Raw genomic sequence first — 287,610 nt, 5'->3', positions numbered from 1 at the left:
CTTTATTCAATCAAACCCCTAATGAAGCAGAACACATTGCTCTTTTGGAGGTACATCCTATTAAATTTAATAGGGCATAAAATGCCAAAAAAAAAAAAAAAAAACCTATTAGGGTGGGCTTTTATTGCGTTTACTCTTTGAATATTGGTGTTTTTTTTTAATTTTTGTAAGCCGCCGTATAAATTCTCTATAAATAAGTAAATAAACACAAATATTAGATCCGAGTAGGTTAGGCGTAGGGGATTCTACCAGTGGTGAAATCCCAATTTTTTTACTACCAGTTCTGTGGGCGTGGCGTGGTGGGTGTGGTGTGGAATGATAGGCGTGGCTTGGGCATGGCAGGGGAAGGATACTGCAAAATCCCCATTCCCACCCCACTCCTGGGGGAAGGATATTGCAAAATCTCCATTCCCACCCCACTCTGGGGCCAGCCAGAGGTGGTATTTGCCGGTTCTCTGAACTACTCAAAATTTCCGCTACCGGTTCTCCAGAACCTATCAGAACCTGCTGGATTTCACCCCTGGATTCTACTAAAGACATAGTAAATTTGAATTGTAAAGTCCAGGGGTCTCCAAACTTGGCCACTTTAAGACTTGTGGACTTCAACTCCCAGAATTCCTCAGCCAGCAAAGCTGAGGAGGAATTCCTCAGGAACTCCAAAGGAATTCTGGGAGTTGAAGTGCACAAGTCTTAAAGTGGCCAAATTTGGAGACCCCTGGCTAAAGTCAGTCGCTTTTTTAATAACGTCACTTAGATCGCACTTTCGCGTCCCTCCTCCGAACGGGAGGACACACATTCAATTGCAACGGAGCGCAATATCCGCCCGCGACAAAAATGGCCGCTTTTCCCTGGCTGGCTTTCCCCTGTCGGAGGGAAAGGGGCGAAGAAGGAGCCATGCCCGCGACAAACATGGCGGACGAAACCCCCCCCCACACACGCGTAAAACGTGAGACCGTAGGCTTAAGATGGCGGCTGAACGGCCCGCGCATGCGCCCTGAGAAGGAGCTGAGTTTTCCAGGGCCGCTGGAGAAACAACTTGAACGAGGTCGGAGGAGGCTGAAACCGTCTTGGGTCGGTCAGGAGAGGAGACGAAGCGAGGGGGTGCTTTCCGTAAGGGCGGCGTGAATGGGAAGCGGGTGGGTGGGTGGGACACCGGCGAAGCTCTTGCGGATAGGCCGCAATGATTGGGGGGGGGGGGGTTGGCATCCCTGGTGCTTCTCCTGGTGGCCTCCAGTCCTTTATTTTAGCTCAGGAAAGGACCCTGGACTTTCTCTTCTCGGCGCTAGCCGGATATGTGGGACCATTCTCCGCAGCGCCCTTCCCCTGAGGGGTGGGACCATTGGGGCTCCCATTGATACCCTAATGAGGGGTGGGGACGATGGGATCTGTAGTCCCTGGGTTAAAGAGCACAGGGCAAGGCGTCTGAAGGAAATGTGTAGGGCGTTGGCTCCACACTTGGAAATGGTGCCAGCCCAGCTCTGGGGTGGGTGGGGGGAGTGTTCTGTTCCACGACTACAAACCCCATCCTCCCCAGCCCACACGAGGTACCAGTGGGAGCCGCAGTGGTCCCACAGCTGGGAAAGACGCTGCGGAGAATGGGACCCCCCGTCGTCCTACACATCCGTGGGAGGGGGGTTTCTATTCCACGACTACAAACCCCATCCTCCCCAGCCCACACGGGGTACCAGTGGGAGCCGCAGTGGTCCCACACCTGGGAAAGACGCTGCGGAGAATGGGACCCCCGTCGTCCTACACATCCATGGGGGGGAGTGTTCTGTTCCATGACTACAAACCCCATCCTCCCCAGCCCACGCGGGATACCAGTGGGAGCCGCAATGGCTCCACACCGGGGTGTGTGTGTGTGTGTGTGCAATGGAGAAGTTTCAACTTGTTTAAAGGTGTTTTTTTTCTCACCTAACTCTTTTCTTCAGTAGGTCCTGCAAGATGTCCGAAGGAACTTCAAGTGGCGATCCTGAGAGTGGCCGGCCCTCGCTTCCTCCTGCTCGAGGATTAATAGGGAGAAGGACTCCCGCGCCCATCTCGGCAGGCCGCCTGCCTTCCATCCGCTCCCGAGATCTTACCCTTGGCGGGGTGAAAAAGGCAAGGAAGGATCTCTTGCTAAGGAAGTATCTTGCAAGAAGTATTTTTTTATTCCTAGGATGCATGTTAGTCTGTTTGGTGTGGTGGTGAACGCACCAAAGCCAAAAAAACAGAGACCGTGAGTTCTAGTCTTGCTTGGGTACAAAGCCAGCTGGATAATCTTGAGCCAGATCCTCTCTCTCTCAGTCTTAGGAAAAAGGCACTGGCAGATCCCTTCCGAAAAACCTCGCCAAGAAAATTACATGGACCAGCAGCAATTGCCAGGAGTTAACACTGACCCCAGAAACACACATTCACACATTAGGACAAGTTAAGACTGCGTCATTCATGGACTGGAGTTACTGTGCCTCCTTAGAAATTGTAGAGGTTACAATCATTTCTTTAGTGAGCATTCAGAGTTACAACAGCACGGAAAAAAAGTGACCCATGACCATTTTTTTTTCACACAACTGTTTGCAGCATCCCTATGGTCACATGATCAAAATTTGGGTGCTGGCTTGCATTTATGATGGTTACGAGGTTCTGGGGACATGTGATTGCTTTTTGCAACTTTCTGACAAGCAAAATCCACAGGGAAATCGGGCTCACTTAACAACTGTGTTATTAACTTAACACCTGTGGCAAGAAATGAGAGAAAACTCACCAGCAATAGAAATAGGTGCAGAGGTGGTTCGTGGCCTTAGAACAGAGTCAGAAGATCATTGAGAGGTGGACAGCTCAGCGGTTCAAAACCCGAGAGCTAAGCCGTGTGATGGAATGAGCTCCCGTCAATTTGTCCCAGCTTGGGCCCACCTAGCAGTTCGAAAGCATGCGAATGCAAGTAGATAAATAGGTACCACTTTGGTGGAGAAATACTGGCGGACATGAAAGAAGCTTCCTCGAGCATCCCCTGGACAATGGTGATGTCACCAGCATGTCAACCCAGAAAATGCCTTGCTAGGCTCTTCCGACATGAACATAGTAGTAGCAACAGATATTTTGGGCTCAGTTGTGGTCATAAGTCGACGGCTGCCTGTATGGGCTCAGGGTAGGGATGGCAATTGTGGCAGCTACATGGAACATTGGGGGGATTAAGGGTGCAGTGGGTGGAACAGTGTTGAAAAATAAGTAGGGCTACATCACATAGGCCAGTGATGGCTAACCTTTTTGCCGTCGTGTGCCAAAAGCGGGGGGAGCATGGGGGGGTCACGTGTGTGTCCACACTGATAATTCAATGCGCCCCCCGCGCATTCATGTGTGACCCACCCCCCACCCCCTGCTTTTGGCCCGGTGCGCCCGGTAGGCCCATTTTTTTGCCCTCCCCAGGCTCCAGAGGCTTTTTTTGGAGCCTGGGGAGGGCGAAAACAGCCTTCCCCACCCCTCCGGAGGCCCTCTGGGGGCTGGAAACAGCCTGTTTGCCAACTTCTGGTGGGCCCGGAAGGCCTGAAAATCAGCTGGCCGGTGCACGCATGCATGCTGGAGCTGAGCTAGGGCAATGCTCGCGTGCCCACAGATATGGCTCTGCGCGTGCCATAGGTTCGCCATTACAGACATAGGCAAACAAAGTTTTCTCCCCTCTCTTCCCTCCCAGATTGGAGGTAGAATTTTAGGACTCTTACCTAACCATTGCAAACTTGAGGCTGCACGATTATGTTCGCGTTTTTCTTTCAAAGTGGTAAACAATGTGTTGATTTGCAGGGTTTTTTTCCCCCAGAAGTGTAAGAGAAAGTGCACGGATTATATGTGCCTTTTTTTGAGATAGGAGCTTCTTACGTTTTTTCTATAGTTTCCAAGCTTATTTCTGTGGAAAACAGTTTTGCTCTTTTTACTGCACGTTTTATCCCCAGTAGGGGTAAAATATTGATTACGTGGAACTCTTCTAATGTTTTGGTTCTCCTATGAACGCATCAGTTTCTGCGCCATTCCTTGTTCCAGGCCTCATGTGACATGAGAGTTGATGAGTTATTTAGCTCAGAGAGACAGTTCATCACCAAATCTCCATTTAGTTAAAAAAAACAAAACAATCTAGAATAATAAAGCTAAGCATGCTGACTTTTAATTACAAGATAAGGACACTTCTTTTCAAGAAAAACAGGATCTCTTTCTTTCTAAATATTTGGCACAGATGTTATCTGCATGAACATAGATTGCTATGGTTGGCAAAACCTGTCCCACTTTTGGTCATTATTAAGTTAGCCATGAGGAATGCTAACAAACATGAGAGATGGGAAATTGCTGATTTGAGAGTTTTATTTCACTAAAACGTTTTATCTCATTCAGTTTAATAGCCGTGATACCTATTAACTTTTAAAAAACAGAAACAGGCTATTCTCTGGATTCTAAATGTTCCTTTTGTTTCTTTGAATTGGTTATGCAATAACCAAGCTATCTGGAGGATCGTGAATTGGCCCTTTATGTCAAGGATATTTGATTCTATACGTAAACACCGCATTTTTATGATATAGAGTGGTCAATTTTACTTGATGTCTTCTGACTGCTGGTATTCAAATATTTTGAGATGTTGGCATTTGTTTTGGAAAGAGAACAAAGAGAACATGTCAATTTTGATTAAGATGAAAGCATACCTTGAAGCCAAGAGCTTCATACTGTACTGTTAAGGAATTCAAAATATTTGCGGCCCCTAAATATTGAAACATTTTAAAAGAAGCATCTTCTCCAAGCAATGCAACTGTGAAGAATGCTAAAAAAAATATTTTCTTCCCTCAGAAACGTGAGAATCTCAAGCATATTTATATATTTTATTGTAAACTACCTAATGTCACCTCAAAGTGAGATGAGTAGCTATATAAATCAAATCAAATAAATATTGGAGTTTCAATTTTAGCACACTGTACTCTGAGGAATGTCATAAAGAAAACATTGTGCTTAATCTATGCTTGTTCTCTTGTCTTCTTCTTTTTTTTTTTAGAAAACCTTTGCCCCTAACATCATTAGCAGGAAAATCAAAGAAGAGTAAGTTCCCTTTCAATGCTGTTTTCATGGAATGTATTAATATAAATGAACTGCTTAATGATCAATAAAGCACTTAGAAGACATGTCTTAATATGTGGTTTCAGCCAGGGGTGGATTTCATTTGATTTAAATCAAGTCAATTTAAATCACGATTTAAATGAAACGATTAAATCACGATTTAAATTTAAATTAAATTAAATCAAGTTGATCTAAATCACTAGTAAAAAGGCTTGATTTAAATCAGCGCGATTTAAATCATAATTTTTAAAGAGCAACTGTCATCTCTGCTACTCCTTTGACCCACTGTTGACTCACCGATAGTCCCAGTGTTGCAGAATATACAGCCTCGTGCTACATAACTAAGCTCCATTTCATGCTGAATAAACTAAATTATTTATGTATCTTAAATAGAAAACTATCTTTAGATAGTTTTTTTTACTTCAAAAGCATTTTATTAAAATTAATTTGATAAAAATAAAAAAAAATCTGATTTAAATTTTAAAAAAACAACTTTTTTTAATCAATTTTTATCTACCCTGGTTTCAGCCTTAACTTAAAGTTATGTTCAGGTTTATAACGCTTGTTAGATCTCAGTTACTCTAAAGCCTTCCCTTGTGTACTATCTCCTGAGATGCTATATTTTAACATTATTTGGACTGTTGATCAAACCTATAATTTTGTTCTAAGGGCTTATTTGGTCAATTTCTTGAGTTATTTGGAGGGAAATGAGCATACAGTAGTTTAAAATCTTACTGCCCTTACCAAAGAATAGTTCTTGCACTGTGCTTTTCGGTTGTCTTATTTGCTTTCTTTGGATAATATAGTTGTAGCTTTTTATGCGTGGATGGGAGGGGTAGGTAATTAAACTGTAGTGTGTTTCTCATTTGCCCAGGCAACTAGTTGTTAATAAACAATTAAAACTACGTGGTGATTTTATGGAAAGATACAGACCTTTAGAATGCTTGAGTCTTTTTTCACAAGTTGTTTTTGTTGATCTTTTCATTTAAATATCGTATTTTTCGGAGTATAAGATGCACTTTTTTCCCTCCTAAAAGAAGCTGAAAATTTGGGTATGTCTTACATTCCGAATGTAGCCCCGTGCGGTGCCCAAAATGGCTACCCGGACCAGCTGCTGGCTTCTCTTACCCCTCCTGCGCTTTGCCTGCTTTAGTCAGTAGAGCTCCCTCCGAGGATCAGCTGTGCTTTTGAAGCTGTTTATCAGCCCCAACACGAGCGAAGGGATCTTCCGTGCTTTGCCTGCTTTTCTAATTGCTGCTCCCTCCGACAATCAGCTGTGCTTTAGAAACACAGCCCCAACCTCAAAACCAGCGAGCGAACTAATGTGCTGGGACTAGCCAGATGAATACCTGGTAGGCAGAATTCCCGCCCCCCCCCCCCAATTTTCCTCCCCAAAAACTAAGGTGCGTCTTATACTCCGAAAAATGTGGCAGTTTCTTCCTTTTTCCTTTCCTTATCTTCTTTTTTCCTCCCCTGTCAACTGCAACTTTCAGCTATCTATTCCCATCAATTCTCCCTGCTCTCCGACCCCTCCTAATTAACATATGAACCTTTTGGTCACAGCCTCCATCTTCAGTATGAAATTCTGTCACAGGAAGTCCTATCCTTCACTCTTCCTGCATGTCTGAAAGAGGTTCAGTCATGAAATCCTTATAAAGCTACTGATGCAAAGGGCCTTTTGGATATTTTGGAACCTTTAAGTCCTAAAGACAAAGGGATGCGGTAGTACAGTGGCTAAGACGCTGAGCTTGTCGATCGAAAGGTCGGCAGTTCAGCGGTTCGAATCCCTAGTGCCGCGTAACGGGGTGAGCTCCCGTTCCTTGTCTCAGCTTCTGCCAACCTAGCAGTTCGAAAGCACGTAAAAAATGCAAGTAGAAAAATAGGGACTACCTTTGGTGGGAAGGGAACAGCGTTCCGTGCGCCTTTGGCGTTTAATCATGACTCTTCGGCTTTGAAACGGAGATGAGCACTGCCCCCCTAGAGTTGGGAACAACTAGCACATGTGTGAAGGGAACTTCTACCTAAGTCCTAAAGACAGAGGTCTGGCAGCTCTCATTGAGCAATTGAATACATTTGTTCTGTTTTGTTTTGTTTTTTGTTTGTTTGTTTTGTTTTTTCTCGTTAGGCCCAAGGAGGACCTTTCTGCCCTGAAAGAGAAGAAGGACCGCGATCGAGATCGGCAACGGGAAAGTCATGGACGAGGCAGAGGGAGGCCAGAAGTTATTCAGTCGCACTCCATCTTTGAGCAAGGCCCAGCAGAAATGATGAGGAAGAAAGGTTTGGGAATGATTAAGTTGGGGCAGTCCAAGGGCGACTGTTTGGGCTTTTAAATTTTCACTCATCAAGCTTTCCTTGAGACTCTTAACCCGCTGGTCCCCATCCTACCAGCTTCAGCCATCCCAGTAGACTTGTGGAATAGGATGGGATAAATTAGTAAAATCGGAATGTGTTGTATCTAATAGAAAGCTTTTAAGTAACCGTGATAAAGTACTTAGTGCATCTTGAGAGTTGGCGTAAAAATCCTCAGCATCAGAGCTAGTTGGGCAAGTCCATCAGAGAGGGCAGAGTTCAGTGGGGGTTATTTGGGATGGACAAGATTCTCTGTGACATCAACTCTTGACACCTATAGATTGGATTCCTATTTTTCTGGCTGGTAAAAACTGCCAGAATGTAACAGGAAGCTGGGTTAGGCTTGGTATTTAATTCGTCCTCGGGTGAACGGGTGATGCTTCCCTACCCTAAAACTCTTGGCCAAACCAGATATGGAAAACGATTAATCTGTCTCCAGCATGTTGCATGAACAGACCTGGTCCATTGATCATACCAGTAGTGGCCAAAATTGTGGAAACATTTTGGGAAAAGGGTATTTTTGAGGTTTGATGGCTAATAACACCACTTTTTCTTTGAGTTTCAAGATAATCCTGTTCCACTGCTGGAATGGCCTGGGAATAGTCCAGACCTTAACCCAATGGAAAATCTATGGAGTCCGCTAAAGAAACTTGTTAGTCAGAAGCGACCCAACAGTAAAACCCAGTTAACAGAAGCAATCCTACATTCTTGATTAAATTATCTTTCCATTGATATATAACTTTATGGTACTACTCTGAAAAAAGTGGTGTTATTAGCTAGTTTTAGAAAATACACTTTTCCCAAAAGGTTTCTACAATTTTGGCCACTACTGTAAATTAACCATGATGTCCTCCAGAATCTTCTTTTTCCTTATTCCTTCTTGAGTTTTCTTCTCTCTCCTTGTTTGCATAAACACATATGTATCCATTTATGATTCTAATAAAGCCTTTTTTTTAACTTATTTTTTTAATGAAACGCCTGGCGCGGGTGACTTGGCCATCCAGGATCTCCTCGGCTGTGCACCATAAAGCTGCTGTCAAGTTTCCGAAAGATGCCCTAATTAATTCATGAGCCATGATCCAAACTTCAAAGGAAATATAGTCATTTATTAGGAGCAACATTCCAGCAATACTGGGATGCAGTTAGGACTGATCCCACGTAGATTTACGTTCCCCTATGACCCTGTCTCTCCCCTCCTCTCTGGCCATGTCATAAATCACATTCTCCAATTACCCACTTTGGCTGGCTGTGAAACCTAATACCCTCCTCCTGATTGCGGTCAGGAAGAATGTATGGAATGTACTTCAGTTCTCCCTCCCTCCTGCTCATGGCAACTTGAAAGCTTTGCAAATTGACATTTGCATTATGAGAGGTGCCACTTGCAGTGATGCTACTCTTGCTTTCTGTGCAGGTACCTGGGATAAGTCTGTGGATATGTCCGACTTTGGCCCATCCCACATCATCAACATAAAGAAAGAGAAGAGGGAGACGGATGAAGAGACTAAGAAGATCTTGCGCATGTTGGAGAAAGATGACGTGAGTTTGAGAAGGGCCAAACTTGGAAGAACCATCCATAAACTCCTGAAATAATATTTATTTATTTTATTTATTTAATTGGACTTATATGCCGCCCTATCTCCACAGGACTCAGGGCAGCTTACAACAATAAACAACACAAAGTCCATGATAAAATTGACAAAAAATCCAATAAAACCCCATTAAGTGAAAAACCCCATCAGTCTAGGGCGGCTAGATGAAATAGCCACGTTTTCAGCCCACGGCGGAAGGAGCAAAGGTCGGGGGCCACTCGGAGCTCCAGAGGGAGTTGATTCCAAAGGGTGGGTGCGCCTACAGAGAAAGCTCTCTCCCTGGGGGTCGCCTGCCGACATTGTCTGGCCGACGGCACCCTGAGTAGGCCCTCCCTGTGAGAGCGCACCGGGCGATGGGAAGCTGTTGCTGGCTGCAGATGGTCCGCCAAATATAGAATTTATCCTCATAGGACTCAGCCTCTAAGGCAGTGTTGGCAAACCTTTTTGGCACCAGGTGCCAAAATGGGAGCGCGCATACACGGCCAAAAACCGGGAGAGCAACCAACTAGTGCGCATGCGCACGCCGGGAAGATGATCTTCCGGTTTCCTGCACACACATGCACACCAGCCACTTGGTCTTCCGGTTTCTGACGTGCATGTGCGCGCAAAGAGCATGTGCCAGAAACTGGAAGAGTAGCCCCCCAATGCTCATGCGCGTGCCGGGAAGATGTTCATCTAGTTTCTGGTGCAAGCACGCACACCCGGCCACCTGGTGGTCTGGTTTCTGGCGCTCCCGCACCACTTTTTTTGGCGGGGGGAGTAGTCCCATAAAATGATATATCAATGGAAAGATAATTTAACCAAGAATGTCATGCAATAACTTTCATGAAGGATTTGCTATTAGAATAGCAGTTACAGCATAAAGAAGAAAAGTGAAACACATAGAAAAAACGAGATATACAAAAAATATCCCCATGTCAGTTAATACTTAGTTGGGTAACCTTTAGCATGAATTACAGCCTTACAATGTCTTCCCATGGAGTGAACCAAGTCTTTTAGTTCTGCAGCTGTTCTAATGTGAAACCAAGATTGAATGATGGCTTCTATTAACTGGGTTTTATTGCTGAGTCGCTTCTGATTAACAAGTTTATTTAGTCGGCTCCATAGATTTTCAATTGGGTGAAGGTCTGGGCTATTCCCAGGCCATTCCAGCAGTGGAATAGGATTATCTTTTTTTTTTTTAATTTTTATTTATATGCCGCCCTTCTCCGGAGACTCAGGGCGGCTTACAATGTGCTAATGTGCCTTCATCCTTTTGTATATTTTTATACAAAGTCAGCTTATTGCCCCCACAAACTGGGTCCTCAATTTACCTACCTTAGAAAGGATGGAAGGCTGAGTCAATCTTGAGCCTGGCGAGATTCGAACCTGCAGTAATTGCAGGCAGCTGGTCTTAATAACAGGGTGCTTTAGACCACTGTACTACCAAGGCTCTCTGAAACTCTCCCCGAAAAAAGTGGTGTTATTAGCCATCAAACCTCACAAATACACTTTTCCCAAAAGGTTTCCACAATTTTGGCCAGTACTGTACATTAAAAAAGTAGGAACGATTTAAAAAAAAAAACCCACATATCATTGTCCGGAGAACAGACTCTTGGGATAGCATGCAAAATAGACTCCAGGAATGGTTCTCTTTTTTTTTTTAACCTGCCGTTTTCTCTCTCCTTTCTTTGCTTCCAGTTCCTGGATGACCCAGGCTTGAAAAATGACATTCGAAATAAGCCGGTTCAGCTGCCTCTGGCACATTCTGGTTGGCTTTTCAAGGAAGAAGGGGACGATCAGGAAGACGGCAAGCTATTGAACGCCAGCCATAAAGAGGAGGAGCTGGAAACAGGTGGATCTTCTTCAGTGAAAGGTAGGTGGGCTCAGGTTGATCTGGAACAGATGAGTGAGCAGTTTCGGCCTTGGAGGCCATCTTTTTCTTTGGATCTTCAGGGCCGCCACGCTTAGTGCTGTGGGAAAGTGGGAGGAGGGTTGTATGCAGTGATGGAATTCAAATTTTTTTACTACCGGTTCTGTGGACATGGCTTGGTGGGCGTGGCAGGGGAAGGATACTGCAAAATCCCCATTCCCTCTCCACTCCAGGGGAAGGGTACTGCAAAATCCCCATTCCCTCCCTACTCCAGGGGAAGGATACGGCAAAATCCCTATTCCCTCCCCACTCCAGGGGGAAGGATATTGCAAAATCCCCATTCCCTCCCCACTCCAGGGGAAGGGGACTGCAAAATCTCCATTCCCTCCCTACTCCAGGGGAAGGATACGGCAAAATCCCCATTCCTTCCCCATTCCAGGGGAAGGGGACTGCAAAATCCCCATTCTCTCCCTACTCCAGGGGAAGGATACTGTAAAATCTCCATTCCCTCCCCACTCCTGGAGAAGGGTACTGTAAAATTTCCATTCCCTCCCCACTCCAGGGGAAGGGAACTGCAAAATCTCCATTCCCTCCCCACTCCAGGGGAAGGATACTGCAAAATCCCCATTCCCTCCCTACTCCAGGGGAAGGATACTGTAAAATCCCCATTCCCTCCCCACTCCAGAGGAAGGGAACTGCAAAATCTCCATTCCCTCCCCACTCCAGGGGAAGGATACTGTAAAATCCCCATTCCCTCCCCACTCCTGGGGGAAGGATATTGCAAAATCTCCATTCCCACCCCACTCAAATTTCCACTACCGGTTCTCCAGAACCTTTCAGAACCTGCTGAATTTCACCCCTGGTTGTATGGAGTTGGTGGAGTTATATAGCCATAACAACATTCTTTTCTCTGGGAGTCAAGGACGTTCAGCCTGCACCTGGAGTGGTGTGATTGGGAGGCATCTCCAGTTGGGATGGTGGATTGATTGAACCATGTGATGGGCATGTGGGTGCAGGGGAAGGGACTTTGACTTTCCTTTGGGTGGGGAAAACCCAGGAGCTTTCAGATTCGGGTTCCCCCAGCTGTGCCCATATGACCTCTCTAATAAAATGGAACTTTGAGGAACCTCTTGCCTCGGAGTCTTACTTGGCTGGCGGTGTTACTCGGAACCCTGACAAGCAGATAAAGTGGGCATTTTGCAGCCCTGAAATCATATGAGGACCCTGTTCCCTCTTAATTTTTATTTATTATTTATTATTTATTAATCAAATTTCTATACCGCCCTACTCCCGAAGGACTCAGGGCGGTGAACAGCCAAGATAAAATACAGACAATACAAATATTAAAAATCCCTTAAAATTATTAAATATTTCGGCCGAAACACAGATTAAAACACCCAATTTATAAAAACACGAATTAAAAATTTAAAATTTAAGAATTTAAAAGAGGGGAGTTAGGCCAGGCCAGCTTGCTGAAATAGAAAAGTTTTGAGAGCACGGCGAAATGTGCGCAGGTCCGGGATCTTCCGTATCTCTGGGGGGAGCTCGTTCCAGATGGTAGGTGCCCCCACAGAGAAGGCTCTCCCCCTGGGGGCCGCCAGTCGACACTGTTTGGCCGACGGCACCCTGAGGAGCCCCTCTCTATGGGAGCGTACTGGTCGGTGAGAGGCTATTGGTAGCAGAAGGCGGTCTCGTAGATACCCCGGTCCGATGCCATGGAGCGCTCTAAAGGTGGTAACCAAAACCTTGAAGCGCACCCGGAAGACCACCGGGAGCCAGTGCAGCTCGCGCAGGAGGGGGGTCACATGGGAGCGCCACGTCGCTCCCATAACCACCCGCGCGGCCGCATTCTGGACCAGCTGGAGCCTCCGGGTGCTCCTCAAGGGGAGCCCCATGTAGAGAGCATTGCAGTAGTCCAAGCGGGAAGTGACAAGAGCATGAGTGACCGTATTTAACGAGTCCCGATCCAGAAAGGGACGCAACTGGCGAATCAGGCGGACCTGATAAAAAGTCCCCCTGGCCACGGCCGTCATATGCTCTTCTAAAGACAGCCGTGAGTCCAGGAGGACACCCAAGTTGCGAGCCCTCTCCGTGGGGGCCAGTGACTCGCCCCCAATAGTCAGTGATGGCACCAACTGACTATATCGGGATGTCGGAAACCACAGCCACTCGGTCTTGGATGGGTTGAGCCTGAGTCTGTTTCTCCCCATCCAGATCCGCACGGCCTCCAGGCACCGGGACATCACTTCAAGGGCATCATTGGGGTGGTCCGGGGTGGAGATGTACAGCTGAGTATCATCAGCGTACTGGTGGTACTTCACCCCGAAACCACGGATGATCTCACCCAGCGGCTTCACATAAATGTTGAACAGAAGGGGCGAGAGGACCGACCCTTGTGGCACCCCACATACAAGGGGCCTCGGGGTCGACCTCTGCCCCCCTGTCAACACAGACTGCGACCGGTCAGAGAGAAAGGAGGAGAACCACCGTAGGACGGTGCCCCCCACCCCTAACTCCTCTAGCCGGTGCAGCATGATACCATGGTCGATGGTATCAAAAGCCGCTGAGAGGTCTAATAGGACCAGGACAGAGGAACAACCCCTGTCCCGAGCCCTCCAGAGATCATCAACCAACGCGACCAATGCCGTTTCCGTGCTGTACCCAGGCCTGAAGCCCGACTGGAACGGATCCAGATACGACGATTCATCCAGGTACTGGGGGAGCTGTCGCGCTACCACACTCTCAACAACCTTCGCAATGAAGCGAAGGTTGGAGACCGGACGGTAATTTGCCAACACTGTCGGGTCCAGGGAAGGTTTCTTGAGGAGAGGCCTCACCACCGCCTCTGCAAGAAGAGAAGAGTTGGGGTGTGTATGATGGCAAGAGGCTACTAAGGGGACAAACCATGAGATATTGTTGTAGTCATTTGGTATTGTTGTGACCCCGATTCCCGAGCCTGTCCTAACAGAGGAAGAGGACTCAAAAGGTGATGGGGAGGAACTGATAAGGCCTCCCTCTCCAGGACCCTCCTCTCTGGCAATGCCTCAGGTTCCATCCGAAGGCCAAGAGGAACAGCCTGGGATATGCCAGGAGGAAAACATATCGGAACAACAACAGATAGGGAATGAGGATGATGAATCCTGGCTTGATCCCAGGCAGCATCGGAGGGAGAAGCGTGCACAGCAACGAAAGAGGCGTGGGAGGGCCAGAGATTGAGCTGAGTCACTGAGCCGCACCCCACAGGGAATAAAAGTGGGTGTGATTGCTCTTCAGGCTTTGTGACGTTCAAAGTTAAAAACCTGAGAGTCACATCGTGTTACCTGAAATCTGGCTTGTGCATATTTGGGCTGGACCTTGGCTAATTTCTTGCTTCGTGGATTACTTTTTGCTACTGATAAACTCTCTCTTGCGAACTGTGAGTGGAAACTGACTTGGCAGGCATTTCGCAGTTTATTGCCAAAACTCTTATCTGCAAGAGTTTCTAGTCTGATTGCTTAATAAAATCTTGGCAGGCGTGCCTGGTGGTGTGCTTGCCTGTGTGGGGAAGGGGAACAGAACAGGTATCCTGTCTCTCTCGCTCATTCACTCTCTCTTTCTGTCAGTGAAAGAAGAACCCCACGATGAAGAGGAGACGCCATGCGCCCAGGCTCCAGCGCCCACAAAAAACCCTCCTCCCTTCCCTCATGATGTCTCCCTGGCGGAACTGCTGCCAAAGTTGAGTCTTTCCAAGGAGGAAGAGCTACTCTTCCTGCAGCTGCCAGACACTCTCCCGGGACAGCCGCCCACGCAGGACACGAAGCCGCTGAAAACCGAAGTGCAGAACGAGGATGGGCAGATGATGGTGATAAAACAGGAGAAAACGCAGGTACGGCTCCTGCTGAAACGAGCAGCAGGAATCTGCAGATGCTACTGCAGCGCGTGGGGCGTTTGCGCCTGGAAACGGAGACCTGGAAGTCCGCTGGATGGAAGCCAGGATGTTGGCATTTTGGTAGAAAAATAACGGTGGTCTAACTGTTGACTACAAATGTACTGTACTTTTTGGAGTATAAGACACACTTTTTCCCTAAAAGAGGGTGGAAATGTTGGTGTAGGATTGTAATTATGTTTTCAGGGAGAGCTCAGAGGGAGTTTCCAAATCCTCTAGTCCTGATTTCTCCCCAGCTCCTCCCTCAACTTGTCCACTTCTGTTTTTCCAGGAGACCAAGGAAGCGGAGAATACCTGCACCCTGGGGGACCTCTCAGAAGGGCAAGTGGGGAAGTTGCTGATCCGCAAATCGGGAAAAGTGCAACTTGTTCTCGGCCAGGTGACTCTGGACATAACTACGGGAACACCCTGCTCCTTTCTTCAGGTATGCCTTGCCCTTGTGGGACGTGGCCTCCCTTCAAAGGCCACTTCAAATCCGAAGCGTTCAGAGGCTGTGTACCCGGGAACAGCAATTGCAGGAAACAAGGCAGCTAGAAAAGGCCCGTCAAACTGCTGTTGAGATGATTTGGAAATATTTGTGTTCTTATAGGGCAGTAATGGCTAACCTTTTTGTCATTGCATGCCAAAAGTGCACACGCAATAACTCCTGTGCACGTGCCTGCACCCATAATGCGACCCCCTGCGCCCCGACCCCTGTGCTTCCCCCCACCCCTGTGCATGCGCACACAACTCCCTTCGCGCCCCCAGTGCATGCCTCCCTGCAGCCTCCTGGAACCAAAAACGAGTTGCGTGACCGCCCCACTCCCCGCACCCTCCGTGCACTCATCTCCCGCATGCCCCCCCCCCCCCACACATGCGCAGCAGAGACCTGAAAATCAGCTGGCTGGCGGGAGCTGCGCGCAGTGGTGGGATTCAAATAATTTTAACAACCGGTTCTCTGCCCTAATGATTTCTTCCAACAACCAGTTCATCAAACTGCTCAGAAAGTTAACAACCGGTTTGTCAGGATTCGGTGTCGTCTCAAATAAACTGCATTTCAAACAAATAGTCCTTGATCAAAAACTTTCATTTATTAGGCACAACAATCAAAACTCAGACTCAGTTGCAGGCAACACTGACTTCCTGGTCCAAACCCTCCCTTTCCTTTCCCCACTGCTCTTCTTCTCATTGGCCATCTCCCAAGTCACTCTGCTGTTATCTACTACTTCAGCTCAAAGGAATTTCCTCCCTCCCAACCCATCTCCTAGGGGATAGTATCTCCAGGGAAATTAAGTAGGTGAAAAGTCAAGCGTCCTCTTGCCAGATGCCCCCAACTTCTCCTTCTTATGTCAGCACTGGAGTGAATGCAGTTTGGAGCGCTGACACGGTTCTCCTGAAGGTGTGGTCTAGGGTGTGGTCTAGGCTTAGGGACTTCATAGCCATTAAGTACTGATGGGAGACCCAAAAGTGCTTTTTCAGGAGGCAACTGGACTTTCTTGTTTTGTCTTTTGAAGACGTTTCGTTTCTCATCCAAGAAGCTTCTTCAGCTCTGACTGGGTGGTGGGGAATGGAAGGATTGATACTGCTTGCAGACAGCTGGTCATTTGCATCCTTTTAGAGGGTCCTTGAAGCACTTGGAGATCTACCTCTGTCCTCAGGGTCGCCTGAGTGGTACTCCTGGTTCCTGTAGTCTACCATTTTTTTTCCTCTGGAAATCTGTTCCTATTCCCACACCATTCAAAGGGTGTTCATCCCAAATTGTATGGCTAAAAGTCTGTAGAGATTCCCAGTCATCCAGATCATGGTGGTCCCAAAGGCTGGCTTAACACTTTTAAATGTTTTTAACTGGTTTGTCATTGTTTTTAATTACGGGGCCAAATTTATATATATCTTTTTAATAGTATTTTAATGTTTGTATTTTATGTTTTTATTTGGCTGTATAACACCCTGAGTCCTCGGGGAGAAGGGCGGTATATAAATTTGATATAAAATAAAATAAATAAAATAAATATGCTAGCATCTTTGGGACAACCATGACCTGGATGACTGGGAATCTCTATAGACTTTTGGCTGTTGGGAGAATCTTAATGGATTTGGTCCCATGCTCTTCCAACTGGCACCAGATATTTATTTGTTTGTTTGTTTGTTTGTTTGTTTGTTTGTTTATTTATTTAAATTTAAATAAAATTTATTATTTATTTATTTATTTATTTATTTATTTATTTATTTATTTATTTATTTATTTATTTGTCCAATTTATATGCCGCCCTTCTCCATAGACTCAGGGCGGCTTACAATGCATTATAGCAATAGCCTGCATACTTTTTTTCTTTTTCTTTTTTTTTTTGTATATATCTGCTTATTAGGGCTTTCGGCTCCCCCTAAGCGGCGGTGTTCTATACAAAATTGGCTTATTGCCCCCACAATCCGGGTCCTCAATTTACCTACCTCGAAAGGATGGAAGGCTGAGTCAACCTTGAGCCTGGTGAGATTCGAACTTGCACTAATTGCAGGCAGCTGGCAGCTAAGTGCTACCACTTAACAGCACTTTAGTCTGCTGCACCACCGAGGCTCATTAGCCCTGACTTTGTCTGCAGGTTTTCCACAAAGCATCTCTTTAGGTCAAGGGTGTCCAACCTTGGCAACTTTTAAGAACTGTGAACAGAGCATGGCTGGCTGGGGGGTTCTGGGAATGGAAATCCACAGGTCTTCAAGATGCCAGGGTTGGACATCCCTGGTTTAAGTGGACAGCTAGAAATTATAGAGAAACCATATACATGCAAATACCCTTTGCAAAAAGAAAGAAAAAAAAAGAGCTAGGCACTAGAGCAGCAGTCACCAACTGGTGGTCCGCGAGAAAATTTTGGTGGTCCGCAGAAAAATTATTTGCATTTTTAATATTGCACTAAATCCTTAAACTACGGGCCCCGGGACAGATACGTTCAATGAATGTTTGTGTTGCTGCAGAGAGTCTCCCCCTTCAGGGTCTTTTTGTGTGGGTTGGAGGGGGACAGAAATTCTGACTTGGGGTCTGCTTTGGCCTCCTCGTGCAGAGCTTTGGGCGAAGGCTGGAGGGAAGCGCCGCTGGTGGCAAAGAGCCGGAGGGCCTCGTTCCAGTGGGACCATATCATGGCCTGGAACTGGCTGACCATCTCAGCCCGCTGAGCCTCCAGATGCCAGTACCTGGCCTTGAACTCCCGCAGGTCTTCCCTCTACTTGGAAAGCCTATGCTCGTAGTCCTCAGTGAGGTGCTTCTACTGAGCCTCCTTCTCGGTCAGATCCAATTTGAACTGAACTGTTTTGCCAACTCTTTCTCGTGGTGGCTGCTTAGCTCCAACAACTCCTTCCTGTTGGGGCCATAAGGAGCCCGGGCGGGGAGATGAGGAGTTGGCCACGCCCACCCAGTCACATGACCACCTAGCCACACCCACCCAGCCGGTCATTATGCAGATTATATTAGTGATCTGCGGGATTTAAAATTATGAATTTAATGGTCCCTGAGGTCCAAAAGGTTGGTGAAACCCTGCACTAGAGAATGAAAAGTGATGACACCTCCTTGCTCAAAGTTAGCATGGTGCCAAAACTAGGTTTGGATCAGCAGGAAACATTCCTGGAACATCCAGGAATCAAAATAGAATAGAATCAATATAGAGAAATGATGCTCTAGGTTGAGAAATAATTATGGTAATGTCTTACTGGTACGGAAAAAAAAAGAATTCTTGTTTATTAATTTTTTTTTAAAAAAAATACTCTGATATTATCAGTCCCGAGCTTTCAGGATAGAGCAGGTTTTTGTTTTTACATTTTGCTCCGGCCTAATTTAAATGATTGGGAACTGTTTATATTTCTAAAGGGCTTTTGCAGGGGGGAATTCAGCAGATAGAGCACCTGGCTGAGACTTCCTACTGTTTCACAAAATCTGTTGCTTCCTCAGACCAGCAAAGGTTCCTGGATTAGGTCTTGACACTTATAGTATTTTTCGGAGTATAAGACGTATCCTTTTCCCCAAAAAAAGAGGATGAAAATCTGGGTGCGTCTTATACTCCGAATGTAGCCCCATCCAGCTTCTCAAACGGAGATTTCAGAGGCTGAAAAAAGCTTCAGAAACGAAGTTTCAGAAAAAAAGCCCCCAAACAGAGCTTCAGAAAAGAAGCCTCCAAATAGAGCTTCAGAAAAGAAGCCTCCAAACAGAGCTTCAGAGGCTTTTTTTCTGAACCTCTGTTTCGGAGGCTTTCAGAGGCAGCAAAAAAAAAAGCAAGGCACAGAGCTCACAACCAAGGAACCTGTTGCTAAAATTCACCTCTGGGAACAGCTGATTGGGAGTATTCTGGGAGGCTGATCCACCTGCCAATCAGCTTTTTTCTTATTTTCCTCCCCAAAAACTAAGGTGCGTCTTATACTTCGGTGCGTCTTATACTCTGAAAAATACGGTACTTACTTTTTTTACTTTGGAGAAGCTTTGGAGTAATTGTTCTTCGTCAGTATATTCATGAACTAGAATAGGCATAGCAACAGGTCAGCCAATGGGGGATGGACTGTTTGGTAACTGAAACATAGTATTTGTTGTATGGGGCCATAAGAGACAGTTTGGAGCCTGGGCGTGGCTTAACTGTTCTGTATATAAGCACTAGCTTCTCTCTCCTCCATTTTTGCCTTCTCCATTTTGTGCTTCCATTTTGTGCTGTGTTTGTACTGGCTATTTCTTTTCTCTACAACGTGGAAAACCCTACCGTGGTATTGTATATAAAGACATTTTCTTACGTAGGATTAAATAATCCTGCAGAATTATTTAATTGTGCGTCTGATTGCGTGCGCTGCAACAAACTCTGATGTTCTTTTCTCTCGGTCTTGCAAAGGAGCTGGTGTCAGTCAGCATTGGGGACAATCGGAGCGGCGAGATGATCGTCTTGGGCCATGTGAAGCACAAGCTGGTTTGTGCTCCAGATTTTGAATCCTTGCTGGCGTACAAGCATCGATAGGACTGCTGCAAAACAAACCCTCTTTTGCCAGGGTAGCTGGTGGTTCTGCCTAAACAGCAAGGATTTGAGCTCTTCCCAAAGTGCCTGCTCCTAAGTTGAGGAAGACAGAAGCGTTTCTGGGAAGACTCTGGTAGAAGAGAGTGGCAACGTTCATGGGAACGAGACTGACAAACATCTTGCTGTCGGAGATTTATCTGGAGCTCTAGAATCTCGGGGGGGTAGGGGAAAGAGTCCAAAGGACTTGCTGCGTCCTTCCTCCCAGTTCCATACAGGATGTGACTTGCACCCTTGTAACGACTTTTAATGACTCAAATAAGTGCACGCTACCCGGTGATATGATCCCAAAGGGAGATTGGAAAAACCGCGAGCCTTGGAGCCAAGATTACCTGTTTAAGCAGCTGTTTCCTGCAGATGCTTAGAGAAGATGTCACCGTTCCAAACATCTGCAGGAGATCGTACAATGATGCCTTTTCTCTTTTGCCTTCTGGAGCTTAACTACCACCCAGCGCAGTTAGGAGAAAAGGGTACGAGTGTGGAGAGGTGTGGGAAGACACATCAGACCAAGGGATCTGCAACCTTAAATGCTCAAAGAGCCATTTGGACCCATTTCCCACAGAAGAGAAAACACTGGGAGCCACAAAACCTGGGTGGGCGTGGCCAACTCGATGTCACTCACTTCCACCAGTCACATGACACATACACCCCTAGGCACGCCTATCCAGCCGGTCATTAGGGCAGAGAACCATTTGTTAAAAAACACCGGGAACCACAAAATCCTTTTGACATATCTCTCTCTCCCCTCCTTCCCTCTCTCCTCCCCTCTCTCCCCTTCTCTCTGTATCTCTCTATGTCTCTCTCCCCCCCTCTCTCTGTATCTCTCTATGTCTCTCTCCCTCTCTGTATCTCTCTCTGTCTCTCTTCCCCTCTCTCTCTGTATCTCTCTATGTCTCTCTCCTCTCTGTATCTCTCTGTCTCTCTCTTCCCTTCTCTCTGTATCTCTGTGTCTCTCTCTTCCCCTCTCTCTGTATCTCTCTATGTCTCCCTCTCTATCTATGTCTCTCTCTCTTCCCCTCTCTCTGTATCTCTCTATATCTCTCTCCCTCTCTGTATCTCTCTATGTCTCTCTCTTTTCCCCTCTCTCTGTTTCTCTCTGTCTCTCTCTCTCTCTTCCCCTCTCTGTGTATCTTTCTGTCTCTCTCTCTCCCTCTCTCTCTCCCTCTGCCCTGGCCGCTTCTCCCATCCCTCGCCGTCGCCCTTACCTTCTCAGGCCAGGCGAGGAGTGACTGGGAGGGGAAGGTGAGGGGCGGGGCCAGCAAGTGGTGGGATCACCTGACAGCCACACAGGGCCCAAAGAGCCGCATGCGGCTCCGGAGCTGCAGGTTGCTGACCCCTGCATTAGACTGTCTTCTGCAATCACATCTCCTGTACATCGCTTGTCCAGACCACCTCACCATACTTGGTGAGGTTTTTTTCTTAAGGCTACTTTCGTCCTATCTATAAACAGCCAGGCGGAGGAAAAAAATGTATCTAGTTGACAAGCTCTGCCATTTCTCGTATTTATAATGCTGAGCATGACAAAAAGCTGCAACGGGGCTTCTTTTATAAATGGCGAAGGCGAAGAGGGAACGTCTCGTGCTTTTAATCTGGCTTTCCTTTCCCTCTACTTGAAGCGGCCAAGCATCGCCGGGCCTGTGGTCCTCAGGGAAAGATTCCTGCAGTGGCAGAGGGGACAGGAAGTCCTGGATGGTGGTTCCTCTGTCTGAAAAAAAAGGAAGTTATTTCATCATCAGAAAAGCACATTCTGACCATTATAGCCAAAATGTCTCTCCCCACACTTCTGTCCGGTCACTGTGACTGTGTGTGTTTCTCTTTCTCTCTCTCTCTCTCTCTCTCTCTCTCTCTCTCTCTCTCTCTCTCTCTCTCTCCCTCCCTCCCTCCCTCCCTCCCTCTCTCTCTCTCTCTCTCTGTTTCTCCCTCCATCCCTCCCTCTCTCTCTCTCTGTTTCTCTCTCCCTCCATCCCTCCCTCTCCCTCTCTCTCTCTCTCTCTCCCCCTCCCTCCCTCCCTCTCTCTGTTTCTCTCTCCCTCCATCCCTCTCTCTCTCTCTCTCTCTCTCTCTCTGTTTCTCTCTCCCTCCCTCTGTCACTCTCCCCCTCCCTCTCTCGCTCTCTCACACACACAAACAAACCTATTGAGGAATTCAATGCTCTGGTTTAAAATGATTCTCCTTTCACACTCTGCCTTGGACTTCAGACACGATGGCAAGGAAGTTGTGGTTTGCTTACCTTTGTTACCTACCATGCTTTGCTAAAGAGGACAATTAAGCGTCTAAAGATTTTTAGAGAGCAGCAGCTGAAGTATTTATGCTGCTTGGGGTTATGTTCTTCACCGCATTTGGGAAATCATAAATCCGAGAAAGCGTACCGTAGCATTGACTACAAAGATTACTTCTCTGTTGAGGCATCTTTTTTTTTCAACTGGGTACCTTTATTTGATCTTGGTTAGCCAAATTGGAGAGAGCCACAACTTTGCGGTCAAGTTGTCGGCATGTATTTATCATCTGTATTATCTGTAAATAAAAGTGGACTTGAATGATTCTGTGTGTACAGTCCAAGGAATTTGAATAGGTTTGCACTTCGAAGCGACGAGGTAAGATAACAGGAAAGACATTTTCATCTTACCTGTCAGTGGACACCCAGGCAGGACGGTAAGATTTGATATAAGCACCTGGGAAATCAGGAGATTCAAGCAATTCAAAGGAGTATAAACGTTTATTGCAAGCTTTAGCGCTCTACAAGATACTGGCCAAGTAATGGTCAATGGAAATGAGTGGGAGGAGATAAGAATAAAAAGAATTCAAGCTGGTCTGGACTTCGATCTGTTGTGGTCACTCAGAGACTCAAGACTTATGTACATTTGACGCCTCCCTCAGGCTCAGCCAGGTTATCTCCTACAATATTCCTTATAAAGAGAACGACATAAAACAATACCAAAGAGCCTTGGTAGTACAGTGGTCTAAGGCACCCTGTTATTAAGCTGGTTATTAAGACCAGCTGCCTGCAATTACTGCAGGTTCGAATCTCGCCAAGGCTCAAGGTTGACTCAGCCTTCCATCCTTTCTAAGGTAGGTAAATTGAGGACCCAGTTTGTGGGGGTAATAAGCTGACTTTGTATGAATATACAAAAGGATGAAGGCTATTGCTTAGCGCATTGTAAGCCGCCCTGAGTCTCCGGAGAAGGGCGGCATATAAATCAAATTAAATAAAATAAAATAAATAAGTTAACCATGTGTAAATATTGGTTGAAAATGACAAGAGATTGTGGCGCTTGTAGCAAAAAGCAGCTTTTGGACAATGGAGCCACAGATACTTTGTGATAATTGGGGGGGGGGGGGAGAGATAACTAATGGAGCCAGAAGAAAAAAACTGCAGATAAGGAACTGGAACTCTGGGAATCAAAAGGTGCCTGTTCCTTCTAGCTGCTTTAAAAAAAAATTGATTATATGGACATTTTTCTACTCTGCCTTTCAGAATGAGAATTTTTTTTTAATCAGCAGATGTTTCATTGAGTTTGGTTACAGAAGGCAATGTTAACACAATAGACCACCGTGGTTCCTGAAACAAAAAAGGCATTGGAGTCTAACAAAGCCGGAGCAAACCAGACTGAGGAAGGCTGCTTTAATGGAAATCACACTTTGCGATTACTGTATTTTTCAGACTATAAGACGCACCGGAGTATAAGACGCACCCAAGATTTCGAAGAGGTAAACAAGAAAAAAAAAGTTTTTGCCCTCCCCAGCCTCCAGGAGCACTCTGCAGGCCCATTTTTCACAAAAATGGGGCCTTCAAAGCAGAGGTGGGTTCTGTTTACCTTTACTACCAGTTTGCAACGGGGCTGCGTGTGCTTGCTTCGTTTGCGCGCGTGCTCTTCTGCGCATGCGCAGAAGCATTTTGATGACATCGGAGTTGGTGGGCGGAGCCTCCCGCCAGTTTTACTACCCGTTCTATTGGAACCCGGGGGCAACTCACCACTGCTGCAGAGGGCGTGAGGGGCCTGCAGAGTGCTCCTGGGGGCTGGGGAGGGCAAAAAATGCCCCTGTTTTTGCGAAAAATGGGCCCATTTCTGGCCTCTCAAACCCTCCATGCGTCATATTTTTGCCCTCCCCGGCTCCCAGGAGCACTCTGCAGGCCTCTCAAACCCTCTGCAGGCCCCGTTTTTGCGAAAAACGGGCCTGTTTTTGGCTAAAACGGGACGCGCGGGACGGGGTTTCGGGAGGCCAAAAATGGCTGTATTCGGTGTATAAGATACACCAACATTTCCACCCTCTTAGAGAGATGGTGGTGAAAGTGCGTCTTACACTCCGAAAAGTACGGTAATTCAGCAGTTATGGCTAAGAGAGAAACCAATGTCCTTTACAGGGTTCCTCTACGCCTCTGCTGATATTTTCATTGATATTTGGCAACGAGAACTTTGTCCAAGTTTCCTTGAGCGAAGAGCCCTTAAAGTTCAGTGTCCAGGGATACTGGCTTTATTACAAGCCAAGGAGAAACGGTCCAATAAAGAGCCTTCTTTGCCAGCATAGTTGTAGAATTAAGCCATTTCCCCTTAACGAAGTCCCATTTATTTATTGCATTTGAAATTGCCCATCAGCAATTTCAGCCTTCGCGGAGAAGTAGAAGTAAACAAACGACAAAGCAAGATAGAAGTAAACAAATGGCAAAGCGAGATTATAGGCTGCAAAATAACTGTATTTTTGGGGAAAATCTCTTTATAAATGTTCTCAGGAAGCCTACTAATCAAACAGCTGGCAGCATCAGAAATAGAAATTGAAGCCGTCAGGAATGGATTTGAAAAGCGTTCGTGTACTGTATATGGGTAGGACTAGAAGATCTGTCGAGTAAATCCAGGGTGGCCTCTAGGAAACAGGATTGCTGAGGGTGACAGGCGAGCAGATTCAAGACATTCTTGGAAAGACTCATAAATGTGAACCAGTCATGAGTAGGACCTTCCAGAGAGCTGCTACCGCCTGCCTCCAGGAGCCGTAGATGGAAGTTTATTCTGAAGTGCTCATTCAAAGGTGAAGTTTAAGGTCATCGGGTCTGAAATATCAGCCACTTTCTTAGACTTCCTTAGAAGTTACCAGGATCCACCTCTCTTTTGCATGCTCTTCAACAGGATGGAAAGATAAATGCCATCCTTTGCAAACTGGACTGGTAAAAGCAGCCGGTAGCCGACGTGATATTGGAAGCTTGTTGCATATTTATTGCCGTAAATGCTCTTCGATGTACTTCGCTGTCTGGAAAGCTTTCAGATTCAGGGTCCCTCCTTGAATTCCCTGCATACCAATGAGGATTAGGCAAATCGGATTAACCAGGACCACAGCGATGGCATGGGTGCAGTTGTCCTTCTTATCCTCGTGGTAGACCTTGGTTCGGAGGTCCATTGTATGCTGTTGGGCGTCGGTATACAAGTTGTCTCGTATGACCAGGCATTTGTGGCCACCCAGAGTCAAACCCTGAGTGAGGAGTATGTTTCTGTTCCTACCGAGGAGAGCTTGGATTTCTGGTTTGGTTATTCTGGCCAAGATGCCACCTTGGTGGGCACGTAAGACCTGCTGCTGTGCTACAGAGATAACCGCGGCATCACAGCACAGCCCATCTCTCATGAAACTGTTGATACACCCTTGCCAAGAAGTCATTTGGTGGTTTGGGGAGGATTGCATTTAAAGGCACCTTGTAGCTGCTTTGAAAAAAAACACCCAGTTCTCCTTTTTAGAGTAGGCCAATTTGGCTCTTGTGAAACCTGAAGGTAGGTAGGTAGGTAGGTTGGTTGGTTGGTTGGTTGGGTTGGTTGGTTGGTTGGTTTGGTTGGGTTGGTTGGTTGGTTGGTTGGTTGGTTGGTTGGGTTGGTTGGTTGGTTGGGTTGGTTGGTTGGTTGGTTGGTTGAAAATCTTCTCTTCGTCACTCAGTATACCTGTCTCTAAGAAGATGGAACATTTATTTTATTTATTTATTTTATTTTTCATATTTGTATACCGCCCTACTCCCGAGGGACTCAGGGCGGTGAACAGCCATAAATAAACACAAAGACATACAAAAGTTAAAACTATTAAAAATATTAAATAATTTAGGATTAGGTTCAAAGATTAAAACATCCAATTTAACTAAAAGTGATTTAAAACCCAATTTAAAGCCAATTTAAAGGCTAATTTAAAAGGGAGAGTTAGGCCAGACCAGCCTGTTGGAATAAAAATGTTTTTAGGGCGCGGCGGAAGATGCGTAGGTCTTGGATCCTCTGCATCTCCGGGGGGAGCTCGTTCCAGATGGCAGGTGCCCCCACAGGGAAGGGTCTCCTCCTGGGGGCCGCCAGTCGACATTGTTTGGCTGACGGCACCCCGAGGAGCCCCTCTCTATGGGAGCGAACTGGTCAGTGAGAGGCTACTGGTGGCAGGAGGCGGTCTCGTAAGTACCCTGGTCCTGAGCCATGGAGCGCTCTAAAGGTAGTAACCAAAACCTTGAAGCGCACCCGGAAGACCACCGGGAGCCAGTGCAGCTCGCGCAGGAGGGGGGTCACATGAGAGCGCCACATTGCTTTGAGGCTAAAACAAGATAATGGCTGCTTACTGCATCTACTTCCATGCACTGTTGATGGACATATCTCAAAAATAACTTGCCGTCAAGTTTTAGGACACAAACCCATCAAGCAGTTACTTGATCTTTCCCAGTGTTGTCTTGGATACAACTATTTAGCGTTCCTTCGCAGGCTCCAAGCTCTTCATTCTAGAATCCTGACATCTCTGTAGAATTCTGACAATTCTGAATTCTCACTACCTACGTTTCCTGTGATATCATAATGCATCTTTTTCCTGGAGGAATCGAAACAGCTCAGTTTGTTTTATGCAGATGGGTGCACAGCCCATCATACTTTTAACTGACAATCATAGCCTTTGTGTCTGTATCTGACAGCATACAAGTTAACAAAATTCTCCTTTTGAATCAGAAGACTTGGGATCAGGACTGGGTCCCTCAAAATACAATACAGGGGTATTGGAATTGTGATTATTGTAATTCCCACATCAAGGCTACGAAGCATGCTTGGGTTCCTAATTGCCTATTAATTGCTATTGTTGAGATTTTAACTGAAGTTGATTTAATTGTTTCTTCATGTTTTTTTATTTAATATCGGCCACCCAGAGTTGCATTGTTCAAATTGGGTGACCATGCACTGGTGAAATCCACATTTTTTTTACTACTGGTTCTGTGGGTGTGGCTTGGTGGGCGTGGCAGGGGAAGGATACTGCAGAATCTCCATTCCCACCCTACTCCAGGGGAAGGATTCTGCAAAATCCCCATTCCCTCCCCACTCTTGGGGGAAGGATATTGCAAAATCTCCATTCCCACCCCACTCTGGGACCAGCCAGAGGTGGTATTTGCCAGTTCTCCGAACTACTCAAAATTTCCACTACAGGTTCTCCAGAACCTGTCAGAACCTGCTGGATTTCACCCCTGCGACCATGTAAGTTTCATAAATAAACAAGTAAATATTCAGGTATTTTGAAAAGCTCCTTTTTCTGGACCAGGTTCTACCTTGCAGCATGTTACAACCACAGTTCCCCAGCTGGTTTCTTAAGTGGAATCTAGAATTTAGGCAGTGGTGGGATTAAAATAATTTAACAACCGGATCTTTGCCCTAATGACCAGCTCGGTGGGTGTGGCCATGGTGGGTGTGGCCATGGTGGGCGTGGCCAAGGGGTTTGACAGGCAGCACTCGGTCTCCTGCACCCCCCTGGGAGCAAAAAATGGTCCGTGCACCGTTTTGGGCCTAGTAGGCCTCCCTGCAACCTCCTGGGAGCGAAAATGGGCCGCGGGGAGGCTCTTGACCCCCCCACCCCATTTTGGACCTAGGAAGCCTCCCTGCACTTACCTAGAAGCCAAAATGGGGCGCATGGGGACTCCTGGAAGGGGAGGGGAGGGGTCAGCCAGCAATTGACTGATTCGCCTGAACCGGCTGAATCCCACCACTGAATTTAGCATTGCTTTTATGATGGTGCATTTATTTATTTATTTATTTGTTTGTTTCCATTTCTATACCGCCCTTCTCCAAATAGGACTCAGGGCGGTGAACAGCCAAAGTAAAAAAAAAAAAAACAGAACATACAAAATTTAAAAAACAGTTTAAAATAATTAAATATTTTGGCCGTAAATTAAAACAATCCAATTTAAAATCAATTTAAAATTTAACTCAAGCCAGCCCAGCTAGTTGAAATAGATAGGTTTTCAGGGCCCGACGAAAAATCGGAAGCATTTAGTTCCTGCTTCCTGTTTTCAGGGGCTCAATGGGAGGCTTTTGTAGGTTGAATAGGGTTTGGGTTTAAGCCCCCAAAGGAACTGAGTCTTCTCATCTTGAAGCCCTAATGTTTTAAGAATTGCAAGCACACATTAGCACGCTACATTCTGCAGAAAACCTGGTATTTGGCCGACCAAATCTCAGGCAAAAAAGGCAACAGGTGCTGAAAGGAATTCGTTCCCCAAATGTTCAGGCCAGACTCCACTTAACAACATCAGAAGCCCTCTGACCATGAGATGGCAGCAAACAACCACCCACGAAGCTGAAACCCAGTACTTAGGAAAGGAAGAAAACAGGCTTTATGAGGAAGTCAAGTATCATTATCCTTGTATCCACAACTTCTCATTTTCTCCTACTTGAGAACAAGTAAGTTACCAGCAGCCTCCTCTTAACCTCTTTTCTGGGCTCTCCAGAGGTATCTCTGATGGCCACTCCTTAAGAAAGTCCTTCATGTGATTTTCTGCATTTTGAAGTGGAAGAAATCTTCAAATGCTGTATTGTAAGATGCACTCTCCAGATTTAAGAGGAAAAAAAACCTTTGGTATGTTAAATTCTGGTTGGAAAAAAAAGCAGAAACAGGGATTGGAACTTTTAACTGAGGCTTAGTGGACTCTCCAAAACTTAAGAGGTATTCTATAAGAAATAAAAAACTATGACTAATTGAAATTATTAACCTTGTAAAAGGTAAAGGTAAAGGTTCCCCTCGCACATATGTGCTAGTCGTTCCCGGCTCTAGGGGGCGGTGCTCATCTCCATTTCAAAGCCGAAGAGCCAGCGCTGTCCGAAGACGTCTCTGTGATCATGTGGCCAGCATGACTCAACGCCAAAGGCGCACAGAACGCTGTTACCTTCCCACCAAAGGTGGTCCCTATTTTTCTACTTGCATTTTTTTACATGCTTTCGAACTGCTAGGTTGACAGAAGCTGGGGCAAGTCACGGGAGCTCACCCCGTTACGCGGCACTAAGGATTCGAACCACTGAACTGCCGACCTTTTGATCGACAAGCTCAGCATTTTAGCCACTGAGCCACCGCATCACCAATTAACCTTGTACACATTAACCTCAAACACATACACAAGTGCTTGCAAAGTCACAGGACAAACGAAACTTTAATAAATAATCAGCTTAAGAGTAAAACCTCTAATTATTTTGATGTGAGTTGTAGCAGTCCTTTTTCAATGTTACACCCAACTACAGGTTTAAATTTAAAAAAATACGTTAGTAACATTTCTATCCTAAATTGTATATATTGAATATATTTCTCTCTCTCTCTTTTTGCCCTCAACATTCTAAGCTATTTAATAGACTTTAATAATTTTACACATGTTATACCAACATCAATGTATGCAAACAATACAATGTGCTAAGATTTATATCAGCGTAAAAGAGGAGAAAAAAATTATGAACTTTCCGAGTGCTTATATATGAAGAATGCTAAATCGGAGAACCTCTCAGTGAAGTAGGATTGATGTTTTTATTATATTGTCTTTCAGTGTCACTGTTTGCCAGTCCATTGTCCAGTTAATTCAGAGTCACCTTGTAGGGGACGGATGATAGTAATTTAATAAATAAAATCTATTTTAATAAAACGATAAATAAATGTGCTTCGAATGTGTGGCCCAAAAACAGTCTGAGTTTTGAGCCAACCTCTTGAAGCATATTTATTTATTTTTAAAGAGCAGCTTCAGGAAATATAGAACTGAGTATAGAAGCTGCCAAATAAATAAAATTTATATAAGTAGTACCTTATTACCCATCGTTAATTGGTTCTGGGAGGCATGCTGACTACTAAAAACAATGAATACCAAACAAAATTTTCCCTTAAGGAATAATGCAGCGAATCACAAGGCAGCCGACACCAACAAGTTCTAGCTTGTGCATCTAGTACCAAGCAAACAATGAGTACCAGGACATAATTTTCATGTCCAAATGCGTCAAGTACCAAATTCGACGAGTTTCAAAGCAATTTGAATACCAAGGTACTACTGTATATGGATTCTCAGCTGTGGGGATCTAGGACAAGAATATTTTTTCCAGGAATGATTTAAAAGCCCTCTCAAATAACAGATTGAGAAAACAGATAAAATAACAACAAATTAAAAAAAACTAGGATATATTTTCAATTCTTAAATGTTTTACTTCTACGTTGGTGCAAAACCTTGAATGGATGGCTGAGAAAGCTATGCAACATAATTTGCTATAGCTTTGTTGTATGGTCTTTTGTTGGAGGAAAGGCAGAGAAAATGGGGAAGGGATTAGATTAAAAAAACCCAGTTTATTCCCACTTTAACACTACCTTTAATTAGTAGCTGCACTGCTTCATAAAGAATGCTTTGCTACTCAGACAATATCTCAACATAATGGGTTGATATTTTGTATGAGTGATACTCTTGGCTCCCTTGATTCGTATGACTTCTTTCTTTATAGGGATGTTTCTCAATTTTGCATCACCCCAATAACTCCCATAATTCTCAGGCAGCATCACCAGATGTTGGAAGTTTCTCTCCCCAGCATTTTTGGAGTATCCTTCAGATGGTGAAAATCTACCCTCCATCGCATAATGTTCATTTTTTTCCTTGTTGAACTATCCCGCCACTTGTCTTCATTCCTACACGTTCTTTTTAGCTTTCCCTTTAACATTACAATAGAGCAGGGATCTCCAACCTTGGCAACTCTAAGACCTATGGATGTCAACTCCCAGAATTCCCCAGCCAACTATGGCTGGCTGAGGAATTCTGGGAGTTGAAGTCCACAAGTCTTTTTTTTTTTTTTTGTAATTTTTTTTTATTTTTTCCAACATAAACATAAAAAAGAAAAAATTTTCAAGAACAAAGTCTTGGTCCAGTCACAAATGGGTACACTAATTTAACAAATGAGAACAAACAATTTTAACATAAATTCCAACATCTTAATAAATCTTTCTGTTATCTCATCATACATCCTAATCTCCTACTAAGGCAGAGCTCACGTTTATATTCAATTATAAATTCAATTATAAATCAAAATTCAATACCGCTTTATCTAAATTTTTTTATCCCTTGCTCCTTTTAGCAAGAACATTAAACACAAAGACAACCTATTCTGTTAATCTATATATTTACCTTACAATTTTATCACCACAAATCTTAAATTCCAAATGTATACAACTCAATTTTTATTTCAATTTATTAATCAAAATTTCTTTCTATTTTTCTCGTTTTCTAAACCCAATTCATCCTATCATGTTCTTAAACTTTTACACAGAGATCTCAAAATTTACCATTTCAAAGTTCACAAGTCTAAAGTTGCCAAGGTTGGACACCTCCTACAGTAGAGCAATTGCAGTGAGGTTAATCTTTGTTCTCCAACTCAGTCCAAAGCTGGCTCCATCAGCCTTGCCGAAGTGGCTCCTCGGGACTCCTTCATCTTTTCTAGGGCGAGCAGCAAGTCAAGCTGAGTAAGTGGCCTCAAAGGATTTTCTTCCAAGTCCCTGGGCAGGAAGGAAAGAAAAGGCTTTCTGTTAGTTCTTTCCCTCTAGAACTCCTTGCTCTTCGTTTCCATTGCAACGCCTGAACGTTAACTCATAACTGGTGAACTGTTCTTACTCCTTACCAAGTTTGTTCCGAGTTGGGATGATAAAAAACACCAGGCAGTTGCATGAAATTAAGTTTGATTATTCTTCCTCCAAGAATTACGAGAGCAAGCTGTTAGGTGGATAGATGGAAAGAGTCCCTCCATCCAGCAATACCACCCCGGTCGCCCAATAGCAATAGCAATAGCACTTAGACTTATATACCGCTTCACAGTGTTTTACAGCCCTGTCTAAGCAGTTTACAGAATCAGCCTATTGCCCCTAAAAATCTGGCTCCTCGTTTTACCCACTTCGGAAGGATGAAAGGTTGAATCAACCTCAAGCCGGTGAGAATCGAACCCCTGGCTGTGGGCAGAGTTAGCCTGCATTGCTGCATTCTGATCTGGGAAAGAAGGAAGGAAGGAAGGAAGGACGGAAGGAAGGAAGGAAGGAAGGGAAAGAAGGAAAGGAAAGGAAGAAAGGAAAGGAAAGGAAAGGAAAGGAAAGGAAAGGGAGGGCAATAGCACTTAGACTTATATACGATGCTTTACAGCCCTGTCTAAGCGGTTTACAGACTCAGCCTATTGCCCCTAAAAATCTGGCTCCTCGTTTTACCCACTTCGGAAGGATGGAAGGCTGAGTCAACCTCGAGCCGGTGAGAATCGAACCCCTGGCTGTGGGCAGAGTTAGCCTGCATTGCTGCATTCTGATCTGGGAAAGAAGGAAGGAAGGAAGGAAGGACGGAAGGAAGGAAGGAAGGAAGGGAAAGAAGGAAAGGAAAGGAAAGGAAAGGAAAGGAAAGGAAAGGAAAGGAAAGGAAAGGAAAGGAAAGGAAAGGAAAGGAAAGGGAGGGCAATAGCACTTAGACTTATATACCGCTTCACAATGCTTTACAGCCCTCTCTAAGCGGTTTACAGAATCAGCCTATTGCCCGCAACAATCTGGCTCCTCATTTTACCCATCTCAGAACGATGGAAGGCTGAGTCAACCTTGAGCCGGTGAGAATCGAACTGCCAAATTGCAGACAGCAGAAGTAGCCTGCAGTACTGCCCTCTAACCACTGCGCCACCATGGCTCCAATACCCTTCTCAAGATCATCCCATATAAGAATTTCCTTCCAGTCTTTGCCAGAGCCTTTTGAGAATGCATTTAACTATCCTTGGAATATATACCTTATCTCATTTCCCTGGACAAGCTATCTCCAAGCTTTTTCAACAGTGAAGAGTAAGAAGCCAACAGTTCTTAAAGAAAGCAAAATAAGACCTGGTTTCTGAGTCCCAAGAAGAGCCTAAACGCTCAAATAAAATATTCTACTACAGGTAGTCCTCGATTTACGACCACAATTGAACCCCAAAGTTTCTCTTGCCAGATTTCTGTGGTTAAATGAGTTTTGCGCCGTTTTATGGCCTGCCTTGCCACATTTGTTAGGTGAATCACAGCAGTTGTTAAGTTAAGGAAACACGGTTGCTAAGTGAATCTGACTTCCCCGTTGACTTTGCTTGTCAGAAGAAGGTTGCAAGAGGGGATCACGCGACCCCGGGGACACTGCAAACGTCATAAATATGAGTCAGTTACCAAGCATCCGAATTTTGATGGCGGGACCATGGGGATGGTGTAACGCGGTGATGCCTAACCTTTTTGCCATTGCATGCCAAAAGTGGAGGGAGCACAGGGGGGGGGGCGTGCGTGCGTGCCCGCACCCATAATTCTATGCACCTCGCGCATGTGCGCATGACCCCCCCCATGCTGCCCACGCAGTGGCACGATGAGCCCAGTAGGCCCGTTTTTTGCTCTCCACAGGCTCCAGAGCCATTCTAGGAGCCTGGAGAGGGTGAAAACGGCCTTCCCCACCACCCCAGAGGCCCTCCGGAGGCCGGAAACAGCCCGTTTGCTGACTTCCGGTCCCACCATTTTCGCCCTCCCCAGGCTCCTAGAAAGGCTCTGGAGCCTGGGGAGAGCGAAAAACGGGCCTTCCCCCCCCCACACACAGGCCCTCCGGAGGCAGGAAACAGCCAGAGCTGAGCTCGCGTGCCCACCGATATGGCTCTGTGTGCCACCTGTGGCACGCATGCCATAGGTTCACCATCACACGTGTAACAGTCCTAAGCATGAAAAACATTCATGTCATGTTTTCCAGCGCCATCGTAACTTTGAACTGTCAATAAATGAGCTGTCATAACTCAAGGACTACCTGTACTGTAGTCTATAAAATGTTCTAACGTTGCTGGAACGCAGCTTCTTCCAGCAACCGAACCCAGGAAGAATCGGGGGCGAAGGGGCAGAAATGAAAAATGACTTACGTCTCCTCTGCACTCCCTCTGCGGTGCAGCAAGTAGGCGATCTGTCTCATTTGTTGTTTTCGGACATAATCCCGCACGCGATACGTGGCTGCGTCCCGGCACAGTTCCCACAGGTCACTGCCGGAGTAACCACGTGTTTTCTCTGCCAGCTCCTTCAGGCTCACGGCGTTGCTCATCTGAGAAACATCCCCAGTAAATAAAATGGGTTTTGTTTGGAGCTTCTCTCAGCAGCAAGGAATATCAAACCTCTCTCTGTATACCGATGACTGCATCTCTAATGATCCATCTGTTAAACTACTGAAGTTCGCAGAAGACACAACAGTGATTGATAGGACTCATTCGAGACAATGATGACTCCGCATACAGACCGGAGGTTGAACAACTAGCCTTGTGGTGCGACCGGAACAATCTGGAACTGAACACACTCAAAACCGTAGAAATGGTGGTAGACTTTAGGAGAAACCCTTCCATACTTCCACCTCTCACAATACTAGACAACACAGTATCAACAGTACAGACCTTCAAATTTCTAGGTTCTACCATATCGCAAGATCTAAAATGGCAGCTAACATCAAAAAGTCATCAAAAAAGCACAACAAAGAATGTTCTTTCTGTGCCAACTCAGGAAGCTCAAACTGTCCAAGGATCTGCTGATTCAGTTCTACAGAGGAATTTTTGAGTCTGTCATCTGCACCTCCATAACTGTCTGGTTTGGCTCTGCAACCCAACAAGACAGACACAGACTTCAGAGGATCATTAGAACTGCAGAAAAAACCATGGCTACCAATCTGCCTTCCAGTGAGGACCTGTATACTGCACGAGTCAAAAAGAGGGCTGGGAAAATATTTACAGACTCCTCGCATCCTGGACATAAACTGTTTCAACTCCTACCCTCAAAACGATGCTATAGAGCACTGCACAGCAGAAAAACTAGACACAAGGACAGTTTTTTCCCAAACACCATCCTTCTGCTAAACAAATAATTCCCTCAACACTGTCAAACTATTTACTAAGTCTGCACTACTATTAATCTTCTCATTGTTCCCACCACCCATCTCCTTCCGCTTATGACTGTATGACTGTAATTTTGTTGCTGGTATCCTTACGATTTATATTGATATTGTTTCCTGATTGCTACTTTGTACCCTATGACTATCATTAAGTGTTATACCTTATGATTCTTGATGAACGTATCTTTTCTTTTATGTACACCGAGAGCGTATGCACCAAGACAAATTCCTTGTGTGTCCAACCACACTTGGCCAATAAAAAATTCTATTCTATTCTATTCTATTCTATTCTATTCTATTCTATTCTATTCTATTCTATTCTATTCTATTCCTATTCCATTCTATTCTAATCCTTATTTCTATTCTATTCTACTCTAATCCTTAATTCTATTCTATTCTATTCTATTCTATTCTATTCTATTCTATTCTATTCTATTCTATTCTATTCTATTCTATTCTATTCTAAAAGTTGACTTAGGTACACTCTGAACATGCTCTAATCCTTTCAGCAGGACATAGGAAAGAACATCTAATGGGTCTCGTCATAGATCAGAATTGAGAGCTTTTGAATGCGTTTTTAGAATTAAGCCCAGGGCAGCCACATACAGCCTGAATACTATCTGCGAGCATCCATTGTGCTTCAAATGTTTCGGGGTTTTATTGCCGAAAAGGGTCGTATGAATAAACTTTAACTTGCTGCTCTACAGTGAAACCTGTCATTGACTACAGGGATTTGTTAACATTCCAGAAAGGGTTTTTCCACAACTCTTTCCTTGAATAAGATCTAAGTTGAAAACATGGGAAGAAAGCAGGAAACTTACATTTTCTCCAGCAAGAATTAGCTTCAGGATATCTTGTCTTTGCCTTTGGCTCTGTCAGAGCAGAGAATGGGATTGAAAACACGATAACAAAAAACGAGGAGAGAGAAAGAGAGAAATTTGGTGGCTTTGAATCAGTCTTGACTCTTGGTAACCGCCTGGATAGATAGTTGTTCTGACTTAGGCTTCCCAAGAGCATGAAGCAGAGTCCTCGTCCCGACAAAAAAACCCTTTTTATTAAGTGACTGTGAATTCGTCTCATTCACATCCAGCAACGCCTTTCAAGGGTGAATTTACACTCACAGACTTTATCTGGCTTGGAGACCTGCCAGGCTGATATCTTCAAAATTTGGCAAGGAGAGTAACGAACCAATTAAGTGAACTAATTGTCTCCTGCAAACTCACTCCCCCTTTTGCTCCTCTTTTATTCCCTCTGGGAGGGGCCATTCATCGTCCACCTGTGGCCTTACTCCCTAGTCGACCCTTGTTCTTTAGCTGTTCCCTTCATCTGGCAACTCTGCGCATGCACACACTGGGAACAGGCTTCAGCTGTTCCTCTGCCTCACTGATGTCTGACTCCGAAGGCAGCTGATAACTATCAGACGGCCCTGGCCCTCTCTCTGCCTCCGACGCAGAGCCCTCATCAGAGCCTTCCCCAGTCTCCAGGATTGGCCCATGTTCCTCCCCAGCCTCCTCACTGTCCGAATCTGCTGCCAGCTTCACTGGCCGCTTGGGGGGGCCACAACAGCAGTTTTCTTAGCAATATTTCAGAAGTGGTTTGCCATTGCCTCCTTCCTAGGGCTGAGACAGAGTGACTGGCTGAAGATCAGCCAGCTGCCTTTGTTGCCTAGCCACCACTGCACTAACCTGGCTGCCTGCCTCCCTCTTTTTCCCATCTTCCTATCTGTGTTGGAGGCATTTAAATATGAAATGTTCTACATGTTGCTTTCTGTGTTTCTGCAATAATTTTTTGAGGCCATCTAGGCCTCCCTGCCACAAACTCTCTGATTTCAGGTACGTTCTCCCTGAAGAACCTAATGGTTTGACTGACTGGATCTTGCAAAGTCCATATCGGAGGTGATCTTACTATCCAGCAATGTGGGTGGTTGGGGAAGAGGGTTTGTGGGAAGAGAAGTCACGTCTACTCACAGGTAGTGCAATATGAAATGTTGTTGGCATTCTCCTCAGGATGGCTGGGTCCACATCTTGAGGCCTGTTGGTGGCTCCCAGCACCATTACCTGAAATAGATAGATTAAGAGATTATCAGAGTTGGAAGAGACCTTGTAGGTCATCTAGTCCAACCCCCCTACACCATTTCTGACAGATGGCAGTCCAGTCTCTTCTTGAAAGCTTCCAGTGATGAAGCTCCCGCAACTTCTGAAGGCAACTTCTGTTCCATTGGTTGATTGCTTTCACTGTCGGAAAATGTATCCTTATTTCCAGGTTGAATCTCTCCTTGATCAGTTTCCATCCATTATTCCTTGTCTGACCTTCGGGTGCTTTGGAAAATAGGCAGCCCCTCAAATACTGGAAGACTGCTATCCTGTCTCCCCTGGACCTTCTCTTCACTAGACTAGTGTTTTTATTATTGTGAGCCGCCCTGAGTCCATTGGGAGATAGGGCGGCATATAAGCCGAATAAATAAATAAATAAATAAATAAATAAATAAATAAATAAATAAATAAATAAATGAATGAATGAATGAATGAATGAATGAATGAATGAATGAATGAATAAATGAATAAATGAATAAATGAATAAATGAATAAATAACTGAATGAATGAATAAATAACTAAATAACTAAATGAATGACTAAAATAAATAAATAAATGAATGATTGATTGATTGATTGAATGACTAAATAAATAAATAAATAACTAAATAAATAAATAACTGAATGAATGAATGAATGAATAACTAAATGAATGAATGAATGAATAAATAAATAAATAAATAAATAACTGAATGAATGAATGAATGAATGAATGAATGAATGAATGAATAAATAAATAAATATGCCCAGTTCCTACAACCATTCTTCCTAGGTTTTAGCCTCTAGTCGTCTGGTTGCCCTTCTCTGCACTCTTTCTAGAGTCTCAACATCTTTTTTTATAGTGTGGTGACCAAAACTGATCACCACATCACCATGTGCTAACCTTCAAAAGTGACCACGTAGTTTTAATTTAATTTGTGATGTTTTAACATTTTCTTTTTTCAGTAAGTTGGTTGAGCATAATGTGCAAACCAGGGAAATGCACAGAACTATGGCTCTGGTGGAAGAACGAATGGTCCATATTTTGTTTAGCTCAGCAGACTAAAAGCATAGTGATTAACACCAGCTGCCTGCAATTACTGCAGGTTCGAATCTTGCCAGGCTCAAGGTTGACTCAGCCTTCCATCCTTTCTAAGGTAGGTAAATTGAGGACCCAGTTTTTGGGGGCAATAAGCTGATTTTGTATAAATATACAAAAGTATGAAGGCTATTGCTTAACGCATTGTAAGCCGCCCTGAGTCTCCGGAGAAGGGCGGCATATAAATCAAATTTTAAAAAAAAAATTTTTTTTTAAGGCTGGCTTGGACTCAATTTGCATTCATGGATCCGAGCGCCAAGCCTCACCTGGCAGTCAGATGCCGTCTGCAGCCCATCCCAAAGACTCATGAATTCTGCTTTCATCATAGCTGTGGCTTCATGGTCAGTTCTGGAGCGGTTCCTCAGGAAGGCATCTGCCAGACATGGGTAGAACATTAAAACAATAGTTTAACAAAGTTGAGTTACTGCTTTTCTCCAGATAGTGGTCCGTTTCCTTTAGCAAAATGCTTTCTCTTTCATCTCATTCTAAATCAATAGCAACATGCAGGGGAAATTAGTCCCAAAGGTGCTTTTTCAGGAGGCAACTGGACTTTCTTGGGTTTTTTTAATTTTTTTTTTAAATTTGATTTATATGCCGCCCTTCTCCAGAGACTCAGGGCAGCTTACAGTGCGTTAAGCAATAGCCTTCATACTTTTGTATATTTATACAAAGTCAGCTTATTGCCCCCACAAACTGGGTCTTCAATTTACCTACCTTAGAAAGGATGGAAGGCTGAGTCAACCTTGAGCCTGATGAGATTCGAACTTACAGTAATTGCAGGTGAGAATTGAACTCGCAGAACTTCCGTTCTTCTTGGATGAGAAGCGAAGTGTTTTCAAAGGGAAAAAAAAATCAGGAAAATCCAGTTGCTTTTTGGAAAAGTACCTTTGGGACAACCATGACCTGGATGATGGAGAAAGTCCCATCATTTCAGTGGAAATTAGGTTTTTCCAAAGACTGAACCATTGTTTCTTATGTTATGATATTATTCTACCTTCTCTTAAAGGGTACTGACACTAAGGATGGCAGAAGACAAAAGAATCCACAGGTTTTTTTTTAAATCTAGGATTTAAAAGTTCACCCTATCCCCTTTGGCATCTTTCAGGAAGAATAGAAGAATAGAATATTAATAGAATGATATGATATATTAGAAATATATGTATAAGAGGTATATTAAGATAAGAGAGAGAAAATGTATAAGTATGGATTACCAACGCAAAACTGTTGAAAAGAAGAAAGTGTTAATATCTCCCTTTTGTTTTTGTTTTTGTTTTTAAAAAAAACTGTTTAATATAAATATGTTTTTTAAAAAAGAATATTGATAGTATATAATGGATTAACCTGACTAGGTGGCTCAGTGGCTAAGACACTGAGCTTGTCGATCAGAAAGGTCGGCAGTTCGGCGGCTCAGATCCCCAGTACAGGTCTCCTGCTTGAGTAGGGGGTTGGACTAGATGACCTCCAAGGTCCCTTCCAAGGTCCCTTCTGTTACTGTTACCTGTTACCTTTCTCCACCATGGATATATTACAAAATGGCACGAGCAACAGGAGGGCCATTCATAAACATTTCCGTTTTCTTTTAAAATAAAAGGCAAAGAAGCGTTGCTAAAATATGAGGGATTTGTCCAAGCGCTTATTAAAAAGTTTGATTCCCTACCCACCAATGCTCCATATCACTTCTTTCCAACTAAAGTGTTCTGTTCTAATAAAATCCTATTTAATGGAAAGACGCCCGAAAGGACCTAAGCAGAAAACTATTGATTCAATGCAGTACCCCAAGGGCAGTGGTGAAATCCAATTTTTTTTTACTATCGGTTCTGTGGGCGTGGCTTGGTGGGCGTGGTATGGCTTGGTAGGCGTGGCAGAGGAAGGATACTGCAAAATCCCCATTCCCACCCCACTCTGGGGCCAGCCGGAGGTGGTATTTGCCAGTTCTTCGAACTACTCAAAATTTCCGCTACTGGTTCTCCAGAAACCTGTCAGAACCTGCTGGATTTCACCCCGCCCAAAGGGTACGTTTTTAAAATCAAAGCCGATAACAAGGAAAGAACATTTAAATTGCAGTATGTGATACATAAGAAGCACCCAGACTGAGAACTTACCTATTTCATCGATGAAAATGATGCAGGGTTGGATTTTGATTGCCAGAGAAAAAACGGCCGCCGTGAGTTTCTGTGACTCTCCGTACCATTTGTCCATCAAGGTGGGCGCTTGAAGGTTGATGAACCTGCAGCTGGATGCCTGGGCCATTGCTTTGGCAAGGAGGGTCTTGCCACATCCTGGAGGTCCATACAGTAGGACCCCTAAATAAAAGGGAAAGTCATAAGCCCATATTCAGGTGGTTTTCCTACCACCCACCACCTAGGATAGGATAGGATAGGATAGGATAGGATAATAGAATAGAATAGAATAGGACAGGATAGGATAGGATAGGATAATAGAATAGAATAGAATAGAATAGGATAATAGAATAGGATAGGATAGGATAGGATAGGATAGGATAGGATAGGATAGGATAGGATAATTAGAATAGAATAGAATAGAATAGAATAGAATAGAATAGGATAATAGAATAGAATAGAATAGAATAGAATAATAGAATAGAGTAGAGTAGAATAGAATAGAATAGAATAGAATAATAGAATAATAGAGTAGAATAGAATAGAATAAAGTAGAATAGAATAGAATAGAATAGAACAGAATAATAGAGTAGAGTAGAATAGAATAGAATAGAGTAGAATGGAATAATAGAGTAGAATAGAGTAGGTTAGAGTAGAGTAGAGTAGAGTAGAATAGAATAGAATAGAATAATAGAGTAGAATAGAATAGAATAAAGTAGAATAGAATAGAATAGAATAGAATAGAACAGAATAATAGAGTAGAGTAGAGTAGAGTAGAGTAGAGTAGAGTAGAGTAGAATAGAATAATAGAGTAGAATAGAGTAGAGTAGAATAGAATAGAATAGAATAGAATAGAATAGAATAGAATAGAATAGAATAGAATAGAATAGAATAGAATAGAATAGAATAGAATTCTTTATTGACCAAGTGATTGGACACACAAGGAATTTGTCTTAGGTGTATATGCCCTCAGTGTATGGAAGTATTTTACTAGTGCTAGCTGTCAACACACAGCCATTCATTGAATCAAAGTTCAAAGTTAACAACAGCACTGCAAACAGTGACTTTTGACCAGTTCTCCTACTTATGACCACTGCAGCATCCCCATAGTCACATGATCGAACGTCAGGTGCTGCCAATCAGCATGTATTCATGATGGTTACAGCATCCTGGGATTGGACTGGATTGTCATTTGCAACCTTTCTAGGGTTGCAGCTTCTGATGAACAAAACCAATGGGAGAAGCTAAATTCGCTCAATGACCACATGATTACACTCAACAACAATGGCAAAAGGTCATAAAATGGGGCACAGCTAAATTAAGAATGTTGCTTGCTTAGCAACTGAAATTTTGGGCTCAATTTGGCCCCTAGGTCAAGGAGTACCTGTATGTGGGGCCTTCCTAAAAGCTTCTGTTGATTTGCCTATTGACATCCATAGACAACAAAATAAAAATTACGTTGACATGGGATGAACTGAGGCAGAAGCCGGAGGGCAAGGGGCCTGAAATGACTCATTTGCCTCTCAGGACTCTAAAATGAAGGTGTCAACTTGCAAAGCTTTCAAGTTGCCATGAGCAGGAGGGAGGGAGAACTGATAGAGCTGATTGATTTCCCTAACTGAAGTGCATTCCATACATTCTTCCTGACCGCAATCAGAAGGAGGGTGTTGGGTTTCACAGCCAGCCAAAGTGGTTAATTGGAGAATGTGATTTATGACATGGCCAGAGAGGAGGGGAGAGACAGGGTCATAGGGGAACGTAAATCTACGTGGGATTAGTTCTAACTGCATCCGAATATTGCCGAAAGGGTGCTCCTAATAAATGACTGTATTTCTTTTGAAGTTCGGCTCATGGCTCATGAATTAATTAGGGCATCTTTCGGAAACTTCACAGAAGACATGCCAAGAATACCTTTGGGGGGCTGGCAGAGCTTGGAGTGCTCGAACAAGCGTGTCTCTTGCAAAGGTAAAATCACGGCGTCTCGAAGTTCGCTGACCAGCTCATCTAAGCCTGCAACATCGTTCCAAGTGACCTGAAAATGGAACAAGGTTATGAAGGGCTGAAATGAGAAAGTGGTTCTGAACCATTTAGTAAGAGCAGCTGTTCCAAACTGGGCCAAATCCAGGGGTGGGCTGCTGGGGGTTCGCAGGGGTTCGGGAGAACCTCTAGCTCAGATTCTGTGCAGTTCGGAGAACCCCCCCAAATCCCACTCCTGGCTGACAGTGAGAACAATCAACCCATGGAACAGAAGTTGCCTTCAGAAGTTGTGGGAGCTTCATCACTGGAGGCTTTCAAGAAGAGACTTGGTGGTGACTTGAAATGGTGTAGGGTCTGCTGCTTGGGTGGGTGGGGGGAGGTTGGACTAGACCAGGGGTGGGCTTCAAAAATTTTAGCAAGGGGTTCTCTGCCTAGCTGCTGGGTGGGCATGGCCATGGTGGGCGTGGCATAGTCGGCCTCTTGTACCAAGGCAGGGGGGGCATTTTTGCCTTCCCTGGGCTCTGGAAGCTTATCTCGAGCCTCTGGGAGGACGAAAACGGCCTCCCCAGGCTCCAGAGGCCCTCTGGAGGCCAGAAACGGCCCCATTTCTGGCCTTCCCGAACTTCTGGTAGGCCCGTTTTTCACCCTCCCCGAGCCTCTGCGCGTACCCTGCACTTACTTGCATCCAAAACAGGTTGCGTGGGGACTCCTGGGAGGGGCGGGGAGGGGTAGGCGAGGCCAGCCAGGAATGAGATTTGGGGATTCTCTGAACTGCACAGAATCTTAGCTAGAGGTTCTCCCGAACACATGCGAACCTCCAGCAGCGAACTCCTGGACTAGATGACCTACAAAGTCCCTTCCAACTCTGTTAATGTTAATCTGCTTTAAGGAAACTTTTCATGCTGTTGCCACCATCTTCTTTGAGTTTGCTCAGCAGCCAATCAAGGGCCAAATAGCTCTTTCCAGTTGTCCAGCTACCTGCAGATAGAATCGCAAGTCACCGTTGATGCTGGGCAGGAGTTCTACTTACCTTTACTACCTGTTCGCAACGGGATCGCATTGCACAGATTGCTGCGCAGATCGCTGATGATGACATCCAGGGCAGTGGGCGGGACCTCCTGCTGGTTTTACTACCGGTTCTTGCGAACTGGTCCGAACCGGGGGCAACCCACCACTGATGCTGGGACAAGGGAAACAGCCATTCTCCCTCTTACCTTTATGTCCCTGGGAACCACCAAATGAGCGACAATGTTCATCTCGTGCTCCGTCAGCTTCAGCTTCTCTATTCCAATCTGCTTCATCAGGTCTTCTGCCTGTCCAAGGAGATCAAAAAGGTGGGGTGGGATTAAATTCAAGTATAATTTCAAGGTTGAAACCTGCTGTTTAGCTTGATGGGGCACTTTCGTTTTAATGAGCTGTAATTGCTGACTGGTACTATTACTATATTCAGCACAGGTGCCCAGTACAGGTTCAGAAAATGATTGTAGGTCTTCATAATAATGAGCACAAAAGAGATGCAATTAAAAATCAATTCTGCACGGTCACTGAGAAGCAAGCGGCTTTTTTAAAGCAGCATCAAACGGGCAATGAGAAGCAAGCACAATTATTTTGAGGAAATTATCCCAAATAGAATAGAAGAGAAATAGGAATAGGAATAGGAATAGGAATAGGAATAGGAATAGGAATAGGAATAGGAATAGGAATAGGAATAGGAATAGGAATAGGAATAGAATAGAATTCTTTATTGGCCAAGTGTGATTGGACACACAAGGAATTTGTCTTCAGTGCATATGCTCTCAGTGTACATAAAAGAAAAAATATGTTCATCAAGAATCATCGCACCGCCATCGCTACCGGTTCTCTGAACCACCAGCCACAATAGCTACCGGATCGCCCGATCCGGTCCGAACTGGGAGGATTTCACCCCTGGTGTTCCTCACCCTGACCCAACATTCTAGCCAAATTGCCTGGGAATTGGTGGAACTCTAAGCTCATCGCTTCTAAATAGATCAGTCTGGGGGAAGGCTATTATAGAACGCTTCCATGCACAGACAGGAAGGCTGTGATAATTATTTCCTGGAGGGAAATGTTCCGTTGTGTTTTATCACCACATCCAGCATAGCACAAAGGAGGAATGCCCATGATCAGAGATGTTTTAGCCTGTTTTGCGCAGTAAGGGTTGAAAGAAATATTATCTCCTAGCAAGCTATCCATTCATTTCTCAACCTGATTCTTTTGCTAGATCTTGGGATTGTTGGTAATTTCCTTTGCAGTTTTGTTATGCAATATCTCACAGCATCTTTACAGTTCTGGCTCGGACAAAGCTAAATATGTCCCACCCTTCTCTGTTCCTATACATACCAAACTTCCAACTTTTCAACTGAGCTTCATCTCAGCTGTCACTACCTATGACTCAATGTAGACCATAATAGTTGAGTCGGTTCAATTCACTGGTCTTCAATAGCAATAGCACTTATATGCTGCTTCACAGTGCTTTTACAGCCATCTCTAAGTGCTTTACAGAGTCATCCTATTGCCCCCAACAATTTGGGTCCTCATTTTACCCACCTTGGAAGGATGGAAGGCTGAGTCAACCTTGAGCCTGGTGAGATTCTAACTGGCAACTTGCAGGCAGACAGCAGACAGCAGGTGTAGCCTGCAGTACTGCACTCTAACCACTACGCCACCAAAATGAAGAATGAGAAAGGGAATAAGAGAGGGAGGGAGGAAGGGAGGGAGGAAGGAAGGATAACAATAGTACTTGGACTTACAGTATATACTGCTTTACAGTGCTTTCCAGCCCGCTCTAAGCGGTTTACAGAGTCAGCCTCTTGCCCCCAACAATCTGGATCCTCATTTTACCGACCTCAGAAGGATGGAAGGCTAAGTCAACCTTGAGCCTGGTGAGGTTCGAACTGCCAAATTGCAGGCAGCCGGCAGTCAGCAGAAGTAGCCTGCAGTACTGCACTCTAACCACTGTGCCATCGTGGCTCATAAGTAGATTGTTTTATGCTTCTAGTACCCATCACAATGTTTTTGCTTCTGCTTTTAAAAAAAAAAATTAGAAAGGCAACTAAGGACACAGCAAATGAAAAGGAGTTTAAGGACCAGTGATTTTGTTAGAACGTGTCAAAAATATTAGACCAATCATGATTAAATAGTGGCTTTAATTTAACGATGGGAACCCAGCCGCAAAACATACTTCTAGTACGTACTCTTTTCTTCAACTGGATTCTTTGCTTCTGGGCTGGGTCTAGGGCATCCGAGACCCACTTTATACTGAAGTAGGTGGTGGCTCCGAAGACAGCCACACGGAGAAGAACGAGGCAAGCTTCATTCCGTGTTAGGGGGCGAGTCAGGAAGTCCTTGGACAGTTCCCCCAGCAATATCTCCAAAGTGTTTCTAGCTCCCAAACTGGAACCTAGATTAAAAATTTAAAATGGTACGGAGATAGGAGAGGTTAGAATATAAAGATAAATTCCTGAAGCCATTCATCAGCATTTAGTACTGCTGTTAAATTATGAAATTATAGAATCAAAATCTGTCAACTATAAAATGAGTGCAGGTCTCTACAGTAGTGGCCAAAATTGTTTTGGGAAAAGTGTATTTTTGAGGTTTGATGGCTAATAACACCACTTTTTTTTGGGGGGGGGAGTTTCAAGATAATCATATTCCACTTCTGGAATGGCCTGGGAATAACCCAGACCTTAACCCAATTGAAAATCTATGGAGCCGACTAAAGAAACTTGTTAGTCCAAAGCGACTCAGCAATAAAACCCAGTTAATGGAAGCAATCATTCAATCTTGGTTTCACATTATAACAGCTGCAGAATTAAAAGACTTAGTTCACTCCATGGGAAGACGTTGTAAGGCTGTAATTCATGCTGAAGGTTACCCAACTAAGGATTAACTGACATGGGGATGTTTTTTGTATATCTCCTTTTTTCTACATGTTTCACTTTTCTTCTTTATGCTGTAACTGCTATTCTAATAGCAAATCCTTCATAAAAGTTATTGCATTACATTCTTGGTTAAATTATCTTTCCATTGATATATAATTTTATGCTACTACTCCAAAAAAGTAGTGTTATTAGCTAGTTTTAGAAAATACACTTTTCCCAAAAGGTTTCCACAATTTTGGCCACTACTATATCTAGAGCAGGGATGTCAAACTTGTGTCATCATGTCAGAGTCACGTGACGTATTGGGACTTTTTTCCCCTTCGCTAAACCGGGCGTGGGCGTGGCCAGCGCTTGACGCATCTGGCCTGCGTGTCACAAGTTTGACAGCCCTGATCTAAAGTACTTTGGATCATGCAATATAAATTCTTCAGTTGTATCTTTGCCAATAACATAGTCCCATGCTATAACAACAGGAAAATGAATAATCGCTCACAGGTAGAGTGTGTATGTTATATGGAAAAAATCCCAGATTACACTCTTAGAACTTCCAAATAAGATTTGGATTTCCTGTCTAAAATCTTTCAGGGTTGTAGTCAAGTCACTAAAATTGAGCTAGATATAGTTTGCTCCACGTAAGGCAGTCCTGACTGCTTGGGTTCTCACAATACTCCAAAATAACAATGTTGGTTTGATATGTAAGATACACTAAGCCACAAAATAGCCAACCATATTTCAGCCTAACATGTTGAATCAGTTTACATTTCTAATTGTGGTTATGTAAAAATTACGCCATATCATCATCATCATCATCATCATCATCATCATCATCATCATCATCATCATCATCTAGACCAGGGGTCTCCAACCTTGGCAACTTTAAGACTTGTGGACTTCAAGTCCCAGAATTCCCAATGCCTGCACCAGGAAACTGTGCTATTCTCTAAACCATGTTGTGACTGGTTGGCTTTAACGTCTTGCTGGAAGCAAATAACCGAAGCTTGCAAATTTATACTCTTTTTGCAATAAATAGAGAAGCTGCTTGTGGATTTATGTAAACAAAAATAATAACAATAATCATTTTAAAAACACCCAGTGGTTTAGCATGGTCGGAGAATTGACGCAAGCGGTATGACAGGATGCTTCCCCCCCCCCATGTGACCTCCAAACAGGGACATCCTCGGAGGAAGGGAAGGGAGGATTGGAAGGCGAGGCATCCTGTTTTAATGGAGATCTCGGGTCTCTGTGTGTGTGTGTGTGTGTGTGTGTGTGCAATCTTGTGGCGAATCGGGAGGGACACTCTTTAAGGCCGACAATCCCGGGGACCTGCTGTTTTGCTCCCCAGATTATTTGGTCCCCAAATTATTGGCCTTAATTTGTCCCTCCCGGTTCGCAACAAGACTTGTAACACGTCGTACCGGCAGGAGAACGGGCGGCTTCTGTCGCTGACCAGGGTGCTGAAAAGGGCTGGGATGAGGGCGCAGCGCGCAGCGCCTTCCCCAAAGAGACTCACCCATCCGTCGCTCTCGCCGCTTCTCCAGTCGGCTAAACTCCCCGCGCAGAAAGAAACAAGAGCTGTGGGGGAAAAAAAATCCTTCCTACTTCACTGCTCCTGACTTCTGCGCATGATGGTGGAGCTTGAAATCAAACGGTTGGCTGCCAATGAATGGAGCAACCTAGGTAAGGCTGAGCGCCAAAGACTTGAGGCTTTTGAACTCTGGTGCTGGAGAAGACTCCTGCGAGTCCCTTGGACTGCAAGGCCATCCAACCGGTCAGTCCTAGAGGAGATCAACCCTGACTGCTCTTTAGAAGGCCAGATCCTGAAGAGGAAACTCAAATGCTTTGGCCACCTAGTGAGAAGGAAGGACTCCTTGGAGAAGAACCTAATGTTGGGAACGATGGAGGGCAAAAGACGAAGGGGACGGCAGAGAGCGAGGCGGCTGGATGGAGTCACTGAAGCAGTCATCGTGAGCTTAAATGGACTCCAGAGGATTGTAGAGGACAGGAAGGCCTGGAGGAACGTTGTCCATGAGGTCGCGATGGGTCAGACATGACTTCGCGACTAACAGCAACAGGTAAGGCTAGAGCTGAGTTTTGCTTTGGGGTTTTAACACGCGCCCCCGGTTTTAAGAAACAAAATGTCATTTGTTAAAATCGAAATTCAGCCCAGAGATGTATTATTTATTTATTCAATTTATATCCCGCCCTTCTCCAAGTGGACTCAGCCAGAACTAAAACACATACCAATTCAAAATTTAATTTTTTTTTAAAAAAAAAGAATTATATGACTTTGGCCCAAAATTTAAAACATTCAAACTAAAACCCATTGACAATTTAAAAAGCTAAAAAAAATCTCCCTCTCTGGACTGCTTATCTGACTGCCCTTGTGTAGAAAATATCTCCTACCATCGGGCAGGAGATATAGAAGCATAGCCAGCCGAACGAATAGGCCGAAAAATAGCTTTGATCCGTGGGCCGTCAGACTTCTGAACGCAACGTAACTCCACAATTAGGTTTAATATGATAGACTTGCAGGGCCAGTGCAAGTGCAACATGTTCATCCCGGTATAATATAATATAATGTTATATATGTATGTATATGGGGATGTGTGCTAGTTATTACTTATTTGGGTTTAGGGATTTATTTTTCTTTTATTTATTGAGTTATTGAGATATATTCTGTGTTTCAGGGGTGGGCAGCTGTATCAAGGGAGGGTCATTCAACCTCATTATACACATGTTGTGCATTGAGAATAAGGGTTTGATATGAAAATGCATATGCTGGTCTGTATGTAGGGTGTATGGGAAGCCCCTAACAAGGCACATCTATTTATGTTAATTCAGAAGGAAGAATTCAGCAGGATTTACTCCCAAATTCTTCACTAAAGGTATCTTAGTTGAGGAACATTTCAATCTGAAGTAACTTTATCAAGTTCAGTGGGACTTTTATAGCCAGAGAGTCCTATCTGTATTGTACAGATAAGCTGTGAAGGTTGAAATCTTATTTACCTGAGAATAGGTGTCACTGAACCAAACAGAATTCAAGGGCACTCATTATTTCAGTTGATGATATCTTGCAGATTAATTTGAGACCCTGTAGGGAAGAAACCTACATGCAGGGAGAATGCTTTGAGATACAAAGCATTCTTCAGACATAACCTTCTTTTTTTGGGCTACCAGATCTGAGTTGCAAGAATCCAGATGACTAAATGGCAGACATGTCAGAGTATTTTTTTTTTTTGAATGTCTTTGTTGCTATTTAATGATTGCCTGAGTTTTTGCAATCTGGCTTTGCACATTGGTTGCCAGTTTTTGTTATTTGAGTTTGCTGTCAGCGTTTCTGCTTACACAGTCATATACTTGGCAGTCGAGTAATTCAGATTCATAATCAGCCTGGCCTAAGAAATTAAATTACTCTAGGATAATTGATTCTTCAATTTGGGCGACTTTCAGTAAGATAAGTTATTTCTCTGCAATGGCATCCATAGCAAGGTAAAATGCCTTATTGGTGCCACATATGGGATGGCATCAAATATTTGTCCCTACATTTTTTTTCTTTGCATCATATTTTTTTTTTTAAATTTGATTTATATGCCGCCCTTCTCCGGAGACTCAGGGCGGCTGACAATGCGTTAAGCAATATATATCTGTTGCATCACCACCACCCCTCTCCTGGGAGGGGGCCCTTCAGTTTCTGGATGTGACTTCTTTGTCACTGGTTTTAAAAAGTGTTGGGAGTGAAGTTGGAGTTGCCTCCCAAGGTCCAGCTTATCGGGAAGAAATGGGGATTTTGCAGTAACCTTCCCCTGGATTAGGATGGGAATGGACATTTTACAGTATCCTTCCCCTGGAGTGGGGTGGTAATGGAGATTTTACAGTATCCCTCCCCTGCCATGCCCACCAAGCTATGCCACGCCCACCAAGCTATGCCACGCCCACCAAATCATACCCACAGAACCGGTAGTAAAAAAATTTGAAACCCACCACTGGGTGTAACACACATTCCTAGGTATATGAAATGAAATTGAAGCACTGCCCCTTTAAGTATGCACAAAGACGGTAAAAAAAGAGAATTGCACAGTCATGGCCACCATCTTAACTTTTTTGACAGAGAGAGAGAGAGAGGTCTACCTTGGTTTCTTGTAGCATTTAGAAACCATTAAATATTTTAACAAATTCCACACAACCTGGTTCATTTAGCCCATAATGCACTCACCCACCGAGATACATAAAAGATTCTCTAGAAATATTAAACCTGGGTTCATTGATTGCACTAAGTCATGGCTCATTTATCCACATTTTATTCTTTAGTTTACAACTGCCTGAGCTTTACACCCTGAGCCAAAAGCAAACAAGCCAGGATTGTTTGTTGCAAAAGGTGGGGATCCCTGTTCAAATTGGCAATGAAAACCTAAATGAACAATACAAAGTATAGAGACAGCCTAGTACATTTGCAAATCTGAATGTCCACCTGCCATATTTATTGTTTTTTTTATTATTTTAAATCCCTAGATATTTGCATATAGTCAAAGATTAAATGTTGTACCACGTGGAGAGGTTGCTTCAGTTTCTGCTCACTGATTGAAACAGAATTTGAGTGATGCCTACCCTAAATGTTGAAAGTGGGTAATTAAAAAAAAAAAAAAGCAAAACAAATGGGAACAAATTTGTGGGGTCCTTGTGCTCTCTGAGCATGGTTGTTTCCTGCAGACCTTTCACTACCCAACTAGGTAACATAATCAGTGCACATGTTACGATGTTACAATTTAATTATTTGCAGAAGCCAAAGACATGCATTGCAAACCAGACCACAGGGACAGCGAAGAAGGCTGCAAATGATCATCTTATAAAACCTATCGTAGTTTAATGACTGCCCGGTATTATCTAGTCGGTAAAATGAACCGTCTGCAGGCAAATTAATTAAATTAAATTAAATTAAATTAAATTAAATTAAATTAAATTAAATTAAATTAAATTAAATTAAATAAATTTAAATAACCAGGCATACAGAGGACCAAGTACCCCACAGTTCAACCTGGAGCTACAAATATTCTTTTGTATAGTCTTGAGCGTTTGCAGAATAAAAAGTGGTTTAAACTGTTGCTTCTGTAGAAGAATAAGTGTCACCAGTCTTGGACACATCAAACAACCCAACTTCCCTCAACAAGACAAACTCAAGCAATAGACTTCATTTCCCACCCACCCCCTCAAATCGAAACCCTGCGCATGCTCAGAACAGCCACCGCGAAAAAAAAAAGCGCCTCTTTGGAACAACGGCCGCACTCCCCGGGCACGCTTCTGCAACTTTCCTTCCTCTCATGAATGGACCGTACCATTAAAGAGAGGTTCGGGAGAAGGCAGAGTAATGGGTTAAGGATTAGTCGAGCATCCTTACTACAATAAATCCAGGTAAATAATAATAATAAAAACATCTTTCTCCCAAGGGAGGCCAACGCAGCCGCTTCGAGTAAGGATTATTTCGCCTGCCTCCTCCCCCCCAAGCTGTGATCAGACTTGGACGGCTCCAAAAGGGAGGTGGGCGCCGAACGCGAGACCTCCTCCAATAGGAGGTCGGGACGGTGGAGTGGCGGGGGCCGCACCTAATGAGCGGCCGGAGGAGAGGCGTGAAGGTGCGGCTCGCGCACGAGGCGAGGCGGCGTGGCGTGGCGTGAGCTGTGGGGGAGGGGAGAGGAGGGGGCTTCTTCCCTGGCTGAGGGGGGGGAGTTGGGCCTCGCGCCAGGCCTAAAGCAGCGGCGGCCTCTGAGGAGTCCGGGCAGGTTGGCTTCGCCTGAGGGAGAGGAGGCCTCTACTCGGAAGGAAGCCCCTCTGAAGGGGGTAACGCCCAGGTAAGCGGTGGGCGGCTGGCTGGAGGCTTCGGGGTCTCCGGGACACTTTTCTGCCCTCTTGACCTCCTGAACGCCCAACTTCCCTCTTTCCGCTCAGTTCTTCAAAATGGACAGCGATTGGTTGCTTGGTTGGCTGAGTGTGTGTGTGTGTGTGTGTATATGTGTATATATGTATGTATGTATGTATGTGTATATATGTGTATGTATATATGTATGTGTGTGTGTATGTGTGTATAATATATGTATAATTGTGTGTGTATGTATATGTATATGTATGTATATGTGTATATATGTATGTATGTGTGTATATGTATATATGTGTATGTGTACATATGTGTATGTGTATATGTGTATGTGTATATGTGTATATATGTGTGTGTATTTGTGTATATATGTGTATGTGTATATGTATATGTGTATATATGTATGTATGTGTGTGTATATGTATATATGTGTATGTGTACATATGTGTATGTGTGTATATGTGTATATATGTGTGTGTATATTTGTGTATATATGTGTATATGTATGTATATGTGTATATATGTATGTATGTGTGTGTATATGTATATATGTGTATGTGTACATATGTGTATGTGTATATGTGTACATATGTGTATGTGTATATGTGTACATATGTGTATGTATTTGTGTATATATGTGTATGTGTATATGTGTATATATGTATGTGTGTATATGTGTATATATGTGTGTATATTTGTATATATATGTGTGTGTGTATATGTATGTATGTATGTGTATATATGTATGTGTGTGTATATTTGTGTATATATGTGTATGTGTATATGTATGTATATGTGTATATATGTATGTATGTATGTATGTGTATATATGTGTATGTGTATATATGTGTATATGTATATGTGTACATATGTGTATGTGTATATGTGTATATATGTGTGTGTATTTGTGTATATATGTGTATGTGTATATGTATGTATATGTGTATAAGTGTATGTGTGTATATGTATATGTTTATGTGTATATATGTGTATGTATATGTGTGTATATGTATGTATAATTGTGTGTATATATGTGTATGTATAATTGTGTGTATATATGTGTATGTATAATTGTGTGTATATATGTGTATGTATATATGTGTGTGTGTGTATATTATTTGTTATTTATTATTTATTTGTCCCTGTTTTAACTGGTTTTAATTGGGATTTCTTTTATTATTGTATGTTTTTAACTTGTGTTCGCCTCCCTGAGTCCTTTGGTAGAAGGGCAGCATATAAATATTTGCAAATAAATAAATACGTGTATGTATAATTGTGGGTGTATGTGTATATATATGTGTGTGTGTATATGTATTCTTCTTGTGCCATATCCGTCATTGGATGTTGGCGATCATGTTGGCGATTCTATTTTTGTCAACAGCCGCATGAAAAAGTGCTGCTGAGTTTTGTGCAAACCAGTCCCTTAGATTTTGAAGCCATGATGTTCTTCTTCTGCCTTGGACCTCCTTTGCCTTCAATCTTTCCCTGGAGGATTAAGTGAAGGATGCCGTATTTTTCCAGGTGTTGCATCACATGTCCAAAATATTCTAACTTTCACTTTTTAATGACTTTGGTTATTTCCCTTGGCTTTCCCAGGCGGCTTATCACCTGGTAGATTAATGGGTTGTTTGCTGACGACCATGTTCTTGGTTTTTGAGGTGTTAAGCTTCAAGGCATATTTTTCAGATATTTCTGAGACTCTGTTGATGAGGAGCTGAAGGTCTTCATGCTTACTGGCAAGCAGAACTGTATCATCTGCATATCTTAAATTGTTGATCTGAACACCGTTTACTTTGAGACCAGCATCAATGTTTTCCAGTGCTTTGTTGAAAATTGACTTAGATGTATATATGTGTGTGTATACACATACATACACCTATGTATATATGTCTGTGTGTGGATAGCACAGGTATATATGTGTTTGGATAGATACATACTTTCTCTTGAGAGCAGGCAACAGAATTTCATTTTTAAATTCTGTAGGCCAGTGTGCTCGCAGTTTAAAAAAAAAAACCCTGACAAAAGTAAAAGAGATTGTACAGCCCTTCAACCAGAATGGTATAGGACAGATGTGTCCAACCTTGTCAACTTTTAACACTTGTGGACTTCAACTCCTGGCTGGGGAATTCTGGGAGTTGAAGTCCACAGGTCTTAAAAGTTGCCAAGGTTGGATACTCCCTGATATAAGGTTGAGCAGGTGGTTGGACTAGATGTCCTTCAATATCCCTTCCAATCTTATTAGTCTATGTCAGGGATGTCAAACTTGTGGCCCACAGGCTAGATGCATCACGTGCCTGGTTTAGTGAAGGGGGGGGGAGTTATGATAGATCACATGATGACGCCGTGATGCTGTGACTTTGACACCCCCTGGTCTATGTTGTATTGTAAACTAACCAAGGAATGAACCAATCTAGAGCTAAGGAGAAATTTCCTGACAGAACAATTAATCAGTGTGACAGCTTGCCTCCAGAAATTGTTAATGCTCCAACACTGGAGGCTTTTTAAGAAGAGAGTGGAGAGCCATTTGTCTGAAATGGTAGAGGGTTTCCTGCCTGAGCTGGGGGTTGGACTAGAGGATCTCCAAGGCCCCTTCCAACTCTTGTTATTTATGCTCTAGATTGGCTGGACAAGATAGGGTTGGCTAGGGGAGGTTTTCTGTAGGATGCTCATATGCGGACTTATTTATTTTATTTATTTAATTTAATTTATATACCGCCCTTCTCCCGAAGGACTCAGGGCGGTGAACAGCAATAATAAAACAGTGTACAAAATAGAATTTAAAAGCAGATTAAAATAATTAAATCATAGGCCGAATTTAAAACTCTCATTTAAAACCAATTTTAAAACCCCATTAAAACCAAATTAAAACCATTTATCCCATCAGAGCGGCTTGCTGGAATAACAGAGTCTTCACTGCATGACGGAAGGCGCGGAGGTTGGGGATCCTTCGTATGTCCGGGGGCAATTCATTCCAGAGGGCAGGGGCCCCCATAGAGAAGGTTCTCCCCCTGGGGGTCTCCAGTCTACATTGTTTGGCTGACGGCACCCTGAGGAGGCCCTCTCTGTGTGAGCGTACCGGTCGGTGGGAGGCAATCGGTGGCAGAATGCGGTCTTGTGGATAGCCAGGTCCAGGGCTTGTTGCAACTTATGTGGTCTGGTCTTGCTACATGTGCCTTTTGCTTCTGCAAATGCTTGTACTCTATATCTTCCTGAAATGCATGTTTTCTCCCAAGCAGGACCATGTACCCCACAAGGCCAGTGTTTCGGGGTGGAGCCATGTTTCAGATGTCTCTGCCTGGGCAAAGGGCAGAATCTCAGCCACAGGCGGCTGAGATTAGAGAGACTGCAGACATTTGGGGCAAAACCTTTCTTTCAACCGTCAAGGCAGAAAGAGGATACTCGTCACCAAGAGGTGCCCCAAAGGTGAATAGATGATTTTTTTACAGTAGAAGTTGATACCACATTTCTGCTAGAAAGGAATTAGATTGATCCTGAAACTTATTGAATGTTTGGTATTTTACTCATTTGGCTGGAATAGTATATAGGCAGTTGGTTTCATAAAATGCATGGTTTTGCTGAAACTGAAGAGACAGTTGAAATTAAATGATATTTCAGCCCAAGGACATAGTATGCAAGTCTCCCCACCCCCAAATCTCCACCAATAAATACCGTATTTTTTGGAGTATAAGACGCATCTTTTTCCCCCCAAAAGGAGGGTGAAAATCTGGGTGCGTCTTATACTCCGAATGTAGCCCCGCCCAGCCTCACAAACAGAGATTTCAAGGCTTAAAGAAGCTTCAGAAAAAAAGCCTCAGAAATGAAGCTTCAGAAAAAAAGCCTCTGAAAGGCTTTTATCTAAAATAATATGGCAAGCAACAAAAGAAGAATCAGTAAAGGTTCTAACCAAACTATGCCAACAAATCTGGAGAATGACACAATAACCAACTGATCGAAGAGGTTAATCTATATACCAATACCAAAGAAAGGAGATTGAACAGAGTACAGGTAGTCCTTCAGAAAAAAAGCCTCTGAAAGAAGCTTCAGAAAAAAAGCCTTTTTTTCTGAAGCTCTGTTTCAGAGGCTTTCAGAGGCAGAAAAAAAAGTTTTTTTCTGAAACAGTTTCAGAAGCTTCAGAGGCAGAAAAAAAAGCAAGGCACAGAGCTCACAACAAAAGAACCTGTTGCTAACATTCACCTCTGGAACAGCTGATTGGGGCTATTCTGGGAGGCCGATCCACCCACCAATCAGCTTTCTTCTTATTTTCCTTCCCAAAAACTAAGATGCATCTTATACTCCGGTGCGTCTTATATTCCGAAAAATACGGTAATATTCCCTATTTGGGAAGTAAATGGTTTCTTTCCTCCAAAGATGAGGCTTCTGTAGGGGATAAAGGGGAGGACACTTTTAAAACCATAAATGATTTAAACCTGATGTGGACACGGTTGCTAAGAACTGTCTCTTGACTGCAAAAACAATCATTGCAATTTTTGGTCAGCTACTAGATGTCATTCAAAAAGTAGATGGACTTAAGACTATAATGAAAAAACATGTAACTACACTTGTCATGTTACCAAGCTAGTTGCTCCAGCACATACTAGCACAAGACTTCACATGTATGGAATTTCCAAAGACAAGCTAGTCTTGCAGGAGACAGGATTTTGCTGCAGATTGCAATGTATCCTCTCAATAAAGGTAGGTGAAAAATAGATGAGGAGTACAAGTCCCTCTCACAACAGCTTCACCACAGAGTATCTTCCACCAAACTTATTCAAATCTCTTGGCTTCCTAGATGGAAACATTTTGAGAGAATAATATTGGCTTTTAGCCATCTTTGGTTAGAGTGCAGTACTGCAGGCTACTTCTGCTGACTGCCGGCTGCCTGCTATTTGGCAGTTCAAATCTCATCGGGCTCAAGGTTGACTCAGCCTTTTATCCTCCCAAGGTCGGTAAAATGAGGGCCCAGATTGTTGGGGGATGATGTGCTGACTCTGTAAACCGCTTAGAGAGGGCTGTAAAAGCACTGTAAAGCGGTATATAAGTCTAAGTGCTATTGCTATCTTGCAGTCCCTTCAATGAACCTTAAATGCAAACATTTCTAAGGGGATTTCAAAGTACACCTATAAATATTTTTCACAATAGCAATATACGGCCTCTGCTAAGTTCTGGGAGCAGAGTCAAAGTCACAAGAGAAGATAGCATAAGCTCCAGAGATCATAGCATCAGTCAGCAATTACCTGTACAACAGAATGCTCCACCACCTCCAAGGTCGGGTCCAGATAAGCCCAGGAAGTACAATGCCCTTGATCTAATTAAAGGGAAGATACAGGCATCATCTGACCCCATGGAAGATGAAGAAGGCTTGGCTCAGTTGTTCAGCATCTTGTCCATAGAAGACCCACAAACAATCCTATGCAAACTTGAGGAAGTCAAATCAGTGTCCGTTGCAACTGATTCTCTCAACACTTTGCTATCCTCCAGATGTGTCTTCCTGTTAAAAAGTTGAGAAGTTCATTTTCGGAGTGCCTAGAACAAACAAACAAACAAACAAAAAATGCACTCCAGCCCAAAATTCATCCAGGCAAAAGAAAGGAACGCCAAACTGATCAACATAATAATCTCTTTGTAACCTCCCACAGGTGATCTTTTTTCATAACTCAATGTTAAAGAACAGACCAATCAAACTGTAGCCCCACTTCACCAACCTTCCCCTGCTTGGATCCTGATTCTATTCATCTAATGCAGAGGTCTTCAAATTTGGCACCTTTAAGACTTGTGGACTTTTAAGTCCTAGAATTCTCCAGCCAGTTATGCTGTATTATGTTATCTCCTGCAATTTTGTACATTATACAGCTTAATTTTTACATTAGAAATTGCCCTGACATTAACTGTAGGTCACATGCTGTTATACTGTTCCTTTTAGAAGGACTCTAGATAGACCATTATGTTTCCTGTCTTGAATAAATTTTCAGACAGGGAGTGCAGTTTCTATTTAATGCAACTATTGTCAGACAAGGACTTGAAAATAATAAGTCTCAAAGTTATCCAGTTCTGTGCTATCAGTACTTAAGGTTGGAATTTCTTGTAATAATACTTCATTTGGATTTGTTTTGGTACCTATATTCTTAATTATTTTTAGACTCCACTATACTTACTGTTCCTAGTACACACATATATGCAGAATATATATATAAGGATGTATTTTTATATAATTGTTCAGTATTTTGTTTGTATCTAGCCTTAGGGGTGTAATAAGTTTGATTTGATTTTTATTTTAGTCATTAACAAAATCGATGAAACAACCTACAAGCAATCCTTGACTTGCAACCTCACTTGAGCTCAAAATTTCTGTTGTTCAGCGAATTTTGTCCCATTTCTTGCTTCAGTTCTTAAATCATTGCAGTTGTTAAGTTAAGTAACACAGTTGTTAAGTGAAACTGGCTTTCTTCCTTGACTTGGTCAGAAACTGGCTGGGAAGGTTGCAAAAGGCGATCATATGACTCTAGAACACTGCAATCATCCTAAATATGAGCGACTTGCCAAGTGTCTGCATTTTGATCACATGACCATGGGGGCTGCTGCAATGGTCGTAAGTGTGAAAAATGGTCATAAGTCACTGTTTTCAGTGCTGCTGTAACTCCGAATGGTCACTAAACAAACTATTGTAAGTTGAGGGTTACTAGCATTTCTTGTAGAGATGATTTGAAAACAAAACATTTTTTAAATGTTTTTTAATTTGGTTTGTCACTTTTTAAATTATGGGGCCAAATAGATATATATTCTTTTAATTGTTTTTAATGTTTGTATTTTATGTTTCTTATTTGTGGCTGTACACCGCCCTGAGTCCTCTGGAAGAAGGGCGGTATATAAATTCGAAATAAATAAATAAAATAAATAAATAAATAAAGCTTACAGGCACAGAAGAACTCGCTGCTTTAGAGAGCTGGAGACCTTTCCCTGCCCTGTTTTGTTTCTCTTAATTTTCAAGCTTAAACTAAAGCTTTGTAGTGCCTAGTAAAAATCTGTGTGTTCTCTTCTAATTCAGGAGCCTTTCTCGACTGTTCCAACATTGTCATCCATGGTTCAGGGCCTCAGTCTTGAGACTGCTCCTAGACCTCCTCTGGGTAAGCTCTCTCGCTATTTAGGATCTTCTTCTTATACCTCAGTGGTTCTCTTTGGAAGCGTAAGAAGAACTTGTGCTCTATCTCAGCGGTCACACAGGTGGTCCACGAGAAAATTTTGGGGGTCTGCAGAAAAATTATTTGCATTTTTTATATTGCACTAAATCAGGAGGTCCTCAAATACAGCCCTGGGACAGATACGTGCCATGAATGTTTGTGTTGCTGCAGAGAGTCTCCCCCTTCGGGGTCTTTTTGTGTGGGTTGGAGGGGGGCAGAAATTCCGACTTGGGGTCTGCTTCAGCCTCCTGGTGCGGGGCTTTGGGTGAAGACTGGAGGGAATCTCAGCCCACTGATACTCCTGGTGCCTGTACCTGGCCTTGCACTCCCGCAGGTCTTCCCTCTACTTGTAAAACCTATGCTCATAGTCCTCAGTGAGGTGCTTCTACTGAGCCTCCTTCTCGGTCAGATCCAATTTGAATTGAGCTGTTTTGCCAAATCTTTCTCGTGGTGGCTGCTTAGCTCCAACAACTGCTTCCTGTTGGGCCTTAAGGAGCCTGGGTGGGAAGTCGAGGAGTGGCTGGGAAGGGAGGGATGAGTAGCGGCTGGCGAGGAGCCCCTCTACATGAGTGACATCGAGTTGGCTATGCCTACCCAGTCACATGACCATCTAGCCACACCCACCCACCCAGGCAGATATTAGTGGTCCATGGGATTTAAAATTATGAATTTAGTGGTCCCTGAGGTCCGAAAGGTTGGTGACCCCTGTTCTATCTTGACTTTGTTTTTCAAGGAGTCTGTTCAGGCCGAGGCATTGCAGGGAGAGGAGTGAGTGACATGAGTATGAAGCCCAACGTAGATCTCCTGGGACAGCAGATGTTTGCAGGATTGAGAGCAGGACCAGCTGGAGACAGCAAGGTGGAACGGGTGCTTCCTGGCCGTGGCAAGTGAGTTAAGCCATCTTGGGGTCAAAGGGGGTTGGTAAAAATGGCAAGTTGCATTAAACATCCTATAATTCAGTTCTTTTGGTTGGTGTAGTTTTTGGACAACTAAGCATGAAGTCAACTTAGTTTTCTTTTAGAATAGAATAGAATTCTTTATTGGCCAAGTGTGATTGGACACACAAGGAATTTGTCTTTGGTGCATATGCTCTCAGTGTACATAAAATAAAAGATACGTTCATCAAAAATCATAAGGTACATCATAAGGTTTTTATCGTTTTTTTGATTTACGTTTCGATAAAAATGGCTGCCTTTATTTTAAGCAGAAACACGTTGTGTCATAGATAATTACATGCATAGATAATTACACAGAGAATGTCCAGTCCTGTGAAAGCTAATTTCTTATATTTTGTGTCTTACTGCATACTTTCATCTTTCTGTTCTGAAAAATTGCTGCTTTTGGAAACAAAACAACAAACATTGTCTATTTTCTGATTTAAAAAAAAAAAAAAGTCACGAAGACACAAGCCTGAAGCCCAACGTAGATCTCCTGGGACAGCAGATGTTTGCAGGGTTGAGAGCAGGGCCAGCTGGAGACAGCAAGGTGGAACGGGTGCTTCCTGGCCGTGGCAAGTGAGTTAAGTCCTGTGAAAGCTAATTTCTTATATTTTGTGTCTTACTGCATACCTTCAACTTTCCGTTCTGAAAAATTGCTGCTTTTGGAAACAAAACAACAAAATCATCTATATTCTGATTATTTTTTTTTTAAAAAAAGGTCACAAAGATATATTAAGTAGTAAAAGTCATGAAGAGATATTAGTGAGATTTATCTAACATGAACATTGCACTTGTATCTGCAATTTTTGTAATATTTATATGTAATGCCCTTTGAAATAGTTGTCTCTTCTAGGCTAAGAAAATAAATGGGATAAATCAATTCTTATATGAACTGACTTTTGCTCACACCTTGGCAGTTTCCCTTCTCTCTGGGTCCGCCCTCCAGATCTGCCTTGGGTGGTTTCCCCCTCCCTTAGGAGAGGTTTTAAGTGTTTAAGGAGTTGGACTGGAAACTGGAAATCCTCGCTTAGACACAGAAGGCAGCTAAGTAACTTCCAGCCAGTCCCTCTCAGTCCAACCAACACACCACAGGGTGTGGGGAAAATAGGAGGAGGCAGGACTATTATGCATGCCACCTTGAAATGTATAAATAAAACGGGGATACAAATCAAAATGTTGCTTTAAAGCTGGCTCAAGAATTCTGGGAGTTGAAGTCCACGAGTCATAAAAGGGCCATCGTCCCTCACCTCTGCTTTAAAAGCATAAAAACAATGCAGAAATTTTAGCTTTGTGGGTTTTAGACATTTTTTTGTTCCCCTTTTAAATATTCTCCAGGTATGTGGAAAGTGAAAAGCCATTTTGGGGACTTGACAAAACAAGCATCTTGGGGCGTGGCCGAGCCTACCCAAGCCCCTTCCCTTCTGCTGTGGAAGGTCTTCCAGCACCATCAATCAAGCTTAGTCCTCCTCCTGTAATTTCTGATGAGCCTGTCGATAAAAAGTAAGTGAGAAATGGTATAAAGAAGGCAACAAAGCCAAACTCCTATAAGTGTAGTAAATGCTGGATGCCCCAGTGCTGAGATCAGCAAATGAGGTGGGACTGGTTTTTTTTTATAGAGAGAGAGTATTCTTTATTGGCCAAGTGTGATTGGGTACATGAGGAATTTGTTTCCAGCGCATAAGCTCTCTGTACATACAAACAACAAAGTGATAGCCATAAATACCAATAGGAGAGGGTAATAGGAAAGAGGAGAAGGATAATAGTAATACAGCCCTATTACATGGTTAAATATCCTTAGGCCTAACACAGTGCTGTGGGAATTAGGTGTTTAGCAGAGAGATGGCACGAGGGAAAAACCTGTCCTTGTGTCTAGTTCTTTTGGCATGCAATGCCCTGTAGTGGTGTCCCGAGGGGAGAAGTTAAAACAGTTTATATCCAGGATGTGAGGGGTCTGTACATACATTCTCAGCTCTCTTTCCCTTCCCAAAAGCCTCTCTCTTTTGTTGTTGTTGGTTGCGAGGTCATGTTCGACCCATCGCGACCCCATGGACAATGTTCCTCCAGGCCTTCCTGTCCTCTATCATCCTCCAGAGTCCATTTAAGCTCACGCCGACTGCTTCAGGGATTCCATCCAGCCACCTCGTTCTCTGCCGTCCCCTTCTTCTTTTGCCCTCCATCGTTCCCAGCATTAGGCTCTTCTCCAGGGAGTCCTTCCTTCTCATTAGGTGGCCAAAGGATTTGAGTTTCATCTTCAGGATCTGGCCTTCTGAGGAGCCGTCAGGGTTGATCTCCTCTAGGACCGACCAGTTGGATCGCCTTGCAGCCCAAGGGACGCCCTCTCTTTATATAGCCCCAAACCTCACAGCTGAAATTCAGTGAATTTGACTGTAAACTAGAACAGGAATATGCAAGCTGCACAGTGTCCATCCTTGCCATGGTCAGTTGCATTTGATTTAGTGCTTTTATTTCAAAACAGCTTTTCCAAAATAACATACATTACCAGGGCATCAAAGAATTAAGTTCCCAAGACTGTATCTAAACATTTACTGCCTTTCCAAGAGTTTTGAGAGGAAAAGAGGTGGAATGTCCACTTATATTTATTTCATTCAATTTCTACAGCTGCCCAACTCAACCAAGTGTCTCTGGGTGGCTTACAATTCTAAAATTATAAAACAATGAAAAACCATTAAAACGGTAACAAAAACATCCACAAAATAAATAAGTGAAAACAGCAGCTTTGATGAGTAATCAACTAATAATGCAGCCAAGTAACAGGGCCCTTCAAAGTTCCAAGGCCAAGGATCACAGCCAGGTTTTTAAAACTGTTGCAAATCTCAATGACTGCAAAGATATTTGTGGGTGTGCCCAAAGTAGATAGCATTGATCTGGGGGAAAAGGGAAGGAATAAACAAAGCATTAAGTTGGGGTGGGGCAATTTGCATTTCCAGAGAAAGAGTGAAACAAGAGAAAGAAACTCAAAATTCCCCTGCCTTGATTTTGTGTAGTTTTAAGATGGGACCTAAAGAAACTTAAAAAGATTTCCAAGACGTGTCAGGCTCTGGAGTAGAGTTGGCTGACAGACAGGCAGAGGCAGGATTCCAGTTAGTCCTCGATTTACGATCAAAATTGAACCCAAAAGGTCTGCTGCTAAGCGAGACATCTGTTAAGTGAATTTCGATTCGTTTTACAATCTTTCTTGCCACAGTTGGTTGAGGTGAAGAATGCAGTTGTTAAATTAATGACATGGTGGTTAAGTGAACCTGGATTCCCCATTGTCAGAAGGTCACAAAGGAGGATGACATGACCCCGGGACACTGGAACCGTCATAAATAGGAGTCAGTTGCCAAGAGTCTGAATTCTGATCACGAGACCAGGGGGAATGCTGCATCAGGCAATATGTGGGAAAATGGTCATAAGTCACTGTTTTCAGTGCCATTGTAACTCTGAACAGTCACTAAATCAGTGTTTCTCAACCTTGGAAGCTTGAAAATGGGTGGACTTCAACTCCCAGAATTCTGGGAGTTGAAGTCCACCCATCTTCAAGCTACCAAGGTTGAGAAACACTGCACTAAATGAACTGTTGTAAGTCGAGAACCTGTATTCTTTCTTGTTAAAAGAATAAACAGCAGAATTTTGAAAGCTCATCAGAGTTTTTGAGCCCCCCCCCCCTTTAATGCTACACGAATTTCTTTTGAATGCTTTTATCTTCTCTGGACTATGTAATTACATCTCCATGTTCCCCCCTCCTCCCACCCACAGCTCTTCCTCCCTGCTGGCAGCTCTACATATGTTTACATTGTGTGCCTGCGTGTGGCATGTGAGAGAGAAATCCTGGAGTGCTATCAAACAGGCAGGGAGTGTTGAGGCCTCTGTGACCATAAACTTAGACTGGCAAGCAGGGTGGATTTGATTTAAATCGAGTTGATTTAAATCACAATTTAAATCATGATTTAAATCACTAGTAAAAAGGCTTGATTTAAATCAACTCGATTTAAATCATAATTTTTAAAGAGCAACTGTCATCTCTGCTACTCCTTTGACCCACTGTTGACTCACCGATAGTCCCAGTGTTGCAGAATATACAGCCTCCTGCTACATAACTAAGCTCCATTTCATGCTGAACAAACTAAATTATTTATGTATCTTAAATAGAAAACTATCTTACGATAGATTTTTACCCCAAAAGTTTTTTATTAAAATAAATTCGATAAAAATCAAAAAAATCCGATTTAAATCAAAAAAATCCGATTTAAATCAAAAAAATCTGATTTTTTTGATTTTTTTTAAAAAAAATCATTGATTTTTATCCACCCCTGCTGGCAAGCATTTCAAGGGCCAGGAGTAATCATATCATTTACAATTTTACTGTAGTTACATAATGTAGCTTTATTATTGGGGGTTGTTTCTATTACGTTGGCAGTGGCTCTTGCTTTTTGTATGCCGCTTATAGGAGCCTTGATTGCATTAATTTACAACTTCATAAATAAAATCATGGGGGTTCAGTTCTATCAAATGCTGTTATATTCTCTGTGTGAATAATTTACCAAAGTAACCAAGGATCTTTCATTCCTGAACTTGATTCTGAATTCTGATATTAGGCTTCAGCAAATTTAAGTTTAAAATGGTTTCTTCCAAAATCACTTTGAGGTTGAGAAGCCACCATAATTTTATTTGTAAACTGCCTAGAGTACAATGCATATGTGATGGGTGGCAGAGGAATTTGATAAATAAGTTCTTGAACTGGTAAGAGAAGATTAGAGACTGGGAAGTAGTTGTTCAGATTCAGAAGCTTAATATAGAATAGAATTCTTTATTGGCCAATTGTGATTGGATACACAAGGAATTTGTCTTGGTGCATACGCTCTCAGAGTACATAAAAGAAAAGATACATTCGTCAAGAATCATAAAATACAACACCTAATGATAGTCATAGGGAAACAGTCACTATAAATCGTAAGGATACCAGCAACAAGGTTATAGTCATACTGTAAGCGGGAGGAGATGGGTGATAGGAACGAGGAGAAGATTAATAGTAATGCAGATTTAGTAACTAGTTTGACAATGTTGAGGGAATTATTTGTTTAGCACTAATGGCGTTTGGGAAAAAACTGTTCTTTTGTCTAGTTGTTCTGGTGTGCAGTGCTCTATAGTGTCATTTTGAGGGTAGGAGTTGAAACAGTTTATGTCCAGGATGCAAGGGGTCTGTAAATATTTTCCCTGCCCTCTTTTTGACTCGTGCAGTATACAGGTCCTCAATGGAAGGCAGGTTGGTAGCCATTGTTTTTTCTGCACTTCTAATTATCCTCCGAAGTCTGTGTTTCTTTTGTTGGGTTGCAGAACCAAACCAGACAGTTATGGAGGTGCAGATGAGAGACTCAAAAATTCCTCTGTAGAACTGGATCAGCAGCTCCTTGGGCAGTTTGAGCTTTCTGAGTTAGCGCAGAAAGAACATTCTTTGTTGTGCGTTTTTGATGTTGGGTGTCCATTTTAGGTCGTGAGATATGGTAGAACCTAGAAATTTGAAGGTCTCTACTGCTGATACTGTTAATTAATAATTAAAATTACTACAAAAAACCCCCACAATTTTCCTTGACTGGTTTTTTTCAAGGTACATTTAATATCTCCCTTTTAAGGATTTGTAATTTTTGAGCACATTCTTTGTGCTGAAATGAATTTATTTTTAAGTACTGCTTTAAATTATTGTGCTGCACCAATTACAAGTATCTCAGATAGCCATAACCCAAAAGCTTTTGGCTATACATGTGCTCAGTTTGGAGTAGATACAAACAGAAAATCAATAGCTTAAGCGAAGGAATGTTTTTTTTCTTTGAGTTTTCTGAATGTAGCAACCTCTGGTGAACTTCTGATTTGTGCAGGTCTATAGAGAAGATAAGCTATGAAGTTTTTTTCAGCTTGCTCAGAAAAAAAGTAAGAAATTTGGCTTGGAGTAGGACTATGGGGTAGAAGTATGTCCAAGGAGCCAATCATATACAAATTGCTTCTAGAACAGTACTCCTGTTTTGGACAAAGGGATGGAGGTGACAAAATATATCTAAGAATAGATGTTCTTGACAGATGCATCATTTTTATTGTATGCACTGAATTGTATTTGTTTATGTAAAGATATAAATTGCTAATGATTTTAGCAAAACCTTTCATCCAAAAATGGCTCCCAGTTATTGCTATTCTAATTTTTTGAACATTGGAGAATATTTTATTTATTAGCGTATGGCAAATACATGGACTTATAGTGATTCAAATGTTAATGTCCAGTCTACTCAGCCATTCAAGGAGAGGCTGGTCTGTGTTGAAAAAAATCATACATTGGGTCAGTGTAAGTTCTTGATGGACAATTAGAGAATAAGCACTATGGAATCAAATACAGTATTCATGAGGTTCAACTTCCTTACTGTCTTTCTCTTAAATGAAAGCAGAGAAATTATTATAAGTACACTTTCATCCTTCCAGAGAACCACTTAAGAAGCAAGGATCAAAAGGAGTAGCGATCCCTTTGGCACTAAATCTGATTCAAATACACTGTAAAAATGAAGCTGTGTATCAGTACCACGTGACATTCAGGTAATAGTTCTTAAATCTTAACTCTTTCCTCAGCAGTTGAAGGCAGTTACTTTGGGGTCTATCATGGCTTCAGTAACTGAATGTGGGCAGAAGATCCAACATCTTTTATTCAAATTGTTCTCTTAACCTGCAGTCCAATTGATGCTTCTTCCCACATTTTATACGCTAAAATTTAAAGGAATATAAATCGTGTTTTCTAGCCCTTGAAGCTATGTGGAAAATCTTCCATATTTTCTAAACCCTGACGCTGTCTTGATAAGGTGCTTTCGAAAGTACCAGTTGCCAGCTTTATGAGCTAAGAAGGCATCTGTCCCGATGGTTAGTCTCAACCCAACCCAAATATTTCTTGCATCCAAGGGCAGCAGTTTTAGCTAACTAGTTTGATTATGGATGCTACCGTGTTAAAGTTTTTGGAGGGACCCCCAAATTGCCTGTCCATTGATACATTTCACTTGATAATGTAAAGCTGTAGGGAATCTGAACATTTTCTTGTAGAAATGCAGCCTAAAGGCCCTGCATCATCTTTGAAGCCAAGACTGAAAAAGAAAATAGTTAAAGCTCTTCCTTGATGCTGTCTTTCAGTGAAATAATATAGCCAACCAGCATGTAGAAGTTGCCTTTCTAATGACAATGAATGAAGGAATGAATTGCGACAGTTTTCCTGTGTGGGTATTTCTGTCCCTCTTAAGCAAAATGAACAGAAATGAACATTCTTTATTTTTTTCCTAATAAAAATGTACCATCGGGGTTTTTTTTCTTGATTTTTCCTCTTGTCTTCCAGCCCAAACATAGAATATAAAGGCATGCGTCTTAGGATGCTGAAGGAACATCAGTCGGTGATAGGAGACATTTCCGCATTTGATGGCTTTCTTCTCTATTTGCCCATCAAGTTGCCTCAAGTAAGATCGAGGAAAGAAACGGAAGAGTTTGCTGCAATAATTTTATCTGACACGGGCGTTTAATTCCAACTCCTTATTTTGTTAGTTGACCAACACCCAGTCTATTGGGATGGAGCACCACCTGAATTTTTTCTAACTTCTAGGAATAACCAAGCTGATACCGAGCTTGAAATATTTTTAGTTCACGATGATAAATACTTTTTAAAAATATGAATTGAAACAGTGATTGTGTGTGTCTTAACGTCCAAATGTTTTCCTAGTCTTCTCTGAGTTTGGAATTGAATTGTGCCCTTTAATTTAATTTATTCTTTTGAATTATACCGCAACTGAAGTGTACCTGATAATATTGAAACACTCCTTGTGAAATGAGCCAAAGGAGTCAGTTTCTTTCTCATTTTTCCAGATTATTTTGTGGTTTCTCCAAAAGCAATAGATGACAGCATATCTGAATTCCTCAAAGGATTTCACTCTACATGTGGCTATGACCATTATATTAGTGGACAACTTTGTGATCCACATATTTCTTAATGCAGTTATGATCTATCTGTCCTGGGTGATGTCCTCTCCTACACCTTCATAAATTATCCCATGAGATAGTCTATGGAGATTCTCACTCATCCAGGTCATGGTTGTCCCAGAGGTGCTTTTTGAAGAGGCAACTGGACTTTTCTAGGTTTTTCTCTGAAGACGTTTTGCTTCTCATCCAATAAGCTTCTTCAGGGCTGAAGAATCTTCTTGGATGAGAAGCGAAACGTCTTCAAAGAAAAACCAGAAAAGTCCAGTTGCCTCTTCAAAAAGCACCTTTGGGACTCCCATAAAATAGGTTGAGCTGAGAGAGACTAGCTCAAAGTCATCCAGTTTTCTGTATTTTAAACAGAACTTGAACAAATGTTACCCTGGTCTCAACATCTTCATCAATGTAACCTTGAAAATATTGAAGATTTAAAATTGATTGATTGGCTTTCTAACATTTTCTTAAAAGAGAACATGAAAAGAAGGACTAGGGGTGACATGATAGCAGTTGTCCAATATCTCAGGGGCTGCCACAAAGAGGGCATCAACCTAATCCACAAAGCACCTGAAGTCAGGACAAGAAGCAATGGGATGGAAACTAATCAAGGAGAGAAGCAACCTAAAGCTAAGGAGAAATTTCCTGACAATAAGAACAATTAATCAGTGGGAAAATTTGTCTCCAGAAGTTGTGGGTGCTCCATCACTGAAGATTTTTAAGAAGACTTTGGACAGCCATTTGTCTGAAATAGATTTAGTGTCTCCTGCTTGAGCAGAGGGTTGGACTAGAAGATCTCCAAGGTCTCTTCCAACCCTGTTAATATTATATTAAGCATGAACTTGCTTTCAAGAGTATCTCTTCAAGGCATCTGTGCACAATAAGAAAAAAAGTTGTCCAATCTTCATGTTTCAAGGGGTTTTCTTAACAGAAAAGTTAAGAATTAGCAATATAGCAAAAGAATAAGTATATTAATACAACGTGCAATTTCAACAGCAACAAAGTTAGGCATAGATACAAACAATAGTTTGTTTCACTTTTCATTTATGTTTCATTTTGTCTCTATTTTGTGTGGATAGACTAATTCGCAAACAAAGCACTTTGAAATGTTACTCTTGTTAGCTTGAGATGGCCAAGTTATACATAACATCTTTTTACTGCCATATTTACTTATTGGCAAGAATTGGAACTGATTATTTTGTAGTTCATTTTGTAAACATTAATTGTTTTGGAATTCTTAGGCTGTCTTTTACTGACCTGTATTTGAGTTCTGATAGAATATATTTCTTCTACTTTAGAATGTTAACCTGAAGTGTGAAAGAAAGACAGATGGAATGGAAGTCAATTTAAAGATTCAGATGACCAAAATTCTGGAACCGAGTTCCGAGTTGTGTATCCCGTTTTACAACGTTATTTTCAGAAAGTGCGTAATTTCTGCTGTCTCGCATCTGGACTTGAAGCATCCCATAAGTACAGCCATTCTTAAAATAAACGAATGTTATACAAAATACCAGTGTTAAAATGCTTAGACCTACTTTCTTTTAATTGAATTTATAACAATTGACTGAACGTTGACCACTATGGATAATGTATTAGTATCTCTTAACATTTCTTAACCTCTGTGATTGAATGAGTGTGAGCATTTTTATTTGATATGTCTGAACAAAAGCTCAATAGGCCAATCCTAGAAAAGCTCTGCACAATTAATAGTTCAAATATAATACTCATGATTATTTTAAAGCCAGATCATTTTAATATATAGCATTACAACTTTAAACCATCAATTTATATCTGTCTACTCATAAGGAAGTGTGCGCCATACGTAATGAATGGGGCCAAGTGTCCAATTTAAAGTAGTGGGCAAATTTTACAACTGGAGTTTTATGCAAAGAGACGTACAGTCCAGAAAAAGGATGGGATTTAGATTTTTGCATTGTGCAACAAGTACATGATTATTACATGAAATACAAATGGTTGCAAAGCTCTGTTTATTTTTAAATAGATATATGTTGTAGTGACCAATTGGCATGCGTATCATTTCAGTACAGATAAAAGAAGTGATTATAAATTATTTTGATTGGGTCTTTTTCTTGGCGCTTGAAATCTCAATCTACATAACTTCATTCATGAAAGAGGGTACACCAGTTTTTCTCTATCAGCAATACAGGTAGTCCTTGACTTGCAACCACAATTGAGCCCAAAATTTCTGTTGCTAAGCGAGACATTTGTTAAGTGAATTTTGCCCTATTTTACAACCTTTCTTGCCACGGTTGTTAAGTGAATCCCTGCAGTTGTTAAGTTACTGTCACAGTTGTTAAGTGAATCGGGCTTCCCTATTGACTTTGCTCATCAGAAGGTTGCAAAAGGTGATTATATGACCCCAGGACACTGCAACCGTCATAAATATGAGTCCGTTGTCAAGGGTCTGAATTTTGATCACATGGAGATGCTGCAATGGTCGTAAGTGTGAAATATGGTCATAACTCATTTTTGTCAGTGCTGTTGTAACTTTAAATGGTCACTAAATTTGTTTTATTTAATTTGATCTATATGCCGCCCTTCTCCGGAGACTCAGGGCGGCTTACAATGCGCTCAGCAATAGCCTTCATCCTTTTGTATATTTATATACAAAGTCAGCTTATTGCCCCCACAAACTGGGTCCTCAATTTACCTACCTTAGAAAGGATGGAAGGCTGAGTCAACCTTGAGCCTTGGCGAGATTCAAACCTGCATTAATTGCAGGCAGCTGGTCTTAATAACCAGCTTAATAACAGGGTGCCTTAGACCATTGTACTACCAAGGCTCTTTTAAATGAACTGTCCATAAGTTGAGGACTACCTGTACACTTGACTGCAACTTGATCTAGTCAAGTTGCATTCAGGATCGGATTCAGTTTGGGATAACATCTCTGGCCGCATAGAGAAGTACAGTGTTAAGATTCTATACAGTAATGCAGCCTTAAGGGAGAAAAAAAAAAAACCTTGGCCTTTGGATCAAACCCTATTTTAAGGAATAGGGAACACTTTTGATTCTTGGCTCTTGTTCATCAGGCTAGAGGAAAAAAAATGGGAGTCGCTATTATTTAAAACGGGTGTCAAACTCTATTTCATTGAGGGGCCGCATCAGGGTTGTATTTGACCTCAGGGGGTCAGGTGGGCGTCGTCAGGGTGGGCATGGCCAGCTCGACGTCACTCATGTCGGGGGCGCCTGTGGCGGCCTGAATACTCTGCCAGCAAAAACGGAGCTCGAGAGGGCCGGGTCCGTTTTCACTGGCAGAGGGTTGCAGGTGGCCTTTGCAGCTGAAAACGGAGTTTGGGGGGGGGTACACGTGGCTGTCCCAAGCTCCGTTTTCGCTGGCAGAGGCACTGCAGGCCAGTCCTTTGCTTGTTTCCAGGGTGGCCCCCGCAGGCCAGATCTAAGCCCCCCCAGGGCCGGATGTGGCCCACGGTCCTTGAGTTTGACATCTCTGATTTAAAAGAATGGAGCCTGCATTTAGATTCACTCTTGAGATGAAAAGTAGAATGAGGCCCTTTCGAATCTGCTGCACTCTTTAATGCTGGAATGCCCGTGGACTTTGGGTTGTGCTTAGTTATTCATCTCGAAATCCTGAAATGAAGAAAGAGAAGCAGAGACACTTAACACCAGAGATAGCTATTTACCAGAAATATCATGTGGGCATCCTTCACATTCACAAGCAGCAGGAAATCCATCATTTAAGAATTGGAGAAAGAGATGCAAGTCTTCACTCTAATCTGAAGATGTTTGAAATCTTGTGGGAGATGACTTAGGTTCTTCTGGCTTCCAAAATAGGGATTTTATTTGTGCCCGGCACAAATCTCAGCAATCTCATTTCCCAGTGTCATATTTATCTTGATGTTTTTGTTTTTTTTAATGTTATTCTAGAGTGATGAAGATTTTAGATATGAAACTTGTTGGGAGAAATTTCTATGATCCTACTAGTGCTACTGTACTTCAGCAGTACAGGTTGGTATGTTGCTTTGTGCACTACGGTGTTTTAGTATTTGATTATTTGAACTATATGCCGTGCAATTAGAAACAATATTCTTTTAAAATATATGTTTATGCTGATATATTTTCGCACATTCTATAGCAAAAACTCAGTAGGTGCAAATTGAGTTACTTTATCTAATTGCAATATATACCAAAATTAGCTGCCCTGTGTCTCTGGATTTAAAATAATACAGTGACATATTTTTTGGTTAATTATTTTATTCATTTATTTGTGCCTCAATCCTAGTGAGCTCTGGGTAGTCTATGGACATTATTAATAATAAATAATATATAGTAATAAATTAGACTGCAATTTCATCACATAATAAATTTTATTATCTCATCAGAGTGTTCTGTGACAGTATATTTTAATCAGGGTGGATAAAAATCAATGACTTTTTTTAAAAAATAAAAAAAATCAGATTTTTTTTTTAATTTAAATTGGATTTTTTTTATTTAAATCAGATTTTTTTGATTTTTATCGAATTTATTTTAATAAAAAACTTTTGGGGTAAAAATCTATCGTAAGATAGTTTTCTATTTAAGATACATAAATAATTTAGTTTATTCAGCATGAAATGGAGCTTAGTTATGTAGCAGGAGGCTGTATATTCTGCAACACTGGAACTATTGGTGAGTCAAAGGGGGTCAAAGGAGTAGCAGAGATGACAGTTGCTCTTTAAAAATTATGATTTGAATCGAGTTGATTTAAATCAAGCCTTTTTACTAGTGATTTAAATCATGGTTTAAACTGTGATTTAAATCAACTCGATTTAAATCAAATCCACCCTGATTTTAATATTCAGTCAGTTGCATATACTTAATGGGATTGTAAACAGTGAAAACAGACAGTAGCAATTATTAACTATGACTGTGTTCATAAAATCAATTTGCATCTTTTAATTGAGTTTCCCTTTGATACTAAAAATTGGCCTCTTTGTGTATTTTTGTCAAAGTTTGCAGATATGGCCTGGCTACGCAACCAGTATCCGAAGGACAGATGGTGGGCTGTTTTTGTTGGTCGATGCTGTTCATAAGGTTATTCGGAATGATTCAGTCCTGAACTTGATGTGAGTAAAAATGCTGATATCTTAAATACTTATAGAAAACATTTCAAAGGCTGTTAAGAATATTGTGACTCTTATTTTGTTGTGATATAACAAAACCAGTACCTAACCACGATTGCTCCTGAAGTTTATTTTGTTTGGGTTGTGAGTCTCGGAGTTTGGGTAGGAATTGATTTTGGAAGTGGTGTAAAATAGCTTTTAGAAAGAAGATAATTTCTCTGGAAATTGGTTAGAATGGAACTTCAGTGAACTCTGCCCTCACTTGCACGGGAGATGTTGGCTAATGAAACAGCTAAGCTAGTTGGCTAATGAAACATCTGTAAGCAAACAACCAAGAGCTACAAAGCATTGCAAAGTTAGGTCTAGATGAGTGTATTTGGCAGATGGGATGCTGCCAGTGGGGTAAACAGACTTCTTAAAGTCCTCTGGTTAAACTCAAGGTGATACCACAATTTGTGCCTTCCTGGTTTTTAACTTGAAGCATTTCTGTTTTCATAAAGGCATAGGATTTATCAACAGAGTCGGGAAAATTTCCAAGACGAATGTACAAAGCAACTTATCGGCAACATTATAATTACCCGTTACAACAATAAAAATTACCGAATTGATGACATCGATTGGAACAAGACACCGCAGAACAGTTTCACCATGTCGGATGGGAAGGAAATCACTTTTCTAGAGTATTACAGGTTAAAGATTGTGACTCAATGTTTCTACGATGGTGTCGAGATAAAATGGGAAAAAGAAAATAATTAAGGGGAGTAAGACATCCAGTATCTTGCTTAGGTTTTATTAAAAGTGTCAGCCATTATCAAAGTCGTTAAGTACTTTGGCTTAATTGGAATTGTTTTTATTAGTCGTTTAGCTATTGATATTTTAAAATTATCAAGTGAGTTTTGTTTTCTTCCTAGAATTCATATAACATTCTTTTTCCAGTAAAAATTATGGGATTACCATTAGAGAACTTGACCAGCCACTGTTGATTTACAGAGTTGAAAAAAGAAAAAATCCTCCAGAAAAGGTAAGAATTCGAGCAGTTGCAATTAGAAGCAACCAATTGCTGGCATTTGTAATGCAGGCCTCACTAGAATGGCTTGATTTATATGACTTCTCTTGGGTGACGTTTCTGGGCTAGGAACACTTTTGAGCTATCACAGAGGATTGTGGGAATTACTATGGAACAGATGTCATGGGTGTGGCTTTGATTTCTCCCACCATCAGCCCCCCTCAACCCCCCCAGATGTTCCCAACCATCAGGTTGTTTTTTTTTTGTAAATAGACTAACCAGTTTAGAGGGAAGCTTTAGGCTGTGATGCCCCTCACTCTTTTTTTTTTAAATTTGATTTATATGCCGCCCTTCTCCGGAGACTCAGGGCGGCTTACAACGCGTTAAGCAATAGCCTTCATTCTTTTGTATATTTTATACAAAGTCAGCTTATTGCCCCCACAAACTGGGTCCTCATTTCACCTACCTTAGAAAGGATGGAAGGCTGAGTCAACCTTGAGCCTTGGAGAGATTCGAACCAGCAGAAATTGCAGGCAGCTGTGTCAATAACAGGGTGCATTAAACCACTGTACTATCAAGGCTCTTACAGTTTAAGACCTTGTATGAATGAAAGCATTCAGCTGGCATAGTATTGGCCACTGGCCATTGTTGGTCAAACATGTCAGTCTTCCAGATTAACTCCAGCAACAAACAGGAAGAGAGGATAGGTCTTAACACTGGGGGTTTTCAAGAAAAGACTGGACAGCCATTTGTGTGAAATGGTATAGGGCCGTGATGGCAAACCTATGGCACGCGTGCCACAGGTGGCACACGTAGCCATATCAATGGACACGCAAGCTCTGCTCCGGCGTGCTGGCCAGCTGATTTTCAGGCCTCCTGGGCCCACTAGAAGTAGGGAAACAGGCTGTTTCCTGCCTCCGGAAGGCCTCAGGGGGATGGTGGGGAAGGCCCGTTTTTCTCTTTCACCTGGCTCCAGAGCCTTTCTAGGAGTCTGGGGAGGGTGAAAATGGCCTTCCCCATTCCCCTGGAGGCTTTCTGGAGGCCAGAAACGGCCCGTTTGCCAACTTCCGGTGGGACCGGAAGGCCCATTTTTTGCTGTCCAGAGCCTCTCTAGGAGTTTGGGGAGGGTGAAAACGGCCTCCGGAACTCCATTTTTGCTGGCAGAATGTTCCAGGAGGCCGTCGCAGCCGAAAATGGAGCTCGGGAGCCCATTTTCACTGGCATAGCGCCACAGGCGCCCCCAACACGAGTGACGTCGAGCTGGCCACACCCACTCCAGCCCACCAAGGTCAAACACAATCCTGATGCAGCCCTCAATGAAATTGAGTTCGACACCCCTGGCGTACCTCAACCCAGCTGATTTTATTAATGATTTATTTCTGTACATGATACGTGCTAATAGGTTGTGTATTTGATTTTCCTGCAGCTTCAGGAAGGTGAAATCCTGTTAGTGCCAGAGCTTTCCTTCTTGACGGGCATTCCTGAGAAGATGAGAAAAGACTTTAGGATTATGAAGGTGCTTGACTATATATTTTATACAGAATTGGAATTTGTTTATAAAATTCACAACCTCTTACTCAGTGGTGAATTCCAAATTTTTTTACTACCGGTTCTGTGGGCATGGCTTGGTGGGCGTGGTGTGGTGTGGCTTGGGCGTGGTAGGAGAAGGATACTGCAAAATCCCCATTCCCACCCCACTCCAGGGGAAGGATATTGGCAATTAACTCACATTTATGACAGTTGTGGTGTCCCAGAGTTATGTGATTTCCTTTTGTGACCTCCTGACAAGCCAAGCCAAATGGGGATGCCAGATTCACTTAACAGTAGCGTTACTAACTTCACAACTGCACGGATTCACTTAACAGCTGTGGCAAGAAAGGTCATAAAAGGGGATAAAACCTACTGTATTTTTCGGAGTATAAGACGCACCTACCTTTTTTGGTAAGGAAAAGAAGAAAAAGAAATCTCCCTCTCCCTCTGAGCAATTTTGCCCCCTTGCAGCAAACAGCCTGCTTTACTTTCATTTTTGTTTTCAGCATAGCTTGATTAGCACAAGGAAAAAAAAAATCTGCTCCAGCAATTTACCTCCTTGCAGCAAGCAGCAGAGCCCTGCGCAAAACAGCTGAGAGCAAATCAACTGAGAGTCAGGAGGCCGATCCAATCAACTTGTGCTAATTAGCCTGTGCTGAAGCTGAAAGGAGCTGTTTTTTTTCTTGCTGTTTGCTTGCAAGAAGGTAACTACTGCGAGGCAGAGGCCAAAGGGTGGGGGCCAGTGGGTGGACGGGGCTACATTCGGTGTATAAGACGCATCTAAATTTTCACCCCCTTTTAGGGGGGAAAAAGGTGCATCTTATACTCCAAAAAATACAGTACTTAACAACTGTCTCATTTAGCAATTACACACACACACACACACACACACACACAATTTCTGTTCCTTGTGAATTTTAATAGCAAGTCACTGGAGAATTTCCTCCTTCAAACTGCTGCTTTGCTGGCAATGAGTTATGTATGCTTCCTTTTTTGAACCCAAGTTGAAGTGCCTTTTCCCCCCCTATCTTGTGTCCACTCTGCTCAGGACCTTACGCAGAAAGTCAACATGAGTCCCGAACAGCATCACGCCTCCCTGCTCCAACTCCTGAGCAGAATTGAGAAGAATGAGAGCGCCCATAAGGAATTGTCCCGGTGGGGGCTTTTCTTACACGGGGATGTTTATAAGGTAAGGAAGCTTTGTGTTAGCTTTGCCAGGGCTTTAAGCTTTGCCTGGTGGGATCCTGCCTGTTTTATCAAAAATGATTTTGACAAGAAGAGATTGATACCAGTGGTGGAATTCAATTTTTTTTTTACTACCGTTTCTGTGGGCGTGGCCTGGTGGGTGTGGTGTGGGTTGGTGGGCGGGCGTGGCAGGGGAAGGATACTGCGAAATCCCCATTCCCACTCCGCTCCAGGGGAAGGATACTGCGAAATCCCCATTCCCACCCCACTCCAAGGGAAGGATACTGCAAAATCCCCATTCCCACCCTACTCCAGGGGAAGGATACTGCAAAAATCCCCATTCCCACCCTACTCCAGGGGAAGGATACTGCAAAATCCCCATTCCCACCCTACTCCAGGGGAAGGATACTGCAAAAATCCCCATTCCCTCCCCACTGCAGGGGAAGGGTACTGCAAAATCTCCATATCCCCATAACCCTATCATATCAACAGATTCTCTATCGAAGTTTTGCCTTCGTAGATTTTGAAAATCATAACACAGCTTTTGCCGAGCCTGTTTTTAAATCTGTGAAATAGCTGCTTGTGCGAGTGGAGTTTTGCACGTGAGTGCAAGAGCCCTCTGTTATGGCACAAAGCTCCACTTGCGCACACGGAGGGCATGTGTGCCTGATGCTTGCACAAATGGAGTGTGCACGCACCTGCTACACACACACACGCACCAGGCCGCCTAGCTGGAAAGGTTGGGGACGGCTGCTTTAAGGCATATTTGGTGCTGAGCTCTGGAATTAAATTTGGCCAAGGGCTGTCCCAGGTTTAGCCTCGTATACAGCTCGACTGTTTTCTTTTTGTTTGGTTGTTTCAGACCACAGGACGCATCCTTCCCATGGAGAGAATAAATCTGAAGAAATCCTCCTTCAATCCCTCGGAAGACCTAAACTGGACTAAAGAAGTCAGCAGAGAATCCTGCATTTCTGCAGTAAGCTTAATGTTGGGTGTGGGGCACTCTTCTGTACGGTGTAACAGTTGACTCGGCATTCTCTTCAATACACGCAGGTACTCCTCGACTTACAACACTTCATTTAGTGAATGAATGAATTTATTTATTGATTAGCCCTTGGGCCATATCAAAGTGCAGAGTTCCAGAAACAAATCATTGCAAAAGTTTGGTAAAACAATTTAAATGAAATTGGAATAACGCACGATTAAAAAAGCAATTAGAATAAAATACGATCTAAAATGAAATCGGAATAAAATACAATCATTTGAGATACAATTTAAATATGATTAAAATTATATTACTTCATTTAGTGAGTGTTCAAAGTTTTAATCGGGTGGGTTCTAAATTTTTTTATTACCGGTTCTGTGGGCGTGGCTTATTTTGTGGGCGTGGCTTGGTGGGGGGATAATGTGACTGGGTGGGCATGGCCAACTTTTTTTTTTTTTTTTTTTTACTTTTAAAAGCATTTTTTCTACGACCTTAAGAGGTTGCAGAAAACAATGCTTTGAAAAGCCTCTGCCAATCAGGCAACTCAGCTGGGATCGTCAGAGGCTTTTCAAAGCATTTTTTTTTACCACCTCTTTGGCTGAAGAGGTTGCAGAAAACAATGCTTTGAAAAGTCTCTGATGATCCCAGCTGAGCTGCGATCGTCAGAGGCTTTTTTTTTTTTTTTTTTTTTTACTTTTAAAAGCATTTTTTCGGCCGAAGAAGTTGTAGAAAAAATGCTTTTAAAAGTAAAAAAAAAAAAAAAAGCCTCTGATGAGGTAGGGTAAGCAAGCGGCAACCGAGCCAGGGACCGGTTCACAGGCGTGGCCAGCCAATGTTATTACCAGTTCTCGGAACTACTACAAATTTTTACCCACCACTGGTTATAACTGCACTGAATACAGGTTTAGGTAACGGTGCCACAACACTGTCTGCAGTGTTTCTTGAACATCTACTCACCGAAACAGAAGAAAGGACAGTGAATGTCAGAACCAACGGGAAATTGTCAAGAGAAGCCATAACCAAAGGGAAAAAATAGGGGGGGGAAAAGAACAAAGCATTTTAGAAAGCTGGTAAAAGAAAAAGAGCAGTATTGCAGCAACATCTGTAAAGACACTGAAGACAGAAACAGAACAACAAATTGGTCCAGAAGATCTCTGAACTCAGAAGGAGGTTTGAATCTTGAATAGGTACAGTAGTGGCCAAAATTGTGAAAACCTTTTGGGAAAAGTGTATTTTCTAAAACTAGCTAATAACACCACTTTTTTTTTTTTTTTTTGGAGTAGTACCTTAAAATTATATATCAGTGGAAAGATAATTTAATCAAGAATGTAATGTAATAACTTTTATGAAGGATTTCCTATTAGAATAGCAGTTATAAAGAAGAAAAGTGAAACGAGATATACAAAAATTATCCCCATGTCAGTTAATACTTAGTTGGGTAACCTTTAGCATGAATTATGGACTTACAACATCTTCCCAGGAAGTGAACCAAGTCTTTTAGTTCTGCAGCTGTTAAAGAAGAAAAGTGAAACACGTAGAAAAAACAAGATATACAAAAATTATCACCATGCCAGGTAATACATAAATATAAATCAAATTAAAAAAAAAAAAAAACTTCATTGGGTAACTTTAAGCAAATCCAGCTTCAATTGTCTTTGCTTGTCAGAAGCTGGCTGCAAAGTTCACAAATGGTTATCATATTACCCTGGAACACTACAACCATTATAAGTTGCCAAGACCCTGAATTTCGATCACATGGCCATGGGGTTTCTGGGACAGTCATCAGAGTAAAAGATACATCACTTTTTTCAGTACGATTGCAACTTTGGTCATTCAACAAACGGTTGTAAGTCAAGGACTCTCTGTAATAAAAAATACATTATTATCCTCAAAATCCCTGGACAGTCATAATTTTTAGCAGGTGTCTATTTCAAGTGTCAAAAGTATATGTTGACTTTTCTTCTATTTCTTAGGTTCCAATTCATTTCTGGGCACTCTTTTACCCGAAGCGGATGATGGAGCCAGCACATGAACTAGTCAGCGTGCTACAAAAAATCTCAGGACCACTTGAAATCCCATTAGCTGCACCTATTTGGAAAGAATTGAAAGATGACCGAATAGAAACTTATGCCAGAGCTATCAAATCATTGCTAAGTAGTGAGGTGTGAGTTTATGGGTTTGTGATTTTATGATGGTGGTTTCCTGTTTGATTCCCCCCCCCCCCTGCAGCTTTTATTGATCTAACTTTCGGATAAAGTATACTGAGATAGAGTAGAGTAGAGTAGAAATAGAAGAGAAGAGAAGAGAAGAGAAGAGAAGAGAAGAGAAGAGAATAATGGAAGAGAAGAGAAAAGAGAAGAGAAGATGGGAAAGAATAGAAGATAGAATAGAATAGAATAGAATAGAATAGAATAGAATAGAATAGAATAGAATAGAATAGAATTCTTTATTGGCCAAGTGTGATTGGACACACAAGGAATTTGTCTTTGGTGCATACGCTCTCGGTGTACATAAAAGATAAGATACATTCGTCAAGAATCATAAGGTACAACACTTAATGACAGTCCGAGGGAAACAGTCAATATAATATTAAGATACGGAATATTAAGACAGAAAGGGAGAAGGAAGAGGAGTGTACAGTTGGGATGGATAGAGCAAACATCTGGAATCTGATCTTAGTAAAACTTCCTTGGAAAGAAGCTACTGAGCCTCAATAGTTTGCCTTCTAATGGATTCATATTTTGTTGAAATATGAACAAACATATACAGTGGTACCTTGGTACTCATCACTAATTGTTTCCGGGAGGTGCGATAAGTAACAAAAACGATAAGTAGCAAACAGATTTTTCCCTTAAGAAATAATGTAGCTAGTCATAAGGCAGTCGACACCAACAAGTTCTAGTGTCAGCGTTCCAGAACCCCCCCCCAACTCCAACTAAAGACTCTGAAGCAAGCATTTTTCAAAATTCTATTTACTAGAATAGGTAAACTGGCACATCTGGGAAAACCCGAATCTGAGAGGTCCAGGTTTTCCCTCAGTAAATCAAAACCCCCAGAAAAACATCCCCTCACTCTTCAGTCGATCACATGCTCCAATCAACCGCCGTCCCATCTCGAGACATCACTCCGACCACTCCTTCTCCAGATGCAGGATCGGCCTGACCTTGATCGACAGGAAGAATGCTATTATGTCTATAGACAACCCCTCTACTAAATCCCCCCTCCTACTTTCCCACACATGAGAAGGTGGCAGCATAGAAGCTTCCGGCCTAATATGGCTTCCAAAGCTGACATCTAGCTTGTGTGTTGAGTACTGGGATGAATTTTTCGTGTCACAATGTGTTAAGAGTATCAAATTTGATTAGTTTCAAAGCAGTTGAGTATCAAGGTACCACTGTTGTTTGGCATGAGCCAGAGCTCATGGCAAGAGCCGAGGTGGCGCAGTGGTTAGAGTGCTGTACTGCAGCTACTTCAGCTGACTGCTAGTTCAGCAGATCAGCGGATCAAATCTCACCGGCTGAAGGTTGACTCAGCCTTCCATCCTTCCGAGGTGGGTAAAATGAGGACCCAGATTGTTGGGGGCCATATGCTATTTAGTATATTGTCGATTGTTGTAAGCCGCCCAGAGTCCTCGGAGAGTGGGCGGCATAGAAATATGATTAATAAAATAAAATAATAATAAAATGAGGACCCAGATTGTTGGGGGCAATATGCTGACTCTAAACCGCTTAGAGAGGGCTGTAAAAGCACTATGAAGAGTTATATAAGTCTAATATTTCAGGTTTGAAATATTTTTATGATTATTAAGTAATGGCAAAGAGCCAATTTAGTGTAGTGGTTAAGGTGCTAGTCTAGAAATCGGGAGACTTTGAGACTCTGGGTAGGGAGACTGGGCTCTTAACCCAACCCACTTAGTAGAATTCTTGTGGGGAAATTGCAAGAAGGAAGCATTAGTTAGCGTTGAGTTGCATAAAATAAAAGCAGGATGTAAATTAATAAATGACATTGGTTCTACCTCGCAATACGCCTAACCCATAGTGGTATACTGATATTTAATGATCTTATTGCAAGCTGGTTACTTACTATCCTTTCTCTTTATTAAGGGATCAATACAATTAGTCGTTTGTATTATCACAGGAAATAAAGATGATTTGTACAGGGCCATTAAAAGACTGTGCAATGTACAGAACCCGGTTCCTTCCCAGGTACGTCGAATAGTTGCCTGTTCCTTGAGCCTGTAAAAATGCTTGAATGGGGGTTGTTGATAGTGATATTACTTGTTTGCTCACCTGCGTTTTTATGAAGAGCTTCTGATGTGTCTTTGAGGCCCAACATTAGGTGTAACAGGAAACAGTTTATACTGTTTATATATACATAGTTCGTATATGAGCTTTGAACAGTTTTGTGTTCTAGTGATTTAGAGTTTATGATGTTCAGATATTAGTCAATGTTTAGTAACGAATGTCAACAATATTTAGCTTTTAATTGCGAATTCAATAGTTTAATAAATGGATCTTTAAAATCAGATTTTTTTTTAGAATGTAGAAATATGGAGGAAACTTAAGTCAAACCCTATATTTTTAATAATTTTAGGGTGTTATTTTGGGAAATATGTTAAATGTTTTTTGTGGAATGGAGGCTTATTTTTTTGTGAGGGGGGAAACAAAACAGTGTTTACTTTAAGCAATAATAACCTCTTATTGCCTTGTAAATATATTAAAACTCACAGCTTAGAATTAGATGTGGAAAATATGGAATTTCAACCATTTTGACTTTTGAAAGGGGTATTTCTAACTCCATAAGAAATATTTCAATGCCCTTCTGATTTTAGTGGAAGGGTTTCAAGTTCAAAAGGGGGCTATTTTGAAGTTAGAACCCTTCTGATAAAGTCAGGAAAGCATTAGGGTATGATGAAATTAAGCTCGAAGTGGAATGGTTTAAAACATAGATTATGCAATAATTAAACTGAGAATTGTTGCAAGAGAAACATTTGTTTCTTGCCCGGGCATTTACTAATTCTAATCATTAATTGCTACAGGTTATTAATGTCCGAACCATTTCAACACAATATGCTAAACTTAGAAGTATAGCACAGAAGATTCTGTTGCAAATTAATTGCAAGCTAGGTGGAGAGCTGTGGGGTGTGGACATTCCATTGGTAAGCAATACTGACATTATTTCTCTTCAGTGAAGCTTAATTCAGTAAAAATAATAATTCTCTAAAATAATGTTGCCTATTTTATGTATGAATACTTGTGTTCTTTAAGTGGCACCATTAATATCCATCTTTTTCAGTTCCTTTCACTTCTCTAGACAGCCCCCTTCACTTAATTATGACCTACTGGAGGTTGAGAGCCTTGAAAATAATACGTTATAATCTCAGGTGGAGAACAGTAGTCAGGGTCATTTCTGTCCTGTTACAGTTTGCTTGGATAAGATGCTGTTTCAAAAAGAGACAAGTGAAGATGTACAAAGCATAACCACCAAAGAATTCAGCTGATAACGTTTAAAACACATTAATATCAGCCTTAATCCTAGCATCCACCACTCCTGGTAATATTTTAAGAACAATTACTTACGCATCAAGAGTGACCACCAATGGCAACAATTGCCACATTTCTGATGTGAGCATCAGCCAGAAGCCCATAATCCATTAGCCAGTTCTACAACCTTTTTCTTTCCAAATGATCAGAACCATCATCCCTTTTTTGTAGAGTAGAAATACGGTGTTTGTGGATTAAACCAGGTTATAGAAAAGATTCTTAAGATTCCAACTTCTGCACAAAACAGGGGATGGCTTGGATTGCCCCTTCTAATACAGCGGACAGTATAAGAACGTGATGAAAAATTGGAACTGGGAATCTTTTCTGGGTTACGCAGTGGTGGTGCAGGGGTTAGAATGCCTTAATGCAGGCTAACTCTGCCACTGCCAGCAGTTCGATTCTCATCAGCTCAGCCTTCTAAGTTTGGTAAAAGGAGGCTCCAGTGTCAATCCTGAAGCTGACCCAACCGGAGCCATATTGGAACTTCAGTGTTGCCGCACTGGAGCTGAGGGACAGGGAGTGGGGATTAGAGATAGAGGGGTTTGTGTAGCCAAAACAAAATACTTTCTGTTGAGAACCAAGGTCATTCTAACCAAGGACTGTGGAAGAAGGAGAGATGTTTCCTGACGACCAGACAGCGTCTCGATTGGACCATGTGACTGCTTGTTTTGGGTTTGGGAAAAACTTTCTCTTTTAACTAGGTGAAAACTGTGGGAACCTTTAGAGTCGTTTTTTTACCAGATATGTGCCAATATGATATTTCCAATAAAGCTATCCTTTGAGGAATTTGCCTGCCTCGGCAGTTTTGCTTTCTATGGATCTATTAATTGGAACATATAACCGACTCTTGGCATCCAGATTGTTTGGGGCAATACGCTGACTCTATAAACCACTTAGACAGGGCCGTAAAGCACTGTGAAGCGGTATATAAGTCTTAAGTGTTATTGCTATTACAGAAGAGAGCTTTCTCTTGGAATGTTAAAAGTAGAAATGTTACTGCCGGAAGTGCTTATGCTTAAGAAAATGGATAACACATTAATGTATTTGAGTAGAGAGGAAGTTATTTATCGCATTATACCAAAAATGTCAGCTGTGAAAGGTTAGGGTGAAAATATCTTGTCATGGTCCTTTTATGAAAGGTGATAACAAAGGGGAGGTGCACTCTTATTGTAGTCACCAGGAGTCAAGATTAATTTGAATTATGGCTGAGCCACAGGGAAACTCCCATGCTATAAAGACAAGTGCTCAGTACTGTGCAGAGATCAGCGGCCCCAAAAGTAGCGCAGCAGGAGAGAGATTGCTGTTTTGCAAGCCTCTATTAAGGTTAGAAATGACATGCCAGCTTGCTTGCTTACTGTTTTCCCTCCTGTATTCTCAAGTTGGATGCACAAGAGGGAGCTATCATCGGGGCCATGGTTGGCCCAAAGGTGCTTTTTCAAGAGGCAGTTGGATTTTGGGGTGTTTTTTTTCCCCCCTTCCTTGAAAACGTTTCACTTCTCATCCAAGAACTGAAGGATCTTCTTGGATGAGAAGCGAAATGTTTTGAAGGGGGGGAAAAAAAAACCCCAAAGTCCAGTTGCCTTTTGAAAAAGCACCCTTATGTTCAATGGTTAAAAAACCAAGGTTAGAGACTCGTGAGTTCTAGTCCTACCTTAGACACAAAAGCCAGCTGGGTGACTTTAGACAGGTGTCTTTGTCTCAGCCCAACTTACTTCACAGGGTTGTTGTTGTGGGGAAAGTAGAAAGAAGGAGAATGAGATACGTCCACTGCCTTGAGTTGTTTATTTTAAAAAAAATGCAGGTATAAATAAAACAAATGGAGAATATAATACCTTGTCCTTCCTTCCAGAAACAGCTAATGGTGATTGGCATAGATGTGTATCATGATCCCAGCAGGGGGAAGCGCTCAGTGGTGGGCTTTGTGGCAAGTATCAATCCGTAAGTGTCCCCCCCCTTTTTTAAACTTTTTGGCTTTCAGATCTATGGGTCTCTTCTAGGACAGGGGCCCTTGCTTAAGTTCACATAGAATGGCTGAATAGCTGTAGAGATTCTCAGCCATCCAGGTCATGGTTGTCCGAAAGGTGTTTTTTCAAGAGGCAACTGGACTTTCTGGTGTGTGTGGTTTTTTTTTTTTTTTTTTTTTTTTTGTGAAGATGTTTTGCTTCTCATCCAAGAAGCTTCTTCAGCTCTGAAGGCTGATTTCCAAGTATTTGATATTTCTAGTCTTGAAGAAAAAATATGATGGTTTATATATTCCGTTTTTTTTATTATTATTTGAAAACAATATCCTTCCTGTCAAAAGTTAGGAAGCAGCTTGGCTTATTTCTGAGCTAAGCTTAATTCACAGTTTCACCTGCTCAGCCTTCTTCTCCACCCTTCTCCCTAGTGTTCCACCATCTGCTCATCAGCTGACTGTCAGGGTTCCAAGTAACACCCCCAACGAAAGAAGACTCCGAGGCTCGAGATTCCTCAAAGATCCATTTTATTAGAGATGTCATATTGGCACCTCTGGGAAAACCCGAATCTGAAAGTTTCCAGGTTTCCCCCAACCAAGTGAAAGTTCAAGTCCCTGCCCAACACCCACATGTCCATTACATGGTCCAATCAAAGCACCATCCCAACTGGAGATGGCTCTCAGACATCCGACTCCAGGTGCCAGGGCAAGATGTCCTTGACTCTCTGAGAAAGGAATGTTATTTTGACTATATATCTCCCATACTCCATATAATTCCCCCATCCATTTTCCCACAGTAGAAAATGTGGCAGGCCTGAAGGCCCAATGTAAGGCCTGACACTTGACTTCATAAAAAGAGTCCTCCGTCTTCTCTCTCTTTTCTTGGATATGGAACCAGTTACAGAAGGTCTTAATCCTGATCATTTCCCAGGAGCCACTGACTGCACGGGGTTGGGGAGAATTTTCCTTCCTTCCTTTTGTTTTCCTACGGAGGAAATAAAGAGGCCGGGTGGAAAATGCAAAGGACCTACAGAAGTACTAAAAGACAAAGAACACAGTGAAAATTTGGGACTAACATTAAATTAGAAGACCACCAATTTAAAGAAGACCGACAAAGATAGGTAGAACTGACAATGAAGATCCTGAAATAATGGATAGTTTCTGCCTGTAAGGCCCAACCACCAACAGTAAAGGAACAAGCAGTCAAGAAATATACAGCATTTAGTGGAGCAGTTAAGGCAGCCCTGGGAAAGCTATTCAGATGCCACGATGTCTCTATACCTATAACGATCAGAGTCATGCAAGCCATGATATTCCCTATGACATTATGAAAGTGAAAGCAGGATAGGAGCCGTTTTGGTGCTTTTGAACTTTAATGTTGGGGAAAAACTCCTGAGAATATCATGGACAGCAAAGAAAACAAACCGAGGGACCATCGAACAAATTGGTGGAGTCAAGAGTCAAGAGAGTTCTCACTCAAGGCACAAACGACCAAGCTCAAATTATCCTACTGCGGACACATGATGTGAAGATCCAGAGCTCTGCAAAAGGCCCTGGTGCTGGGAAAGTTGGAAGGGAAAACAAGAAGAGGACGAACAGCAGCAAGGTGGATGGACTCAGTTACTCTGGTGATGAGGGCACCGTTGGGAAACCTGCAAGACAGAAGCTCATGGAAAAGATCTATATAGAATAGAATTCTTTATTGGCCAAGTGTGATTGGACACACAAGGAATTTGTCTTAGGTGCACAAGCTCTCAGTGTACATAAAAAAAATACATTCGTCAAGAATCATGAGATACAACACTTAATGATAGTCATAGGATACTAAATAAGCAATCAAATCATACCAGGTCACTAAATAAAACAATACAAATCGTAAAGTTACAAGCAACAAAGTTATAGTCGTAAGTAGAAAAGGAGATAGGGAGTAGGAAGGATGAAAAGAATAATAGTAATACAGTCCTAGTAAATAGTTCAACAGTGTTGTGGGAAGTAGTTGTTTAAAAGAGGGATGGCATTCAGGGCAAAAACTGTCCTTGTGTCTAGTTGTTCTGGTGTGCAGGGCCCTATAGCATCGTTTTGAGGGTAGAAGTTGAAACAATTTATGTCCAAGATATGAGGGGTCTGTGGATATTTTCACAGACCTCTTTTTGACTTGTTCAGTAGACAGCTCCTCAATGGAAGGCAGGTATATATGGACTTGATGATGCATAATCAATAAGCAGAAAGGGACTGAGGATCATATTGGATGAAGGGGGTAAGGGAGACTTTTGCCTAATTTTAAAATGAGCGGCAGAAATATTCAAACTTTTTTCTAGCTTTTCCATTATTTTCATTGGGTTTATAGAATTGCTTGGATTCCTTTCGCAGCATTTTTTTTTTTTTAAAAAAAAACCCTTCTCTATCCCTCCAGATTGAAGCAAATTATTATTTAAGTGTTACGGTGTTAAAAAGATTCCAAGGCTATGATGGCTCTGAAAAGCTAACGGTTTCCAAAAATAAAAATGTGGCCTAATGTTGAATTGTGAGGCTTTATGCTTTGAATTAACATACTTAATATCATTTCCTTTTCTGCCACCAGAATTGTGACACGATGGTATTCCAGGGTGGTATTCCAGACGCCTCATCAAGAAATAATAGATAGCCTAAAGGTCTGTTTAGTAGCTGCTTTGCAGAAATTCCACGAGGTGAGAAATGAACTTATTATTTTCCAGTTCTCTGGAATTTATAGAGAAGATTAACAGTTTTGCATATTTTGGGGGGAAGGTATGTTTGTTTCATTGTGCTGTCTTTACAAGTAGTCCTCAACTTACGACCATAATTGAGCCCAGAATTTCTGTTAAGTGAGGCATTTGTTATGTGAATTTTGCCCCTATTTTACGACTTTCCTTGTGACAGTTGTTGTTGTGGTTCGCCAGCAGCCTGCGGAGCTGGCAGCAGAGTCAGACATTGAGGAGGCTGGGGAGGAACATGGGCCAGTCCCGGAGGCTGGGGAAGGCCCGGACGAGGGCTCTGCATCGGAGGCAGAGATGGAGCCAGGGCCATCTGGGAATGATGCGCGGACTCTGGAGCCCACAGAGTCGGACAGCAGAGAGGCAGAGGAACAGGAGGAACCTGTTCCTAGTGCACGCATGCGCAGAGCTGCCAGAAGGCAAGAGCAGCTAAAGCAAAAGGGACGACTCAGGAGTAAGGCCAGGAGATGATTGACCCCTCCCATAAGGCTTAAAAGAAAAACAAAGGCAGTTGGGCCTTTTGTAGGAAAGCAACATTGCTAACTCTATTTCCAGTTGGCATCTCTTGTTTGTTTCTGAACTTCATGGGGCTTTGCCAAATAAGGCCTTTGGCAATATTGGAAAGATAGATAGATATGTCAAAAAAGATAAAGGTTGGTGATAATCCAGAAGGATTTCTTCCAAAGGACTTTTTTTGCAACTAATTGGGGCTCATCTGGGAATGAACATAATTCTCAGCTGTTACAGTAAAATAGGTTTTTTGGGGACTAATTGTGTATTGTAATGAATGTCAATTCCAGCAACCGTTCTTCATATGTTTTAGCCTTATTTATGACCTTTGCTATATCCTGGGGTCATAAGGCTAAAACATATGAAGAACGGTTGCTGGAATTGAGTATGTTTAGTTTAATGAAAAGAAGGACCAGGGGAGACATGATAGCAATGTTCCAATATCTCAGGGGCTGCCCCAAAGAAGAGGCAGTCAAGCTATTCTCCAAAGAGAATAGCTCCTGAAGGCAGGACAAGAAGCAACAGGTGGAAACAAATCAGGCAGAAGAAAAGAGGGAACCGGTTTCACTTTGAGCAAGAAATCGTTGTAATTTCCTGGATCAAATCTAGATATGAGCTGATACTAGCTCTTTCTGATTGTTGAATGTTTGTTCTCTCGAAGGTCAACCATCATCTCCCGGAGAAGATAGTGATTTATAGAGATGGCGTTTCAGATGGCCAGCTGAAAATAGTAGAAAGCTACGAAATCCCACAGCTGGAGAAATGCTTTGAAGCTTTTAATAATTACAACCCTAAAATCGTGGTGTTTGTGGTTCAGAAACAAATCAGCACCAACATCTATTCCTCAGTCGGTCAACAACTTTTATCTCCTCCTCCAGGGACGGTGTTAGACCATACAGCCACCTCTCAGGACTGGTGAGTAAAAAAAGCTTTCACCCAGCACTCCCCCCATCTTCAAAGAAAAAAACCAGAAATCCCAGTTGCCTGTAGAAAAAACAAAAACAAAAAGAGCACCTTTGGGACAATCATGACCTGGATCACTGAGAATCTCCATAGACATTGGGAGTTTAAAGTCTTTGTATTTTCTCCTTTCCTCTATGATAAAAAAAAAAAAAAAACATTTTCCGCCCTATAGACACAGCTTTGCAGTTAATGCAAACCCTGGAGTTTTTAAAGAAGAGATTGGTCAACCATTTGTCTGAAATGCTATAGCAGGGGTGTCAAACTCAAGATCCGGGGGCCAGATCCGGCCTGTGGGGTGCTTAGATCTGGCCCTCGGGGTCGCCCTGGAAACAGTGAAGGACCAGCCCCATGTGCCTCTGCCAGTGAAAACGGAGCTCACTGTCAACTTGCAAAGCTTTCAAGTTGCCGTGAGCAGGAGGGAGGGAGAACTGAAGTGAATTCCATACATTCTTCCTGACCGCAATCAGAAGGAGGGTGTTAGGTTTCACAGCCGGCCAAAGTGGTTCATTGGAGAATGTGATTTATGACATGGCCAGAGAGGAGGGGAGAGACAAGGTCATAGGGGAACGTAAATCTACGTGGGATCAGTCCTAACTGCATCCGAGTATTGCCGGAATGTTGCTCCTAATAAATGACTATATTTCCTTTGAAGTTTGGATCATGGCTCATGAATTAATTAGGGCAGCTTTCGGAAACTTGACACTCACAAGGGCTGGGGGCAGCCTTCCCATGCTCTGTTTTCACTGGCAGAGGGTTGCAGGTGAAAACGGAGCTCAGGAGCCCGTTTTCATCAGCAGAGTGTTTGGGCCACTGCAGGTACCCCCCCAACATGAGTGAGGTTGAGCTGGCCATGCCCACCCTGACCACGCCTCCCCCCCCCCGAGGTCAAACACAACCCTGATGTGGCCCTCGATGAAATTGAGTTTGACACTCCTGTACTATAGAGTTTCCTGCTTGAGTAGGGGGTTGGACTAGAAGACTTCCAAGATCCCTTCCAACTCTGTTAGATGCATCTCTAGGTGTTTCCCCCTCGACTAAAAATAGCCTGTTTCCTGGTGATCAGAATCAGCCATGGCCACGGTCCTTTTGCCAGCTTTGTTTTATCTATAGTCTTTTTTTATACTGTACGCTAAAAACATCCCCATGTGGGATGTCTCCCGAACCGAGACGGTCATCTTATCAAGGTGATAGGGCAGGCTGCCTGCAAAATGGCCAGAACCGATTGGGTGTCAACTTGCAAAGCTTTCAAGTTGCCATGAGCAGGAGGGAGGGAGAACTGTTGGAGCTGCTGTTGCCCCCGTCCCTTTGAAACCTCTCCCTAATCAACAGAAGAGCTTTATAGCTCCCGCTGCCTTAAGAAAGTTCAAAACATTCTTAAAGATCCATCTCATCCTGGGTACCCTTTTTTTTTTTTTTTTTGAACTATTACCATCTGGCAGACGGTACAGGTCAATAAAAACAAGGACAAATAAGCTGAAAAACAGCTTCTATCCCAGAACAGTAACCATATTGAATTCTACGGCATAGTGCAATATCGGGTTTTCAATTTCAATTATATAGAACGTAAAGGGTGTATGTTTGTGTTTTTATTTTTATAGTTATAATGTGCACCGAAGACGGCATTTAATTTCGTTGTACCATGTGCAATGACAATAAAGTAAACTATAAACTATAGAATGACTAGTGGCAATAAAAGCTGAACATAAAATAAAAGCAGGCGGGGGGATGTTCCAGTGAGAGGGAAGTCACTTTGTGTTCTTTGATGGAAATAAAGCCTGAAGGAGCCTAAGGCAAATAGTAAGATACTCTTATCCAGCAGTAGGACTCATAAGGAGTAGTAGTGGAAGAGCAGTAGTGAGAGCTGTAGCAGAACTGGGGAAGAGTGGAGTAGTGAGCAGTAAGAATTAGCCTTTCAATACTTACGTGGGTGTTGCCTGGAGACCGGTCTCATCGTGTTGGTTCTCTTGGGTTTTGTACTCTGAAAGTCTCCCCAGAGTTGTATAGAATTGATGGCTGGTACTCAGTAGAGTGATCATTGTTCCTTCTCCCCACCCCCACCCCATGTACAACATGGGAAGCTGTGCCCCAGCATTTAAAATTATCCCAAACTATTGGAATCCCTGTCTGGATTGTTCAGAGGTGTTTCCCATATCTTGGCTTGCCGATTTAAATAGCAATCATAGGTATTCCCTTTTGCTCCAGGCCTCCATTTTGAAGGTTATAAAGAATCAGACTTGCCGTATTTTTTGTACTATAAGACGCTCTGGACCATAAGATGCACCTAGCTTTTGAGGAGGAAAGCAAGAAAAAAAAATCTGCCTCTGCCTCCTTGCAGCAAACAGCCTGGTCAGCTTCAGCACAGCCTGATTTAGTACGAACAGCTGATTGGCAGTTGGATCGGCCTCTCGGAATATCACCAATCAGCTGTTCCAGGCTGCGAGGATCGCCGCCGTCGCCATCCATCGTTGCCACCTCCGCACACCCCATTTTCGTCCTCCACACACATCCTGTTTTTGGCCCATTCCAGGTGGGAATTGCCGCCACCACTATTTGGCGGCAATAGGCGGTGGCAATCACTGCCGCCTGGAACAGGCCAAAAATGGGACACCCGGAGGATGAAAATGGACCATGCAGGGGACAAAAATGGAGTGCGTGGAGACGGCGATGGATGGCGGCTTTCTCCGCAGCCTGGAGCAGCTGATCACCGGTATTCCGGAAGGCCGATCCAACTGCCAATCAGCTGCTCGTGCTAAATCAGGCTGTGCTGAAGCTGACCAGGCTGTTTGCTGCAAAGAGGCAAATTGTTGGGAGACAGAGGCCGAAGGGTGGGGGCCAGCGGGTGAGCGGGGCTAATAAGACGCTCAGACATTTCCACCCACTTTAGTGGGTGGGGAAGTGCATCTTGCAGACTGAAAAATACGGTAATTCTTTCTCTGCTGACGATGAGGTTGATAGAGGTTCAACTCTGCTCTTTTTCCCTTTGGTTCTTTCTTGTTAGGGTGGATTTTTACTTGATAGCCCACTACTCGCCTCAAGGTTGCGGCATCCCTACTCACTACGTCTGTGTAAGGAATACAGCCAATCTCGCCCCTGATCACATGCAGAGGTGAGTGTTATGATATCCTCGGTTTCAGATTTTGCTTTCTCATCGTACAGGAGGCAGAATGTGAGTCTAATGAATACCTAAACAAAGCAGGAAGTGCTGAATACAGCAAAAGGATGTTGGAATTGCAGTTATGAAAGTTAGGATTTTTTAATACTTTCTTAGAAACCATTGTGCGTACAGCTTTGCTTCATATTCAGTACAGCTACTTGGATGAAAGAAATTATGACTTTCTTACTTCTTGGTTTAAAAAGCAAATTGCCTGGGAGGGCGTTATGCCTTTCTTTGCAAGATGATGGGATGGCCCAAAACTGTCTGCTAGTTGCCTAATTTCCCGGGGCCTCCATGCAGCTCTTTGGCTAATATTTTTCTTCTCAAGCTTGTAGCAGGACGAAGGTGTTTACATATATCATTTTCTTTCTGGATGGTGTGAGGAATTTCCTTTGCAAAAGGGGTAAAGTAAAATCCAAGAAATGAAGGGGAATCCATCAGTTTTTCCCTTGCAGCATTTAAGAACGGATATTGATTGGAACATATTGCGAGTTTAGGGATTTGTCAACCCATCATAGAAACACATTATGGATCCAGGTTATAGAAGCAGGCATTCTAATCCAGAATTTCCTTCTCGCATTCCTGTTTTTTCATAGGCTGACTTTCAAACTTTGCCACCTCTACTGGAATTGGCCAGGAACTATCCGAGTGCCTGCCCCGTGCAAATACGCGCATAAGCTAGCTTTTCTCTCCGGGCACATTCTCCATCACGAACCATCAATTGAGCTGTGTGAGAAACTCTTCTTCCTGTAGCTGCCTTCAAAGAGAGAACAGGAACTGAGAATTGCCCTCTTCCAGCCCTTCCCAGTTTCAGGCCACTCTCCCTTCCACCCCCTTCAACTGGAGAGACTGTTTTATAATAATGTTTATTTGGTCAATGACCAGGAAAAAAAAAGTTTTTAAAAAAATTACAACACCATCGTAAAATAGAAAAGGTGAAACCAACACAGATAAAAATGTGGCTGCTCTAACGGTACATTAATTCCTTGTACAAGCGTACCTCTGTCGCAGGGCACACGATGCAGTAAAACAAATACCATCTTATAAACAAGATAAGCTAGTATGTGTTAAATCTAAAAATGGTAAATAAAACAAACAAACAAAAAAATTTCCATAACCAGTTCTGCCTTATTTTCATTGCAGCAACACAGAACTTGGCTATTGCATAGGTGATAACCGGTTACAAATTTCGTAGAGCATGGTTCATACAGAAATTGTCTGGTCTTCCTGGAAATTTTTATTTTATTTTTATTTATTACATTTATTTACCACTCATCTTGCTTTGAAGTGACTCTGGGTGACTTAAAGCATAAATTTACTTACTAAGGGCAGACTATATGCAGGCGTAATATCCCTTAAAGCAGGGGTGTCAAACTTGATTTCATTGTGGGCTGCATCAGGGTTGTGTTTGATCTTGGAGGGGGGGGGCATGGCCAGCTCAACATCACTCGTGTTGGGGGCATCTGTGGTGGCCAAGTGCTAAGGCAGGACTTCCCTCAGACCCCTCCTGCCTCTCATTATAACCCTTCCTTCCTTCCTTTCCTCCTTCCTTCCTTCTTCCTTCCTTCCTTCCTTCCTTCCTTCCTTCCTTCCTTCCTTCCTTCCTTCCTTCCTTCCTTCCTTCCTTCCTTCCTTCTTTCCTTCTTCCCTTCCTTTCCCGTCCCTTCTTTTTCCTTCCCTCTTCATTCTCCTTTCCTCTTCCTTCCCCTCTCTCCTTACTTTTCCTTCTTTGCTCTCTTCCCATCTTTTCTTCTTTTTCTTTGTCTTTCCCTTTCTTCTTTCCTATCCCTTCTTGCATGCTCAAATGCAAAAGGGGAAACATTTCTCCTTTTGTTTTGTTTTTAGTTTGTTGTGGTAGCCCTCTGCCAGCGAAAAGGGAGCGCGCGGCCCTTCCGAGCTCCATTTTCGCTGGCAGAGGGCTGCAGGATTTTGATCTCTTTGTGGCCACATTGGCCGGTATGCTCAATTAGTGGGTTTTTGGAGTATCTTGCAGCAGTGCTGATGGGCAGATGTTATGCCTGGCTTTGAAAAATGCCATCCTCAGTTTGGGGAAAGTCAGATTTTGAAAAGTTCTCTCTTCTGCCAGATTTCCGTCTGAAATGCCACATCCTTTATTCCAGTGGTTCTCAACCTTTTCTTCACCACGGGCCCCCTCTTTAAATAGATTTTGTGGCCACGGACCCTCAAGATTTAAATCGTAACATTTTTTTCAAGCCTTTGCAGAGCCCCCTGTGACAACATCATAGCTCCCCAGGGGTCCGTGGCCCATAGGTTAAGAAGCACTGCCTTATTGTCTTTTCAGCAATTGTTTTGCGTGGTCATATCGTGGAACCGAAAGCTCATATAGTGCCAACTTCTGCTCTGTGGACTGTTTCCAGAAAGAAGGGAAATGATTGAAACCAAAAGGGTCGATCCGACTGGAAGGAATTTGGATTTTCAACCAATAGTTTTATCTTCCTCCTCCAAGCCCTTACCTGGATTTTGTGGCATTCCTGTCTCAAGCTTTAATTAGGTGTTTGCGGTTCCGTTGGGTGCAATAAGAACTGGTCTCAAAAATGTTCCTTGCACTGTTTCCAGGGCTGCTTTTTGGCATACATTTCTATCCATCTGCCCTGTAAAGGATTTGGGCCAGTTGTTTTAGCCTGAATGCTGCCGGGATTAATTGTGTCTGGCTCTGGAATTCTGGGAGTTGAAGTCCACCAGTCATAAAAGGGGCGTAGTTCCCCACCTCTGCAGGGGTGGGCTTCAAATATTTTAGCAAGGGGTTCTCTGCCCAGTTGCTGGGTGGGCGTGGCCATGGTGGGCGTGGCCTAGTTGGCCTCCTGCACCATGGCGAGGGAGTGTTTTTTTTTGTGTGTGTGTTTTTGCTTTAATTTATATGCCACCCTTTTCCGGAGACTCAGGGCGGCTTACAATGTGTTAAGCAATAGCCTTCATACTTTTGTATATTTATACAAAGTCAGTTTATTGCCCCCACAATCTGGGTCCTCATTTCACCTACCTTTGAAAGGATGGAAGGCTGAGTCAACCTTGAGCCTGGTGAGCTTTGAACTTGCGGTAATTGCAAGCAGCGGTGTAACAGTGCTTAGTCCACTGTACTACAGGTTTTTGCCCTCCCCAGGCTCCAGGGGCTTTCCTTGAGCTTCCAGGAGGGCGAAAACGGCCTCCCCAGGCTCTGGAGACTGGAAATGGGCCTGCTTCTGGCCTTCCTGAATTTCCGGTACGCCTGTTTTTTGCCCTCCCCGAGCCTCCGCGTGCACCCTGTACTTACCTGCATCCAAAACAGGCCGCGTGGGGACTCCTGGGAGGGGAGGAGCAGGGGGGGGCAGCCAATAGTGGGATTTGGGGGTTCTCCCAACTGCACAGAATCTTAGCTAGAGGTTCTTCCGAACCCGTGCGAATGCCCAGCAGCGCACCCCTGCACCTCTGACTTAACCGCTAGCTGCCCTTTCCAAGTGCCTTCAGGGCCCAAGGCATTCAAATACCGTAACCCATTCTAACTTGTGATCCCCTTATTCTCCAGGATTGTTGGATGGCTCTCTTAGCGAAGATCATAACATTAAATGTTTCGAAATTAAGAACCAGGGGATTTTGTTCTGCAGTCCCAAAATATTGCTACTATTGCTATTTTCCGTCCTCTTAAGGGTTTGTGAAATTCTGGCAGCGGCGTAGAGTAGAGGAATAGAGAGGGATTTTCCACCTACTCGTTTAGGTGCATGCAAGTCTGGATTATGAAGGTCCACCCTTGAACTGAAAATACGAGTTGAAAGAAGAGGAGACAAGACTACATCCCTGTCTCACTCCTTTCTGAACATTTAGTGTGCCAGAGAAGGATCCTTAGATCTTGGACCTCTTAAAAGTAGTGTTGGGAGTATAATTTCTTTGTCAGAAAGCAGAGGTGCCGGTCATTATTTGCATTAGTTGCATTGCTGGAAATTGAGTCAAAGCCATGTTTAAAATTTACCAAGGAGGATTTCTTTTTATGCAGTGTGTTTTTGTACAAAATGGTGGCGCACCAAGCTCTCGCGCCTGTTGCTGGCCTCCCTTCTCTGAATCCAGATCTAAACCAATGACCTTGCTTCAGAGGTGAAATCCAAATTTTTTTACTACCGGTTCTGTGGGCGTGGCTTGGTGGGCATGGCAGGGGAAGGATACTGCAAAATCTCCATTCCCACCCCACTCCAGGGGAAGGAAAGGATACTGTAAAATCCCCATTCTCTCCCCACTCCTGGGGGAAGGATACTGCAAAATCTCCATTCCCACCCCACTCCAGGGGAAGGAAAGGATATTGTAAAATCCCCATTCCCTCCTCACTCCTGGGGGAAGAATACTGCAAAATCTCCATTCCCACCCCACTCCAGGGGAAGGAAAGGATACTGTAAAATCCCTATTCCCTCCCCACTCCTGGGGGAAGGATACTGTAAAATCTCCATTCCCACCCCACTCCAGGGGAAGGAAAGGATACTGTAAAATCCCCATTCCCTCCCCATTCCTGGGGGAAGGCTATTGCAAAATCTCTATTCCCACTCCACTCCAGGGGAAGGAAAGGATACTGTAAAATCCCCATTCCCTCCCCACTCCAGGGGAAGGAAAGGATGCTGTAAAATCCCTATTCCCTCCCCACTCCGGGACCAGCCAGAGGTGGTATTTGCCGGTTCTCCGAACTACTCAAAATTTCCGCTACGGGTTCTCCAGAACCTGTCAGAACCTGCTGGATTTCACCCCTGCCTTGCTTGCTCATCTTGGATTATGCCCTTTATCTCTATCCAGTTCTGGAGCTTGAAATTTAGCATGTCTAGCTATTTGCTAATAACACTCAAAAAAAGACCGTTTTTCTTATTGACTTCTTTTATAAATTGGGATTATTATTTCTTTTGGGACATGACCAGTCTGATCTATGAATGTAGATAAGGATGCTACAGCAGTGGCCACCCACCAGTTGGGATTTTTAAAAAATTATTTTAGGTAAAAATTTAGACAAACAGTACCATGGCCTTGTTTACTTTAAGAGATGCAATCATTTGGTTTACCTCTCACACCGAATAAACCCAGGCAGCCTTTGGTCAATAGGGAAACGTCCCAGACTTTCCCACAATCTCTCACTTGGTATTGGGTCAAAAGCTGATTTAAAAATCAATAAAGGTTGCAAAAGGGGAACCATAAGGAGGCACGGCAGTGGTGGGATTCAGCCAGTTCGCACCTATTCGAGAGAACCGGTTGTTAACCTTCTAAGCAGTTCGGGGAACCGATTGTTGGAAGAAATCTTATTATGTTTTTTTCCACTTTGCAGGGCTAATCCTGTAAGGAAGGCAGGAAGGAAACGTTCTGGTGTTGTTTCTAGCCTAACCTTTATTGCCCTGCTTACAGAAACTGCCTCTCTGGTTAACCCTTATTACATTGTAACAGCTCAGGTGAAGCGCCCATCGACGTGAGTGACGTTGAGTTGGCCATGCCCACATGGTCACATGACCACCAAGCCACGCCTACCCAGCTGGTCATTAGGGCAGGGAACGGTTAAATTATTTGAATCCCACCACTGAGGCACGGAATATTTTTCTACCAAGTGGCGGAAAACCCAATACCTTTCTAAACCCTGCCTGTTCTTCAACAACACTGTTTCCATTTGGTACCCAACCCACTAATTTTAGGCATAAAAATCCGGCATAAAGTTTATATATTGCGTTAGATAAAGTTAATAGGCCTATCATTTTGCGGAGTCAAATCTGGTTTTGTATCATCGTTTTGCTATTGCATAACATTCTTTTCTTGCGAAAAAAAAAAAAGTTCCAATGTAAATGGAAACCATAGATTGCAGTCAATTCAACTGCTGTTCGCTGGGCCAGTCACTGAGATTCTGTTCTAAATTGAACACACAAATATGGTCAAGGGAGAAGATCAACCTTGAATACGTAGCATTTTCTGGATTAGAACATACTTATCTAGTTTCCCTGATATTGGTATCTAGAACTGTAGTTCTTTATGCTGTTAATAATTTACCCTGCTCTGCTAGGATTGAAATCTCCTGATACGCTCATTCAGCTTTATTACCCAATTCTGCCATGATCTGTCTGCACTTTGTCATAGTCTACCAAATGAAGCGTTCGATTATGAAACTTGACACAGGAAAAGACAAAACAGTTGCTTCTTTCTTTTTGGAAAAAAAGATCAGCTGCGTATTGTCTGAAAGCTTCCTAGAAAAGCAGTTCCTTTGCAGGATTTGAGATGGAAGGGAGTCTCTGCTGCCTTACAGATCTTGCCTCTATGTGTCTCTCGATATTGTATTTGTATATTTCTAAATAAAGTAGATATTTAAAAGCTGAAGCCAGTTTCCAGGCTTCTCTCATCCTAGACTCCTTCCCTTAAACCTATTGATTCCCTCGATGAGAACGAAGACAGAAGAAATAACAAAAATAAGAACGATTGGAGACAACAGCGGGATGTCACATGAAAGGAATGACCGATGTATTAAATGTTCATTCGTTAAAAAAAATACAAAACTTTAAAAAAGTCTATTGATTCCCCATTGATGTAAAAAAGATGCTGAGACTCTAGAAAGAGTGCAGAGAAGAGCAACAAAGTAGATGAGAGGACTGGAGGCTAAAACATATGAAGAACAGTTGCAGGAACTGGGTATGTCTAGTTTAATGAAAAGAAGGACTAGGGGAGACATGATAGCAGCCTTCCAATATCTCAGGGGCTGCCCCAAAGAAGAGGGAGTCAAGCTATTCTCCAAAGCACCAGAAGGCAGGAAAAGAAGCAATGGGTGGAAACTAAGCAAGGAGAGAAGCAACTTAGAACTAAGGAGAAATTTCCTGACCGTTAAGAACAATTAATCAGTGGAACAACTTGCCTCCAGAAGCTGTGAATGCTCCAACACTGGAAGTTTTTAAGAAGAGGTTGGATAACCATTTGTCTGAAGTGGTGTAGGGTTTCCTGCCTAAGCAGGGGGTTGGACTAGAAGACCTCCAAGATCCCTTCCAACTCTTGTTATTCTATTCTAATTTCTTGCAGTTTTGGGAATACGTATACCTGCTGAACTTAAATGAATTATTTGTGATTGGAAGTTTTCAAATAGGAAATAGAGGATTTTTACTTGTTTATTAAGACTTGTATGCTACCCATCTCTCTACCAAGCGACTGGATGAAGGATTAAATTTAGTCTTCAGATTTTTCAGTCGGACTACCTGAAATCTCTTTTTGGTATGATCGTAAAAAGGATTCTGGCATTTAGGGAACCACGAAATGGAGTTTTTTTTTATGTCCTCTGGTTGGATTTCAGAATCTCTTTTTTTTACACATAAAACTTTTTAGGCAGGCTGCAGGGCATAGACAGATATTTATTTATTGGTTCAATTTATATGCTGCCCTTCTCTGGAGACTCAGGGCGGTTTACAATGCGTTAAGCAATAGCCTTCATACTTTTGTATATACCTGCTTAGTAGGGCTTTCGGCCCCCCCTAAGCAGTATTCTTTTTATATACAAAGTCATCTTATTGCCCCCACAATCCGGGTCCTCATTTTACCTACCTCGGAAGGATGGAAGGCTGAGTCACCCTTGAGCCTGGTGAGATTTGAACTCGCAGTAATTGCAGGCAGCTGGCAGCTAAGTGCTACTTAACAGCACTTTAGTCCGCTGCACCACCAAGGCTCTTTTAGATAGATACGTTAAGACAACCTAAAATAGGTTGGGAAGGTTTTGGGGAATGATGACCCCAGCAGCTGGCTGAGAGGGACCGTCGTCTTTTGGTCCAAAATACATTGCCTCGTCTAGCTAGGTCATCATGCATTTGGCCTCATAATTGAGTGATAAAGCCCATTTTTCATGCAGAAAAACCTGTGCCCAATTGTTGTGGTCCGCCAGCAGCCTGAGGGAAGATAACAGTATTCTGTGCGCCTTTGGCATTGAGTCATGCCAGCCAAATGACCACGGAGGCATCTTTGGACAGCACTGGTTCTTCGGCTTTGAAATGGAGATGAGCACCGTCCCCGTAGAGTCGGGAATGACTAGCACATATGTGTTAGTTTACCTTTACTTTGCTTTTAAAATGTCAACCATAGAGACATCCATTTCCTTGTCCTTCTCATAGCTGTCATTTGTAGATCCACTTTCGATGCCATCTCCGCCTTGTCAAATAAAACATATTCCTCATCTGCCATTTCTTCTTCCGTGATATCTTTTGGGCACAGTCTGTCCATAGAAACAAACATCAATATTGATATAGTGGATATTAACTTCCGATTCTATTTTTCAGAAGCGCCCTTCAGTGTTTTCAGTATTACAATCAGTGGTGAAATCTAAAAATTGTCGCTACCGGTTCTGTGGCCGTGGCTTGGTGGGCGTGACGGGAAGGATACTGCAAACTCTCCATTCCCACCCCACTCTGGGGTCAGCCAGAGGTGGTATTTGCCGGTTCTCCAAACTACTCAAAATTTCCGCTACCGGTTCTCCAGAACCTGTCAGAACCTGCTAGATTTCACCCCTGGTTACAATGTTTTGTGCCATTTTTATATGTGCCATATAAATCAGGCTTGTATATATTTTTTTTCCAATTAACTAAAATCTTTAGTTCCCTCTAGTGTTTCATTTTCAAATTGTCTGTCTTGTCCTTATCCAAATAAATATTGGGCCGAGGGTTGTTGAGAGTACTTTTGTTCCCCCTTTTGGTGAAAGGGTGGCAACTAAGTCAGAAACTCTAAATCTCTAAATTTCTCTCGCACCCTCCAAATGGATGAATTGTGCTTCCACAGCTGGCGATGAACACTCGTGATTTTTTTCAAAAAGTTATTTATTATGAACACATTAAAACAAAACACAAACATACAACATTTAGATGCATATCACTTTTTTTTACAGCTCTTTCAAAGTGATCCTTTCTTACTATTTATACATATTTACACATATTGTAACCGTATCTTACTCTACATTGTTTTCCATCTTTCTTTATTTCGTCTACATTGTACCTTGATCTTCAACATTTTTCCCCCTCTCTCCTTTATTCCTCTTTTTCATTTTTCCTATTCTCCAACCATTCATATCATCTACACCAGACTTTGTAATACTCTGTATCCTCTTTCTCCTTAAGTTCTTTTGTTAGTTTGTCCTTCTCTGCGCATTCTAAAAATTTTTTTAATTAAATCTTTTTCTGATGGTGAGTCTTCTTTCTTCCAATTTTGCGCATAGACTATTGCAGGCTGCTGTCAGTATATGCAATATTAAGTATTGTATTTCCTTTGTATAGTTTTCTGTGGGAATCCCTAGTAAAAATTGCTCTGGTTCTCCCTTTATTGAATTCTGTATTATTTCCTCTAACCACTTTTTGACTTCGGCCCAGAATTTCTTTGCCACTGGGCAAGTCGCAATTGCCACTGGGCAATTGCTTAACGCTTTGTAAGCCGCCCTGAGTCTCCGGAGAAGGGCGGCATATAAATCAAATTTAAAAAAAAAAAAAAAAGTCCACCAGAGATGATAGTATGTTCCATAGTTACTCTTACATTTCCAGCATTTCGGTGAATTTCTAGGGAACATCTTTGCTTATTCTAGCTGGCGGAAGATGCCATCTATAAAACATTTTCATCTGGTTTTCCTTGTATGCCGTTGATATTGTCAATTTCATATTTGTTCTCCACATCTTTTCCCACTTCCCTAATTCTACTGCGTGGTTGAAATTCCTTGCCCATTTAATCCTAGTATCCTTCACTATTTCCTCTTCCATTTTATACCGTAATAGAAATTTATGTACTTTACTAATTAATTTTGAACACTTGTGATTTATCTGGAAAGGTGAAGGAGGACTGGAAAGGACTTTGCAAGTACACTTTCCCAGCCCAAAGCTGATTACTTGTCAAATGCATATTAACAAACAAAATTTCCATCCAGCGAACACTTCTAGGTGGCAAACTTACAGTAAGTACAGATTGTACTGCAGGTGGGGTTGCATTTGATGGCAAATAATTGATTTTTATTTGGTCAATCATCAGCACAAAGCAAACAAAAAGACAGATCCACGGAACGTACAAAAGCAACAACTCTGATTCAGAAACAGAGAAGGAAGTGACCAAAATAACATATTGTGGCAGTAAAAGTTGTTCTTAATTACAGCTGTCTTAAAAGTAAAAAAATAAAAATATCCAAGTCGTTCTCCAGAGCATAATATTTTTAGCTCTAATCTAGAATAGAACATAATAAAACTATAACCACAGCAAATGTAGGACAGTCCAAAAAAGAAAAGAGGAAGTGAGCGTTGGAAGGTTTCAAATTTTCTAAAAATAAATCCACAAGGTTACTTGTCCGGTCTTCCAAAGTGTTTGTCTACAGGTGATCCTCGATTTACGACCACAATTGAGCCCCAAATTTCTGTTGCTAAGAGAGACATTTGCTAAGTGAGTTTTGTCCCATTTTACGACCTTTCTTGCCACAGTTGTTAAGTGAATCACTTCAATTGATAAGTTAGTAACCCGGTTGTTAAGTGAATCTGGCTTCCCCACTGACATGGCTTGTCAGAAGGTCGCAAAAGGGGACACTGCATCCATCATAAATATGAGTCAACTGTTAAACATCTGTATTTTGATCCCATGACCATGGGAATGCTGTAATGGTCAGAAGTGTGAAAAATGGTCGTAAGCAGGGGTGGTATTCACTTAACTTCGCTATCAGTTCACAAATGGGAGCGCGCGCAGGACCTTCTGAGCATGCTCAAGAGCGTCAAAAACTATGTGATGACATCCGGGTGGGCGGGGCCTCCCACAGCCACTGCTACCAATTCGTCCGAACCGGATAGAACCGTCTGAATAGCACCAGTAAGTATTGAATACATGAACAGTGTGGCAACTGGATATCATTAATTTTGATACCAAATAGTAGTAATAATATTGACCATTTTGGTGATCTTAATTATATTAATTATATACATCATTATAACAATGTACGTAATAAAATTGTCTTTCAACTTCTAATCCTTTCATCTACATATTGATTTTAAAATATAATATAGGAATATGTATAGTAGTATTTGCCCCCTTTCTAATTTCTACCTCTGTTCTAAATCTTAATACCACGAATCTTATATTAATAGGCATTCTGTTTCTATCCAGAAGTGGTCAGAAGTGTGAAAAATGGTCATAAGTCACTTTTTTCAGTGCCATTGGGACTTTCAGCAGTCACTAAATGAACCGCTGCGAGTTGAGTTGAGGACTAGCTGAAATAGGGGATGGTGAGAAGGAGGCATCTGGTTCAGCATTCTTTCCCTTGAAAGTTTATTTTCTTATCATTTGGCCTTTATACTGAAGGCCAAAATTAGTAGGAGAGAACAGCAGCTGAAGGTCTCGCTCTCTCTTTTGCTTGAGCTTTCTCTAAATCAAACAAACTTTATCTTCCCACCTTACCCCGGCCCCCAAAAAAGGCAAGAGATTTTACAAAAATCATGTATGGGTTAACTTCTACCCTCAAGCTTGCATTCTTAACCTGAATCGTGTTGATCAAAATTATAAAATTAATTTCAATTATAAAAAGGTAAAAGTACCTTTATAATTTCAATTATGTCTTAAAGTTGCCAAGGTTGGAGACCCCTGTCTTAGATGGACAAATATATATAAATATATATATGTATGTGTGTGTGTGTGTGTGTGTGTCTGTGTGTGTGTATATATATATATATAGTTTTCTCAGGTTTTCGCGGGTGTTTGTATGTAGGTCTTTGGTTATTCGGGTCTTCTCCCACGTAAAATTGGAAGTGTCTTGGCGACGTTTCGACGAAGTCTCATTCGTCATCTTCAGGCTGGTGTTCTCGGCTTCGTGCTTCCAGGAGCAATGTATTGAGGAGCATTGCTCCTGGAAGCACGAAGCCGAGAACACCAGCCTGAAGATGACGAATGAGACTTCGTCGAAACGTCGCCAAGACACTTCCAATTTTACGTGGGAGAAGACCCGAATAACCAAAGACCTACATATATATATATATATATATATATATATATATATATATATATATGGAAGCAAGTGGAAAAAAGGATGGTACAGCTAGTCCTCAACTTACGACCACAACTGAGCCAGAAATTTCCATTGTTAAGCAAGGCGGTTAGTTCTCGGAAGCCAGCTGGGAAGGTTACAAATGGGAATTACATGACCCTGGGACATGGCATAAATGTATGCCAGTTGGCAAGCTCCCGAATTTTGATCAGGTGACCACGGGGATGCTGCAAAGGTCATACATGCAGAAAACGGTCATTAATCATTTCCCCCCCCCCCCCCAGTATTGTTTGGATGTCAAAGTTATTCAGTGAATAACTTTGAGTGGTCACTGAACAAATGCACCTGTTTTATATACAGACCCAGAATATCTTCTCAGTCTGATCTCCTCCTTTTAATTGTATTCTTCAGGACTAACAAGTCCTTGATTGACAGGTGTTTCTTTTTTAACCTTTCCAAGTCCTATCCTTGCCACGCCCATCAAGCCACACCCACCAAGCCATGCCATGCCCACCAAGCCACGCCCACAGAACCAGCTGTAAAAAAAATTTGAAACCCACCACTGCCGTCTTCGTTATGGTTGCTATGGTGTAATGATTGGAAACTCAAGGCAGGCCGTTCTGGAAAATCTAAGGGGACGGCCTGCGTCAGTTCAACCTGGTCTTCCCAATGTGGCTTTGGCCCGGTTTACTCAATGCGGCTTCGGTCCGGTCTACCCAGTGAAAAGAGGAAACATGTAAGCAGTTTGGGGAGTGGAGTCAAGCTGGCCATGCCCACCCAGTCGTCCACACCCAGCCAGCCCCCCCCGAGGTCAACCACAGCCCTGATGTGCCCCTCAATGAAATTGAGTTCGACACCCCTGGGTTAGATGATGCTAGATGATGTGGTATGTTGCTAGTGAGGGAATTATTCCCGCTTACCGTATTTTTCAGAGTATGACACACTTCCCCTCCCTAAAAGAGGATGAAAATTTGGGTGCGTCTTATACACCAGAATGTAGCCCCGCCGGCCCCCCGGAAAATGGGGCACGCGGAGGCGGCAATAGGCTATGGCAATCCCTGCAGCCTGAAACAGCTGATTTTCAGGAGGCCGATCCAACCGACAATCAGCTGTTTGTGCTAATCAGGCTATGCTGAAGCTGAAGCGGACTGTTTGCTGCAAGGAGGCAAATTGCTGGGAAGCAGAGGCAGATTTTTTTTTCTTATGCTAATCAGGCTGTGCTGAAAGTGAAACTGAAACAGGCTGTTTGCTGTTTGCTGCAAGGAGGCAAATTGCTGGGAAGCAGAGGCAGATTTCTTTTTTCTTGTTTTCCTCCCCAAAAAAGGTAAGTGCGTCTTATAGTCCGGAGTGTCTCATACTCCGAAAAATACGGTAGTCCCTAGAGCAATTTCTTCACGATGCACACCCCTGAGAAAGGGACGTGGCTCAGTGGATTCAACTTGAAGCATACATGATTTCAGGAGATACTCCACTTTTAAAGGGACCGAGCCAAAGACCAGGTGATGGGAAGATCTAAGCCACCAAGTGGACTTTCAACGAAGTTCTTTCAACTCACTTTTTATGCACTAAAAGTTCTTTCTCCTCCTGCATGGAAGAAAGCCTTCTTTTGATCTTCCAGATGTCCGATGGAAGGACTGACTCCTTCTGACATGTCAAGTTAACGGAAATAAAAATCCCCCAATCAAAATCTCGTCTCTTGCCCAAATGTTAAAAAAAAACATCTGTTTACTCTTCTTTGCTTTCTTTCCCTATTCTTTCTGTTTTGTCGTTGGAATAATGTTATAGCCTTAAGCTACTAATCTGATCAAAGAGTCCTATCTAGCAAACCCATCATCTTTTCAGCTCTTCTACAATTTCCGTAATTACCACCGCTTTGCTGGCTATGAAAATTACAGCCACCAAGACAACAAGATTGCCTGTTGTCTTTGGTTCGAAGTCCCATGAAAGGGGCCAGGGAATCTATGTCTCCTTTCATGGGACAGGGTCCCATGAAGCCTCTGAGAAACTGTTTGGTCCTCAAAGGGGGTTGACATCAATGCTAAGCTTTTTACGGGTTGGTTGGCAAGCATTAGGTTGCAGAAGTTCTCCGTATTCTGTAGGAGAGACAAGCATCTGTGTTGCCTTGCATGTAGTGGAATAACAGAGTTGGAGATCTCCTAATCAGACCCTATACCACGTCAGACAAATGGTGGTCCAATCTCTTCTTTAAAATCTCCAGTGATGGAACAGCCACAACTTCTGAAGGCCAACCGTTCCACTGATAAAATTGTTCTCACCGTCAGGAAATTCCTCCTTAGTTCTAGGTTATTTCTTTCCTTGATTAGTTCCCACCCATTGCTTCTTGTCCTGCCTTCAGGTGCTTTGGAGAATACATGGACCCCCCCTCTTCTTTGTGGCAGCCCCTCAAATATTGGAGCACTGCTATCATGTCTCCCCTAGTCCTTCTTTTCATTAAACTAAGGTTTAGTTTAGTTTAGTTTATTTGATTTGTATACCGCCCTACTTCCGAAGGACTCAGGGCGGTGAACAGCCAAACAATAAAATACATAAATACAAAAAATTTAAAAACCAGATAAAATCAAATTAAATCATTTTGGCCCAGACAAATTAAAACACCTCAATAATTTAAAAACAGATTTAAAATTTACGTATTAAAAGAAGGAGGAGATTAGGCCAAGCCCGCTTGATGGAATAAAAAAGTCTTCACAGCGCAGCGGAAGGTGCGCAGATCCGGGATCCTCCGTATCTCTGGGGGGGAGTTCATTCCAGACGGTAAGTGCCCCCACAGAGAAGGCTCTCCCCCTAGGGGTCGCCAGCCAACACTGTTTGGCTGACGGCACCCGGAGGAGTCCCTCTCTATGAGAGCGTACTGGCCGGTGGGAGGCTATTGGTGGTAGTAGGCGGTCCCGTAGATAACCAGGTCCAAGGTAAAGGTAAAGGTTCCCCTCGCACATATGTGCTAGTCGTTCCTGACTCTAGGGGGGCGATGCTTATCTCCGTTTCAAAGCTGAAGAACCAGCGCTGTCCGAAGACGTCTCCGTGGTCATGTGGCCGGCATTACTAAATGCCGAAGGCGCACGGAATGCTGTTTCCTTCCCACCAAAGGTGGTCCCTATTTTTCTACTTGAATTTTTTACGTGCTTTCGAACTGCTAGGTTGGCAGAAGCTGGGACAAGGAACGGGAGCTCACCCCGTTACGCGGCACTAGGGATTCGAACCGCTGAACTGCCAACCTTTTGATCGACAAGCTCAGCGTCTTGGCCACTAAACCACCGCGTCCCCTTCTTCCATTAAACGTGCTCAATTCCGGCAACCGTTCTTCATATGTTTTCATAAGATTAATAGTTAAACTGATGTTGAAAAGCTGAGTTTCCCCACCAGCTTGCAGTCCAGTGCCTTTTATTTGAAGATTCCTGAAATGTCTTGCAAAGAGCCATGCCGAGAGCAAGGGTCAATCTCATCCATTTATTATTGATGCTACCAGGAAAAAAAAACGAACAGCCGAAGAGGTTGTAGAAAAAATGCTTTTAAAAGTAAAAAAAAAAAAAAAAAAAAGCCTCCCAGAATTCCCAGAAATGTGGCTGGAGAATTCTGGGAGTTGAAGTCCACAAATTTTAAAGTTGCCAAGGTCGAGAAACATTGCCCTAAATTAACCCCGATTTCTGGTTGCCAAGCTTTTTTTGGCAGCATCACCAAAGCTATATGGCATTACCTTCTTCCAATTCCTCTTCTCCTCTTCCTCCTCTTTGTAATGATGAATTCCTGGTGGTTTTCCATCCAAATCCTGATCCTGCTTACCTTTCAGCCAAAATAGATGCTGCTGCCATCCATCTGTAGCCAAGAATCCATCAATTTTTTTTTAAAAAAAAATTAATTGCAGTTTTCTGTCTGCAAAGATACAACGCAGAAAAAAACAGAAACCATTTAGGAGTGCTGGATCAAAAGATTAGATCAGGGATCTCCAACAGTGGTGAAATCCAAATTTTTTTACTACCGGTTCTGTGGGCATGGCTTGGTAGGCGTGGTGTGGCGGGCGTGGCTTGGTGGGCGTAGCAGGGGAAAGATACTGACAAATCTCCATTCCCACCCCACTCCAGGGGGAAGGATACTGCAAAATCCCCATACCCTCCCTACTCCTGGGGGAAGGATACTGCAAAATCCCCATTCCCTTCCCACTCTTAAATGAAGGTGAATTTGGGATGATATGACAGAAGTCAAGTTGGACAGAACGACCGTGAATAAAATGCTTTGGTACACAGGCCACACTTGGAATCCTGCATTCAGTTTTGGTCGTCACGATGTAAAAAAAAAGATGTGGAGACTCTAGAAAGAGTGCAGAGAAAAGCAACCAAGATGATTAGGGGACTGGAGGCTAAAACATATGAAGAACAGTTGCAGGAACTGGGTATGTCTGGTTTAATGAAGAGAAGGACTAGGGGAGACATGATAGCAGTCTTCCAGTATTTGAGGAACTGCCACAAAGAAGAAGGAGTCAAGCTATTCTCCAAAGCCCCTGAGGGCAGGACAAGAAGCAATGGGTGGAAACTAATCAAGGATGATGACACCCAGCTGTACATCTCCACCCCGGACCACCCCAATGATGCCCTTGACGTGATGTCCCGGTGTCTGGAGGCCGTGCGGATCTGGATGGGGAGAAACAGGATCAAGCTCAACCCGTCGAAGACTGAGTGGCTGTGGTTTCCGGCGTCCCGATATAGTCAGTTGGCGCCATCACTGACTATTGGGGGCGAATCATTGGCCCCCATGGAGAGGGCTCGCAACTTGTGTGTCCTCCTGGATGGCTGTCTTTAGAAGAACATCTGACGGCTGTGGCCAGGAGGATTTTTTATCAGGTTCGCCTGATCCGCCAGTTGCGTCCCTTTCTGGATCGGGACTCCCTACACACGGTCACTCATGCCCTCGTCACTTCCCGCCTGGACTACTGTAATGCTCTCTACATGGGGCTCCCCTTGAAGAACACCCGGAGGCTCCAACTGGTCCAGAATGCGGCTGCGTGGGTGGTTATGGGAGTGTCATGGCGCTCCCATGTAACACCTCTCCTGCGTGAGCTGCACTGGCTCCCGGTGGCCCTCCGGGTGCGATTCAAGGTATTGGTTACCACCTTTAGAGCGCTCCATGGCTTAGGACCCTGGTATTTACAAGACTGCCTGCTGCTACCAATAGCCTCCGGCCAATTCGCTCCCACAGAGAGGGGCTCCTCCGGGTGCCGTCGGCCAAGCAATGTCGGCTGGCGACTCCCAGGGGGAGAGCCTTCTCTCCTGCCCTCTGGAGCGAATTGCCCCCCGAGATGCGGAGGGTTCCCGACTTATGCACCTTCCGCCGGGCCCTCAAGACACTTTTATTTCAACAAGCCGGGCTGGCCTAATTTTTTAAATTTTTTTCATTGTCAATTTTTAATTTCTTAAACATTTAAATCGGGTAGCTTTATTTTAATTAGATCTGGGCCAAACGATATAATAATTTTAAATTGTTTTTAAATTTTATATTTGCGCGTTTTATGCTGGCTGTACACCGCCCTGAGTGCCTTTGGGAGAAGGGCAGTATATAAATTACATTAATAAAATAAATAAATAAATAAATAAATAAGGAGAGAAGCAACTTAGAACTAAGTTAGACAGTTAGAACAATTCATCAGTGGAACAACTTGCCTCCAGAAGTTGCGAATGCTCCAACACTGGAAGTTTTTAAGAAGATGTTGGATAACCATTTGTCTGAAGTGGTCTAAGGTTTCCTACCTAAGCAGGGGGTTGGACTAGAAGACCTCCAAGATCCCTTCCAACTCTTGTTATTCTATTCTAATTTCTTGCAGTTTTGGGAATACGTATACCGGCTGAACTTAAATGAATTATTTGTGATTGGAAGTTTTCAAATAGGAAATAGAGGAGTTTTACTTGTTTATTAAGACTTGTATGCTACCCATCTCTCTACCAAGCGACTGGATGAAGGATTAAAATTAGTCTTCATTTTTTTCAGTCGGACTACCTGAAATCTCTTTTTGGTATGATCGTAAAAAGGATTCTGGCATTTAGGGAACCACGAAATGCAGGTTTTTTTTATGTCCTCTGGTTGGATTTCAGAATCTCTTTTTTTACACATAACCCCCTAAGCAGGGGGTTGGACTAGAAGACCTCCAAGGTCCCTTTTCCAACTTTTGTTAAAATCAGACGAGCTGCAACCCTCACAGCGGTCGGCAGAGGGCAGCAAAGACGCAGGAACGCCGGACTCTCGGCTGCCCCCTGGCGGTCGTGGCCCAGTTTGCAGCCCTCTCTGCAAAAGCAGGGGGGGCTTTAATCGTAAAGCCTGCAGAGCCCCCCCCCTCCCTGCGACCCTTCCCCTATTTTTCCTCCTATAAACCGCATTATAAAAGGGGAGGGGAGAAGCCCCCCCCCAAAAAAACCCGCGTAAGTGACCCCCCCATCGCCCCCCCCCCTTTCTGCATCCCTGATGCGCCACGCGGACCGGCTCCTCCGAAGGGGGCGGGGCTAGGCTAATTTCCAGCGAATCCCCCGCGGGAGAGGCGGGGCGACGTGGCCGGGCAAGCCAATGGGAGCAGAGAGGGGAGCGAGTCCAATGACGGCGTGGGGGGCGGGGCGCCCGCTCTCTAGATAATGAGCATGCGCGGTGGCGGCCGCCTGTCAATCCCTCCGCTTGGGTGGCGGGGCCTGGAGCGGAGCGGAGCGAAGGGAAGAAGCCGCGGCGCCCGTTGCAAGGTGAGCCGGTCCGCGAGCCCCGAGGAGATGCTGGGGCCCGCCCGGGGTGGGAGGTGTGGGGAAGGGGTCGGAGGCACAAGGGGGGAGGGGAGGAAAAGGAAGGAAGGAGACGGAGAGAGAGAGAGAGGGAGAGGGAGGGAGGGAGGAAAAAAGAGGAGAAGAAGGAGAAGGAAGGAAGAAGAGGGAGGAAGGAAAAAAGGAGAAAGAAGGAGGGAGGGAGGGAGAAGGAAAAAAAGGGAGAGAAGGCAGGAAAGGGAGGAAGGAAAAAAGGAGAAAAGGAGGGAGGGAGGGAGAAGGAAAAAAGGAAGGAGAGAAGGAAGGAAAGAAGAAGAGGGAGGGAGGAAAAAAGAAAAGGGGAGAAGGAAGAAAGAAGAGGGAGGAAGGAAAGGGAGGAAGGAAAAAAGGAGAAAGAAGGAGGGAGGGAGGGAGAAGGAAAAAAGAGGGAGGAAAGGGAGGAAGGAAAGAAAAAAGGAGAAAGAAGGAAGGAGGGAGGGAGAAGGAAAAAAGGAGGGAGAGAAGGAAGGAAAGAAGAAGAGGGAGGGAGGAAAAAAGGAGAAAAGGGGAGAAGGGAGAAAGAAGAGGGAGGAAGGAAAGGGAGGAAGGAAAAAGAGAAAGAAGGAGGGAGGGAGGGAGAAGGAAAAAAGGGAGGAAAGGGAGGAAGGAAAGAAAAAAGGAGAAAGAAGGAAGGAGGGAGGGAGAAGGAAAAAAGAGGGAGGAAAGGGAGGAAGGAAAGAAAAAAGGAGAAAGAAGGAGGGAGGGAGGGAGAAGGAAAAAAGGAGGGAGAGAAGGAAGGAAAGAAGAGGGAGAAGGAAAAAAGGAGGGAGAGAAGGAAGGAAAGAAGAAGAGGGCGGAAGGAAAGAAAGGGAGGAAGGAAAGAAAAAAGGAGAAAGAAGGAGGGAGGGAGGAAAGGGAGGGATAAGAAAGGAAGAGGGAGAGAAGGAAGGAAAGGGAGGAAGGAAAAAAGGAGAAAGGGAGGATAAGAAAGGAAGAAGAGGGAGAGAAGGAAGGAAAGGGAGGAAGGAAAAAAGGAGAAAGGGAGGGAGAAGGAAGGAAGAAGAGGGAGAGAAGGAAGGGGGAAGAGGGAGAGAAGGAAGGAAGAAGAGGGAGAGAAGGAAGGAAAGGGGGAAGGGAAAAAGGAGAAAAGGAGGGAGGGAGGAAAGGGAGGGAGAAGGAAAAAAGAGGAAGGAAGGAGAGGAGACGAAAAGAGGAGAAGAAGAGAAGAAGAAAGGGGAGGGAGAAGAAAAAAATAAGGGAGAAAAGGAAGGAAGAGGGAGGGAGGAAGGAAGGAAAAAAGGAGAAAGAAGGAGGGAGGGAGGAAAGGGAGGGAGAAGGAAAAAAGGGAGGAAAGGGAGGAAGGAAAGAAGAGGGAGAGAAGGAAGGAAGAAGAGGGAAGGAAGAAAAGGAAGAAAAAGAGGGAGGGAGGAAGGAAAGGGAAGGAGAAGGAAAAAAGAAGAGGGAGAGAAGGAAGGAAGGAAAGGGAGAAGAAGAGGGAGAAGGCGAGAAGGAAGGAAGGAAGCTGGGGGGAAACAGGTAGGTAAGGGGGGGGCAGACTGCCCTTCTGGGCTGCTCCCACTACCTATCACTCCCCCCACCACCCTCTAGAGCAGTTGGACTACGCCTCCCATCATTCCCCACCAGCCTCCTCGTTTCATGGCACTAACGGCATTGATGGGAGTTGTAGTCCAGTTCTGGAGGGAAGTGGGGGAAATTGGCACCTACCCCTTGATGGTGTATGTCTTCACCTCCCCGCATCCAGATTCTTGCTTCCTGCGTCTGGAGGGGGCTGCCCCCCCCGCCCCCCATGCCAGAGGTGCCCCTGTAGGGTTGAAGTTCCTCAACCGTAACACTTTAGGAGGTCTGGACTTCAATTCCCAGTATTCCCCAGGAAGCCCTGGCTGGGGAATTCTGGGAGTTGCGGTCCAGACCTCCTAAAGGTACTTAGGTTGAGAAACCACTGAATAGGGGGTGACTACTTCTTCCTTTCTCTAATCGATTGCGAGCCAAGGGAGATGTCCATTACGTTGGCCGGGAAGGGACCTTGGAGGTCATCTAGTCCAACCCCCCCGGCCCAATCAGGTGACCCTACACCATCCCCAACAAATGGCAATCCAGTCTCTTTCTTGAAAGCCTCCAGTGATGAAGCTCCCACAACTTCGGAAGGCAACTTCTATTCCATGGGTTGATTGTTCTCACAGTCAGAAAATTTCTCCTTATTTCCAGGTTGAATCTCTCCTTGATCAGTTTCCATCCATTATTCCTTGTCTGGTCTTCAGGTGCTTTGGAAAATAGCTTGACCCCCTTCCTCCTCTCTGGGGCAGCCCCTCAAATATTGGAACGCTGTTATCAGAGCTGCAGGCTGTCCATCTTACACTCTATATCTCTCCTCTGATATCAGCTGGGTTGTTTTTTTTCCTCTCCAAATCACATTGATTGATTGATTGATTGATTGATTGGTTCGATTTATATGCCGCCCTTCTCCGGAGACTCAGGGCGGCTTATAATGCGTTAAGCAATAGCCTTCATACTTTTTGTACATAACTGCTTAGTAGGGCTTTCGGCCCCCCCTAAGCGGTGTTCTTTTTTATACAAAGTCAACTTATTGCCCCCAAAATCCGGGTCCTCATTTTACCTACCTCAAAAGGATGGAAGGCTGAGTCAACCTGGTGAGATTTGAACTTGCAGTAATTGCAGGCAGCTGGTGCTAGTTAACAGCACTTTAGTCTGCTGCGCCACCAAGGCTCATTCTTAATTTCAGTTTACTTTCCTTTTCCCAGGCTGATCCAGTTCCTTCTCAAAGTCGGAGGTTGAAACCAGTCTGTAAATTTGTTCCGTAAATTTCCCAGTATAACTTCCCGATATGAATGTTCTTCCCTTCGATCGTGATGATCTTCGTGTGTCTCATTGCGCAGGATGTTTTCTCAAGCTAGGTAGCCTATAGATGAGCGCACTTCCAATTTTCAGCGTTCTCAGCAATGGCTGAGCTCGCTTTGAATTTAGGACATTGAAGTTCATATGTTAGAGTTGGGTTACATTGATTTTCACCGCTCAGAAAATAGCTTCAGAAGTTCCCTCAATGATTTATTGAATAGCTTTGCCTTTTTACTAAAAGCAATTAACCCATCATGCATATAACACAATAGAATATACAGTAGCGGCCAAAATTGTGGAAACCTTTTGGGAAAAGTGTATTTATGAGGTTTGATGGCTAATAGTAGCACTTCTTTTTTTGGAGTTTCAAGATAATCCTCTTCCACTGTTGGAATGGCCTGGGAATGACCTTCTTAACCCAATTGAAAATCTATGGAGCCGACTAAAGAAACTTGTTAGTCAGAAGCGACCCAGCAATAAAACCCAGTTTATAGAAGCCATCATTCAATCTTGGTTTGACATTAGAACAGCTGCAGAACTAAAATACTTGGTTTGCTCCATGGGAAGACGTTGTAAGGCCGTAATTCATGCTAAAGGTTACCCAACGAAGTATTAATTGACATGGTGATCATTTTTGTATATCTCGTTTTTTCTAGGGTGATAATTTTTGTATATCTTGTTTTTTTCTACGTGTTTCACTTTTCTTCTTTATACCGTAACTGCTATTCTAATACGAAATCCTTCATGAAAGTTATTGCATTACGTTCTTGATTAAATTATCTTTCCATGGATATATAATTTTATGGTAAGAAGTGGTGTTATTAGCTAGTTTTAGAAAATACACTTTTCCCAAAAGGTTTCCACAATTTTGGCCACTACTGTATGCAGCCCACGGTTGAACTCTGGAGACCTCCGTGTTCTCTGAGCTTGCTTCGAACAACCAAGGTCAGAGACCACCAAGGACTCCACATAACATAATCTCGGGTTTCCCTAGTTCTCCCTTGCATCTTTCCAAACGGGCTTGATGCCAGAATATACTATATTTCCAATTCCACCTTCGGTTTCAGGTGAGCATTCTAACTCATCTGAACCGAAGTTCTCTTTGCATTTGATCCTTGTACGTATTATAAATTTGCTTGCTTGTCACATACATTCTAATAAACAGTTTCCCTCTGGGAATCTTCGCCCCAGAGTGGTGACATGAGAGGGTAGACATTTCATTACCCATCTAAATAACATCACCAGTGCAAGTGAGTGTGGGGTGTGTTCCTTGTTTATACACAGTAGTTTGTGCTATCAGGCTTGCAGGAGTGTGGTTTCTCCTTGGTAGTTCCTTGATTATGGTATTGTTTTCTACTTGATTCTTTGTCTGGTGTTAATCCCTGCTTATCTGGGTGTTTGTGGCTGGAGAGGATGTGTGCTAGTTGTTTTGTTTCCGTAGCTTCCTTTATTGTCTCTTTTTTGAGTGTTTAAAAACAAACAGACTCCACAGTTCAACTCTGAACTACCTATTCTCTTCTAGAAGAATATTAAAACTTAGACATTTCTTGGAAGTAGAGGCACATCTTGAAAAAATTGGTCAGCTTTATAGGCCACAGATAAAACAGGACACGGGGAAGTTATCTTGGAGCACTGACATTTTGGAAGAAGTATGGCAGATTTGGTGAGATTGAGACTGAGGAAGCTGAGGATAATCAAATAGTTGCAGGAATATTTGGTGTGTGTGTCTGTGTGTGAAAGAGAATGGTAACACAGAAGGGGGTTTGGAGCTGTGCTCACACTTGCAGACTCTGGCTTAGGTTGGCGGTTCTCATTTTGTATTAAGTAATGCTGAGTTAATGGCACATTAATGGAATAATCTGAAAGTCCTGGAACGCATGGAAGATATTTTGGGCCACTTATCGCTATGTGTATTTTTAGCCAAATGAAATAAAGTCGCTGGTTTGCTTGAATGGACTTTGCAAAAGTAGGCAAATGTTTATGTGCTTCTTGAGCAAGAAGCTGAGAGAAATAATGGACATTTTGTCCATTATTTGCGGAGGGCTCGCTTCTCTTGTGCTATGGTTGCTCTTCTGTCTTCAGATGTCTGGCAGCCTTGGTGGATCAGCGTGCGCCACGTCGATCGATCTCGTGCCAGGGTTTCGCAGGAGGTGGTGTCGATGTCCAGGGACTTGAGAGAGGCCTTCAGCGTCTCTTTGTATCGCTTCCTTTGTCCCCCTGTTTGATCGCTTTCCTTGAGACAGCTCACCATAGAGGAGCTGTTTGGGGATGCGGTGGTTGGGCATCCTTGCAACATGGCCTGCCCAGCGTGTCTGTCTGGGCTTCAATCAGCACGGTGTCAACTGATGGCAGGCCTGCTCTGGAGAGGACCTCTCCGTCTGGCACCTTGTCCTGCACCTGGTTCATGGGTGGGTTCTACTTACCTTTACTACCGGTTCGCATTGTGCCCGCAGGCGCTCTTCTGAGCATGCGCAGATCACCTATGATGACATCCAGGTCAATGGGCGGAGCCTCCCATCAATTTTACTACCGGTTCTTGCAAACTGGTCCGAACCGGGGGCAACCCACCACTGCACCGGATCCTCAGAAGTCAGGTCGTGTGGAAGTGGTTCAATTGCCTAGCTGCCTCCTGTATACAGTCCAGGTCTCACTGGCCTACATCAGGGTAGTTAGCACTACTGCTCGGTAGACTTTGAGCTTTGTAGCAAGGCTTATTCCACGGCGGTTCCACATGTGGGTCAGTAGTCTGCCAAATGCAGACTACTGCAAATCTTGTATATTTATTGTTTTATTGGTTCGATTTATATGCCGCCCTTCTCCGGAGACTCAGGACGGCTTACAATGCGTTAAGCAATCGCCTTCATACTTTTGTATATACCTGCTTAGTAGGGCTTTCGGCCCCCTCTAAGCGGTGTTCTTTTTTATACAAAGTTAGCTTATTGCCCCCACAATCCGGGTCCTCATTTTACCTACTTTGGAAGGATGGAAGGCTGAGTCAACCTTGAGCCTGGTGAGATTTGAACTCGCAGTAATTGCGGGCAGCTGGCAGCTAAGTGCTACTTAACAGCACTTTAGTCCGCTGCTCCACCAAGGCTCCTATAGAGTATAGGGTGCTAGAAGATACCAGACCTGGATTATTTGATAATCTTCCTATCCTGATAATCAGGGACGTGGTGGCTCAGTGGCTAAGACGCTGAGTTTATCGATCAGAAGGTCGGCAGTTTAGCGGTTCGAATCCCTAGTGCCGCGTAACAGGGTGAGCTCCTGTTACTTGTCCCAGCTTCTGCCAACCTAGCAGTTCGGAAGCATATAAAAAATGCAAGTAGAAAAATAGGGAACATTACCTTTGGAATTCCCTAAAGGGAAAGAAAAGTATAAGGGAAAAGAGGGAATTGGGCTTTTTCCTGTCATAATTTTTTTTTTCTTGCCCGAAGTTCTGTTTTGGCTGCCTTTGCCTTCAACCGTGCTGTAATTTTGAAATTGCAAAAAAACCACACATTGCTTACAATGAAAGCCGACAAAATATGAAGTTGCGGGTCAGCGAGTTCATCAAATTTCCAAATTAATCAACTCACCAATTGTGGCAAGAAAAGTCGTAAATTGAGGCAAAACTCACCTAGCGGTCTCACCTAACAACATAAATTTGGAGGTCAGTTGTGGCTGTAAGTGCAGCATAAGACACGGTGGCGCAGTGGTTAGAGTGCAGTACTGCAGGCTCCTTCTGCTGACTGCCGGCTGACTGCAATTTGGCAGTTCAAATCTCACCAGGCTCAAGGTTGACTCAGCCTTCCATCTTTCCGAGGTGGGTAAAATGAGGACCCAGATTGTTGGGGGCAAGTGGCTGACTCTGTAAACAGCTTAGAGAGGCCTGTAAAGCACTGTGAAGTGGTATATAAGTCTACGTGTTATAGTTCCATAACTGAATTGCAAACATTTTACCCTGTATTACGTAGATTCTATGCCATATTATACTGCATGTAAATAGTCTCATTTTATATCTTACAAGTATCAGCATTATGTTGAATACATTGAAGAGCTTGGGTATTGAAGGAGAGACATAAAGATGAATAATTTATTTATTATTATTTATTATTGCGATTTATATGCCGCCTTTCTCCCTGGGGACTCAAGGCGGCTTACAAAATGACAAATTCCAATACAAATCACAATGAAATAAAGTTAAAATCAGCAACCCTATTAAAACAGTTTAAAATTATGACAGTGTACCCCCAAACGGATCAGTTGAGTTGACGGAAGAGCCACGTCTTCAGCTCGCGACGGAAGGAAAGAAGGTCTGAGCTCGGCGGGCAATCCATTCCAGAGGGTCAGGGCTCCCACAGAAAACGCTCTCCTCCTGGGGGCCGTCAGCCGACATTGTTTGGCCGACGGCACCCTGAGGAGGCCCACTCTGTGAGAGCGCACAGGACGGTGGGAGAGCGGCTGGAGATGGTCCTGGAAGTACCCCGGGCCTAAGCTATGAGCTAAAACATGCCGCAACATGTTTTATAAAACGAACGCCTTCTGGAACTTGATTGTGGTAGTGCTTAAACTGAACTCTCGGTTCATCCTGGCAAATATCTCTATGTCATGCTGTGCTGAAGGTATGTCCCGAAGGTTATCGGGTGAGATGGAATACAGAATGAAGAGCGTGTGACTTGCCGTCGGCCGGGGTTGAGCTAGTGATGGCAGTTTCTTGGCAGATCGGGAGGTGTGAGGGAACGTTGCTCATTAAGGCCTTGCTCTTAATCTTTTGAGAGAGGATTGGGCAGAAGCGTAAGCTGTAATGCAGTTGTTTTCAAACCTGGCAACTTTTAACGTATGTGGACTTCGACTCCCATAATCCCATGGCTGGCTGGGGAATTCTGGGAGTTGAAGTCCATAGGTCTTAAAGTTGCCAGGGTTGGATATCGCTGTCATAGACAGATCCGTATAGAGGGTTTTTTTTCCTTGCCAAAAGTAAGAAAGTAAATTCTCTTGTTGTCTTATAGGACAGGAGTCAGTAACCCGGGGCTCTGGAGCCGCATGTGGCTCTTTCATTCCTCTGCTGCGGCTCCCAGTCGCCGATCAGCTCCACAATTGATAGGGCTTTCGGTTAGAACAGGTAGAGGAAAAAGGACGTTGTGCTAGGAGGAGACTCTATGGTGGGAGAACTGGACTTCCGGTTATCTCCAGAATTGAACAGGGGCTTCCGGTTAGGATTTTTGCGGCTCTTTGAGTGTTTAAGGTTGCCGACCCCTGTTATAGGAGATATTTTTGAGGGAGAGAGAGAGACAGAGAGGAGAGAGAGATGTGTATATATAAAAATCCAACTGGTGCAAATTATAGCCAAGAATGAGTTGAGGATCCATCAGGGTGGATTTGATTTAAATCGAGTCGATTAAATCACTAGTAAAAAGGCTTGATTTAAATCAACTCGATTTAAATCATAATTTTTAAAGAGCAACTGTCATCTCTGCTACTCCTTTGACCCGCTGTTGACTCACCGGTAGTCCCAGTGTTGCAGAATATACAGCCTCATGCTACGTAACTAAGCTCCATTTCATGCTGAATAGACTAAATTATTTATGTATCTTAAATAGAAAACTATCTTACGATAGATTTTTACCCCAAAAGATTTTTATTCAAATAAATTCAATAAAAATGAAAAAAAAATCTGATTTAAATAAAAAAAATCCGATTTAAATCAAAAAAATCTGATTTTTTTGATTTTTTTAAAAAAAAATCATTGATTTTTATCCACCCTGGGATCCATTAAACATCTTGGCTTCATCGATTACAATTTAGGTTTCTTTTTTCTGCTGATCGTTTCAGAATAAGAGAATCCTTGTCCTGTAACTCATTTCTTCTGAGCTAGTAAGTATCCTAATGATGTAATCCCATAGGGAGGAGTGGCTTTGAAAATCATTTAATTTATTTTATTTTTATTTTTTTTTTATTTTTAATTTGATTTATATGCCTCCCTTCTCCGGAGACTCAGGGCGGCTTACAATGCGTTAAGCAATAGCCTTCATACTTTTGTATATTTTATACAAAGTCAGCTTATTGCCCCCACAAACTGGGTCCTCATTTCACCTACCTTAGAAAGGATGGAAGGCTGAGTCAACCTTGAGCCTTGGAGAGATTCGAACCAGCAGAAATTGCAGGCAGCTGTGTTAATAACAGGGTGCACTAAACCCCTGTACTATCAAGGCTCTTAGCTGGACTTCTCTGGAGCCAAGAGCTGCAAGGTTGATTTCTCTAGTGGAGGACTGATTGTCTAAGCCCCGGAACATTTTTTTTCAACAGCAGTGAACCGAAGGGGTCCTCCGGGGTCAATACTAGAAGTGTTCCCATGTTTTTATATTTCCAGAGGACTTGAATAAATTGCGTACAAGGCAAAACTATTCTTCTTGATACTGGTGCTTATTGAAACACTTCGGACTTTAGGTGAAATGCGTGAGAGTTAGCTTCCAGTGTTGGCTATCACTCACAGCCAGTAGATGTAGATGGTCTATCTGTGACTTAACCGTGTTTCTCCAAAAATAAGACCCAGTCTTATATTTTTTTGAACCTTGAAATAAGCGCTTGGCCTTATTGCCATGCGCTCAAAAGCCCAATTGGGCTTATTATCAGGGGATGTCTTATTTTGGGGGAAATGGGGTACATGCAGTCCTTGCCTTACTGGAAAAAAGTGACATGGGCATTTTATACACTTGTTGGAAGAAATATCCAACTGGTTCACTTCCAAGCTGGGAGGAAGACCCTGGAAACACGGAGGTTGATTGGAAAGATGGTTTAATGATGAAGCAGAACCCCCAAGCACATGGTCCTGGGGCAGCTGACCACACGGAGTTGAGAGTGAGGAGGTTTTATACCTTCTCTTGGGCTTTGCACTTGAGCTTCCTGTTCCTGTGCAAGAACATGTATTCTATTGGCTGTTGTCAGACTCCCATGGAGCCATGTACAAATCCTAGGAGTTTGTCTGAGCTAAGTTTGGTTGAAGTTTCTGAGGGTGATGCAACGAAATGGCGTTTGTGGCTGAGGGCTAATCCTACCTTTGTTGGATCTTGGGTGATGGTATTTGCTTATGAATAGACCTATCTATCTCTTTATTTCTTAAGTGCTGACATCTGCTGAAGGCTATTGAGGAAGGTGGGGGCTGCTTTCCAAAAGCATGCTTCTCCGTTTCTCATCCAGGGAAATATAATATTCTGCCTTTTTAATATTTCTCAAAATATTTCATTCTTCTAGAAGAGGGGGTGGGTGCTAACTTTCTGCACACTTTAGACCATTGCAGAATCCCCCATGGTCATGTGATCAAAATCCAGATGCTTATCAACCGGCTGAACAATGATCTTGCTTAACAACAGAAATGCTGGTCTCAATCATGGCCGTAAGTTGAGTATAGAAACTCTTCACCTTTTCAGAGAGAAGTGGATTAGTTTTGCCCAAAGGTTTTGTGTATATTGGAGTGCCTAAATTGTGGTTTTAGCTTTAGGTATGTGAGTCAGCCCATCACTATTTATTCAAACAACCCAAAGAAAGCGAAACAGCAAAAAAGAGAAGTGGGGGAAAAAGAGAGAGAAAGAAACAATGCACCGATTCTATGCAGAAGGCCTTCTCATGTAGCCAATTGTATTTAACAAAATCCGTGGTGTTTTGGGGGGGGGGATTATGGTTTGGGTGAACCCAGTGATGAAATCCAAATTTTTTTACTACTGGTTCTCTGGGCGTGGTGTGGCTTTGTGGGTGTCGCAGGGGAAGGATACTGCAAAATCTCCATTCCCTCCCCACTCTGGAGCCAGCCAGAGGTGGTATTTGCCTATCTCTGAACTGCTCAAAATTTCTGCTACCAGTTCTCTGAACTGCTCAAAATTTCCGCTACCAGTTCTCCAGAACCTGTCAGAACCTACTGGATTTCACCTCTGGGTGAACCCAACACTTATGCCTTCATATTGTTCTATTTACGGGACTGCCTGCTCCCATAGAGAGGGGCTCCTCCGGGTGCTGTTGGCCAAACAATGTCGGCTGTCGGCCCTCGGGGAGAGCCTTCTCTGTGGGGGCACCTACTATCTGGAACGAGCTCCCCCCGGAGATACGGAGGATCCCGGATCTGCGCACCTTCCGCCGCGCGCTTAAGACTCTTCTATTTCATCAAGCGAGCCTGGCCTAAATCTTCCCCCTTTTAAATGTGAAAATTTTAAATTTGTTTTCATTATAGGGTTATGGGTAAGGCGTTTTAAATTGGGGAGCCATTTTGGATTTAATTTTTCTTTTAAATGTATTTTAATGTTTATATTATATGTTCTTTAATCTTGGCCGTTCACCGCCCTGAGTCCTTCGGGAGAGGAGGGCGGTATAAAAATTTAATAAATAAATAAATAAATAAATAAATAAATAAATAATAATAATAATAATAATAATAATAATAATAATAATAATAATAATAAATAAATCCACGATTAACTACAACTGTTTAGCAGAGCAATTGATACTCTTGAAAGAACACTAAAGAGGTTGAGAAAGTATTAGTTCCTGGTCAGCGTCAGAGGTGGTATTCAGCTAGTTCAGACTGGTTCGCCCGAACTGGTAGTGGAAATTGCAGGTGGGCCCGCCCACCTGCCCCAGCTCTATGTCATCCTATTTAGGTACATTTTTAAGGCCGGGCGCATATGCAGAAGATGCGCTTGGTAGCAAAGCACATGCGTGAAAGGCTAGGCGCATGCATGGACGGGCACATGGGCTCACATTTGCAAACCGGTAGGGAAAGGAAATGAAAACCATCCCTGGTCGGCGTAGTGCTAAAAACTCTTTCTGGATTGGCTTTTACTTGTGTTAGTAGATAGTGTTGGGGTCCGCCAACAGCCTGTGGAGCTGGCAGTGGAGTCAGACAGCGATGAGGCTGAGGAAGAACAGGGGCCAGTCCTGGAGGCTGGGGAAGGCCCGGATGAGGGCTCTGCGTCAGAGGCAGAGATGGGGCCGGGGCCATCGGGGAGTGATGTGCGGACTCCGGAGCCTCCAGAGGCTGACAGTAGAGAGGCAGAGGAACAGGAGGAGCCTGTTCCTAGTGCACATATGAGAAGAGCTGCCAGAAGGCAGGAGCAGATAAAGCAGAGAGGACGACTCGGGAGTAGGGTCAAGAGATGATTGGCCCCTCCCAGAAGGCTTAAAAGACCAGCAACGGCTCTTGGGCTCTTTGTCGGAAAACAACGTTGATAGTCTTGCTGCACTTATCTCTCGTCGGCGTCTTCTGCTTCTGAACTTTGGCCAAGAGAAGCCTTTGGCAGCTTGCCTAATTATACCCAGGTTGGTGATTAGACTGAAGAATTTGCGTTATGAAGAGTTTGTTTTGATTCAGTTTGGACTACGCTGGGAATGACTTAATTCTCAGCTATTCTAATAAAGTCTGTTTGTTTGGGAACTGTTTGCGTCGACTACCACCTACTTGGGCCTGGGTCACAACAGATGCCTTATAGCTCTGTCATAAGACGCTGAACAAGGTCTAAAGCATCGCTGCTCTTCGTCCCTTGCCTATGCATTCCACTGAGGTGTGTGCTGCTTTGCCACGTAACACCCAGGAGTGAGAATTGGCCTAGAAATCAAATGCTGGCAAGGCTTACAAGCTCTTTTTATAGCTTGCCCTTGATTTCTTGCTGCCGTCCTGCCTTTTTCTTTTGGCGTTAATATTTCCACAGGCACATTCCTTCTCCTCCTGCCTTCTGAATTGCCACCTGAAAAATTTTTTTTGCTAAGTCCTCGACTTACCACAGTTCAGCGACCGTGCAAAGTTACAACCGCACTGAAAAAAGTGACTTAAGTCCGTTTGTGAGGTCTTCAAACTTGGCAGCTTTAAGACTTGTGGACTTCAGCTCTCAGAATTCTCCAGCCAGCTATGCTGGCTGGAGAATTCTGAGAACTGAAGTCCACAAGTCTTAAAGCTGCCAAGTTTGAAGACCTCTGGTCTATGGAAATTCTCCGTCATCATGGTTGTCTCAAAAGGTGCTTTTTTTCAAGAGGCATCTGGGTTTTCTGTGTTTTTCTTTGGAGACGTTTGGCTTCTCATCCAAGAAGCTTCTTCAGCTCCGACCGGATGGTGGAGAATGGAAAGATTGATATTGCAGAATGCAAATGACCAAGCTGTCTGCAAGGAATATCAATCCTTCCATTCCCCACCATCCAGTCAGAGCTGGAGAAGCTTCTTGGATGAGAAGCGAAACGTCTTCAAAAGAAAAACCAGAAAGTCCAGTTGCCTCTTGAAAAAAAGCACCTTTGAGACAACCATGATGACGGAGAATTTCCATAGACCAGAGGTCTTCAAACTTGGCAGCTTTAAGACTTGCGGACTTTGGGATGACTTAGGGCCGTTTTTCACCCTTAGGACCTTTGTAGCTTCCCCATGCTCCTGTGGTCAGAATTGAGATGCTTGGCACCTGACTCATAACTTACACTCCAGGGGAAGGTTACTGCAAAATCCCCATTTCTTGAATGTGCCGCCACCATCGCCGCCCTGGTCCATGCGCCAGCTGCGCAAGCGCACACCATTTATTTCATTCATTCATCAGTGGCAGGTTGGGTGTGTGCTTGCGGTGATGGTGGCAGCACATTCAAGAAGGAGAGCAGCTCCGGTAACTTTCGGGCGCTTGCCTTTCCTGGCAGCCAGCCGCGGGAGAAAGGTAAGGAGTAGGACACGCTGCGTGGTGAAGGGTGAGCGGGCCGCAGCTCCGCGGCAAGGCTGGAGTCAGGGAATGGTGCATTCCCTGACCCGGTTGAGGCAGGCGGTAAGCAAGCGGCAGCTCCGGGACTTCAGTGAGTGGCGCGTCTCTCGGCCCCAGACCCCAACCCAAAGCGAAGGAAGAGCGGGTGGTGAGCGGGCGGCAGAATAGAAATCTAAAATGTTCTACCAGGTTCTGTGGGCGTGGCTTGGTGGTGGTGGGGTCTTGTGACTGAGTGGGCGTGGCTGTGAGTGACATTGAGTTGGCCACACCCACTTAGTCACAAGAAACGCCCCCCACCAAGCCACGCCCACAGAACCGGTAGGGAAAAAATTTAGATTTCACCCCTGCCTCAATGTATTTATTTATCAATCTAATTTTGTATTGCTGCCCATCTCACGTTAAGTGACGTTGGACGGCACACAACAATTCGGAGAAAAACCACAGCTACAAAACCGGCAGTCGTAAAAAACATATAAAAGTCTACATTGATTTATTATCATTGAGAATCTAAAATATCCTTTGGGGTTGCATTATTCCTGAACTTTCCCTTGAAATAATAAAAAGTTGCCATGCGATATTGTATGGATTATTTTACATTGCTATTATTTTATAATATAGGTGTATGTCACCAATTTTTTGGTGGGGTTGCAGAAATTATACTTTGCTGTTGAACAGGATGATACATCACCCCCCCCCCCCACACACACACACAATGTGCTACAGCCTCTAAAATAAGTTTGATTTAGTCTAATTTAAATTAAATGTCAATTAAGCCTGTTCCCTAAATTCACAGTCATTTGAGTGGAAAACGTTTGAATGCTGCTGAGGCTTGGTTCCTTTCTTAAACGGGTCACTAACAATTGCAGCTATTATGTCTTTTTTTTTTTTTTTTAAACAAGTGGTGCCTGGAGTCAGCTTAAGAAAATAGTAATTTAAATTCATCTGCCATTCCACCCAGAGCCATGTTTGTGCAAACGCTTGTGTTAACTTCTCTCCACCCTGTAAAACAACTGTGTGTTTAAAGAATTCCTGATCGTTTCTGAAAGCCCCAAAATGGGCCTAAGCTCTTAAGACGACGGGAATGCCGGATCCCTTTTTTAATAAGATTACTGCAATGCGCTGTACGTGCTGCTGTTGCTCCAGAAGAGTCTTTGGGAGCTTCAACGGGTGCAAGAAGAATGCAGGAAGTCATAAATGGTGTGATACATGGCACATGTAAATCAGTGGATGGGTTCCAACTGGTGTTACTACTGGTTCTCTTCGCGCACGCGCTTTGCGCGCGATCACCACGCGCATGCTAGCTTTGCTTGCACGCACGCCAATCTTGCGCTCCGCGCAAGCGCGTTAGGTTTCTGACCAGCTGAGCTGCGGCAATCCACTCTGCCGCGCCTATCAGCTGGGCTAAAAACCAAGAAAAAAAGGTAGGAATAAAGCGGGGGCGGGCGGGAGGGCCCAGCTCCCAGTCACAGAGAACTGGTTCGGTGACGTCACATCGTCACCGCTACCGGCTCGGCCGAACCGGGAGCAACCCATCACTGATGTAAACCCCACTAACTCTGTGAGCTGCACTGACTACCGGTATGTTTCTGGCTGCAATTGTTGGCGCTGGTTGTCACTTTTAAAGCCCTCTGTGGTTTGGGACCAGATTATCTGAGGGACTATGAAGTCCAAGCAAATATCTTTATTACCACCTCCACTTCCTCCTCCTCCTCCTCCTCCTCCTCCTCCTCCTCTTTCATTACTTCTTCTTCTTCTTCTTCTTCTTCTTCTTCTTCTTCTTCTTCTTCTTCTTCTTCTTCTTCTTCTTCTTCTTCTTCTCCTTCTCCTTCTCCTTCTCCTTCTCCTTCTCCTTCTCCTTCTCCTCCTCCTCCTCCTCCTCCTCCTCCTTCATCATCATCAATGGCTTTGATGATTTCCCTTGACTTTCCCAGGCGGCTTATCAGCTCCTCATTTGTGATTTTGTCAACCCAGCTTATACGTAACAGCCGTCTGTAAATCCACATTTCAAACGCTTCTAGTTTCTTCAAGTGGCTTTCTGTCAGAGACCAACTCTCCGCTCCGTAGAGCGGGATAGAAAAGATGTAACATCTGACAAACCTGATTTTCAGTTTTAGGCTTATGTCGTGACTGCAGAAGACCTATTTTATTTTGAAGAATTTATTATTATTTAATATTATTTACAATCAAAGAATACAGTAAAAGGAGAGATATGTATAACAGCTATTAGGGAAGGGAAATAATAATAACGGACAATAAAATAGCATATGTACTGAGTTTCCCTGAAAATAAGACCCCGTCTTTATTTTTTTGAACCCTGAAGTAAGTGCTTGGCCTTAATTGCCATCCTCTCAAAAAACCCGATTGGGTTTATTATCAGGAGATGTCTTATTTTGGGGGGGAAACAGGGTAATTAAAAGTTTTTGCGCAGTTGTGCAACTTGGTAAAAATATTTGACCCCCCTGGTATGTGGTGCAGTGGTTAGAGTCCAGTATTGCAGGCTACTTGTGCTGACTGTCGGCTGCCTGCAGTTTGGCAGTTCGAATCTCACCAGGCTCAAGGTTGACTCAGCCTTCCGTCCTTCCGAGGTGGGTCAAATGAGGACCCAGATTGTTGGGAGCAAGAGGCTGGCTCTATAAACCGCTTAGAGAGGGCTGGAAAGCACTGTGAAAGCAGTATTGCTATACTGAGCGTAAGTTTAACAGCCCTTAAAAAATAATCAACCTAAACTTTATCTGTGTGGCCCTTGTATTTGGAAGTGATTGGGGCAATCGGAGGGAGTTTTGGGGTATCGCAGGGCATTGAATGGGGACAAGGGTGAGGGTTTCTTCCTCTCTGGATCCACAAGGAGAAAGTCTCTGTGAATAAAGTGTCCCATGAAACCCTCCCTTCTCTCTGGAATTGCTGATGGGAAGGCATCAAATCGGACCCTAGAAAAGTCTCAATGGGACGCGGGAGCTAAGTGGCTAAGACGCTGAGCTGGTCGATCGAAAGGTCGGCAGTTCAGCGGTTCGAATCCCTAGTGCCGCGTAACGGGGTGAGCTCCTGTTACTTGTCCCAGCTTCTCCTAACCTAGCAGTTCGAAAGCACATAAAAAATGCAAGTAGAAAAATAGGGACCACCTTTGGTGGGAAGGTAACAGCGTTCCGTGCGCCTTTGGCGTTGAGTCATGCCGGCCACATGACCATGGAGATGTCTTCAGACAGCACTGGCTCTTCAGCTTTGAAACAGAGATGAGCAACCCCCTAGAGTCGGGAACGACTAGCACATATGTGCGAGGGGAACCTTTACCTTTACTTATATTTGTTTAATGTTAAGTTCTGTATGTACCCCGTGACAGAGGACTTGCGACTATCTGATAATTGGCGATAGAATTCAGGGACACTGGTGGGAACTGGTGGTAACAGAAGGACCATCTTTTTCCAAAAGTCTCTGCCCGTCTGCAGAGCCCATCGTCCAAAGAGTGTTGGCTTCCAGAAACCAGAAGATATCTTCCCCTGGGACATCAGAATGGCCACAATCCTGCTGTCTGTCAGGCCTGGAAGCCATCTTTTCCGTTGGGCCTTCAGGCCTGCCACATTTACTACTGTGGGAAACTGGGAGGGGGGAATTGTGTGGAGCCAGGGTGATATATGTAGTCATAATAACATTCCTTTCTCAGAGAGTCAAGGACATCTTGCCCTGCACCTGGACAGTTGGAGCTGGGAGGCATCTCCAGTTGGGACGGTGCTTTGATTGGACTTCGTGATGGACTTGTGGGTGCTGGGCAGGGACTTGAACATTCATTTGGGTGAGGAAAACTTGGAAGCTTTCAGATTCGGGTTTTCCCAGATGTGCCAATATGACATCTCTAATAAAATGGAACTTTGAGGAAACTCAAGCTTCTGAGTTTTCTATCGTTGGAGGTGTTATTTGGAATCCTGACACTGTCCTTTTGTAAATCTTCAAAAATTTGGCTCTGTACCCAAACCCGGAGCTCCTCTGAATATGCTAAGGGCACCGTTTCTTGACTTTACTGTTAAATTGGTTAATTATTTCTGTTGCTGTATATGTTTATTTTGGATGTTTATTGTTTTAAAAAATTGTTTTCATAGTTGTGGAATTACAAGCCATCTGGAGTGATTGGTTCAGATGAGTGGCTATAGAAATTGAATGAATGAATGAATGAATGAATGAATGAATGAATGAATGAATGAATGAATGAATTGAATGAGCAAGCCGCAAATGCCATGCAAATACGGGAGCAGCTAGGTTAATTTGTTTGGAATTGGTTGGATTTATTAGACAGATATATTAGGACTGGGAATGGCAAATTCCATCTAAATTGCGATTTATTCCATCTCAATTGCAAAGTCCATCTCTGGGAATTTCTATGGGAATCGCAAATTCATAGAAAGAGTGGAGCTAGTGATGAAATCCAAATTTTTTTTACTATCAGTTCTGTGGGCGTGGCTTGGTGGGCGTGGTGTGGCTTGGTGGGTGTGGCAGGGGAAGGATACTGCAAAATCCCCATTCCCTCCCCACTCCTGGGGGAAAGATATTGCAAAATCTCCATTCCCACCACAGTCTGAGGCCAGCCAGAGATGGTACTTGCCGGTTCTCTGAACCACTCAAAATTTCCGCTACCGGTTCCTAAGAACCTGTCAGAACCTGCTGGATTTCACCCCTGGGTGGAGCCAAGAGAGGAATCAGCCTAGAATTGTTATGTTCCCACAAGTGGTCGAAGTCCAACCCTTCCTGAATTCCATTAACTTTTATCTAGCGCCAATTTAGCGCTGACTGTTAATTGATTAGATTCTTGCGTATAAGCATGAGCAATAAATCAGATTAACTAAAAGAGCCGTGGTGGCACAGTGGTTAGAATGCAGTATTGCAGGCGAACTCTGCCGACTGCCCGCAGTTCAGGGGTGAAATGTAAAATTTGTTACTACCGGTTCTGTGAGCGTGGCTTGGTGGTGGTGGGGGTAATGTGACTGGGTGGGCGTGGCCAACTTTTTTTTTTTTTTTAACTTTTCAAAGCATTTTTTTCTAATGCTTTGAAAAGCCTCTGCTGATCAGGCAACTCAGCTGGGATCGTCAGAGACTTTTCAAAGCATTTTTTTTACCATCTCTTTGGCCAAGAGGTTGCAGAAAAAAATGCTTTGAAAAGCCTCTGACAATCCCAGCTGAGCCGCGCGATCATCAGAAGCTTTTTTTTTTTACTTTTAAAAGCATTTTTTCGTCGGAAGAGGTTGTAGAAAAAATGCTTTTGAAAGTTAAAAAAAAAAGCCTCAGATGATCCTGCAGCTCAGCTGGGCATGGTGGGGGGGGGGGGCGCAGGGACTTTTTCCTACCGGTTCTCTGAACCACCCGCCGCCATCACTACCGGATCGGGCGATCCGGTCCGAATCGGGAGTATTTCACCCCTTCCACAGTTTGATTGACCGGCTCAAGATTGACTCAGCCTTGTATCTTTCCAAGGCTGGTAAAATGAGGACCCAAATTGAGGGGCAATATGACATTTGTAAACCTCTTAGAGAGGACTGTATAACACTTTGAAGCGGTATATAAATCTTAAGTGCTATCGCTATTAACTAGAGCTTATCATGTCCCGATACTTCACGCCTGACACAAGACCCCAAACAGCTCTCTTATGTTTGTTATGACTTAAGGTATAAAGTTATTTTAAACTTAGAGTAAATAATTATTGTGCTTTTCATACAGAAATTCTCTGGTTTGGGCCTAATTACATGGATATTTAATGATAACTTTTGTCCCAGCATCGTATGGTTCTAGCTGGAGAGCAAGAATTTTCCCAAGACATTTTCTCTGCTTGATTTGTATAAGGAAACTCTTGTGTTATTTTTTGTCAGGGGTGATGTTTTTCTGAATCACCCAGGTATCTGTTTCAAGATAATTTGCAAATGGAATGATGCAGGGCCAAAATCCATAAAATATAATCGAAGCCGACAAAAACGGTTAAGAAAGCAAAACTTTAAGAAGACTCGGGGACAATACAGATAGTCCTCGATTTAGAACAGTTCATATAGTGACCGCTCGAAGTTACAAAGGCACTGCCGGTAAGAATGACAAGGTACCGTGTTTCTTTGAAAATATAAGACCAGGTCTTATATCAATTTTTGTTCCAAAAGACGCATTAGGGCTTATTTTCTGGTTAGGTCTTATTTTGGGGAAAATACGGTAGTAAATGCATCCATCTGGCTGACAGTCTTAACTGGGGCTTATTTTGGGGGTAGGGCTTATATTACGAGCATCCTGGAAAAATCATGCTAGGGCTTATTTTCTGGTTGGGTCTTATTTTTGGGGAATCAGGGTACCAACACAGTTGGCCAATGCATCTCAAACAGTTGGATTAGTTTGGAGGTTGGTTATCTTTAAGGTTAAAGCCCATGTTGATTCAAGGAATTGGTCTGATGGTGATCAACATGGATTGCTTAATCAATAGAGGGCAAGGACGGCTTACCCCAGGGGGAAAAAAAACTACCAACAGAGGTCAACATGCCCTCTGTGCTCAGAATATTACCTTGGGAAATTGTGAAACACAAATCCAGAACCACCTTTGTAGACACAGGTTCTTCTTTTAACTTCCGCGTCCTTCATATACCAGGAGATCCCCTTCCTGATGAGTAAATCAGATGCTCTTTTCAAGGGACATCTTATTTTCAGTTCCTGCCACCAAGTTTCTTCGTTCGTGGTCTGGGTATGTTCTCTTTTTAACGTTTGCATTATGAATGGTAAGCAGTGGTTAGACTTCAAGTTTATGAAATTTAAAATGTAAATTAAACGTTGTGGCAGTTCAGTCGAATAGAAAAAAACCTCCTTGCCCCTCACAAGTCTGGATTGATGACATTTTGATTCTTTTCAGGTAGAATTGCTGCTGCAGATTTATTTCTTAGCCGCTTAGCAGAATTTGGAGAGAGTCTTAATTCCCTGTAACTTTTTGTGTTTGGAAAGGTTTTGTGGAAATTTTGCTGTGTTGGGTAAGTCACTTTTTTTTTTTTTAATTTGATTTATATGCCACCCTTCTCCGGAGACTCAGGGCGGCTTACAGTGCGTTAAGCAATAGCCTTCATACTTTTGATATTTTATACAAAGTCAGCTTATTGCCCCCACAAACTGGGTCCTCAATTTACCTACCTTAGAAAGGATGGAAGGCTGAGTCAACCTTGAGCCTGGGGAGATTCGAACTTACTTTAATTGCAGACAGCTGGTGTTAAATTACAGTGCTTAGTCTGCAGAGCTATCCAGGCTCCTTCACTTCAATGCTGTCTGGATATTTGTTGATCTTGTGCGATTGTGATAGCAAACTGGCCAACATTCTTAACTGCTATCGTGAAATCTCAAGCTAGCTTAATTAGGTGGAGATCATGCTAACATCATGCATGAAGAGGTTAGCAGTCAAACTGCAAAACCGTCATGGATTTGTACCAGTTGAAATCTGAATTTAAGGTTGTAAATCATCTAGGAAGTGGTTTATAGTTCCTGAGGAACTATAAAAAGTTGTGATCTTTTATTTCCTCTGAAGTGTTCGTGTTTATGCATTAAGAAGTTTGAGCGCATTAAAATTAATTGCCTATTCAGTAATTCAGATTTAGTTCATTTTATGTACAATGCTTAAACTATGCCATGAGATTTAAACCATGCTATGAAATTGACTGAGATTTCTGTCAAGTAGGTATGCTTGTTCAATTTATTTATTTATTTTTGACTGATGGGAAGGGGGAAAAAACCCTTTCAGATACTTATAATGTTAATATTTCTTCTTTAAAAAAAACTTAACAGTTTAATCAAATAATCATGTTGAATCAAGCCTTTATTAATTTGTGGGTAATAAAAGAAGGGTTCGAGTCTTCCATAAAATCCTAAAGCTGCCTTCTTTAATATGAGACATGAGTATCTTCTAGAGATGTTGGCTGGCTAGATATTCTGAAGGGTTCTATGTTGGGGAAATTTGCCCCAAATTCTTCTCATCCAGAAGCTCCATTATTTGCGTCAGGTTGAAGATCTTGCACCAAATTGGAACTTCTTGCAAAATTGCCTCCTACATATCTGTTGGGCAACTCCATCAATCTTCACTTTGTCTATGGAGATTCTCAATCACCCAGTGTTCTGTCCCAGCTACGGACCCCAAAGAATGCAGCAAACACAAAGTCTGTACAAATCTTAGTTTACTAATTAAGGACTACTAATGAGCTTTCTTAGTAGTTGTTCGAACACAAGTACAGTTTAAATCAGTCTTTTCTGAACAAGGGCTGTTAATTTAACTTCATTAACAGCCGACAAGAATCCAAAGAATAATAACACAATTCTGAGGCACAGTATTTCAGATAACCGTAATCTTACTGTGATTGGCAGAATGCCCAGAAGCAATTTGCAGGAAAACTGACAAGATAAACAAGAGTAGAATCAAACGTTTCTGGAATCAAGACGCGAAGGAATATGAATGAAGTTGTTGCCTGCAAATTGCATCAGTCGTCGTCCTTCCTTAAATAGGCTAGGGGAGTGGCCAATTAGCCCCAAGCCTTACTCTCGAGGAGACCTCCTCCTGAGGAGCCACTCCTGCCTTTTGGCAGCTCTGAGCACCCGTGCATCGAGAAGAGGCTCCTCCTCTTCGTCCTCTTCACTTATGGGAGCTTCTGGAGGTTCTGAAGGCCCTGGCTGAATCCCCGCCTCTGGCACCACATCTTCTCCAGCCTCCTCATTGTCCGACTTGAGCGCCAGCTGCACAGGCTGCTGGCGCAGCACCACACCAGCCTCCTCGCTGTCGGAATCAGCTACTAACTGCACAGGCCGCCGATGGGCCACAACATCCAGGTCATGGTTGTCCCAAAGGTTTGTTGTTTTTTTTAGTTTTTCAGTTAGAACTGAAGAAGCTTCTTGGATGAGAAGCAAAACATTTTCAAAGAAAAAACCCAAGAAAGTCCACTTGACTATGTCTTCTCCAGTTCCTGGTCTTCGTTGAAAAAAAATGAGGCTCGGCCGGGGGAAGGAGGAAACAACTTTGTTCATATTCCTTCGTGTGTTAATTCCAGAAACGTTTGATTCTACTCTTGTTTATCTCGTCAGTTTTCCTGCAAATTGCTTCTGGGCATTCTGCCAACCACAGTAAGATTACGGTTATCTGAAATTCTTTGGCCAAGTCTCCTCCTCCCGGCCGAGCCTCAGTTCTTTGCTCCATGTTCTTTGCTCCAATTGTCTTCTTGGGGAATTGCTTTGATTCCTCTTTCATTTTTTCAATTTTTTGGTTTTTTTTTTTAGATTTCCTATTGATATTTTGATATTTGGTATTCTATCTTTCTTTGAATCTGGTCCATCGAAAGGTCGGCAGTACAAATAAATGCAAGTGTAGATTTAATAGAATTTGAAACCGCAATGCAAATGGAACAATATATGAGAGAATCTCATCTCTGCCTTTGGTAATTCCCCCCTCTTTTCATTATCCCCCCTGATGATGGTGGCCTTTGCTCTTCCTTCCCCCCAAACAATCTTTGGGGCCATCTCCATTGCCCAGACATCTCTTCGCTGTACTATCTGTTTTATTTTGAATGTAGCAAGAATTATTGAATAAATATGGTTAGGAACGGAACCAGGGTTTTGTTCTGACGTAGGCTTCCCAAGAGCATGAAGCAGACTCCTTGTCCCGACAAAATCCCCTTTTAATTAAGTGACTGTGAATTCTTCTCATTCACATCCAGCAACCTCTTTCAAGGGAGAAGTTACAGTCGCAGACCTTATCTATCTTGGAGAGCTGCCAGGCCGATATCTTCAAAACTTGGCAAGGAGTCACGAACCAATTAAGCGAACTAATTGTCTCCTGCAAACTCCACTCCCCTTTCGCTCCTCTTTTATTTCCTCTGGGAGGGGCCCTTCATCGTCCACCTGTGGCCTTACTCCCTAGTCGACCCTTGTTCTTTAGCTGTTTTTTTTTTTTTTAATTTTTTTAATTTGATTTATATGCCGCCCTTCTCCGGAGACTCAGGGCGGCTTACAATGCGTTAAGCAATAGCCTTCATTCTTTTGTATATTTTATACAAAGTCAGCTTATTGCCCCCACAAACTGGGTCCTCATTTCACCTACCTTAGAAAGGATGGAAGGCTGAGTCAACCTTGAGCCTTGGAGATATTCGAACCAGCAGAAATTGCAGGCAGCTGTGTTAATAACAGGGTGCACTAACCCCTGTACTATCAAGGCTCTTTCCCTTCGTCTGGCAACTCTGTGCATGCGCACGCTGGGAACAGGCCCCAGCTGTTCATCTACCTCACTGATGTCTGACTCTGAAGGCAGCTGATAGGTGTTACGTCCGGACGGCAAGCACGAGCGGCCAATAGAGCAGCCAATTGGTCCATGTGCGGCAGGTAGCTGGCGGGAAATTGGTGGCTCCTGATTGGCCCAGCTTCTGACAGCTGAGTATAAAAGAGCTGTCAGTGCCTCAAACGCTGCTCGCTCTCCATGGTAGTTAGCTAACCAGAGCGAGTCACTGTTAGCTGTTATTGTTAGCCAATAAACATGTTGTGAAGTGTTTATCCTGCCTCACCTCCCTTCCGGATGCGCTTCATGGTGTTGGTGATCATCTTTAAAGCGCTCCATGGCTTAGGGCCGGGGTACTTATGGGACCGCCTTCTGCCACCAATTGCCTCCCACCGGCCAGTTCGCTCCCACAGAGAGGGCCTCCTCAGGGTGCCGTCGGCCAGACAATGCCGGTTGGCGACCCCCAGGAGGAGAGCCTTCTCTGTGGTGGCACCTACCCTCTGGAACAATCTACCCCCAGAGATACGAGTGATCTCCGACCTCAGGACTTTTCGTCGGGCCCTAAAAACTTACTTTTTTCAGTTAGCCGGTCTGTCTTGATTTTAGGGTTGGTTTTTAAAATTTTGATACTGATTTTAAATTGACAAATTTTAAATTATGGGCCAAATTTATTAATTATTTTAAATCTGTTTTTAATTGTAATGTTATGTATAAATGTTTTTATTTTGGCTGTTCACCGCCCTGAGTCCGAAAGGAGAAGGGCGGTATAGAAGTTTGAATAATAAATAAATAAATAAATAAACTGTCATACGGCCCTAGCCCCATCTCTGCCTCCGACGCAGAGCCCTCATCAGAGCCTTCCCCAGACTCCAGGACTGGCCCATGTTCCCCCCCAACCTCCTCACTGTCCGAATCTGCTGTCAGCTCCGCTGGCCACTAGCCACTGGCGGGCCACAACAGGTTTTCAGGAGCAATGCTAATCCAAGGCCCCGGGTCTGTCTTTTCAGCTTTGAAACCATGTTTTGGAATGGAGGGTTTTGGAGATGGACCTTGGTGCTGCAACTGTACCTCCTACTTCTGACTTCACGGACACGGGCTGGCACAGAGGCCTTGGCCCCACCTCCCATCACAGCAGCCTCCTTTCTGCAGGACCTTTTCCTCCGTTATGGTGAAGAGGACAAGCTCAGCCTGCAGCAGCTGAAATCTCTGTTGGGACACCTGCATGTGGGCGTCGAACGGCACAATGTCAGTCACGCACGGCGGCGGCAGCCACACCACCGGAACATCTCCTGGGTAATCACCTCTGCTTTCCCATTATGACTATCTCCTCCTTTTCATTTCAGAAGAATCTTCATCAACTCCCCCCCCCCCAATTATTACATATTAATGTAATTTATCCAGAGAACCGTTGCGCATGTATAGATTGACGTACAATTCAGGGCTTACGGTGCTTTCATAAGAATTTTAACCTTGGAATTACATTAGAAGAAAACAAACTTACCCTATTTTTCGGAGTATAAGACGCACCGGAGTCTAAGACGCACCTACCTTTTTTGGTGAGGAAAAGAAGGAAAAGAAATCTGCCTCTGCCTCCGAGCAATTTTGCCTCGTTGCTTTAAAGCCTGCTTTACTTGACTTTCGTTTTCGTTTTCAGCATAGCTTGATTAGCACAAGGGGGAAAAAAAAATCTGCTCCCAGCAATTTACCTCTTTGCAGCAAGCAGCAGAGCCCTGTGCAAAACAGCTGAGAGCAAATCAGCTGAGAGTCAGGAGGCCGATCCAATCAAGTTGTGCTAATTAGGCGGTGCTGAAGCTGAAAGGAGCTGAAAAAAGCCTCTGATGATTGCGCAGCTCAGCTGAGAAATGGGGGGGGGCAGGGATTTTTGCTACCAGTTCTCCGAACCACCCGTCTCCATTGCTACCGGATCGGGCGATCCGGTCCGAACCGGGAGCATTTCACCCCTGGTTCAAAATAGGAAGAGTTATATCCTACAGTTTTTGCTCTGTTGGGAGGGTTCATCTAGAGGAGAGTCTTTGGAAAAAGGAAGAGGGGTGGGCTTCAAAAATTTTAGCAAAAGGTTCTCTGCCCAGTTGCTGGGTAGGCGTGGCCATGGTGGGCGTGGCCTAGTCGGTCTTCTGCTCCACGGTGGGGGGGGGGGACATTTTTGCCCTCCCTGGGCTCTGGAGGCTTTTTTCGAGCCTCCGGGAGGACGAAAACGCCCTCCCCAGGCTCTGGAGGCCCTCTTCCGGCTTTCACGAATTTCTGGTAGGCCCGTTTTTCACCCTCTCTGAGCCTCCACGCGTGCCCTGCAATTACCTGCATCCAAAATGGGCCGTGTGGGGACTCCTAGGAAGGGAGGGGCGGGGCGGGGCCAGCCAGGAGTGGGATTTGGGGGTTCCAGCATCGCTGGCTGGGGGGTTCTGCGAGTTGAAGTCCACCCATCTTCAAGCTACCAAGGTTGAGAAACACTGTTACAGAATATCAAAAACTGGCGGTAGGAGTTGCTTCTGAACAGGGTGGATAAAAATCAATGATTTTTTTTTTAAAAAAAAACAAAAAAATCAGATTTTTTTGATTTAAATCGGATTTTTTTTTATTTTTATCGAATTTATTTTAATAAACTTTTGGGGTAAAAATCTATCGTTAGATAGTTTTCTATTGGAGATACATAAATAATTTAGTTTATTCAGCATGAAATGGAGCTTAGTTCTGTAGCATGAGGCTGTATATTCTGCAACACTGGAACTATCGGTGAGTCAACAGCGGGTCAAAGGAGTAGCAGAGATGACAGTTGCTCTTTAAAAATTATGATTTAAATCGAGTTGATTTAAATCAAGCCTTTTTACTAGTGATTTAAACCATGATTTAAATCATGATTTAAATCGACTCGATTTAAATCAAATCCACCCTGCTTCTGAATGCCTGAGAGGGAGGGAGAAGACGCTGTGGTTGAGAAGTTAAGGAAAGGTGATGAGAGGCAGTATCTGAAGACGCCCAAGACCCACTGTGGAAATCTCAAACCTTTTTTGCCTTGTAGTGCTTCAGTTCTTCGGAACTCTTCACCACCCACAATCTGAGTGAATCGTCCCATCTGGGGCAGAGCGAGTTCAAAGACTTCTGCCCGACTATCTTGCAGCAGCTGGAGTCCAGGGCCTGCATGCCAGAGAACCTGGAGAAGGAAGAAGAGGAATGGATGAAGGAAGGGAAACCAAGCGCTACAGAAGGTGCGTGCACTCGACCTGTTATATCTGGCGCCTTCGTGGCATTTAAGCCTTAATCTTCCTAATCACCTTCTCAAGATGTTGAGTGAAGAACAAGTGTCCTTCTAATCCGTTTTCCCTTTCCGGTTGCCTCTGTGCTATAAAGGTTAGTCTTGTAGCACAGAAGCTGCAAGAAACAGAGGGATTAAAAGTGGATGTACAAAGCTTTATTCTCTTTTAACGTTTTTTTTTAAAAAATGTGTGCGTTGCTTTCCAAAACTGGTTTTCAGGAAGCTTCTGAGCCTGCTTGCAAAGATGGCTTTACAACCGCTTAATTTCAAGTAAGTATCTACTTCGGAGAGTCAGTTTGGTGTAGGGGTTAAGATGCTGGCCTAGAAACCAGGAGTTGTTGAGTTCTAGTCCCGCCTTAGGCGTGAAAACTGGCTAGGTGACTTTGGGTCAGTCACCAGGAGACTGTGAGTTCTAGTTCTTCCTTAGGCAAGAAAGCTAGCTGGGTGACTGGTCCAATCACAAGGAGACAATGAGTTCTAGTTCCACCTTAGGTGTGAAAACTGGCTGGGTGACTTTGGGCCAGTCACCAGGAGACTGTGAGTTCTAGTTCTACTTTAGGCGTGAAAACTGGCTGGGTAACTTTGGGCCAGTTCCCAGGAGATGGTGAGTTCATGCAAAAACTATGATGCCTCTTTTGGTCCCTTAAATTCCAGTTTTTCCAATTTAGGGGTTTTAATGTAATTTTTCTAATTGAGGGCCTTTAATGGGTATGGTAGGTTTCTTATAGCCTTGCAGCCTTAAACCACCCATTTAATCCCTTCCATCCCCCAAAATAAATAAATAAAAAAAAAAGCAACAAAGAGATGTACAAAAATGTTGACCTCGTCCTTTTGGTGGATTTGGGAGTGGGAGTTATATACAAATATAAATATATGTAAAATATATTTAATATATGTAAATATATGTAAGTAGGATGTAAAATATATGTAAATATATGTAAAATATATTTAATATATGTAAATAGGATGCTGAAGAAGTTGTATACAAGATCTGAAATGGATCTGAGCACAATTCCTATCTTTCAGAGATAGGACAATCAGGCCCCTAGTTAACAAACACAGTTTTGAGGTATTTTATCCCAAGTTTCTCTTTAAAAAATAATTAACCCATATTGCTTTTTTGGTTTTTTTTTTTGGCTGGTCACAGTTTGCTTTGGCTATAAGCCGGGCAATCCAAGCCAAACTTTTATTGAATGACATAACTCGGATGACATTGCGGTGAGCTTTTTCAATTTCTCAAAACACACGTTCAACTTTTCCATTAGGACTTTGTTTTTCAACCTCAAGCTTTAGCCTCGTCCAGTTACAGGTCGGCTCCCCTGCCGGTGTCTGATCTTTTGACGCCGTTCATGGACTAAGGTTTGAGTTATAAGATGGAACGGCTTCCTTCGCCCACCCCCACGCCTCCCCGGAGGAAAAAATGGGGGGAATTAGCCAACTTGTTTGGAAGAGTTGCTGGTCAAAAGCTTCCAAGTCAACTTGCAAAAGAACTTTTCTGCCATTAGCTTAGACCACGGGTATCAAATTCAAGGCCTGCGGGGCAGTGCTGAAATCAAATTTTTTAAAAATACCGGTTCTGTGGGTGTGGCTTGGTGGGCGTGGCAGGGGAAGGCTACTGCAAAATCTCCATTCTCATCCCACTTCTGGGGGGAAGGATACTGCAAAATCCCCATTCCCTCCCCACTCCTGGGGGAAGGATACTGCAAAATCCCCATTCCCTCTCCACTCCAAGAAAAGGATACTGCAAAATCCCCATTCCCTCTCCACTCCAAGGGGAGGATACTGCAAAATCCCCATTCCCTCTCCACTCCAAGGGAAGGATACTGCAAAATCCCCATTCCCTCCCCACTTCAGGAGAAGGATACTGCAAAATCCCCATTCCCACCCCACCCCTGGGGAAAGGATACTGCAAAATCCCCATTCCCTCCCCACTCCTGGGGGAAGGATACTGCAAAATCTCCATTCCCACCCCACTCTGGGAGGTCGCCAGAGGTGGCATTTGCCGGTTCTCCGAACTGCTCCGAATTTCCACTACCAGTTCTCCAGAACCTGTCAAAACCTGCTGGATTTCACCCCTGCCGTGGGGTGCTTAGATCTGGCCCGCAAGGCCCCCCTTGGAAACTGTGAAGGAGCGGCCCACGGGCGGCCCTCCCAAGCTCCATTTTCACTGGCAGAGGGTTGCGGGAGGCCATCGCAGCTGAAAACGGAGCTCGGGAGCCTATTTTCACTGGCAGAGCACTTGGGCCACCACAGGTGCCCCCCTCCCATGACACGAGTGATGTCAAGCTGGCCACGCCCCCTGGTCCCGCCCACCCCACCCACCCCGCCCACCTGAGGTCAAACTCAACCCTGATGCGGCCCTCAAATCGAGTTTGGCACCTCTGGCTTAGACCTTTCCAGCATCCCCCATGTTTAAAGGCCCATTCTCAGTTTTTAATTATTTGGAGTAAACATGCCCTTCTTTCTTCTCGTTTACAGTGTGGGGTTTCGGGTTCTTCAGTGTTACACTGATTAACCTGGCCTCCCTCCTTGGAGTCTTCATCGTGCCCTGCACTGAGAAGGTCTTTTTCCCACGAATCCTAACTTATTTCATCGCGCTCTCCATCGGCACTCTGTTCTCTAACGCCCTGTTCCAGCTGATCCCTGAGGTGCAGTAAGAACAAACCCTCTCCTGCTCACACATTCCCATCACCCATCACGTCCGCCAATTTGTCTCCTGGTGAACCCGATCGGCTGCTGAATTCTCAGCGGCTTCTGAAATTGGATTCTTCACCTCTCGGGCCCAGGGAGGTTTCCTAAAAATAGAGGGAGTAGAATAAAGGTTCTGCTTCGTGTGTTATGTCCAGGCGTGGGCATGATTTCTACGCCTGCACATGGGACATGTTGACAAAAACCTAGAAGGCAATCCTCAAGTCCCCTCCACAGTTAGATAGCAATAGCACTAAGCACTTAGACTTATATACCACTTCACAGTGCACGGTGCCCTCTCTAAGCGGTTTATAGAGTCAGCCTCTTGCCCCCAACAATCTGGGTCCTCATTTTACCCACCTCGGAAGGATGGAAGGCTGAGACAACCTTGAGCCAGTCAGGATCAAACTGCTGGCAGTGGGCAGAGGGAGGGAGGGAGGGAGGGAGGGAGGGAAGGAAGGAAGGAAGGAAGGAAGGAAGGAAGGAAGGAAGGAAGGAAGGAAGGACGGACAATAGCAATAGCACTTAGACGTATATACTGCTTCACAGTGCTTTTACAGCCCTTGAGCCAGTCAGGATCGAACTGCTGGCAGTGGGCAGAGGGAAGGAAGGAAGGAAGGAAGGAAGGAAGGAAGGAAGGAAGGAAGGACAGATAATAGCAATAGCATTTAGATGTATATACCGCTTCACAGTGCTTTTACAGCCGTCTCTAAGCGGTTTACAGAGTCAGCCTCTTGCCCCCAACAATCTGGATCCTCATTTTACCCACCTCAGAAGGATGGAAGGCTGAGTCAACCTTGAGCCAGTCAGGATTGAACTGCTGGCAGTGGGCAGAGGGTGGGAAGGAAGGAAGGAAGGAAGGAAGGAAGGAAGGAAGGAAGGAAGGAAGGAAGGAAGGAAGGAAGGAAGGAAGGACAGATAATAGCAATAGCATTTAGACGTATATACCGCTTCACAGTGCTTTTACAGCCCTCTCTAAGCGATTTACAGAGTCAGCCTCTTGCCCCCAACATTCTGGGTCCTCATTTTACCCACCTCGGAAGGATGGAAGGCTGAGACAACCTTGAGCCAGTCAGGATCGAACTGTTGGCAGTGAGCAGAGGGAAGGGAAGAAGGAAAGAAGGAAGGAAGGAAGGAAGGAAGGAAGGACGGACAATAGCAATAGCACTTAGACGTATATACCGCTTCACAGTGCTTTTACAGCCCTCTCTAAGCGGTTTACAGAGTCAGCCTCTTGCGCCCAACAATCTGGATCCTCATTTTACCCACCTCGGAAGGACGGAAGGCTGAGTCAACCTTGAGCCTGGTGAGACCCGAAATGTCGAACTGCTTAGCTCTCCATTCCAATCAAAAAAACTGATTTTTTTTTTCCATAGTGCATATTAACAGTGAGAAGTTCTTGAAGGATTGTGCCTCTTAATAAGCTTTGACTATAAATGGAAGCTAGCTTGGTTGCATTTCCAAAGAGCATTATTATAAATGAGAGGTACTTAAACTCCGGGTTTTCTAACACTGCGGTGTCTTTTTGGCCTGTTAAACAATGTAGGCGGGAAAAAGCAATGGCTGAGCATTATAAAGGTCATTTTTTGTGCAAACGAAAGGAAGAAACGCCATGTTGGCACCGGTAGATGGGAGGACATCCTTTTATCTTGACTTCTCAGGTTTCTTTTATCGGTTCCTCTTTCAGTAATTGGTTTATTTTCACTAATGGAGGACATTTCTTGGAGGCTGTGTGAGATCTAATCTTCAGTAAATTGTGGGTTTTGATTGTACGTTTTGGGGACGTCTTAAATATAGCCATGAACTCTAGTTGCAGGTTTTAAAAGACATCATTGTCTCCTGGCATAACATTCTGGCTCAGCTTTGGTGGCATAGCAGTAGATAACCATGTCTCTCGGGCAAAGGTGAGGATCGCAACGAGAGTTCATTTCGCCCTTTATGGGAAAGACTATTTTTATGGCCTCTGTACTAGTCTTCTTACTAATTGGCTTCTCTCATTTGGAAAAAAAAAAAAAGAAGAAAAGAATAAAAAGAAATCATTCCTTTGGAAGCCTTTCAACTTTCGCTTTATATGGATACGTATCTTTTCTTTTATGTACACTGAGAGCATGTGCACCAAGACAAATTCCTTGTGCGTCCAATCACACTTGGCCAATAAAAGAAAATCTATAATGCCAGACTATCTATAGCAAGGGTCTCCAACCTTGGCAACTTTACGACTTGTGGACTTCAACTCCCAGAATTCCTCAGCCAGCATGCGCTGGGAGTTGAATTCCACAAGTTGTAAAGTTGTTGGAGACCCCTGATCAGAGGTGGTACTCAGCAGGTTCTGACCAGTTCTGGAGAACCGGTAGTGGAAATTTTGAGTAGTTTGGAGAACCGGCAAATACCACCTTTGACTGGCCCCACCCCCATCTATTCTCTTCCTCCCGAGTCCCAGCTGATCGGGAGGAAATGGGGATTTTACAGTATCCTTCCCTTGCCACGCCCACCAAGCCACGCCCACAGAACCGGTAGTAAAAAAAAAATTGAATCCCACCACTGCCCCTGATCTATAGCATTGTTTTGCGTAATCCTTTTTTTCCATAGAGTTCATGGGTATTTTCGTTCCCAAACCGTAAAACGTTATGTTTGGTTGCTTGAAAACTAAAATATGTCTTCGTGATCCAACAGGAACAGAAATAATTGTCGATGTGCCATCTCCATTGTCAAATTGTCTCGTTAAACACTGTCGAAATATGACGGTGCCAATCAGTTGTTAAGAATCTCGATGACTCGGGCAACAAATATTTCAGTTCTGCGCCTGTCCTATAACGGAGAAGCATGTACATAGGCAAAAGATGGCATGGTTTTGCCTGCATCACTCTTGGGCTCTGGCACTTCATCGCCTTCTTGAGTCTATGTGCTAAACAGATTTGGGGAAAATGTTCTACTACTGGATTAGAGATAACTTGGAAGTCTACCTCGCTGGAGACTTACAGCTTCAGCACCAATCTGAACACTGTGAGTTGGATCGTAAAATTAGCAAAACTTCCAATCTGGTTGAAATTATGAGATTAATACTAGAGACCCTTATAGCGAGGTTATATTTATTGATCTTCATTGCCTGCGGAGGGTCTCTTCCCTTCCCTTGTGTTTTTGATTATTTATTTATTTGATTGGTTGATTAATTTGCCACCCCTCTCCTATCAAAACGACTCTGGGCAGCTTACAGCCCTAAAAACATTAACCTCCTAATAGATGAGCATTTCCAAAACGAGAAAAACGGAAGTCCCAATCAAAATAAAATTATAGTGAAAAAACAAGGAGAGGGGGAACCAGGATGCACGGGAAGGAGATGGGATTGCCCCATAATTCATCAACCATCTCCAGCGGGGTGATGATGCTCCCTCATTGGGGACCCAGGTCATCTGGCAGTACCAAGTCTTCAGGTCCTTGCAGAGGTCAGAAGGATGGGAGCCAATCTCACCTCAGGGGATAAGATGTTCCGAAGAAGGCCCTTCTCCTGGACCATGTTGGACTTCCCATCAAGAAGGAGCTTTCCGTAGTGCTACGGTGCCCAAGAGTGCTTCAAGCATGCCTGAATCAATCTTGATTTGCATATCAATCATTAATAAATATCTTCTCTCTCTCCCTCTCCCTCTCTCTCTCCCTCTCTCTCCCTGTCCTCTGTTCCTTCTCTCCTCTTTTCATCCCTCGGTGTGAATTCATATTTGTACGTTCTGGTTGTTGTTGTTTTTTTCCCTCCTGTGTCTTTCTCCCTCCTGTGATTTCCTCGGGGCGGGGTTGACCCTGGCAGTCTGGGGATACGGTTTCCTGTGTGTGACCATCATTTCCCTCTGCTCCCTGATCGGGGCCAGTGTGGTTCCTTTCATGAAGAAGACCTTTTACAAGCGGCTGCTCCTCTACTTCATAGCTCTGGCCATTGGCACGCTTTATTCCAACGCCCTCTTCCAGCTCATTCCGGAGGTAGGACAAGGGCCTCCGGGCCTGGGTTATGCAATTGTCGATGATTGTGTGGTGTCTGCAGTGTGACCTACTTTGTGGTAGCCGTTCACCGCTTTCCGGGGAAGTGATACAGAATCACCGAGCTCCTTTCATTTGTACTTAGGGTGGAAATATGCAAGCCATCCAAATATTGGGTTGTGGAGTGTTAGCACAAGGAAACAATGGACCGTTAATTTAGGCGTTTGCCTTTCGGGAAGTGATTTTTTTTTTTTTTATTCATGTAAGAGTAAATCAACTCAATCTGGAACCCGGCATCTTGAGAACAAATGTCAAGGAAGGAACACAGATTAAAAGGGCCAATCTAACTTGGCAGGAATCCCTTATCAACAGAAAATCACAGGTCAAGTGTGCTAGTTTAAGCCAAAGTGTGCTTAATTTAATTTCCTGCTAAGTGCTCTGGCAGCAAATATGTTGACCATAGTAATTTCCCAGGAAAAGGGTTAGGGGAAAGACCAATAGGGAGTGGGAAACGTGTTTCCACATTCTACAGCACAGAGAGCTCCAACGCCCGGACCTCTATTGGGCCATGAGCCGTTCGGAACCGGGGTGCAGAAACGGGCGAGCAGGTGTGCGTGTGCATCCCCATTTGTGTGATTAGCACAGAAGAGCGTGTATGTGCGTGTGCTCCATTTGCACGAGCGGCAGGCGTGCGTGCCCGCCGCTTGTGCAAATGGAGCTGCGTGTGTATGCTTGCCGGCCACTTGTGCGGAAGCATCCCCTCTCTCTCCCCGCCACCCCCACCTCAGCTGCTCTGCCAAGCTGGAAAGATTGGGGAACTCTGCTCTAGCAGACTCCTTTAATGCAGGGAGGCGTGGGGCATAAAAGGCATTGGCCCTTTTCATCCTGCTTTTGTGATGAAGATTTTTTAGCACAGAGTAGCAGATAAGACCCAACTGGAAAATAAGCCCTAGCACAGTGATGGCTAACCTTTTTGCCATTGCGTGCCAAAAGCGGGGGGGAGCGCAGGGGTGTCGCATGTGCATGCGCCCGCACCCATAATTCAGTGCACCCCGCCCCACCGTGCATGTGCGTGCGACCCCTCCGCGTTCTCCCTGCTATTGGCACACAATGGCACAGTGGGACCGGAAGGCCTGTTTTTCGCCTCCCCAGGCTCCAGAGCCTTTCTAGGAGCCTGGGGAGAACAAAAACAGCCTTCTCCAATCCCCCCGGAGGCCCTCTGGAGGCCGGAAATGGCCCATTTCCCGACTTCCGGTGGGCCTGGAACGCCCGAAAATCAGCTGGCCTGCATGCACATGTGTGCTGGAGCTGAGCTAGGGCAACGCTCGCGTGCCCACAGATATGGCTCCGCGTGCCACCTGTGGCACGCGTGCCATAGGTTCGCCATCACGGCCCTAGCGTGATTTTTCAGGATGCTCGTAATATAAGCCGAACCCCTAAAATAAGCCCCAGTTAAGATTGTCAGGATGCATTTAGTACCGTATTTCCCCAAAAAGAAGACCTAACCAGAAAATAAGCCCTAATACGTCTTTTGGAGCAAAAATTAATATAAGACCTGTTTTTATCTTCTTATTTTTGGGGAAACATGGGTAGTTCCAAGTCTTTCTGATAGCCTGTATTCCTCATGAAAGCATGCAAGGCCCACAGTGTATCTGATCTAAAATGAATAGGAAACATACCTTTCACATGCTAATACTGTGCATGACACATCAACTGGTTCATCATGGAACTGAAATGTCAAGTGATGATTTTTGTGCTCCTGTCTCTTAACCGAATTTTTAACTGTGCAACTTCAGTTTGCAACTGGAACTCACCAGCTAAATTGTTGGATTTTATTAGCTTGCTTATTTTACCTTCTACGTATAATGCCAGATTTCAAGTCCAGCATTCTCTGGGACATAGTCTCCATGTGAAAGGAATGTATTCCTATAGAAGAGTGTGCAGCTGTATTGTTGAACGCGTTTTAGAATTGTGCACAAGGCAGAGCATAATTAGAAACAAGAAGTTTAAGATGCACTCATGAAAAGCAGAAACTTCAACACATCAAAATCAAAGATAGCTACACATTCATTTGTTAGTTGCTTAGCAAGAGGAGATGGCATCTGATGCGGGCTAACTTAGAGACATGTTATGTCTCTATGAATTTGTTGCCACTCATGATCAGGAAATGCATTTCTCAGGTAGATTCTGAAGCTCTGGAGCTTTTTAGCTCCTCTTTAGCCTACCCTTAGAGGTGAGAAGAAAAGAAGAGAGAACTTTAGATAAGAGAGGAGGGTAATATTTATTTGTAGGTCTTTAGTTATTCGGGTTTTCTCCCGCGTAAAATTGGAAGTGTCTTGGCGACGTTTCGACGAAGTCTCATTCGTCATCTTCAGGCTGGTGTTTTCGGCTTCGTGCTTCTAGGAGCAATGTGAGCATTGTGAGAAAACACCAGCTTGAAGATGACGAATGAGACTTCGTCGAAACATCGCCAAGACTTCCAATTTTATGCGGGAGAAAACCCAAATAACCAAAGACCTACATACAAACACCCACGAAAACCTCAGAAAACTAATATTTATTTATTTATACTTTTGACAGCCGACCCTTTTTCTCCCCATCTCCTCCAGGCCTTTGGGTTCAATCCACAGAAAGACGATTATGTCTCCAAATCTGCTGTTGTCTTCGGGGGATTTTATCTCTTTTTTTTCACTGAGAAGATACTGAAGATGCTCCTCAAACAGAAGGATCAGGTGAGCCTCAATTGTTCCTGACACAATCTTTAGTTCCTTTCCTTTTGGAACTTAATTGTATTTTCAATCGATCAATCAGAATAGAGTTAGAAGGGACCTTCTAGAAATAACATCATAACTACGTAGTATGATGGACTTGCAGGGCCGGCGCAATGTGTAACATGTTCACACTGGTGCAGTAGGACTGGGTGTTTTGTTAATGTGATTTATTATGGTTAGGGATTTTCTGTCTTCACTGTGAGTTCTATTGTGTTGGGGGGGGGTTGTGTTTATTAGTCATATTTATTAGTCATATTTCTATGCCGCCCACTCTCCGAGGACTCTGGGCGGCTTACACCAAAGACAGTATACTAAATAGCATATTGCCCCCTAATAATCTGGGTCCTCATTTCACCCACCTCGGAAGGATGGAAGGCTGAGTCAACCTTGAGCCGCCTTGAGATTTGATCCGCTGATCTGCTGAACTAGCAGTCGTTATCTACATTTATTATTTACAAAATTATTTACATTTTTTTAATATTGCACTAAATCAGGGGTCCTCAAACTACGGCCCCTGGGCCCGATATGTGCAATGAACGTTTGTGTTGCTGCAGAGAGTCTCCCCCTTCAAGGTCTTTTTGTGTGGGTTGGAGGGGGGCAGAAATTCCGACTCCGGGTCTGCTTCGGCCTCCTGGTGCAGGGCTTTGGGCGAAGGCTGGAGGGAAGCGCCGCTGGTGGCGAAAAGCCGGAGGGCCTCGTTCCAGTGGGACTGCATCATGGCCTGGAACTGGCTGAACATCTCAGCCCGCTGAGCCTCCAGGTGCCGGTACCTGGCCTTGCACTCCTGCAGGTCTCCCCTCTGCTTGGAAAGCCTATGCTACTAGTCCTCAGTGAGGTGCTTCTGCTGAGTCTCCTTCTCAGTCAGATCCAATTTGAACTGAGCTGTTTTGCCAACTCTTTCTTGTGGTGGCTGCTTAGCTCCAACAACTGCTTCCTGTTGGGGCCCTAAGGAGCCCAGGTGGGCAGGAGAGGAGTGGCTGGCAGGAGAGGGGTGAGCAGAGGCCGGCGAGGAACCCTTCGATGTGAGTGACATTGAGTTGGCCATTGAGTTGGCCACACCCACCCAGTCACATGACCACCTAGCCATGCCCACCCAGCCGGTCATTAGTGGTCCATGGGATTTAAAATTATGAATTTAGTGGCCCCTGAGATCCAAAAGACCCCTGAGCTTAGATCCTGCCTGCTTGTTGGAATTCCCCTTTTGAAGTTTCCAGTACTGATTACAGGTACAAAAACAAGGGTAGGACATGTCAGAATTAAGACAGCTGAGCAAACCATGGAGTAGATATTGGAAGGAACAGTCAATAGAGAACGACAAAGGAAAATCATATCTGAGAGAAGAATTGTTCCAACGTACACATAGGGTGAAAGTGCTGAATATGATTGCCTGCATGAACTTTCAGAAAGAAGTATGTGGAAAGTTCAAAGTAATCAGGACACCTAATGATTATGATCTTTTGCAGATTACCAGGCATTACGCATTACGTTGTATAGTCTAGAAATGTTGCAAAACATCTGCGGTATAGAGCAGTTTTGAACTGAGTTATAAAAATGTGGCAATAGCTGTGAAGCTAAAAGCTTTATAGTAATGGAAGGATTCGTTTGGACTGCGAGTCCCTTGGACTGCAAGGCGATCCAACCGGTCAGTCCTAGAGGAGACCAACCCTGACTGCTCTTTAGAAGGCCAGATCCTGAAGAGGAAACTCAAATCCTTTGGCCACCTAATGAGAAGGAAGGACTCCCTGGAGAAGAGCCTAATGCTGGGAACGATGGAGGGCAAAAGAAGAAGGGGACGACAGAGAACGAGGTGGCTGGATGGAGTCACTGAAGCAGTCGGCATGAGCTTAAATGGTCTCCGGGGGATGGTAGAGGACTGGAAGGCCTGGAGGAACGTCCATGGAGTTGCGATGGGTCGGACATGACTTCGCAACAAACAACAACAAAAATGGAAAGATTATAATAATGAGTAATACTGTATATGGTGTCCCGTAGTGAATAGCAAGCCACTCTTATCTGGATGAAACTTGTCTCATAGACCTTGTAATGAACGATATGGCATGGAGATTTTTGATCATCTTGCTGGAAGGCAAGAGCTTAGCGAGAAGAAGTCTTTGGACCTCGTGGTAATTTTGGATGCCATCAGCTGTGGTATTATCTTGGACAACACCCTGGCTAGCATCTACAGCATACGAATCTTCTGAGAGGTCTTCACTAAGATCTACATTGGCTAGTTAAAAACCTTCAGTAATTCTTAGGGGCCATAATGAGCTAGCTCAGAGGTCTCCAACCTTGGCAACTTTAAAACCTGTGGAGTCCCAATTCCCAGAATTCTTCAGCCAGCTTTGCTAGGTTGGAGACCCCTGAGCTAGGTGGAGATGAACTGGGGTTCAATGGAAATTAGAGGGCAGTGTCCATTGGAGAATGCTAATCTCAAGATTTGTGGCCCACCATGGTTTGGAAAGGAAACTACCCACTCCAAGAGATTAAAACCATAGTTTAGGAGCACGGTCACTCAAGCACTCGTCACTTCCCATCTGGACTACTGCAATGCTCTCTACATGGGGCTCCCCTTGGGGTGCACCCGGAGGCTCCAGTTGGTCCAGAATGCGGCCGCGCGGGGGATTATGGGAGCGACGGGGCGCTCCCATGTGACACCTCTCCTGCGCAAGCTGCACTGGCTTCCTGTGGTCTTCCGGGTGCGCTTCAAGGTGTTGGTGACCACCTTTAAAGCGCTCCATGGCTTAGGGCCGGGGTATTTACGAGACCGCCTTCTGCCGCCAATAACCTCCCACTGGCCAGTACGCTCCCACAGAGAGGGCCTCCTCAGGGTGCCGTCGGCCAGACAATGTTGGCTGGCGACCCCCAGGGGGAGAGCCTTCTCTGTGGCAGCTCCTGCCCTCTGGAACGACCTACCCCCAGAGATACGCACGATACCAGACCTCCGGACTTTTCGTCGGGCCCTGAAAACACATCTTTTTCACCTAGCGGACTGGCTTGATCCCATCCCCTCGGTTTTAATTTGTAATTGGTTTTACCCCGGGTTGTTTTAAATGGATAGCCAAAATTATTTAATGTTTTTTAAATTGCTTTTAAATTTTATATGTTATGTTTTACCATGGCTGTTCACCACCCTGAGTCCTGTTGGAGAAGGGCGGTATACAAATTAAATAAAACAAATAAATAAAAATAAATAAATAAATAAGGAGCACACCTGGACTGCTACTATCATGGAATCTCATGCGTCGTTGTTTGCAAGTTGTGGCAATTCCTGTCACCCCAACCTGGCCAAAGTCTCTCTTGGTTGCATCACGTCTCCGTTACTGCGATGTCCTCCCTGTAGCTCTACCCTGGAAGAACTTTTGGAAGCATTCGTTGGAATCTGGCAGCTAATTTGTCATGATATGAACACGGTGTCACAATCACGTCACCCTAATGCAGTATTAAAAGATCAGCACACGTTTTCAAAGGTCTGGTCAATGTTAAGAACCCTAAATACAGTAGTGGCCAAAATTGTGGAAACCTTTTGGGAAAAGTGTATTTTTGAGGTTTCATGGCTAATAACACCCCCCTTTTTTTGGGAAGTTTCAAGATAATCCTATTGCACTGCTGGAATGGCCTGGGAATAGCCCAGATCTTAACCCAAATGAAAATCTATGGAGCCGACTAAAGAAACGTGTTAGTCAGAAGCGACCCAGCCATAAAACCCAGTTAATAGAAGCCATCATTCAATCTTGGTTTCACATTATAACAGCTGCAGAACTAAAAGACTTGGTTCACTCCCTGGGAAGACGTTTTAAGGCCGTAATTCATGCTATAAAGGTTGCCCAACTAAGTATTAATTGACATGGTGATAATTTTTGTATATCTCCTTTTTTCTATGGTGATAATTTTTGTGTATTTCGTTTTTTCTGTGTGTTTCACTTTTCTTCTTTATACTGTAACTGCTTTTCTAATAGCAAATCCTTCATAAAAGTTATTGCATGACATTCTTGATTAAATTATCTTTCCATTGATATATAATTTTATGGGACTAATCAAAAAAAAACAAAACTGGTGTTATTAGCTAGTTTTAGAAAAATACACTTTCCTCAAAAGGTTTCCACAATTTTGGCCACTACTGTAGCTTAGAATCCAGTTGTCTGAGGGATAACTACTTAGCAGGTCCTCTTGTGAGAAAAGATTTTCCCCGTGTCTCAGAAATGTGTTGTCACTGAAGATGCAATTGCCCCACCTTCTGGTTGCCGAAATTCTTCTAGACGCATTGTTTAAACATAGATTTTCCAAGTGTTTGTTCGATCCTTCAAACCGCCTTCAATAGATGTTACATCCGTTCATCTATTTAATGATTATTAGGTTTACATCAGGGGTGGGTTCTAAATTTTTTTTACTACTGGTTCTGTGGGCGTGGCTTATTTTGTGGGTGTGGCTTGGAGGTCATGTGACCAGGTGGGCGTGGCTAGCTGGTCAGAGTCATTTCTGGAAGGTCCTCGCACTTACGACCAGTCCTCGCACTTACGACCCAACTCATTTGTTTGCTTTTAACACTGATCAGCTGTAGGGCGGCCCTTTGAAGCCCCGCGGCAAGAGTTTAAACAGTTTTTTCCCCTCTAGTCATCAGCTGGGACTCAGGAGGCAGCAATAGATTGGGGGTGGGACCAAATAAAAGGTAAGAATAACGTGGGGGCGGGGGAAGAACCAGTTCGGTGACATCATATCATCACCGCTACCGGCTCGGCCGAACCGGGAGAAACCCACCACTGGTTTACATAGAAAGGCAGGACAAAAGTGTAAGAAATAAAACCTAGATCTATAGGTGGTTGGTTGCATTGTTGTGTGGCTTCTTTGGTGAAGTGTTGTCTCTGCATTCTCCAGCACCTTCACGGACACAGCCATTACAGCAGCGAGTCCCTTCCTTCCAAGAAAGACCAGGAAGAAGGTGTGACTGAAAAACTGCAGAATGGAGACCTGGATCACATAATCCCCAATAAGAACGGCGATTTGGAATGCAAGAATCCCTCGGCTGATCAGAAGGTTGTTAGCACCTTGTCTGTTCAGGTCAGTGAATAATTACACTAGGATTGCCTAACCTTTGGTACCAGTGAGCCCTTCTCTTCCCCCTCCCTTCCTCGCTCTCTCTCTTCCTCTCTCTCTTTCTCTTGTTCTCTCTCTCCCTCTCCCTTCCCCTCCTCCCCCTCTCTCCCCCTCCCTCCCTCTTTCTTTCTTGTTCTCTCTCTCTCCCTCCTTCTTTCTCTTTCCCTCTCTTTCTCTTTCTTTCTCTCTCCCTCCCTCTCCCTCTCTCTTTCTTTCTTACTCTCTCCCTCCCTCCCTTTTTCTTTCTCGTTCTCTCTCTCTCTCTCTCTCCCTCGCTCTGTCCCTCCCCTTCTCTCTCTTTCTCTTTCTTTCTCTCTCCCTACCTCTCTCTCTCTCTTTCTGTTTCTTACTCTCTCCCTCCCTGTCTTTCTCCCTCGCTCCCCCTCTCTGCGGCATTGCCAGAGAGGAGGGTCCTGGAGAGGGAGGCCTTGCCAAATCCTCTCCTTCACCTTCTGAGTCCTCTCCCTCTGTTAGGACAGGCTCGGGGGTCGGAGTCACAACAAGGTAAGACGGCAAGAGGAGCCCCGTCTTGCTCCACGCGCCCCAAAATAATAAGACCTCCCCGAAAATAAGACCAAGCACTTATTTTGGGGTTCAAAAAAATATAAGACAGGGTCTTATTTTCGGGGAAACATGGTAATGTAATTAGGTGACCACAGGTTATGATGCAGGCTCCATATAGAGTCTCATGCCGTTACCTGCTGATGTTACCTCCTTTGGTAATGAAACGTATACAAGAAAATCACTAAGCTCAGAGACCCCCACAGTTCAATCCTCAGCTGCAAATGCTATCTCCCATAGGCTCCCTATAGGATTGTCGGTTCACCTGTCATGAGATGATAAGGAATTTTCTTAATATCACGCTTCTTTTTTTCCAGGACCTCCAAGCATCTCAAAGCATGTGCTATTGGTTGAAAGGAGTGCGTTACTCAGACATTGGCACTCTGGCTTGGATGATAACGTTGAGTGACGGCCTTCACAATTTCATTGATGGGCTGGCAATTGGCGCCTCCTTCACCGTCTCGGTCTTCCAGGGCATCAGCACCTCGGTGGCCATTCTCTGTGAAGAATTCCCGCATGAGCTAGGTATGTGCGCTCTTTTCATTTCTGCTTCACAGCTGGAAAAAATGCATAGGAATTCCTTTTAAGGATGCGCTTAGTGGAATTCTTATTAAGGAGCAATCCAAAGTAGGAACATCTGCCTTGCAAAGAAAGGTCCAATGGATTTGAGTCAGGGGTGAGTTCTATTTACCTTTACTACCGGTTCGCAACGGGATCGTGCAGATGGTCTATGACGACATCCGGGTGGGTGGGCGGAGCCCGCCCCCGGTTTTACTACCGGTAAGCAAGAACTGGACCGAACCAGGGGCAACCCACCACTGATTTGAGGGTTGTTAGTTTAGATAAAAAAACGCAAACAACAGAACACAGGGCAGAGATTTCTAAAATTTCTACATATTGTAGAAAAGATAGAAGAAATTTTCTCATCGTACTGTCGATGAGTTCTTCAGTGATGCCCTGTTTCCCCTAAAATAAGACATTCCCACCAGGGCCTAGTGGCTCAGCAGACTGATAGCACTGTAATTTAACACCAGCTGTCTGCAATTACTGTAAGTTCGAATCTCCCCAGGCTCAAGGTTGACTCAGCCTTCCATCCTTTCTGAGGTAGGTAAATTGAGGACCCAGTTTGTGGGGGCAATAAGCTGACTTTGTATAAAATATACAAAAGTATGAAGGCTATTGCTTAACGCATTGTAAGCCGCCCTGAGTCTCCGGAGAAGGGCGGCATATACATCAAATTAAAAAAAAAAATCCCTGATAATAAGCCCAATTGGGCTTTTGAGCGCATGCGCTAAAATAAGCCCCACCCTGAAACTAAGACCTTCCCGAAAATATTTAAACGCATGCGCAGCCAGTCCCCGCCATTTCCTCTGGGTAGGTTAGGGAGACAGAGCTGGAAATCAGGTAAGACGGCAAGAGGAGCCCCGTCTTGGTCCATGCGCCCCAAAATAATAAGACATCCCCAAACATAAGGCCAAGGACTTATTTCGGGGTTCAAAAAAATATAAGACAGGGTCTTATTTTTGGGGAAACACGGTATGCATTCATAGGTATTAACATATTGTCAAACTGCTGTGTTTCCCCGAAAATAAGACCTATCCCAAAATAAGCCCTAGCTTGATTTTACATGTGCGCCCAATATAAGCCCTCCCCTCCCCCAAATAAGCCTAAATTAATACCCCATCCATTGCACCTGGTTGCACAAGGTGGGGTGAGGCGCACGGGTAAAAAGCTAGGGTGGAGATGGGGGTTGGAGCTGCCCCACGTGCCCCTGCTTACTTTAGGACAGTTGCAGCCAGGTCTCCCCCACCCCGACACCTGATTTGCCTTGCTGGCTCACTTCTGCGGCCGCTTACTGCTTGTGTGTGGCACACCCAGCCTTCATTTTGCTGTCAGGCATTTGTGCCAGGGGGGGGCACCGCATGTGAGGAACGGCAAGTGGCCGCAGAAGAAGTGTGCCAGCAGTGGCCACACGGGCTTCTGCTTGGCGGGGTTGTTGGTGCTGCCGCCATGAGGTGAGACAGTGAAAAAGACATCCCCCGAAAATAAGGCCTAATGCAGGGGTGAAATGCTCCCGGTTCGGACCGGATCGCCCGATCCGGTAGCGATGGAGGCGGGTGGTTCGGAGAACTGGTAGCAAAAATCCCTGCCCCCCCCCAATGCCCAGCTGAGCCACACAATCATCAGAGGCTTTATTTTTTTTTACTTTTAAAAGCATTTTTTTTACAACCTCTTCGGCTGAAAAAAATGCTTTTAAAAGTTAAAAAAAAAAGCCTCTGATGATCGCACGGCTCAGCTGGGATCGTCAAAGGCTTTTAAAAGAAAAAAAACCCTTTTTTTCTTTTAAATGCCTCTGACGATCCCAGCTGAGTTGCTTGATCAGCAGAGGCTTTTTTTTTTAACTTTTAAAAGCATTTTTTTCGGCCGAAGAGGTTGTAGAAAAAATGGTTTTAAAAGTTTTTTTTAAAAATGGCCACGCCCACCCAGTCACATTACCCCCCCCCACCAAGTCACGCCCACAGAACCGGTAGTAACAAATTTTAGATTTCACCACTGGCCTAATGCCTCTTTTGGAGGAAAAAAATTAATAAGACCGGGTCTTATTTTAGGAGAAACACGGTAGATGTCTTTGTATAAACATCAGTTTTGAGGATTCAGGGCCATAGAAGATACCAATGTTGTGCAGGGATGGTTTCGTTATTTAGTTTATGAGGCCTTTCGGAATTAGCAGGTTCATTAGAGATCATGTATCAGTAGCCACTAAGCCATAATGGCTGTTTGAATATTGACTCCAAACTCCAAGGCTACGCTGAGACAAGCTCGCTGAATATACAAACATTTTGCAAAACATGTTTTTGTAAATGAGTGGTTGGAATTGCACAAGATCCTAAAACTAGCAGACCACATGATAGCTTTCTCTACAGGTAGTCCTCGACTTACAATCACAATTGAGTCCGAAACTTCTGTTACTAAGCGAGACATTTGTTAAGTGAATTTTTACCCCATTTTTTTGACCTTCCTTGCCACGGTTGAATTTTGACTATGTGGCCGTGGGGATGCTGTAACGGTCATAAGTGTGAAATCAGTCATAAGTGCTATTGTAATTTCGACCGGTCACTAAATGAACCGTTGTAAGTCGAGGACTACCTGCAGTTGTATCATGGGATGGTGGTGGATGTTGAGGATTTATATAATAGATTAGGTTAGATTAGAATTCTTTATTGGCCAAGTGTGATTGGACACCCAAGGAATTTGTCTTTGGTGCATAGGCTCTTAGTGTACATAAAAAGACAAGATACGTTCATCAAGAATCATTAGAATAGAATAGAATAGAATAGAATAGAATAGAATAGAATAGAATAGAATAGAATAGAATAGAATAGAATAGAATAGAATAGAATAGAATAGAATAGAATTCTTTATTGGCCAAGTGTGATTGGACACACAAGGAATTTGCCTTTGGTGCATAGGCTCTCAGCGTACATAAAAAGACAAGATACGTTCATCAAGAATCAATAGAATAGAATAGAATAGAATAGAATAGAATAGAATAGAATAGAATAGAATAGAATAGAATAGAATAGAATAGAATAAATTTCTTTATTGGCCAAGTGTGATTGGACACCCAAGGAATTTGTCTTTGGTGCATAGGCTCTCAGTGTACATAAAAAGACAAGATACGTTCATCAAGAATCATTAGAATAGAATAGAATAGAATAGAATAGAATAGAATAGAATAGAATAGAATAGAATAGAATAGAATAGAATAAAATTCTTTATTGGCCAAGTGTGATTGGACACACAAGGAATTTGCCTTTGGTGCATAGGCTCTCAGTGTACATAAAAAGACAAGATACGTTCATCAAGAATCAATAGAATAGAATAGAATAGAATAGAATAGAATAGAATAGAATAGAATAGAATAGAATAGAATAGAATAGAATAGAATAGAATAGAATTCTTTATTGGCCAAGTGTGATTGGACACCCAAGGAATTTGTCTTTGGTGCATAGGCTCTCGGAGTACATAAAAAGACAAGATACGTTCATCAAGAATCATAAGGTACAACACTTAATGATAGTCATAGGGTACAAATAAGCAATCAGGAAACAATATCAATATAAATCGTAAGGATACAAGCAATAAAGTTACAGTCACGCAGTCGTAAGTGGGAGGAGATGGGTGATAGGAACAATGAGAAGATTAATAGTAATAGTAATGCAGCCTTAGTGAATAGTTTGACAATGTTGAGGGAATTATTTGTTTAGCAGAGTTATGGCGTTTAGGAAAAATCTGTCCTTGTGTCTATAGTTATTCTGGTGTGCAGTGCTCTATAGCATCATTTTGAGGGGTAGGAGTTGAAACAGTTTATGTCCAGGATGCAAGAATATGTAACACAGGTCATCATCAAAACATTATTGCTTAGACAAAGATACTGGTTATTTTGTCACAGCAGAAGAAATATATCCGCAGCAGAAACCTATATTGATAATATGGGAGACGTTGATTTGAAAAATGCAAAATGCTTCTGGATGAATATATTGGGCAGCAGCCCTTCAAAGCTTTGATCCTGTGGATTTCAAATGCAACCCCCTCCTTCTAAACTTCTTTGGAATTGTGGTTCATCTTTGCAGGAGACTTCGTCATTCTGCTGAATTCTGGGATGACAATCCAGCAAGCCCTTTTCTTCAACTTCCTCTCAGCTTGCTGTTGCTACCTGGGCCTGGGCTTTGGGATATTGGCCGGCAGCCACTTCTCAGCCAACTGGATCTTCGCTCTAGCAGGCGGGATGTTTCTCTACATTGCGTTGGCCGACATGGTAAGTGGTAAGCAGGTGAAGGAAACCAGCTGGCTCCACTGGGTTTCCTTCCAATAGGTTGGGTGCACACAACTCCTACAGTAGTGGCCAAAATTGTGGAAACCTTTTGGGAAAAGTGTATGGAATGGAATTAGAATTAGAATTAGAATTAGAATTAGAATTAGAATTAGAATTAGAATTAGAATTATTAGAATTAGAATTAGAATTAGAATTAGAATTAGAATTAGAATTAGAATTAGAATTAGAATTAGAATTAGAATTAGAATTAGAATTAGAATTAGAATTCTCCGAACTACTCAAAATTTCCGCTACCGGTTCTCCAGAACCGGTCAAAACCTGCTGGATTTCACCCCTGCTTTTTACACCCCAAACATAATCACTCTTTTTTGCCCTTTTTTTCTTAGGGCAAAATCACTAGTGTGAGACTTTTGCAGGGAGTGCCATAGATAACATTTTGGCATCAGCAGTCCCAGTTCAACAAAATTGGGCTATATTAAATCTCATTCTTCAGTCATAACGGCAAATTAAGTCCTTCAGGTTTTTTCCAGTCTGTTCATACATCATGCAAAGCAACGTGGAAGGGTTGGTGAATGAGCTATTCTTTGTTTTAAGGTTAATAAGCAACACTTTGAAATCGTAGTTAGAGTTTGGCTCACCGATTGCAACTGTAAATCGGCATAATCTGTAAAGAAAGGTACACGATTTGTATTTGCTGGTTTGTTGCTATGCCCTGCACATTAGTACAGTGTACTGCAGTGTAATGCTCTCTACATGGGGCTCCCCTTGAGGAGCATCCGGAGGCTCCAGTTGATCCAGAATGCGGCCGCGCAGGTGGTTATGGGGGTGACTCGGCGCTCCCATGTGACCCCCCTCCTGCGCGAGCTGCACTGGCTCCCGGTGGTCTTCCGGGTGCGCTTCAAGGTATTGGTTACCACCTTTAGAGCGCTCCATGGCTTAGGACCTGGGTACCTACGAGACCACATTCTGCCACCGATAACCTCCCACCGACCAGTACGCTCCCACAGAGAGGGGCTCCTCAGGGTGCCGTCGGCCAAACAATGTTGACTGGCGGTCCACAGGGGGAGAGCCTTCTCTGTGGGGGCACCTACCCTATGGAATGAGCTGCCCCCGGAGATACGGCGGATCCCCGCACCTTCCGCCGTTCCCTAAAGACATTTTTATTCCAGCAAGCCGGGCTGGCCTAATTCTTTTAAATTGTTTTAATTCTTAAATTGTTAATTATCGGTCTTAATACAGGGGTGTTTTTAATTGTGGGCCAAATTAATTTAATTGGATTTTAATACTGTTTTTAAATTTTGTATTTCTTGTGTTTTATCTGTTGGCTGTTCACCGCCCCGAGTCCTTCGGGAGAAGGGTGGTATATAAATATAAACAACAATAATAATAATAATTAGTCTCTAATAATTCTACAAAGATGCAAACACAGCTGAAAAAAGGAAGCCAAACAAACCAAGAATTGGCTAAAAAGCTACTGTTTTTGTAAAAACTTTTCTTCTATAACATATCTAACAAACCATAACAGTTAAGCTGTGTCGGTCACTTGGACCAGAGGTTAAGTCTTCCGAGCTTTCAGACTCGTGCTGGAGCCCATCTTCAGAGAACTTCTCTTTACCAGAATGTAGAAAGAAGTATAAGGGACGCGGTGGCTCAGTGGCTAAGACGCTGAGCTTGTCGTTCGAAAGGTCGGCAGTTCAGCGGTTCGAATCCCTAGCGCCGCGTAACAGGGTGAGTTCCCGTGACTTGTCCCAGCTTCTGCCAACCTAGCAGTTCGAAAGCAGGTAAAAAATGCAAGTAGAAAAATAGGGACCACCTTTGGTGGGAAGGTAACAGTGTTCCGTGCACCTTCGGTGTTTAGTCATGCCGGCCATATGACCACAGAGACTTCTTCAGACAGCACTGGCTCTTCGGCTTTGAAACAGAGATGAGCACCGCCCCCTAGAGTCGGGAACGACTAGCACATATGTGCAAGGGGAACCTTTACCTTTAGAGAGAAGTATACACTCTGCTAGAGAGAAGTTTTCTGGGTTCTAGCAGGAGTCCGAAAGTTGGGAAGAATAAACCTTTGACCCAGATTGGATCCTGCAACATTATCTCGGGACACGTCTATTTGCCTTCATTCGTGAGAAGCTAAGCCTTTGCCTTAACAACATCTGTGCTTTATAAAATGGCTTATTTATTCTTCATCGTGCCGCTTTGGAATGAATGCTGTTTGATTTACAAACTTGCAAAAAAAAAAAAAAAAAAAGTTTTGCATTTGCTGTAGACCGAAACGGGGGGGGGGGGGGGGGGGAAAGGAAAGCCGCTCTAATTGATTTTCTTGATCTATAAGTTCCCAGAGATGAATGAAGTCAGCAAAGAAGACGAAAGGAGCGGAAGTGCTTTGATTGCATTTGCGATTCAGAACGCCGGACTGCTGACGGGATTTGCTATCATGGTGTTGCTGACGATGTTCTCGGGAGAAATCCAGCTCGGATAGTGGCCGCGCTGTGTTGGAAAATTGTAGGTCTGTGGACTCTGCGAAGTGCAGTTTCTTTTTCTTTTTTTTTTTGTCAAGGATTTCAGGAAGGGGCATGTTTATTCAACCTGCTTCTTAGATTTCTTATTGGACTGACAACCTGCACAGGCTGACAACTTTTCTCTCTAGCATTAAATGACTGGGGGAATCATTTCTTAAGGCAACAACAGCATTAGTCTCTCCCCCTCCTACCCTTTATTTTCATTTTTTTTTTTTTCCACATTTGGATGGAATCGGTTAAGAAAAGGCTTCTAATTTCCTGATGTTGCGTTATTCTTGTTTCCTTCCTGGGCACGAGTAGCTTGGTGCATATCTCTTTTAAGCTACAAAAATACCAGCAAATTGGCTAGCAGGATGCCTTTTTCCTGCTCAGAGAACCTCTGAGTTCTCTTCTACGATTCTAAATCACATTTCTGTGTGAGGAAGGAAAAAGTGCTTTTTGTGGCATTTGCACCATCTAAACACGAAAGAACATGTTATATTGAAAACTCACAACCAGTGGATGCAGAGGGCTCTAGTTTATGTTGGAATGTATGCGGGGACAATTTGACTTGAAATTCCTGTATTCAAATGGCATCGTTATAAACTATTTAGGACTCCAAGAAAAAGGAGAAAAAAAACCATCCTGGAAGATACGTTTTGAAGTCCTTTTAGTGCCCTCTTCCCCTCTTGTTTTCAAAAGTGATTTCTCTTTCAGCCCTTCCTTTAACATCTCCTTTTTCTTTAAATTTCCTTCAAAAGATTCGCACGCAGGCTGGCCCGCACAGCTGCTACTTTGCAAGTTGATTTTGTGTAGGATAAATCTGGCCGGTGTGGAATCTATTTATATCCGGAAAGAAATGATGTATGAATTGCATCCTCTGGCTGGTGTGAAGGTCTTGGGATTGTTTTATGGAAATGAAGCCTAGATTTTGGAGAATTTGCTGGAGAGATTTATTGCAGGATTAAATTTCCCAGAGTCACTAAGTGAACTGATGCATTATCATATTGATAAGATCAAGCCTGTCAGCTTAAGTGTGTAGCGCATTATTCACATCACACATCCCCTCTTTAAACATTTAAAACCGTTACAACGCTTGTATCAGCAAAAGGAAACTCGGTTCTTTCAACTCCCAGAATTCCCCAGCCAGCCCAATGGCTTGGAGCTGAAGTCCACAAGTCTTAAAAAGTTGCCAAGGTTGCCCTTGCCCTAGTTGGTGAACCTTTTCTGCTGTGGTGCACACTTTGTGGCATTTTGTCCATCCTGGCCATGAGGTTGGCTCCATATTTCTGAGCTTCCAATGTTCCCTCAAGACCTGGTTGTCAAGAAGCCTGGGATGCCCAAAAGACCTCACTTCTTCTAGTGAGAAGCCTCCATTATTATCAATATCCTTTCACCTACTACTACTTTTCTTAGCTTTGTTGTTAGATTTTTTTTTAATGGTGATCATTGTTTTAGGTATTTAGTTTTGTTGTCCGTCTCCCGGGGCCACCTGTTTCGTGACATGAGCAGCTAGATCAATTTAATAAATAAATAAATAGTCCGTGTAGAAAAAGCTTTTAAACATCTTAACCGGGACCGAATTAGCCAGAGCTGGAGATCCCTCATTTCGCTCGTCGAATGGTGTTACTTTAGCTAGTTTCGTCCTCTGCATGTTACTAATATATCAAAATGATTCTTCTTTGCTCCTAAAAAGGCCAAAAACGGAATATTCTAGTCTTGTAGAGTGAGATTTTGCTTTTCACTTGAAAGTAGATTGATGTAATACGATGTGGTTCTTGCAGCATCACTTCCTAACTTCTGCGTAGGAATTAGCTGCTTTGAATATATCAATCTTCCCAGAATTATAAGGAGAAAGCGAATCTTTGGCCAAGGGGAACGTTGCTGCAGCTGCTCTAAATTCTGACATAGCCAGATCAATGTCTACACGTCGAAATTATTTGAAGATAAAACCCAGTATTTAAATAGGGGAGATAACCTGTTGTCTTTTCCATTACCTTCACTAGAGGTATACAAATTCCTGTTCTAAGTAGTATCTAGCTCAAGGGTGTCAAACTCGAGTTCATTGAGGGCCGCATCAGGGTTGTGCGTGACATTGGGGGGCCGGGATGGGCGTGGCCAGGGTGGGCGTGGCCAGCTCGACATCACTCGTGTCAGTGGTGCCTGTGGCGGCCTGAGCGCTCCGCCAGCAAAAATGGGCTTCCGAGCTCCGTTTCGCCTGCAACGGCCTCCTGCAACCCTCTGCCAGCAAAATCAGAGCTTGGCAGCTGCCTGCGCCCATCCTGAGCTCCGTTTTTGGCTGCAATGGCCTCCTACAACCCTCTGCCAGCCAAAACTGAGTTCGAGAGGGCCGCACGCTCTCCCGAGCTCTGTTTTCGCTGGCAGAGGCACTGTGGGCCGGTCCTTCGCTGGATCCGGCCCCCCGGGCCTTGAGTTTTGACACCCCTGATCTCACTATTTAATACAATTACTTAAATATTTTATGAGAGTTTCCTTTTGGTGTGGAGCTAAGCTTACTCAGAGACAAAGGAGCATCAGTTTAGTTTGACAGTTGAAATGGTTATCTGAAACGGTGCCTGGCAGACTGGATGTGCAGTTACTGAATTCACTACAAAGCTTGTAGACTTCATATTTATGAAAGGCTCTGAGGAGGCTGGGGACTACATTTCGTGCAATTGCAATATGGACATTTGTAAGAATGCGCCATTTCTCTGGTTTGTGCCAGAAATGCTTATCCAGTGAGAGAGGAAAAGCAAAACTGACCAATTGTGAGCCAATATTGATTTGAATTTTAATGTACGACTCTTAGAAAAATCGGGGCTTTCCCCCTATCTCAGTATTTAAATAACTCAGGTGTTGTAAGAAAACTTGTCAAAACAAAGAATATAAATTATGTCACGTGACTTTATAAAAAAATAAACTTCTATAATGACAACCGAATTGTATTTTTTTTTACTCCCAGCATGAACCTTTGAAGGAAATGTCCTTCAAGTTTGACCCCTTTAAAAAAGGTTTATTATTAATAAAAAAAATTAGATTGTGCAGAAGCGAATAGATTGACTTTGATGATTAAAGAAAGAGAAGATTCAGAATACTTTAAGATATGGAATCAATTCTACTATTGATTAGAAAAGAGATATAAATAAGTAAATTAATAGTTATGTATAAAAATGCTATAATTAGAATATTTTGTTAGTGATGAATTGTAATTGATTCGATGAGAACGAACACAGAAGAAATAACAAAAAGAAGAACGATTAGAGACAACACCGAGATGTCACATGGAAGGAATGACTGATGTATTAAATGTTTGTTTAAAAAATAAAAAACTTTTTTTAAAAAAAAAGGTTTATTGGAAAGCTAAAACGTGCTGCAGTAATAATCTATTTTGAGAGAGCAAAGCAGGGATTGTATTTTTTGATTTGCTTTTAGTCTACGAGGTGTTATGAAGGTTAGACATGTAATTAAAAATACAACTATTCAGGAAAAAAGAGCAAAAGCCAACAGATGAAATGCATTTTAATAAGTAGCTTTAAACTTGGTGCTGTGTCATGCAAATGCTAGGACCTGCTTCCAAGTCTCCTACCTATTAGATGTGGAATGCATGGACCAGAATCTCAAATGGTGGCCTTGTTTAATCGGTGGCTTGATGCCATAGAAATAATATAATTACGCATGCAGTTTTTTGCATCTCCAGGGTTTGGTTGCTTTTTTTTTTTTTTGTAAAATATTGCTAGGTGACAGATAATGTGGGAAGAGAACTGGAAAGCCACTTTAATACACAAACATGGAGCTAGGAGGACAAGAGCATCCTGGAACCTTTAGCCCTTTGAACTCGGGCACTGACCAAGGACAAGCAACCCTGGTATAAATGGTTGAACAATATGGGGGGGGGGGTTTAATTATCTATTTCTTAGCCCAACATTGACTTTTCAACTTTAGATGTAGTTTTACTTTTAAAACAGAAGATGGCAGCCATGTGTATTATTTAAAACTTGTGTATTTTTTTTTAAAAGACATCAATTGCTATTTGTACCCCTGTAAAAAAAAATAAAAATGAATCAAACTGATTAAAATATTGCCCACTGAATGCCAGCTTGCTCCAAGTGATTTTTTTAAAATTTTCTCTCAGTAAACTTCATGTCCTTTAAAATTATACAAAAGTAATGTATTACTTTTATACTTTTAATATATTACTTTTTACTTTGAAGGCTTACAAAAGAACGTGCAAAACTTTTCAGGAGAAAAGATGGGAGAAAAATCCAGTAGAGAAGTATGGGACCTGTTTTATGCAACTTGATACAGGTTTTTTTTTTTTTTTAACCTTTTGCTCCTTTATGCCTTCCAACTGCTAGATAAAACTTTTTTTAAAAAAAAAAATAGCTGTTAACAAAATGTTTATTTATTTATTCTTTATTTATATAAAAAGACTCTCTACTTTCTGTTTCTCACTTTCAAGTATTGTGAGCTTTGCCTTGAGGATGATATGGTTGAATGTATTTTATTTTTGCCAATGTGGAATTAAACTTTCCAAACCTGAGATCTTTTTGATTCTTGACACTTTTCATCTGAACCAGTGGTGGGTTTCAAAATTTTTTACTACCAGTTCTGTGGATGTGGCTTGGGTGGGTGTGACATGGGTTGGTGGGCGTGGCAGGGAAGGATACTGTAAAATCTCCATTCCCACCCCACTCCAGGGGGAGGATACTGCAAAATCTCCATTACCTCCCAATCAGCTGGGAATTGGGAGGCAGAGAATCGATGGGGGCGGGGCCAGTCAGAATTTTTACTACCGGTTCTCCAAACTACTCAAAACTTCTGCTACCGGTTCTCCAGAACTGGTCAGAACCTGCTGAAACCCACCTCTGTTCTGAACAAAACAAACGTCGTGACTTCAACATTAAGAGCTGTCAGTATATAAAAATGTATAAACTGGAATAGGCATAACAACAAGTCAGCCAATAGGAACTGTTTGGTGACTGAGAGCCATGTCAAACAGCTCAGAGCCTGAGTGTGGCTTAGTCTGGGTATATAACCTTGCTTCTCGTTGTGATCTGGTTGTTCTGGTTCTAGCTTCTGCTGCATGGGTATTGTATACATGCATCATGCTTTATATTATTGTATATAAAGAAGTTTCTTCTATAAATGAATCCTGCTGAATTATTCACTTGTGTGCTGGTTGGATTGCCCCAAACTCTAACAAGAGCATCCTCCTTTTCTGTTCAATGAGTCCTGGAAAAACTAAAAAAGTCACTTTTGAGTCAAGCTTCACTCTTCCAACAGAAGAGGCTTGCCCTATTTGTTGGGCAACAGTACTGAAGTGATTTGTCACTGCTTTCTTCCATTTTTTCCCTAACTTCCTATCTAGACTACAGTCCTAGGATTCCTAAGTATTTTCACATTCAAATACTAACCCAGATAATACCTGTTTAGCTTGTTGATATGATCCAAGTTTGGCTAAGTGTTGCTGCTTGCTAAAATGAGGATGTTGAGCTTGCACTTACCAAAATGTCTTCAAATATTTTACGTACAGGAGAATTATTAATCAATTCATCATGTTAAAGTGCATGGCTTAAATATATCAAAAACATTTTGCTGGATTTTTCCTCCCTACGCTATACCTGGTTACCGTCTCTGACCACATTCTCCTGATGAGCATAATGAGAGAGTTTACTTTGTTACAAGTAAGAATAATCTGTGAACAAAACAATGATGTGCCAGTTTTACAAGTCTCAGGTTTGTGTTGCCAATTCGACTGCAAATTGGCAATTTCCAACTATCTAATTCCCCATTGCTTTTTCATTTTTTAATTCCACCCTTAATATTTTTATATATAACTCAAGTTAGTGAATGTATCTAAACACTCCTTTCTCTTTTCAATGATAAATTAGGCTATTTTGTGTAATCACCCCCACTTTCTGAATCTAAAGATCGATCAGAAAATTTTTGCTTATGCTCCTAATGTAATGCAACATCACCTGCATCTCCTGGAACTCTGAACCCCCACTTATAAAGTGCAGCCCCCAGCTGTAAAAGGATAACTCACTCATATCCTAAGCAATGGATTATATATGATTAATGGGAATAAGCTGCTGGTTTGCTGGTTTTATACAATATAGTAATCCACAAACTAGTTAATAAATAATAATGGCTGCCTTTTTACAATATACATAAGTGTACACCTATGCTATGTTTTAGCATGATATGCAACCAGTCTCTATATTTTCTGGGTTTGAGACTTTTAAAGCAGCACTTCCATATATATATATGGAAGTATATAGGTATTTAGATATGTATATGTGTGTGTATATGTATATAAATGTGTGTGTAGGCTTAAAATAAACCTTGCTTCCTACAGCATATGACATGACAATCAATTTGACAGGTTGTTAATACAATGCATTAAACATGACTACTATAGGTTTTCCCCCAAACATTTTGCTTCTTGTAAAATAAAAGTAGATTGCTTCCCCCCCCCTTCTTTGACAAAGGGAAAAAAAAATCTGATTTGAAGCAGATGTGTGTAGTTTCTGCATTTAACTTTTCTTACGTTTATCAAGCCAATAGTCTTCCAAACCGATTGGCACAGCAAAGTCTAAAAAGATGTTCAGTGTTAGGTTAAAAAAAAACAAAATCAAAATGACAACCCACAAGAGGAGGGAAATGGTAAGTGGCCGCTTCCATTTTCATCCTTGTAACCACGGGCAACCTTACTTTCTACACAGAAAGCATGGAGGAAATTAGAAAGGTTAAGGAGATTGCATCAGAAATAATATCAGAAGCTAGAATTAGAATCTTTATTGGCCAAGTGTGATTAGATACACAAGGAATTTGTCTCCGGTGCATAAGCTCAGAGTGTACATACAATAATGATAGATCATTATCATAGTCATTGTAAAATACATTCATGATAAAACATTAGATAAAACACTTAGTGATAATCATAGATACTAAAAAAGCAATCAACATAAATCATACTAAGATACTAAATAAACAGTATAACAGTATATGGGAGGAGGTTTTGAAGTATTTGTAGCAGGACTACCAGACTTTCTAACAGCTTTGCTCCCTATGCCATCTATCTGGTAAACTTGCAAGATTCATTTTTCTCCCTAAGTACATCTACATACCTGGACTAGACTGTGTTGTTTCTGTGTCATATAATATATGTCGTTATATGTATAAATTTGTATCAAGACCTAAAATCCTATCCTATTATTCTATTCTATTCCATATTCTATTCTATCCCTATCCTACTATTCTATGCTATCCTATTCTATCCCTATTCTATTATTCTATTCTATATTCTATTCTATCACTATCCTATTATTCTATTCTATTCCTATCCTATTATTCTATTCTATTCTATCCCTATCCTATTATTCTATTCCATATTCTATTCTATCCCTATCCTATTATTCTATTCTATTCTATTCTATTCTATTCTATTCTATTCTATCCCTACCCTATTATTCTATTCTTTATTCTATTCTATCCCTATTCTATTATTCTATTCTATATTCTATTCTATCACTATCCTATTATTCTATTCTATTCCTATCCTATTATTCTATTCTATCCCTATCCTATTATTCTATTCTATTCTATTCTATCCCTATCCTATTATTCTATTCTATTCTATCTCTACCCTATTATTCTATTCTATCCCTATTCTATTATTCTATTCTATTCCTATCCTATTATTCTATTCTATATTCTATTCTATCCCTATCCCATTATTCTATTCTATTCCATATTCTATTCTATTCTACCCCTATCCTATTGTCCTGTCCTATCCTATCCTATCCGGATGCTCCAGTGGATCGTTTTGGGAAGGGGAAACAACGGCCTGGCCAAGGGGGTGGAGAGGCAGCAACTGCGGGCTCAAATCCTTGGTTGGCATCGACTGCAGGCGCGAAAGCTGCTGCTAAGCCGGAGTCCGCTTGGGCAAGGTGCCACTTCCGTGGGGTTGCTAGGAATTATTTACCTGGCAGCCAGCAAAGGGCAGATGCCGATGGGGGTTTTTTTTTTGGGGGGCGGCAACTAATTATGGCCGTTATTGCAAAAGCCCCCCCCCCCAAGGGGGAGATGTCTTAAGCCGATGCCAGGCCCACGGCCGGACCCCGAAGCACGCAGGGCCCCCACTACCCTTACAATTGCAAGGCCCCCGTGTTTCGTGGCTTTTAGGGGCAAGGGGAGGAAGGCGAAGGAGAAGCGCCCCCAAAGAAGAGGCTCCATTCAGGCCGCGGCCTTGTTTCTTCCCGCCGGCCCGGATCTGGCACAACCTGCCCGTCTCCTAGCAACCGTCCATCCACCATTCTCCACCCCCACCCCCGCCCCATCAAAATGGCGGCGGGGAAAGAGGAGACGGGGAACCCCCATTGCCCGCAGATGGAGCACGTGACCGAAGGGGAAGGGAAGGCGAGGGGGTGGGCCGACGCCTTGGGGCTCGTCTTTTCCACGGCGCGCGCGCGCAGGCGTGACAGGGAAGGGGGACCAATCGGAAAGCGCGGGCCGGCCTCGTAAGGCGGGCTTTAAAAGACAAGCCCCGCCGGGCGCCTGCGCCAAGCCGAAGGCGGGGGTGGGCGGAGACCGTGTCAGCCGTGTAAAAGGCAGCCATTGCGCCTGCGCCGTGGGAGCCCAGAGACGGCGGCCTTGACAGCTTGCGCCTTGTGTGCCGTAGAAAGGGGGTGGAGAGGAGGAGGAGGGGGGGGGGGGAAGCGCGGAACGACGCCGGCGCATGCGCGGTAGCGGCCAGGCGCGGGAGGGGGGCCCCGCTCGGGTGGAGAGAGCCGCCGCCGTCGCCGCCCGGGCTGCGTGAGAGGATTTCCCCGGTGGTTGCGCCTCCGTCGCGGCCCGTCACCATCCCCGCCGCCGGGGCCTGCTCGGCTTCTGCCGCCGTTGGAGTCCCGGCCCCTCCCGAGGGGGAGGCAGGAAAGTCCCCGGGAGCCTCCGCCGGGACAGCCGGATCATGTCCGGCCGCGGCCAGAGCACCAAACTGTCCACGACGGAGCGCATCGTCAAAGGTGAGGAGAAAGAAGCCAGGAGGAGGAGGGCGACCGGGCCCCCGTTTTGAGGCGGCGGGGCCTCCCCAGGCAGCGATTGGGAACCGCCTGGCCCTCCCTCCGCGGCTGAAGCGTCTCCTTGGGCCGGGTGGAGAGAGGGAGGGGAGGAGAGAGAGGAAGAGGAGAGGAGGGGAGGAGAGAGGGAGAGGGGGGGAAGAGGGGAGGAGAGAGGAGGGAGAAGAGGGGGAGAGGAGAGTGGAGGGAGGGGGAGGAGAGGGGAGGAGAGAGGGAGGGGAGGAGAGAGAGGAAGAGGAGAGGGGGAGAGAGGGAGGAGAGAGGGAGAGGGGGGAAGAGGAGAGGGGAGAGGGGCAGAGAGGAGGGAGAAGAGGGGGAGAGGAGAGGAGGGAAGGGGAGGAGAGAAGGGGAGAAGAGGGGGAGAGGAGAGTGGAGGGAGGGGGAGGAGAGGAGGGGGAGGGAGAGGAGAGAGGGGGAGAGATGGAGGAGAGGGAGAGGGGGAGGAGAGGGGCAGAGAGGAAGGAGAAGAGGGGGAGAGGAGAGTGGAGGGAGGGGAAGGAGAGAGGGGGAGAGATGGAGGAGAGGGAGAGGGGGAGGAGAGGGGCAGAGAGGAAGGAGAAGAGGGGGAGAGGAGAGTGGAGGGAGGGGGAGGAGAGAGGGGGAGAGAGGAGGGAGAAGGGGAGAGGGGGAGAGGAGAGTGGAGAGGGAGGAGAGAAGGGGAGAGGAGAGGAGGAGGGAGGAGAGGGGGAGAGAGGGTGGAGGAGAGAGGGAGAGGGAGGAGAGTGGGGAGGACAGAAAAGAGTGGGGAGAGGAGAGTGGAGAGGAGAGAGGGGGGAGAGGGGTGGAGGAAGAGGTAAACGGGCACCACTTACTTTCCCTCCTCCTCTCCCCCCCCACCATCCCCGCAGCAGGGTTGGTTGGGGATGATGGGCTCTGGAATCCGGCCACGAGGCTCTCGCTTTGGATCAGGCAGGCAGGCCGGATCCTCTTCCCTGCGGAGTGGGGCGGGGGGGGGGGGAGAGAGAATTTGCAGAAGCTGCGAAAGCCTGCAGCTGGGGGTGACGGGGTGGGAAAGCTATTTCTGGCCTTTTTTTCAAACCCCCCCCCCCCTTTGTGGTCGGAGGAAAGGATGCTTGCTGGGTGGGTGGAAAATCAGCCCCCTCAATCAACCAACACCCCCCCCTGCCAAGAAGGTGGTGAGGGGGGGAGGGGAGGAAAGTGGCCGGTGATTTTGGGGTGGGGTGGAAGATGCTTCTCCTGGAGGGAAGGAAGCAGCCTCTTCCTTCCTCTGTCTCCCCCCCCCCCCACCACCACCACCACCACCACCACGAAGGGAGGATGTGCAAGGATGAGACCAGGCCTGCGAAGTGTCCCTGGAGCGGATTAAAAGGGTTATTGTAGCCAGGCTGAGATTCTGGTGCTTTGCTAAGGGGGGGTGGGGGGGGATTTCCAAGGCCTGCCCACTTGGTGGAAGCCCTTTTCCAGGGGCTTTAGGCAGGTGGCTGGTGGGGGTGGGAGGCTTCCTTGCAAAAGGGTCTGTAATTCAAGCACAGGGAGTCCTCGATTTATGACTGCGATTGAACATTTCTGTTGCTATTGTTGTGCACCGGAGACAAATTCCTGGTGTGTCTAATCACACTTGGCCAATAAAGAATTTTCTCTTCTCTTCTGTTCCTTATTCTGTTCCTTATTCTGTTCCTTATTCTATTCATTCTAATCCTTCTTCTCTTCCTTCTCTTCTCTTCCTTCTTCTCTTCTATTCCTTATTCTATTCATTCTATTCCTTATTCTCTTCCTTCTTCTCTTCTCTTCCTTCTTCCCTTCCTTCTCTTCTATTCCTTCTTCTCTTCCTTCTTCTCTTCCTTCTTCTCTTCTCTTCCTTCTTCTCTTCCTTCTCTTCTCTTCCTTATTCTATTCATTCTCTTCCTTCTTCTCTTCCTTCTCTTCTCTTCCTTATTCTCTTCCTTCTCTTCCTTCTTTTCTTCCTTATTCTCTTCTATTCCTTATTCTATTCATTTTATTCCTTATTCTCTTCCTTATTCTATTCTCTTCCTTATTCTATTCCCTCTTCTCTTCTCTCTTCTCTTCCTTTTTCTCTTCTCTTCTAAAGAGTAGTTCAGTTAGTTGTGCCTCATTTAGGACTTTCGTTGCTGCGGTGGTTGAGGGAATTGCTGCAGCTGTTACTAACACGGTTGTGAAGTGAATCTGCCTTCCCCGTTTGACTTGGCTTGTCAGGAGGTCACGTGACCATGGGGACACAGCAGCTGTCATAGATATGAGTCAGTTGCCAAGCGGCTGAATGTTGATCACGTGAGCATGGGGAGCATGGTGGTAAGTCACTTTTTTCAGTGCTGTCGTAACTTGGAATGGTCACTAAAGGAACAGTTGTAAGTCAAGGACTACCTGTAGAAATTCTTGGATGACAGAAGTAGCTTGGAATGGCAGGTCATTGACAGGTGATCTTGGTCCTTCCCTTTTCCTTATGGTTGGTCCCTTGGAGCTGTTCAGAGATTGTATGCAAAGGTTACCTTTAGGAAGTCGGTTAATCATCTATTGATACCTGGTGAATTTGACCACTTTTTAAAAAGAAGTGATAAGCCAAGCATGAATTTTGAAAGGGAGAAACGTGTACCCCCTGATGGGAAAATTAGGTGTGACTTATTGTGTTTGTAGGCTATCTGGCATCTTTCCTCCCTTCCTGAAGTGAAATTAACCAGGTGATTAATATTGGAGGATGGTGTCATCAGACCCCTCAATCCTAAAAGACTTTACTATGGCATAAAGTTATGCTGCAACTAAGTCTTGGCAGATTCTCTCTGATTCCTGATTTAGTTGTCTTGGGTTTATGTATTTAATGATTGAGGGGAAAACACCCCTCCCCATTCATATTATGGACCTGAAGGGACACATACCATTTTTTTTAAAAAAAAAAAAACCCTAGAGATAGTGGAAATAATAAGAATATGGAAAAGTTATTTGAGAAGAAGCAATGGTTGGAAACTAATGAAGGAGAGAAGCAACCTAGAACTAAGGAGAAATAATAAGCCATTGAAATGGCTTGCTTTCAGAAGCTATGGGTGCTCCATCACTGGAGGCTTTTAAAAAGAGACTGGACAGCCATTTGTCTGAAACGGTATATGGTCTCCTGCATGAGCAGGGGGTTGGACTAGAAGATCTCCAAGGTCCCTTCCAACTCTGTTATATGCTGAGAACATGTTAGCTTAAGGCAGAGGTCTTCAAACTTGGCCGCTTTAAGACTTGTGGACTTTGACTCCTAGAATTCTCCAGCCAGCTATGCTGGCTGGAGAATTCTGGGAGTTGAAGTCCACAAGTCTTAAAGCGGCCAAGTTTGAAGACCTCTGCCTTAAGGAGAGGCTTTTGCAGTGATGATTTACCTTATTTGCTACAGTATATCATGATTGTTACTGGTGAATGAACTGTCTTATACATTTATTATTATTATTATTATTATTATTATTATTATTATTATTATTATTATTATTGGTTTATTCCATCAAATATCTTGAATGGCACTTGGGAAATCTGCAGATTGACAAAATGTCCATCTGTCAATTGCAAAGGGCCACATTGCTTGGAGCTGCACATATGCTATGTCAATACATTGCAACATCCTAGGCTTGGGGGAAGAACTTTATGTGTACGAAGACCACACCCGTTAAAGAACGGAAGGCTGTGACTTCACATAGTTGTCAACAGATAACAAAGACCTTATGAGGCTTTAAGATCCAAACAGGCATCTTGTTCATTACGTGCCTGATATAACAGTGAAAAGGAGAAAGTCTGGTTCATTGATGTTGCTGTTCCAGGTGATGATAGCATTCAGGCAAAACAATTGGGGGGAAAAAATATTGGGATTTACAGTTTGAAGTTGAACACTTATTAAAAACCAGTCAAGCGCAATACCTAAAGCAGGGGTCTCAAACTCAAGGCCCTGGGGGCAGATGCGGCCTACGGGGGTGCTTAGATCCAGCCCGCGGGGCTGCCCTGGAAACAGCGAAGGACTGGCCTGCAGTGCCTTTGCCAGTGAAAATGGAGCTCAGGAGGGCCGCATGGGGCCCTCCCAGGCCCCGTTTTCGGCTGTGATGGCCTCCTGCAGCCCTCTGCCAGCGAAAATGGAGCTCAGGAGGGCCACACGCAGCCCCCCCCGGGGGAGGCTCTGTTTTTACTGGCAGAAGGCTAGCAAAACAAACTATAAAAACAAAACAAAAAAGGAGAAATGTTTTCCCTTTTGCATTTGAGTATCCAAGAAGGACAGGAAAGGAGAAAGGGAAAGAGGAAAGACAAAGAAAAAGATGGGAAGAGAGCAAGGAAGGAAAAAGGAAGGAGGGAGGGAGGGAGGGAGGGAAGGAAGGAAGGAAGGAAGGAAGGAAGGAAGGAAGGAAGGAAGGAAGGAAGGAGAGAGATTATAATGAGAGGCAGGGAGGGTCTGAGGGAAGTCCTGCCTTAGCACTTGGCCACCACAGGTGCTCCCGACATGAGTGACGTTGAGCTGGCCATGCCCCCCCCCCGTCCCCCCTCTCCCCGAGGTCAAACACAACCCTGATGTGGCACTCAATGAAATCAAGTTTGACACCCCTGACCTAAAGGACTTTCTCAGTATCTGGAAATATTGAATTTATCAGACCTGAACACTGTAATTTTACAAAAGAATCCCAGTCTTCTTGAAATTGTCTATATTCCTAGATGCTACCTGAAATAATTCTTAGATCCTTAATTGGGGCTTGAATTATTGAGTTTCTTCCAATCTTGGACTGTGAATTAAATTGTAGATTACCTAAACGTAATATTTTCTTTAAATAATCAGCACCTAGTTAAATTACAGAAATTCAGAGCTAGGATGGACCCATATATATTATGACCAATCGGTTATTTCATTTTATTCTGCTGCAGGTGTTTAAACTAAACATGTGCCAAATTATCTTGTAAGAGCTGTTCTCCATGTTATTCTACAGTATTTCCAGTCTGAACAGTTTCATTTTATCATGTACTTTGCAGCTTTATGTGGATGTATCTTCAGAATAGTATATTGAAAGATTCCGCTGTTCTCATATTCTGATGCACTGTAGTTTGCTTTTACCATGCTCTGTTAAGTGGTCTCCACCGGCTGGATTTACATATTGTGCTAAGTCAAATCATAATTTATAAATAATAATTGGATTGCAATATGTTCTGAGCCAATGGTAAACAAACATTATGATTTAGTTTGATTATGTGAACTCATTCCTGCTTCCATGGCCTTGAGATTTTCTGAAGTTACAGAAGATATCCAAAGCTATATTTTTTATTTTCATTCTCCCATTCCTCTAATTAAAACATTTCAATTAAAACATTTTGTTTCTCTTTTGGATTTCTCTTCAACAATGTGTGCTTATTTGGAGAATTGTGCTTGTGGTGTTTGAGTAATAGTTACTAAAGATTAATAATTTTCTTAATGTTATCAATACTCAGGGTAGATGTGGGAGAAATACCTGCTTTGAACTTGCTTTTTATTTGTTTTAATTGTGAAGAGAGAGATAGCTAAAACATAATTAAAAAGCTGACTAAATAATTTGGGAGGCCTCTTAGTATAGTTTATAAAGTATGTTTGGTTCAATTAAATGCATTTATGTACTCAGCCAGTTATAGTTTATTCAGTTAACCATTGTTAAACAAGCTATAGCTTAGTAATATAATGAAGTTTTGGAGACTCTTGTGTGTGTATAACATTACAATGGATAATACTGTGCTGGAGTGTTTATTGTTTTCAGAAGAGTTTACATGCAAAGATTTGAGCTTCAGTATATCCACTATAAAGTGATACATTGACCAGGAAGTACTATCCCCAAAAAAGCATTCATTGGGTGATTTTGGGCAGTCCCCAACTCGCCACCAGATCAACTTTTGAACATTCACAAGGTGGATGTGGGAAAGATACCTTATTCATTGCTCCAGATTCTTCAAAAGAAAAATAAAGAAAACACAATTCTTAAATTGTTAAATATATTATTTTCAATGCATATAGGTAATTCATAGATTGTTTATCTATTTTAAAATGTATTTGTTTGTCTGGTACACTGATATGTCTGCAAACATAACTTTTAATTGTGTTATTCATAATTTTTATTGAAGCTGCTCCTTCACATCTATCCAGTATTCCTAGAATCCATCATTCATGCCAACCATTGCATTTACTTACTGAGAAGAAGCAGTAATTTGTTTTGTTGGCATCATTTTTTAAAACAATGAATTACCTTAAAGAGCATCTTTAAGGGGATTCTTGGCAAGTAACGCTTAAACAGTATTGCTTCAATATCGTTCATATAATTCTTACAAATTTGGCACTAAAGTATCTGGCATTCCAAATATTAGATAGAAGGCAGTATTTCGATGTTATCTGTATGGGGCAGAAAACATTCAGAAATGGATCAGACTCATTTGTAAAGTTGAATTTAATTTTAATATGAATGCAGAAAGCACTAATCAGATGAATATACCCAGCTGCAATGGAAATGAACAAAGCTACTGTATTTCTTTTTTCAACTGTGGTTTATTTTTTGTTTTATATACAAAGAGAAAAATAAAGGAAGGAATAAGCATTCATTAAAAACCAGTCTAAATTAATTTTACTAGGTATGCATGCATATGTGCAAGTACACAAAATTAAATAATTTAAATTACTTTAGGAAACATTTTTCTATATAGCTCTTCAAGATGTCTAATGATATAAAGTCCATCAAACTGTTGCATAATCAGCACTTAGCTATAGCACTTAGACTTATATACTGCTTCACAGTGCTTCACAGCCCTCTCTAAGCAGTTTACAGAGTCAGCCTCTTGCCCCCAACAATCTGGGTCCTCATTTAACCCACCTCGGGTAAAGGATGGAAGACTTGAGTCAACCTTGAGCTGGTGAGATTCGATCTGCCAAACTGCTGGCAGCCGGTGATCAGCAGAAGTAGCCTGCAGTACTGCACTCTAACCATTGCGCCACCGCGGCTCATTAATAGAGTGAGTGTCTTTCTAATCTTGTATCATTTTTAATAATTTTTGCTAATTATAAAATTGCCCTCCTTCATCTTTTTAATTTCCAAATTGTAGAATATAATCCCAGAGTAACATGAGCATCTATAGAAACCAGGAAACCTTCCAGAAAAAAATATATTAATAACTAAAATAAAGTCTGGTCAAAAGAGAGTCCTAGCAGCACATCATGTGACCCAAACTGTAGGCCTTAAGAATTGAATAACCAATAATGTAATTCTTTCCCTATTAACACCTGCCTCGTTTAGATGATGAAGCAATTGGATCTCAGATCATAGCAACCATTTTTTATTCTGAAATCTGCTACATTAGCCTAGGATGCTCACTCCTGTATACCCAGGTTGAATTTAAATGTGCCTTTGCAGGCTTCCTAGACTTAGATGTCTGAAAATCTGGGACAACTGTAGGAGGACACTTTAACTGATGAGATAGGGAATGATGCCAATCAATAAGTCTAAGCCTTAACCTACTTCAGAGGATTTACTGGTAAAATAAAGTCAGTCCTATGTGTGTCTCCTTGTTGCAAAAGAGTGGGATTTAAGCCTGATAATGAATTAGTTAATAGGTTTTGGAATGTTTGTTGATTGTATAAAAGACAGTAGAGCTTCAGGCTGTAATGTGGCTTCAGGCTAATGTAGCATATATGAAGTCATAGACCCCAATAGCTGGTATCCACCAAAGGAGTTGTATCAGCTGTTCTCAGATTCTCAATGATAGTGTTTATTGAGAATTCTGGGAATTTTCATCCGAATCCCTACTCATCAGTTTTAGAAAGGCTTAGTGTTAAAAAAATGAATTGCAACAGTGGGCAAATTGCTAAAAACTCTAATTTAGCCCTGTCCATATTTATCAGAGCATAGAGCAAATTTGTGGAATGCTTTGTTTTATTTTGAATATAATTCCGATATGAATGTTTTTGAATGTATTTGTTTAGCTTTTTTCAGCAATGGGGAGGAATTGCAAAAGGAATGTTAAGCATAAATGCAAGTTCTCAATTTGGAAAAATTATAGTTCTCTTGGTTAGGTTAGGTAGGTGCTTCCTAGTCTGATGATCTGCAGATGCATTGGAAGTATCCTTTAATATTTTTTTTTCATTCAACAAATGGCTTGCTACATAGACATTTTAATAGTTTGTCCTAACACATCTGTAGGGCATCAGGTGGGAAATAATGTATGCACAGGATGTAGGACACTGGGAATTTAAAACTGTGTCATTTGTCTGGTTTATGGCAAGGAAATTGTTAGTCTTTTATTTATGCTCTGTTCCACTGCAGGTGCTGTAAAGTGGTCTCATTTTAAAATGACTTTTTTAATCTGACCAGTTACGTTTATAAGACATGGAATACCATATTATGGTTTATTAGTTGACTCACGGTTCAGTTCTCACACACAATCTAAAGTACATAAAGGAGATAAGTTTTTACAAATGATTTCAATTACCTGTAGAAAATAGTCTAGATGGGGAGCTATGTATTTTTTTTTTAATAAAAAACAAAAGATTCTTTGTCATTAGAATGTTTTCTCGTTAACCACTCACTTCCTGTGTAATTTGGTTTTAGAGATCTGGCTGTTGTACATTAGTGCAATGTCATAAATTAGTATTTGTAGGCTTTTCCTTTTTTTAGGTGACACATGTCAGGTGCTGCTGTCTGATTATTACAGAAGAAACTAATTACTAATTTGAAGGACTTTCAGGGAGGCTTCATTGTGCTGAATATAATGCAAATAGTTTATAGATACCGTATCTGGAATGCTGCATAATATAGTGTGGCTTCTAAATTGCTGATATACTGTAGGTTCTATCAATCAGCTGCTTCAAGCTTCCCTCTATTATTATTTCAAATAACCAGCAAAGGGGTTCTTTTTACCCATTGTTTATGACTAAGTCAGGAGGCTGGTGGTTGTGGGTGATTTTTTCATTTTTCATTTCATTTTATTAAATTTGTATACCGCCCTACTCCCGAAGGACTCAGGGCGGTGAACAGCCATAAAATAAAACATATAGATACAAAATTTAAAATAGGGTGATTGTGCTAGGCACCTCCAAGATGCTAAAAAATGTTTGTTCTTCATAAAGCAAATTAAAATTTGTTCTTCATAAAGCAAATTAAAATTTTAATTTTAATTTACTTTTAAAAAAGGGGTGTTTTAATTAGTATGGGCCAAATTTGTTTAATATGTTTTAAATTGTTTTTTTAAATTTTATATTGTATGTGTTTTATCTTTGGCTGTTCACCGCCCTGAGTCCTTCGGGAGAAGGGCGGTATATAAATCCAAATAAACATAAACATCATTTAGAAAGTTGTGGCATAGGAAAGTCCTACAGACTCCCTACATGAGTATCCCATAACAGAATGAACATTTAAAAAAAAAAGTCTAGAAGTACGTAAGGAAAGTGATCAAGACGTGCAATCGTGAGACTTTTTCCAACGTAGAGCAACAGATCCCAAGTGCTATATTGCAGAGTAACTTTAGTGCAGTTTCTAGGTTTTCGGAGAATGATTTGGTTTGCTGGATTATCTGCCTTCAAGTTGTTGTTCGGCTCTTAGCAACCACATAGATAGATTTTCCCCGTGAATGATTTGGTTTAGAGAATGGTAAATCAGGAAGATTTGAGTTCAAATCTCTGCTGAGGTGTAAAAGCCATATGTCCTTGGGCTACTCACTGGCTTATTAATTCCATCACAGTGGAACTAATGTGGCAAGAGGGAAAGTCTCATCGGAGAAACTCAGCGCGTGGGAGGAGATATTTTATGGTTCAGTGCTGTGACTTCTCCACTGCTGTGTTTTCTGTCTTTATGCCACTGGCTAAAACTAGGTATTCGTTTTTTCTAAAAGAGAAATAGTGGAATGACCAGGAATCTGCAAGGCAACCTTCTTGCCTGCCGATTTTCTCTTTAAATTTCTTGTTCTGCTCCTGGCATATGTTAGCCTGGCAAATGCTGATTTAGGAATATACAGTTGCCAAGATAATATCTAGCTCAATTACAATCCTAATGTCCTCAACAAGAAGTCCTTGGAAAAAGCCTATAATAAATTAATATACAGAGCCTGGAATACAGATTTTTGGAATTTGTCCATAGTATCTTAGAAGGAATTCCAGTGAGTCATGCCCGCTGCGGTTCTTCGAAGTAAGGTACCTGTTTTCTGTATATCTTGTGGCAGTAAATTCAAATAGATAGAGCTATTAAATGAAGAACTGAAGTCGAGCCATGGAAAGAGGTTGAAAGGGACAGAAATATTTTCAGAATGATGACAAAATCAAAGAGATTTCAAAGGAAATATTGCGATGGCTTATTGACATACATGGTTTACGTTTTCTAAAAGTGCTGCTTTTGATATGAAAATGCTGAATCTGATGGCCACAATTCAGCAAGACATTCTAATTCAAAGTGCCAGGAATTAGAAAAGTAACAGCAAACCTCTCGGTTGCAAAGTCTGACGGCATATAAGAAACTGGTTTTAAAAATCTCTTTAAAAGATGTTTGTCACGGGGAAGATTTACTTGATTATGTAGAATTCCATAAATTTGGGGGATTTAGGATGTTTTCTCAGCCCAAATAATGGAGAACATGCTATGTGTTTGTATGCAGACATAAACTCAATTGGCTTATTTTCCAGATGATAAAAACATGTTACAGTTTACATCTATATCTCTGACACAAGGTGCAATAATAATTAACTAAACTTAACAGACATTTAGCTTTCATAAATAAAATTTTACTAATGTAATATATACACAGAATCTTTGGTTAGATTTGTTAGGACAGTATTAATATATTGAAGGTGAGAAAGTTCTCCCGTCTGATTACAAAATATCCGAGGGGGATTATTTTTAAGTGCAGTACACAGAAGCTTCCTACATTTAGCGCAACTCACCTCTGATCTCAGGAAATCCCTTTCAGTGCATTTAAATTGCCATCTTGAGAGGCTTGGGCCTGAAAACCAAGCTTGTACTGAGAAATCATATAGGAAATATTGTCTATGAAGATTCTCAGTCATCCAGGTCACTGTTATCCCAAAGATTCTTTTTCAAGAGGCCATTGGACTTTCTGGTTTTACTTTGAAGACATTTCGCTTCTCATCCAAGAAGCTTCTTCAGCTCTGGAATAGGAAATACTGTTTCCATTATCCAGAGGAGAGAGACTAGATTGAGTACAAGAAATAGTCAAATGACATAGTAAGAGAAGATGTACCGCAGATTGTAGAAAGTAAAATGAAGTAAGGAAAGGTTATATAGGTAAGCAAAAGATATGACTTATGTATTTATTAATTTACCTTTAAAGACCTATTATATATATATATATATACATTAAGAATGATATAAGCACATATCAGTATAAGTACATATTTATATACTATGTAATTGAGTAGCAAAGATTATCTATATGTACATACATCTGTATTCTTATTTATTTCCTTTTCCCATACTATGTAACCGGATGGACAAAAACTGCATTATTATAATTTCTTAACAATAAAATATTTAAAAAAAAAAAAAAGGAAATACTGTTTCCAATTTAGCTTTTCCTAGAAAAATGTACCTGCAGAAGCTCCTACCTGTGTAGTAAAGTATAGTGATGCAAGAAAAAAAAAGCAAAAGGCAAAGAACTTTTTTTTTAAAAAAAGGGCCCAGTAGTCTGTTTAACCCTAACCCTAATCTTTTAAGAATGGAAGAAAATACAAGGATTAGAAATCCTCCATGAAGAAACCTAAACATAATATCTTTTTTTGTTGTTGTTGTATTTTACAGATAAATGGGTTTAGATGTCCATAAAACACTACTTCCAAAACCTAAGAAATACTGACTATCTAGTAGCCTTGATGCGGCTTTACCCAATATCTTTATTCTATTCACTCTAGGGCAGGTAGACTGATAATTCTAATAGAATGCTAAGACTCTGTCACTGTTGGAGCAAGGATGTTGTCTAAATATTTTATATAAATATTACGGACAAGGGCAATCTTGGAAGAAAAGAGCTATGAGGAAATAAATAAGGATAAAAGGATAAAAACAGTTCCAGTACTACTGCAGGTAGTCCTTGATTTACAACAGTTCATTTAGTAATGGTTGAAAGTTGCAAGGCCACTGAAAAAAGTTATTTATGATCATTTTTCACACTTACAACCATTGCACCATCCCCATGGTTAAGTTGTTCAACCAGACCGGTGTTTCTCATTGAAAAGTCATTTAGGTGGCACATGAAGTGGCTCCTTTACTCCACGAAAAGCAGTGGAGGGCAGAGTAGCCAGTTTAAATACACCGAGGCAAAAGGAACCATACACTTCGGGAGAATGTTTCCTGAAGCCATGGACAGGAGTGGCGTACGAACAGTGGGCTTTGGAATCAACATGGAATAAGGTTCCACACTACTTAGCTCTCTTTCTCTGATTATTTAGTTCAAGGATGTCAAACTCGATTTCATTGAGGGTTGCATCAGGGTTGTGTTTGACCTCAGGAGGCTGGGGTGGGTGTGGCCATAGGAGGCATGGCCTGCCTGATGTCATTCATGTCGGGGGTGCCTGTGTCAGCCGACGGTGCCTCTGCTGGGGAAAATGGGCTCCCAAGGTCCGTTTCCAACTGCGACGGCCTCCTGCAACCCTCTGCCAGCGAAAACGGAGCTTGGGAGCCTGTTTTCCCTGGCAGACGCACCGCGGGCCGGTCCCTCACTGTTTCCAGGGTGGCCCCACAGGCCAGATCTAAGCACCTACATTCGGCCTGCGAGCCTCAAGTTTGACACCCCTGATTAAGTTGTATATTTTGGTGTGGCCTTAGTGGATATGATGGAATGTCTGACAGATCCAGGGACATGGAGGATGAAAGCCGGCTAGGTGACTTTGGGCCAGTCACTCACTCTCAGCCCAACCCACCTCACAGGATTATTGTAGTGAGGAAAATAGGAGCAGGAAGATGTGTTGGATATGTTGGCAGCCTTAGTTTGCTTGTAAAAATAATAAAGGTAGGATACAAGTCAGTCAATCAACACTGTTGCAGTCAACAACAGGAAGGAGATGGGCTATTACAGAAGAGATTTGTTGCTACAGAGAAGGGAGGAAACCTGAAAAAAGAGAAAGGGAGTAACTCTGCCTTAATGCTAGATATCAGTTGACCTGGGGAAATAGTTCCAAAGGCTTTCAAGAGTCAGTTCCATTAGTTTATCAGCAGTAAAGGTCTTTCCAGAAAACTAAATGATTATTATTTACTTGCTGGGCTTTAGAGGAGAAAATAAAATGGAGGTTTATTGGAAAGAAGGATTCTGTTTTTTGATGAGCACAACCCACCAACAGCATGTGGTTCTGGGGCAGCTGACCGAATGGCTTGAATGAGTGGATGAATCTTTATAGGTTTCTGGGGTTTTGTGTTTGAAATGCTTCAAAGGGTTGTGCAATGTAGTGAACCTTTTATCTTTCGCTATTCTAATGGGGGTGGGTTAATCCTATTATGTCCTAAAAGGTCACGTCCTGTCCTTAGAATTTGGGTGGGGGAATGCAATTTTGAATCCCATCATTTGGAGGTGAAGGTGCTTTGTTTGTGAATGGGCTGGCCCAGTCTTTCTTAATGGGTTATTTTACTATGCAGGAAATTGGGGCTGCTTTCTGCCATTTTGGCAGAAAGCATTTTGCCTTTGGGGAAATTCAATATTCTACCTCTTTTAATATCCCCCAAAATATTTCAATCTCTATTGGGGGGGGGAGGCTTCCCACAGGACCATCAGCAGTTTCAGTAAAACAGACTGGCTTCATTTACACTGAGGTGTTTAGGGTGCTTTTTTACAAAGGGGTGTTAGGGAAGGAATGTTACTGCAGAGTCAAGGTTTCTCAAACAGCTTTGGATGATGCTTGGCCATGAAAGAGAAATGAGAGTTGACAGAACCAGGACAGAACACAGAACTTTGGAGAGTATGCACAAAGAGTAGCATCTGTAGAAGGATAACTTACGGTTCCATTCAAAGTCTAGAATCATTTTGTATAGGATCTTAGAGCCAAGCTTCAAAAAAATCTTTTGGGAAAAACTAGGGTTTTATAGTTAAATAAATGTGTTAACAACTGTTGGAAGAAATGTCCATCTGGGTTCAGTTCCAAGTGGGGAGAAAGACCCTGAAAACATGGAAGCTGTTTGGAAAGATGGTTTAATGGTGGAGAGGACCACATGGTTTGAGGTCCTGGGCAAAATGAGCATGTGGGTGAGAGAGGGAGAGAGATTTATACCCTCTGTTGGGTTTTGAACTTGCTTCCTGTTCCTGTGGCAAGAAATGTTGTCAGACTCCCATGCTTGGTTGAATCTTGCTGGATGATGTAATCTTCTCAGGTACCATTTGGTGAGATGGGAAGAGGGCTAATCCTATTATGTCCTGAGGTTGAAGGTCTTTTGTGTTGTAGATAAGCTGGCCCAGCCTTTCGTCTTGTAAATAACCAAAGTTTCTGCTGGGGGCAGGGAGCTGGGGCTGAGTTTCTGTCTTAAGATTTCTATTTCTCTTTTAAGGGAAATATTCTTCCTTTTTATTATTTCCTAGAAAATTTCCTTTTTCTAGGAGAGGGGTGGGTGCTGACTTCCTACACAACCTTTTTTGTAAGCCACCTAAACTCACTGAAAGTGAGTGGGCAGACAGATAAATTCTCTAAATAAATAAATAAACTTGATTGATTTTTCCTTCCTAGTGTAGCTTTGGATCATGTTTGGTAAGGCTTGACGTTTTTAGCCAAACATACAGATTCCCCCTGTATTAGGGGTCCCCAAACACTTCAGCTCTTTGATCCCTTCATTAAGTTTCAAATTGTTCTTCACTGGCTCCCAAACATTTATTATTATATGAAAATAATTTAATAGATACCATTAATAGATACCATTTTAACTAATAGCACTGTAAATAATAACAATATGGATCATCTCATAGCCTTGGAGCAGAGGTCTTCAGACTTGGCAGCTTTAAGACTTGTGGACTTCAACTCCCAGAATTCTCCAGCCAGCATAGCTGGCTGGAGAATTCTGGGAGTTGAAGTCCACAAGTCTTAAAGCTGCCAAGTTTGAAGACCTCTGCCTTGGAGAGTTGATATTGACCACTGATTTTGCCTTATGTGAAGGAACATCGTAGCATATATTTATGATCAAATTAAATCATAAAGACTTGACATATATTAGAAAAAATGTCCTCTTTTTGGCACATCATCTGTTTGCAGCTCAACCCACTGCTGCTTTCCTGGTCTCTTCCAAAATCAAAACGGGATTTGTTATATGCCTCATCCAGATTTTCAAAAGTTAGGTCAACTGGGGAATTTTGTACATGCGCTAAGAACCAGACAAGAATATTTCTTTGTTAAACCAATGAGGGGAAAAAAAGCATAATAAAAGACTTGCAACAGCTTGCTCACTTTAACTGAAGCTTATTTTGTGATTAGATATGGAAGTGCTCATCTTGTGCTCTGCGTGTTTATTTTATTTTGAATTCTGATCTGACTGGGCTGGCAGTCTGTTGCTGTGTTGCTGACATCCTACTGTAAATGTCTTTAATGGCTAACTCAACTCAAGGTAGCCTACTTAAATCTAGACCTGCAGAATATAGTTTATTCCATCAAATGCTGAGTCCTGATTATTTTTGGTCTCCGGTAGTTCTCTAGATTATGTTCCAAGCTCAGTCCATGAAAATATTTCAGCAGTTAATGCTTTTGGCAATAAGCGTAGCAACTTTTTGCTATGGTAAACAAAGTGGCCTAAAAACAGAAGAATGAGACAAGCATCCGTTAACATTCATTACATCTTTCTTGCACATGGTTCTCTTTGAGAGAAAACAACAAATACTCTCCCCTTTATTTTTGCTCAGTAAAACTACCCATGTGTTTTAAGCAATAAATCTGAACCCGTTAAGATCTTATTTAAAAATAGATGGAGGTACTAGAAAAGATTAATCTTGACCTACTCTTGTGCAGGCAAATTCTGTTGAATGAGTAGAACTAAAGAAGAATGCAGACCTGTGTTTCTGTACTGTCAGTTAACTTGCTGGATAGTTACCCTACTTTCCTAAATGTAAGGTGAACCTCACTTTAGGGTCTAGGACAGTGATGGTGAACCTTTTTGGCACCAAGTGGCCAAACTGGAGCACGCGAATGCGCGCATGCCACAGCCCCGGAAACTCAAAAATCAGCTGGCCAGTGTGCATGCACGCACCAGCCACCTGGTCTGGTTTCTGGCACGCACGCTGGTCTTCACGTGCACCGGAGCCCCGGAAACCAAAGACCAGCTCGCTGGTGTGCATGCACATGCCGCCCAACTGCTCTTCGGGTTTCCGGCGCGCACATGTGCACCAGCCAGCTAGTCTTCGCACGTGCCGGAGTGCCGGAAACCCAGAGATCAGGTGGCCAGCGCATACGGCTCTGGCACGCACGAAGATCAGTTGGCGCCGTAGACCAGAACAACAGCTGGTAACAGTGCGCGTGCCCACAGAGAGGGCTCTGCGTGCCACCTCTGGCATGCGTGCCATAGGTTCACCATCACAGGTGTAGGACAACTCAACGCAGCCAACTTGCCGTGGGACACCGGGACAATTCAACACTGTATTAATCATTTCATTAATCAGTTACTTTTATTATTGGCGACCACATTTTTGTCGACATTATTGTAACTGTCGTATTTTTGGATTGACTTTATTTTATTATTACTGGCCCCGGTTCCATTGAAATTAATTTAACTTTTGTATTTGTTGAATTGCCCTGCGGCAAGTTTTCCCACGGTAAGTTGGCCATGGCGAGTTGGCTTGGCAACTTGTTCTATTCTGATCTCTTTGGGAAGTGTAGACAGAGCCCAAGGGAGATGTGAAAAGCTTTTCATGGTACATTGTTACCATCCACCTTTTCCATATTTTCATTGTATTGTTTTTATTGCTTGTTTGTGTTCATTTTGATGTTTGCATTTTTTTAGGGGAGGTGTCTAAATTAAGATTACACAAAAAGGGTGTGATGGCAAAAAGTTTAGAAACCCCTGTTATTAACTCTAATTTTAAAAAATCACAGAGCAGGAAATGATGTTTATGTGAAGAGTGCATTCCTATCTGTTGGTGAACTAGAGGTTACGTCATGGATAAATGAGCTATAAAACAGAAGAGAATTCTATATTGGCCAAGTGTGACTGGGCACACAAGGAATTGTCTCCAGTGCATAAGCTCACCGTGTACATACAAGCAACAAGTGATAAATAGCGATCATAATCATAATTTAAGATGATCATAATCGTCATAAATCATAAGATACAAACTCAGTAATGGTCATAGGATACTAAATAAGCCAACAACATAAATCATGAGGTACAATAAAGTTATAGTCATAAGAAGCTAAAGAAATAGCTAATAGGAAAGATGACAGGGAATACAGTCCTACTTGGTGGTTTGACATCCTATGGCCGTGATGGCGAACCTATGGCACGGGTGCCACAGGTGGCACGCAGAGCCATATTGTTGGGCACACGAGTGTTGCCCTAGCTCAGCTCCAGCGCGCATGCACGCACCAGCCAACTGATTTTCAGGCCTTCCGGTCCCATCGGAAGTTGGGAAATTGGCTGTTTCTGGCCTCCAGGAAGGCCTCCGGGGGGATGGGGAAGGCTGCTAGAAAGCCTCTGGAGCCTGGGGAGGGGGAAAAAACAGGCCTACCGTGCCAAAAGCAGGGAAAAGTGTGTGGGGGGTCACATGTGTATGCGCAGGAGGGCAGGACGCATTGAATTATGGATGTGGACACCCGCACCCGCGACCTCCCATGCTCCCCCCGCTTTTGGCACGCGACGGCAAAAAGGTTAGCCATCACTGTCCTATGGCATAGACAGTATTGTGGGAATTAGTTGTTTAGCAGAGTGATAGCATGGAAAGAAAAACTCTTCGTGTCTGGTTGTTTTGGCATGCAATGCCCCGTAGTGTTGTCATGAGGGAAGAAAGTTCATGTCCAAGATGTGAGGGTCCTGTGGATATTTTCACAGTTCTCTTTCTTGAGAACTCAATGGAAGGCAGGCTGGTTGCAGTTATTTCTTCTGCAGTCCTAACTATCCGTTGAAGTCTGTGTCTGTCTTGTTTGATTGCGGTGCCAAACCAGACAGTTAATAGAGGTACAAATTATAGCCTCAATAATGCCTTTGCAGAACTGTATCAGCAACTCCTTGGGCAGTCTGAGCTTTCTGAGTTGGCATATACCATATTTTTCGGAATATAAAACGCACCGGAGTATAAGAGGCACCTACCTTTTTTGGTGAGGAAAAGAAGAAAAAGAAATCTCCCTCTGCTTCTGAGCAATTTTGCCTCATTGCAGCAAACAGCCTGCTTTACTTCCATTTTTGTTTTCAGCATAGCTTGATTAGCACAAGGGGGAAAAAAATCTGCTCCAGCAATTCACCTCTTTGCAGCAAGCAGCAGAGCCCTGTGCAAAACAGCTGAGAGTCGGGAGGCCGATCCAATCAACTTGTGCTAAATAGGCTGTGCTGAAGCTGAAAGGAGCTGTTTTTTCTTGCTGTTTGCTTGCAAGGAGGTAAACTGCTGTGAGGCAGAAGCCAAAGGGTGGGGGCCAGTGGGTGGGCGGGGCTACATTCGGTGTATAAGACGCACCTAAATTTTCACCTCCTTTTAGGGGCGGAAATAAGTGCATATTATACTCCGAAAAATACGGTAGTTTTTCTATAGACCGAAAAACCCACCCAAAATGTCTAAACTATCCAGACCCCTGAGTGTGTTTAATTTATGACAAAGACCAGTTTCTTTATTGCAGGGGTGTCGAAACTTGGCAACTTTAAGACCTGTGGACTTCAACTCCCAGAATTCCACAAGCAGCCACCTTAATATTAGGCAGAATAAGACAACTAATGGAATTTCTTATTGTGACTTCTCATCTCTGTGTTTTATTAGCGTACAGTATGCCCAATGTCAAAGTTAGCAGGATAGTTTTGTCTATTCGTGTTTAATTAGGAGCTCAGGTTGAAAAGCTACGATTCTTGTTCTGATTGTCTTGACTGCTGTAAGAATAGTAGTTGCTGTTTTTGCATGGACTCACAGGTGCTTGGAGAGATGTCTTCCTTTTGCTACCAACAGCTTCCAAAAGGATAATTTCTTTCCTTTTTTCTTTTTTTTTTTTTTAACTGAAAACCTGGCTAAGGAATTGAAGCATGTTACTACAGAATAGAAAGGTGAGCTGACATTCAGTGCATGTAAAAGGCCCTCAGATGTCTGGTTTGCCACGGTCAATGGATTTGCAAGGGGAGGTGGGTAAAAGCTTAAAATCCTAACCCAACCCAAATGCTTGACTTTGTGAGATAGGAGGAAATACTGCTACAAAAGAGCCTTGGTAGTACAGTGGTTTAAAGCACCCTGTTATTAACACAGCTGCCTGCAATTACTGCAGGTTCGAATCTTACCAGGCTCAAGGTTGACTCAGCCTTCCATCCTTTCTAAGGTAGGTTAAATGAGGACCCAGATTGTGGGGGCAATAAGCTGACTTTGTATAAATATACAAAAGTATGAAGGCTATTGCTTAACGCATTGTAAGCCGCCCTGAGTCTCCGGAGAAGGGCGGCATATAAATCAAATTAAAAAACAAAAACAAAAAAAAAACTTGTACATCTAAAGCAGGGATGTCAAACTCAAGGCCCAGGAGCTGGATCCGGCCCACGGGGTGCTTAGATCTGGCCCACAAAGCTACCCTGGAAATAGTGAAGGACCGGCCCATGGTGCCTCTACCAGAAAAAAACGGGCTCCTGAGCTCTGTTTTCAGCTGCGACAGCCTCCTGCAACCTTCTGCCAGTGAAAACAGAGCTCAGGACCCTGTTTTCTCAGGTAGAATGCTCGAGGCGCCACAGGCGCCTCTGACATTAGTGATGTCGAGGTGGCCACGCCCACCCTGGCCACACCCACTCCGGCCCCCTGAAGTCAAACACAATCCTGATGCTGCCCTCAACGAAATCGAGTTTGACACCCGTGATCTAGAGTGTTGCTTTGCGAATACTATTGATAGTGTATTGATATTGAGGACTACCTGCACTGTAAAATCCTAGGTTTCAGTAGGAGGATAAGGGGCAGCGCAGGTTGAATTCTGAATTCCTCAATGCTCTCTGAGCTTGGTTGTTTGTTTGCCTGAGACCTTTCATTACCTGACAAAGTAAACATCGGTACTACCGTGTTTCTCCAAAAGGACGTCCCACCTTGAAAAGAAGCCCTGTCACGTTTTTGAGCGCATGCGATCAAATTAAGCCCCACCCACAAAATTAGCCCTAATTAAGACCCCACCCACCCCACGGTGCAGGGGGTGGGGCGAGGCACACAGGTAAAAAATAAGCTAGGATGGGGATTGGGGGGTGGAGGTGCCCTACTTACCAGGCCTTGCACACCCTGACACCTGCCCCGCCTTCTGTGGCCACTTGCCGCCACTCGCACGCATTGGCCTGGCCTCCGTTTTGCCTTCAGAGGCCTGCCAGAAGGCATCTGCAGCCGATAACAGAGCTCCGAATTATTATTGGCTGCAGAGGGCTTTCCGGCAAGCCTCTGAAGGAGAAACGGAGGCCAGGGCGATGCGTGTGACTGGCGGCAAGCAGCCGCAGAAGAAGTGGGCCAGCAGCAGGCTCCGGCTGGGCACGGCTGTCGGTGCCACCACCGCAAGGTGAGTCAATAGTTTGAACCCGCCAAAAAAAGAAGGCCTAGCCATTTTTTCAGGGGTCAAAAGAAAATAGGATCCGGCCTTCTTTTTGGAGAAACACGATAGTGAGTGTGGGTTTGCTCCCTGTTTACATGCAGCGACTAGGTTTCTCCTAGTTTTCCATCTTGTTAAGAGCATGATTTACATGGTGTGCGTTGCTGTGAATAAAGGCATGGGGAAAAAGAACATTGCTAGGAATCTGAAGCGGTGGGGTGAGCTTTGTGCTCCTTAGCAGCAGCAGTGGGGGACTTTAGCAGGCAAGTTGAAGCTTTACCGTAGGAAGATTTGATGAAAAGCTGGGATGGGAGGGAATTTAATGTAGGCAGAGATGCTGAAGGATGTGGCAGAAGTTGGGGCAGGGAGGATCAAATGCTTCTTTGCTGTTAAGGGTGGGAGTGTCTCTTGTGCTATCTAGATGGGTTTTCTGTTTTTCAGTCACTGAAGGGTAATAATTCCCTGATGTGATCTCATAACTTTTTTAGCTTTCTGCTGGGAGGCTAAACTTCATCCAGAAGACCCCCAAGCAGAAGGCAATCTCTTCATCTTTATACTTGGTTCAACCTCTGACAGCTAGGATGAACGACAACTGCCGTTGAACCTGGAATGCATATTAGTCTTTGGCTTCTTCCCCATGAATTCATTAAGATCCCTTTTGGCCATTCATTACTGGCTATCATTGCGTCTTGTGATGCAGCAAGTATAGTAAGACATTCATTAGTAACAGATTGAAGCCAGACAGAAAAAACCGGGGGGGGGGGGGGGACAGAATAAAAAAATATTTCTTCCTAATGTCCTGGTGAAAACACCTAGTGCAAGGGTGTCAAACTCAAGGCCCGGGGCCCGGATCCGGCCCACAGGGTGCTTAGATCTGGTCCGTGGGGCCGCCTTGGAAACGGTGAAGGATTGGTCTGTGGTGCCTCTTGCCAGTGAGCCTCCCAAGCTCCAATTTTCATTGGCAGAGGGTTGCAGGAAGCCATCGCAGCCGAAAACGGACCTCAGAAGCTTGCTTTCACTGGCAGAGTGCTCGGGCCACCACAGGTGCCCCCTGGCATGAGTGACGTCAAGCTGTCCACGCCCAGTCTGGCCACACCCACCGAGCCTCCAAGTTTAAACACAACCCTGATGCGGCCTTCAATGAAATCGAGTTTGACATCCCTGACCTAGTCTGTTATTTTTTTTTTTTTAATTTGATTTATATGCCACCCTTCTCCGGAGACTCAGGGCGGCTTACAATGCGCTAAGCAATAGCCTTCATTCTTTTGTATATTTATACAAAGTCAGCTTATTGCCCCCACAAACTGGCTCCTCAATTTACCTACCTTAGAAAGGATGGAAGGCTGAGTCAACCTTGAGCCTGGTGAGATTCGAACCTGCAGTAATTGCAGGCATCTGGTATTAATAACCAGCTTAATGACAGGGTGCCTTAGACCACTGTACCACCAAGGCTCTTTTTCCACACCCCCCAATACATTTTTCTGTAGAAGAAATGTTTTCTATCTTTTTTCAGTTTAACTGCTAATCAATCTCTTATTTTTTTTCTAAGTTCTAATCTTTTGCCTATGAGGTTCCTATAAACAAGTATTGTTTAGTCAGAATTTCAATGCAGAATAAGCATTGGCTGTGCTTATTCTTATAATCAGCTCATTACATTTTGCCATTTCTCTTGTTGAACTCCCAGGACTACATTTTGGTTAGGTTTGAAGTATCAAATCAGATCTGAATTACCTGATTTATTTTGGTGCTTTGACTCCACCACTGCTTTATTTGAAGTTGCACGTTCTATTAAGGATTGTGGTTTTAAAAAAAAGTTGAATTAGCATTTGGAATCAAAACGTAATAAATCAGATAATTCAGATCTGATTTGATGTTTCAAATCAATCCAGTGTTTAAAAGCAATAGTGATTGAATTTCAGTCAAAGCACCTTACTAATGCCAGCACGGTCCAAGCGAGTATACCTTCTAGATTCAGTTTTGATTTTTATTCTTATACTTTGGCTATGCAGTTAATCCATTAAATCGGTTGTTGAGTAAATGGCTAAAATATATCCGGTTAGAAAAATTATTTTACTTCTTATATTTTGATTTTCAATAATGAACCAACCTATGGTACCGATTAAGGGAATTTGTCAAAAAAAAAACCCTGATCTGTTGAATTTTTCCATTCTGATAGACTGTTGGAAAGACATGAACAAAATATAACTTAGTTTTACCAAAACATTTCATATGATATCCTTGTTATGAAGAAAGTAAAAATAGGTTGGATATTGTGGGAGTTTAGCAGTTGGTTAAATAACCGTAAGCAGCATATATTCATTAATGATTTGTATCAATTCAGAAGCAAGGAGTCAAGTGGGATGCTATAGAATCATTTCCTGGAGTCTTGTGCTATTCACCTTTCTCGTAAAAACAAGTTGCATTGAACGTCGCCTAAACAGAGATGGAGGATATAAATATGGTAAATAAATAAATAAATAAAGGCTGTAGGCAGATTGCTTATTACATTTGCAGCCATCCTCATAGAAGATAGCCCTTCAGAAATCTGATTCTGCAAGAGGTTTGAATGTTGATATAATAAGCGACTTAAAATTGAAACTTCTGCCTGGATTTACATCTTCTCCTACTGGCTTAAGTGCTCGTCCTTTCCAATAGGCTTGGCCCCTTGAATTGTCATTGATAACTTCCAGTGTTCTTGGAGCCAGGCAATTCATGCCAAATTTATGTCTATTCACAGCCAGTTGTCACCTTGATGGGCTATGAACGTGCATTATTTATTCATTCATTCATTCATTCATTCATTCATTCATTCATTCATTCATTCATTTATTTATTTATTTATTTATTTATTTATTTATTTATTTATTTATTTATTTATTTCATATTTGTATACCGCCCTACTCCCGAAGGACTCAGGGCGGTGAACAGCCATAATAAATACAAATACATATAGGAAAAAAAAAATTAGCTGATCTCAACAATGGCTATCGATCTAGAGCTGCAACATTTTCCAGTTCTACCCAGAAACACCTCCTTTAGCCATTCTGCACATCTTCTCCAACCAGCTGGATATTTCAGTCGCCTAACAATCCCCAAATTCAGAAGGGCCTTATCCTGAGAGACTTCTCAGGAAACAACTGAATGAAAAACTGCTGGTGGCTTCTACCGCTGCACCATAGAGAGTATTTTAACTTACTGCACCTGTGCATGGTTTGCCCGTTGCACAGTGGCAGATAGGACAGCGCTCCAGAGGGTCAACGTCATTGCCCAGAGGATCATAGGTTGCCCTCTCCCATCTTTGGAAGAGCTTTATAGCTCCCGCTGCCTTAAGGAAGTTCAAAACTTTCTTAAAGATCCATCTCATACTGGGCACCCTTTTTTTTTTAAACTATTACCATCTGGCAGACGGTACAGGACAATAAAGACAAGGACAAATAGGCTGAAAAACAGCTTCTATCCCAGAACAGTAACTATATTGAAATCGACGGTATAGTGCAATATTAATGCAGTATCAGGGGTTTTTAATTCAATTGTGTAGAATGCGAAGGATGTGTGTCTGTGTTTTATTTTTGTGGCTATAATGTACACTGAAGGTGGCATTTAATTTCGTTGTACGAGGCGCAATGACAAAAAAGTAAACTAAACGAAACTCAGTCAGATTCAGCGCCCTCCCTATCGCTGTTACCAAAAGGGGACACCAAAAAAATCCCCTTCAGAGACCGTGCGGTGGTGGAATAATGGAATTTATTTATTTATTTATTTATTTATTTATTTATTTATTTATTTATTTATTTATTTATTTATTTATTATATTTCTATACCGCCTTTCTCCCGTAGGACTCAAGGCGGTGTACAGTCAAGAAAAATATAGATACACAAACATCATAAAATTGCTAATTAAAATTATTATTATGACATAGTTTGGGCCAATTATTTGATGGAACTTGTTGTTTTCTATTACCCTGTCTATGCAAGTGTTTGCCAACAGTTTCCATTGTTTACTAAATATCCCGGTCGTTCTGATTTGTTTTATCTCAAAATATTATTATCAGAGCAATCTGATTTTATTTCTTTGACCACGGCCAAGTACTGTTTTATAGTCTGCACAATATGCCATAATATTCCTTCTGCAGCGGAGGTCCAGCGTTTAGCAGGAGTTGAACTAAAATAGACCTGCAAAGTCCCTTATCTCTGCAGTTAAATGGTGAAATCTCATTTTCTATACGGTTGCAAACTTTAATTATAATTACTACGGCATATTATTTTGTTGCGACTATGTTTCTTCTTGAGATGGATAGTTGTTTCTTTTTTTTACAACCCTGTGCGAAAAAGGTTATAGTGGTTAAATCTGAGGAGGTGAATTTGGAAGCCACTAATCCTGATCTTACTGTGCTGTGATGTGATTAGTTTGCCACAGGCAAGTCACAATCTCCCAACGTCAGCTCTTTATCTGATTTGCCTTAAGGACTGTGACAAGAAAATATAGAGGAAGCGTTATATGAATGCACTGTTAATGATCAAATAATATACCTCTCTGTCATAGAGATGCCTTTAATATCAACGGATGTTTGCGCTCGCAATATCACAAGGACATAACTATTTGGATTCCATACCTTTGTTGTAGTAACACCATAGGGGTGTGCTCATCAGATAGGAACATATACTATATTTTGATCTGATAACCACGGCATGAGTAAGGTAGATACTTCACCCTCTAGTTGTGCAGAACAGTGGAAATTCTGAAGCTGCCTTGGCGCTGATTGCGTAAGGATAACACACTTTTCATCCATCAGTGGATGAAGCTCCACTGGAAAGTTTGTCTTTCTTCCCAGAAGAAAATCAGGAAAATCTGGCCCTACTTATCGGCCAAATAAGAAGCAGCTGTAAGAAGGAGCGTGGGTTTTTTTTGCCTCTGGTGAACAATTGTCCTGGGACCAGAAAGCTGAAGATTAATATTTTCCCAACCTTATCCATCAAGCCAGTAAGCAAAGAACTGTCTGTATAAGAACTTCAGCAAGGGGGAAATCACCCTATCCTTCATTAGATTAAAAAGCGTTCATTTTCAGTTCACAACTTTGTTCCTGGCCTTGAACAATTTATGTGTACCTTCGTTTTCTCATTTTGAAAAATCTAAGACAGGACTTGTTTTATTTAATCAGATGTGAGCCTTTTTGAGAAATAGCAGTTTTTTAAAAAAAGATAAATATTATGAAAATACAATGGCTCTTAGACTTATATACTATTATACGATTTAGGCACAAAGCCAACTGAATGAAAATGGCATTGCTCAAACGAGAACATTTTTTTTTTGCATATTTAGCCATTGTTTAGACCTGAATAGATTTATTTCCTTTGTTAATTACTACAGTACTCTGGCAAGTTGCATAAATGTTCACACTGGTAAGGTTGATTCATCTGCTGGACATGCGGAAGATAGTATACAGCAGAGGTGGAGTTTCAGCAGGTTCTGAACAGTTCTGGAGAACCGGTAGCGGAAATTTTGAGTAGTTCATAGAACTGGTAGTAAAAATTCTGACTGGCCCCACCCCCATCTATTCTCTGCCTCCCGAGTCCCAGGTGATTGGGAGGGAATGGGGATTTTGCAGTAACCTTCCCCTGGAGTGGGGTGGGAATGGAGATTTTACAGTACCCTTCCCCTGCCACGCCCACCAAGCCACACCCACCAAGCCACGCCTACAGAACCGGTAGTAAAAAAATTTGAAACCCACCACTGGTATACAGTACTAATGGTACTCTTACTTTAGCATGTAGTTATACTATTAGTGTATGTTTGAAGCATGCCCACTGACTTTCTAAGATGGAAGTCCTGTTGACATAGAGAAGGAACTGTTATGAGACAGGTGATTTATTTGGAGTTCCGAGCAGAATTTTCTCCCACTCTTATTTATTTATTTTATTTATTGGTTTGATTTATATGCCGCCCTTCTCCAGAGACTCAGGGCGGCTTACAATGCGTTAAGCAATAGCCTTCATACTTTTGTATATACCTGCTTAGTAGGGCTTTCGGGGCCCCCCCCTAAGCGGTGTTCTTTTTTTATACGAAGTCAGCTTATTGCCCCCACAATCCGGGTCCTCATTTTACCTACCTCGGAAGGATGGAACGCTGAGTCAACCTTGAGCCTGGTGAGATTTGAACTTGCAGTAATTGCTGTTACTTAACAGCGCTTTAGTCTGCTGCGCCACCAAGGCTCTTCTCTTTCTTATGCTAGTAGAGAAACATTTCATGAGTTCAGTCTCCAAGTGCTTATGCATTATGGCAAGGAAAGGAATCCTTTAGCTCAGTGAGGGCTAACCTTTTCGGCACTGAGTGCCCAAAATGCACGCACATAATGCAATGCGTGCACACCTTGCACATCCTGACCCCCTACGTGCGTGCGCCCCATCCCCACGTGCATGACCCCTCACGTTCGCCCCCCGTGCATACACACATGACCACCCTGCATGCACTCTGCCCCCTGCGCATCTACGTACATCTTCTGCCTGCACCCCACCTCTCGTGCATGCGCAGCAGAGACCCGAAAACCAGCTGGCTGGCAGGAGGCGCGCGCCTGCGTGGCAAAGGTGAGCTGGGGCGACGGCTCGCGTGCCCACAGAGAGGGCTCTGTGTGCCACCTGTGGCACTTGTACCATAGGTTCACCATCAGGGCTTTAGCTTGTGAAAGGGACATGGCTGGATAATCTCGGGGCACATTTTAAAAGGAAACCGGGCAATACCGTACCTGCAAAATGATTTTTAAACAGCCAACCACCGGGATTATCAGTCATGCTTAAGATGTTCAAGGGATGCAGAGCTTGATGTCATCTTTTTAATATACATGGGGCTCCCCTTGGGGTACACCCGGAAGCTCCAACTGGTGCAGAATGCGGCCGCGCGGGGGATTATGGGAGCGACTGGGCGCTCCCATGTGACTCCTCTCCTGCGCGAGCTGCATTGGCTTCCGGTGGACTTCCGGGTGCGCTTCAAGGTGTTGGTGATCACCTTTAAAGCGCTCCATGGCTTAGGGCCAGGGTACTTACAGGACCGCCTTCTGCCACCAATAGCCTCCCACCGGCCAGTTCGCTCCCACAGAGAGGGCCGCCTCAGGGTGCCGTCGGCTAGACAATGCCGGCTGGCGACCCCCAGGAGGAGAGCCTTCTCTGTGGTGGCACCTACCCTATGGAACAATCTACCCCCAGAGATACGAGTGATCCCAGACCTCCGGACCTTTCGTCGGGTCCTAAAAACTCATCTCTTTCAGTTAGCCGGTCTCTCTTGATTTTATGATTTTATGGTTGGTTTTAAATTTTGATATGGATTTTAAATTGATAAATTTTAAACTATGGGCCAAATTTAATTATTTTAAATCTATTTTTAATCCTATTTATGTATAAATGTTTTTTATTTTGGCTGTTCACCGCCCTGAGTCCGAAAGGAGAAGGGCGATATAGAAATTTGAATAATAAATAAATAAATAAATAAATAAATAAATAAATAAATAAATAAATAAATAAATAAATAAATAAATAATAAATATATATCACAATCACACACAATCACACACAATCAACATTAAAAAGAAAAATGGAGTTATTGGTGTTATGCAATATGTATTTCCTCTCTTCCCCTCCCCGCCCTCTCGGAAACAAAAGTTTGTTGGTTGCCCTACATAACACCGGCTTCAAATTTGCTGGTCGGCCTGCCTTTAACAATTGGCACATTCTCTGAAGGGTGCGCGCCAGCGATCATTACTTTGTTTAGGTCCTTTGTACAGAACAGGTCGGCATAAGCTTCTAAACTGCCTTGGGTTTTATGACAAGTACACTGTGTGCAAAATTAACTTCACTCGAAGTTGTTGTTTTTTTAAAATGCTCTCTCTCCTTCCCACTCCACAACCCAGCTGCCATAAGGGCCAGAATTACACTTGCTAGCAGGTGGGAAAACTCATCCATGGCAAACAAAAGACTCTTGCCTGTTTTTGTATGCACGCATTTCTATTATTGGGTAGCTGTCAGCTTGCTAACCTCAGGGAAACAGGTGGCACGTTTCCCTGCCTGCTGACATCTAGGAATCCCTTCTTGCCTCCTTTAGTTAGCTCCCATTTATAATGTAGCGGCAGCTGTTCGCCGCAGACGATGGACATTGTGTTTCTCGGCCTGCCTCTCTTCGCCAGAGTTAGAAAAGTTAGTGGGGGGCAAATATCCAGCCTGATCAACCTGATGAAAGGGAAATGGCTGATCTGAACCTCGTTGGCACGGAGTCCTTTTGTTTTTAGAGAACCCGTTGTATTTTTAACTGCGGAAAGGTATTGGGACTTGTGTGCCGTCTCAAGAATTGTTTTTAAGCTGCGTTTCAGGTTTCTCTTGGCTGTCCATTTGGGGCAGGTGGCATTTGAAGATCCGTGCCAAGGCTTTTGTGGCAATACATGTCAGCATGGGCAGAACCCCCCCACACTGCTTTTTACAGAATACAGAATACACAGAGTTGGAAGGGACCTTGGAGGTCTTCTAGTCCAACCCCCTGCTTAGGCAGGAAACCCTACACCACTTCTGACAAAGATCCAACATCTTCTTAAAAACTTCCAGTGTTGGAGCATTCACAACTTCTGGAGGCAAGTTATTCCATTGATGAATTATTCTAACTCAGGAAATTTCTCCTTAGTTCTAGGTTGCTTCTCTCCTTGATGAGTTTCCACCCGTTGCTTCTTGTCCTGCCCTCAGGGGCTTTGGAGAATAGCTTGACTCCCTCTTCTTTGGGGCAGCCCCTGAGATATCGGAAGACTGCTATCATGTCTCCCCTAGTCCTTCTCTTCATCAAACTAGACATACCCAGTTCCTACAACCGTTCTTCGTATATTTTAGCCTCCAGTCCCCTAATCCTCTTTGTTGCTCTTCTCTGCACTCTTTCTAGAGTCTCCACATCTTTTTTACATCGTGGCGACCAAAACTGAATGCCATATTCCAAGTGTGGCCTTACCAAGGCATTATAAATTGGTATTAACACTTCACATGATCTTGATTCTATCCCTCTGTTTATGCAGCCCAGGACTGTGTTGGCTTTTTTGGCAGCTGCTGCAGACGGCTGGCTCATATTTAAATGGTTGTCCACTCAGACTCCAAGATCCCTCTCACAGTTTATTTATTTATTATTAAATTTCTATAGTACAAGTTACTACCTGTACTATTGAGCAAGGTACTACCATATGTTCTGTACCTGTGCATTTTGTTTTTCCTGCCTTTTAAAGAAGGCTTTGTTCCGAAGTTCAAAATAGAAGTTGGAAAAATATAGGAAATAAGGCAAAGAGGGGAATATATTGTGGTTAGCAGAAAAGCAGTGTGCAGTTTAGTAGACTGAACAGAGGCTGTCCCTGAGAGAAAAGCCTGTTTCCCTTCAGAGGCTGTGGATAGTTTCACGGTTTGCTGTACTAGCCCGGCAGATGATAAAAGCATCTCTGCTCCCAGTAACATGTTACTCAGACTGACCAGTCAGGAGGCACAATTTTATAAGTGCTGGATGGGATCGTCTGCTTAATTATGTCATCCAATGATTCCTTGATGGAAAATAGGGAAGCACTCTTTTTTATTATGGATCAAGACATCAGTCCTCCTCCTTTCTAGATTTTAAAAAGAACAACTTTGGTTTTAAAGAGTTTTAAAAGACAGCTGTTTGGTTATACTTACTCAGTTTTGTTGCAGAACATAGCGGGAGACAATTTGAATTTAAACGATGGAAAATAGGAGGTAGGTGCTTGCTGAAAGACCATCCATGGATAAGAAGTTGCTGTAATTTGACCTCTATATAATGCTTAATCTGTAGAGTTTCTGGACACTGAATGCAAGCCTATTTTCCTTATTTCCTTATTCTTTCCTCATACACATCTGTACTAGATTAAGAGTCTCTTGCATCTATATCTTGCCTATTACCCAACTCTAACGCTGCCAAGGTAAGTTACACACCTTTAAGAATGACCACAATACAGTATTATGACCTCAGAGCAAACCAAGCAGAATATACCATAAGAACAACAGCCGATAGTAAAAGACAGACCCTCAGCAACGATGAAGAGTAAGGAACAGTATAAATATTATGGCATACGGCAAAAAATTCCTGACATTAAGGCAATTAATCAATGGAACAGCTTGCCGCCGGAAGTTGTGAGTGCTCCATCACTGGAGGATTTTGTCAGAGTGGCAATCAGCCCCGTTATCTTCCTGGGGTAATTGCCTGAGTTAGAGGTGAATCGTGGCATTTTCCTTGTGTATACCTTTTGCAAGAAAATAAACCCGAAGATATATTTTTCTAAGAAAAACTCATTTATTTGTTATAAAGAAAATAAAACATCTCAGCTAATCTAATTAGTTACATCTTGGCAAAGCTTTCCCGGCCGGACCTCTCCTGGCAGGAGAACAAAGAAAAAAGTTTTTTTTAGAGAAGAAAATGAAGGAATGTAGACATGCGCAGTTAGCTTACCGATAAGAAACTTGGCAAGCTACGGTAAGTCTGAAAGTCCAAAAATAATAGCTCATCTGGTAAATACAAAAACGCAGTGACAGTTTTCAAGAGGAGGTTGGAGAGCCATTTGTCTGGAATAATGTGTAGGGTCTCCTGCTTGAGCAGTGGGTTGAACCAGAGGTGGGTTTCAGCAGGTTCTGACCAGTTCCGGAGAATCGGTAGCGGAAATTTTGAGTAGTTCGGAGAACCGGTAGTAAAAATTCTGACTGGCCTCGCCCCCATCTATCCTCTGCCTCCCGAGTCCCAACTGATCAGGAAGAAATGGGGATTTTGCAGTAACCTTCCCCTGGAGTGGGATGGGAATGGAGATTTTACAGGATCCTTTCCCTGGAGTAGGGTGGGAATGGAGATTTTACAGGATCCTTCCCCTGGAGTGGGATGGGAATGGAGATTTTACAGGATCCTTCCCCTGGAGTAGGGTGGGAATGGAGATTTTACAGGATCCTTCCCCTGGAGCGGGATGTGAGCAGTTTGGGGAGTGGTGTCAATCTGGCCATGCCCACCCCAGTCAGCCACACACACCCAGGCCCCTCCCCCAGGTCAACCACAGCCCTGACGCAGCCCTCAATGAAATTGAGTTTGACACACCTGGGCTAAGACATATTGGATCTACCATTTGATTCAAATCTTACTTTTTTGGGAAATGTACATTCTGTACTTGCTTGAAAATATTAATTGAAGGATAATATATTCACTATATGTGCATATTTTAATGCACAATAACATGGCTGGTGGACAACTTTCCTGTGCGCGGGTGTTTTTTTTGTTTTGTTTTTTTTAAAATTTGAGAACAACTTGCAAAATAACATACTGTTCTAGGGAAAATAAGAACGGTAGATTTTCAGGTAAGAATTTAGCACAGTGCACAAATTAGGTAAAACCTTTAATTCACTCTTCACTTTCCCCGAAAGATAGTAGAGCTCCTTATTAGGCCCTAGGGCTGTGCGTGCTTCAGAAAAAGTTTTGGAAGAATTGCTTTGGATTTCAGGCACAGCACCCATCTGCAATTTATTAAGCTCCACCCCCCCCCCCCCCCCATATATGTGTAAAACAAAAATCTGGCTAGTTTGAATTGTCTCCTTAAAGAGAAGTTGCAGCTTTTTAGTTAGGCCTGAAGTGCTTCTTCCAAATCATTTTTTTTTAAAGTATATGCAGTTACGTATATGGATATCCCAGGCATTGTGACCTAGCAGTTGCTTCATAAGGTAAAGATTATGCTTAGGATAGGGGAGTCTGGCTATAAATACAGCAGCAAATTAAATACAAGTTTGAATCTGATCTGCTTAAATGTGAAGGGTCAGACTGGGTTCAGCTTAATTCTTTTGTTCAGTCTGGCACTAGTAAAGAACTTAGCATGGTTTGAAGTTCTGTGTTAGCTTCTCTCTCTCTCTCTCTAAATATTATGACAGTTATTATTTGATGAACCTGCTGTTCACAAAGCATATTATCGCAGATTCTTTTTCTATATCTGCAACTCTGAACAATTAGGCTACAATCCTTTTCTCCTTTACTGGGAATCATTTCTATCAAATTCAGTGGCCTTTATTCTTGAGTGTTCCTTTGTTTCTCCTTTATACTTAGACCTCTTTTATAAACAGTGTTTAAATATATAAACAAATGAAGATAGGTCCAAGTGCGGTGATGACAAAATAAATAAATTGAGGGGTAAACTTGTAACTGAAATGCAGGGAGTTTGTTAGTTGCATAAAGAGAACGAGGGCGCAAAAATGCTCACTTACTCATCTAGAGACCTAACTTTGAAGTGTTTTTTAAATTTGATTTATATGCCGCCCTTCTCCGGAGACTCAGGGCGGCTTACAATGCGTTAAGCAATAGCCTTCATACTTTTGTATATTTATACAAAGTCAGCTTATTGCCCCCACAAACTGGGTCCTCATTTAACCTACCTTAGAAAGGATGGAAGGCTGAGTCAACCTTGAGCCTGGTGAGATTCGAACCTGCAGAAATTGCAGGCAGCTGGTGTTAATAACAGGGTGCATTAAACCACTGTACTACCAAGACTCTTGATGAACAAACAAGCCAAAAATCTTAAGTCAACCTCCAGCAGCTCTTCGGGATACTACCCTGTTTTCCCAAAAATAAGACATCCCCTGATAATAAGCCCAATCGGGCTTTTGAGCACATGGCAATAAGGCCAAGCACTTATTTTAGGGTTCAACAAAAAATATAAGACAGGGTCTTATTTTCGGGGAAACACGGTAGTCCATTGTAAGTAACGGTTTCCACATTCAGTCTTTAGAGTTTGCTGGGACTTTTTGTCAGCCTTTTGATTGTGAGTCAGGATCAAAAGCATTTTTGCAGGAAATTTCACTAAGGTGGAAGGCCAAGATTTTTATTTGTGGTGAGGTACGAGTTGTGGGGTGATTGTAAAAGTACCCTAGATTAGAAAAAGGAAGACTTTTTCTCTCATGCATATTTTGTCTGTGAGATTCTGTTACTCATCTTTCGTGTTGGTCACAATTTGTACATCAGAGGTGGTATTCAGCAGGTTCTGACCAGTTCTGGAGAACCGGTAGCGGAAATTTTGAGTAGTTCGAAGAACTGGTAACTACCACCTCTGACTGGCCCCACCCCCATCTATTCTCTGCCTCCCGAGTCCCAGCTGTTCGGAGGAAATGGGGATTTTGCAGTAACCTTCCCCTGGAGTGGGATGGGAATGAAGATTTTAGAGTATCCTTCCCCTGCCACACCCAAGCCACGCCCACCAAGCCACATCACACCCACCAAGCCACACCCACAGAACCGGTAGTAAAAAAATTTTGAATCCCACTACTGTTGTATATGTATGCTTAGAAGTTTGAACATTGGTGGATTTTTAATGGCTTATAATTGCTCCAATGTTAGCTCTATTGATCTTGATTCATGTTATATTCTCATGTAATGCCTGTCCTTAACAGTTTTCCCCTGTAAAATTTTGTTGCTAATGCCATACAAATTGTAATTTTCTAGATCCCCTTTAATGTCCTAAAATACAGTTTTCTCAGTGGAATCGGGATTTATTTTTTTTTATTTTTTTTGAGAAAGCTATCGTTGCAATACCAAATTTTCTCCCTGCCTGCCTGCCTTGGTTTTATCAATCTTTTTAGCATATTTCCTATCAATCTTTTTAGCATATTAAACAGCAGAGACATCACCCTGCCAACAAAAGTGAGTATAGTCAAGGCTATGGTTTTCCCAATTGGTAGTACAGTGGTCTAAGGCACCCTGTTATTAAGCTGATTATTAAGACCAGCTGTCTGCAATTACTGCAGGTTCGAATCTCGTCAAGGCTCAAGGTTGACTCAGCCTTCCATCCTTTCTAAGGTAGGTAAATTGAGGTCCCAGTTTGTGGGGGCAATAAGCTGACTTTGTATAAATATACAAAAGGATGAAGGCTATTGCTGAGCACATTGTAAGCCGCCCTGAGTCTCCGGAGAAGGGCAGCATATAAATCAAATCAAATAAAAAAAAGTTGCAATGGATGGCTGTGAAAGTTGGACCATAAGGAAGGCTGAGCGCCAAAGAATGGAGGCCTTTGAACTCTGGTGCTGGAGAAGACTCCTGCGAGTCCCTTGGACTGCAAGGCCATCCAACCGGTCAGTCCTAGAGGAGATCAACCCTGACTGCTCTTCAGAAGGCCAGATCCTGAAGATGAAACTCAAATACTTCGGCCACTTAATGAGAAGGAAGGACTCCCCGGAGAAGAGCCTAATGCTGGGAAAGATTGAGGACAAGAGAAGAAGGGGACGGCAGAGAACGAGGTGGCTGGATGGAGTCACTGAAGCAGTCGGCATGATCTTAAATGGACTCCAGAGGATGGTAGAGGACAGGAAGGCCTGGAGGAACGTTGTCCATGGAGTCACAATGGATTGGACAAAACTTCGCAACTAATAACAAATCAGTCCTACTCTGGTATCATCAACATCATGACTACTGACTTGCCGGTATTCCTCAGACCCACCAAATGAAGCTTCTGCAGCATTCCCTCACCAAATAGCCAAGACGATATTCAACTTTCATTGCTGTTCCGAATCTGCCGTAGAGCATTTCCTCTTAAATTATTGAAATGGGAAGGAAATTGCTTCAGGGGAAAGAGGAACAATCTGAATCAGCAAAATTGTTTTGCTTGTCCATAGTAGCTTATCAAGCAACTTTCAAGAAGCCAAACTGTTGATCAATGTGTAAGGTGCTGTTTCAAAACATTAACCTGGCCTATTAATAATGTTTCCTCTCTCGTTTCACAGACTTAATTGTTGTAAAGCAAGGTAGAAGATTGTGAAGCATTATAAAGCAAGGCAGAAGCCTGAGTAGGGGGGGTTGGACTAGAAGACCTCCAAGGTCCCTTCCAAACTCTGTTATTTTAGGTCTTTCAATTGCTGTAGCTTTAGGCTTTTTAAAGTTCTGGCAAACAGCAAAGCTGGAAGAATGTCAGTCAGAGGAATCAGAATACAGCTCTTTTTGGTTTGTACTGTTCTATGTAACGATTTGCACATATATATATATATATATTTTTAGGAGAAAAAAACTTTTTCCAAGATCAGCCATCTGTTCATATAAGCAACTGTAGTTGCTTCTCTTGAATATTTAAGAATGGTTTTCAAAAAAAAAGAGCTTGTTGCTGCCAGTGCTCTAAGAAAAAATAGCTTGAAGTACATTGTGCAAACAAAAATATTCGACAAATCCATATGTCCTAGCTTAAATGGTTTTAATGGGGATTTTTAATCTTTTAATTTTATTGGGTTTTTGGGTTTTAAATTGGGAATTTTTTGATTTTGTAGATTTGGGACTTTAAATTGGTAATGCCGCTGATTTAATCTATTTTAGTTTTTTCTTAACTTTTGTACTATATGTGTTTTAATTTCTGGCTGTCCACCGCCCTGAGTCCCCCTGGGGAGAAGGGCTGTATATAAGTTTAATTAAATAAATAAATAAATATATTTTATGTGAAAAAAGTGCCTCTGCAAATTTAGTCATCAGTGAGCCACGCGGGAAACTTAACAGGAGTTTTACATCTAACACAAGTTTCAGTCTAACTGCAGCCTACATTACAAAAATTCATCCTAATTGAATTTTTAGACAAAGTCTGCTGCTCAGAGCAAAACCTGTCAATATTTTGTCACTACTGGTAGTCCTTGACTTAATGATTGAGCCCAAAATTTCTGTTGCTAACCAAGACATTTGCTCGGTGAATTTTGCCCCATTTTACGACCTTTTTTTGCCACCGTTGTTAAGTGAATCTGGCTTCCCCATTGACTTTTGCTAGTCAGAAGGTTGCGGAAGGTGATCACGTGGCCCCAGGGCACTGCAAACGTCATAAATATGAGCCAGTTCCCAAGTGTCTAAATTTTGATCACGTGGTCACAAGTGAAAATTTCTCATAAGTCAATTTTTTCAGTGCTCTTGTAACTTTGGTCACTAAATTAACAGTTGTAATTTGAGGACGACCAGCATTGGCCAGCCAGATCTTTTGAGAAGCAGATAAATAGGATAGGATAGGATAGGATAGGATAGGATAGGATAGGATAGGATAGGATAGGATAGGATATTCTTTATTGGCCAAGTGTTATTGGACACACAAGGAATTTGTCTCTGGTGTGTAAGCTCTTAGTGTACATACAAACAACCAAGTGATATAATCATAAAATAGCAATAGGAGAAGGTAATAGGAAAGATGAGAAGGATAAGTAACACAGCCCTATTACATGGATAAATATTCTTAGGCATAAGACAGTCCCAGCACTGTCTTTTTTAAATTATTATTAGCTGCTACATGCCATAAATTTCCCTGGTCATCAAAATACCTTAGCAAGGAAAACAGTGGTAGTCCTTCGCATAACATTTAAATTCCATAATAAAAGAATATATTTGTTAGCCTAAATCAGGGATCATAGATCTATCTGTATTTTCAAACAAACAGTCTAATCCAAATGTCATTATTTTTTAGGGAAAGGACAGCCAAAATAGTGTTATAATAACAAACAAATTATTTAAACTGAAACTCAATCAATTATTTGAAGATTCTCTAGAGAAGGAACATGAGTTAAAATAAAGTGTGCATATTCAGGGTGAGATATCTTTATTTATAAAGTAAAGGTAAAAGTTCCTCTTGCACATATGTGCTAGTTGTTCCCGACTCTGGGGGGCGGTGCTCGTCTTTGTTTCAAAGCTAAAGAGCCAGCGCTGTCCAAAGACGTCTCCGTGGTCATGTGGCCGGCATGACTCAACGCCAAAGGCACACGGTACGCTACCAAAAGTGGTCCCTATTTTTCTACTGGCATTTTTTACGTGCTTTCGAACTGCTAGGTTGGCAGAAGCTGGGACAAGTCACGGGAGCTCACCCCTTTAACACATCACTAGGGATTCGAACCGCTGAACTGCTTACCTTTCAATCGACAAGCTTAGCCACTGAGCCACTGCATCCCTCATCTTTACTTATTTTGTCTTATTAATAAATCTCCAAAGATTTTTAAGGAAGGGATACCTGTAAAGCATTTTTCTCAATCTTGTTATAAAGGTTTCATGTCTTCAAATTATAACATGCCGTACAAGAAAAAGGAACAATTCTTGATTACCATACTTATCGAGAAAAGATGAAAGGTTGAGTATTTTATAAAAGGTGGAGTCATAAAAAACATTATTTAGACCCCTTGAAATAATCACAGTAAAATAAATATATGGGATGAAATATATATATATATATATAGCCATTTCCTAAAGCTTTCCATTTATCACAGTATCCGTTATATACTACCCCATAGTGCTTTATAGCATTCTCCTGGCAGTTTACAGAGTCAGCCTCTTGCCCCCAACAATCCAGACCCTCATTTTGCTGACCTCGGAAGGATGGAAGGCTGAGTCAATCTTGAGCTGGTTAGGATCGAACTCCTGGTTGTGGGCAGAGTTTGCCTGCAATACTGCATTCTAAAATGCAGTGTTAAAGATGTTGTAGGCATCCTGGAAAGGTCATACAATGTTTGATCATAGAGCAAAGAAAAAATTTAAACTCTGCAAAATAAAAAGATTTTATCCATATTATAAAGCCAAAAATTAAAATAAAATACAAATATAATTTATGTTAACGGTTTTTAATTGAATTTCTCCAATCAAAAACACAACTTTTCTCTAAACATATTTACATTTCTTTTAAAAATGTAGGTATTTCTTTTTAATTACAGAACGGGAAGATAATGAGGCTTCATATTACATAGAAATGAATATATGACATTTATCTCGTTTATAATGTCGTTTATGGCTTTCAGTAGTAGAATTAGGGAGAAATGTGATTTTATTAGAAACTTTCTCCATTTTCCAGTGAAATGCATGCCTATTGATATTTGATTGTCCAATTGTCTTCTGATTATAAATATTATATATAATATTATATTTCACCAGACTTTTGAACTTTAAAAAAGATTAACGCATTGCCCTCCCCCTCTGAAATGAAGTGGAGATCATTGCGTTAGGGATCAATTTAACCTGAAGAATAAAAAAGCACATTTTACACTTGCTATCAAAGCATTTATCTGCCAATTTTCTGTTTTTTATATACATTGGTAAACTTTTTATTTAGTTTAATTTTTGTCTGCTGGCATAGTTCTTCTATCTAATGAGAGTTTCCAGAAATGCTGAGAAGTTCGCTGGGTTTTTTTTCCATGCTAACAGTTAGTAGATAGATGGTAGTAGAACTATTCTTCCTCCTAGCATCGTATAATTTTCACCTGTTGCTTAACTGAATAGACTTTTCCCTGCTTCCCATGTTCTCCTCCAAGAGATGGATGAAAAAACACTTGTTAAAATTAGAATAAGTTTTGTGTTAAATAGGAAGTTCTCTGGAATCTTCACTTGCTTCTATCTCCCGATAAGATCATTGCCAAGTGATTGTGTTACCCAATTTTTGTGTATCCTTCCATATTTTTTAAGACTTGAATTATGGGTTTTTTAATACAGGGGTCTTCAACTTTGGCAACTTTACGACTTGTGGACTTCAACTCCCAGAATTCCTCAGCCAGCATGTGCTGGCTGAGGAATTCTGGGAGTTGAAGTCCACAAGTGCTGGCTGAGGAATTCTGGGAGTTGAAGTCCACAAGTTGTAAAGTTGCCAAGGTTGAAGACCCCTGTTCTAATAGGAACTATTTTAATGTGGGAGGGCAAAGAGCTGTGTTGATTTTCACAGTTCTCCTTTCAAGATCTCTGGTAATGCTTGTGTTACTTGAGAAAATAGTGATAAGTTCCCTACTAATGACCACAAATTCACTAAAAGCCACTATGTGCTTTTTTTTTGGGGGGGGGCGGACTTTAATTTCTAAAGTCATCTTAATTTCCACTTGTCCCAATTTAGTGGAGGAATTATTGTTTTGGAAGTATTCCTGTTGTTCTAGTAAACTCTTTTAATGTTCTTTATTTGTTTCTCTTTCCAGCTGTTCCTTTCCCCCCAACCCAGCGGCTAACCCTTAAAGAAGTTTTTGATGATGGGAAGCCCCGGTTAGAGATCTTAAGAAACCATTTGGTAAAAGAAGGGCGCCTGGAAGAGGACGCAGCACTGAAGATAATCAATGATGGAGCTGCCATCTTGAAACACGAGAAGACAATGATTGAAGTCGAAGCTCCAATCACAGGTGAGAAGTCAGTTCCTGAGTCATCTAGCTCAGGGGTCCCCAACCTGTGGTCCATGGCCCACTACCGGGCTGCGGGATAATCGCCACTGAGTCGCGTGAGGGGTCGGCCGGTGCGCGCACCTATGCACACACTCGCGGCCCCACTCACGCTCGTGTCACCACGAACATCGCGGGCACTTGTGCACGCACACACATGCACTTGCCCCTCCCACAAAATCATCCCCCCTCCCCCCATCCCCCCCCCAGCTCCGGGCCACCAATCTGGAAAGGTTGGGGAACTCTGATCTAGCTGACTGCTAAAGTTTAAAATGTTTTCTTTTTTAAAAAAAATTTTTTGATTTTTTTTTTAAACAAACAAGCAAACAATACATCCTTAATCCTTCAGTGTTTCATCTGAGTACATATTTTGTGTCTTCTACTCCCTCCTCCATCATTTTCATATTATATTTCTATCATACCTTTATATTTTCATTTAGATTGTTACATCATTCTCCCCAAATTTCTTATTTTATTTTATTTTATTTATTTATTTATTTTAATTTGATTTATATGCCACCCTTCTCCAGAGACTCAGGGCGGCTTACAATGCGCTAAGCAATAGCCTTCATCCTTTTGTATATTTATACAAAGTCAGCTTATTGCCCCCACAAACTGGGTCCTCATTTCACCTACCTTAGAAAGGATGGAAGGCTGAGTCAACCTTGAGCCTGGCGAGATTCGAACCTGCAGTAATTGCAGGCAGCTGGTCTTAATAACAGGGTGCTTTAGACCACTGTACTACCAAGGCTCCTATATGTTTATATTAATTTTAATTTATATTAATTATGTTTATATTAATTCATCAATTATCTAAATTTATATATATACGTATATATGCAAGTTTTGGTGTATTCGGGTCTTTTCCTGTGTAAGATTGAGAGTATCTTGGCGACGTTTCGACGAGGTCCCACTCGTCATCTTCAGGCTGGTGTCTTTGGCTTCGTGCTTGTTTCCTTGCACAAGCACAGAGCCGAAGACACCAGCCTGAAGATGACAAGTGGGACCTCGTCGAAACATCGCCAAGATACTTTCAATCTTACACAGGAAAAGACTTGAATACACCAAAACTTGCATACCTCTACCCGTGAAAATCTATGAGAAAAACACACACACACACACACACACACACACACACACACATATATCTTAGTTTAAAATGTTTTTTGATGTGCTTCGTTCTGATGAAGTGTATTGGAAAACTTCTTAACTTTTGAAAGAGAGGAAGTGTTTCCATACCATGAAAACAAAAGTGTGGGACCTGGGTAGAACTCAAGAATTTAGAGCAAAGCTATATTCCCAGTTGATTTTGTGACTTTTTTTTCCCCTACTTAGTGTGTAATTTTGTTGTTTCTATTATTCCTCCCCTAGTGTGTGGTGACATTCATGGGCAGTACTTTGACCTGATGAAATTGTTTGAAGTCGGTGGATCACCCAATAACACACGCTACCTCTTCCTGGGAGACTACGTGGACAGAGGCTACTTCAGTATAGAGGTGACAATTCAACTGAGTCTTTGGGGGTTTGCACTTTAAAGTCTGAATTGAGCAGTGATTTGTCTTTTTCTTCTTGTACTCTGCTTTTGGGACTGCTCAATCTCGACATGCTTCAAAACTTCCCTTTTAATTAATCCTCTCAAGTGTAAGCCGGTAAGAAAAATAGTGACAAAGCCCTTTGATTGCAATGCAAGGCATCATGGGCTGAAGTCAAACAGTCTCATTCCAAATGAGAGCATCTCTTCCTTCTCTCATTTTGCAGCTACAGTTAGGCAATTGGTTTTTGCAAATACCAGTGATCGATAAATTGACCCCAATAGCTTTTTTAAAAAGCATAGATTAATAGGCATACGTCATATTTTGAACTAAAGGTTGGGAAAAGCCCTAGCACAGAATCCAATGAGAAAAAAGTTGAACGGTTAATATTTGAAAACCTTTGTGATCATTTCTAATATTCAATTATGCACATGCTCAAATTTAATATAGCTTGCGTGTATATGATATGGAGAGGCATTTATTCTAGTTTACTGCAAACGGTTTATTGTCCCCAAATAACAATCCAAAATTGGAAAACTTGTTTGTGTCATTCTTCTTGATGCCTGCAATCAATTGATTCTCCTAGTCCCATGATGGCGAACCTATGGCACGCATGCCGGAAGTGGCACACAGAGCCATCTCTCTGGGCACGCGAGCCGTCACCTGTTGCTCTTCCGGGTTCCGGGGGGCCAGCCAGCTGGTCTTCACATGCGCGGGAGCGTCGGAAATCGGAAGAGCAGCCACCCGGTGCACATGCGCCCCGGGAAGATGATCTTCTGGTTTCCGACGCATGCATGTGCACCAGCCAGCTGGTCTTTGCGTGCGCCAGAAACCAGAAAACCAGGTGGCCGGTGTGCATGCGTGCGCCGGAAACCGGAAGATCATCTTCCCAACAAGCACATGCGTACCAGGCCACTGCTCTTCCAGTTTCTGGCATGTGCATGCACACGCTCCCGTTTCGGCACTTGGTGCCGAAAAGGTTTGCCAACACTGTCCTAGTCTCACCAACACAAAAGCTATCCATTTCTGGATTATTTTACCGTGTCCTATGAAAGGAGAAGCAAATGAGCTCAGATGGTCTAGCATGCTGCTGCTTCTTCACAAAAAAGCGGGCAAACCAATTATTTGGCTTGTGAGTAATTATCCTTGAATATAGAAATTGTATAAATATTTTCTCTGCCCTTTTTTGGTCCAGGAATCCTGAAGCTCAGGTTGCCTAATGTAGTTCTCATAGAAGGGGAAGTTGGGAGGGAGCAGGGAAGGAAGGAGGAGCCTGTTCCTGCATGCGCAGAGCTGCCAGAAGGCAAGAGCAGCTAAAGCAAAAGGGATGACTCGGGAGTAAGGCCAGGAGATGATTGGCCCCTCCCATAAGGCTTAAAAGAGAAACAGAGGCACTTGGGCCTTTTTGCAGGAAAGCAACGTTGCTAACTCTGTTTCCAGTCGGCATCTCTTGTTTGTTTCTGAACTTCATGGGGCTTTGCCAAGTAAGGCCTTTGGCAAGGTGTCAAAGAAGATAAAGGATGATGTTTATCCCGAAGGACTTCTTCTGAAAGACTTGTTTTGCAACTAATTGGGACTCAGCTGGGAATGAACGTAATTCTCAGCTGTTACAATAAAATAGGTTTGTTTGGGACTAATTGTGTATTGTAATTACTCAATAAACCTAGGTCACAACAGAAACCATTTCACTCTGACTATGAAAGGATATCAAACAGCATGAAGCAAGATGCAGTCATACCCAGCTTATTTGCCATAAAGATTCTCATGATGTAATATCAATATGAGATAGTCACTGCCCATTGGTTTACTGTCCTGCAAGAGGACACAAAGAAATTTCAGGAGAGAAAAAATAAATAGGGCGCATTTTCTTAAAGATATGGGTTCTTATATTGCAACAGCCAGTTGAGATAGGAATATTCTGATAATGAAAGGCTAATTGCAAGTGACAGTCAAGGTAAACCAAAGCTTTTATGTTCTTGTTATTTAAATGCTGCTTTGAGATGTTTAGTTTCCCAGTTGATAATTTGCCATTAAGACAGTGTTGACTCTTAGCAACCACAAAGATAGACCTTCTCCAGAATAATCTTGTCTCCCAACCTGGATTTTCCCATCTTCCCCTGTTCTAATTGGGTCTTTCCACTTTGCTGCTTGTTGTCCCCTTCCTTCCTTCCTTCCTTCCTTCCTTCCTTCCTTCCTTCCTTCCTTCCTTCCTTCCTTCCTTTCTTTCTTTCTTTCTTTCTTTCTTTCTTTTTTGCAAAGTATAATAATCTGAATTAATCTGTGAATCATTTGGTTGCTCTTATTCCTTCTTCAGAGTTCAACTCTCACACCCATAAAGCTCACAGGGGAAAAAAACCACAGTCTGCATGATTCTAATCTTTATAGGTTCAGGAATTCCATCTGAATTTCAAACAGTGGTCTATGCCAGGGATCAGCAACCTGCGGCTCTGGAGCCGCATGTGGCTCTTTCACCCCTCTGCTGCGGCTCCCTGTCGCTCAAAATATGCATCACAACCGCCAATGTGCGACACCCACCGGCACGTGATTTATTGAGCTTTTCAACCCCTGGTAGGCCAACCATGGATAAATCCAAGAAAAGAAAAGTTTCAGAAGAAAACAGAACATTTAATTCAACTACACATGCTAGTTTTGTGGCTGCTCAAGAAATAGTCAGGGTTTTGTGGCTCCCGGTGTTTTTTTTTTCTGTGGGAAACAGATCCAAATGGCTCTTTGAGTGTTTAAGGTTGCAGACCCCTGGTCTATGCCATCAATCCTAAAAGGAAAAAAGCTGTTTACTACTTCATATCTTCATTGTCATTAGCTTTCCAAAGGATTTTTTTTTTTAAATGTACGTAACGTGCTAATATTCACAGATTTTCTCATTATAAACTCTGGCAGATAAATCAGTTAAAATTACTGAAGGAGTCAGGATGACCTCAGAGTTTATTAAAAAGGTAGAGGAGACCAATCTGAAAAGACTCACAACAACTGCCTTCTTTATTTAATTTTTCAAAATGCGTATCTTGCTTGATTGTCTGTGGAGATTCTCAATCATCCAGGTCACAGTTGTGTCAAAGGTGCTTTTCAAAAGTCAGCTGGACTTTTTCAGAACTGAAAAACTTCTTGGATGAGAAACCTGTTCAAGGAAAAAAAAAGCCTTGGTAGTACAGTGGTCTAAGGCACCCTGTTATTAAGCTGGTTATTAAGACCAGCTGCCTGCAATTACTGCAGGTTCGAATCTCTCCAAGGCTCAAGGTCGACTCAGCCTTCCATCCTTTCTAAGGTAGGTAAATTGAGGACCCAGTTGTGGGGGCAATAAGCTGACTTTGTATAAATATACAAAAGGATGAAGGCTATTGCTGAGCACATTGTAAGCCGCCCTGAGTCTCCGGAGAAGGGCGGCATATAAATCAAATTAAAAAAAAAAATTATTATTATTATTTTTTTACAAAGCTCTTTCTGCTTTGTTAAAATCACTTAAATGGTAAGCACCGAATACATTTTTAATTTTACTTGAGACAAAATCCCATGTCAGTCTCTGCATGAGTCGTGCCTTTCTTTAAAATTCTTCCATTGTTGTTCTTGGAAAAAAAAAAAATACTGAAATTTTACTTCAAATTCTCCTCTAGGTAGAACTTCGGCGGTGGCATTAATTATGATATCTGGCATTTTTGTGTGGGAGATGGGGAGTTAAAAGCTGGAATTCTTAACTTTCAAGAAAAATGTAGGTTTTCACCAATGAGCCCGGTTGGGGCTCCGCATCTCGTCTGCCTCTGCACTACTTAAGTGAGTGTGGACGGATTTTAAAAGAAGCCGTTGGGAAAGGTGGAGGAAATTGTGCTGATCTGAAGAGATGAGGAGGGAAGGTGGTATAAATTCTGCTGAGACGATTGTTTGAAGTGCTGCTCAGAAAAAAAAATTACATGCAACGTGCTGCTAGGAAACACATCCAAAATATTACAGGGGTCATGCTGCAAAACCTGGCATTTGCAAAACTTGGGCGTCGCTTGGAATTACCATCTTTTGTATGGGGCAGCATGGAGCCCCTTTCATGTTAGTCTTGATTCCTTTCTCAGAATCTACGGTGGGAAGGAAACTGTGATACATTTGTTCCTTTGTTCTACAAAGCCAGGTATTCATCCTTCAAAAAAAAAAGAGCCGTACATGCAGGGGTGACTGCAAATGCCACTTGATCAAACGAAATTGAGAAGCTTTGCTAAGATGCATGAACAGATACCCCTGTTTAGAGGTGGGCTTCAAAAATTTTAGCAAGGGGTTCTCTGCCCGGTTGCTAGATGGGCATGGCCATGGTGGGAGTGGCCTAGTCGGCCTCCTGCACCACGGCAGGGGGGGCATTTTTGCCCTCCCCAGGCTCCAGAGCCTTTCCTCAAGTCACCGACCAGTTCGTTCTCACAGGGAGGGACTACTCGGTACCGTCAGTCAAATTATGCCGACTGGCGACTCCCAGGGGGAGGGCATTCTCTGTGAGGGCTCCAACCCTTTGGAATGAACTGCCCCCTGAGATACGAAATATCCCTGATCTCCGTGCTTTCCGCCGTGCCCTCAAGACCCTGATGTTCCAACAGGCGGGGCTAAACATATGAACATCTGAATGTTTTTAAAATGTTATCTAATTTTGGGTTCTATTTAATTGGGCCAAACTATGTTATAATAATAATTTTAATTAGCAATTTTATGATGTTTGTGTATCTATATTTTTTCTTGACTGTACACCGCCTTGAGTCCTACGGGGGAAAGGCGGTATAGAAATATAATAAACGGCCTCCCTAGACTCCAGAGGCCCTCTGGAGGCTGGAAATGGGCCCGTTTCCGGCCTTCCCAAACTTCCAGTAGGCCCATTTCCCCTCCCTCCCCGAGCCTCCGCGTGCGCCCTGCACTTACCTGCAGCCAGACAGGCTGCATGGGGACTCCTGGGAGGGGTGGGGCGGGGTAGGCTGGGCGGGGCCAGCCAGGAGTGGGATTTGGAGGTTCTCTGAACAGTACAGATTCTTAGCTAGAGGTTCTCCCAAACCCCCAGCAGCCCACCTCTGCCTCTGTTCCAGTAAAATAGTGTTTTCTGTCTTCGGTGCTTGCCTATTTGGGAGCGGACAACAAGGAGAGGGAAGCCGGACGGTAGGTTTGGAAGAGAGAAAGTGAATTGGCTATGATAAAGGAAAATATATCCCAAATATTTACGAGTTTTGACAAAGCTCACAACAACAACAGGTTGCTTATCTGGACGATGAAGGAAAACGTTCCATGCAATCTTGGATGCAGAAGAATCTCGCTCCTCAATTTTTCAGGAATTGCTTTTGTGTTTGGCTTTCCCAGCTGCCACTTTCATTTTTCAAGAATGGGGGTGGGGAGGGTACGAAGGAATTAAAGCATTCGTTTCTTCACTTGGGTTGGGGAGGTTAGGGAGATCTGCCAGAGCAGTTTCTGTTAATGTCCTTTTAACAAAATAGAAGAGGAGGTAATTTTTATAATTGTATCTTGATGCAGGAAACAGGCTTTGGGGAGGCAAGGCCGATGTTAACATTGTTAGAGCAAGGGCCAGTGAGCTGCATGGATGATGAGACAGGAAATCATCATCTGGACCAGGGAGACTAAAATTTGCAGTCCTGTAACCTGATATGAAGCACTCAGGTGAACATGAAAACAAACATGGAGCTAAGCAATATTCAGTTGTTTATGACCTATAAACCATGTTTTAAAGATTACCATGGCTAATGAATTCATGGTATAGCACAGGGGTGGGCAAATGTGGCCCTTTTACAACCTGTGGACTTCAACTCCCAGAATTCCTGAGACAGCCAAGCTGTCTCAGGAATTCTGGGAGTTGAAGTCCACAGGTTGTAAAAGGGCCACATTTGCCCACCCGTGGTTTAGCAGATGTATGCCAACCAATATATGTCGAACATATTAGCTTAGCTCATGTATACTACCTTGAACTCCTTGGAAAGACTGAATACAAATGAAGAAATGAAATAGGTACTACATACAGTAGTAGCCAAAATTGTGGAAACCTTTTGGGAAAAGTGTATTTTTGAGGTTTGATGGCTAATAACACCATTTATTTATTTATTTATTTGTTTGTTTGTTTGTTTGTTTGTTTGTTTGTTTGTTTGTTTGTTTCAAGATAATCCTATTCCACTGCTGGAATGGCCTGGGAATAGCCCAGACCTTCACCCAATTGAAAATCGATGGAGCCCACTAAAGAAACGTTTTAGTCAGAAGCGACCCAGCAATAAAACCCAGTTAATAGAAGCCATCCTTCAATCTTGGTTTCACATGATAACAGCTGCAGAACTAAAAGACTTGGTTCACTCCCTGGGAAGACGTTGTAAGGCCGTAATTCATGCTATAAAGGTTACCCAACTAAGTATTAATTGACATGGTGATAATTTTTGTAGATCTCGTTTTTTTCTATGGTGATCATTTTTGTGTATCTCGTTTTTTCTACGTGTTTCACTTTTCTTCTTTATACTGTAACTGCTATTCCAATAGCAAATCCTTCATGAAAGTTATTGCATTACATTCTTGATTAACTTATCTTTCCATCCATATATAATTTTATGGTAGTACTCGAAAAAAAAAAAGTGGTGTTATTAGCTAGTTTTAGAAAATACACTTTTCCCAAAAGGTTTCCCCAATTTTGGCCACTACTGTATGTGTAATTGTGTTAATGAATTCAGATTGTGCCTTTATAACACTAGTGTCATTCTCCCCTTTGTTTTTTTTGAAGTTAACATTCTTTTTGATGCTGCAGTCAATGCTATCAGGAGTATAGATTGTTCTGAATATATAAAGCTATCTATACCTAAAGCTATCTATCTATAATTGGTCTAAACAGTATAGTGCGTATAATTTTATTTTTACCAATCAAAGAGAATATGTGTAGCTTGGGGTTGAATTTTGGAGTCCTTGGTGCTCTCTGAGCTCGGGTGTTTGCTTCAGTGGTGGGTTTCAAAATTTTTTACTACCAGTTCTGTGGGTGTGGCTTGCTTGGTGGACGTGGCTTGGTCATGTGACTGAGTGGGCGTGGCCAACTTGACAGCTGCGGCCACTCAGTCACATGACCACCCCATCTAGCCACACCCACTGAAAAAGGTAGGAATTTTTTTTGAATTTCTACCTATCTACTTATTTTCTGCCCAGGCCTGGCCTAATCTATCAAAGGCCTCCTCCTGCATGCCGCCCCGCCCTCCCTTCATCAGTCACACGTGTCACCCCGTTTTCCCTCCTTCAGCGGCCCCGGCCCTAGTCCCACTTCCTCCTCCACCACCGCCTCTTTCTTCGGGATGCTTACCTTCCTCCTGTGGCGGCTGGTCCAGAGTCCAGAAGGCAAGCTGACCTCCTGTACCTTTCGGCGGCCTCCAGCCAGCCACCGCTGCCAGGAAGCGGATCTCAAAGAGGCGCTGTCTGGGAGGCTTCTCGCAGTCGCATCGAAAAAGAAAAAGCCTCCCAGCCGCCGCCTCTTTGAGAGTCGCTTCCTGGCAGTGGCGGCTGGCTGGAGGCTGCTGAATGCTAGCGGAGGTCACCAAAAAAGCCGCTGCCGTCGCCGCCCTGTTCTTCGCGCCGGCCGCACATGCGCATCTCATTGCCTGCTGTGTTGCACTTGGACTGACACAACAGGCAATGAGATGTGAAGGCAGCGGCTTTTTCGGTGTCCTCCAGTAGCTTTTGGCGGCCTGCTTAGCTTAGCGGCTCTCAAAGAGGCTTTTTCTTTTTTGATGCGACCTCAAGAAGCCTCCCAGCCACCGCCTCTTTGAGAGCCGCTTCCCGGCAGGCGGGGCAAATGAGCGGCAACTGGGCTACTGGTTCGGGGGCATGGCCAGCCAGCAGTCACTAACGGTTTGGCGACCCAGGCCAAATTACCGCTACCGGTTCGCCCCGAACTGGTAGAAACCCACCACTGGTTTGCTTGCATTTCATTACCCAACTAAGTAATATCACCAGTGCACAAATATGTCTGCAAGAAAACAACCTCAAAGAGCACACGGGATTCCATACATTTGTTCTTCTAAAGTAGATTTAAGGTTCTTAAATCTCTTTCCCTTTTCCCTCTCCCTTGAAATAGCTAATAGAGCAGAAGCTGGCACTATATGGACTTTCTTACCATTTCTGATGCTTTTAAGATAGGACCGAACCAAACAGTTGCTCACCCAAAGATTCACAAGGACACTTGAGAAACTAGCAAGGTATCTACAAAATTTGACTTTCCCCAAGCTGAGAATAGAATTTTTCAAAGCCCAGGCATAATATCTGACCATCCACCCACTGCTGCAAGCTAGAAACTCCAAAACTGCATGAGCTGTGCATACCTGCCCAAGTGGTGATAAGGAGATTGAAACTATTTCACATATACGGTATTATGACATTGTGAATTCTACAGGCATAGCAGGCCTGCTTATATTCTGCCCATAATATGTAAATTTTCAGAAAGACTAGACGATTTCTATGTGAACCGTCTTCTGGAAGATTCACAATCCTTTATCGCTCGTTCAGTAGTCAAATTCTGTACGGCCACAATGAAAATAAAACATAACTGATCACAGAAATCACCACTTTTGTTTTTATTTATCACTTTAAGGTTAACACATCTAGCTGTTTTGTTTTATGTGATACTTATTTTACTTCACAGATTGTAATATTTTAGATCTACAGTGACACAGGTATTTATAGTAATGTGCAATGTGTTACATTTTCATTTGTTTTATCTTTGCTGTATTAGTATTTTATCTCATCGACTTGATTTTAATGTGGTGTATTTTTTTTTTTCAAATGTTGCTAGTCATTGACCAATAATCCATATTCCCGGTGGTTCAGGCTCTTTCATTGGTTATTTTTATTTTATATATTCCCTTTGCCTTTAGGTACATATATTCCAGAGGTGGCTTTCAGCAGGTTCTGACCAGTTCTGGAGAACCAGTAGCGGAAATTTTGAGTAGTTCGGAGAACCAGTAGTAAAAATTCTGACTGGCCCCACCCCCATCTATTCTCTGCCTCCCAAGTCCCAGCTGATCAGGAGGAAATGGGGATTTTGCAGTAACCTTCCCCTTGATTGGGGAGGGAATGGAGATTTTACAGTATCCTTCCCCTGGAGTGGGGTGGGAATGAAGATTTTACAGTATGCTTCCCCTGCTACGCCCACCAAGCCACACCCAGCAAGCCACACCCACAGAACCGGTAGTTAAAAATTTTGAAACTCACCACTGATATTCATATTCATTCATATTCATTCATTCACTCACTCATTCATCCATTGGAATGAACAAATTAACAATAAAGAAACAACATACTAAAGTGAACAGAGTCACCATTTGGAAATATTGTCCCTAATATACATCTACCATATATCAAAGTGTTAATTTTACTAAAGCAGATAATTCTTTTTTTCATGAGTCCCCAGGGCTCTGTTGAAATGAATCCCAGATTTTTCTCTGTATGTGTGTCGTACATTAAAAATGCTCTGCAGATCATCCCAACCAGCCACTAAAATCTATTCCTGAATTGACAGAGAAGTTCTGGGATATAGAGTTGAGGACTTCTCAGCCCTACTGCTTCTTGGCTGCCTCAATAGGAAAACTCAGGACTTCATAGCTACCATCATAACTTTAATAAGCCACAATTTATTTGGACTGGTTTATCATCAGTCAACTTAAATTTATTTACTTATGTGTATCTTCCTTCATAAAGGTCCTTTCTATTGTATGCCTGCTAAATGGGGGGAAAAATGGAAAAACTAGAGTGAATCTGGTAATCTAGAAATGTGCAGTTGAGAATTGTAGTATTGAATTGGATAAAGGATTCCTTTGTAAATCATCAAGAGCTAACTATTTCTAAATCTCTTTAGCGTGTCATTCCTGTATCCTAACTAAGCAAGCAGTCTATTTATTCTGTGTTTATCCTACTCTTCTTCCAGGCGCTTTAAAAATCTTTACAAGACAGAAATGAAATTTAAAAAAAAACCACATCTTTTTCTTGCAAGTTGCTTCAATGTCTTTAAATTGACACTGTTACTGGAATTCTTATTTTATCTTTTGTATTAATTTGCATTTTATATCCCAACATAATATTTTGGTATTTTCTGGCATTTTCTTTACATTTGATTTTGCTTTGTTTTGTATGAGCGTTTGGCTATTTGTGCTGAGAGAAAAGCACAAAAGGCAGAAATGTTTTAGCCAGAGGTGGGTTTCAGCAGGTTCTGACCAGTTCTGGAGAACTGTTAGTGGAAATTTTGAGTAGTTCGGAGAACCGGTAAATGCGACCTCTGACTGGCCCCGCCCCCATCTATTCTCTGTCTCCCAAGTTCCAGCTGATTGGGAGGAAATGGGGATTTTGCAGTAACCTTCCCCTGGTTTGGGGAAGCAATGGAGATTTTATAGTATCCTTCCCCTGCCATGCCCACCAAGCCACGCCATGCCCACAGAACCGGTGGTAAAAAAATTTGAAACCCACTACTAGTTTTACTAATCATTTACTGGAAATAAAACCAGAAAATACCCAATGAAGATAATGATGTTCAATGCTTATAGGCAACGGCTATTAGATCATAATAGTATCATGCAGGAACTGGCATGAAAAATCTATCTAGGCCTGCTTATGAGAAAATGTCACTTTTTATGGATCCTGAGAAACATCAGAATAAGTTAGTTAGCTCCTATTGAAGATTTTTAATTTTCCCAGTAAAATTCTCATGAGAATCTTCTCTTGTCTCCCTTTTTAACTTCTGACTATATAATGTATTTGGCACTTAACTGACATACTTTTTCCTTTTCCTGTTCCAATTCCATGTGACATTTTAAGATTTTTAAACCAATGCTGTTGGATGCAGGTTACACAAAAAGGAACTAAATGTTTTATTTAACAGTTTAAGGGTCTCCTTGCGTGGGCTCTAAAAAAATACAAAGATTGGCCAATTTAAAGAAATAAAATTAGCACAGAACAACAGTCCTTTGTGGGCAGATGGGGTAGAGCAGGGGTCTCCAACCTTGGCAACTTTAAAACTTATTTATTTTATTTATTTATTTAGTTTGTCAAACATGTATGAGATAACAGGTATAAGTATAAACATGGACACGAGCACATGAAATGAGTATAAATAAATGGGGACAGTAGAATAGGGACGGTAGGCACGCTGGTGCCTTATGCACGCCCCCTTACAGACCTCTTAGGAATGAGGTGAGGTCCACAGTAGACAGTTTAAGGTTGAAGCTGTGAGGGTTTGAGGAAGTAACAACAGTCAGGTAGAGCATTCCAGGCATCGACCACTGTATTGCTGAAGTCGCATTTTCTGCAATTGAGTTTGGAGCCGTTTACCTTGAGTTTGTATCTATTGTTTGCCCACGTATTATTGCGGTTGAAGCTGAAGTAGTCATTGACAGGTAGGACGTTGTAGCAGACAGTTTTGTGTAGTATGCTTAGGTCAGACCATAGGCGGCGTAGTTCCAGGTTGACCAAGCCCAAAATTTCAAGCCTGGTGGCGTAAGCTATTCTGTTGTGAGCAGAGGAGTGGAGGACTCTTCTCGTGAAATACCGCTGGACCCGCTCGATTGTATTAATGTCCGATATACAGTGTGGATTCCACGCAGACGAGCTGTATTCAAGAATTGGTCTGGCAAAGGCTTTGTATGCCCTAGTTAGCAGTACAGTGTTACCAGAGAAGAAGCTTCATTTTTGTGGACTTCAAATTTTGCTGGTTGAGGAACTCTGGGAGTTGAAGTCCGCAAGTCTTAAAGTTGCCAAGGTTGGAGACCCCTGAGGTAGGAGGACCCCTTGCATTAGGTATACTGTCCTGTTTTTCACACCTGTGCTTCATTGCTTTACCTACCTAAAGGTACTTTAGACCAGAGCAGTGGTTTTCTTGTATCACACTGTTGCCTTGGGCACTCAGTTTGAATCTCTTTAGCAGAATTACAGTATTTACGCCAAAGGTTCCAGGTTCAATCCTTGAATCCTCAGTTAAGTAACAAGTGATGGAAACTCTCACTTTCTCCCAGGACCCCATTGAGTCACTGTTTACTGCTGGGCTCGATGATTAAGTGATATGAAATGCTTTCCAGTATTCCTACTCTTCAGTCCTGTTACATTTGATTGGGGTATTTTTTTGGAACCAGCTTTCTACGCATCTTCCAAAAGTTTCAAAGTAAAGTTCCCGGAAAAACATATATATGTATTTTCACCTGCTGCCTTCAATGTCTCTCTTGCAGTGTGTGCTGTATTTATGGAGTTTAAAGATAAACTTCCCCAAAACACTTTTCCTGCTCCGAGGGAACCACGAGTGCAGGCATCTCACAGAATATTTCACCTTCAAACAAGAGTGTAAGTAAAAGATGTTGGATGGGCTGTGTGTGTGACAAAAGAAGGTTTGTGAATGTTGATGAGGCTGCATAAATGCTGCAGCTTCCCCTCCTCCTCCTCCTCCACCCCCCCACCCCCCCGTAGAAGGGGCGTTTCAACAGAGACTGAGAGAGCTGCTCCTGACTTACTGTTTTCCTGACAGTCTGACTCCATGCAAGCTTTCCCTCCCACTCCCATTGCTTTAGGGACCCTGCAGCCTGTAATTATTGCCAAGAGCTTTCAGTTCCAGATCGTGCAGCTGGTATCCGAATCGGAGGGAAATTGAGGGCTTCCCCTTCAATGCAGATTCTTGACTGATTCTATCTATCTAATCTATCTATCCATCTATCCATCTGGTGAAAAGAAAAAAAAAACGTGAATAAAAGCTTAGGGAAGGAAACCCAGGTCGATTCTCTTTTTGATCAGTTTAAAAATCCTGCAGATAAAATGGGTTTAATTGCTTCCCTTCCTCCCTTCCTTGGCTGCAGTTCTCTTCTTGCATATTTAAATATTACTTCCCTGGCTTAGCATATTAGCTCAAAAAACCCCCAAATGTCTCCTTGTGTTCCAGCCTCCCTCCAGTACAACTCTCTCTTTCTCTGCTTTGTCTAAAACCTCCTTGTGCTGTAGAAATTCATGAATTTTGCATCTTCTTGTTTTCCTGCTTGGGTTTTCCTTATTAAACTGTGGAATTGGAATTCAACCTAGCTTTGCCTTGGAACGCAAGACCCCCCCCCCCCTTGAGACTGTTTAAATTTTTCTACTCTGTTTGGTTAAGGTGGAGCTTTTGCCTCACAGTCAGGACGCTGTGAGTTTGATCCTAGGTAGAGGCAGATATTTCTTTCTCTGGGCACAATGAGAATGTATCTGTTGAACAAATCTCCACATTGGTGTCAGGAAGGGCATCCGGCGAGTAAACACTCTACTAGCTCCATTCAGTTGCCCAGACTCCACCCTGCAAAGGATTATGGGGCCATTAAACGATGATGATGATTCCATAAATCCCTATAAGAAGGAATATTTACAGACCCCTCGCATCCTGGACATAAACTGTTTCAACTCCTACCCTCAAAACGACGCTATAGAGCACTGCACACCAGAACAACTAGACACAAGAACAGTTTTTTCCTGAACACTCTGCTAAACAAATAATTCCCTCAACACTGTCAAACTATTAATAATTATCACTATTAATACTCTCATCGTTCCTATCACCCATCTCCTCCCACTTATGACTATATGATTGTAACTTGTTGCTGACATCCTTAAGATTTATAGTGACTGTTTCCCTATGACTATCATTAAGTGTTGTACCTTATGATTCTTGACGAATGTATCTTTTCTTTTACGTACACCGAGAGCTTACGCACCGAGACAAATTCCTTGTGTGTCCAATCACACTTGGCTAATAAAGAATTCTATTCTATTCTATAAGAAGGAAAGGAAGGAGACTGCTGATATGCTAATCATCAGTTGCTGTCAGTTTTGCCCTGGCTTGTAAGACCCAATTGGTTGCCCGATTTTTCACTTTCCCTGAATTCACACATTCCACAAGTAAATAAAATGCAGGTGCCATGCGGTCTAGTAGTTGAGGCACCAGGCTAGAAAGCAGAAAAGTTCTAGTTCCGCTTCAGCCATCAAAGCCAGAGAGGTGACCTTGGACCAGTCACTCTCAGCCCAACCCTACCTCACTGGGTGATTATTGTGGGGAAAATAGGAGAAAGGTGCATTGGGTGTGCTGGCCGTCCTGAGTTATTTTTAAAAGTAATAAAGGCAGGATATAAATAAATAACTAAATGAATAATATGTGGACGAAATCCATTCATATTCTAGAAATGAAGATGGTGAATCATTTTTGTCCTCATTTCTTTTACTTGCTATTGAAAAGAGCAATGCAATTTTTAAGTCGGTCACACGGTAAGGGGAAGATGCCAAGATTATAGGTACCTGGATATACACTCTTCATTATTTTTCTACTGCAAGAACAAACCTATCAGTCCTGCCAGTAATTATACGGCATACAGATTAACCAGGTTCTTTGTGATAAATTAGTTTTGCTTTCCCGTTTCTTGCAACTTGCAATGACAGCACCCATGTTCCTTTCTGTACAACTTTAATATGTGGCTTTGGTCCTGGCAGAATTTCATTTTGAATTTAGAAAATACTCGCACTGTACTTTGACGATTCTACAAAGGTAAAGCAATTATCATTATTAGATTTTTATCCTGCCATTTTAATATATAACTCAAGACGGCAAACATAGCTAATACTCCTTCCTCCTCCTCCTCTTTTCCCCACAATGACAGCTCTGTGAGATGGGTTGGGCTAAGAGAGAGTGACTGACCCAAAGTCACCCAGCTGGCTTTCATGCTTAAGGCAGAGCTAGAACTCACAGTCTCCTGGTTTCCAGACCAACCAGCACCTAAGCACTACCCTGAATGGATGTGCGAATAGAATAGAATAGAATTCTTTATTGGCCAAGTGTGATTGGACACAGAAGGAATTTGTCTATGGTGCATAAGCTCTCAGTGTACATAAAAATACATTCATCAAGAATCGTAAGGTACAACACTTAATGATAGTCATAGGGTACAAATAAGCAATCAAATCATCCTAGGAAACAATCAGTGGTGCTTTAACACCCAACTGAAGGGAGATTTATAAATCTGCCTCCACAGGCTTCATCCTAAATGAATGAATGAATGGTTTTAAATGACAAAACTGAGAGCAGTGGCATTCAGATTCTTCCATAGAGGATTGATTGATTGATTGATTGATTGATTGATTGATTGATTGATTGATTGATTCGATTTATATGTCACCCTTCTCCGGAGACTCAGGGCGGCTTACAATACGTTAAGCAATAGCCTTGATACTTTTGTATATACCTGCTTAGTAGGGCTTTCGGCCCGCCCTAAGCGGTGTTCTTTTTTATACAAAGTCAGCTTATTGCCCCCACAATCCGGGTCTTCATTTTACCTACCTCAGAACGATGGAAGGCTGAGTCAACCTTGAGCCTGGTGAGATTTGAACTCGCAGTAATTGCAGGCACCTGGCAGCTAAGTGCTACTTGAGTGCTACTTAACAGCGCTTTAGTCCGCTGCTCCACCAAGGCACCAAGGATTATCAGTCACTCCTCAGTAAGGAGATCAGCATGGGCTGAAAGTGAAAATGTTCATCGCTGCTCCAATTTCCTCCTAAGTGCCACTGCAAGGAACTCTGGAGTTTGTTCCCCCACATCGTCACCCAGGATGAAGTGATGTAACTCCACTCGCTTGCCCACCACCCTGTATGAGCTGTGTGTACTTCTTTTTTAAAAAAAAAAAAAAAAAACAGAATTTTCTGACACACGCAAGGGGTCCGTGAGAGATTTCTAGGATTTATTGTTAGACGAGCTGAGCTTAAAAATCTCCCAACTGTCGTAAGTGTGAAAGTCGGTGCCTGAGAGAAAGGAAGGAGCAGGCAGTCACAGTTCTTGTTCTGACCCAACTCCCCAAACATGACAAACCCTCTGAAGTGAACTCAAAAGATTCCTTTAATTAGGAGTGCCGGCAGCCCAGCAAAAAAGTTTCTCTCTCACCGCAGGCTAACAAGTCCATCCGGCCGGAATATGAATAGTCGTCTGCCACATCTATTCATCTCCGCCCCCTGCCTTTTATCCCCAGAGCTAGGGTGGGGCTTCGTTAGCAGCGGTGGCTCTTCCTTCCCAAGGACCGGCCCATAGATTTCCACTGCTCTCCTCTCCTCTGCCTTCTGCGCATCTGTGCGTCAGGCACTGGACCCAGCTGTTCCTCCTCTTCCTCATCAACCACCTCCAGACCTGGGGGCTGTTGACTCTCCATCTGAGGGCTGACGGACAGCCCAGGCTCTATCTCTGTCTCTCTCTCTCTCTGCCAGCTCCATTCCCAGTTCGCCCTCAGAGCTCTCAGGTTGCCTTGATACTGGCCCTGACTCCCACGCTACTGCCTCCTCTGATTCAGCTGCAGCCGACAGGCCACAACAGTTCTGTTTCCAGTTTTATCCCCAAAGAAGCCTTTTGGTCTGTAGATCAGCTGTTGCCTATGCCAAAATTTTGCAAATCTGCAGCCTTTATAACAGCTGCATTTTTTTCCCCCTCCACTTCTGTTTGCTGCAGGTCGAATCAAGTACTCAGAGCGGGTATATGATGCGTGCATGGATACATTTGACTGTCTTCCTCTCGCGGCCCTCTTGAATCAACAGTTTCTGTGCGTGCACGGAGGGCTCTCCCCAGAAATCACGTGTCTAGACGACATTAGGAGAGTAAGTGGTCTTTTTTCTCTCTTTCCACCCTCCAGCCCATTAAACAGGGTATTTTTGTAACCTGTGACTGGGTTTTACTCACAGGCTGTTTGCAAAATTACCGGTCCAGAAATTCAAAACTTTTCTTTTGAAGCTCCCTAAAACTCACAGACGAGATGATATAACATTTCAGCATGTAATCAGTGGCCACGTCTTCTCCCTCAATGCTGAAGGGAGCATTTGAGAAACCCTTTCAGAGAAACTATTTTCTCTTGGTTTTACCCATATTTTTCGGAGTATAAAATGTACCGGAGTATAAGATGCACCTTAGTTTTTGGGGAGGAAAATGGGGGGGTGGGGTTTGGAATTCTGCCTACTAGGTATTCATCTGGCTAGTTCCAGCACATTAATTCCTCACTGGTTTCGAGGTTGGGGCTGGTTGTCGGAGGGAGCAGCAATTAGAAAAGCAGGCAAAGCACGGAAGATCCCTTCACTCGTGTTGGGGCTGATAAACAGCTTCAAAAGCACAGCTGATCCTCGGAGGGAGCTCCAGTGACTAAAGTAGGCAAAGCGCAAAAGGGGTAAGAGAAGGCAGCAGCTGTTCCAGGAAGCCATTTTGGGCACCTCACAGGGTTATATTCGGAGTATGAGACGCACCCAAATTTTCAGCCTCTTTTAGGAGGGAAAAAAGTGTGCCTTATACTCTGAAAAATACGGAAAGGTTGGGGAACTCTGTCATAATGGACTGTGCTATTTTATAGATATCTTTTTTGCCCCTGGCCTGTTCTGCATGTCTTCATAATATGTTCTCCTTGTCTTAGAGATTTGCATTCACAATTGCCTTTTTTTGTGTGTTTGTGTGCGTATCTGTCTTTCAGTTAGACAGGTTTAAGGAGCCTCCAGCCTTTGGTCCAATGTGTGACCTACTGTGGTCAGATCCATCAGAAGATTATGGCAATGAGAAGACCCTGGAACACTTCACTCACAACACTGTTCGAGGTTGCTCCTATTTCTACAGGTGAGGCAGTGTTCAAGCAACATTTCTAAACTGAAAAGGGAATGGCATGAGGCCGCAGGGCTCAGTCCTTTGGGTTTTCAGAACTCGGCCACATTAGGGGACCCTATCCCAGGGGTCGGCAACCTTAAACACTCAAAGAGCCACAAAGGTCCTAACCGAAAGCCCCCCATTCAATTCTGGAGCCAACCGGAAGTCCGGTTCCCCCACCATAGACTCTAACTGAAAGCCCTATCAATTGTAGAGCCGACCGGTGACAGGGAGCCACAGCAAAGGAATGAAAGAGCCACATGCGGCTCCAGAGCCACGGGTTGCCGACTCCTGTCCTATCCAGTCAGCCTTTAGGGCAGTGGTTCTCAACCTGTGGGTCGCGACCCCTTTGGGAGTCGAACGACCCTTTCACAGGAGTCGCCTAAGACCATCAGGAAAACATATTTTCGATGGTTTTAGGAATAATTTTATGGTTGGGGGGTCACCACAACATGAGGAACTGTATTAAAGGGTCGCGGCATTAGGAAGGTTGAGAAATACTGCTTTACGGTCATTCAATATTTTTGTGAGGAATGTCCCTTTTCTGGACGTTTGAGGAATGGCAGCCTGGTCATAACCGTCAATGCTTGTCAGTGATTATATTATAATCAACTAGAATGCAGGATTTGGCACAACTCTTATTGTTCTCCACACATTCTAAGAAAATAGTGAATAACTGGTTACTTACCTTCTTATAAGTTATCATTCACAAATAGACCTACTCTTATATCTAGAACAAGCTGGACACCCGTGCTTCGCTACGAAACTATGTGCTCGGGCTTGATAAATTGACACTTCCAGCTTGAAACTTAATGTAGAATGTGTAACTCCGTAGCATCAGAGTGTGTTAATATAATGCAACTGGCAGTTGGAACAGAGGGGGTCGGGGAGTAGAATGTCCCAGCCCACAGCATCCATCGGTATTCATCTGACTAGCATCCTGTCAGTGTGTGAGAGAGTTGAGGGGTATTTGGAAACTCAAACAGTATTTGCTGTGTGAGCAGGAAGGAGACAGGAAGGAGGCTGGGCATGGCTTAGCTCAACTGTTCTGTAGTAAAGCTGCTTGCTGCTGTGAAAGTAAAACTGAAAGTGAAACTCCTCCCCTCTGCTTGTGTTTTGCATTTGGAACAGATTTCTTTTCAGGTGGGGAGGGGAAGTAGAACTCCTTAGTATCAGAGCGTGTAGGACCAACAATAATATAGGAAATACTAATGCTCTGATGGTCATTTCGAAAAATCCTTTCTTAGTGAGCACTTACAAGCCAAGAGGAACATACATGGCAAATTTCAAGTTTATAGGCTTTAGAGTTCTGGAGATTTCATGATTAATGCGTGAGTGGTTTTCGCTTTTATATATAGAGAGCAGTGATGGCTAACCTTTTTGCCATCGTGTACCAAAAGCGGGGGTCATGCGTGCGTGACCCCCCCTGCACGACCCCTACTTTTGGCATGCAATGACCCGATGGGACTGTTTTTCGTCCTCCCCAGGCTCCAGAGGCTTCCTTGGAGCCTGGGGAGGACGAAAACTGCCTTCCCCACCCACCCAGAGGCCACCTGGAGGCCGGAAACGACTTGTTTCCCGACTCCCGGTAGGACCAGAAAGGCCCGAAAATCAGCTGGCTGGCACACGCATGCGCGCTGGAGCTGAGCTAGGGCAATGCTCGCGTGCCCACAGATATAGCTCCGCGTGCCACAGGTTCGCCATCACGGATATAGAGATTTGAGAATGATACTTCAGATGAAGCACCTGAGGTTCAAAAATGGTTGGCTCGTGTGTTTCTTTCCCCTCCTTAACTTCCCCAGAATCTGTTTGACATTTCATCAAGGAACATTTTGATCTGAAGTGCTGCGTGATCAAGCCCATATGTGTCAATTCACAGGTAGCTTCTCATTAAAGATAATTGGTTATTTCGGCACACACTAACGCGTCTCTAAAACCTTTTCATCTTTCAGTTACCCTGCAATTTGTGAATTTTTGCAAAACAATAATTTGTTATCCGTGATTCGAGCACACGAAGCCCAGGATGCCGGGTAGGTTCATAACAAGCGATATGGTTAACAACTTCCTTGGTTAAGTTGTTTTATAACAGCTGCCTGCTCAGCCTTTGCCTGTTTTCACAGGTACCGAATGTACAGAAAGAGCCAAACCACAGGTTTCCCATCGCTCATCACCATCTTTTCTGCACCAAATTACCTAGACGTCTATAATAACAAGGGTAAGCTGTTGAATGTATGGTGAGGGGTGCCGAAATTGGATTATTGTAAATTTCTTTTTTTTTTTTTAAAGTACAATATCTTTAGTTGTTTTTTTGTTTGGCTGGGAATGTTGTGACCATGTGTTCATTCTACAGTAGTGGCCAAAATTTTATTTATTTATTTATTTATTTATTTATTTATTTATTTATTTATTTATTTATTTATTTATTTATTTATTTATTTATTTATTTATTTATTTATTATATTTCTATACCGCCTTTCCCCCGTAGGACTCAAGGCGGTGTACAGTCAAGAAAAATATAGACACACAAACATCATAAAATTGCTAATTAAAATTGTGGAAACGTTTTTTATTAACTGAACGTCAGAATCAGTTGGATGCTATTCCTGTGGAAGTGCGTGTCCTTATCCAGATGCAGTTTTAAATTTGGGGTTCATGGTTTTGATATTTCTGCACCCCTATCCTCTAATGGGTCATAAAAAGATAGAAATCAGTTCCTTTGCTGTTCAACTACTGTATTTTTCGGAGTATAGGATGCACCTTATTCCCTCCTAAAAGGAGGTGAAAATTTAGATGCGTCTTGTACACCAAATGTAGCCCCGCCCACCCACTGGCCCCCACCCTTTGGCCTCTGCCTCACAGCAGTTACCTCCTTGCAAACAAACGACAAGAAAAAAACAGCTCCTTTCAGCTTCAGCACAGCCTAATTAGCACAAGTTGATTGGATTGGCCTCCCGACTCTCAGCTGATTTGCTCTCAGCTGTTTTGCAAAGAGGTAAATTGCTGGAGCAGATTTTTTTTCCCCTTGTGCTAATGTGTTTTTATCTGCCTGTACACCGCCCTGAGTTCCCAGGAAGAAGGGCGGTATATAAATTCGAAGTAAAATAAAAAATAAAATAAATCAAGCTATGATGAAAATGAAAGTAAAGCTGGCTGTTTGTTGCAAGGAGGCAAAATTGCTGTGGCAGAGGGAGATTTCTTTTTCTTCTTTTCCTCACCAAAAAAGGTAGGTGCGTCTTATACTCCAGTGCGTCTTACACTCTGAAAAATACGGTAGTTATGACTTATTGTGTCTGAACCAAGAATTAGTTGCTAATATATTCAGTTGATCTGAACAACCAGTCTCGTAAAGCTATCATTGGAAACTGGCTTGTTAGGATAAACCATTGTTCATAATAATAATAATAATAATAATAATAATAATAATAATAATAATAATAACAACAACAACAACAACAACAACAACAACAACAACAACAACAACAACAACAACAACTTTATTGCCATTGTACTTGTATACACAGTATACCCATACAACGAAATTCACTTAACACCCAAAGACCAACACACATAACAATCCCCAAACACCCCACCACCCACCACAAATTCCCCACCCCTAAACCACCCGAACATCCACACAACAGACCAAGTCATGCTACCTCTGTTATTTCTACTTCAGATATAACAGTACAGGTAGTCCTCGACTTACGATCACAATGGAACCCAACATTTCTGTCGCTAAGTGAAACGTGTGTGAGGTGAATTTTGCCCCATTTTACGACCTTTCCTGCCGCAGTTGTTCGGTGAATCACTGCAGTTCTTTTAGTCATCCCGTTGTTAAGTGAATCCGGCTTCTCCCCCTTGACTTGGCTTGTCAGAAAGTCAGCAAAGGGGATCACGCAACCCCAGGACACTGCGACTGTCATAAATATGACTCAATTGCCAAGTGTCTGAATTTTGATCACATGACCATGGGGATGCTGCTAACGGCCGCAAGAGTGAAAAACGGTCTTAAGTCACATTTTCAGTGCCATTGTAACTTCAAACGGTCACTAAATGAACTGTTGTTAAGTCGAGGGTTACATTTAACCTCTGCCCCTGAAAAATGAAGCTAATGATTCCTTGCAGTCAGGTTAGAACAGGGGTGTCAAACTGGAGGCCCACTGGCCGGATGCGTCACATGCAGGCCACGCCCACCCCAGCTCCACGAATGGCGTAAACATCACGAAACGTCTCGTGACGGCAATGTGACGCGGCGAGTTTGACACCCATGGTTTAGAAGAAAAGAGCATGTAGGGCCAGTGCTCGTATCAGAGAGCACTAAAATATCCAAAATGTTTAAGAACAAATCGGAAAAGTGCTGGAAATGTCATCAGACACCGGGCTCATATTACCATACGTGGTGGACTTTTGTAGAAGCCAAAAGATATTGGACTAAAATCCACACATAGTTGGAAAAACTGATTAAAAAGCACATCGGCTTCAAACCAGAGATTTTTTTTTTATTAGGGATTTTACCAGAAACATATAACAGAGAATTGAGTTACTTGATTGTGAATGTATTGACAGCGGCTAGAATTGTGTTTGCTAAAAATTGGAAAAATGAGGAAATACCTAAACAAGATGAAGTTATTAAGAAAATGATGGAATGTGCTGAAATGAGCAAATTGACATTTGAAATTAGAGAAACAGGAAGACAAATAATACTATAAGATATAGGATTTATTTTATCAATGGCTAGATAATAAAACATGGAAATGAAATATGAAATGGATGTTATAATACAATTTATGGAAATGATTTTAATGGGATGAAAATGCCATGGTTAAATGAATGACAAATGAGAATAATGATATAAAGATATACGTTAGATTGATAATATGAGAAATTAGAGAATTCGTAATGATGAATATGAGATGAAGCACAAAAGATTTGGAACCGACCGACACACTACTTGTAATTGGAATGGATGATGGATGTTTTTATGTTTTGTTTAAAAATAAAAAAAATATTTTAAAAAGAAAATATGTTTGGACATGGCATTACTCCTCCTCTTTTCAGTTTTTAGCAGTCGGCCTCTAGCAAAGATAATTTTTTAAAATGTTTTTGTCTGAGGTGGGATGTTTCCTTTTGTTTAATCGCTGTCTTACCTAACAACAGAACTGTATTTTCGGAGCTCTTGGACAGGAGGTACAAATCAGCACTCATCCTGTTTTGTTTTCTTCCAGCTGCTGTTTTAAAATACGAAAATAATGTCATGAATATCAGACAATTCAACTGCTCTCCGCACCCATACTGGCTTCCGAATTTCATGGATGTTTTCACATGGTCTCTGCCTTTTGTAGGAGAAAAGGGTAAGGGATGAACACTTGCTAGTAATAAAAGGGTTAACCAAGAAGTTGAAGGAAAAATTCCTCTGGAACAATAGGATTTGTTAGCCTGGGCTAGATGTAGACCCCAAGTCTTCTGTTGCTTACGAAGGCACTCTATTTTGATGAAACTATGCAAAATCTGGTTTTCAGAGCAACATAATCTTTTTTTAAAAAAAAATAACCAGGGTACTGGCTAGCATTTCTGTAGTGGGAAATTTAGACTAAATTTGTAACAGATTGAAAAACACCATTGAACAAAATCAGCATTTTCTGTTAGTTCTGGGAAATAGATGATGGCAGTTGTGATTAAATATTTCTGTCTTGAGAAAGCAGACACAATCCTTAAAGGCCTCCGTTCTTCGATAGTCAAAGCTTATTTGTTTAAATTATCCTTTTCTTGCTGGTTTTTCCCTAAAATACCTTTCTTCTGGAGCTAATTTAGTCTTCATTCCATAGACTTGGCTCTGATTCCTAAACGTCGTATAACAGACATTGATAGTATGACTACATCTTATCCTTAGTCCCTCATCTATGTGTGTGTGAAAGAGAATGCACTTCTGTAGGGATTATGAGACTTGAAGAATAATAACCATTGCAAAGACTTCTTTAAATACAGAGCCTGTAGTACAGTGGACTAAAGCACTGTTATTAATATCTGCTGCTTGCAATTACTGCAAGTTCAAATCTCACCAGGCTCAAGGTTGACTCAGCCTTCCATCCTTTCAAAGGTAGATGAAATGAGGACCCAGATTGTGGGGGCAATAAGCTGACTTTTTATAAATATACAAAAGTATGAAGGCTATTGCTTAACGCACTGTAAGCCGCCCTGAGTCTCCAGAGAAGGGCGGCATATAAATTAAAGCAAAAAAAAAAAAAGTCTTTAACAGACAGTCTTTAAAGGCTTTACATTTGGCTGCCACTTTCAATATCCTTAAAACTCTCCACAGTTCTAAAACTTACAGAATGTCTTTAATTGCCACTTCAACATTAGAATTAGAATTTTTTATTGGCCAAGTGTGATTGGACACACAAGGAATTTGTCTTGTTGCATACTCTCTCAGTGTACATAAAAGAAAAGATACATTCATCAAGGATCATAAGGTACAACACTTAATGATAGTCATAAGGTAAATAATAAGCAATCCAGAAACAATATCAATATAAATCGTAAGGATCCAAGCAACAAAATTACAGTCATACAGTCATAAGTGGGAGGAGATGGGTGGTGGGAACGATGAGAAGATTAATAATAGGGCAGACTTAGTAAATAGTTTGACAGTGTTGAGGGAATTATTTGTTTAGCAGAGTGATGGCGGTCGGGAAAAAACTGTCCTTGTGTCTAGGTGTTCTGGTGTACAGTGCCCTATAGCGTCGTTTTGAGGGTAGGAGTTGAAACAGTTTATGTCCAGGATGCGAGGGGTCTGTGTCTCTCTTGTTGGGTACATAAACATAAAGCCATATGTAGTTCAAAAGCCCACAATCTGTGAGAAACACAAGGAAGACCTTACTTCAAGAATAACATCACCCAGCACAGATCCTGGAACACCTTACTTTAAGGAGTGCCACCAAGCACTGTACTGGAATTGTCCAGTTGCATCTTCTGATAGATGAGATGAGATGGGATGGGATGGGATGGGATGGGATGGGATGGGATGGGATGGGATGGGATGGGATGGGATGGGATGGGATGGGATGGGATGGGAGAGAGAGAGAGAGAGAGAGAGAGAGAGGTTAAAGGTGGTTAATTATTTAAATTGTTTATTTAGTATCCTAGTATGATTTGTGTTGATTGCTTCTTTATTTATTTGTTTGTTTGTTTTAATTTGTTTATCACAATTTAGTATCCATGACTATCACTAAGTATTGTATCTAATGTTTTATGATAAATGTATTTTTTACAGTGACTGTGATAATGATCTATCACTATTGTTGTATGTTTGTTGAGAGCTTATGCACCGGAGACAAATTCCTTGTGTGTCTCATCACACTTGGCCAATAAAGAATTCTATACCTTAGTACAAGGGGTCTGCAACCTTAAACACTCAAAGAGCCATTTGGATCTGTTTCCCACAGAAAAGAAAACACCGGGAGCCACAAAAACCTTCCCGTGCCTCACTATTTCTTGAGCAGCCACAAAACTAGCATATGTAATTGAATTAAATGTTCTGTTTTCTTCTGAAACTTTTCTTTCCTTGGATTTATCCATGGTTGGCCTACCGGGGGTTGAAAAGCTCAATAAATTGCGTGCCGGTGGGTGTCTCACATTGGTGGTTGTGATGCATATTTTGAGTGACAGGGAGCCACAGCACAGGGGTGAAAGAGCCACATGCAGCTCCGGAGCTGCGGGTTGCTGACCCCGGCCTTAGTAGGCAAGCAAAGAACTTTGGGACCTAGAACCAACAACTGTTTGATGTTGCCACTTCATCACTTTTTCTCTCTCCTTCCTGCAGTTACAGAGATGCTGGTGAACATTCTCAACATCTGCTCGGATGATGAGCTGATTTCAGACGGAGATGAAATATTGGACGGTAACGGCCCTTTTGTAACATTTTCAGGGTCTTGGGTGGTTTCAAGTAAATCCGGAGAGAGTGGGATTCTAATATTGAATACGCAGCCTTTTTCTTAACACCATTTTGTTGCCATCTTTTTCATTCATAAGTTAAGCTTGCTTTATCTATCTTCGGCTGGTTTACAGACAGTTATTTCTTTGGGCGTAAAGAACTACTAACCCTTCTCCCCCTCCACCTCTCTACTATCGTGGCTTTATCTTTGATCTATCAGCTTACTCTTTGTGAAAACATTGTGAAAACGGAAAGGGAGACTTAAACAGAAGAAGCTTGATCAAGGTAGAAAGCTTGAATGCTCACCGCTCTTCCCGTGTATTGCTCCCATTCCTGTTTCCAGGAGAAGTTGACCGAGTTGCGAATGAAGTTGACTCGATCAGTTAGTCATCAACATCTGGTCCAGTCAGTGTCATATTTAAGGTGAAAGGTGCTTATCACCTGCAGCCATCTTTTATGTGCTTTAAAAAACAAAAAACCCCAACTTGACTCCAGAAGTATCCTGGGCAGGATGGGACCATGAAGTTTACAGTTCATGAAGACTATCCTATCCGTGCCTAAAACAATTTAAGCGAAATATGTGCGTTAAGTTGCAAAAAAATGTGTGTGTTAAGTTGCATGCCTGGCAATATTGTGGGTTGTTCTGGGAACTTGTTTTGGCTCTTCCCAAATACAACTGGGAGCACTTGATAGCTTCGTGTAACCCCGAAAATATTTTGTTGGGAAGATAAACATCGTCTGCCGTCTAGTTTGAATGCTGTTAACAGACGAAAAAAGATTGTGGAAGCAATGCTTTTTTAGTTCTGCCATTTCTGCGTACTCTTCAAGAATAGAATCAATCTCATTTTTTGGGCCCTTAGTAATACTTAACGTCATAACTTGTGGAAAGCAGAAGTCAAGTTGATTGCCATCCAGGGCAGAGTTTGACAAATAAGGTTTTTAGTAAAAGAGAAGAAGATGAGCTCTTGGCAGAAGTGCAAAAGAAAACTACTTCCTTGCCCCATTGCGGATTTTTTTTTTAAATGTTCTTCGCTCCCTCCCATGGAAATTAAATTTGTTTCTTCTATCTCTGTCTTCATCTCCTTGTATACTTGGTGTCTCTTCTCCCTGAAGATAACTACATTTCAAGCTATCCGAAAGGTACCCAGCTAGAATTTGCTAAAAGCTTAATTCTCACTGCCTGTGCCACCAGATTTCCTTGGAGTGGATTTTTGAATAGCTGACTAGTTGGACATTCTCGCCATTTCCCCTTCTCTCCCCCCTCCCCCCCTTCAGTTTTAACATGAACGTGGTGCGTTTGTTTTGTTGTTTCTTTTCTTTTTTTTTAATCCTGTTTTGTTCCTTCGGGAACGTGAACGGTGTGCGGTGGGGGTCACATTTCTCTTGACTTTTGAATGCAGCCACTTTATGCATGGCTGGATCCATTGGTGCATGTCAGATCTCCAGTTTTGGCTTGTCCTGTTCTTAATGCCTAGTTGGGTCATCATAACCAACGAGCAAAATAAGATCTCGGTTTCAGAGAAGATGTATTTGCCATTCGGTTTGTAGTCGAACCCCGTCTCCCCCCCCCCAAGTCTCCATTCTTTTCGATCCATGTTTGGTCTGTGTAGTAAAAGGGAGTGGGCTTAACCCTAAGATGCTGTGTTAAATGCGGGCTTGAACAAGGCTGCAAAAGTTCTAGCCATCCCTTTTCTGCATCCGAAGAGAGTGCTTGTAATGACCGCTTTCCCTTCTGCAAGCACAGCCCAGAATCCTTTTCACCTTTCACTCGGTCTTGTCGTTTGTGTCCTCGCATTGCCAAGCTGTGTCTCTGTGGCTTGAGTCATTCATGTTACTTCCCTTGTGTTGTGTGGTCAGACCCACCGGTGGGAAGCAAGAGAGGTCTGCTGCTCTGAAATAACACTTGGCATATTTCTTCCTGTGGTCATTTCTCCTCCCATTTTGGACTTTTTCCTGTATGTCGCCTTGTCCGTCACTCGCTATCCTTTTCCGTTCTGATCATGACTTTTCCGTAACCGACTAATGCAATTTTTAGCTGTAAAGTTGTAATCTGGTTTCTCTTTCCTAGAATCAAGTAGATGCTGCATACTGGCATCAACTGAGCCTATAAAGCATGATTTGTACCTCATCCTTTTTTTCCTTTTTTTTTTAAAAAAAAAAAAAATCATTTTTGATTCTTCTTTCCTAAGGAGGCACAACTGCCCGTAAAGAGATCATCAGGAATAAGATCAGGGCCATTGGGAAGATGGCGCGAGTCTTTTCAGTTCTTCGGTAAGCTTGCTCTTTTCTTGGGAATCTCGGTCAGAAAGGGAGGGTAAAAGAGGCTTAATCATTTTGCCAGGCTGCCTCTGTTGTACCAGCACAGCTCAAAGATGCTCACCATGAGCCCCGTTTGGGAAAAGTACAAAAGGGGTTTTGAAGGATTGAAAATCCTCAAGCATAAAGATCAAAAGCATCATTCTTTCTGGAACCAACATTTTTCCCAAGACGTATGTTATTCAGGTGGTTGAGGATTTTTTTTTAAAAAAAACATTTGAATGCTTCAAAAAAGCATCTCCCATAGTGAAGCTTTTAAGGAGTATCAGCTGTTTCTTTGTCCCATATATTCAATATGTCCCACCTTCTTTATCTTTGGAATCAAAAGCAAAAGCAAATCCTAGGCAGTCTTGCATCTAGGCAGAGCCCAGAAGGCTTAATTCCACACACAGGTTAAAGCAGAAGTTGCCAATATGGTGGCATAATAACGTAATAACATTTGATGGTACCCACCGACTGCCTTCTCAATCAAATGTAATTGATCTATATCAGGGGTCTTTTGGGTATTTAGGTATTCTCTCTACAGAGATGTTTCCCAAACCTAGCTAATTGAATTGTTTGCTTTTTGTTTTATATTTCTAAACTACCTTTCTCCCTCCAAGAAAGGCTCTGCTACTACTCTCATTTACTTTGATGATGGTTTTGGACTTCAATTCTCCAAATTTCCCAACCAGCATGGCTGCCGCTAATAGCAATAGCACTTAGACTTATATGCCGCTTTACAGTGCTTTACGGACCTCTCTAAGTGGTTTACAGAGTCAGCCTATTGCCCCCCAACAATCTGGCTCCTCATTTTACCGATCTCTGAAGGATGGAAGGCTGAGTCAACCTTGAGCCAGTCAGGATCGATCTTCCTGGTCGTGGGCAGATTTAGCCTGCAATACAGTACTTTAACCACTGCACAACATGGCTTCCCTTCCTCCCTTCCTTCTCCTTGTTTTCCTTCCTTCTCTCCTTCCTTCCTTCCTTCTTTCTCCCTCCCTCCCTCCCTCCTTCCTTCCTTCTTGTTTTCCTTCCTTCTATCCTTCCTTCCCTCTTTCTCCCTCCCTCCCTTCCTTCTTTAGCAATAGCACTTAGACTTATATACAGCTTCACAGTGCTTTATGGACCCCTCTAAGCAGTTTACAGAGTCAGCCTATTGCCCCCCAACAATCTGGCTCCTCATTTTACCGATCTCTGAAGAATGGAAGGCTGAGTCAACCTTGAGCTAGTCAGGATCGAACTTCCTGGCTGTGGGCAGATTTAGCCTGCAATAAAGCACTTTAACCACTGCACCAACACTGCTCCCTTTCCTTCCTCCCTCCCTCCCTCCCTCCCTCCCTCCCTTCTTTCCTTCCTTCTCCTTGTTTGCCTTCCTTCTATCCTTCCTTCTTTCCTTCTCCCTCCCTCCCTCCTTCTTGTTTTCCTTCCTTCTATCCTTCCTTTCTCCCTCCCTTCCTTAGCAATAGCACTTAGACTTATATACAGCTTCACAGTGCTTTACGGCCCTCTCTAAGCGGTTTACAGAGTCAGTCTCTTGCCCCCCAACAATCTGGGTCCTCATTTGACCCACCTCAGAAGGATGGGAGGCTGAGTCAACCTTGAGACTGGCAAGATTTGAACTGCCAAATTGCAGTCAGCCGGCAGTCAGCAGAAGTAGCCTGCAGTACCGCACTCTAACCACTGTGCCACCGTGGCTAAGAATTACAAGAAGTCAAAATCCAGATATCTCCAAGTTGCTGAGGTTGGGAAACCCTCTTCTATAGAATTTCAAGTACCAGTCCTAAAGATGTGCTTCTATCTGTTTGCGCATGTATAAATTGGTCCCATTGCTTCTGTTTTCAGAGAGGAGAGCGAGAGCGTGCTGACGCTCAAAGGCCTGACCCCAACAGGTACTCTGCCCCTGGGGGTCCTCTCAGGGGGAAAGCAGACTCTACAGACAGGTAAGTATACGAGAAGCGAAGTCCTTCCGTTGTGGGATACGAAGGGTCGCAATGGAAATTTAGCTTCCGAACATGTCTTAAGAAAACCACTGGATGTTCCAGCAGGAAGTTAAATTGAGGTTCTCCCAGTGCTGCTTTTCCCTTCCCATCACGGTGTCTAGGTTTTTGTCATAAAAAAAGATAAATTGCAAGGGTCACCTTGGATTGCCTAGCCATATCCTAGGTTTCCATTCCGGCGTTCCAAGATAGCGTATGAATAAAGCTTAGAAGATCCAATAAACTACTTTTACCTGGTAGAAAAGTAAGGTTGAAGGCCCTCAGTTTAGTTTAATCGAAACCCAGCAAAAAAGCTGAAAAGATCATCTCCAAGACATGCATGTAACATTGCTGAACCCAGAAACTTAAAGCATGTCTTAGATCTGTTCTTTGGAACAACTTTCTAGAGTTTCCTTCTAATAAACAGTTAGGCTTCTGCTGCCGTGAAAAGAGCCTACATCACTGCCATTGGCCTACCCTTGACCCATCTGATCTTAGTGATCGCACTGAAAATGATTGGTGGAGATTTGAGATTTCCTCCCCAGTTTTGCATTACTTTTACCCTGTTGATGCTAAACTGAAACCAGCCTGAAGCTTTTGGGTGGCACTCTGTGAGTTTCAGACTGGTTAAGTTAAAGTTATACAGAACAATGTTTTGAGTAGGAATGGAAGATATTTGGATGTCCGGTTGAATTTCCAATTCAACCAGCTATCTGAGGCTGACAAAGCAAGTAGATAAATAGGTACCATTTTGGTGGGAAGGTGTCAGCGCACCCCCGTGACATCATGCTGGCCACATCCAAGGAAATGTCTCCGGACAGCATGGGCTCAGTGGCCTTGAAATGGAGATATGAACATCACTCCCTCAAGTCGGTCACGACTAGTGGAGTAAAATCCCCAGGGACTTCTTTACCTTCCCCCCCCCTCTTCAATTCATCCCCAAAGGATGGCTCAGGATGGCTTGCATAAAATAATGAATGTGACCACACAGATTAAATTAAACCTGTGGTCCTCCAGATCAGGGGTCTCCAACCTTGGCAGTTGCCAAAGTTGGAGACCCCTGCTCCAGATCACATTGTTCTTCTATCAGCGACAACTAATAGGGGAAGTAAGGAGGAAGGATGATGGAAGTTGCTATGCATCAACATGTGGAGGGTGTCATACTTTTCAGGTAGAACCTGGGCAGGGAACAGACGTCCCATGGAATGTTGGAGCTCTGCTGTTTGTTAAAGCTAAAATAACAGAATCTTGAAACTCTGTCTTTCTCTCCCTTCTTATTCTAAAGAGGGCCAAGGCAGAGCAACTTTATTTCTTACCCACTCCTCTTCATCAGGGCTTAGCTGAGGTTTATATAACAGTCTTGAATTTCTTCTTTAAGGCCATCTCTATACTTCTCCACACCAAACCGTATGTTGCTTACTCCTGGTAGCTCGGACCAGTCAGTAAAACCATAAACATTGCCTCCACTTCCCCTCCTTGTTCTGAAGAAGGCTTCCTTTGAGGAGCACGTAGTAGTTATAAACCAATCGAGATATCCAGGGGTGGGATTCACTTACCTTCCCTACCGGATCGTAAATGTGAGAGAGAGCGCGCTGGCTTCGCTTGCAAGCACCTCCTCCGTGAATGCGCCGTGCTCACGCATTACGTCCGGGCGGGTGGGCGGAGCTTCCCACAGTCGCCACTGCTGGTTTTCCCGAACCGGACAGAACCGGCTGAATCCCACCTCTGAAGATATCCCAATAAATCAAATTGCTTGTGTTGTGTGGAATTCAAGAAAATTTGACATTTTGGCAAATTATTTTCGTTAACAGCAAATCTGAGATTCGCTGTATAAGGTTCAAATTCTCTCCAGTCTAATATTACATTCTCACTGTAACTGAACAAACGTCACCTGGAAGTGTACAAAAGTACATAAGAGCAGTATTTTCCTCCTAGCATTTAATAGCGGTAACCTAAAAGGCCACATTTTGATGTCTACTGGATATGTTGAGACAGCAGCTATGTATACATGATACTTACTTGTTCTGAATCTATCCACTTTCAGCTTAGTTGGAAAAAGTGAGAGGGAAAAAAAACCTTCTGAATCTAAATTTCCACTTCACATATAATATTGCAAACTTCTATTTTGGTCTCCTCTTTTTTTTCCTAATGAAAATAGATTTATGTACAAATATTGGCTAATGCTGTTATCTTGACTGGAATTTGTCTTATTCTCTCTCTCTCTCTGTCCCTCTCCGTCTCCCTCTCCCTCCTTATCTCCCTCTCTCCCTCTCTCTTTCTCACACACACACACACACACAAACACAAATATAGATGTGTTCTTCTGTAACAGTTACATATTGTAAAAATATCAACTTACAAAAAGTGTCGCATAACATTAATTTGTCCCAGCTTCTGCCAACCTAGTTTTTCTTTGAAGACGTTTCGCTTCTCATCTAAGAAGCTTCTTCAGCTCTGACTGGATGGTGGGGAAGGAAAGGATTTATACTCCTTGCAGACAGCTGGTCATTTGCATCCTTTTAGAGAGTCGTTGAGGCCCCTTGGAGGTTTATCTGTGTCTTTTCAGCAGTTCCCAGAAGGCTCCACACCCACTTGCATCACTGAGGTGACCCTGAGGACACAGACAAACCTCCAAGTGGCCTCAACGACTCTCTCAAAGAATGCAAATAACCAGCAACACGTATAAATCCTTCCATTCCCCACCATCCAGACAGAGCTGAAGAAGCTTCTTGGATGAGAAGCAAAACATCTTCAAAGAAGAACCAGAAAGTCCAATTGCCTCTTGAAAAAAGCACCTTTGGGACAATCATGACCTGGATGATGGAGAATCTCCATAGACATGGCAACTTACAGACAAATTTGAGTTAAAAGACAGGAATGGATCTTGTTCTTACCTCAGAGGACTACCTCTTTCACACTCATGATTACTGCTCAGTACGAGTATCCATTTTGGAAATCAGATGGATCCATGTGAACATTTTCTGCCCGAAGTGGGTTGTAAGGAGTAGAAGATCCATCTCCAACAGCCCGGAGTTCCCTTTGTAGAAAGACACTTCAGATTTAATTGCTCCTGTCATCACCTTCCCTTTGGAACATCCTGTCAGGGTTCCAAGTAATATACCAATAGCAAAAAAAAAAAAACAACTCCGAGGCAGGTAGATTCCTCAAAGAATAGTTTTATTGGATATATCATATTGGCACAGTTCTGGTGAAAACCGACTCTGAAGGTTCCCGCGGTTTTCACCTAATTAAAAGTAAAAGTTTTTCCCCTTCCCCAAACAATCAGCCATGTGGTCCAATCAGGGTGCCATCCAGTTGCTTGGTAACGTCACTCCTCCTCTCTCTCTCTGACCAGGTGTGAGAATGTCCTTGGTTCCCAAGGGAAAGTTATTTTGCTTTGGCTACAAAACCCCAGCTCTCTCTATTCCTCTCCCCCGCGCCCCCCCCCAATACTTCACACATCCAGTGTGGCAACACTGAAGTTTCAAAATGGCTTCGGTCAGGTCAGCTTCCTTGCTGACATATCCCTTGTCCTGATACAATAATCAGCCGAACTCCCATCTAAAACAAGCATCCCTTGTTAGTGTCCACCCAACCACTCATAGAAAAGTTGATTCCAAGCCCATGGAAACTTCCAAGCTCTCTTGGAAACTCAGCGGAGCCACTTTCCGATCTGTCGACACCGTGACATTTAACCTCTCCCAATGCCCTTTCACCTCTTTTTGCCCTCTTGGCCATCCTTCTCTGCTGCCCGGTCATGGTCACCCTCCTCCTCCTCCTCCTCTCGTTGGGTATCGGGCGGGTTCTAAGTCTCTTAAGCAACCATAGTGATGTTAAGTTCACTCACGCTTTTCTGTCTTTATTTTTGCATGCCACTGTTCCTTCTGTATTACAGCCACAGTAGAAGCAGTAGAGGCACGGGAAGGTATGGCTAGAATCTTGCAAGATGGTTTGTGTGTTTGCTAAATCTTTTTTCTTTTCTTTTTTTTTTTTTTACCCCCCATCCAAGATGGCTTGTGTGTTTGCTAATCTATTTTTTTAACTCCTCATCCAAGAGTTTTATTGTCAGCATTACAAAAAACCCAAAACCACATATTCTTGCATCACCAGAAGTAGAGAGCAGCTGAAGGAGAAAGGTATCGGCTTGGCACATCCTCCACCCTTATTGTCCACCTCGAAGGCAACGTCAACTCGCAAAGCATCCCTGGCCTGCTCTCGAGTTGCCATAGGCAGAGGGTTGTCTCTGCCCTACGACTACTTCAACCGGCTGATTTACCTTGTAGTTCTGGGAAGCAGAAGGTGCTGGTTTTCAGTAGCTGTAATAGTCCATATTTAGGTTTTCCGTTTTATTCAGAGCAAGCCTGTGCAACCCCATAGAAAACAATTCTGGCAATGAGTTACCAATCTCAAGGTATAGTTCCATAGTCTTTGCACAGGAAATGCCAGAATTGAGTCTCGGATCTGTGTGCATTTAAGCCCGTGTTTCACAGATGCTAGATGCGTGCCCTAGAATTTGTGTCATCTAATTAACCTCTCTTGAGCCAGCTGATAGTGAGGCCACTGGATCAGAGGTGGGTTTCAGCAGGTTCTGACCAGTTCTGGAGAACCGGTAGCGGAAATTTTGAGTAGTTCGGAGAACCGGTAGTAAAAATTCCGACTGGCCCCACCCCCACCTATTCTCTGCCTCCCAAGTCCCAGCTGATCGGGAGGAAATGGGGATTTTTTATTTTTTATTTGATTTATATGCCGCCCTTCTCCGGAGACTCAGGGCGGCTTACAATGCGTTAAGCAATAGCCTTCATCCTTTTGTATATTTTATACAAAGTCAGCTTATTGCCCCCCACAAACTGGGTCCTCAATTCACCTACCTTAGAAAGGATGGAAGGCTGAGTCAACCTTGAGCCTGGTAAGATTCGAACCTGCAGTAATTGCAGGCAGCTGTGTTAATAACAGGGTGCTTTAAACCACTGTACTACCAAGGCTTTGCAGTAACCTTCCCCTAGATTGGGGAGGGAATGGAGATTTTACAGTATCCTTCCCCTGCCACGCCCACCAAGCCACACCCACAGAACCGGTAGTAAAAGTTTTTGAAACCCTGCACTGCACGTATTTGCCGGTTGTCTTCTTGCCAAACTTGTCCTAGTCAGAACACTCTTAAAGAAAAATAAGCAGACTTTCAGAAGAAATCTAAGGAACCTGGCCCTTGCTCTCCTCAGTATTGTCATTTGGACGAGCTTTTTAACAGACGTACTGAATTTAGTTTAGTTTAGTTTATTGTCATTGCACATGGTACAACGAAATTAAATGCCGTCTTCGGTGTCCATTATAACGATAAAAATAAAAACACAAAGATACATCCTTTGAATTCTATATAATTGAAATTGAAAACCCGATATTACACTTAACCGTAGAATTCAATATGGTTACTGCCCTGGGAGAGAAGCTGTTTTTCAGCCTATTTGTCCTTGTCTTTATTGTCCTGTACCGTCTGCCAGATGGTAATAGTTCAAAAAAAAAAAAATGGTGTCCAGGATGAGATGGATCTTTAAGAATGTTTTGAACTTTCTTAAGGCAGCAGGAGCTATAAAGCTCTTTCAATGCATGGGAAAAGTCCATCTTTAGAAGGATTTCTACTTGGGCAGCCAAAGAGCTCATTGCCTACCTGTTTAATTCTTTGTCCTTTCTCAAGACTATCTGCAGAAGACGAGTTTATGCTCAGCCCTGAGTTGGATAGAAAGCGTTAAGGCTGTGCCAAGTTGGGTGAAGAGGCTTTGGCTTTACATACCTGAAGCTTTTCTCTGCATTGAGTTCGTGGTCATGCAAGGCTTTTTCATTCGAAGATTGGTTCATTTTCCCCTTTTTGTGGTGTGGTGTGTGTGTTTTTTTAAAAAAATCTGTCTGTGTTGTATGTGTGGTGTTCTGCTGTGCTGAAGACTATGACTTTGATTTAGTACTCAGTGATTTTGATTTTATGTTTCCCAGCTTTGAAAAGAATGCTGTTACTTTTTTTAACTGCACCGTTGCTTCCCTTGCTGAGCATCTGTCTGACTTCCTAATTTGTTTTTCTCCAGATTAGGTTTGAAGTTTTATTAAGTGGGAGGAAAAAAAATGCCTTCATGAACAGTTTTGCCTAAAAATTATTTAGGCTACAGACAAACAGATTTTTTTTATAAAAAAAACAGAGATGGAAGCAGTTGGAGAGAAATCTCTTGAAACATATTTATTGACATTTTTTTTTTCTTATTGATTTTGCCCCCTGTTCATAACCTACAGGGTTTTTGAAGTATTAAAGATAAAAACAAGTCAATTGATTCGGACTCTGTAAACCTCTTAAAGAGGACTGTAAAGCACTATGAATCGGTATATAAATCTAAGTGCTATGGCTATTGGAAGCCAAAATGTGCAGAAACATGGTGGTAGAGTGAATGAAGAAGTCAGACGCATGCTCTACGCACACCACCTCTGCTTGACAGCCGAGGAGCAAGTGTTTACAAGTCAACGGCCTATTTTGCAAATGCCTCCAATTGTCCCTTTTCCCTCCCCGTAGCCATCCGTGGATTTTCGCCGCAACACAAGATCCGCAGCTTTGAAGAAGCCAGAGGTCTGGATCGCGTCAACGAGCGTATGCCGCCACGCAAGGATTCAAAGCATCCTGACGGTCCAGTGAATTTAACCTCAACAAACTCTGCGGACAAGAATGGGACGGGGAAGAAAGCCCAGTAACAGTTCCATATCACTAAAGCATCCAAAACTTAATGAATTCTATTTATTTATTATGAAAGGGGCGGGGAGGGAGGGGGGAAGAAACCAATTTAGCCTGGAGGCACATCCATAATCCAGTTTGCATCCATTCTGTAAGAGAGGTGACCATTTTGTAAGTTTTTTAAATTTTATGTTCAATATATAAAGTCATCTTTTTTTTTTTTTTTAAATTTAGGATGGGTCTAAAAACTAGTACATATATAAAGTGTTCTGTACAGATAGATATCCCTGCCAAGAGGGAAGGACTCTGTGTTGGTGAGGGTGGGAGGGAAGGGAAGCCAAATCAGCCTAGTTCAACTACCTATCTGATTGATTGGAACCATTTTAAGTTAGCATTTTTTTAAAAAAAAAATGGCATCTTTGATTTGAACACATTTTCCTTCCCACATTTGCTCTTCGTTTTTGTTTTTGTTTTTAAATTCTCCTTCTGTTTCTCACCACACCTGATGGTCCAGCACTTGACTTCCATTAAAAGGCCTACTGTAAATGTTTTCCTTTGTGAAACCCTGTGTCAGAGGTAAATTCAGAGGTAAATACAGAAAAACAGCACAGAACAAGTTGCTAGATATTTGTAATGGGAGTCTCCCTTTTTCCGGGTCTACGACAACTTGCCACGGTCAACTCGCCCCGGGGACAACTTGCCCCAGGACAATTAAACAATTCAATTTTAATTATTTAAAATAGTTTTTTTAAAAATATATATATATATATATTTGTCATTCACATTTCATTTGTTTCTCCTTTCTTTAATGATTCTATACAACTATTTCTTTGATATTAGTGTAACTCTTGTCCCGTAGCGAGTTGGCTGTGGCATGTTGTTCCATGCCGCCCTTTTCCTCCCCCATCTCCTCAAACGTACCCATCGCTTTTCCTTCAGAAATCCCAAGTCCAGTAGAGAAAACCTCTCGGAAAATAAACCATTATTAGGTCGGTTTTGATGAATGTGATTCGGGAATCTCCCTTCATCCGAAAGCATCACTCTTGGGAGCTAATCCAGCTGGCTGCTACTATTTTCTATGCGTTTAACCCCGTTTGACTTGCATCAACATCACACCTAAGGGATTTATATCGTTTTCTCTGAACCACAAACGGCCTCGCGGGATTGTTTAGCAGTCGCGATCTTAATGTACATGGAGAAGGGAAACTTTGCCCTTCTTACCACATCCACCACATCCCGCAAGCTGCGCTACAGTGGCTCCACGATAAGAGCCCCAGCACAATATATATATATCTGCCTTGTCTACGTCAGGGCCTCCTGCTTGCAGGTTCAACATGAATGAATGAATACTGTGACATCTAGGGAGAATAACTTGTGTAAAGTTCTGAGTTCACAACCGAGCATTTTTCCCTCTTCTCCAGATGTACCAAGTATATGCCAGTTCATTATAGACAGGTGGGAAACTCCAGCAGCCAGGAAGTTGCATCTGTGGGCTTAAGGAGCAGAAAAAGGCCAGAAGCTCCATTCCCTTTTTTTTTTCCTGTATATAACTGACAAAAAGCTCTCTCCTTTAATCTAAAAAGCTTCTTGGCGATTTCAAGGGTGAATGTATGATTCTCCAACCCCTATAACTACAAAAACAATCATTGATGTGAAATCAGAATTTGCGCAACATATGTAAGCTGAATGTTAATACCCTCAATCAACATTACCCCATAAAATTGCAACCTTCCATCGTTTTTTGCTCAAATTGTCCCATCTTTTTCAAATTTGCCTCTGGAAGCAGCACTGCTTCCTTTTTATTCCCCCCTAATGAGGTCTACCCCGTTATGAAAAAAAATTGTTTGTAGGCAAGCTGTTCTATTTGCTCTGCTATACACACCTAGGTAGGTCTATGCCCTAGAATTCTTTTAGGGTTCAGATCTCGATGCACATCTGTATTTTGGGATGTCTTGCTATATAGGAAACGCCTGGCTGTGGCCAATGCAGGTACTGACAAATTGTGCATTGAATCCGAGTTTCTGGAGTTCCCTTTCCTCAGAACAAAGTACCTATCTCACTTTTCACATTTCTCCAACTATATGTTTAGTTAATGGAATATCCCAATCCTCTTCTTTGTAAAGAGTTCCAAAACCCCAACAAGCACAGGATCGGTGGGTGGGAATGCTTTCTCCTTGCCCTTGAAGGATCTATGGATGGCAGTGAAGGCCTGCTCATCTTACAAGGGAAGAAATAATGATTTCCCCCATGATGGGTGATGTTGGCAAGGGAGAAAAAAAGAGAAGGATGAAAATTCTGTTAAGAACGTATAGCTAAAGGCGTCGATAAAGAAAAACCTCTGCAGGAAGAGCAGAGTTAAAACATTTTAGTCTGGGACAGAATCGGAAGCTTTGCATTATAGAATGTGCCAAACAGCCAACAATTAAACCATTGAAGTTGTATTTTGGAAATGGGATCGTTTGTTGAGTATATTCCTTAGCTTGGTCTATTGTGGTGGAAACCAAGCGTTGGTAGTGGTTTCTTTTGTAAAAACTGCAGCTTTGATCATCCGTTGAGAAAAGAAGAAAAGGAGGGGAAAAAGATAGGAGGAGGAGAAATTGACAGCACTCAGTTACCTCTTGCTCCCTCCTCTGGCTCTTTCGCAATATGTTTTTGAGTCAGCGTTCCTCAGGCAACTCTTCTTAATATTAGTGGCTTAAACAAATGGTACAATCAGCCACTGTAGGTCTATCCTTTTTTTTAAAAAAAAAAAAATACCTCTTATTTGCTCTGTGATGGACTCCTCGCTCCAGGTTACAGCCATACAGCCATTTCTTAAACCTTCATCTTGAGAATCAAGACGTTAGGGGTTTTTTTTTTCTGCATTTTTTTTGGAACTGATGCAGTTGAGGGCGTTTGTATTTTCATCGCTGTCCTTTTCTCCACAAACCTCCACCTAAATCGTGTGACCTTGTAGACGGAGAGGTTCACGTCCGCTTAGGGCTCTTACAGCTTTTGTTTAGGTTGACTATGGCATCTCATTTTTACAGACGGAATTCCTTCCTTCGTGAACTAACCCTTTTAACGCTGGTAGGATAAGATACAGCCTTGGTTGGGATATTTCTAATCCGAAAGGTACCCATTTTTGCAGGTCACTCAGAAAGGGCTTCATTTAATTGCATAAATCTTGAGTGGCTTGGTTCAGTCTCTGCCATGTCATCCATTGTGTGTTTCCATCCAGCTGTTTTTTTGTTTTGTTTTTTTTCCCAGCATCATCGGATAAGATTCAAATGGTGAGCCTCCTACGGATGGGGGCGCTATTCATTTGCTAATTTCAGCCATATGGATGAATATATATATATATATATATATATATATATATATATATATATATATATATATATATATATATATATATATGCATATTCTTTCTAGCCAGGTTTTACCTACATAAGCTATGATGTACGTAGGTAAAACCTGGCTAGAAAGAATATGCACATAAAAGCCTACGAAAAACATACATTTGGATCTTCTCGTGCAACAGTAATAATGTTTATAAAATAAAGCTGGTCTTTAACAAAAAAAAAAAAAAAAACCCTTAGTGTCTGAAATGTAGTGCCAACATTGATCTCTCACCTTGGAGAGATTTTAATTCTTGGCAATAGTATCTATGCCCCCCCCCCTTTTTTTTTTTTTATTTGGCCTACTAGAGATCATTGTAACATGGGCTACTGATTTAGGAAATGGTGAAAACATTTCAGTCCTAAATTTCTGTTCTTTCGAGTGGCTAAGTACTGCTCTACTTCTCTCCCACCCCCCACCCCCAAGCTTCCTTTCCCTCCTCTGTTTTATGAAGTTAAAGCTAATAAAAGCTTTGCTTGCAGTATTTTTGCCCAATTGGTTTAAAGTGCTGCATCTACCGACCTTCCCCTTCCCCCAATTCTGTTAGGAAAGAGAAGCCTTGGAGTCTTAATAGGATGGCTGTTCAGGGGAAGGGTAGGTTTGAGGCAGGAGGGGGCCTTAAATTTCCACTAGCTAGAGCTATTGCTCTTCTCCTTTCACCTTCAAGATACGACAGAGAGACCGCTTTAGACTTCTTGAAATTTGGCATCGTGTTTGGTGGTGACCGTGTGGCAAAAAAGTGTGATTTTGGGGGCGAAAGGATTTAGTTTTCGGACTCTCTAGTTCAGAGGTGGGGAACCATGGCCCTTTATGACTTGTAGACGTCCACTGAGCATGGCTGGCTTGGGATTCTGGGAGTCATAAAACAGCCATCGTTTCCCCCACCCGTGCTCTAGTTAGGCAATGTGGTTGCAAGTTGCCTTTGTCTTTTGCCATGGACCATGTGTTAAAATTCCTAATCCTGTGAAAACAAGGACACACATGGCAAGAGACAAATGCTTGAGTGGAAAAGGGGCAAGCCCTGGACAGTGGTAACCCTTCCCTTTCTTTCTCCTGCTCCTCCCACCATTTTAGCAAGAGGTCAGAAAAGGCAGTATTGACACCTGTTCCCAGTATTCAGTGCTCAGTTCTCAAGACTTCCTTTGCCCTGCTTTCCCTATCAGCTGTCAAAGAGAGGAGCCACCTGCGAAGGTCCTTTCCCTGGCATGGCATGTTGCTGGACCAACAGTTTCTTATGTCCTAGAGCAGGGGTCTCCAACCTTGGCAACTTTAAGACTTGTGGACTTCAACTCTGGGAGTTGAAGTCCACAAGTCTTAAAGTTGCCAAGGTTGGAGACCCCTGTTCTAGAGGGCAACTAGATACTTCATGATCTCTCAACCCAAATTTTGAACCCGGCAAAAATTAAAAAGTCAGCTCCTCTCAAACTCTGGAATTTGAGCATGTATTGCTGACATGTAAATTTGCTTCTGAGGGCAAAAAAAAGGGGGAGGATCTGGTGGGTTTCTATTTCTAGACGAAGAGTGCAAATGCTCTGGGAGAGATTTCTGGTCAAAAAGTGACAATCGGGGGTGTTTCCTCCCCCCCCAAAAAAGCGGTCATTAGTTGCATCAGATTACATGCCAGTTTAGCACGTGGCTCTTCTCTACTTTAGCAATGGAACGTGGAAATGTTTTATTTAGAGCGTTGTTGGGTTGGGACCCTTTCCTATCACATAGTCTTATTTCCCGACACAGATGGACGATGGGGAATCGCACTGCCCAATCCCAATTTCTGGAAAACAAACAAACAAACCAGTCATTAATATATCTTGAATCTGTGAATTATCTCTTGTTTCTTTCTCCACCCGTTCTTCTCTAATCTCTGTCATGCACGCGCGGGGGGGGGGTTATCTGTGTGTATTTCTCTCCCCCCCACCCCTCCTAATTCCAGGGACAATCTTGATCTATATCTTGAGCAAACAAAAGCAGCAAAATCAATTTTTGAAATGGTTGAGAAGCTAAAAAAAAAAACCAGCCCTCAAGCCTAAGGGATTCCGGAATAATCAGAAGCTGTGCGCACTGCCGCCCCCCCACCCTCCTCCCCCCATTTGCCCATGAGGCTGCCTAGCACCAGCCCTGTTTTTTTTTTAATTTTAATTTTTATCTTGCATGATAAAAAGCAAGGTGCATGTACTACGGAGGGGAGTCCACAATGGGTCTTCCAATATTCAGGAACAAAGGTGCTTTCACCTCCTACAAGCGTCTGCTATGGGGTGGCAGCCCGCTCACCTCTCCCTGATTTAGCTAACCCGCTGCTTCACGGAAGCGCCTTGCCGGTTATTCTCATCCCAAACAATCACAAACCCTGGGAATGTGTGATGGCAAGGACTGGGATTCCTGGTTCTGAAGTGATGTTTGCCCATTGCCTGGAGACTGCCTCCTTTCTTGCTCTCTTTTTAGCTATGTTTAAAGAAGAATGGTGACAAATGTTATTTATTGGCGGAAATTATTTAATATAATTTCTTTCTCTCTCTTTTTTTTTTTTGTGAAAAAGGAATGACTTTGTTAGAACTGTCTTAATGTAAATTGGAAAGTCATCTTTAAGAAGAAGAAAAAAAAAAAACCTTAAAAATTAAATGACAGTTATTTGGCTCCGGTGTCATTTTTCAGAATGCTTGAGCAATAGCTCAGAGTTAAGACCCTTGGTGTTCCTGACTTTTCCAGGTCAACAGGAAAAAGCCTTAAATGTCTCACCTGTTTGTTTGGGAATCAAGTGATTTAAAAAAAAAAAAGTGATGCAGCTCAAAAATAAGTGGTTCCTAAAATAGCCAAGTGCTACATTCAGGTTTTTGTTGTTGTTGTTATTGTTATTATTTCAATTGGGAAGACTTGCTGAATAAACAAAATTGAAAGTGAGGTTAGGATTGTTTTGCCGGCAGAATGCAAGAATTTGTGATGACAGAATACGAATCTTGGACTAAGAAAGTGGCTAGTCATGGTTGAGAACTCAGTAAAGAAAATGCAGCATGAATGCAGCCAATTCACAGTTTTTCTACCTCACGCCACATAGTTTCTTCATCGTTCTTGAGAAAAACTTCATCTAAACGTTCTTGAGGAGTTTTGGACACACTTCTTGGACATTACATTCATGCTGTGTAAATTGAGGCCATATTCCATACACACTCAGGAATGTGTCCCTGAACCCACATGGTGGAATTGGACAACTCGCCGCGGCCATCTCTCCTCAGCCAATTCATCACAGCCATTTTGCCTCGGCCAATCTGGCATGGCTGTCTTGCCACAGCCAACTCACCACGGGACAATTCCACAATTCCGTGGGATAACTCAACGTGGTAAATATTACCTGCCACCATTTCTTTGACATTATTTCCATTGGCCAAAAAAAAATATGGAAATAATATAGAAGGAACATTGGCGGATAACATTTATCACATTGAGTTATCCCATGTGGGGATTGTCCTTCAGCTAGTTGGCCATGGCAAGTTGTCTTAGACTCCCCCAACAGAAACATCAGGTTCTTGGAGTGGACATTGCAGGGAAAGAATGGTAATAATGAAAGGATCATTTTGGGGTGGCCATTGGTCACTCTTAGCACTGGATTCATTAAAAAAAATTGATAAACTGAACCACCTCGGGATCACTATATGGAAGCTGCTGGAGTAGGGTATATCAGAAAATTCTACATTATTAATAATTGGTCACAGTTAAGGCTTCAGATTTGAGGGCTGTCAAAGCTTGGAGAGTTCTCTTGGTAGTAAATTCCGGAGGGATTTTCAGACAGTTTTATTGAAGGAGAATTTGGGGAAACTGGTTGTGATTCTCTGAAGAAGCCATCTTGAATCCAGCGGCTGAAACTGAGGGTGGGGCCAGGAAAGAAGAAAAGCAGAAAATTGATGGTGGACAAAAGCAAATTAAAATTTGGCTTTCTTTAATCTAAAAAAAAAACTATAAGGTACAGTATGATCAGATTTGCACACCATTTAAAATTGAGAAAGTGCTGAATCGCGTTGGACGTTATCTCTGCCCCTTTCTCGGCCAGCCTACTTCTCAGGATCGTTGTGAGGAGACGAAGCACTTCAAACCCTCTGTTGAGTTGCTAAACAAAAGGCTGGATATAAAACTAACATACTCCACTGTGTTGCAGCCTAGAAATAAGGGCATTGTTGGCAGGTGGATTCCCCCCCCCCTTCTTAAACTGAGGAATGACACCTTCAAGGCTCATCTAGAACTGTCAAACCCGCCACAAAGAAAAATGGCAATTATTAGGCCTAAATACCGAGAGTTGAGGGTTGGTGCAAAAGGCCTGTGGCTTGGACCCTTTGCTCGGAAGGTTGGAGATTCGGGCCAAAATTGTGACTTTGAGGTAAAAGATGGAAATTGACCAGGCCTCAAGGTTCTTAAAAGGAAAGCAACCCAACATTTAGTGAGGTTCCCTTCTATAATTTGAGTTCTAGAATTTATAGTTTCTATAATCTATTTGAGAACCTTGCTTCCGTATTTTAGATAGAAATCTCTTTTTGCAGCGTGGTACATTGGTTTGCTGGAAGACTACGGGCCTGCAATTTTAAAGGCTTCTTGAAGATGGGAAGGTCATCATGTTGCAAAGAGCATTGCAATTGCTTTGGCTGGTGAGATGAGCAGCCATATAAATTTGGGCTTTTTGAGGGATGCATTGCAGACTTTCCACAGTACACCGCCAGCACCTTCACTAAAATAAGACAGCCTTAAAAGAGATTTTAATTTTCTCCTGTTTTGGCTAATATTTTGAGTAGCGGTTAATTGGTTTTGGCTTCGCTGTTGTGTGAAGCTAGCTGTTAATTTATCAACTGAGGTTTACAGCTTAGTTGGTTTACAAGCTAACAACAAAAGGTAGCTTGATGGGCCAAGATGTGAATTCCGTTCTTGCCATTTTTGGGGAATCCAGCAACCACGTGAGGTAAATTAGCTTCAGAAACCACAACTTCTGAGGGAAGAGGGAACAACCCAGCTGCCTTCAGACTTTTAACGCCATTAATCCTGGTTGGCTTTAGTATCTTTTAGTCATCGATAGCGTATATGCAAGTTAGCCAAAAGACGCCTAGGATAATCTTGGTAATTTTAGAGAGGACTTGGAAGACTTTAAACTGGGTTTGCTATATGCAAGAACGCATCTGTGGTCTCATTCCAGATCTGGAAATGGGAAGTGGAGAGATGGGGGCCTTTTAGTTTTGTTTTGTTTTTTTAATTTGATTTATATGCCGCCCTTCTCCGGAGACTCAGGGCAGCTTACAATGCATTAAGCAATAGCCTTCATACTTTTGTATATTTGTATAAATATACAGTCAGCTTATTGCCCCCACAAACTGGGTCCTCATTTAACCTACCTTAGAAAGGATGGAAGGCTGAGTCAACCTTGAGCCTGGTAAGATTCGAACCTGCAGAAATTGCAGGCAGCTGTGTTAATAACAGGGTGCATTAAACCACTGTACTACCAACTACCAACTACTATACTAGTTTATTTCCAGCTCTCTCTTCTCTGCTCTGGAGCTTAAAGCAGCTAACAAAACATACAATTTTCATAAAGGAGCAGAAAATGCAAAGTCTGCGCTGCTTATTTCTCATCCAGGGCAGTGATAGGTATGTGACAGTTCAGCCGCCCTATCAAGGGGCATGGATGAGGAGCTGCGGTGGCGCAGTGGTTAGAGTGCAGTACTGCAGGCTACTACTTCCGATGACTGCCGGCTGCCAGGAATTTGGCAGTTCAAATCTCACCAGGCTCAAGGTTGACTCAGCCTTCCATCCTTCAGAGGTCGGTAAAAATGAGGACCCAGATTGTTGGGGGCAAGATGCTGAGTCTGTAAACCGCTTAGAGAGGGCTGTAAAGCGGTATATAAATCTAAGTGCTATTGCTATTGTGGCTTGGTTTCCTTAGCAGTGGAAATGGTTTCCTATCATACTTTCTTCCAGCATATCATGGTGAATGATGGTCTATCATTTATATCCCAAGCAGGCCTGACTTTGCATAGTTTCTGAGCCCCGTAGTTCATTGAGAAATTGCTCGTGATGAACATCTGTGTGGCTTCTCTACAAACCCAGGATTGGTTTTCGTCCCCCTGCACAATACGGGGGATCCAAGTGATTGATTGATTGATTATGTACCATCAAGTTGTCAACTCCTAGCAAGCACATACAGATTTCTCCATGACGATCTTAACGTGGTCTTTCAGGTCTTTTGATGGTGTCCCCATCGCCACTGAAACCGAGTTCCTTCCACCTTGTTGCTGGTCGTCCTTTCTTCCACCTTCCAGGCTTCTCTAGGGAGCTAGGGCTTCGCATAACAGATCAAAAGTAGGATAAATTGAGTCTGGGGCCTCGAGGTAAGTGAAATCAGTGAATCGATTACACCTGTCTTAATTTATTGATTTACTATCTACATTGTAGTGCTGAGAAGATGTAAGGATGGCTGATGAGAACTTTTTTTCAGGAACAGGTTAGTAAGGTGACCTTCTCCAGATGGGTGCAGGGTTCTTTAGCCTCAAAACGGGCCTGGTGGCTCAGCAGAATAATAGCATTGTGATTAACACCAGCTGTCTGCAATTACTGTAAGTTCGAATCTCACCAGGCTCAAGATTGACTCAGCCTTCCATCCTTTCTAAGGTAGGTAAAATGAGGACCCAGTTTGTGGGGGCAATAAGCTGACTTTGTATAAATATACAAAAGTATGAAGGCTATTGCTTAACGCATTGTAAGCCGCCCTGAGTCTCCGGAGAAGGGCGGCATATAAATCAAATTTAAAAATAAAAAAAACAAAACAAAAATCAAGTTGTCCTGTGGAAGAAAGCAGGAAAGGAGATCCCACAGAGATCACTTCTAGGCATCTGGTTGATTACCTGAATTCTCATAATTGGTTCTTTCTTAGTGTTTCTTTCTCAGGGCAGTTCACGATTAATTCATAGGGAGCTAACAGTTCGAAAGCACATAAAAAATGCAAGTAGAAAAATAGGGACCACCTTTGGTGGGAAGGTAACAGCGTTCCGTGCGCCTTTGGCGTTTAAGTCATGCCGGTCACGTGACCACGGAGACGTCTTCGGACAGCGCAGGCTCTTCGGTTTTGAAACGGAGATGAGCACCGCCCTCTAGAGTCGGGAACGACTAGCATGTATGTGCAAGGCAAACCTTTACCTTTCCCTTTTTAGAAAAAGCTCATCTATATTTGTTTAAGGTACCCGGTGGCTCAGTGGCTAAGATGCTGAGCTTGTCGATCAGAAGGTCGGCAGTTCAGTGATTCGAATCTCTAGTGCCGCGTAACAGGGTGAGCTCCCATTACTTGTCCCAGCTTCTGCCAACCTAGCAGTTTGAAAACACGTAAAAAATGCAAGTAGAAAAATAAGGACCACCTTTGGTGGGAAGGTCACAGCGTTCCGTGCGCCTTTGGCGTTTATTCATGCCGGCCACATGACCACGGAGACGTCTTCGGACAGCGCTGGCTCTTCAGCTTTGAAACGGAGATGAGCACCGCCCCCTAGAGTCGGGAACGACTAGCACGCATGTGCGAGGGGAACCTTTACCTTAAAGTTACGCAAAGCCCTTGGAGCTTACACAGCTGTTCTTCTCTTTTACCAGCAGGGGGTACTGTGGCTTTGTAGATGGAAGTCTGATTATGGTTTTAACTTGATCCTGTAAAGCAGCCGTGGCCAACCATTCTGGCACCAGGGACCAGTTTCATGGGAGACAATATTTCCATAGATGGGGAGGGGGAAGATTTTGCATGCAGCCTAGATCCCAGCACGTGCAGGGGAAAGCTTCATTTGCTTGTCAACCACTTGCATGACCTGGTTCCTCTTAACGGGTCATGGGCCACTACTGATCTGCAGCCTGGGGGTTGGGCACCCTTGCTATAAGGCAACTAGGATGGATTGAGGTTGTTTATTTGTACTGATTATACGTGTCGCTGAAATTATTGGGTTGGGTAGGGTGAATTGTCCCTGGTATAAAGCAGCCTTTTCCAAACTTGGCACCCCCTTGTGAGTTGGTACTCCAACTTCTAGTATTCCCAGCCATTTTATCTGGGAGTCAAAGTCCTATCTCACCCACAGTGATGGGAAACCTATGGCACGTGTGCCAGAGGTGGCACGCAGCGCCCTCTTTTTTGGGCATGTGAGCCGTCGCCCCAGTTCAGCTCTGCCATGCATGCGTGCGCACCTCCCGCCAGCTAGCTGGTCTTTGGGTCTCTGCATCATATGCGCGGGGGGCATGGGTGCACCAGGGCTGGTTTGCTCGTGGGTGCGCCTGTGTGCTCACGCACGTGATGCTTCTGCACATGTGCAGAAGCATCCGGGCAGGTGGGCGGAGCCTCCTGCCACCGCTACCGGTTCGCCCGATCCGGTGCGAACCGGTAGCAACCCATCACTGGAGTGCATGTGGATGCGCAGGGGGGGTGCATGCATGTATGGGGCACAGGTGCATGCACCGAGTGTGGGGTGCATTTTGGGGGTTTGGGCGGTTTGGACACTAGGTCCAGAAAAGGTTAGCCATTACTGCACTAAACCCTACATGTGGTTAATCAAAAATAGTGGTTGTATTCAAAGAGTATGTCTTGCTCAGACAAATAAGCCATATTATAATTTAATATGTGTCAGGCGTGAAAGGCAGGTCCACACCTGAAGATTCATTTAAACTGAGAATAGAATAGAATAGAATAGAATAGAATAGAATAGAATAGAATAGAATAGAATAGAATAGAATAGAATAGAATAGAATAGAATAGAATAGAATTTTTTATTGGCCAAGTGTGATTGGACACAAAAGGAATTTGTCTTGGTGCATATGCTCTCGGTGGACATAAAAGAAAAGATACATAAAAGATACTGATTTATTGCTATTTATTGCTAACCGTCTATGCAGAGGAATCTTCTCAACTAACTGTCGGCATCTATTTAAGAGCCTTGGTGGCGCAGCAGACTAAAGCACTGTTAAGTAACACCAGCTGCCTGCAATTACTGCAAGTTCGAATCTCACCAGGCTCAAGGTTGACTCAGCCTTCCATCCTTCCGAGGTAGGTAAAATGAGGACCCGGTTTGTGGGAGCAATAAGCTGACTTTGTATATAAAAAGAATACCGCTTGGGGGGGCCAAAAGCCCTACTAAGCAGGTATATACAAAAGTATGGAGGCTATTGCTTAACGCATTGTAAACCGCCCTGAGTCTCCGGAAAAGGGCGGCATATAAATAGAACCAATAAATAAATAAATAAATAAAATTTAGATAAGAGTCAACAGCACTCAGGAGGATTGACTTTAGGCCTCTTGTGAGTGCATAAGGATTCTAGGTTGGTCCCCCTTTTCACTCCACCCCAGAGTCTGCCATCCCGTCTTCTACAATATGGTGGTTGAGATCCAGCAGCATATAATATCACAAATTAAACAACTACATTTTAACCTAGGCTAGTCGTGCAGACCTATATGTAAATTACCGGTGACTTCCAAGTTAATGTAGCGATTAAGGTGGATGGATTATGAGCAGAGAGACCTGGGTTCTAGTCCAACCTCAGCAATAGAGCCTTTTTTTTTTAATTTGATTTATATGCCGCCCTTCTCCGGAGACTCAGGGTGGCTTACAATGCGTTAAGCAATAGCCTTCATCCTTTTGTATATTTTATATAAAGTCAGCTTATTGCCCTCACAATCCGGGTCCTCATTTTACCTACCTCAAAAGGATGGAAGGCTGAGTCAACTTTGAGCCTGGTGGGATTTGAACTTGCAGTAATTGCAGGCAGCTTGATGTTAATAACAGTTAATAACAGTGCTTTAGTCTGCTGCGCCACCAGAGCTCCTTTTTCAGGAGACTTCGGGTCAATCCTCTTTTCTCAAGCCAATTATTGCAAAGAGTTTGTTGTAGGGAAAATTGGAATGCTCTCTGTACAGTGCCTTAAGTTTTTGAAAGAAAGGCAGATCTGCAGTAAATCCACAGCATAAGTATGACCACAATATGCGAAGAATGGTGCAACGGTGGCAGAGCAATTAGGGAAAGTTAGAAACAGCTGCGTTTCAGGGTTTTTCTGTTCTTGCAAACTTTTCACCGGGCAACTTCTACTTCCGAAGGCCTCCAAAGAAACTCCCCAAGTCAGAGAATAAGTGTCTCATTCATTCTTCAGAGCCAGACATCTTCCGATGGCACAGATTCGCCTGTGTTCTTCATCTGCGGGAATCTTAACAACAGCCCTGTAAAACGTGACACTGGAGCCCTTTGCCAGCTCAGCAGCAACTGGGTCTCGTTTTCTTGCCGTGTTCAGCAGTTCTTGGCTCAGCCTCATTCAGCTGGTGCTGCTGGCTTTGCTTGCAGTTTGCACAAAGGCTAAAGTCCAGAATGAGTCGCATGACAAGTTCTGGGGAAGAAGCAGGAAACAAAAAGTCGTCCAGCCAGGGGAAGGCGGGCATCTGATTGAACACGAAGGCGTGTTTCAGATGCATCTTGGGATCGTTTGCTTACCGAAGCAAATTTGAAAAGCAGTTGAAGTGGGCATTTTTTTTTTTTTTACAGAAAGAGAATTAAGGAGTCGACTCCCTCCTGATTCCCATTCGAAAATGCTTCTGCTGTATGTTCTGGGTTCTAATCAGGGGTGAAATGCTCCCGGTTCAGACCGGATCACCCGATCCAGTAGCGATGGCAGTGGGTGGTTCGGAGAACTGGTAGCAAAAATCCCTGTGCCCCCCCCTCCCCACCATGCCCAGCTGAGCCGCACGATCATCAGAGGCTTTTTTAAAAACTTTTAAAAGCATTTTTTCTACAACCTCTTCCAACGAAAAAATGCTTTTAAAAGTAAAAGAAAAAAGCCTCTGATGATTGCGCAGATCAGCTGGGATCGTCAGAGGCTTTTCAAAGCATTTTTTTCTGCAACCTCTTGGCCGAAGAGGTGGTTAAAAAAAATGCTTTGAAAAGTCTCTGACGATCCCAGCTGAGTTGCCTGATCGGCAGAGGCTTTTCAAAGCATTAGAAAAAATGCTTTGAAAAGTTTAAAAAAAAAAAAGTTGGCCATGCCCACCCAGTCATATTATCCCCTCCCCACCAAGCCACGCCCACAGAACCAGTAGTAACAAATTTTACATTTCACCCCTGGTTCTAATCCTCTTTAACTGAAGTTTTATTTTTTATTCCTGCGTTTATTTTTTTCCTAAAATCAAAACTGTGCAGAGCAAGAGTGGTGGCGTATTTATGTTCGTTTTACCTCTTTGAGGGCTACATTTTCTCTTCAACACACTTGCTGAGACAACAGATCGTGTGTCAAGCTGCACTACTGTGTTTTCCCGAAAATAAGATCCTGTCTTATATTTTTTTTGAACCCCAAAATAAGCGCTTGGTCTTATTTTCAGGGAGGTCTTATTATTTTGGGGCGCGTGGAGCAAGACGGGGGTCCTCTTGCCGTCTTACCTGATTTCCAGCTCTGTCTCCCTAACCCTAACCAGAGGAAATGGTAGGGACTGGCTGCACATGGGTTTAAATATTTTCGGGGAGGGTTTATTTTTGGGGTGGGGTTTATTTTAGCAGATGCGCTCAAAAGCCTGATTGGGCTTATTATCAGGGGAGGTCTTATTTTCAGGGAAACAGGATAGTTTATAATTGATTGCTTCATCCTGTTGTTGTGAGATCCTGGCCATTATCATAGCATAAAACAAACCCATTGCAGTTTTTAAATGTATTGCTGGTTACTGCCCAGATAGAAACCATGCTCGTCCTGTAGAGACACAATTCCCTGCATTTTGCATAGGCACAATATCCAAAAGGACTTGGCTACCTTTTTTCTCTTTTTCTAAAAGATTCTGGAGAAGGGAGAAGGAAAGGCATATCAAAGCAAACAGGGAAGCTTTAACAACAGGTAGTCCTTGACTTAACGACCACAACTGAGCCCAACATTTCTGTTGCTAAGTGAGAACTTTGTTAAGTGGGTTTTGCCCCATTTTACGACTTTTCTCGCCATGGTTGTTAAGTGAATCACTGCAATTGTTATGAGAGTAACATGGTTGTTAAGTGAATCTGGCTTCGCCATTGATTTTGCTAGTCAGAAAATATGCAAAATATGATCTCATGATCCCAGGACATTGCAACCGTCATAAATATGTCAAGCACAGTTGTCAACCACATCTTTATGCAAGTCATGTGACCATAGGGAACGCTGCAACGGTCATAAGTGTGAAAAATGGTCATAAGTCACTTTTTTCAGTGCCGTTGTAACTTTGTCACTAAACGAACTGTTGTAAGTCAAGGACGACCTGTTCTGGGAAACTGAGACTTGGCAATTCTAGGTCAACTCACAAGCCAACTGACAAGGTGAACAGGACAAGATTTCTCAACATATTGAGATACTTTCAAAACAGTTGGAACAGCAGGGGGTTGGACTAGGAGACCTCCAAGGTCCCTTCCAACTCTGTTATTCTGTTTTCTGTTTCAGTGGGAAGAAGCTTTTGTCCCAAAGAAACTTAAAACACGTTAAAGGTAAAGGTAAAGGTTCCCCTTGCACATATGTGCTAGTCATTCCCGACTCTAGAGGGTGGTGCTCATCTCCGTTTCAAAGCCGAAGAGCCAGCGCTGTCCGAAGACGTCTCCATGGTCATGTGGCCATCATGACTCAACGCCAAAGGCGCATGGAATGCTGTTACCTTCCCACTAAAGGTGGTCCCTTTTTACTTGCTTTCGAACTGCTAGATTGGCAGAAGCTGGGACAAGGAACGGGAGCTCACCCCATTACGCGGCACAAGGGATTCGAACTGCTGAACTGCCGACCTTTCGATTGACAAGCTCAGCGTCTTCGCCACTGAGTCCCATTGCACATTGCATATGTTCAAAAGGAAAAAAAAGTGGCCAAAAGTGCTCGGCACAGGCTTAAGGATACTAGAGCTTTTATAGATAAAAGCTGGCTGCAGCTCCACGTCGGAAGGTCAATCAGGAAGGATTTGTGCTTAGACTGTATGCCTTCTGAACAAAATAAATATTACCTTGTACAGAGGTTTCCTTTGTTCTCCAACCTGCTCTGTCCCATTTCCCAACCCGCTGCAGGTCTTTTAGCATAAAAGTTTAAGCAAACACCCCAGAAGTTTTGTTGATCTATTCTAGATCATGGCCAGGAGGCAGAGATCTCTGCCTTCTCATCTGACCCTCCAATGCAAACACCTGTTAACTGAAGGAGGACACCTCAGTCCTCCTCTGCTATTTTCTGAGTCCCTTTCAGTAGCTCGCACAAAGGAAACATAATCGTCCATCTGGCCTTAGCACACTGTTTTGTCACTTGGTAACTGGTGTGTGTGTTTGTGTAGCTAGGATGACAGAAGAGCAAAGGAACTGAGTTATTAGAACACTTGGCAGCCATGAAAACCCTTTCCCCGGAAGACGGGGGGAATACCTAGTTTCCTTATTTAGCAGCGGTGCACTCACGGGTCAGCAACCTGCGGCTCCAGAGCCACATGCGGCTCTTTGGGCCCTCTGCTGTGGCTCCTTGTCAGGTGGTCCCAGCATTGGCTGGCCCCGCCCCTCGCTGTCCCCTCCCAGTCACTCCTCGCCTGACCTGAGAAGGTAAGGGCGACGGTGGGGGATGGAGAAGCGGCCAGGACAGAGACAGAGAGATACAGAGAGAGGGGGGGAAGGGGGGAAGGGAGGGGGGGGAGAGAGATATGCCAAAAGGATTTTGTGGTTCCCGGTGTTTTTTAACAACTGGTTCTCTGCCTTAATGACCGGCTAGGTAGGTGTGGCTGGGGGGGGGGTCATGTGACTGGTGGAAGTGAGTGACATTGAGTTGGCCACGCCCACCCAGGTTTTGTGGCTCCCAGCCCTGTCCGAAGACGTCTCCGTGGTCATGTGGCCGGCATGACTCAACGCCAAAGGCGCACGGAACACTGTTACCTTCCCACCAAAAGTGGTGCCTATTTTTCTACTTGCATTTTTTTACGTGCTTTCGAACTGCTAGGTTGGCAGAAGCTGGGACAAGTCACGGGAGCTCACCCCGTTACGCGGCACTAGGGATTCGAACCGCTGAACTGCCGACCTTTCTAATCGACAAGCTCAGCGTCTTAGCCTCTGAGCCACCACGTCCCTGAATGTTTATACGTTTATATAATTTTTATGTTTATACGGCTTATATTTTTATGTTTATACGGCAACTAAACCATGATTTAGTTTGCACATTTATACGATGTGCAAACTAAATCATGGTTTGCACATCATAATGCTAAATCCAAACCAAACAGATCTTGGGATATTCTCTGAATCTGATCAATACATTTAAGACTTGAGGTCTATTTTAAGCCCAGCTTGTCAATGTGAAACGTGTCCATTACGACCCACGCTTTATTTTTTATAATACATTGTGTGAATATATTAGGCACTTACACAATTCATAATTTGGTTAAAGCTGCCCAAGGCTCTGGGAATTTTTTTTTTAATTTGATCATTAAAAGCCCTTATTGTTAGCAGGCATTTTCTGGCAATATTCCCACCTAGGATTTCAAGGGAAAATCCAAAAGCACAATATTGAATACCTGCCAATCCAAAAGAGGGGGTATCACCTCCTGTATAATGTCAATAAGAGATCAACCAAGAAAAAAAAATGTTCTGAAAAATATTTACCTGGCAAGGTGAAATTGGGCGGGGAAATAGATGGTACCTTTGTGGCTAAGGTAGAGTGTTTAATAGAATAGAATAGAATTCTTTATTGGCCAAGCGTGATTGAACACACAAGGAATTTGTCTTGGTGCATACACTCTCAGAGTACATAAAAGAAAAGATACATTCGTCAAGAATCATAAGCTGCAACACTTAATGATAGTCATAGGTTACAAATAAGCAATCAGGAAACAATATCAATATAAATCGTAAGGATACCAGCAACAAGGTTACAATCATACAGTCATAAGTGGGAGGAGATGGGTGATAGGAACGATGAGAAGATTAATAGTAGTGCAGACTTAGTAAATAGTTTGACAGTGTTGAGGGAATTATTTGTTTAGCAGAGTGATGGCATTTGGAGAAAAACTGTTTTTGTGTCTAGTTGTTCTGGTGTGCAGTGCTCTATAGCGTCGCTTTGAGGGTAGAAGTTGAAATAATTTATGTCCAGGATGTGAGAGGTCTGTAAATATTTTCACAGCCCTCTTTTTGACTCCTGCAGTATACAGGTCCTCAATGGGAGGCAGGTTGCTAGTAATTGTTAGTAATTAGAACTGCAGAAATTAGTAATTTCTGCAGAAATTAGAACTGCAGAAATTAGTAATTACTAATTAGTAATTTCTGCATTTCTAATTATCCTCTGAAGTCTGTGTCTGTCTTGTTGGGTTGCAGAGCCAAACCAGACAGTTATAGAGGTGCGGATGACAGACTCAATAATTCCTCTGTAGAACTGGATCAGCAGCTCCTCGGGCAGTTTAAGTTAGAGAACTGTTGACTCCCTTACAATAAGGAAGTATGAATGAATATTTTTTATTATGGTCAGTGATAAGAACTACAAACACATTACAAATGAAGTGAAAACAAAACACGATGAAATACAGGTAGTCCTCGCCTTACGACCACAACTGAGCCCAGAATTTCTGTTGCTAAGTGAGACATTTGTTAAGGGAGTTTTGCCCCATTTTACAACTTTCCTTGCCACCTCTGTTGAGTGAATCACTGCGGTTGTTAACTTAGTAACCCAGTTGTTAAGTGAATCTGGCAAGCGTCATAAATATGAGCCAGTTGCCAAGCATCCAAATTTTGATCAACCTGCAAAGGTTGTAAGTGTGAAAAATGGTTATAAGTCACTTTTTTCCAGTGCTGTTGTAACTTTGAACCTCACTAAATAAACTATTGTAAGTCAAGGACTAGAATTGGTGATGGGTTCATCAATAAATAATAAATGTCTTACCTAATTAGATAGGCAGCATAACAAAATTTAGCTACATTCAAAAAAAAAAGGGAGAATTTACGTTTGCAATCAACTTAAGACTTACAGAGAAAATTTACAGAGAAAAATAACGATAATAATATCTTTGGGACAATCAAATAGTGCAGCACATTTAGCATTGTTTAGCATTGGTCGAAATATTCAATAAAAGTATTGAATACCTGCCACATGTTAATTTATCCGTGTATATATATATATATATAAGAGGTTAGACAGTGTTTCTCCTACAGAAGAGGCCCATAAAACATTGATGCGTTTTGGGAAAGATGATACGGAGGTAATGGCTAATGTGCTGGATTTTGAGGAGGGAGACTTGAGTTCAAATCTATGTTTAGTCTAAATCAGCGGTCACCAACTGGTGGTCCATGGACCACTAGCAATCCACAAGAAAATTTTGGTGGTCTGCAGAAAAATTATTTGCATTTTTTATATTGGCCTAAATCGGGGGCCCTCAAACTACGGCCCCCGGGCCGGATACATGCAATGAATGTTTGTGTTGCTGCAGAGAGTCTCCCCCTTCGGGGTCTTTTTGTGTGGGTCGAAGTGGGACAGAAATTCTGACTTGGGGTCTGCTTCAGCCTCCTGGTGTGGGGCTTTGGGCGAAGGCTGCAGGGAAGCGTTTCTGGTGGCAAAGAGCCAGAGGGCCTCGTTCCAGTGGGACTGCCTCATGGCCTGGAATTCACTGACCATCTCAGCCAGCTGAGCCTCCAAGTGCCGGTACCTGGCCTTGCACTCCTGCAGGTCTTCGCTCTGCTTGGAAAGCCTATGCTCCTAGTCCTCAGTGAGGTGCTTCTGCTGAGCCTCCTCCTCGGTCAGATCCAATTTGAACTGAGCTGTTTTGCCAACTCTTTCTCGTGGTGGCTGCTTAGCTCCAACAACTGCTTCCTGTTGGGGCCCTAAGGAGCCCGGGTGGGCAGGCGAGGAGTAGCGAGTAGAGGCTGGCAAGGCGCCCCTCGACGTGAGTGACATCGAGTTGGCCATGCCCACCCAGTCATATGGCCACCTTGCCATGTACGCCTGCCCACCCACCCACTCATTAGGCAGATCATATTAGTGGTTTACGGGATTTAAAATTATGAATTTAGTGGTCTCTGAGGTCTGAAAGGTTGATGATCCCTGGTCTAAATCATATTGGGAATCCTTGAACCAAATGTACACTCTCAGCCAAACCTACCCTACGGTGGTGGCTATGTGGCTAAATTACCAGGATAGAAACAAAATAGAGAAAGGAAAAGGATGAGTGGGTGACGGGTTGCCAGGTGTCCACTATTTGAGCGGACAGGTCCGCTTTTTTCACATTATGTTCACTATTATTTTTTTTTCACAAAATAGTGGGCATTTTTTTTATTCAAAAGCTTTATGATGAAATGGTACGTAATCTAAAGCTGTACAGTCTAAGAGAATAAGGATAGGAGAATCGCGTTTTGTCTTTTTTTTTTTTCATAAGTTAGAATGAGACAAAGATCGAATATCCATTGAACTCGATTCTCCGAAAAAATTAATGATGAGATTAAAATAAAAATATATTATAAAATTATGTACAATTCACATTTTTAAAATGTATTGTAGCCTGTGTCGACTGACCTAAAAGGGCGTGTTAAAATGTTTGTAAGAAAATATATAATTTAATTGTAATTTTTTATTTTATTTTTTTTACTACATAACCCCCGCTTGTCCGCTATTTTTTGGAAGCAGACCTGGCAACCCTAGTGGTTGTGCACACAGACATACACAAACACACAAAATTCATGAACTTCTTGAAGATGACTGGCTTTTTTTTTTTTTTTAAACCGTTTTCAAAAATTGGACACAATGCAGAAGGCATACAGATTCCATGAATCACACAGAATTCCTTCAGAAAATCCTTCCAAATCTTATCAAGAAGTTTTTTGGCTGACTAGACACTATGCTGATGACTCAAGAGTTTGGATTTTCATCCTGAATCGCTAAAATATCTTAAAGAGAGATTGGTAAAGGAATCTTATCTACAAATCATCACAGAAGACTGTCTGCATTTCATAGGGAAATACGGACTTAGCCTGAGCAGTCATTGGCTGCAATAAAATTGTACTATTGGCAGAGGTGGGCTGCTGGGGGTCCGCAGGGGTTCAGGAGAACCTCTAGCTAAGATTCTATGCAGTTCGGAGAACCCCCAAATCCCACTTGTGGCTGGCCCCGCCCATCCCGTCCCTTCCAGGAGTCCCCACGTGGCCCATTTTGGATGCAGGTAAGTGCAGGTTGCGCGCGGAGGCTCGGGGAGGGCGAAAAAAGGGCCTACCGGAAGTTCAGGAAAAGGACCAGAAGAGGGCCTCTGGAGCCTGGGGAGGCTGTTTTCGCCCTCCCAGAGGCTTGAGAAAAGCCTCCGGAGCCCGGGGAGGGCAAAAACGCTACCCCCCACTCCCACCATGGTGCAGGAGGCCGACTAATGTTTTAAATAGTTACAGGTAGTCCTTGACTTGTGAGCACAACTGAGCTCCACTTTAACATTTCCTCTTTTTATATCTCCTCCTGGGACCAGCCAGAGGTGGTATGTGCTGGTTTGCCAAACTGCTCAAAATTTCTGCTACCGGTTCTCCAGAACCTGCTGAATTTCACCTCTGTTCTGCCCGCTTTCTGCTCTTTTTCTGGACCCTGGGCCAACCTCAGTAACGAAACGTTCAAGTCTCTTTGCTTATGGAATTGTTGTTTGTTAATGCTCAAAGCACTTCCTATTTATCTCGATCATCTCTGCCATAACTTGCAAAACCAGGTTGCTAAGCTGTAAAGCTTGAGCTCTCCAGGAACTCTGAATGGGTGAAATTCATTGTTCAGGTCTCAGTTCCCTGTTAGCCCTTTGATTGACGTTCTTGATGCAATGGAAAGCTGTTTTGGTAGTTTATGTAACCTTCCCAAGACTTGTGGAGACGAGTCATGTTTAAAGACCATATGGAGGCATCTATGAAACTTTTCCAAGGGCAGACAGTAATACATGGCAGACAGCAATACAGCCTGAAAATAGACTCAGTTCTTCATGGATAATTTATTCGCTTATTTGACTTCTAGAGCCGTCCATCTCAGCAAATGACTCCGGGCGGCTCACAATTCGAAACATACAATTAAAACTTTTTTTTTTTAAAAAAAATCTTTTAAGACAATAAAAACAGTAAGTAGTATTAAAACAGTTTTAAAAAAACATTAAAACGTCTAGTTTTAATTATAGTTTAGTTCAGGGGTCAGCAACCTGCGGCTCTGGAGCCGCATGTGGCTCTTTCACCCCTCTGCTGCGGCTCCCTGTCACTCAAAATATGCGTTACAACCACCAATGTGCGACACCCACCGGCAGGTGATTTATTGAGCTTTTCAACCCCTGGTAGGCCAACCATAGATAAATCCAAGAAAAGAAAAGTTTCAGAAGAAAACAACATTTAATTCAACTACATATGCTAGTTTTGTGGCCGCTTAAGAAATAGTCAGGCACCGGAAAGGTTTTGTGGCTCCCGGTGTTTTCTTTTCTGTGGGAAACGGATCCAAGTGGCTCTTTGGGAGTTTAAGGTTGCCGACCCTTTATTTATTTATTTATTTATTTATTTAATTAATTTTTTATACCGCCCTTCTCCTGCAGGACTCAGGGCGGTGAACAGTCAAAATAAACATATATATATAAAATGTGAATAGAAGCAATAAATAATAATTAAGTCAATTTGGCTTATCAGTTAAATGAGGATCTTCAGAATAAAATTTACACAATTAGGAAAGGAAAGAAAGAATTAATTATGCCAGCCCGGCTTGGTGAAAGAGGAAGGTCTTAAGTGCCCGACGGAAAGTACGAAGATCTGGGATTATTGTTATCCCTGGGGGTGTCCTGTTTCAAAGGGTAGGTGCCCCCACAGAGAAGGCTCTCCCCCTGGGAACCACCAGTCGACATTGCTTTAGTGATGGTACCCTGAGGAGGCCCACTCTGTGGGAGCGTACTGGTTGGTGGGAGGTTATAGGTTGCAGAATTTGGTTTAGTTGGGCTAGTCTGCTGCCACCCCTTTCCTTTCCTCCCCCCTCTCCCCATTCAAAGGCCAGGGATCAGCTGGAGTGAGGAGAAACAGAAGGGAGAAAGTACAAGCCTTGTATAACAAGCCGTGGAAAATCATGCTGGGCCATTCCTGTTCCATTGATTCATTTGTTCCATGCACACAATCTGGCCAGCTTTTCAGCTTGGGACAGACAAAGCGGGTGGGTGAAAACATACGAGGAAGCCAGGAGGGTGGCGGTATGCTGGGAACAGATGCCTCGAAATCAACCAGTGTGACCCCCTGGGCCACTTGATTCCTGCCCCTTGCTTGACCGAAAGCCTGGATTACAATCCAGATGGGATGTATCCAGAAGTCAGGGCGAGACCTCCTGCCCATTATTAGCAGAAAGAAATGCCTTTTTTTGGGGGGGGGGTACTGTAGGAAGTTAGCACCCACCCCTTTCCTAGAAGAATGAAATATTTTAGGAAATATTAAAAAGGCAGAATATTATACTTCCCTGGTTGAGAAATGGAGAAACATGTTTTAAAGACAAAGCAGCTCCCACCTTCCTGCCCTCCCACCCTTTGTCAATGGACCATCATCTGCAACACAATAGGACCCATCTAGCAACAGCAACTCACCACATGGCACCTGGGTAGATTACATCAGGCAGCAAGGCTAGCTAAGACCCCCACCCCCTGGGAGTCTGACAACCAATCAGGATACTCTTTCGGGGCCCCGGGAAGTTCAAAGCCAGAGAGGGCATAAAACCTGGGGACTCGCTGCATCTCGGCCCCCTTTTCTGTTCAGGAACTCAAACCATGTGATCCTGTCCACCATTAAACCATCTTTCCAAGCAGTCTCCATGTTTCCAGTGTCTTTTTCCCCACTTGGAGCTGAACCCAGAACGATATTTCTTCTAACAGTACAAAGAGGGATAATGGGATCTCACGCTGAACCAGATGCCCGCCGAGGGTTGCATAATTGATACTCGTGTCTTCAAGGTTGAACGAGTCTCACATATCAGGACAGGCAACCTGTGGCTCTATCCCCCCCCCAGTCCTTGTCATAGCAGCCCTTCCCTGGAATTTGTCCGCAGAACTGCTGAACATTAGCAACGCAGTTTCCAACATTTGGAGCTGGAAAAGACAACGATGACGACAGGACGCCGCCTCTCAAATTGATTAAAAAAAAAGAGAGACAAATCTCTGGGATAATAAAGAATTCCAGTGATGCAGGATGCAATGCAGGGGTGAAATCCAGCAGGTTCTGACAGGTTCTGGAGAACCGGTAGCGGAAATTTTGAGTAGTTCGGAGAACCGGCCAATAACACCTCTGGCTGGAGTGGGGTGGGAATGGAGATTTTGCAGTGTCCTTCCCCCAGGAGTGGGGAGGGAATGAGGATTTTACAATATCCTTCCCCTGGAGTGGGGTGGGAATGGAGATTTTGCAATATCCTTCCCCCAGGAGTGGGGAGGGAATGAGGATTTTACAGTATCCTTCCCCTGGAGTGGGGTGGGAATGGAGATTTTGCAGTATCCTTCCCCCAGGAGTGGGGAGGGAATGAGGATTTTACAGTATCCTTCCCCTGGAGTGGGGTGGGAATGGAGATTTTGCAATATCCTTCCCCCAGGAGTGGGGAGGGAATGGGGATTTTGCAGTATCCTTCCCCCAGGAGTGGGGAGGGAATGAGGATTTTACAATATCCTTCCCCTGGAGTGGGGTGGGAATGGACATTTTGCAGTATCCTTCAACTGCCACGCCCACCAAACCAAGCCATGCCCACCAAGCCACAGCCACAGAACCGGTAGTAAAAAAAATTGAATTTCACCACTGATGCAATGTACGGGTTCGTGTGATCGCTTTTTGCAATCTTCCAACAAGCAAAATCCACGGGGAAGCCAGGTTCACCTCATGTTTCTCACTTAACAGCTGCAGGGATTCACTTAACAACATGTGGCAAGAAAGGTCGTAATATGGGGCAGACTTAATGATGAACTGTCCCACTTAGCAACATAAATTTTGGGCTCAATTGTGGTCGTAACTCAAAGACTACCTGTACATACGCAGCCTGTTTTTTGCACACTCTTGAGTGTCGTTCTGAATCGGGTGGGTTCTAAATTTGTTTACTACCGGTTCTGTGGGTGTGGCTTATTTTGTGGGCGTGGCTTGGTGGGGGATAATGTGACTGAGTGGGCGTGGCCAACTTTTTTTTTTTTTTTTACTTTTAAAAGCATTTTTTTTACAACCTTAAGAGGTTGCAGAAAACAATGCTTTGAAAAGCCTCTGCTGATCAGGCAACTCAGCTGGGATCGTCAGAGGCTTTTCAAAGCATTTTTTTTACCACCCACCTCTTCGGCTGAAGAGATGGTAGAAAAAATGCTTTGAAAAGCCTCTGACGTTCCCAGCTGAGGCGCGGGATCATCAGAGGCTTTTTTTTTTTTACTTTTAAAAGCATTTTTTCAGCCGAAGAGGTTGTAGAAAAAATGCTTTTAAAAGGTTTTTTTTTTAAAGCCTTTGATGAGGTGGACGGGATAAGCGAGCGGTGACCGGGCTGGGGACCGGTTCGGGGGCATGGCCAGCCAATGTTATTACCGGTTCTCGGAACTATTACAAATTTTTACTACCGGTTCTTGTGAACCAGTGCGAACCGGGAACAACCCACCACTGTTCTGAATGTTTGCCAATAATGGTGATTCTCTCTGGAGATCTGCCCCTTTGTGTGACTCAAGTCTTGCATTACCTTCCATATGCCAGAAACACCTTTGCCTTCATCACTTGGTGCACGTGGGCGTAGCTGTTTTCTTTGTCGGTGTCCGAAATCCAGGACGACTTTTCCAAACTCCATTGCTCTAAATCTGCCTGCCAGGCCTCCCAAAACGAGTGTTTTGTAATCTGGCGGAATGAACTATGTGAGAGTGTGAATTTGTGCAACTCCCCAGTTAATGATTTCAATGTTTTGGCTCGGTGCCTGGGTTCCTGGAACTCGGCCTCGCTCCCCCACTCTGGCCGTGTCCCTGGAAAATGCAAAAGACTTCCTTGCAGCCCGTGGGTTGGTCTTAACCTGTGCGTGAAGCTCTGCAAACGTGGAACATGCTGGACAGGTTGCAAAGCAAGGGGCTCCGTGAGGGCCAAATGCTGCTAGAAACCCCAAGCAGAAGCTGTTTTTGTAGCAGCCTTTTCTATCCCGACACACAAGTTATGAGATCATACCTCTCAGAATAACCGGCCACCCTACATTGCTTGGAGATAGTATCCCTCACATCTGGAGGGGCATTGGGGGCTGACATCAACTACGGGGGTGCTTCCTCTGTAACAGCCTTAGGCCTTTCTGGCTTTTTTCCAGAGTGCTCCACAAATGGTTTGTAAATTTTATATGCTTGCAGAGTCGGTTGGTGAGATTCCGTGCTGCAGGCTGGCTGGGTATCTGTGTATTTGAAGTTAGAAAACCTGCACCTTGCCCTGAGCAGCTTTTGAAGTCGGGACGCTTCCCTCTTAACCCCAAAAGTGAATGCCTGGAGGCAGGAAAGCCCGTTTCCGATTCCTCAAGTGTGTTTGTGTAGTTCAGTCAATCAGAATACGGCAGGAAGGGACCTTGGAGGTCTTCTAGTCCAGCCCCCTGCTCAAGTCTGCACTACTATTCATCTTCTCACCGTTCCCACCACCCATCTCCTCCCACTTATGAATGTATGACTGTAACTTTGTTGCTTGGATCCTTACGATTTATACTGATTTTGTTTCCTGATTGCTTATTTGTACCCTGTGACTATCATTAAGTCTTGTACCTTATGATTCTTGACGAATGTATCTTTTCTTTTTATGTACACTGAGAGCATATGCACCAAAGACAAATTCCTTGTGTGTCCAATCACACCTGGCCTATTCTATTCTATTCTATTCTATTCTATTCTATTCTATTCTATTCTATTCTATTCTATTCTATTTTTATTGTTTCCTAGTATGATTTGATTGCTTAGTTGTACCCTATGACTATCATTAAGTGTTGTACCTTATGATTCTTGATGAATGGATCTTTTCATGTACACTGAGAGCATACGCACCAAAGAAAAATTCCTTGTGTGTCCAATCATACTTGGCCAATAAAAAATTCTATTCTATTCTATTCTATTCTATTCTATTCTATTCTATTCTATTCTATTCTATTCTATTCTATTCTATTCCATTCCATTCCATTCCATTCCATTCCATTCCATTCCATTCCATTCCATTCTCTTCTGTTCTGTTTTTATTGTTTCCTAGTATGATTTGATTGCTTATTTGTACCCTATGACTATCATTAAGTGTTGTACCTTATGATTCTTGATGAACGTATCTTTTCTTTTATGTACACTGAGAGCATATCCACCAAGACAAATTCCTTGTGTGTCCAATCACACTTGGCCAATAAAAAATTCTATTCTATTCTATTCTAAGCAGGAGACCCTATACTGAAAGATGCTTTTTTCAAGAGGCAACTCAAGAAGCGTCTTGGATGAGAAGCGAAACGTCTTCAAAGCAAAACCAGAAAGTCCAGTTGCTTCTTGAAAAAGCATCTTTGGCACAACCCTCAGCCGGATGACGGAGAATCTCCACGGACATACAGAGACCCGATCCCATTTCAGACAAGTGGCTGTCCAACCGCTTCTTAAAAAAAACTCCAGTAATGCAGCACCCACAACTTCTGGTGGCAGCACGTTCCACTGGTTAATTGTTGTCTCTGTTAGTTGCTCGAGGACGCAAGTCACGCAACCCGGCGACCAATCTTTGCCTTTAAATAAAACATAGCCGATGGAGAAGATACTCTCCCCTCAACCCTATGTTACTCTTGCCTTGAACTCTTCTTCCTCTTTCTTGGGTTACCTCTGGGCTGCTGCTCTTTTGGGATGTGAATTTTGGGGGTTTTGGGGGCAGCTGACCCAACTTTCATAGAGAACTGCCCGGGAGGAGACCCCGGAGTGAGAAAGGCTCCGTCACCCTAGTCCAGGGGTCTTCAACCTTATCAACTTTAAGACTTGTGGACTTCAACTCCCAGAGTTCCTCAGCCAGCTTCTCTAACCTTAACTATTTAGGACAGGGGTCTCCAGCCTTGTCAACTTTAAGACTTGTGGACTTCAACTCCCAGAGTTCCTCAGCCACCTTCGCTAACCTTAACTATTTAGGACAGGGGTCTCCAGCCTTGGCAACTTTAAGACTTGTGGACTTCAACTCCCAGAATTCCTCAGCCAGCTTCCCTAACCCTAACTATTTAGGACAGGGGTCTTCAACCTTGTCAACTTTAAGACTTGTGGACTTCAACTCCCAGAATTCCTCAGCCAGCTTCGCTAAAGCAAAGCTGGCTGAGGAATTCTGGGAGTTGAAGTCCACAAGTCTTAAAGTGGATAAGGTTGGAGACCCCTGCCCTAGTCAATACCTGACTAGGTGGCTCAGTGGCTAAGACGCTGAGCTTGTCGATCAGAAAGGTCGGCGGTTCGAATCCCTGGTCCAGGTCTCCTGCGTGAGCAGGGGGTTGGACTAGATGACCTCCAAGGTCCCTTCCAACTGTTACTATTACTGAGCTGCCCATTCCCTCTTGCGGGAAGAGCTCGCCTAACGCAAAGGCTCCCAGGAGGTCGTGTGAAAGAAGCGGCGGTGTCGGAATCCGCGGCGCCAGCCCAGCTCCGCAGCTCGCCCTCCCCGCCTCCCTGAGTTTAAGGTTATTCTTTTTTTTTTTCCTTCCCCTTTTTCTCTCCTCCTCCCGCCGCGCTGCTCCTCGGAGTTGCTCCCCCCTGCAGCTGGCAGCGGGAAGACCGAAGCCGCAGGCTCACACCCGGCGCTTTCCGTCCGGAACAGCCGAAGCTCTCTCCGCGCCTAACAAGCCCCGGCGCCCTCGCAGTTGGCAGGGCTCCCCGCGCGCCACTCCCGGGTCTCTGGAGCACGTCGGGAGGACCACAAACGGTGCCCGCAGCTTTCCTTCCTTCCTTCCTTGCCATCCTTCCTTCCTTCTGTTCTTCCTCCCTCCCTCCCCTCTTTCTTTCTTCCTCTCTTCCTCTCTCCCTTCTTCTTCTTCTTCTTCTTATTATTATTTAAATTTCTATATATAGAATTTCTATATATATATTTAAATTTCTTCCTTCCTTCCTTCCTCCTTTCCTCCTTCCTTCCTTCCCTCCTTCCTCTTCCTTCCTTCCTTCCTTCTTTCTTTCTTTTTCTTCCTCCCTTCCTTCCTTCCTTCCCTCCCTCCTTCCTTCCTTTCTTCCTCCCTTTTTCCTCCCTCCCTTCTTTTCTTCCTCCCTCCCTCCCTTCTTTCTTCCTCCCTTCTTTCTCCTCCCTCCCTCCCTCCTTTCCTCCTTCCTTCCTCCCTCCCTCCCTTCTTCCTTCCTCCCTTCCTTCCCTCCCTCCTCCCTTCCTTTCTTCCTCCCTCCCTTCTTCCCTTTTCTTCCTCCCTCCCTCCCTTCTTCCTTCCTCCCTCCCTTCCTTCCCTCCTCCCTTCCTTTCTTCCTCCTCCCTTCTTCCCTTCTTTCTTCCTCCCTCCCTCCTTCCTCCCTCCTTTCCTCCTTCCTCCCTCCCTTCCTTCCCTCCCTTCTTCCTTCCTCCCTTCTTTCTTCCTCCCTCCCCTCCCTCCCTGGAGCTGCCTTCGCTGGGAGGGTGGCAATTGCTCCGGAGCTCCTTTGCACCCGGGCTTGTGGGGAGCGGGGGGAAACCACCTGTTGGGAAGTGGGAAAGGTGCGTCGGCCGAGTCAGGTGCCTCCTGACCTGGGTCAGCAGCGTCCTCCTTGCCAAGCAGCCTTCCTGCGTCCGGGAGCCGAGAAAAAGGTAAGCCCTTACCCTGCCTTGAATGGAGTGGCCCCCGGGCGCTGGGAAAGGCACCTAAACCCCGCCTTGCGTTGCGCAAGACCTGAGAAGGGAACGATCCTGTTGCCTGCAGCAAAAAAAAAAAAAAAAAAGGGAAAGTCCTCCCCCCCCCCCACTTTTTTTTTGCAAGGCCATTTGGAGGGAATTAAAAATCACCCACCTTCCTTCCTCCTTCCTTCCAGCCGCTAGAAACAGAAGTCCCAGAGTAAGTTGGGTTGAAAAGGGCTGGGTGGATAAGATAAGTTACAAATTATGTTCTGCGAGGTATGAAAAGTCTAGTCCGAATCAATTTTTGCAAGCAGTGCTGTGTATTCTGTGCGTGGGGAGGGGAGGGGGGGGGCGGCTGTGTCGTTCTCCCGTTTTGGCCTCCACGCTTCTGCTACTGTTGACTCGGTTGCAAAGTTTTGTTTGCTTGTATAAGCCTGGCATTGAGCTCTGTAAACAGCGAGCGGGCATTCGGCGCTCTCTTGCATGGCGAAGGCATCCACCAGGCAGGCATAGCTATTCTTTAAATGCGGCCAAGGAAAAAGGGAGGGGTAGGGCTGGGGCCCCGGGGGCGAATATTGAAAAGACGCGGTCTGTACACTTGACAGCTGAAAAAAGGACATTTCTATGACAGGAGGGATTTATTTATTTATTTATTTTAATTTATTTTAATTTATTTTAATGTAATGTAATTTAATTTAATTTATTATTTATTTTATTTTATTTTATTTTATTTTTATTTTATTATTTTATTTATTTTATTTTATTTTTATTTTTATTTTTATTTTTCATTTGATTTATATGCCGCCCTTCTCCGGAGACTCAGGGCGGCTTACAATGCGTTAAGCAATAGCCTTCATACTTTTGTATATTTATACAAAGTCAATTTATTGCCCCCATAATCTGGGTCCTCATTTTACCTACCTTAGAAAGGATGGAAGGCTGAGTCAACCTTGAGCCTGGTGAGATTCGAACTTGCAGGAATTGCAGGCAGCTGGTGCTTCTTAACAGCACTTTAGTCTGCTGCGCCACCAAGGCTCTTCAACTTCCTAAGAGGTGGGAGCGAATGAGGATGAATCTTAGGTTCAAACCCCTCAAACCAAGAAAGGTTGCCCTTGGAATAAATTGAAAACCACAATTGTAGTATGCCTTTTCCAATAACTTAAGAGGGAAATGTTGGGTTTTAGCTGGAGTTGTTAAGACTCTACTGACCGGAACTAGATTTCTTGAGTCTGTAGAGGTTTTCCTATTCGCAAGGCAGCAGAAGGCATAAGGAGACAGCTGGTGAAATGCTGTGATTCAATCCTTCAACTATTTTGCAACCCTTGGATCCTCACTTAGGTGAAATTCAATTCAATTCGTTCGTTTGTTCATGAAATTAATTCCTCTGCCTTGTACTGTACTCTTCAAACTCTTTGGTTTGGGTGACAAAAGTAGAGAGAAATCTTTATAGTTGGCAGAAAATTGGGCTAGCTAATTAATACCCTAGAACAGTGTTTCTCAACCTTGGAAGCTTGAAGATGGGTGGACTTCAACTCCCAGAATCCCCCAGCCAGCAGCGCTGGGGGATTCTGGGAGTTGAAGTCCACCCATCTTCAAGCTACCAAGCTACCAAGGTTGAGAAACACTGCCCTAGAAGAATATATTCAGAACAAACTTGACATCAGGCTGATAAACAGAGACAAACACAACCTTCTGTAAATAAATGTCTATGGAGATTCTCAGTCATCCAGGTCAAGCGCCTTTCGGAAAACCTTCTGTATTTAAATACTTATACAAAAGTAACTTATGCAAATTTTAATAGTTGTTTATTTTTTAATATGAGTCAACTGCCAAAAAGGCAACGCAAGTTTATGCTGTTGAGACATACTTAATAAACCACAGAAGTTATATCATTTTGCTCTGTATTGCTTGGACCCCCCCCCACTTAATTAATAACCAATTCTGGACAGTACACTGAAGAAGGAATTGGCTGAAGGAGAATCTGAGATGAACCGGGAAGATCTGGGCAGTGGTGGGATTCAGCCAGTTCGCACCACTTCGGGAGAACCAGCTGTTAACTTTCTGAGCAGTTTGGCAAACCGGTTGTTGGAAGAAATCATTAGGGCAGAGAACCGGTTGTTAAATTCCTTGAATCCCACCACTGGATCTGGGGAGAGAAAGCGAAGAAATGGAAATGTTTAGGCATGAGAAAGGATAGGATAGCACTTGCCAAATAGCTGGAAGATAGTTTCAACTAAGAACAAAATCACAATGCCGTATATTATCCATTGTTTTAGAGTGCAGAACATGGAATTACAGATTCAGTTTACAGGAGGGCAGATTTCAGTTAAATGTGAGAAAAATATTCAATCAGGATAATTCAGCTATGGAATCGAGCCTCCAAGAAGATGGCTCCCTTTCCTTTCCTTTCCTTTCCTTTCCTTTCCTTTCCTTTCCTTTCCTTTCCTTTCCTTTCCTTCCCTTCCCTTCCCTTCCCTTCCCTTCCCTTCCCTTCCCTTCCCTTTCCTCCTTCCCTTCCTTTCCCTTCCATTCTCAATAGTCTTCCTTTCCTTTCCTTTCCTTTCCTTTCCTTTCCTTTCCTTTCCTTTCCTTTCCTTTCCTTTCCTTTCCTTTCCTCTCCTCTCCTCTCCTCTCCTCTCCTCTCCTCTCTCCTTTTTCCTTTTTCCTTTTTCCTTTTTCCTTTTTCCTCTCCTTTTTCCTTTTTCCTTTTTCCTCTTCTTCTTCCTCTCCTTCTTCCTTTCTTCCTTCCTCTCCCCTCCCCTCCACTGTATCCCAGACATATCCCATAAGAATTGTAGATTATTACTTGATAATATATAGGGGAGATGTCTGCCATCAACGTTCTATTTTTCTCTGTTGTCTCATTATTAATTATTATACAAGCATGCAGTAGAGACATCAGTATATCTCAGCTCAAAGTGTTACCTAGTTGGAGGATTTTCTATTTGTTTTATTTCCCTAGATATGTTGGACTTCACTTCTTACAATTTGTCAGTCCGCATGGAAATGCAGTTTGATTTAACCGTGTGTACTTAACATGGGTGAGATTTCTATTCCCCCTTGAAGTAACACATCATGGCCATGTTTTCCGGTGGGAATCTGTAGAACACCATACTGGGAAAATCCTTGCAAACTAGTCCAATGCTAAGATAGTGTGAATTCCCTGGGGCAAACGTCACCTCGACTTCTTTTTCCCAATGCTGATAAGTTATTCTGCACCACCAACCTTTCAATCTATCAGTTCCAGCAGAATTCTGGTTCTTCAAGTGCTGAATTTCTAGATGGGGGGTGGGGTAGTGTCTACACAGGTAGAGGTGACATTTCCTTATTCTCTACAATTTAAGCATTTCCTGTAGGTATCCTGGCACCTAGAATAGACCATTTGAAATACTTTACACCAATGGTGAAATCCAATTTTTTTTTTATTACCGGTTCTGTGGGCGTGGCTTGATAGGCATGGTGTCGCTTGGTGGGCGTGGCAGGGGAAGGATACTGCAAAATCTCCATTCCCACTCTACTCCAGGGGAAGGATACTGCAAAATCCCCATTCCCTCCCCACTCCTGGGGGACGGATATTGGAAAATCTCCATTCCCACTCCACTCGGGGGCCAGCCAGAAGTGGTATTTGCCGGTTCTCCGAACTACTCAAAATTTCCGCTACCAGTTCTCTGAACTGCTCAAAATTTCCGCTACCGGTTCTCCAGAACCTGTCAGAACCTGTTGGATTTCACCCTTGCTTTACACTTAAAAAAAAAAAAAAACATTCTCTACACCAGTGTTTCATAATTTCAACAACTTCAAGATATATGGACTTCAATTCCCAGAATTCCCCAGCCAGCACACTGGCTGGGGAATTCTGGGAGTTGAAGTCCATGCATCTTGAATTTATTGAGTTGAGAAATATTGCTCTAGGCCAGTGATGGTTAACCTTTTCAGCACTGAGTGCCGAAACTGGAGTGTGCATGTGCCGGAGCACTGGAACCCAGAAGAGAACAGCTGATCAGTGCACATGCATGTGGCGGCCAGCTACTCTTCTGGATTCCATCACGCACATGCGTGCCAGACAGCTGGTCCAGCACACATACGCACTGTTAGCTGCTCTCTTCCAGGTTCCAGCACGTGCATACTGGAAGAGGGCAGTTGGCCGGGGCTCATGCACGCCGGACGAGCATGCACGCAACCGAACCCAGGAGAGTAGCTGGCAATGGTGCACATGCCCATTAGAGAGGGCTCTGGGTGCCACCTCTGGCACGCGTGCCACAGGTTTGCCATCAGGGCTCTAGGCATTTGCATTGAGTCATTATTTTCTCCCTTCTTGCTACATCTATTCAGTATTTGGAAATTATCAGCCTGTTTCAAGCTGGGTCCTTCCCCTTGTTATTATTATTTTTTTTAAACTATGTTCTCTTCTCCATTTTCTTTCCTAAAGGAGGTTTTTTTTTCCTGCTTCTCCCTTCCCAGATTTTTCTGCAATTTGTCAGTGCAGCTTGTTTGCTGAAGAGGTCATGGGACTTGTCTAAAAGTGGAGCAATTTTCATGCTCTTTTTTTCAGAGTTTGGTTTTGATTAGATGTCACAAGTCCTGCTTTTTCTTCCAAACTCTTCTCTGTGGGTGGGAGCTGTGCTTTGCTGCTTGACTTTCGGGGCTGCTCTGAAGATAGAGGACCAGTCCATAAGAATAGAATAGAATAGAATAGAATAACAGAGTTGGAAGGGACCTTGGAGGTCTTCTAGTCCAACCCCCTGCTTAGGCAGGAAACCCTGCACCACTTCAGACAAATGGTTATCCAACCTCTTCTTAAAAACTTCCAGTGTTGGAGCATTGACAACTTCTGCAGGCAAGTTGTTCCATTTATTAATTGTTCTCACTGTCAGGAAATTTCTCCTTAGTTCTAAGTTGCTTCTCTCCTTGATGAGTTTCCACCCATTGCTTCTTGTCCTGCCTTCAGGGGCTTTGGAGAATAGTTTGACTCCCTCTTCTTTGGGGCAGCCCCTGAGATATTGGAAGACTGCTATCATGTCTCCCCTAGTCCTTCTCTTCATTAAACTAGACATACCCAGTTCCTGCAACCGTTCTTCATATGTTTTAGCCTCCAGTCCCCTAATCCTCTTTGTTGCTCTTCTCTGCACTCTTTCTAGAGTCTCCACATCCCTTTTACATCGTGGCGACCAAAACTGAATGCAGGATTCCAAGTGTGGCCTTTCCAAGGCCTTATAAAGTGGTATTAACACTTCACGTGATCTTGATTCTATCCCTCTGTTTATACAGCCTAGAACTGTGTTGGCTTTTTTGGCAGCTGCTGCACACGGCTGGCTCATATCTAAATGGTTGTCCACTAGGACTCCAAGACCCCTCTCACAGTCAGTACTATTGAGCCAGGTACCACATATAAAAAGAAAGAAGGGATTCCCTCCATTTTATCTTTTTATTTTATTCATTTATTTATTTTGTCAAGCATGTATAAGATAACAGATATAAGTATAAACATGATTATGTTTATTTATTTATTTTATTTTATTGAAAAGACAGTGCCATGTCAACATCTTTTTTATAGTGTGAGGACCAAAACTGGATGCAGTAGTCTAGGTGTGGTCTTACTAGGGCTTTAGGTATTAATACCTCACTTGATCTTGATTGCATCCCTCTTTTAATGCAATTTAGGATTGCATTGACTTTTTTGGCTGATGCTGCACACTGCTAGCTCATATTTATTTGGTTGTCCACTAAGACTCCTAGATCCCCCTCACAGTCACTGCTATTAAGCCTGGTTTCACCCAGTTTATACGTGTACTTTTGGTTTTTCTTTCCTAAGTGTAGGACTTTACTTTTCTCTACATTGAATTTTATTTTGTTAGATAGGGCCCAGGGTTCAATTCTGTCAAGATCCATCTGGATCTTCCTTGTCACTCCAAGGAATTTCTTGTCACTCCAAGGAAATACGATCTTAGATCAACTTTTTCAACACGTCCATCCTCCCAACATGCCATGATTGGAACTGCTGAGCTACTGGACATTCTAAGGGAGCACCAGGTTGGGGAAGGAAATCTGTCCTGTGCACTCAGCAAGGCTAAACACATTGATATATGTATTTTTTGGAGTATAAGACGCACCTTAGTTTTTGGGGAGGAAAATAAGAAAAAAAACTGATTGGTGGGTGGATCGGCCTCCCGGAATACCCCCAATCAGCTGTTCCCAGAGGTGAATTTTAGCAACAGGTTCCTTGGTTGTGAGCTCTGTGACTTGCTTTTTTTTCAGCCTCTGAAACTTCTGAAACTCTATTTCAGAAAAAATAGAGCCTCTGAAAGCCTCCAAAACAGAGCTTCAGAAAAAAAAGCCTCTGAAGCTCTGTTTGGGGGCTTTTTTTCTGAGGCTCTGTTTGGAAGCTTTTTTTCTGAAGTTCTGTTTGGGGGCTTCTTTTCTGAAGCTTCATTTCTGATGCTTTTTTCAGCCTCTGAAACCTCCCTTTGAGAAGCTGGTCGGGACAACATTTGGAGTATAAGACGCATCCAGAGCAGGGATGGGTTCTAAATTTTTTTACTACCGGTTCTGTGGGCGTGGCTTATTTTGTGGGCATGGCTTGATGGTCATGTGACAATTATTTAGGATTTAGCAGAGGTACTGGTCTACCAGGCTTTTAACTGCTTGCAGAGCTGTACCGATCTACCCATTTATTTTTTGCAGGCACTGATCTACTCATGTATTTTTGCAGGCACTGGTTTACCTATTTATTTTTGCAGGCACTGGTCTACTCATGTATTTTTGCAGGCACTGATCTACTCATGTATTTTTGCAGGCACTGATCTACCCATTTATTTTTTGCAGACACTGATCTACTCATGTATTTTTGCAGGCACTGGTCTACCCATTTACTTTTGCAGGCACCGGTCTACTCATTTGTTTTCTTTTAACACTGATCAGCTGTAGGGCAGCCCTTTGAAGCCCCACAGCAAGGGTTTAAACAGTTTTTTTTCCCTCTAGCCGATCAGCTGGGACTCAGGAGGCAGCAATAGATTGGGGGGTGGGGCCAAATAAAAGGTAATAATAATATGGGGGGGGGCAGAACCGGTTCGGTGACATCATATCATCACCGCTACCGGCTCGGGAGAACCGGGCTGAACCGGGAGGAACCCACCACTGATCCAGAGTTTCACCCTCTTTTTTGGGGGGAAAAAGGTATGTCATACTCCAAAAAATACGGTAGTTAATGTCTGGATGCCTCTCCCTCCCAAATATCTCTCTCGGGCTGTTTTGAATTGGGAACATCCAGGAAAAAGCTTCTTCCCTCTCCTCCCCACCCCACCTGAAGCCTCAGTAGACAATTGTTCCCAGGACCCAAAGATTCACATGAGTGCTACAAATTGGCAAGGGGGGGAGAGAGCAGCCTTTGGGTGGGGAATGGAAATGTTTACATGGAAAGTTCAAGGGAAGAACCAATGAGTCGGTTGTGCCAGGTAACGAAATCCAGAAAAACCTCCACCCTTTAAAAATGTCCTGTCCCAGAAAGAAACTTTTATTAGATTAGGAGCAAGAAAAACAATGGGTGGTGGGTATATTTGCTGTTGAGTAATTCCCTCTCTTTGTAGCTCCCAACACTCAGCGATTCTGGGAGACTGGGAACGAGCTTTGGTTCTCAGCCGGAGAGGGAGAGGAACGTGGCAGTCCGGCATGGAATTTGGCACTGGGATTTGGCACGGAGTGTGAAGCAAAGCGTATCTGGACAAAGTCCTTCCAAATAAAAATCTTCATAATACTACCAAAAGGGTGGGGGTGGGGGTCAAGAGTGCTCTTCTCCTTTCCCCTCCTTCTGAGCAAAAGTTGGTTCTGTGGACAAAAGACTTGGGGGTCTAGGATCATGCCATGACTTTGACTCAGGGGTGAAATCCAGCAGGTTCTGACAGATTCTGGAGAATCGGTAGCGGAAACTTTGAGCCGTTCAGAGAACCGGCAAATGCCACCTCTGGCTGGCCCGAGAGTGGGGTGGGAATGGGGATTTTGCAGTATCCTTCCCCTGGCGGTGGGTTGGGAATGGAGATTTTGCAATATCCTTCCCCCAGGAGTGCGGAGGAAATGGGGATTTTGCAATATCCTTCCCCTGGAGTGGGAATGGGGATTTTGCGGGTATCCTTCCCCGGTGTGGGGAGGGAATGGGGATTTTGCAGTATCCTTCCCCCAGGAGTGCGGAGGGAATGGGGATTTTGCAATATCCTTCCCCTGGAGTGGGAATGGGGATTTTGCAGTATCCTTCCCCGGTGTGGGGAGGGAATGGGGATTTTGCAGTATCCTTCCCGCAGGAGTAGGGAGGGAATAGGGATTTTGCAGTATCCTTCCCCCAGGGGTAGGGAGGGAATGAGGACTCTGCAGTATCCTTCCCCCAGGAGTGGGGAGGGAATGGTGATTTTGCAGTATCCTTCCCCCAGGAGTGGGGAGTGAATAGGGATTTTACAGTATCCTTCCCCTGGAGGTGGGGTGGGAAAGGGGATTTTGCAATATCCTTCCCCCAGGAGTGGGAAGGGAATGGGGATTTTGTAGTATCCTTCCCCTGGAGGTGGGGTGGGAATGGGGATTTTGCAATATCCTTCCCCCAGGAGTGGGGAGGGAATGGGGATTTTGCAGTATCGTATCCCCCAGGAATGGGGAGGGAATGGGGATTTTGCAATATCCTTCCTCCAGGAGTGGGGAGGGAATGGGGATTTTGTAGTATCCTTCCCCTGGAGGTCGGGTGGAAATGGGGATTTTGCAATATCCTTCCCCCAGGAGTGGGAAGGGAATGGGGATTTTGCAATATCCTTCCCCCAGGAGTGGAAAGGGAATGGGGATTTTGCAGTATCCTTCCCCTGGAGTGGTGTGGGAATGGAGATTTTGCAGTATCCTTCCCCTGCCACCCCCATCAAGCTACACCACGCCCACCAAGCCACGCTCACAGAACCAGTAGTAAAAAAAATTGGATTTCACCACTGCTTTGACTTATTAGATGCCTGGGGAGAAATGACCATACTTGGATTCACACTAATCATGCTAAGCCATAGTTTTGTGAATTATACCACCAGGAACTAAATTTACATAGTACATGGGGAAATCCTTTGAATGTAATTTCTCTTAAGAAATTATTATGAACAACAGATCCTTGTGTGCTTTCTCTTCTGACATTGTCAGGACTAAAATTATGTTGTGAAATGTTCTTGAATTGTTTGATGGATTTGGCAGAATGGAGGAAATGCAGCAACTTTTCTGGTGATGTTCCTGCTAGCAAATAATTGTCTTACATCTTCGATAGTTCTATGGCTTCCTCAGGTCCCTTCAGAGAGCGAGAGTAATTTATGGTCAGCCCAAATAATCCCTATTTTTTTACACAGTAAAGGACTGCAGCTCCATTGTAGAAGGTTGGTGGTAATGATGCATTGATGGTAGTTTTCACACTCATCTCTCTTCAAAACAAAAGCAACTCGCAGTGTCAGAAAGTTGCCTGATTCTGAAGAGCTGCCCAAGCTGGATGATATGAGCTGGATGGACAATCCCACCTGCCCATCGTAAGAGTGACACAAAAAGCAAAACTCTTCGAATGTCTGAGTTTTTGCCATCAGTTTAGTTGAATCAAGGAAGTAGTCATGGAACATTCCTTCTAGGCCTTTTATCCATCTTTGTAACACTTATCATTTTGATTG

At 43.1% G+C, this 287,610-nt stretch overlaps 6 protein-coding genes across 13 annotated transcripts in view; 5 read left to right on the top strand and 1 right to left on the bottom strand.

The window, feature by feature from the left end:
* The first annotated feature begins 992 nt into the window (after positions 1-992).
* On the top strand, positions 993-21,713 carry POLR3D (RNA polymerase III subunit D). 3 transcript variants are annotated; one of them, XM_070952433.1, is made up of 9 exons: positions 993-1,110; positions 1,935-2,100; positions 5,009-5,052; positions 7,196-7,347; positions 8,831-8,955; positions 10,689-10,863; positions 14,463-14,725; positions 15,057-15,209; positions 19,621-21,713. In XM_070952433.1, exons 2-9 carry the CDS (start codon positions 1,945-1,947, stop codon positions 19,741-19,743), a joined length of 1,191 nt encoding a protein of 396 aa, XP_070808534.1. In that variant the 5' UTR covers positions 993-1,110; positions 1,935-1,944; the 3' UTR covers positions 19,744-21,713. The 3 variants fall into 3 exon arrangements, with proteins under 3 accessions (XP_070808534.1, XP_070808532.1, XP_070808533.1); XM_070952431.1 differs by lacking the exon at positions 19,621-21,713 and having other exon boundaries at positions 15,057-15,822; XM_070952432.1 differs by lacking the exon at positions 19,621-21,713 and having other exon boundaries at positions 1,932-2,100; positions 15,057-15,822.
* A 9,723-nt stretch (positions 21,714-31,436) lies between these two features.
* Positions 31,437-47,632, bottom strand: LOC139323281 (outer mitochondrial transmembrane helix translocase-like). Its single transcript, XM_070952586.1, has 10 exons — positions 47,629-47,632; positions 45,432-45,637; positions 43,431-43,529; positions 42,151-42,271; positions 40,222-40,422; positions 38,386-38,492; positions 36,916-37,005; positions 35,770-35,820; positions 33,939-34,114; positions 31,437-31,557 (listed from the first exon to the last, which is right to left on the bottom strand). Exons 1-10 carry the CDS (start codon positions 47,630-47,632, stop codon positions 31,437-31,439), a joined length of 1,176 nt encoding a protein of 391 aa, XP_070808687.1.
* A 7,592-nt stretch (positions 47,633-55,224) lies between these two features.
* PIWIL2 (piwi like RNA-mediated gene silencing 2) lies at positions 55,225-93,663 on the top strand. The gene is made up of 22 exons (XM_070952308.1): positions 55,225-55,407; positions 59,027-59,105; positions 59,893-60,046; positions 61,433-61,597; positions 66,566-66,676; positions 67,458-67,575; positions 69,382-69,506; positions 71,987-72,067; positions 73,051-73,164; positions 73,662-73,850; positions 74,098-74,182; positions 75,594-75,683; positions 76,746-76,886; positions 77,745-77,858; positions 79,841-80,029; positions 81,971-82,072; positions 82,906-83,025; positions 85,260-85,348; positions 87,946-88,051; positions 89,268-89,521; positions 92,568-92,675; positions 93,320-93,663. The coding sequence occupies exons 1-22, from the start codon at positions 55,225-55,227 to the stop codon at positions 93,474-93,476; spliced, it is 2,874 nt and encodes a 957-aa protein (XP_070808409.1). The 3' UTR covers positions 93,477-93,663.
* A 17,709-nt stretch (positions 93,664-111,372) lies between these two features.
* On the top strand, positions 111,373-165,186 carry SLC39A14 (solute carrier family 39 member 14). Of its 3 annotated transcripts, XM_070952410.1 has the most exons (10): positions 131,885-131,958; positions 136,235-136,520; positions 138,265-138,451; positions 144,986-145,155; positions 147,762-147,884; positions 152,796-152,978; positions 153,893-154,100; positions 158,210-158,394; positions 160,745-160,918; positions 165,122-165,186. In XM_070952410.1, the coding sequence occupies exons 2-9, from the start codon at positions 136,245-136,247 to the stop codon at positions 160,889-160,891; spliced, it is 1,479 nt and encodes a 492-aa protein (XP_070808511.1). In that variant the 5' UTR covers positions 131,885-131,958; positions 136,235-136,244; the 3' UTR covers positions 160,892-160,918; positions 165,122-165,186. The 3 variants fall into 3 exon arrangements, with proteins under 3 accessions (XP_070808510.1, XP_070808511.1, XP_070808509.1); XM_070952409.1 differs by lacking the exons at positions 131,885-131,958; positions 165,122-165,186 and adding an exon at positions 111,373-111,419 and having other exon boundaries at positions 160,745-163,956; XM_070952408.1 differs by lacking the exon at positions 165,122-165,186 and having other exon boundaries at positions 160,745-163,956.
* A 4,481-nt stretch (positions 165,187-169,667) lies between these two features.
* PPP3CC (protein phosphatase 3 catalytic subunit gamma) lies at positions 169,668-247,918 on the top strand. 4 transcript variants are annotated; one of them, XM_070952194.1, is made up of 15 exons: positions 169,668-169,936; positions 209,546-209,743; positions 211,151-211,275; positions 223,524-223,635; positions 227,789-227,934; positions 228,792-228,931; positions 230,911-230,988; positions 231,079-231,173; positions 234,184-234,309; positions 236,778-236,855; positions 238,002-238,028; positions 239,078-239,159; positions 241,029-241,126; positions 245,058-245,087; positions 247,710-247,918. In XM_070952194.1, exons 1-15 carry the CDS (start codon positions 169,882-169,884, stop codon positions 247,883-247,885), a joined length of 1,566 nt encoding a protein of 521 aa, XP_070808295.1. In that variant the 5' UTR covers positions 169,668-169,881; the 3' UTR covers positions 247,886-247,918. The 4 variants fall into 4 exon arrangements, with proteins under 4 accessions (XP_070808295.1, XP_070808296.1, XP_070808297.1 ...); XM_070952195.1 differs by lacking the exon at positions 238,002-238,028; XM_070952196.1 differs by lacking the exon at positions 245,058-245,087.
* A 29,816-nt stretch (positions 247,919-277,734) lies between these two features.
* Positions 277,735-287,610, top strand: part of SORBS3 (sorbin and SH3 domain containing 3) — an 89,825-nt gene continuing 79,949 nt past the window's right edge. Inside the window, exon 1 of the mRNA XM_070952237.1 lies at positions 277,735-277,921. The gene's annotated coding sequence lies outside the window, so the exon portion shown is untranslated. The remainder of the gene's footprint in view (positions 277,922-287,610) is intronic.

The sequence above is a fragment of the Pituophis catenifer genome, unplaced genomic scaffold, assembly GCF_029215685.1.
Source record: "Pituophis catenifer annectens isolate HBS135680 unplaced genomic scaffold, rPitCat1.0.hap2 SCAF_12, whole genome shotgun sequence".
Classification (NCBI taxonomy): domain Eukaryota; kingdom Metazoa; phylum Chordata; class Lepidosauria; order Squamata; family Colubridae; genus Pituophis; species Pituophis catenifer.
This window is presented reverse-complemented; position numbering and strand designations above follow the sequence as displayed.

Excerpts from the sequence above, each read along its gene's own strand:
- SLC39A14 (XM_070952410.1), top strand. The coding sequence starts at position 136,245 with ATGTTTTGGAATGGAGGGTTTTGGAGATGGACCTTGGTGCTGCAACTG. Across the intron at positions 138,452-144,985 it reads GAAACCAAGCGCTACAGAAG|TCTGGGGATACGGTTTCCTG; the intron begins GTGCGTGCACTC and ends TGACCCTGGCAG. Across the intron at positions 154,101-158,209 it reads AGAATTCCCGCATGAGCTAG|GAGACTTCGTCATTCTGCTG; the intron begins GTATGTGCGCTC and ends TCATCTTTGCAG.
- LOC139323281 (XM_070952586.1), bottom strand. Across the intron at positions 38,493-40,221 it reads CATTTTCATCGATGAAATAG|ATGCCTTCCTGAGGAACCGC; the intron begins GTAAGTTCTCAG and ends CATGTCTGGCAG. Across the intron at positions 35,821-36,915 it reads CATTTCATATTGCACTACCT|AGCCAAAGGCAAAGACAAGA; the intron begins GTGAGTAGACGT and ends CTGCTCTGACAG.
- PPP3CC (XM_070952194.1), top strand. The coding sequence starts at position 169,882 with ATGTCCGGCCGCGGCCAGAGCACCAAACTGTCCACGACGGAGCGCATC. Across the intron at positions 228,932-230,910 it reads GGTTGCTCCTATTTCTACAG|TTACCCTGCAATTTGTGAAT; the intron begins GTGAGGCAGTGT and ends TTCATCTTTCAG. Across the intron at positions 238,029-239,077 it reads CATTTCAAGCTATCCGAAAG|GAGGCACAACTGCCCGTAAA; the intron begins GTACCCAGCTAG and ends TTCTTTCCTAAG.
- POLR3D (XM_070952431.1), top strand. The coding sequence starts at position 1,945 with ATGTCCGAAGGAACTTCAAGTGGCGATCCTGAGAGTGGCCGGCCCTCG. Across the intron at positions 8,956-10,688 it reads GCATGTTGGAGAAAGATGAC|TTCCTGGATGACCCAGGCTT; the intron begins GTGAGTTTGAGA and ends CTTTGCTTCCAG. Across the intron at positions 14,726-15,056 it reads TAAAACAGGAGAAAACGCAG|GAGACCAAGGAAGCGGAGAA; the intron begins GTACGGCTCCTG and ends CTGTTTTTCCAG.
- PIWIL2 (XM_070952308.1), top strand. The coding sequence starts at position 55,225 with ATGTACCCCACAAGGCCAGTGTTTCGGGGTGGAGCCATGTTTCAGATG. Across the intron at positions 69,507-71,986 it reads TACAACGTTATTTTCAGAAA|AGTGATGAAGATTTTAGATA; the intron begins GTGCGTAATTTC and ends ATGTTATTCTAG. Across the intron at positions 76,887-77,744 it reads TACACGGGGATGTTTATAAG|ACCACAGGACGCATCCTTCC; the intron begins GTAAGGAAGCTT and ends TGGTTGTTTCAG.